Source organism: Tursiops truncatus, chromosome 6 (assembly GCF_011762595.2).
Source record: "Tursiops truncatus isolate mTurTru1 chromosome 6, mTurTru1.mat.Y, whole genome shotgun sequence".
Classification (NCBI taxonomy): domain Eukaryota; kingdom Metazoa; phylum Chordata; class Mammalia; order Artiodactyla; family Delphinidae; genus Tursiops; species Tursiops truncatus.
The window spans coordinates 19,415,125-19,703,482 of NC_047039.1; the positions used below are offsets into that span (position 1 = coordinate 19,415,125).

The 288,358-nt window shown below is 38.3% G+C and overlaps 1 protein-coding gene across 1 annotated transcript; it reads right to left on the reverse strand.

The window, feature by feature from the left end:
• Window positions 1-97,157: 97,157 nt before the first annotated feature.
• On the reverse strand, window positions 97,158-238,624 carry LOC101332834 (contactin-associated protein-like 3). The gene is made up of 22 exons (XM_033859253.1): window positions 238,484-238,624; window positions 196,275-196,422; window positions 183,521-183,724; window positions 182,376-182,551; window positions 181,165-181,308; window positions 177,551-177,812; window positions 171,903-172,049; window positions 161,500-161,671; window positions 154,167-154,273; window positions 150,867-150,986; window positions 139,971-140,168; window positions 136,213-136,369; window positions 130,195-130,322; window positions 122,460-122,630; window positions 121,534-121,752; window positions 118,623-118,862; window positions 117,809-118,036; window positions 116,384-116,517; window positions 115,478-115,565; window positions 101,580-101,801; window positions 101,262-101,333; window positions 97,158-97,351 (listed from the first exon to the last, which is right to left on the reverse strand). Exons 1-22 carry the CDS (start codon window positions 238,607-238,609, stop codon window positions 97,158-97,160), a joined length of 3,657 nt encoding a protein of 1,218 aa, XP_033715144.1. The 5' UTR covers window positions 238,610-238,624.
• Window positions 238,625-288,358: the final 49,734 nt, after the last annotated feature.

Below are 288,358 nucleotides of genomic sequence, written 5' to 3' on the forward strand. Positions count from 1 at the left end.
AGGATATTAGATATGACATACCTGAAAGTGAATATAAATTGCATTCAGCTTTCTGGTGGTATCTGGGAATAAATTTCTGATTTAATTAGATGTATAATCTCTGTTTCAGAATTTATAAGTAGTTAAAATCATGCAATGGGTGCAGATAGTTTTTAGCTAATAGAGTTTTACTCAATTTAGCGTCTAACGTTTTGAAAACAATTTTGAACTAGCCACTCTCAGTCATCTTATTTGAAATTTTTGCAAATAAGTCTCCAAAATATACAATAACTATTTTATTAGAGTTGTAAGTAAAAACATTTCCTTTATATTATAAAGTATAATGCATTTCTCATTAATTTCATATAAATCATATTCACCAATATTTTAGAAATAATTATTTTGGGAAACATTGTCTTATGAAAGTGAAGAATATGAAGTTCAAAAGTTTTTCTGATGCACACACATTCAGATAATGTTGTACTAAAAAGACTAGAATTGCAGTGAAATTTTAGTTTGCCAACCTAAAGGAGCATAAATATGTATATTTCCATTAAAATCAGCTGTGCCTCCTGATCACTGTGCTGGTGCAAACACAGTGTAATGTATACTGGGCAAAGTTTATTTTGGCTCTAAAGGTGAAGCTTGAATTTTTCTTTTTCTTGATAGACTGAATTATATACTAGCCTAAAGAATAAAATGACTTTCACAGAGAATGACAAATGTTATATAACTAAGTGAGATTTTTCAATCATGTAGTGATCCCATCGTCTTGTTTCCTATCCATATTCTAGGCTAAGGAGTTGCCTCAAGTCACTTTTTTTTTTTTTACCTCCTGCCATTCCTTTCCCTTGGTCCTCTACCTTCCGGTTCCTATGGTCACCTGCAATTCACAAGATTTTACGTTGGATGGATGCAACCAACCGCATCTGATGTCTTAATATTTTCTCGGCCTTAGGCAAAAAAGGGGTGCAGGGGGAGGTAAGTATTTAGGTTAGGTGCACTGGTCATCTGGCCTGTCTAGATTTTTTAACAAGCTGGTCATCGGCTAAAACAGTTACAGCAATATCAAGAGAAAGAGATAGTCAATCTTTGGCCTTGATGACATTTTTTTTAATACTAGGAGGAGCCTAAAAATATTTTCTAGGGAAAAGCTATCTATCTGGGTCACTTTAGGAAGGACCCTGGCAGCAAAGTGGCTGATGAAATGAGCTCACTGAAGTTAGTCATCTGCTCAGACCCTGAAATTCAATTTCCAGGAAGGTTTTTCCCTATATTAAGGCTGCGTGTCACCCATGGGAAACGACACCTGCATCTTTGTTAGAGAAGCCAGTTCAGGAAGCAGACATGGCTCCCCAAGCAGGCACACACATCATTTGCTCAGTAATCTTTTGGATAGACCCTTACAGACATTTCCAATGGGCCGGGAATGGTATGGGCATCTGGGTATATGGAGGCCTCATCATGCCTCATCATCTCCACAGGCCCTCCTTCTCCTGAGGAGACAGGCTGACAGGACTCCTTTCAGCCAAAATTAAACACAGAAAACAATGTTAAGTCCTAGATCCTAAGGTCAGTCTAGAAAGGTCAAACCAATTCACTGTAAATATGTGTCAAATGTTCTTAGTCAAGGAGGGAATGGAGGCTGTGTGTGGTATGTGTTTGTGTGTATGCTGTGTATTCTCTGTGTATGCTTGTGTGTGGAGTTTGTGTGTGTGGCGTGTGTAGGGGTAGGGAGGAGAGTGGGACTGAAGATAGAACTAAAGGATGTGCTTAAGTTTGAAAAAGTTAACATTTTTTGAATTTGCATAAAACTAAGCCCAGGTTTTTATTACAAGCTAATTTGTGAACTTTTTGGTAGACTTTATGGAGTAAACATATCATTTCTTCTCTGCCATATTTTCTCAAGTCCAATTATTGCAGCTCCTCTGGAATTACTGCAGGCATTTCTAATTATTCTAAAATTTACTGCCTGCATTCTGCCAGATTCTGGAGACCACGTTAATTAACTCCACCCAGAGAAATCCAACTTAGCCATTTTCAGTGAAAAGTTAAGACAAAGGCCATTGGGCACTTCAGTTACTCCATCAGCATAGTCCCCCACATTGTACAAATCTGACCTAGACCCTGTGTTACCCTTGTAAGCTTGCTTGGTGGTCACACACAGATGGAGGGGATGGTTTGGGTGGTTTTCCCACCAGTGGTCTCAAAGCACCTTCAACTGCGGTAAGGGACCACCCACACCTGAGGGCTGAGGACCCACTGGCACCCCTCCCACGATAGAGATGGACAAACTGCAGATTCCTATTCCTTGAACTCCTTTCTTTTGGTTTCTGTTCTCACCAGTTCCCTCCATTGATACGTTCTGGCTTCAGGGCGCATGAAGACCATTAATTAGACTATGCTTTTTTTTTACAATTTATCAGGATTTAATTTAAAATGTTGTTCTGTATTTTTTCTCTTTCCCTGGGTAATGGGATAGAATTTTGTTTTCTGTTGCTGTGTAGTATCTGAACTGCCCTCCCCTGCTTGTTGACCCTAAAGCTGTGTAAACCCCAGAATTCTAAAGGAAGACCTGAGCTTCTCCTGACCCCTGACCCCTGAGCTCTGTCAGTTGGATACTTTTGAAGCAAGAGGATCACAGACCATTTAGAATTCATGCGGAAGCAGGAGGGATGGGGGTGAAATGTCCAGCAGACAGCAAGGCTGGTGCAGTGCCCCCTGCTGCATCCCCTGTCTAGGTTACTACACAATTAGGTTGTCCATGGAAGGGGTGACCTTGGCTGTCGTCCTGGCAGCACGGCATTCCTGATTCCTGCTTTTTTCCTACACCTAAGCCCTAGCCTTCCCATTGACCTTGTGAGTTGTCTAATATCATTCCAATTAATTTCTTGTGTTGCTCTGGAGACATTTTCTGTTGGTCAAATCAAGAACCCTGATTTTCTTCAAAAACAATTTGTTGTTAAGGTGATTTCATCCATTGGGTCAGCCACAGTTGCTTCCTTAATTTTATATTTCGAGTCCTGGACAGGCATTGTGGCAAATGAATCCTGACTGAGTTGAAAATGTCTTGTTCAATGTCACATCACTAATAAGCAGAACCAAGATTAAGACTTGGGTCTACCAACTTCAAATCTCAAATTTTTCTCTGAATTTGCCAGCACAAAAAATGGTTGTTGTGGGGAAAAATGTATTAATATTTATCCTGTTCTCTTTTTACAGTATAGTTATCAATTTCCCATATTTAAATAAAACTAATACATAGAAGCTCAATTTTCCACATTGTCCTTCAGGCTAAACTACATGTGCTTAACCATCTATAGAAAAGACTAAAAATATAATTTAAGGGTATATGGATTATTTTCTAACTAATGTGAATCTAGAGGTACATAAGACATATAACCAAGTTCCTTTTGGACAAAAACAAAAACACACATAAAACAAAACAAACAGAAAAAACAGACATAAAGGACTTAATATAGCTTTTATCTTATTCTTATTACAACTACTCTAATCAATTTTATTACCCTGAAAATTTGTCTATCTCTAGAAAATTGTTGTCCCTCTTCAAGTTAGTCAGTGACCGTTCTATATAGCCGCATATAACCTAAGATAAATTGAAAAAATTGGATACCCAATATTAAATTCACAATTAAATATAAAGTCAATTGGAAAAATAAATGGGAGTTGTGGCAGGCAGCCTCCAATATGGCCCCTATCATGCCCACTTGTCAGTGCTCACACCCTTGTGGGATGCCCTCCCCTTGAGTGAGGTGGACTGACTCACTTATAAAACATGGGATACAGTAGAAACCAAGAGATGCCACTTCTGATCTTTCCTTATAAGACTGAGGCTTTTATCTTAGGCTTTCTCTCCCTTGGGTTGCCTTGAGGAAGACCAGCTGCCATGTTGTAAGGCAGCGCTGGGAAGGGGCCCATGGGAATGAGCTTGGAAGTGAATCTTCTGAGGCTGTCAAGCCACATGCAGGATGAGTAGACACAGATCCTTCAGCCCTGTGTAGCCTGAGATGACCACAGCAGGGCCAACAGCTTCACTGAAACAATTGAGCCCCTGAGCCTGGGAAATTCAGCTAAGCCATGCCCAGATTCCTGACCCCCAGAACTGTGAGATTATCAATGTTGTTTTAACCCACTAAATTTAGGGGTAATTTATTATGCAGCAATAAAGAACAAATGCAGAAATTAAAACACAATTAGCAGCTCTACCGCAGACTCTCCCTGGACTTGAGAAACATTATGTCACTTCACCATGGTGGAATCTACCTTTTGAGGATAAGAATCTTTACTGAAGATTAAAATTTTATACACAGGCAAGGACAGAAAATTAAAACAAGTGTATGTGCCTCAGAGAAAACTGAATCATGCAGACACAGCTATAAAACAGAAGCCATGGGGAAAATATATAGAGGTTCCAAGTCAAAATATAGCTAGAACATATGTGCCTAAGATACACAGCTGAATTTAGCTGTTATTCTGGAAATTAAATAAATAGAACAAAACAAAACAAAATGAATCCTCTGTTGTTCTCTGAGGTTATAGCCATTAGGAGAAAGGATATAAAATACATCACTTTTGAGGCAGCCAAAGAGGCTGTAGAACTGAAGTGGGCACCAAACACTTTCATTGTAAAGGTACAGCTTCTTTTGTTCATGCACCTGCCAACTCAGAAGCACCTGCAAATTTATTAATAATTTTAAGAACTATTATAGATTTTTATCAATTTAAATATCAACCTGTTCTCTTTATCCACCAGGTTCTTTTTCTCTGTCTCACATGCACGTATTTATTGGCTGTGCAGCCTCTTTTTTTCTCATATAAAGATGCTTCCTGAATCCTGATTTGTCCCTCCCTGCACCCCAGTGGCCATAGAGCAAGTCTGCCTATTTTCCTCCATGTTAGTTTCAGTTGCAGGAAAGGGTCTGCCATTATCACCTCTCATAGGATTGTGAGGACATTTGTGCCCCTCAGGTCACACAAATTCTTAGCATAAATAACTAAGCCCTTTTTTGAAGTTGAAACTGCTTTCCTTTAAATATACTCTTCTCTTGACAACCTGCATACAAGAGTGGTATGGAGTCAAGTCTGCAGGGACCCTTGCAAATTTCTTGGTTGTTCTTAGAGCATGTCTTATGAAAGTCTTATTTTCATATATTTGACAATTTAGGAATAACGTTTCTTAACATTTATTTTTCTCTCTTTAGCTCTGACATATACAGAATTATTTAGTCAATTTCCCAATGCGTATATTTATTTATTTATAGAAATAACAACGAGTTTATTCAAAGTCACACTATGACTTTATCACTGGGAAAAGGCAGCTATTAATACATTAGAAAATACACTAAAGAGACAGATACAATTGATTTGGACAATAATACATATATGGATGTTAATTTCATATTCTCTAGAAATTTATTTGAGCAATGTTTTACACTTATCTATATCACAATTTTAATTTAAATGCATCGCTGAGCATGGTCTAGGCCTGATCATCCAGGCTCCCACATAAGCCCAGACAAGAAGGAGGTGGCAAGGAAACAGGGCTTGTTCTGTTTCTTCTTAAACTTGTTACAATGCAAAACAATGTGCCACAAACAGCACTGTGTTTGTCACAGATGAGGCTGTCAGGAAGCCCATAGGCTTGCGGCAGAGGACAGCTTCTCATTGTTTGGCAACTGCAGGCCTCTGTGGAAATGAAACCCTGTACCAGCATTGGCCATCCCCATGGGAGTGAGCCCAGGGTGTGCACTGGAGAACTAGCCCCTTACCCACAGGCCAGGCTCATCAGGCAGGGTGGGCCTAGCACAAAAGTTGCCCTCCATAGTAACCGCAGTTCTCCTTGATGATTAAGGTGAGACAGCCCAGACAGGCAGAATCCCCAGGAGGCAGGGGAAGGGGTGGACCGCAGGGCCCTCTTCTCATTGTACCTGCTGAGTGGGAGTCACGCCAGGAAGACAAGAATCAGGAGTAGATGATCACAGCCCCTGGTCAAGCCACCTGTTCCTCTGTGGTTCCCGAAGTGCAGACACCTCATGCAAGAGTGGATTTAGCCCACATCTTGTTCTGCTTACAGCTTCTGAGGCTGTGTAAATAACTGCCAAATCCAGTGGGAATGTCTTTGGCATGTTCGGAGTCTTTGGTGCATTTTGATTTTGCTTTTTACCTCAATGGCCCTACAATGGTGAAGCTCCCCGCTCTGAGCAAAGTCAAAGTCAAGTTGTGTTTCTGCAGCACTGCTGTGCCCTCATCCTGAGCACACCTGCTCCCAGTCATGCCTTGTAGCCTCATCAGAACATTTCCAAATACTATGCCATAATTTTTTTTGAATTTTATTTAATTTATTTTTTTATACAACAGATTCTTATTAGTTACCCATTTTATATACATCAGTGTATACATGTCAATCCCAATCTCCCAGTTCATCCCACCACCACCACCACCACCACCGCTTTCCCCCCTTGGTGTCCGTACATTTGTTCTCTATATCTGTGTCTCAATTTCTGCCCTGCAAACTGGTTCATCTGTGCCATTTTTCTAGGTTCCACATATATGCGTTAATATACGATAGTTGTTTTTTGCTTTCTGACTTACTTCACTCTGTATGACAGTCTCTAGATCCATCCACATCTCAACTAATGACCCAATTCCATTCCTTTTTATGGCTGAGTAATATTCCATTGTATATATGTACCACATCTTCTTTATCCATTCATCATAATTTAGAAGAAATCTATATACTTATCACTTTGATTCTACTGTTAACATTTTATTATCTGTGCTTTATCCTATCTATATATTCATTCTTCTATGTATTCATCACCGCATCTTATTTTTGATGCCTTTTAAAGTAAATTGCAAACGTATTTACACTCCCCCCTAAAGACGTCAACATATATATAATCAAGTACATTTCAATATTTGCTTATAATTTGTCTTTTAGTGAAAAATCTACATTTTGCCTTTAATCCCTGCATCTGTGTACATCCTCTGAGAAGAGATGCCACAATGAGATAAAATGTGTGAGAGATTTACTGGGGGAATGTCTGTGAAGGAAAAACAGGAAAAGGTAGGGAGAAACACCAAACCCTGGTGCAGGTCTTACACTGGAAATGGGAAGGGGAAAGGAAGGAGAGTTGGATCGTAGGAGTCTCAAAGTGCAGTGCGGTTCTAGGAAATTTTTGGCCAGGCCAATGGGGAGTCCTGAAGCCAAAGCTGCATTGTAGGGGCTCACGTGGGGCAGGAACGGGCATGCATTGGTGCCTTACTGTTGAGTCATGGGCCATAAGCTGCCTGCAGAAGTGCAGTCTTCGTGCCATCATGGTGGTGGACACATGGTGGTAGCTGAGCTGTCAGTCACTCTGCTCCCCACAGAATATCTGAGCAGTTGCCACATCCCTAAACCCCTTCTCTCTAGAAGCAGCCAGTGTCCTCTTCTTGTCTACCACCACAGATTAGATTTGCTGGTTCTAGGAACTTGAATCATCTAGGATGGACTCCTATGCATCAGGCTCATTTTTCTTTGGATAATATTTTTGAGATTCATCTATGTTGCTGCAGGTACCAGTGGTTCTTTTTTTATTAATAAATGGTTTTTCATTAGGGGGATATACCATAGTTTATTCATTCTCCTATCTAGACTGTTTCCCAGGTTTATGAGGTAAATTGCTATGAATAGTCAAAATCTGGATACCTCTTGCAATGGCAAAGCTTAGTATAAGTGTTTCTCACAAGCACACAATGATATTATGCCCCACCCACAAGAGAATCTAGTTCACTTGGTTTGTGATGTAGCCCGGTGTCAGTACTTTTAAAAAAGCTCCCCCAAGTGGTTTTAACAGGCAGAAAAGGTTAAGAATCACTGCTCTAACTAGCAGAACAAGCCCATCAAATTGAGACCAAAAACCAAGCTAGAAAACAAAAGTACTACTAGGCTGGGAGAGCCTGTCCTTTTGTGACTTGTGAATGTCCTGCAGTGAGTTTCCCCAGGGTCCAGCTCCCCCCAAAAGAGATGTCTTGGCCTAAAAATAATCCCTTCTTTTCTTTTGCTAATAGTTCCCTTACCCCCCCATTTTGCCTATAAAAACTTTCCATTTTGTATAACATCTTACAGGACCCTTCTAGTTGCTAGATGGCCCCGGTCATGAATCAATGAATAAAGCCAATTAGATCTTCAAAAAACAAACAAGCAAACAACAAAAAACAACCCTGTGTGATGAATACTTAGCACAAGTGAAATGGAGCAGGACCTTATGGTCCTTGTCCCCCCCTACCATGTCCTCAGCTTGCCTTTTGTCCATGGAAAAACTTTAACCAAAGAATAAGTTTAATCAGAGAAATGAGAAAATACAGAAACAAAGGGAAACAGTCAAAGGAGAACAAATAATAATAGCTTAGTCATTAAATATAGTCAAGGACCTTTAGTTCCTCCTGAAGGGCTATAGATAATATCCTGAGCCATATCTTGTGAGCTGTCTTATGGATACTGAAACCCCTACCAGGAGGCAAAAGTTAACTATATGATGACCAGGCAGTAGCCATGACATAAGCTGCCACAGTTCTGAGAATTGGCCTCAAAGAAATGGAAACAAACCGACGCTGGAACTGAAGATTAACTGTACCTAAGACAATCAAGATGATCCTGGTTAGACCACGGATGACTAATTTCAAGACGCCTGTCAGAGATGAATGTGCTGTTTCTGCATGTGGCCCCCTCCCTCTGTCTATAAAAGCTCTTGCTCCCTGATTGTCAGGGGGGAGAGTCGGCCTTTGGACAGGCTTCCCCGCCCGCCCCCAACATCCAAAATAAAGCAAACTTTCCTTTCCACCAACCTTGTCTCTTTATTTACTTTTGAGCGGCGAGCAGCCAGACCCCACTTTCGGTTACAAAAGGACTGGTTACAACATATGAACACACAGCTGTCAGCCTCCTGATCTGGGAGGGCAGGTAGATGTGCTCATGATTTCTACTCTGGTCCTTGAGAGCAGAAGATGTTCATCAAATTCAGCTTCCCCTGAACAGTGAAATCTGATCTTAATATTCCCTTCAATACAGGGCATGTCTCTGTTAAACACATGCAATAGAAAGATAAATGATTATAATTAAACAATAAAAAAATTCATTTCTGGAATAAGGCCACCATTGGAAGCAGCTAATAGCAGTTAATACCTTAGAGAAATAGAGGATGAATTTGAGAAACAGTTCTGAAATGCAGAATTTAAATATTAAAGAAAGTGGTTTCTTTAATGCAGGTTTAAAATATTAAAGAGAGCCATTGATTCTCTATTAGAAATTTATTTTATGTATAATAGAATATGTTCATAGCATAATTGTTTTACCAATTGTAAAACACCATTGATGCTCAATAGAGCTATATTTTCATAAAGATATTGAAAATGACCTCAGCAAATTGCTGAATAACGTAATTATTATTCATCTTAAAATGTGTGTGTGTGTGTGCATGTGTGTGTGTGTGTGCACACATGGGCACATGCAAACCATTTTCTAATATTGGGTAAAGAGTTCTGAATATCTGGAAGGAATTATTAATTATGTGAAGAGATGCTGAAATAGACGGTGATTTGACTGTGAAGATGTTATCTTGGCAACAGAGTGACAGAGACATTAAACCTTGGTATCTTTCCAAGTGGACTTAAAAAGATATTATAAAGGTAGAAGCATGGAAGCAGTACTTTAAATGCTACCTAGGGATCTACTTTCCCCAGTGTGCTTTTATGAATTGGAAACTTTTTTTTTAATTCAGTTTATTCTCTCTATAATTTTGCACACATACAAAACCCTTTAATGGAAGTCTTGGTATGAGAAGTTAATTAAATTTCTAATTTGATCAAGTAAGAAATGTGGTGACTAAATGTTATAAATAATTTAAAGTCCATTTTGATAAAATTAATAAGAAAACAGAAATAACAGATGTGACCTAATAAAAACATTACTTGAAAGCTTAGGTATAGAAGTACTGATTGTCATAATATTAACATTTATTAAATCCAAATGATTAACAATGAACTTATTTTTTGAAGTTCAGTCTTGGCTTTCTAATTTAAAATGGTGAACTAAATATGTATGTGGATGTGTTTGTTTGTTTTCTCATTTTCCTCCCAAAGTCCTATTGAAATGACAGCAACAATCGACAGAGGGATAGAGTCTGTAATTCTGCTGACAGCTGAAGTATTGATGATTTCCTGGTACACACTAGAAGTTGTAGCCAGAAAGTGCACAGGACACAGTTGAAGCAGGGGAGGGACCCCAACCCTCACACCCCAACACACACCTCCATGCCTAAGAAGCAGGTGTGGATTGTGCTAACGGGGAAGGGAAGAAACCATGGAGGTATTAAAGGACTGTTTATGAATCTGCTGTGACATCACCACATTCACTTCCTTCAACTTGAAAACAACTGACCAAAGAGGTATTTACAAGAGACTAAAACCAGAAAACAAGCCAATTAGAGTAAGCCCCACAGAAATGAGCCAAGCCCAGGCATCAGCTAATCCCCAGCCTCATAGCTCGGGACATAATAAGGAGCACTGTTTTAAGCCATTGAGCTTTGGGGTTGTTTATTATTTTTAATTTTTTGTGGGGGGGGGGTTGTTTATTGTTGCAGCAATAGCTAATGGACATAAAATTTGTAAATTTATGGAGCCAACTTAATCTTATTGAAGTCAGCGATCCTAGAGGCAGGATAGCCTGATCTCAGGGACATTTGCTACCGTTGATTTTCTAGAAATCTGAGGTGTGTGGGATTGAGCACGCTGTGTTCCATGGTTGGAACAGGCTGGTGCTGGTGTTATTGCATCCGAAGACATACAAGGGAGACACAACTAGTAAACTGAGATGAACAGATTGATATGAAAAATTCAACTCGGTTGCCTGAAAAAAAATGTATTGACGACAGGCCAATATCAGATTGTTAAAAATAGCGTCAATGGTTAATCAATCTCAAATAAATTTATTTTTATTTCTAGCATTTATTTTATGCCAAAATTACAAACTTTACTTGTAAAATTTATGATTCAAGAAGAGAACAAATTAAGCAATTCTTAATTTAAGGATCAAATCTTTCAGTGTGACAACTGCTCTAAGCAAGTATTTTATTTGCATTAAATGGCCAAGAAATGGGACACAAACACATGTTCTAAACTTTCCTTCCTCTAACTCATGTTAATTAAGTTTCAACTGTCTTGACATTTACATCTGGGGACTCATGTTTATGGCTCAAGCTGAGTTTTCATAAATTATAATATATCCCTTGGCCATGCGATTTTTTTAATCTTTCATGACTGACAATTTTACTAATATAAAGTCCAAGTATTTTATAAGGCTTTATTAAGTCAATCCAAATTGCATATACTTATACCTGCATTTTATAGTAAATATCTTATGGGAGAAAAGATAGCTCTGTGCATCTAGCCATGGTAAAATAATTCCATTCATTTGACCTCTATTTCCATGCTGTCAGTTTCAGTAAAGGCAAAATATGGACAATCTTCTTTGACACTAACTAAAGTAAGACTCAAAAATATTTCTACCACATCACTATGGAATATCAATTCACATGTACATTATAAAACTTGAGTAGCTCTTAATTTCCTATGAAAAATACCACAGCTATACTTTCAGGAATTTCCATGTTGGGAGTGTCCAGGCCTGAAAGATGTATAAGTCCAGCTCATGGAACTGGTCATAGTCACAGGGCAGGAGGCATTTTTCAGAGCACTCTTTCCACAAACAATAGTTCTCCATGGTAGTACTTTAAAACAATATGGTTCCAAAGCCCTCGTTTTCCCCGAGTGAATAAATTAGTTCTCAGGAGAGTCCTGTATTCCAGTCAACTGAGAGATATGCGACCTTCCTAATTTCTTTTTCCAATCCAGGAGTCATTTGTTCTGAGGGTCCAGGGAGTTGGAGTCATGCGGTGACTTGCTTCCAGGACACTGGTGCCCCTCAGACTTTGTTGCTTTACAGTCTGTGATTAGGCAGAAGGTCAGGGGGAGGTGTCAGGAGGTTTTTAAAACTCCCTGCCTGAAAAGAAGGGTCCATTAAATACATTTCCAAAAGAAAACCCAATAACATCTTTCAATAATATTTCTGTTCACTAAGTTATAGGAGTAGAAGCAGAAAAGATATTGTAATAAAATTCTTATATTTCCTCTCTCTGATACCACTATGTTTTATAAAAATTTGTCATGTCCTGTACTGAAAATATTTGATTTTTATGTATTCAGTTCCTTAAAAATCTGTCTCTACTTAACTGAGATTCTGTGCCTGCCTCCTTCCTATCTCAGCATTTATATCCGCTGCTCTTTTATATGGCGCTGTATGCCCACGTGGTAGACAGCCATCTTTTAAATGTTTTCTGATGTATACTCTGCCTTATATTTAAACAACTGCGACAGCAAACCCCATTTAAGTGATGAAAATCTGACAAAGGTAAGGCAGATGTATAAACCTGGTCTATGACAGCTGCAGAAGTAGCCAATTAATTTGTCTTTCAGTTTTCTAGGATTCAGTACAGAGGAATGAGTCCCAGCCACAAGGCTGACCTGTAATGTGACCAGATCCCCAGATGTGGTACCAGGCTCTTGGTCTGTTCTCAGATAAGTATACTCCACAAGGACCTCATATAGTAGACCCTGAGTATGACACTAAGCAACATTTTAAACAACATGGTGTATTCATGGGGTTGCTCCTTTAAAAATCCCTCAAAGTTAGATGATAGTAATAATGCAAAAGTGTGTTTCAGAAAAAGCTGGTCTCTGCTGGGGCTAAAGCATGGTTCACACATTATTTATTTCATCCTGATGAAAGTGACATTTAAGCTCACACTTTATCTGGCTTAATAGAAAAATAAATTAGTGGACTGAGGGAAATCAAGGAATTAAAATTCCTATAGACCATCCTTAACAATCATTTTTTCAATCAACTTTAATTTTGTTCAAAAACAACAACAAAAGTGAATTCACAGTCAAGTACCCTGAAATGAACTTGATGTGCTGATGCTCTGTCCTGCAGTGGGTGATAGGACCCATGTGACCCATCAGGTGGCCAAACTCAGGGAAAGACTAGGTGCTCTGAGAACTTGCAGGCAGAGCCAAGATTTTCTGCAAAACAGGAACTGCAGAGCTGCTTCAGAGCAGGATTACATGGGTGACTGAGATAAGCAAGTTATGTGCCATACAGGGTAGTTGCTAGTATCAGTCCGATAAGATGTGTATGAGTGCAAGCAAACAGATGTGCCATTAGATTTGAGAATTTTCCATAAAACTTTATGGAACCAATGAAACTTCCTGGTTTATTCAGAATTAAAAGCATGGAATCACTGCCTACATCAGACTTTATAAATTTCAGAGATCATAAAACACATGCAAACACACAGAGAAATAGAGAGAACACACACACCCTGGAGAAACATAGCATTGCCAAATTTTCTGGCCAAATAAGGCCATAGAAGGCCTTTAAACACAAACATATGCCTCTTTATTTTTTAGATTTAATTTAATTTTTTATTGAAGTATAATTGATGTACAATATTATATTTGTTTCAGTATACAGCATAGTGATTCGATCTTTTTATACATTACCATGTGATCACCACGATAAGCCTAGTTACCAACTGTTATCATAGAAGGTTATTACAATATTATTGACTATATTCCCTATGCTGGACATTACATCTTTGTGACTTATGTATTTTATAAATGAAAGCTTAAAACTCTTAATCCTTTTCACCCATTTTGTCCATCCCCCTCACCTCCATTGTTCTGACAACCACTAGTTTGTTCACTGTATCTATTACTAGTCAGTTTCTACTTTGTTGTGTTTCTTTGTTTTGTTTTTTAGATTCCACATGTAAGTGGGATCATATGGTATTTTTCTTTGACTTATTTCACTTAGCATAGTACCCTCAAGATTCATCCATGTTGACATGGATATATATATATATATATATATGCATATATCTCACATTTTCTTTATCCAGTCATCTACTGATGGACACAGGTTGCTTCCATATCTTGGCTATTGTAAGTAATGCTGCAGTGAACATTGGGAAGCATATATCTTTTTAAAATAGTGTTTTTGTATTCTTCAGATAAATATCCAGAAGTGGAATTGGTGGATCAAATGATAATTCTTTCTAATTTTTTGAGGAACCTCCATATTGTTTTCCATACTGGCCGTACCAATTTATATTCCCACCAACAGTACACAGGGTTTCCTTTTCTCCACATCCATGACAGCACTTGTTATTTCTTGTTTTTTTGATAACAGTCATTCTAACAAGTGTGAAGTCATATTTCATTGTGGTTTTAATTTGCATTTCTCTGATTAGTGATGTTGAGCATCTTTTCCTGGGCTTACTGCCCACCTGTATGTCTTCTTTGGAAAAATGTCTCTTCAGGTTCTCTGCCCATTTTTTAATCTGATTATTAGGTTTTTTTGTTATTTGAGTTGTATGACTTTATTACATATTTTGGATATTAACCTCTTATTGGATATATGATTTGCAAATACCTTCTCCTATTCAGTAGGTTGTCTTTCTGTTTTGTTGATGGTTTTTTTTGCTATGCAAAAGCTTTTTAGTTTGATATAGTCCCCTTTATTTATTTTTGCTTTTGTTGCCCTTATCTGAGGAAATAAATCCAAAAAACTATTGCTAAGACCAATACCATAGAGCATACTGCTTAAGTTTTCTTCTAGGATTTTTACAGTTTCAGGTCTTACATGTAAGTTTTTAATCCTTCTAGAGTTTATTTTTGCATATGGTATAAGAAATGGTCAAGTTTTATTCTTTTGCATGTGGCTGTCCAGTTTTCACTACAGCATTTATTGAAGAGACTGTCTTTTCCTCTTTGCATATTCCTGCCTACTTTTTCATAGATTAATTGACCATGTAAGTGTGGTGTTATTTCTGAGCTCTCTACTCTGTTCCATTGATCTGTGTGCCTGTTTTTGTGTCAGTATGATACTTGTTTGATTACTATAGCTTTGTAGTATAGTTTGAAATCAGAGAGCATGAGGCCTCCTGCTTTGTTCTTCTTTCTCAAGATTGCTTTGCCTATTCAGGGTCTTTTGTGGTTCCATACAAATTTTAGGACAGTTCTATTTCTGTGAAAAATAGCATTGGAATTTTGATTAGCATTGCTTTGACTCAGTATATTGCTTTGGTTGGTATGGACATTTTAATAATATCAATTCTTCCAATCAGTGAGGATGGTATATCTTTCCACTGTCTTCTTACTTCATTTCATCAATGTCATAGTTTTCAGAGTATACATATTTTCACCTCCTTGGTTAAACTTATTTATAGATATTTATTTTTAGTGATGCAATTATATATAATATATATATAATTATATATAATTATATTATAAATGAGATTACTTTCATTTTTCTTTCTGATTGTTATTAGAGTATAGAAATGTAACAGATTTCTATATATTTATTATGTACCTTGCAAATTTACAGAATTCATATATTAGTTCTAATAATTTTTTGGTGAAATCTTTGGGGTTTTCTATATATAGTCCATGTCATCTGCAAATAGTGATAGTTTTACTTCTTCCTTTTCAATTTGAATGTCTTTTATTTCTTTTTCTTGTTTGAGTGCTGTGGCTAGGACTTCCAATACTATGTTGAATAAAAGTGGTGAGAGTGGGCATCCTTGTCTTGTTCCTGATCTTAGAGGAAATATTTTCTGCCTTCCACCATTGAATATGATGGTGACTGTAGACTTGTCATATATGGCCTTTATTATGTTGATATATGTTCCCTCTATATACACTTTATTGAGAGTTTTTTTTTAATCACAAATGGATGTTGACTTTGTTAAATGCTTTGTGTGCATCTATTGAGATGATCGTGTGATTTTTATCCTTTGTTTTGTTAATGTGGTTATCACACTGATTGCTTTATGAATGTTAAACCATCCTTGCATTCCTGAAATATATCCCACTTGAATATGATGTATAATTCTTTTATGTATTGTTGAATTCAGTATACTAATATTTTGTTGAGGATTTTTACATCTTCTGAGACTCCTATAATGAAAATGTTAATACAATTGACTCTGTGCCAGAGGTCCCTTAAACCACCCTCATATTTAAAATTCTTTATTCTTTTTTCTGTTCTGATTGAGTGGTTTCCACTATTCTGTCTTCCAGATCACTTATGTATTCTTCTGTGTCATCTAATCTGTGGTTGCTTCCCTCTAGTGAATTTTTTATTTTTTTGCAGTACTTGGGCCTCTCACTGCTGTGGCCTCTCCTGCTGTGGAGCAGAGGCTCCGGACGCGCAGGCTCAGTGGTCATGGCTCACGGGCCCAGCTGCTCCGCGGCATGTGGGATCCTTCTAGACCAGGGCCCAAACCCATGTCCCCCACATCGGCAGGCAGACTCTCAACCACTGCACCACCAAGGAAGCCCCCTCTAGTGAATTTTTAATTTCAGTTATTCTATTTTTCAGTTCTGGTTGGTTTTCTTATATTTTATAACTCTTTGTTGAAGTTATAAATGTGTTTCTCCATTCTTCTCCCTAGTTCAGTGAGCATCTTTATGACCATTTCTTTGAACACTTTATCAGGTAAATTACTTATCTCCATTTCATTAGTTTTTTTTTTTTCCTAGAGTTTTATCTTGTTCTTTCATTTGTAATATATTCCTCTGTCTCCTCATTTTGTTTGACTTTCTGTGTTTGTTTCTATGAATCAGGCAAAAGTACTACTTCTTGTGCTGAGGGTATGGCATTATGTAGGAGTTTTGTAGCTGTGCAGACTGTGTGTACCAAGTGGCTTTGGTGGACTCACTGGGGCTGAAGTGGGCACAGGCTGGGGGCATGCTGGAGTGAGCTTGACAAGATGGCTAAAGCACCAGGTGCTTTTCAGACTGCTGCCTCTGTGCTGGGACTCAGAGTGAGTGAGTTTGTGCTCAAGATCTTTAAGAGAAAATTCTAGGTGCTTGATAGCCCTCCAGGTCGCCCATATTTAAGCTTTGCTGGTTTTCAAAGCCAGATATTCTGGGGGCTCATATTCCCAGTGCGTGTTCCCAGGGCTGAGGTGCCCAATGTGGGACTCAGATCTCTCACTCCTTAGGGAGGACCCCCACGTTTGTGATATCCCCTCCTGCATGTGGGTTGCTGCACCAGGTTCGTGGGTCCTGATTAGATTGTGTCTCTGCCCTTCCTACCAATCTCAATGTGTTTTGTTTTTCTGTATGTCCTTAGTTGTAGAACAGTCATTCTGCTAGTTCAGGTCATTCTCAAAGAGCGTTGTTCTATATGTAGCTGTAATTTTGGGTGTCCTTTGGATAAGGTTGGGTCAGGAGCTTCCTACTCTGCCATCATGATCCCACCTTCAAGCCTATGCCTTTTGTATCTGTTATTACTACTACTTCAAAATGAAAAATACATCAGTGTATATAAAACAAAAAATAGACCTAATAGTAAAAAAAGGAGTCTTTAAAATTTTTTAAAAATCACTTTATAACACTGTCTTTATTTTTCTCATTTTTCTAAAGATAATTAAAGTTTATCCATATTTTGATCCTCTTTTTGTCACTTTCATCAGGGTGTGATAAGCTCTAGCAAAAGTCAGTTAAATGCCTGTGGTTAACATGCCACTTTATACAAAGATTTCACAAAAACTTATGCTTAATTTAAGACTTCAGATTTATGATTACATAATGATAGTTTAGTGTTTTATTTCAATTAAAACCATTTTGTAGGGGCTTCCCTGGTGGCGCAGTGGTTGAGAGTCTGCCTGCCGATGCAGGGGATGCGGGTTCGTGCCCCGGTCCGGGAGGATCCCACGTGCCGCGGAGCGGCTGGGCCCGTGAGCCATGGCCACTGAGCCTGTGCGTCCGGAGCCTGTACTGCGCAACGGGAGAGGCCACAACAGTGAGAGGCCCGCATACTGCAAAAAAAAAAAAAAAAAAAAAAAACATTTTGTAGGAGGGTAAAATTAACCATTCTTAAAGTCCAGAAGCTCACTGAAATCCAGAGAGTCAATGAATTGTTTTAATTTTCATAGAATCTCAAATTGGAAAGTTGAATTTGGGTGAGAGGTCTACAATTTGAAAAACTTGAAAACAAAATTGGATTTTTTGCTGGTGTTTGGAGGTGAACAACATTAATTTGCTGCTCCTCACAGTTGTAGGAACAACAAGTGCCTGTTTTGTGGGGCTCCCTCCAAGCCACTTTCCCCACTGCCTGCTTTCCCATCCTACTACTTTCCTTTACGTACTTCAACAACAGCCTTTAGGTTCACTTGTGGCTCAAGTAAAATGAGACCTTGAGGTATTTGTGGCTCATATATAAGATCTTGGCTCCCCCAAAATTGCTATTTCACCAATAGATAATCAGCTCCATCAGGAAATGGATTGTGTCATCATTTCATGCCAAGAGCTGAAACAAAGTGGGCAAACTGTTCTTCAAAACTCTACCGAGTGCTCTAATAAAATTTAGCTATTCTGTTATAGACACAAACATAAACTACTAAATATAATTATTTCTCTCAAAAGAATTATGATAACTTGTAAGTTCATACTTGCTAGTCAAGAGAAATTACAGTCTATTCAAAGTTTTGCTGCCATGAAGCCCTCTTGATTTTGAGTGCAAATGACTCTGAGTTTCAGATTCTTTTAAACATGAATTAACTGGCCAAACACAGGAAGAAACAGGCAGTCTGATATAAATAAACCTAGATCATGTATATAAAGGATATCTAATGACTATGACCGCTATTGGTATGATAAGTCTAGCAACATGACAATTAAGCTGACTCTATGGGAGAAAACAGAATCTCCATTGTTTGAAATAATTTTGCAGCTCTGAGGCAAACTGTTTTAATATGTGACCTTCAAAACTCAATTTACATAATTTGCATGATTTTTTAATAAAAATAATTTCCAATAAATGTTAGATTTAAATATTATATTAATTTAGATCAATATTAAATTTAAATTTCCAATAAGTATTAGATCCACATGTACAAAAACAAATGATAGATAAAGAAAATAGAATACATTATTTTGTCCTTCAATCAGCCCAGATCAATGAGCATTCTGACTACCACCTAGGAGACCATGTTACATTCTTAATCACCCCCGTGTGGCTTTTCTCCTAGGGTACCCTGATCCTTCACATAGATAGGCTTGAGCTGTGCACAATGACAACTAGATCATGGCATTAGGGTTTAGTGTTCAGCCCACTGTCTTGTTTGTAGGGTGTTGAAAGACAATGTTGGTTTTACCATCATTGTACTTATAATGACTTTGTTTCCGGACCTAACTCCAGAGATGAAAGGCCTTGGGGGATTGTGGTGGAGGTCAGGCTGGTAGTGCCCACAGCTAAGAACCCATCACTGGTCTCTCATCATCTCTGAGGCCAATATGCTCTTTGGCTTAAAAGATGAAACTCATCATATCAATACTTCTTTTCATAATTTTGCCATCCCAGAAAGTATATCCTCTTCTTTAGCTCTTAATATTATTTTCACTAATCGTGAGTGCTTTCTTACATTAGATGTAAGCATTTATAGAAACAATATTTTCATATACTAGTGGTTCAAATGTACTAAGAGACAATTTTTACATGCCAATACATGATAATTTTAGTTCTTGAATTGAAGAGTATTTTATATTTACCAAGGAAAAATATCTTTCACAATATTAAAGGTGTTCAAGTTAAAAAGCTAGAGGTTTTATAACTCAGAGCCTAAAAGTTTCATCTCCTACCTCAAACTGCCTGAATACAAAACCCGTTTCACTTAAGTGCTTACTAGACAGGTAACATTGGCAAGTCACTTAACCTCTGCCCCTTGGTGATTGTCATAAATACCTGCCTTACAGAGGTGTTGTGAAGATCAAATTAGATGAAGAAATTCACCTCAAGTGCTCAAGACAAAGCTGGGCCCAAAGGATGAGTTAATCAGTACCAGCAGTTTATGATTGTAAATTCGCATGATACCACATAAAACGTCAGCAAAAGTCTGATTATGAAAAGGGGCAAGAGGTTTGGATATTTTAAAGACTCATGAACTCATTCATGCTTTTTTTAAACAATTAATTATTAGATGCCTGCTCTGTACTAAGTATTGCCTTTAGTGTTAGAACCACATAAAAAGATAAAATCTTAAAAGAGAATAACAAAAACACATATTTATGTTAAAGAACAGTTAATATCGCCATGGACAGTGGAAATACCTTCAGAACAATGAATGAAACTACAGCCTGAGTCTCTCTGGACTCCAGTTCTTAAAATGAGTGACAGCAGATGATCGGGAGATGAGTTCCTGAAGGTTACTGGGGAAGAGTGAGCCCCACAGAAGAGGTTTGACGGGAGTCACCTGGGGGCACAGAGCTGTGGGTAAGACCCTTCTGCAGACAAATCCCTGGAGCTGAGTAGAAGCTGATACAGCATCCAGAGGCTGCTCCATGCTGCTATTCCAGGTGACCACCAACCTATCATCTAATAAGCATCCAGGTGTAAGTAACACTCAGAGTGCCCAGGAGACTGCCCACTGCCCCCTCACACATTTACTTACATACAGCCCAGGAAGGAACAGTGATGGTTACCTGTGCCCTTGGAGAGCAGACACTATGTTGGCCCACTTTGTAGGGTGATGGGGCACCAAAGGAAAGCCCCCTGCCTCCTTAAAAGGGAAATTGAGAGAGTTAAGATGGCGGAGGAGTAGGAAGATGTGGAGATCATCTCTCTCCATGGATGCATCAGGAGTACATCTATAGATGCAACAATTCTCACAGAACACTGGCTGAACACCAGCAGAAGAAACTGGACACCAGAAAAGACCATAGATATCCCTGCATAAGTGGGTAAGACAAAAAAAGAAGGGAGAAGGAGGAGGAGAGGCAGCAGGACAGGACCCACAGCCCAGAGCAGGGGAGCTGAAGCAGAGGAGAGATTCCCAAATTTGGGGAAATCCCCTCTCCGACAGGGAAATCGATTGGGACAGAAAGGAAGCAGCCTCAAAAGGCTGTCAAAAGAGGGTGAGGTGGCTGATCTGTGGCAGACGAGATAGAGTGAGAAATACACAGAAGGTCTGTACCACAGCCCTATGTGCCCTGGACTGGGACGTGTGTTCACAGGTGTGCAAGGGGGCTGGGAGCTGAAGCGTGGGGATTGGAGAACAGGCCTGGAGCGAGAACTACTGTTGGCTGTAGGGAGACGGGAAGGAGGAAGTTCACAGCAGGGAATGCCTACAGAGGAAGACCGACTGCCGTGGAAGCAGGGCACTACTGCTGAGTCACACAGAGGGAGAGGAGCCACTATTGTAGCCTCTTTCTCCCCACACACTGGCCCCTGCTGACAAACAATGAAAGAAGACCTCTCAGGGTGAGTCTTCACGTACCTCATGCCAAGAGCCAGAAAAGGCCCTCACGAGGGCCATATTTTTTGCACCTATGGCTGCAGGCTTCCCTGTGCATTTGGCACCCCCAGGGCTCCTGCAACCCAAGCAGTCATACCACCTCTGTGCCCTGGCCTCACTGGGGCAGACCCAAGAACTCCAAGGCAGCCTCAGGACCAGACTCCTGTGGGTGGACCACACGCAGAGGTGGGGATAAAACCAAAGCTGAACCCCAGGGACAGGGCGACTAAGGAAGAGGACTGAAAATCTTTCCATCAGCTCTACAAGCTGCAGATTAACCCCGCAATCAGGTAGGTAGACCCTGCGTCCATGGAATATCTTGAGTAGACAATGAGTGTTCCCACAAATGAAAACAGTCTAGCTCTGGCAGCTGTGGACTTTCGGGGCAGCACATGCAGGAATTGGGCCACATCAGAGTCTGAGTGGTCCCCACAGGGCCCACAGCAGGTCCAGAGACCAGCCTAGAGGCAGAGGAGCGCCTACTGGGGAGGCAGAGGTGGGCTGTGGCTCACAGCATGTTGCAAGGACACTTACAGGGGAAACCCCAGGGAAACATAATTATTACTATTAATTTTATCATGTTTTGATTCATTCTGTTGTTTGTTCTGGCTTTTTTGGAGTTTTTTTTTCGTTTGTTTGATTTTTTGTTTGATTGGTTGGTTGGTTGTTCTTGTTGTTGTTTTCGTATTTTTTTTCTTTTTTATTTAGTCTTTTGGGATCTTCATGTTTTATAACATTTTTAAAATATATTTATATTTTTATTTTGCTTTTCTCTTGTTCTGTCTTTTTTCCCTTTTCCCTTTTTCTTTCTTTTATTTTTTAAATCATTTCTGTTGGTTTGTTTTGTTTCTTTGCTTCATTCTTCAACTGGCACTCTGCTTTGGTTTTGTTTTTGTGTTATTATTAGTCTTCTTTTTTTTTTTTTTTTGCGGTACGCGGGCCTCTCCCTGTTGTGGCCTCCCGCTATTGTGGCCTCTCGCGTTGCGGAGCACAGGCTCAGCGGCCATGGCCCACGGGCCCACGGGCCCAGCCGCTCTGCGGCATGTGGGATCCTCCCAGACCAGGGCACGAACCCGTGTCCCCTGCATCGGCAGGCGGACTCTCAATCACTGCGCCACCAGGGAAGCCCTTATTAGTCTTCTTTTTAATTGTTTGATTTGTTCTTGAGTTCTTTTGTTTGTCTGATTGTTCTCTTCCTTTTTGTTTTATTTGGTTCTGTTTTTGTTTCTTTTGTGTGTGTGCATGTTTCCCTGTTTTTGTTTTTGTTTGTTTGATTTTACTTTTTACAATTTGTCAGGGATTTTGTTAGTCTTCTTTTTTTTTTAATCCTTTTTTTTAAAATCCCCTTTATTGCCGGGATGAGCAACTTTCAGGGTCTGGGTTCCATGACTGGAAGAGAGGCCTGAGGCTCTGGAATGGGAGCACCAAGTCCAGGATGCTGGACCACTAGAGAAGTCCCAGCCCCAGGGAAGATTAATCACTGAGAGCTCTCACAGAGGTCTCTATCAGAATCCAAGACCCAGCTCTACCTAAATGTCTGCAACTCCCAGAGCTGGACACCTCACACCAAAAAATAAACAAGGCAGGAACACAAACCCATCAATCAGCACACAGACTACCTAAAGTCATACTAAGCTCACAGATACACCAAAACACACCACCTGACATGGCCCTCCTCATCAGAGGGAAAAGATTCAGCTCCACCGACCAGAGCACAGGCACCAGTCCTTCCCATCAGGAAGCCTACCCAAACACTAGACCAACGCCACCACCAGGAGCAGAGAACAGAAGCAAAAGGAATGACGACACTACATCCTAGGGAAAGGAGAACACAAATACTGTAAAGATGACAAAATAAGAAGACTGAGAAATATCTTATAGGCAAAGGAGCAAGATAAAAATCCACAACACCAAAAAAATGAAGAGGAAATAGGCAAACTACCTGAAGAAGAATTCAGAGTAATGATAGTAAAGATGATCCAAAATCTCGGAAATAGAATAGAGAAAATACAGGAAACATTTAACAAGGGCCTAGAAGAACTAAAGAGCAAAACAAATATATATAATGAACAAATACATATAATGAACAACACAATAACAGAAATTAAAAATACTCTAGAAGGAATCAATAGCAGAATAACTGAGGTGGAAAAATGGGTAAGTGAGCTGGAAGATAGAATGGTAGAAATAACTGAAACAGAGCAGAATAACGAAAAAAGAATGAAAAGAATGGAGGACAGCCTCAGAGACTTCTGGGACAACATTAAGCACACTGTAGGACAGTCTCAGAGATCTGTGGAAACATTAAGCATACAGTCCTGAATACAGCTAGAGGAAACAAAATCACCTTACCTATAGAGGAACAAAGAAATATATCCAACTTCTCAGAAAACATGCAAAAAGAAGAGAATGGATTGTAAGATTTAAATTATTAAGAGAATAAAACCACCAACCTAGAACTCTTTCTTTAACTTGTGAAATTATCCTTTAAAAGTGAAGGAAATAAAAAGACTTTTTCCAGACAGACAAAAGTTGAGGGAATCTGTTATGAGTAGACCTGCTTTGATAAAAAATTAAAAGTTCTTTAGAAAGAAGGGAAAGGACATGCATCAGAAATATGGATTTATATTAAAAAGGAAGACCATTGAAAAGTGAAGGTAAAAAAAATGTTTTTCTTATTCCTAATTCATCAGATAACAATTATTCAAAATAATAATGTCAACAGTGTATTCAAATATATATGTTTATGGGAATATATTTATATATACACACAGTTGTATAAGTGTAATAAATGAAAGCAAGGATACAAGGGATGGGAGGCAGGAATTAGGATTACTTTGTTGTTATCAGGTACTCACACTATGCATGAAGTAGTATAAGTGTTATATGAAAGTGGATTTGGATTAGCTATAAATGCATATTGTAAATTCCTGTGCATTCACTTAAAAAAGAAAAAAAAGAAGCTGATATGCTAAGAAAGGAGAGAAAATGGAATATAACATGTGCAATTAAAACCTTAAAAGGCAGAATAAGAGTGGAAGACAAAAATAAGAACAAAGAACAAGGGCAACAAATAAAAAAACAGTAATGAATATGGTAAATTACACATCCAACTATGTCAATAATTGCTTTGAATGTCAACAGTCTGCATCTATTAAAAGATAGAAATTGTCAGAGTGGCTCTAAAAGCAGGACCCAACTATATTTTTGCCAATAACAAACTCACTTTAGGTATTCTATATGTAAACTCACTTTATATATACAACAAATGTAAATACATAGAAAAAAATGTACCATGTTACATATTGATAAATGGGTCAATTCTCCAAGAAGACATAACAATCCTTATCTTGTATGTGCTTAAAAACAGAGCATCAAATTATGTGAGGCAAAAACTAATAGAAGTGCAAAGAGATGGATCCACTATCATACTTGGAGACTTCAACCTCTCTTCCTCAGAAATGGACATATCCAGCCACCAAAAAAATCTGACCAATGTCTCTCATAAACATAGATCCTACACACACACACACAAAAAATCCTCCACAAAATATTAGCAAATTAAATTCAACAGTGTATAAAAAGAATGATACAACACAACTAGGTAGGATTTATCTCAGGTATGCAAGGATGGCTCAACATTTGGTAATCAATTAATATAATCCATCACATCAACATGCTAAAAAGAAAAATTACATGATGATATCAGTAGATGCAGAAAAAACATTTGACAAAGTCCAACACTTATAATAAAAACTCTCAGTAAACTAGGAACAGAGATGACCTTCCTCAACTTGCAAAAGTATATCTGCAAAAAACCTCCAGCTAACTTTACACTTAATGATTAAAAACTCAAAGCTTTCTCACTAGGATCAAGTACAGGGCAAGGATTTCCCCTCCACCACTCCTTTTCAACACTGTATGGAAAATTCTGGCTAATGTAAAAGACAAGATAAAAAATATAAAGATTCGGAAGGAAGAAATAAACTCTTTGTTCACAGATGAAAAAATCCAACAAGAATTGGTCAAAAAATCCTGAAACTAAAAAGTGACTACAGCAAGTTTGTAGGATACAGAGTTAATATACAAAAATTAGTTGCTTTCCTATGTACCATTAATGAACAAATGGAATTTGATATTAAAAATACAATGTCAGTATGTTAGCACCCCAAAATATTAAATACTTAGGTATAGATCTAACAAAATATGTATAAGATCTGTATAAGGAGAACTACAAAATTCTAATGAATGACATCAAAGGAGAACCAAATAAATTACAGATATTCTATGTCCATGGATAGGAAAACTCAATATTTTCAAGATTTCAGTTCATCCCAAGTTAATCTATAAATTCAATGCAATTAAAATCTCAGCAACTTATTTCATAGATATCAACAAACTGATTCTAACATTTATATGGAGAGGCAAGATTCAGAATGGACAACACAATATTGAAGAAGAAGGACAAAGTTGGAGGACTAATGCTACCTAACTTCAAGACCTACTATAAAGCTACTGAAATCAAGAGAGTGTCATACTGGCAAAAGAATAGACAAGTGGGTCAGTGGAAAAGAATAGAGAACCTAGAAGCAGACCCTTATACATATAGTCAACTGACCTTCGACAAAGGAGCAAAGGCAATACAATGGAGTGAAGATATTGTCTTCAACAAATGGTGCTGGAAAAACTGGATATCCACTCTAGACACAGACCTCACAAAAATTAACTCAAAATGAATCACAGACATAAATATAAAATGCAAAGCTATAAAAGTCCTACAAGATAACATAGGAGAACATCCAGATGACCTTTGGTATGGTGATGCAATTTTAGACACAACACCAAAGACATGATCCATGGAAGAAATTATTCATAAGCTGGACTCCATTAAAATTAAAAACTTTTGCTCTGCAAAATATGTCAAGAGAATGATAAGACACAAATGGGAGAAAATATTTTCAAAAGACACATTTGATAAAGAAATATCCAAAATATACAAAGAACTCTTAAAACTCAAGAATAAGAAAACAAACAACCCAGTATGAAAACAGGAAAGAGACCTTAAACAGACATCTCATCAAAGAAGATATACAGGTGGCAAATAAGTAAATGAAGAGATGCTCCACATCATATGTCATCAGGGAAATGCAAATTAAAACAACATGAAATATCATTACACACTTATTAGAATGGCTAAAATTTGGAACACTGACGACACCTACTGCTGGAGAGGATGTTATACCAACAGGAACTCTCATTCATGGCTGGTGAGAATGCAGAATGGTGTAGCCACTTTGGAAGGCAGTTCAGTGATTTTTTATAAGACTAAACATATTCTTTCCGCATGATTCAGCAATCATGTTTCTTGCTATTTACCCAAAGGAATTGAAAGCTTATGTGCACACAAAAACCTGCACACAGTTATTTACAGCAGCTTTATTCATAACTTCCCGAGCTGAAAGCAACCAAAATATCTTTCAGTAGGTGGATGGATAAATAAACTGTGGCATTTCCAGACAATGGACTATTACACAGCTCTAAAAAGAAATGAGCTATCAAGCCATGAAATGACATGGAAGACTCTTACATGTATATTACCTAGTGAAAGAAGCCAATCTGCAAAGGTTACGTACTATATGATTCCAACTATATGACATCCTGGAAAAGGCAAAAATATGGAGATAGTAAGACAATCAGTGGTTGACAGGAGTTTTATCTAGATGAATAGGTGGAGCGCAGATGATTTTTAGGGCAGTGAAAGCACTCTGTATGATACCATAGGATGATGTTGTCATTACATATTTGTCCAAACCCGTGGAACATATAACACGGAGTGAGCTGTCATATAAATTATGGACTTTGAGTGATTATGATGTGTCAATGTAGGTTTATTGATTATTGCAAATGTTCCACTCTGGTGGGGGATGTTGATAATGAGGGAGGTTATGCATGTGTGAGGAAGTTGATTTATGGGAAAGCTCTGTACCTTCCCCTCAATTTTGCTGTGAACCTAAAACTGCTTTAAAAAATAAGGTTTTAACTCAAGGAATTTTCTCTGAATGTGGATCAGACTAAATTATCCAAGCAGTCAGAGAAGAGCATGTCTGGAAAAGAAAGCTCACTGGTAAAGGCTTGGCCTAAAGGATCTTGTGGAAATTCAGGAAATAAGAGAACAAATCCTGATTGAGAAGAATGGTTATATTTGCTGAAGCATGATTACTTAGTTGTCTCTGAAATCCTGCCATTTTTTTTCTTCTCAATGTAAGAGGCATGTGCATTTTATAAACAAGTGGTTGTAACTTCATTTGTCCTAAATTACTACCTGTTTGTACTCAATAAAGAGTGAGCTAGTAGGTACTATACAGTCATAATTTCAAGACATGATTTTAATTAATAACTGAAGCTACTAATAATTAATAATAATTGAAGATGACAAAGTGTTTCATAACCAGGTAGTTGAGCTTCTGAGCCTTAGTGAATGAATTTCTAAAAGTGCTCTGTGTAGAATTTTGGAACTACATTGCTCCTTCATAGTAATCTCTAAATAATTTTCTGGCTTATGAACACATTGCCGTTACTTCCTCTTTTTTACAGCTGGCTGGCTGCACACTTCTTTAAAATATCCTTCACTCTCTGATTCTTGAATTACCCTCACATCATTTCTGCAAAGTAGGTGCTGTCTTCTTACTTCTTTCCAAAAAAAAGGAAAAGAAGCTGAACTGATTGGTGATGGATGAAGTGTAAAGGGATCAAAGTATTAGCTGGCTTTAGATTGTTCAGGAAGGACTGATAAGCTTCCTTCAGTCTGAGGGACCAGAAATGTGGGATACTGTCACACATTATAACGACATAGGAAACTCTAACGGGGCCAGTCTCCGGGGAAGAACTTGACTCCATTGCTGTGCACTGGACATGCAGCATTTTCTCTGCCAGCTCAAGCATGAGACAGGACTTGTGTATGAATGTGGACTTGCCTGCACATCTAAACTGCTTTGATAGTTCCGTTTAAAAACTAAGTTGTTTAAAAACTGAATTATTGACTGAATTCAGTCAATAAGGATTGGTCTAGTGACAAGAACCCAGATAATAAACATGAACAATTTTTTTTAAAGATTGCGTGGATTATATTTATATATTTCAAACAATGCCCATTTGATAAAATAGGGAGTAAAGAATATTTGAAAGCTCTTTCATGTTAATGTGAAGCTTTTTTTGACAGTCTGGCTTATCACTTTTTAAATCACAAATGGTTTGGATAGTGTTTAGAAGAAAACATCCTCACTCTTTTTATTTTAGTTACAGTTCTGTTAAAAAAGGCTCAGCTTACCTGGAACCTTTCAAATGGGCTTTGAAGTTGCTTCAAACTAACAGGCACAGAGCACATGGCATGACAGCAGCAGTGAGCAGGTGTGACTGGAGTATCCCATTTTTGGCCTCAGCTGAGCCAAGGCTGACAGTTACTCCATCAAAAACTGCAACATCAGAATGAGAGTTTACAAACTCACCCTTTTCCAAGAGCACAGGCAAAAAACACAAACAGAAAGACCTGACAGAACTAACAGACTTACAGAAAATATATCTATTAGTAATTCATTGTGTGTGTTAACACAAGCCACAGCAATAATCATTACAAGATTTATTACACTGAAGATTTCTTGTCTCCTAAATTCATATATTGCAGGACATTTGTGTTAGTTATCTATTGCTGAGAAACAAATTGCCACAAACTCACAGGCTTTAAAAAACACACCTTTATTATCTCACAGTTTCTATGGGTCAGGAGTCTGAGCACAGCTTCAACTAAGATGCAAGCCTTCAGTTAAGATGTTGGCCAGGGGGCTTCCCTGGTGGCTCAGTGGTTGAGAGTCCGCCTGCCGATGCAGGGGACACGGGTTCGTGTCCCGGTCCAGGAAGATCCCACATGCCGTGGAGCGGCTGGGACCGTGAGCTATGGCCGCTGAGCCTGCGCGTCCGGAGCCTGTGTTCCGGACAGTGAGAGGCCCCACGTACCACCAAAAATGAATTCTGGACTAGGGAAGGGTCTGCTTCCAAGCTCACTCAATTTGTTTGCAGAATCCATTCCTTGTAGTTATAGGAATAAGGGCCCTATTTTCTGGCTGGCTGTCAGGTATAAGCCCTTGCAGGCTGTTGGCTGGAGGTTGCCTCAGTTCCTAGAGGCCACCCCCAGTTCCTTGCCATGTGGGCTCTTCAACAAAGCTTCCTCCTTCATCAGAAACAGCAGGGAAGAGAGTGTGAGTTTATTAGTGAAATGGTTTGCATCTTACACAATGTAATCATATCAGTAATCACAGATACCCATTACCGCTACCATATTCTATCAGAAGCAACTCACAGGTCCCAACCTCACTTAAGTGGGGAGGGGATCACACAATGAAATAAACACCAAGAAGCAGGGATCATAGAAGCCACCTTTAGAGTAGGTCTACCACAACCAAAAATGATTTTTTAAGGGTAAGCATAGTAATTGTTGACACATCAATCATCTAGAGTTGTTCTAATCAGCATCTAGAGCTGTGTTATCCAATATAGTAGCCAATAGCTACATGTTAATATTTACATTTAAATTTAATTTAAAACTCAGTTATCTGATCACACTAGTCACAGTTCAAGAGCTCAATAGCCACATGGGGCTAGTGTTGAACTGTGTTCAACAACACAGATAAAAAACATTTCCATCATTGCAGAAAGTTCTATTGAGAAGCAGTGATCTAGAATGACTTTCAAGCGAGTCACTTTGTTCAAGGCTGTTGATAGATGACATTGGTTTTTACAAATTATAAAAATTATTATTTTATTTTATGGAATATAATACAGTTGTTCCCTGGGATATGATTCAGAATAAAATTTTCTGTCCAATTGCGATATATAATATAATAACGACTAAAATTTAAAAAGTATTTTTGATCAAACCCCCAGCTGTATATTGTTAATGTGTAGGTAAAACAAATGTACATTTCATGCTGTTACAATTCCAAATAGATGAAGTTTAATTCTCTTGATTTTCTATCAATAGTGCAAACATATATAAACATATATTCAAAAATATCCTCTCTCTCTCTCCCTTCCTCCCTTCCTCCTTCCATTTCTTTCTTTCTCTTTGCCTTCCCTCCATGCCTACAAAATATGTATGCAAACCTACCATACACCATGTTCTATTGTAAGTGTTCAGGACATACCAGCACACAATAAGTACACTCTAGTAATAAATAAAATACTCTGTTGAAAATCAACTTTTTTGATACAAGAATATGGTAAGAGTTAACAAAGAATAACAAAATAAAATTCTTTTATGCGGTGGCCTTTTCAGCTCGCCAGACATTCATGTCCAGCCATGGGATGATGTCCTCCAGGGTATTTTTAAAGGGCTGCTCGGCCCTGCCCAAATGAGGCAGTTAAACCTCATTTTCAATGTCAATCTTATTATAAATGAACAGAACCAAGACAAAATGAAAACAAGCCAAGAAATAAACAAAAAAACTTAACAGCTGAAGAGAGTCAAGTTTTTCAAAGCTTGAACATCTAATGAATTCAATGAACGTCAAACTTTACAAGTTTATTCATAATGTCACTAACTTCAAATTCATACTACTCCTGGAAATCTTACAAAGCATATTGGCAGCTTAATTGTATATATTTATATAATTATCAGGACTATTCCAAAGGACATTGTCAGTTTGTTTTTAAATGTTTTTTGACATCTTGAGATATTTTTATTATGAACTAAGATATAATTTTAAGATATGGAGAAAAGTCATTTCAGAATACAGATGCAGGTACATATAATTAATAGATCAGATCAGAAATGCCCTGACCATGAAGAATTTTGTGACTACTTATTGCTTTTATTCATTAACTGATGAGATGATAAGTTAAGTTACTAAAGTCAAAATAATTTTGCTTGTAAAAACACTGACCACGTAAATTATAAGACCAAATAAAAAAAGAGCTAAAAGCTAAATGAAATGTTCATGCTGAGTATAACAAAATAATAAATATGCTAGGGAAGAGTAAATTAATGTATATGAACTCACTGATTTTTATAGCTTTAATTATCACATTATTCTGGGCGAGAAAGCTCCTTGAGGACAATCATTTTATCTGTACCTCCCTTAGCCCACATAATCCTCATTTCCACAGAAACTTCCATACTCAATGCCCAGGTATTATTTTCTTAATCCATTATTTTCCAATTAGAAATGCAGTCTATTGGATATTTATGGCCTCCAATTATATATGTGTACACTCCAATTAGATATCTGTTTCTACCTTTTAAATATACATAGTCTTCCAGCAGACAATCATGCCCTCCAGTTAGAAATGCATTCTTTTCAATTAGCTATATGTGTCCTCTAATTATACATGTTATCACTTCTATTAGGTTTGTGTGTCCTCCAATATGATATATCTACGCTTCAAATAGATGTCTTTCCTCCTATTAGACATGCATTCCTTATGAAGTCAAATTTAAAACAAAAAGAAATAGGGGTGGGGCACATACAGAAGCTTAAACAACCCTAGTAAAGGGCCAAAGATATCAAAAGCCTTAATATTGCTACTTAGGTTTTTTTCTTTAAGCCCTGTCCACTAAGAAGATGAGAGAAAAAATAATGACAGGGCTCAGATTCTTTCAAGGATAAATGATTGTTGGTACTAGAGTTACATGTTATGGAAAAAGCAAATAGTTTGTTGCTGTCTAAACAAACTCAGTGCCGGAAGGCAAAAAATGATGGGAGGAGGGAGAAAAAACAAATAGTATTAAGTAACACTTGTAGTATTTAGTAGAAATGTCTGTACATTTGTGGTTGGTAGACAATTTTTATCCTTATTATCTTCAGGGTCTCATTATGACTTGTATGGGCCCTAGGAACTTTTGCTTTCCTGGGTCCCTTTCTCCACAAAAAAATACAAAAAGTTATATTTTGTGGCTGTGTTGATATAAAGGCTAAAATAATCCAGCCTGTATTATTTTTATTTTTCTTGAATATCTGTTTATTGTCAATTCTCATAAAAGTTATCTATATAAGTTTCCTAGGTCTTCTGCCACAATTTACCACAAAACAGGTGGTTTAAAACAACAGAAATTTATTCTCATATTTTTAGAGACCAGAAGTCCAAAATCAAGGTGCCGGCAAGACCATGCTTTCTCCAAATGCTCTAGGAAAAGATCCATTTTTGCCTCTTCCAGTTTCTGTTATTCTCTGATTTATGGCAGCATACTATAATCTCTGCCTCGATCTTCATGTGGCCTACTTTCTTGTCTCTATGTGCCATTTTTTTGTCTCTTATAAGGACACTCCCACTGGATTTAGATCCCAACTTAACCCAGTATGACCCCATCTTGATCCTTACCTAAATTACATTAGCAAAGACCCTATTTCCAAATAAGGTCACATTCTGAGGTTCTGGGTGAACATCAATAATGGGGAGGCCTTATTCAACTCACTACATTACACAAACATATTTTTACCCTTATGATTTTAAATGGTGGTGTTGTCAACAAATTTTATTTTTTGTGACAGTATGCATGGTTTAAAGTCAAACGGAAGCAAAATTTTACATTTTTAATCATAAAGTAACTTGCATTTTTAATATATTACTTGCATCTAATGTAAATGAATGCAGTTCATCTTCTTCATGGTCACATTTTTATCTTTGTACCTGGTGATCTTTGGCTCCACCCATCTGTCCCTCTTTTCAAACATCTTCATCTGACCCAGTTCTGAGATCCCCTCCATCTTGTTCACTTGTCCCCAATGTTCTAGAGCCTTCACATATGCAGATCCCCAAGTGGGATGAGTTCTGGTGCTGAGTAGACAGGATTCCATCGTCTATATCTGAGCACTCTACTTATGCCACATGCAGGAATAGGAGTAGGATGTGTGTGCATTGTAGAGGTTTAGTCACATCATTGACTCCCATGAGTTTACTGTGGAGGAATTTTTGAGGTCAATTATACATATTCAGATTGTGTCATGTACTTAACACTTGCTGTTTCAGACCCAAGTGTAGAATGAAGATGTGTGTTAACACAGTTCCTACCATCAAGCAGACACTTTCCTAACTGCCCGATGTGAGTGTGATTGTGTATATTTATGTATTAGACACATCAAGGGTCATTCCAAATATAGATGTGAGGATTACTTGGAGCCTCTCTCTCGTACTTTCTTTCACTCTCTCAACTCTTCAGTACACTGGGGTTCAACCCTCTCACACCAATGGCCAGTGACCAATGCCACAGTCCACTGGAGCCTGAGGCCCTACGTGGAGGGCTCCACCTAGATCTGCCTACAGTAACAGGAGCCATTCCTTCGCCTCGTCTCAAAATTTCTGTGTCCCATTTTCTTGGATCATCATAAGTTAATTAACATGCTAATGGCACAAAATAAACTGAATTAATGTCAGTGGGAACTAATAGCTTAAATTTCTACTTCTATCGGAGAGTATCTGCACTATAACAGCTGTCAGTCACTCCACTTCCAAATGTGTTGTGTAGGGATTTTAGGCAGTATTGCAACTCTAGTACATGGAATAATACCAACTGCAAGCATACAGCAGAACCACCACACAGACTCACAAGATAAAAAGGTTATTGCTCAATGAATGCCAATGTAAAGGATCAGAATAATAATGCAGTCTTTTAAAAACCCGCAATGAATACTTATCTCTCAAATATTCACTTGCCTTGACATACCTCATAAATGACTGTAAAGCAACATGTAAGAGGGAAATTGCTTAAAAGATAATTTAAGAAAAAGTATTAGCAAAGAAGCTCTGTTAACCAGGAAAATGCTAATGTGTTATGTCACTTTATTGACAATTGGATTTGAAGAATCAGATATTTTCAATAAGCTTCTTATTCTATCACATATAAAACACCTAGAAAAAATGTATCAGAGAAACCTAACAATTATCCATGATTTGTCTTTTTAGGTTTAAAAGCTATCCTGATACAATGTGTACCTTATGTTTGGCTAAAATCAGAATATATAGGACTATTCACTCCCCAGAATGAACACTCATTGACTTAAATCTGCTGTAAATAATCACTAGAGTTGACTACAGGTTGAATGTTAAGTGATTCAATGGCAACACGTTTGATCTGATTCAAATTAACCATTTAGTTATATGGTGGTAGATCTATTGTTAATAAATACATTCCTGTTGGTGGATACAGCTAGCAAATATAATTCAATTGAGGCATTGTATAGAAATAAAATAATTTACATTGATAAACTTATACTAGAATAATCAAAGTTAAAATGGATGATGGCTTGATTTTACTATATGCTATATAATATATATTTTATACACTATATAATAAATATACAAACAGTATATATGTATACATAGTGTATATATATATATATATATATATATATATATATATGTGTATATATACTGCTAACATCATTTTATTCAAAATGATGGCCCCAAATTTGGGAACACTTAGTGTTCTATAATCATTTGTTCAATATTGAATTTATGAATAAATTTCCATTAGATTTACATGTACCTTTCTCCCTTTATTTAATACCAATACTGGAAAACATGGTACAAAAAAATTAAGACGTTTCCTAGAGACTGTCATACAGAATGAAGTAAGTCAGAAAGAGAAAAACAAATATCTTATATTAACGCATATATGTTGAATCTGAAAAAAAATGGTATAGACAATCTTACTTACAGAGGAGGAATAGAGACAGAGACTTAGAGAACAAACATGGATACCAAGGGGGAAAGAGGGGGATGGGATGAATTGGGAAATTGGGATTGACATACATACACTAGTGATACTATGTATAAAATAGATAACTGGGCTTCCCTGGAGGCGCAGTGGTTGAGAGACCGCCTGCTGATGCAGGGGACACGGGTTTGTGCCCTGGTCCGGGAAGATCCCACATGCTGCAGAGCGGCTAGGCCCGTGAGCCATGACCGCTGAGCCTGTGCATCTGGAGCCTGTGCTCTGCAACGGGAGAGGCCACAACAGTGAGAGGCCCGTGTACCAAAAAAAAAAAAAAAAAAAAAAAAAAAAGATAACTAATGAGAGCCTAATGTATAGCACAGGGAACTCTACTCAGTGCTCTGTGGTGACCTAAATGAGAAGGAAATCTAAAAAAGAGAGGATATATGTATAGCTGATTCACTTTGCTGTACACTACAAACTAACACAATATTGTAAAGCAATTATACTCCAATAAAAGAAAATTAATGACTCCCCCTTGCAAAAGCACCGGAATCACAACTAACCGCTGAACACTCATCTACAGGAAAACACTGGAACTCACCAAAAAAGATACCCCACATCCAAAGACAAAGGAGAAGCCACAATGAGATGGTAAGAGGGGCGCAATCACAATAAAATCAAATCCCATAACTGCTGGGTGAGTGACTCACAAACTGGAGAACACTTATACCACAGAGGTCCACCCACTGGAGTGAAGGTTCTAAGCCCCACATCAGGCTTCCCAACCTGGGGGTCTGGCAACAGGAGGAGGAATTCCTAGAGAATCAGACTTTGAAGGCTAGCAGGATTTCACAGCAAGACTTCAACAGGACTGGGGGAAATTGAGACTCCACTTTTGGAGGGCACACACAAAGTAGTGTGTGCACTAGGACCCAGGGGAAGGAGAAGTGACCCTATAGGAGACTGAACCAGATCTACCTGCTAGTGTTAGATGGTCTCCTGCGGAGACGGGGGTGGCTATGTTTCACCATGATGAAAAGGACACTGGCAACAGAAGTTCTGGGAAGTACTCCTTGGCATGAGCCCTCCCAGAGTCCACACTTAGCCCTACAAAAGAGGCTCCAGTGTTGGGTCACCTCAGGCCAAACAACCAACAGGGAGGGAACTCAGCCCTACCCATCAGCAAACAAGTGGATTAAAGTTTTACTGAGTTCTGCCCACCAGAGCAACACCCAGCTCTACCCACCACTAGTCCCTCCTATCAGGAAACTTGCACAAGCCTCTTAGATAACCTCATCCACCAGAGGGCAGACAGAAGAAGCAAGAAAAACTACAATCCTGCGGCCTATGGAACACAAACCACATTCACAGAAAGATAGACAAGATGAAAAGGCAGAGGGCTATGCACCAGATGAAGGAACAAGATAAAACCCCAGAAAAACAACTAAAAACTTCCAGAAAAAGATTTCAGAATAATGATAGTGAAGATGATCCAGGACTTTGAAAAAAAATGGAGGCAAAGATCTAGGAGATGCAAGAAATGTTCAACAATGATCTAGAAGAATTAAAGAAAAAAGACATAAAAGAATTAAAGAACAGAGATGAACAATACAATAACTGAAATGAAAAATATACTAGAAGGAATCAATAGCAGAATAACTGAGGCAGAAGAACAGATAAGTGACCTGGAAGGCAGAATGGTGGAATTCACTGGCAAGGAACAGAATAAAGAAAAAAGAATGAAAAGAAATGAAGACAGCGTAAGAGACCTCTGGGACAACATTAAACACAACATTCACATTATAGGGGTCTCAGAAGGAGAAGAGAGAGAGAAAGGACCCGAGAAAATAATTGAAGAGATTATAGTTGAAAACTTCCCTAACATGGGAAAGGAAATAGCCACCCAAGTCTAGGAAGCTCAGAGAGTCCCAGGCAGGATAAACCCAAGGAGAAACATGTCAAGACACATAGTTATCAAACTGACAAAAATTAAAGACAAAGAAAAATTATTGAAAGCAACGAGGAAAAATGACATATAACATACAAGGCAACTCCCATAAGGTTAACAGCTGATTTCTCAGCAGAAACTTTACAAGCCAGAAGGGAGTGCATGATATACTTAAAGTGATGAAAGGGAAGAACCTACAATCAAGATTACTCTACCCAGCAAGGATATCATTCAGATTCGATGGAGAAATCAAAAGCATTACAGACAGGCAAAAGCTAAGAGAATTCAGCACCACCAAACCACCTCTACAACAAATGCTAAAGGAACTTCTCTAAGTGGGAAACACAAGAGAAGAAAACGACCTACAAAAACAAACCCAAAACAATTAAGAAAATGGTAATAAGAACATACATATCTATAATTACCTTAAATGTGAATGGAATAAATGCTCCAACCAAAAGACTCAGGCTCACTGAATGGATACAAAAACAAGACCCATATATATGCTGTCTACAAGAGACCCACTTTGGACCTAGAGGCACATACAGCCTGAAAGTGAGGGGATGGAAAAAGATATTCCATGCAAATGGAAATCAAAAGAAAGCTGGAGTAGAAATACTCATATCAGGCAAAATAAACTTTAAAATAAAGAATGTTACAAGAGACAAGGGAGGACACTACATAATGATCAAGGGATTAATCCAAGAAAAAGATATAACAATTATATATATATATGCACACAACATAGGAGCACCTCAATACGTAAGGCAACTGCTAACAGCTATAAAAGAAGAAATCGACAATAACACCATAATAGTGGGGGACTTTAACACCTCACTTATACCAATGGCCAGATTGTCCAAACAGAAAATAAATAAGGAAACACAAGCTTTAAATGACACAATAGGCCAGATAGATTTAATTGATATTTATACGACATTCCATCCAAAAACAGCAGATTACACTTTCTTCTCAAGGGCGTATGGAATATTCTCGAGGATAGATCACATGTTGGGTCACAAATCAAGCCTCAGTAAATTTAAGAAAATTGAAATCAAATCAAGTATCTTTTCTGACCACAATGCTATGAGATTAGAAATCAATTACAGGCAAAAAAACGTAAAAAACACAAACACATGTAGACTAAACAATATGTTACTAAATAACCAAGAGATCACTGAAGAAATCAAAAAGGAAATCAAAATATACCTAGAGACAAATGACAACAACAGCATGATGATCCAAAACCTATGGGATGCAGCAAAAGCAGTTCTAAGAGGGAAGTTTATAGCTATACAAGCCTACCTCAAGAAACAAGAAAAATCTCAAATAAACAATCTAATCTTACACCTAAGGAACTAGTGAAAGAAGAACAAACAAAACCCAAAGTTAGCAGAAGGAAAGAAATCATAAACACCAGAGCAGAAATAAATGAAATAGAAACAAAGAAAGCAAAGATCAATAAAACTAAAAACTTGTTCTTTGAGAAGATAAACAAAATTGATAAACCATTTGCCAGACTCATCAAGAAAAAGAGGGAGAGGACTCAAATCAAAATTAGAAGTGAAAAAGGAGAAGTTATAACAGACACCACAGAAATACAAAGCATACTAAGAGTCTACTACAAGCAACTTTATGCCAATAAAATGGACAACCTGGAAGAAATGGACAAATTTTTAGAAAGGTGTAACCTTCCAAGACTGAACCAAAAAGAAATAGAAAATATAAACAGACCAATCACAAGCAATGAAATTGAAACTGTGATTAAAAATCTTCCAACAAACAGGAGTCCAGAACCAGATGGCTTCACAGGCGAATTCTATCAAACATTTAGAGAAGAGCTAACACCTATCCTTCTCAAACTCTTCCAAAATATAGCAGAGGGAGGAGCACTCGCGAACTCATTCTACGAGGCCACAATCACCTTGATACCAAAACCAGACAAGAATGTCACAAAGAAAGAAAACTACAGACCAATATCACTGATGAACATAGACGCAAAAATCCTCAGCAGAATACTAGCAAACAGAATCCAACAGCACATTAAAAGGATCATACACCATGATCAAGTGGGGTTTACTCCAGGGATGCAAGAATTCTTCAATATATGCAAATCAATCAATGTGATACACCATATTAACAAATTGAAGAAGAAAAAGCATATGATCATCTCAATAGATGCAGAAAAAGCTTTTGACAAAATTCAACACCATTTATGACAAAAGCTCTCCAGAAAGTGGGCATAGAGCGAACCTACCTCAACATAATAAAGGCCATATACAACAAACCCACAGAAAACATGTTTCTCAATGGTGAGAAACTGAAATCGTTCCTATCAGATCAGGAAAAATACAAGGACGTCCACTCTCGCCACTATTATTCAACATAGTTTTGGAATTCCTAGCCACAACAATCAGAGAAGAAAATGAAATAAAAGAAATACAAATTGGAAAAGAAGAAGTAAAACTGTCATTGTTTGCAGATGACATGATACTATACATACAGAATCCTAAAGAGGCCACCGGAAGACTACTAGAACTAATCAATGAATTTGGTAAAGTTGCAGGATACAAAATTAATGCACAGGAATCTCTTGCATTCCTATACACTAATGATGAAAAATCTGAAAGAGAAATTAAGGAAACACTCCCATTTACCATTGCAAGAAAAAGAATAAAATACCTAGGAATAAATCTACCTAGGGAGACAAAAGACCTGTATGCAGAAAACTATAAGACACTGATGAAAGAAATTAAAGATGATATGAACAGATGGAGAGATATACCATGTTCTTGGATTGGAAGGATCAATACTGTGAAAATGACTATAATATACAAAGCAATCTACAGATTCAATGCAATCTCTATCAAATTACCAATGGCGTTTTTTACAGGACTAGAACCAAAAAATCTTAAAATTTGTATGGAGACACAAAAGACCCTGAATAGCCAAAGCAGTCTTTTTTTTTTTTTTTAAATGTATTTATTTATTTATGGCCGTGTTGGTCTTCGTTTCTGTGCAAGGGCTTTCTCTAGTTGTGGCAAGCGGGGGTCACTCTTCATTGTGGTGCGCAGGCCTCTCACTATCGCAGCCTCTGTTGTTGCGGAGCACAGGCTCCAGACGCGCAGGCTCAGTAATTGTGGCTCACGGGCCCACTTGCTCTGCGGCATGTGGGATCTTCCCAGACCAGGGCTCGAACATGTGTCCCCTGCATTGGCAGGCAGATTCTTAACCACTGCGCCATCAGGGAAGCCCACCAAAGCAGTTTTGAGGGAAAAAAATGGAGCTGGAGGAATCGGACTCCCTGACTTCAGACTATACTACAAAGCTACATTAATCAAGGCAATATGGTACTGGCACAAAACAGTAAGATAGATCAATGGAACAGGATAGAAAGCCCAGAGGTAAACCCATGCACCTATGGTCAACTAATCTATGACAGAGGAGGCAAGGATATACAATGGATAAAAGGCTGTCTCTTCAATAAGTGGTGCTGGGAAAACTGGACAGCTATATGTAAAAGAATGAAATTAGAACACTCCCTAACACCATACACAAAAATAAACTCAAAATGGATTAGAGACCTAAATGTAAGACTGGACACTATAAAACTCTTAGAGGAAAACATAAGAAGAACACTCCTTGACATAAATCACAGCAAGATCTTTTTTGATCCACCTCCTAGAGTAATGGAAATAAAAATAAACAAATGGGACTAATGAAACTTAAAAGCTTTTGCACAGCAAAGGAAACCATAAACAAGACCAAAAGACAACCCTCAGAATGGGAGAAAATATTTGCAAATGAAGCAACTGACAAAGGATTAATCTCCAAAATTTATAAGCAGCTCATGCAGCTTAGTAACAAAAAAACAAACAACCCAATCCAAAAATGGGCAGACCTAAATAGACATTTCTCCAAAGAAGACATAGAGATGGCCAAGAAGCACATGAAAAGGTGCTCAACATCATGAATCATTAGAGAAATGTAAATCAAAACTACAATGAGGTATCACCTCACACCAGTTAGAATGGGCATCATCAGAAAATCTACAGACAGGAAATGCTGGAGAGGGTGTGGAGCAAAGGGAACCCTCTTGCACTGTTGGTGGGAATGTAAATTGATACAGCCACTATGAAGAACAGTATGGAGGTTCCTCAAAAAACTGAAAACAGAATTACCATATCACCTAGCAATCTCACTACTGGACATATACCTAGGGAAAACCATAATTCAGAAAGACACATGCACCCCAATGTTCATTGCAGCACTATTTACAATAGCCAGGTCATGGAAGCAACCTAAATGCCCATCAACAGATGAGTGGATAAAGAAGATGTGGTACATATACACAATGGAATATTACTCAGCCATAAAAAGGAACGAAACTGGGTCATTTGTAGAGACATGGATTGATCTAGAGACTATCATACAGAGTGAAGTAAGTCAGAAAGAGAAAAACAAATATCATATATTAACACATATATGTGGAACCTAGAAAAATGGTATAGATGAACCGGTTTGCCGGGCAGAAATTAAGACACAGATGTAGAGAACAAACGTATGGACACCAAGGGGGGAAAGTGGCCGGGGCATGGGGTGGTGGTGTGATGAACTGGGAGATTGGAATTGATATATTTACATTAATATGTATAAAATGGATAATTAATAAGAACCTGCTGTATAAAAAAAATTGAAAAATTCAGAAAAAAAAGAAAATTAGGAACTTTCCATATTTTATAGATACAGATACAAAAATTTTAAATAAAGTATTGACAAATCTGATTCAGGAGTATATTAAAAGAATAATAATTGTCATTAAATAGTTTTTAGCCCAAGAATGTCAGGATTTTTCTAAATTAGAAAACCTAATAATATTAACAGATTAAAGCAAAAAATATGATATATGAAGTTATATAGGAAAAACATTTATATAATTTATATTAATTCCTAATAGAAAACAATGAGCAACAGCAGTAATGACAATGAAACTGCTTAGCAAGTACTAAGTAGAATGTATATTGATAAAAGGTATATGTTATATGGCACTATAAGTCTTAAACTTGGACAGAGATAAAATTTCCCAGGATCATTCTCCCTCAGAACTGTACAAGAATTTATAGCATAGACAAAAAAAATGGAAGATGATAAAAGTTTCAAAAGAAATTGTCAACATTTTTTAACTCCATTATTTGCCTACACATAAAATCCAAAGAATCAAGACATTAGAATATAATAATTCTCCAAGTTTGTTAGTTGTAAGTTCCATGCACAGATATCAATAGTGTTACTGTAACTAGTCATAGCATTTGAAAACTGTAAAAGAATATTTTCAAAACAGTTATCACGTATTTGTGGCCAGGATTTAATATAGAAAAATCATAAAGAAAAAAAAACTGAATAAGCAGAGCGAAATAACATGGTATGCAATGGAAAATTCAAGGTTATAAAGACATAAAAATAACTCCATACTAATTGATAAATCTAATATAATTCCAATCAAAATTTCAAGATAATATTTATTTAACAAGGTTGTTAGCAAAACTCAGAAAATTCTGAGATAGAAGAACAAGAAGTTCATATATACATGTATATACACACACACACACGTCTCACGAACATATTTATTACAATTAAAAAGAATTAAAAGAATTTGATCTTAGCACAGAGAGTAAAAATATATGCCAATGGAACAAACTACAGAGTCCAGAAGCAGCTACATTTCTATATGATAATGAATATATGATACAGGTTGCATAGAAAATCAGAGAAAAAAGATGGATGGACTTTATAGTACATGATGCCTGAGCAGCTGGTTTTCTGGTATCAAAAAAGTAAAATTGTACCTTAACTTCAAACCATCTTATACAATAAATGCCAGGTGGCCAACATAAATGTTAACTACAAATCTTTAAAGTGATAAAAAAAGAGAATACTCTCTTGGCTTTGGGGTAGAAAAAGATTTTTTTTCTTTAAGCAATAAAAATAAAATCACATATCATAAAGGAAAAGAAATTTGACTACATCAACATAAAAACTTCTGTACAACGTAAGAAACAGGGATTAAGATAAAAAATCAATTGGTTATAAAATTACATAGACCTATGTTCACAGATACACCAATGAGTGCAAGTAAAACTGGTGAAATCTAAAGATGCTCTTTGGATTGCAACAATGTCAATTTCCTGGTTGTGGTATTGTACTAGAATTATGAAGATGTCACCATTCGGGGAAGCTGGGTGAAGGGTACACGGTTACCTCCCCTGTCCTTTTGCTTTTCAACACCTGTGACTCTACAATTATTGCAAAATAAATAACATTTTTAAGAATTGATGAAAAATGATATTTGCAGCACAGGTAAAGGAAAAAATATTGACATCCAAAATAAAGACTTCCTAAACTTCAGTGAGGATTTTTTTTCTTTGAAATAAAGAAAGAGAAAGAGAGGGAGAGAGAAGGGACTGAAAGGGGAGAGGCAGAGCATAAAAGGAAGGAAAGGAAAGGAAAAGAAAAGATAAAGGGCAAAAGTATCAGCAGTTTAAGAAATAGAAAACTTAAATTAAAAATATATTTAAAGATTCTTAGACCCATTAGTAATTAGAGAAATGCACGTTATAGCAATAATGAGATTGTAATTTTCGTTATCTGCTCTTGCAAAAACGAAAGAATTGGAGAGAATCAAGCATGGATGAAGTGGAGATAAAGGAGCTCTCCCACGATGTTGGTGAGAGAATAAACGGAAACAGCTACTGTGCAGATGATTTGCCTATGGAGTTTACAGGTGACTATGCCCTGAAATCCTCTGCTCCAGCAACCAGACATCTTCCATGATCCAGGCAAATGGGCAGTGGGGTGTCCTTGGAGGCCACACCACTCATCTTGGTGCCTGTGTGCTCTCAGTCCTCACAAGGTGATGCTATTCTAGGTGTCCTGGTGTGTTCTTGACACTGTACACTGACCCCGTGGCAATCCTACTTCTGACTGGGGCAAAATGATATAATATGTATTTGTTTGAAGACAGTTTGCAAAGAGCAGGAAGAATATAAAAGAAATATATTTGTGCCTGTGTGTAGATACCCTGAAGCCATCACTGGCTTCAGGTTTACAAAGCCTCATTCAGAATTTAGCTAGCGTGTTGTCTTTCCTCCAGACAGTTACCTAGCTGGAACTGAGTGTAAATCATTTTGCTATATTTTCCATGGCACCAACCTAGAAAACAAAATCATGCTCACCCCAACTCTGTTACACTTTTGCCAACACTACCTCCTGTGGAATTTTCAGAACATATTACAAATTAGTAATGAAATAACTTGGCATTTGAATCTATTTGGCCTCAGTTTTGGAGACATCATGGGATTGATAGGCACTGTGGCAAACAGGATGGTCTATTTTCCATACAGAGTGGAACCACTGCTCAGCAGCAGTGCATTGTTTGTCATGAGCAATGTTCATTTATTCTTCAAATAAATATGATGACCATATTTAATAATAAATATAAAATAATAAAAATAAGCCATATTTATTCACCGAATAAATATAGTATTCACTCAGCGAATACCATAAGTCAGTCACTTTCTAGATGTTTGGTAAACACTGATCAAAATAAAACTCTTGCTGCCTTGGAGTGAAAGTTCCACTGAAGGAAGATGGGTGGTGAGCAAACACCCAAAGAAATGTCAGATGTCTAGTGCTATAGGTGCACAGGGGAGGGCCAGGGGGCATGACAGTGGTGGGGTGAGCTTACTGTTGTTTCATAAGACAGTTGGGAAAATCCTTAATAGTAGGATAACCTTTGAGCAAAGAGGTGAACCGAGTGGGAGACACTCTTCTTAGTATTTATAGATCAACACATACTCAGGAAAGGCAGGCAGTCCCAGTTTTTAGGCTAAGTCTGCAAATATTTAATTGGGCAAAAAATTTAAACCTTGTCCCTGATCAGAATTTAGCATTCATACCACCATTTTCTAATCCCCACCATAGTGGAAAAAAAAAAAAAAAACACCCTGGGACCAGAGGCTGTGAGCCCCGTCCATCAACAACTCAGGGCTCTAAGTTTCCAGGGCTCTTTGATTCTGGGTCTTTAACAAAGTCACCACCCCCTCTGGATCCTGGTCTCTTCATCTCACAAATAAGAGGATTAAATCCTACAGGCATACAATGCTATGATTGTATAACTATTAAGTATGATGAAAAAGGAATAGAAAAGATGATTTTAAAAGGCATAACAGAATGGTTAACATCAAATAGACCACAAATAACAAGTGTTGGCGAGGATGTGAAGAAAAAAGAATCTTGTGCACTCTTGGTGGGAATGTAGATTGGTGCAGCCACTATGCAAAATAGTATAGAAGTTCCTCAAAAAATTAAAAATAGAACCACCATATGAGTCAGCAATTTCACTTCTGGCTATTTATCTGATGAAAACAAAAACACTGACTCAAAAAAAAATCTGCATCCCCATGTTAATTGCAGCATTATTCACAATAGGCAAGATATGGAAACAACCTAATTGTCTCTTGATGGATTAATGGATAAAGAAATGTGGTATATATACACAATGAGAAATTATTTGGCCATAAAAAAGAATGAAATCTTGCCATTTGCAACAGCATGGATGGACCTTAAATTACGCTAAGTTAAATAAGTCAGACAGAGAAAGACCATTAATATCAGATAAAATACCGTATTATCTCACTTATATGTGGAATCTAAAAACAAACGAAACAAAACAACAACAACAAAAACTAACTCACAGATATAGACAGATTGGTGGTAGCCAGAAGCAGGGGATGGGGTGGTGAGAAAAATGGGGGTGGGAGGACAAAAGGTACAAATTTCCAGTTATAAAATAAATATGCCATGGGTATTAATGTACAGCATGATAACTATAGTTTAAAATATTGTAAAAAGAAGGCATAATCTTCTTAGCAGAAGTATTTACTTCATAACTGAACAAAAAAGGGATAAATCTCAAAGCAGTGTCCACATTTCTTCTAGCTCATAGCGTGATACACAAACTCCTTCTCCCACCAAGTGCTGTAAACCCTTTAAAGTGAAAAACAAAGAGAGGAGCTGGCATTAAAAGAACAGACCCGTTAGAAAAAGGAAGGTGCAGGTGAGAACAGAAAGACAGAAACATGGAAATTCCCCATGTTCTTATTCTTCTAAAGATCATGGCCAGTTCTCCCCAAAAGCATCTGTCCTTGGTGCTGCCCAACAGGTGAGTCCATCCCAAAGGCCAGTCCTCACCCATCCTGACAGGATTAGACAGAAGAGCAGGAACCAGCCAATTTCCCTGGATGAGCCAATTTTTGACCATTTTACTATCTGCTCCCACAAGTTTATTCTGAGCCAAAAGATCAAAGACAGCAAATAATCATGTTACCAGGCACAATTTTTTATAATAACAAATAAAATACTTCCCCAGTGAAAAGTTTGATCACACCAAGTAAGATTCAGTGCCTATTTAAAATGACTGACCTTGGACTCTGTGTTTAACCTCGCTCTGCCTCAGGGTCCTCATTTATAAAATAGCAAATAATGATAATAATAGCTTACCTCATAGAATTGTTACATGAGGTAAGCAAATTGAAATACCTTATATATTTAGAACAATACCTGGGATATTTTAAGCAACATATCAGGATTCGTTTTTATATTTGCAATTATATCTGCCCCCGAATTAGAAGGCCCTCGTGTTGGCCTTCTCATTTCTCTTACATGCTTACAGAAATCTAGAGAGTCTATTTGTTCATTGATTCATGCATTTGCATTTATACAGGCTGATGTAAGACACAGTTCCAGGGAAGTGAAACCCTCATTCTGATGAAAGAGAAGAAGAACTTATAAGGATGGTTTTATAAAGCACAGGACTGAAGGGTTAGGGAAAGCTGCTCTGAGATTTGACTACTAAGCCCATATCTGAGGGATAAGGAGACTTTAATCAACACAGAGGAGTGGATGGATGGCAATCGGTAGAGAATTTTAAACAGAAAAGTCAGCAGAGCATAGTCCTTGTAGAGGAAGGGGCAGGGAGTGACTGAAGACTGGAAGGCAGCCCATAAGACTGATACCAACTGAGGGATCTGGAGAGGCACAAAATTGGGCCCCACAGCACAATGAAACTGGTGGCCCATTGGCCACAAACAGCTCGTGGAGGTGCCTCTGAGTTAGGGCATGTATACATATTCCTAACAGGTAAGAGTTTAGCTAAGCTGGGTGTTGGCTGTAAGATTTGATGAAAGAGGAAATCTGAGAAAGCAAGGGCTTTGCTAAATAGAAAAAAGAAATTGTGTATCTATTCCAAATCCTGCCCATCAGGCACCAGGCAGCAAGCCAGCATTCTCATATCTGTTTGTACAATGCACATGTTATCATTACACTGGTAAATTAAGTGATATGTTTGCCTTATTTCAAATCACTAAGTTTTATATTAGAGTGATATATTCATACCGCTTTGCTCATCAAACCAGAAAATTCATCACGCAAAGTCCATTTTTTCACAGCACATCTAAATCCTTTTCTCTAGGCAACAAGCCTGGTCCATGTTAATGCAATTCCTTTAGACATCAGTGCCAAGCTAGAAAATCAGAGCATGCCTTCCGGGGACACCGAGCACATGATGGTAGTGGCTTTCTAAGATTACTTGTTTTTCACAAAATTGAAAAACTTGATACAAAACTGTGTGTTATAGGACACTAGAAATCTTTATATAGGGCTTCCCTGGTGGCGCAGTGGTTGAGAGTCGGCCTGCCGATGCAGGGGATACGGGTTCGTGCCCTGGTCTGGGAAGATCCCACATGCCGCGGAGCGGCTGGGCCCGTGAGCCATGGCCGCTGAGCCTGCGCGTCCGGAGCCTGTGCTCTGCAACGGGAGAGGCCACAACAGTGAGAGGCCCGCATACTGCAAAAAAAAAAAAGAAAAAAAAAAAAATCTTTATATAAAATTGAGCACAATAGTAACCTATTTATCCAGTATGAAAGCCCAGGTTCTTTTCTTAAACAACTCTTGAATAAAAAGAAAATGAGGGCTTAAATTTAATATCAGATCCTAATATTAAATGTATTATAAGTGTTGACACAGAGAATTGACTCTATTCTACAACTGTCTCCAGGTACAGGAATATAAATTCAAGGCAATATGCATTGGTAAGTTGGCATTTGGTGTTTCTGAATTTTCCATACTTTCATTTTTCTTGAACTAATTTTCCAATATATCATATTATTCTTTTAATTAAAATATATAACCTAGATTAGAAATAATCGCTTATGAGTTATGATTTTATCTTCAGAATAAGTCAACCCAGAACCCAATAGAAAAAATGCTTTTACCCAAAACAGTTCTCTATTTTTGCTTATTCACTAAAAAAAATTAATTAGGTATTAATTCTCATGGAGCTATCATTAGAGAGTGAGAAACATATCTAAAACATTAGTACAAAAAAAAATCCTAAACATTAGTAAGCAGTCATCTTCCCCAGCATATTTCTTTTGTCAGTGTGAATGAGATAGAGTCCTAGGCAGGAAAGCAAGGAGAATGTTTTGTGTAAATTTAAATGCTGATATATTTTTAAAAGGTACAAATGTCTTCAGAAACACATGAAAAATTGAAGGTCAGGGTGACAAAAGACATGTAAATTTCATTATATGCCTTATATTTATATCAAGGGGTTGATAGAAATATATTTAGAGTTTGGGTTTTTGATGATTTGGATTTTGAGAGATTAGGAAGGATCACAAAGGAATAAAGAAATGTTCTTTTTTTTCTGTGATTCTCATGAAGTTTCTTAATATGGAATCATTGAAATGTCTGTTTCATTAGATAGACAGTTTCTATTAGATAGATAATAGAGAAAGAGAAGGAGAGAGAGAATGATGTTAGATAGGTAGATAAATAGATACATACATACATAGATACATAGACGATGGACACATAGAGATTCCCTTTGGATATACATAGTCATCTCCTTTGGAGGTACAAAAGGAAAATCCCTGGGCCAATGCCACCTTGAACCAAGATCAACATCCTGTTGGCCTTTCTCATTCTCCTACCAATAGAGTGACCAACACAAGGCAATGCAAATGGGGCAAGTGGGTCATCTCTGTGTCCCTGAGAAGCTGTTCACAGCAAAGCCTCTAATTACCATGACTCACAGATGGAAGAACTTACATTGACCCTCCAAGTTTTCTTACTGGTGTGTTGCTATATTTTTGTCTTCTTTCGGGTGACCTAATTCCCCTTTTTCTCAGCCAGTGGTTCCCCGCCCCCACACACTTAAAGAGAATGCAGCAGGGACAGGTGTCCTCCATATCCCTGGATCCTCCCTGGACCCCACAGTCCAGAGGTCCAGTGGGTGGGGAGGTGGCCCCAGTCCTAGTCCACAAGCATCTTCTCCAGTGATGCAGGCAGTCATGGACCACAGCATCGCCTTTCTCCCGGCTCACCATGACCCGGCCTTCAGGAAGCCAGTGTCCCCTTGCAACCAATGCCATCAACTGCTCAGGTCATGACATTGTCGACCTTTCTGGTAGATGAGGCAATCTCCCCCGGGCCTGGGAACCGATCATCTGAGCTTCTGTACTGGTCAGGGGCCAACAGGTGCCTCTGTGCCACCTTAACAAAGCATTTTCTTTCTCCTAACCCATCCCTACTCTTGTGCTTATTTAGATGTGAATTTACTTTTGAAGAGTATATTGTTTTGTGCATGTTTTTGGAAAAGCACTGTGCTATACATAAACCTCATTAAAAAAATATTTTTAGGTTGTGTTTTTGGATTAATTCGCATCTTATTTCGTACTCCTGGTTATTCCTTCAGTGGTGCTCATTGGTGCCAAGCCAGAGTGCGTGGTGCCCACCTGGGCTTCCCTTCTGGCCAGTTCAATGGCTGTGACTATTCACTTAACTTCTCTGTACCTCTTGTGTCTTTCCCTATACGGGAAGATTTGTAATATATTGTCTTCAATGAGCTAATACATATATGAATGTATTATATATATCATAATACATATAGGTATTATAATATTATATATGTGAAGATACACATATATATATACTAATAATATACATATTATAAATACATGTATTAGAACAGTGCCCAGTATATATTAAGCACTGTGTACTTACTAGCTATTATCATTTCTTCTTTATTCTCTACAGACCCTATTTTGCTTATTTATTCTACTATTGCAAAATCCTAAATTGGCCCAAGTCTTCCCTACAAAAGAAAATAGTGTGTTGAAAAACTTTGCCAGGTCTTCTGTGGGCCCTGGGCCATAACAGCTGCACCTCTAGGCTTAGTTGTGAGATTTTTGGGTAGTGGGGTTAATAAATACTCATATATCCTGACCAGGTGTAACAACTTCCTGTCCAGGGAGGCTGGACCAGTTAGCAATTTCACGAGTCATGTGTGACTGTCCTTATTGTCCCACATCCTTACTGATATTTAACATGATTTGACATTACACTTTTATTTCCATTAGGATGGGGATAATTATTTGTAAGTTAGATCATTTTTATATGCTTATTTTTCTCTTGAGTGTCCCCATCTATAATATGCCTATTTGTATATCTTCCTAATTTTTCTATTGGATTTTATGGCTGATTTGTTGGAATTCTTTGTATTAACCACTTACTAGTTTTAGTTATTGACCAAGTCCTCCCGACCTGACACCTTTGAGTTTATCATGCCTTTCACTAAATAGGAGCTACAGTTCTAATATTGTCAAATCTAATTATATTTTTTATTCTGGTTTGTGCTTTGGGGTCTTGATCAGTGAATCTTTCCCCACACAATATCACAAAGTTATTTTACCACATTTTTCTTTACTTTTTGTTCAGTTTTATGTTTACATTAAAGGTTGTAATTAATTTAAAATTTATATTTGTACATGGCTTGAGATTGAAATCTATTAAAAGCTTCTACCAACTAGTAACATTGTTTCTCTCTAAAATATTTTCTTTTAAAATTTTTTCTAGGGAATTCCCTGGCGGTCCAGTGTTTAAGACTCCATGCTCTCACTGCCAAGGGCCTGGGTTCAATCCCTGGTCAGGGAACTAAAATCCCACAAGCTGCACAGTATGGCCAAAAAATAAAGAAAAAAAACTTTTTTCTAAAGAGATAATTTTGCACATATGGAAATTTAATCCTATTATTATTTCTTTACTTTACTAAAAATGAACATGCTTTACTTCCCTGCTGAAAACTCTTCAATTGCTAACAGTATTAGTTATGATAAAATCCATACCACCTACCTTGAACTTCAAGGTCCGCATGATATAACTTGTGAGTCACTCTCTGGTCTTGTCTTCTACCATGTTTCTTATTGACATGATATTCAAGTCTGATATCTGGTAAATATTTAATACACACCTCATTTAAAGATAAATAAAGGTGATGCTAAGCTTTTCCTGCAGATTCAATCATTTTTGATCTCATGGATGTGTCAGTTGAAAATAAAAAGTGTGTCCTGATGTCCATGTACTAGTGTTGGACTTATTTTGGTTTAGCTCAAAATGAACATCTGGTCCGACACTTTAGTCTTGGTGCCTCCAGTGCACAATCATGTTAAGGAACAGAGATCCCAGGAAAGTGTACCTCTTGCATAATAAGGATCGTGATAATCTAGGTCAGACACCATCTCTCCAGGACAGGCATACTTTCACAATTTTAATCTAACCTTGCCCTGTCTGTTCCAAGTGACCTAGTGGCTTAAGCCTTTGTATACACCAACTAACATTGCTTGATGGCATCTGCCTCTGCAATCACCCCACCACCTCTCCTTGCTCCCTTCCCCAAGGTTTTCATGATGATAATGTGACTTTGGGTACCACTGCCTACGCGGAGAGAAAATACTGATAAGAGAATATTAATATACTGTCTACCTGATGGTTTGCTTTTTTGATGTAAATTATGAAATTAGTATTATGGTCGCTACCCTGCTCTCTTTAGTTCCATTCACATTCAACTGTGAAAATTAATAAATTCTGGGTATAATGAAAAAAATAAATGTCTTCACCAATAAACCAGTGTGCCTGGTGAGGAGTGCCCTCCACACCACCCACAGGATCCTTCCTCAAAGAAGCATGTTTCTCTCTCCTTGATATTTCTGCTTTATCTTTTCTCTTGGTCACTTTCTGGAATGATCCTTCCTTGCAGTCCTGATACCCTCCTCTGCCTGAACTTATGTTTCCTGGGCTTAAACCCAATGGTTTTCCTTCAAGATCAGAAACATCTGAATGAACATTCAAAGCACGTATTCTTTTTGTTATAGTTTAAATTTTATGTGATGCATTGTCTTGGTTACTTCAGGATGTAATTGTTTGAGTAGTTCAAAAGGGGTTTCTGTTGGTGACACACATTAACATGTCATAGGAGTGACTAAAATGTCTACATTATGAATAGGAGGAAATTCAAATAGATGAAAATGGATAACATAATGTTTACATCTCAAGAGAAATTTATAGTAAGTATGCATATCAAAAAATGATCTCTTTGAAAATATTCAAGGCTCACCAGATACATAAAACTTTCCAAGTTTTGTAGGTGATAGAGTTGAACATTCCTAGATTTGCAAGTTTAGAAACCAAGGTTTGTGATGTCAATTTTTAACAATTATCATCTTTTCACTGTATGAGTGTGTGAATTTCACCCAAATAAGTCTAGAGTCTCTGTTTTCTTGGGATGGGAAGAACATCAAGAACGTGACAAGAGAAAGAGAAGAGAAACATTGGGAAACATCCAGCTCTTACTCTATGGAACACAGAGGAAGAGTCCAGAGAGAATTCCCTGGTTCCTCCTTCCCAGGCAACAGGAAGCTCAGCTCAGCAATAGTCTTATAGGCCCTTCATCAAATGAGCACTGTCCCAACTTCACTAAGTTCTTTTCACTTTAGCTTTAGTTAGTCAGTTTTCATTTTTCCTTCCTAACAGTATTTTACAGAACACTTGATTTGTCACTGCCTCCTTGATCCTGATTCTGGAGACTTTGAAATAGAAAGAGAGCTAGAGAATGGAAATATATTCATAAGATTACTGAATAAGATGAAAGGTTAAGACTACCTTTTTATTAATATATTCTTATTCATCAGAATGCATTCATATAATATTCTTTCTATTGAAGAACATACTCAAGGATACATATACATATATGTAAAAGAATATGTTCTTTAAGAATATATTCCTAGTGTATACATTATTTGTGATAGACTTATAATAAGCATTCAGCAGTGACAAGAATATATTCATAGGAAAACTCTATTAAGAAGAAATGATCTATTTCACCAGCACATTCATATGGACAGACTTTTCTTATGTCCCACCAGCTTGCCTCTCTCTTTTTTAGCTTCCAGCTACAACCACAGCAAGCTGGTGCCAATAAATTAGACATTCTTTAACATGTTCATATGAAGAAAATATGAAAATGAGTGAAAAGAAACACATTCTGCAAATGAATCATTCAACAGATTGAACATTCAGTGGACTGGCTTTGTCTTTTAGCCCAGGTATGAGCATGTGAGACCTGCTACTGCAGGACCTGCCATGGCAGGGAGAGATAACCCCAGAGCAGAAACTGGGGACAGTTGGCCAGATGGCAAAATGGCAAAGTCTCAGTGGTCTGAACTCAGCAAGAGGGAAAGGCAAGCTAAGTCAGTAGGGAACTATGGTTGGCACCATCCAGACATATTCCCAAACCCAAGAACAAGCAACAAAATATGGTGAAACCCTGGATGCTGGAAGCTACCAGGGCACCCAGTGACTAGGATATGTCCCAGGGGACATCCCAGGACATAGTGACACTGGAGGCCCCTCTTCATGTCCACAACCCCGATAACATATGGAAGATTCATATTCCTGCTTTAAATACACACATGAGTGTGGGGGGAAGGGAAACTGCCTTGAGTCTGAACATTACCTCACTGCCTAGAGCACTTTGTAATCAGAGCAGACCAGAGATGGATTGGATTGGCCATTTAGTTACTAACTTTGATTGGACTGTCCAAAGTTACTAACTTTGGGTTTTCTGCTTACCTAATGCATGGAAGCTAAGATGACAAATCAATATTAGACAAATAAAGCAATATGAGCTCTTTTAGTGACCCCGTTACACAAGCTCATCTGTATAATTTTCTGATGCCACTAAGATGCCACATATTCCTCTAAACATTAGAAAAGATTCTTAGAGTAGAGCCTGAATTACTGTTTTCCATGGAGGATCATTGTTAAACTTTATAATAGCCCTGTTTCCTTCCAAGTCCAGGCTATGAACGTTTAAATCAATTTAAGATGATTTAGTTATATTAAATGGTTTCCATTCATATTATCTGCTGAGCTGGAAGTAAATAAGTCTTTTCTATCCCACAGGTAGTCGTAAAAAAGCAGAAGCATTTTTTAAAAATTATTGACCTTGATTTTTTTGTTTGTTTACTTTGCCAGGATGCTTCCTGGAATTTGAAAAGAAAGTTTTCAAGAAGTGTTATTTATCTTTATGGTAATATAATTAAACTGTGAAGATGTTTTGAAAAAACATATAAAAACATACAAAAATAATTAAGTAGATATCATGTACTCCCATGCTGCACTTTCCTACAACTATCAACATGTCAGCTCTTTGAGGAAATGTGCCCATTATCACGCAATTGTTAAGCAATTTGTGGTTCAACCTAAGATCAATGCTTTATTGAAAAATAAAATTGTACATCAACATTATCATTTTCACTACAAATTGGTTCCATGCTTGTAAAGTATGGTTGATATGACAGCGATAAAAGTGATCAGTAATATATGGTGACAAGACTGATTCTGTGTGTATCTGTCCCTTGTCAAATCAACCAATAGTAACTCTTCACTACTTTTTTGCACCACCTATTCTTTTCTGTTCAAGGGTATAACCAACCACGTCCTACTTAAATCTGAATTCCTAAGTATATTCACTTTAACTTACACTGAGTTAGGTTTGTTTGAAATTTATTCTTATGTATGTTCACGTTCTATAATTGCCGTGTTATTTTTTAAAAATATAAATGATCAGACTTGTTATGCAGCATGAAATAGTCTACATAGAAAAATATCTTAACCCCAGGAATATTTACTTTTACGTCATCCATCGAAATGGTTACTAATAAGTTTCTGATCAAAAATCTAAAACTATCATCTTCCTCATTATTCCATAATTTAGAATATGCACCAATATTTATACTAGCTGCATAAAGCAATGTATAGTCACACGCACTTAACATCTGTTTAAAACAAGTGATTTCAATTGAAAATAAAAATTCATCTAGGTATATGGGTGGCACTAATAAAAGAACAAAATTTATTTTCCTTGCCTTGAATTTCTAAAAAAATATATTAAAAGCTTAAAGCATATCCTGAAGTTTAACTGGAATTTCTTCAGATGAAATGACTGTGCTACAAACAGAAAGTGTATAATGCTGTTCAGATCTCAAAAGACATCTGTGTGTAGATTTTCTCTTGGCCATTTCAGTATTTATACACCACATATGCTGCATTGATGTGAAATGAATGCTCCTTATCTTCTTGCCTGAAACACTTAAACACGTCTGTCGGGTTCTTCACAAGTATATTTTTACTCATTGATTGATGAATATAGCCATTTTCATTTACCTGTAACTGTCAAGACTCACAATCAGTGTTTATATCAAGATAATGCACCAACATAGAAAGTAATTCCATCTAAAAAGAAGAACTTTATCTCTGTATTTATGAAATTCCCTTTGTTACAGGATTATTTTTTTTAAAAGGTAAAATTATTTTTCTCATAGGAATACAAAGTGAACACGTGGTAGAGATTTTATTTAGCTCATTAATTAAAAGGGAGCCAGCAAGATGTAATAAGCAATTTGAAAAAGAATCCAAAGAGCAGACAATGTAAAGAATATTAAGAATGCTAAAAGGAATTTGCTTAATAGATGTAAAACTGGCTGAGGAAAATCAATTGCATTTCCACTGGACAATTCATTCGTGTGTCTATGAACAAGTATCATTTGCATTGCTGTAAGTTATCTACAACCCACAGAATACGCATAATAGCTCAAAAGAATGAAAGAAGGCAGAAACTCCAATGGAGGTGCCGTCAGGGCAGCCAATTCAAAGCCATTTACAATTTTCCTGACACCTTGCTCTTGTAACTATTAATCATCATGTAAGTGTAAATAAATTGCATTGTTTGGCTGCTTAAAGAGGTGATTCAATTCCTAAGAAAAATATCACTCAAATAAATGTGTCTTTTAAACATCCCTGTCAGAAATTCAAATATAAATTTCTTTTAAAGAAATGTACATTCACTCATACAGCTCAATAGCAAAAATTCTCAAACAGTCTTATTAAAATATGGGCAGACGACCTGAATAGAAAATTTTCCAGGGCTTTCCTGGTGGCGCAGTGGTTGAGAGTCCGCCTGCCGCTGCAGGGGACATGGGTTCATGCCCCGATCCGGGAGGGTCCCACATGCCGCGGAGTGGCTGGGCCCGTGAGCCATGGCCGCTGAGCCTGCGCGTCCGGAGCCTGTGCTCCGCGAAGGGAGAGGCCACAGCAGTGAGAGGCCTGCGTACCGCAAATAAAAAAAAAAAGAAAAGAAAATTTTCCAAAGGAGACATATAAGTGGTCAATGGGTTCATGAAAAGAGCTCAACATCATGGGTCATCAGGGAAACGCAAATCAAAACCACAGTGAGATGTAACCTCACACCTGTTAGAATGGCTGTTATCAAAAAGAGGAGATAATAGTATTGGTGAGGATGTGGAGAAAAGAGAACGCTTGTGCACTGTTGGTGGGAATGTCAATAGGTACAAGCAACTATGGAAAATAGTTTGGAGGTTTCTCAAAGATTAAAAATAGAACTACCATTTGATCTAGCAATTCTACTTCTGGGTACTTGTTCAAAAAGAAAAAAAATAAAACACTAACTCAAAAAGATATTGGCACCCCTGTGTTAATTGCAGTTTTATTCACAATAGCCAAGATATGGAAGTAACCTAAGTGTTCATCAATGGATGAATGGACAAAGGAAATACCTTATAAATCTATTAAATGGAACATTATTCAGCCATAAAAAAAATGAAATCTTGCTATGGGTGACAGCATGAATAGACCTTGAATGCATTATGCTAAGTGAAGTAAGCCCGCATTATGCTAAATGAAGTAAGAAAAAGTCAAATACTGTATGCTCTCACTTATATTTGGAATCTAAAAAAAAAAAGAAAGAGAGAGAAAGAGCTCAAAAGTACAGAGGACAGATTGGCAGTTGCCACAGGTTTTCTGATTTCAGCAGCTTTTTGTCCATCAATGCCACAAAAGAACTTTCCTCCGTGTAGCATCGCACAATGGAGGGAAAGTGCACAGGCTGGAAATATATTGGGGTTACATTAGAGTAACAAAGAGGGGTAGAAGAAAAAACTCTCAGGTACTTATTTTCTAAAGTCCGTTTGTTATCAAGATCATAGACATTGGAGATCATCTAAAGCTTCATGTCATCATCAATGATTTGGCAGACTAACTTCAACAGACCTGGTCTGGATATCTTGGGAAATCTGTCTCATCAGATGGCATCTGCTTCAATTCTGAGAAATCTTTACTTTCAGGTCACCAGGTGATGTACAGTCAGAGATTGGTGCTTTCTTTAGTTGTGTCATGTGAATCCAAGAGTCTGTTCCCTGGAGTATGGCAGCAAAAGGGTTGGTTAGCAGTACCTGATAGGGGCCTTTCCAGCAAGAGGTTGAAGAGAGTCCTTCTGGAGGTCTCTTTTTCAATGGACAAAATCACCAGGTACAAGGTATGATGCATAAGTACTTCATCTTCCGAAAGCACACTGTGAAGAGATTATTCTACCAAAGCATAGTTATTTTTAGTAGAAGCAATTAGGCCTTTACAATACTGGAATATCTCTTCTTTTATCAACTATGGGTCAAAAGAAGCAGGAGCCAAGTGCCTCAAGTGCCCTGTGACTATGTCAAAGGGTAAGAGTTTATGAGTTCCAAAATGGGTGGATCAGGTAGATCCGAGATTTAGAAGGTCCAACAGCATTGCTTTTGGCCAAGGTATTTAGAGGGCCTTCACAAATTTTGCCAGTTGAGTCTTAATAATGCCACTAGTGTGTTCAACTAAACCAGAGGATTGAGGATGGTAAGCATGATAAAAGTGGTGTAAAACCAGCCACACAGCACAGACTTGTTGAAGCAACTGGCCAGTGAAATGAGTTCCTTGATTACTATGATGTTTGAGAGGAGTTGCCCAGACAGGGATAATCTTTTCCAAAAGGACTTTGGCCACAGAAGATGCAGTGGCCTGTCTGCAATGGAAGGTTTCAACTTAGTGTGAAAACTTACAGACATGGATACGTATATCCATGAGAGAGAAGAAACTGTATGAAATCCATTTGCCAGATTCCTAGTGGCCTAATGGTCTATTAGGCAGTTTAACGTATCTGGGAGCAGTATGAACAGGTTTCCCTGGGTTGCATTTCAGACCAATGGGACAACTGAGATAGGCACTTGTTAATGTTTCCCCACCAATATTGATTCATGAATGCTATCGTTTTGTCAGTAGACCAATGGTTTAATGTATGTACAGTGGTGAGGAATGGTAATATTAAATTCTCTGGTAGGACTAGCTTGTTATTTGGTCAGAACCAGAGCTTTCTTTTTTTATCAAACAATTGTTGAATTTCCAATATTGCTTTTCCTTTTCTGAGGCCAACTAGGCTTCTATAGCCAGTTTTTTTAAGTTTTCATTTGGGGAAATATCCCTTTGGACCATGACAGAGCTTTGGCTGCTGTCAGTTCCTTTAAGGGCAGAAATCCTTGCAGAAATGTCAGCAAGGTGATTTTCCTTAGCTTCCAGAGAGCCAAGTTTAGAATGCTCCAGAATCTTAATAGTAGCTAAAATGGCAGGTAGAAATATTACATCCAATAATTCCTGAACATAAGGGCCATTTTAAATTTAATTTCCGCTGTAAATAAGGAAGCCACGTTGCTTCCACAACATTCCAAAATCATGAGCTACTCCAAAAGCATATATACCAAACTATCAGTATAAATATTGGCAGTTTTGCCCTTGGCTAAAGTGCAGGCCCATAGAAGTGTATAATTCAGCCTGTTGGACTGAAGGAGTAGCAGGTAAATATGCTGTCTCAACAACCTTAAAAGAAGTTGCAGTAGCATACCCAGCTCATTTGCCATTGTCACATCTTAAATAAGAACCACCAGTGAACTACGAGGAGTCAGCATTACTGAAAAGAATTTACTGCAGATCATGAGTCAGGTGGTGATCCATCAGGATTATGCAGTGGTGCAGGATGGAGGGGAGAAGATTAGTAGTGTTATGGTTATTACAACATAAAAGAGTTAATGAGGAACAGTTAACAAAAGGAAATCATAGGAGGTGAAGTACCTGATGGAGAAATATTGAGTGTGATAAGAATTCAGGAAGGCTTCTGCCTGAGGTACAAACGTGGTTGAAAGGGATCCCACAATGATTTTCTCAGTGGCCTTGACCAAAAGGGCAGTGACAGTAATGACTCTATGGCAAGGGGTATCCCCATGTACAAGTCCAGTTGCTGGCTATAATATCCTAGGGGTTGATGGTGGTCCCCATGTTTTTGGGTGAGTATCCCAAGGACATTTCCTTCTTTTTCATACACGCAAAGGAAAAGGAAATGTGATAATTGGAATGCCCAAGGGCACATGGGTTCATCAAACTCTCCTTTGAGGCCTTAAAGTCAATGTCATCTGATTTTTCCAGATAAAATTGGGCCAGGGTTGTTATTCTTTAGTAAAATATACAGAGATTTGGCCATAAGAGAGAATTTGGAATCCAATTTCAGCAATCATCACCTAGCCTGAGAAAACCGCATGTTTGGGTTTTAGGAAACTTAGGACACAGTGAAGCCTATCTGGATCTAGGTGTAGCCCTCATTCTGATATCAGATGCCCTAAATATCAAAACTGGATTTGGGCAAACTGTAATTTTTCCTTGGTGACCTTATGTCCCTTTAAGGCTAAACATTTTTAGCAAGTGGATACTGTCTTCCTGTGAGGAGACTTGAGAAGGAGAGCAAAGAAGCAGATCATCCTATGTTGCAACGAAGTAGAGTCTCTAGGGAACTTTGTATCATCCAGATCAGCCTTCAGGGCTTGTGATAAATAAGGACTCTCAGTAAAACCCTGAGGCGTAATGTCCAGGTAAATTGTTTTTCTTCCTGAGTGAAGGCCGAAAGCTATTGGCTAGCTTCATCAACTGGAATACTAAAAAATAAAATGCCTAAATCAGTTACTGTAAAGAACTGGCTTCCAAGAGGGAATAGATGTTAGTAGCATATGAAAGTTAGGAGCAGCAGGGTGTCATGGGACAACAATGTTGTTTATTGTTCAGAGGTCCTGGACAAACCTCTACCCTTGGCACTTAGGTTTTCTCACCAGTAAAATGGAAGGGTCACAGGGACTAGTACAAAGTAAAATGGGACCTTAAGCCTTGTAATCTTCTATTATTAGCTTTCTCCCTTGAAGGACTTATTTACTTACAGGGTATTGATTAACTCTAGGAAGAAATTTTTGAGGGGTCTATTTAAATTTGGATGGGAGGTGCACTGTGGATTTTGCCAACCTCAGTTGGAGATTTTCGTTCTAAGGAAAATGGTAGCTGATTCAATAGGGACAAATGATCATTGTTTCCAGAATCAGCTCTAGTACCATCAGAGACAGAAAACATAAAAGATGTCAAAGGGTCATTTAAGTCACCTGGTTGGTTACTTAGATGACTACTATCAATTTCTAGAATTATTTACCCCCTTTGGGAGAAAGAAATTTTGGCATGATACTTCTCTGAGAAGTGTCAGCCTAATATATAAGTACGGGCAGAGGAACAAAGGAGAAAAGGGTGTGTATCTCTCAAAGGGCCTAAACAAAAGGCAATAGGTTCAGAGACAGGAACCTCTTGAGGTTCATTAGAGATCCCCAACATTTGAATTGTTTTAGTACTCTGAGTCAGGGGCTGTTTTATAGTAGTGGGGTTGAGCGCCAAGACTGTGGCTCCAATGTCAATTAGAACTGGAAGAGATTCATCCGAATCTGCAGAAATATTTATCCAAACTGATTAAGAGGAAGGATTGGAAGAGACTCTATAGCTCCTTGGAGCCCCTCCATTGAGAATTGGGAGTACGCTGGAAAGGCTTGTTAGAGGGCCAAAGGCACATAAAGCACTTAAATTTGTGACAATCTCTTTACCAACGTCCTTTGCAACAATAACAGAAACTGGGAGGGTTTTGATCTGTTTAGGAGCCTTCATTTGCTAGAATTGAAGATTAAGAATCTTAGCAGTGTTTTTTGTTGTTGTTTGTTTGTTTTTAGGTGACTCATCTAGACTGTGAGAACTGATTTGCCAGATTAACTAAATCTGGAGTGGATATGGTTCCCCATTCCATCATGGTCCTTTTTACTGGAAGGGGGAGGTCCAAGTTCAGCCCATTAGTAAACATAGAGGTACAAGCTACCTGGCTGGAATCAACGTCTGAAGGAAGACCAGAATTTTCTTTAAAAACAATCTGAAGTCAATTATAATGGTCATGAACAGGTTCATCAGATTTTTGTGTGTGAGCCTGAATTTTGTTCTAGTTATCAGGCTTTGGAAAAACCCTGGGAATTTCCTGATGAAATTGCCTGGCACTGCCCAAGCCTGATCATGTAACCAGGCTGGTCTCCCAATTGTAAATAATTCTAGAGACCTTTCAGAATTTTCCCAGTGATCAGTTTCACTGAATGCTGCGCCTGACCTTCACTGACAAGCATATGAACCAGCTGATATAAGTCAGAGAAACCAGGTTAATAATTGTGAATGACTATATTAAATTCCTCAGCAAGTCTGTGAGGATCTTCGGTTACTTTCGGAAAATCTTTGACTATGGCTCACAGTTCAGCTTTACTCCAGGAAATATAAGAAATGAAGGGTTTAGCCTCTGGGTCCTCAGAAGGCTTTATGTTAAAGGGAGAGGTTCGGGCTTCCCTGGTGGTGCAGTGGTTGAGAGTCCGCCTGCCGAGGCAGGGCACACAGGTTCGTGCCCCGGTCCGGGAAGATCCCACATGCCGCGGAGCGGCTGGGCCTGTGAGCCATGGACGCTAGGCCTGCGCGTCCGGAGCCTGAGCTCCACAACGGGAGAGGCCACAACGATGAGAGGCCCGCGTACCGCAAAAAAAAAAAAAAAAAGGGAGATGTTCTGATAAGTTCAGAGGAAAAGGGAGTGGGGAGAGTTTCAGAGAAAAAGGGAAGTTTGATAAAAGAATTAGTATGAGCAAACTGAGTGTATAGATGAGGTGGCAGCAGCATAGAAGGAAAGGAGGAAGATGGTGCTGGAGGTGAGCCTGAGACAAAGAAACCAAGGAAGGGGAGCTTGACACTTCAGAAGCCATTTTATCTTTCTTTAATTGTTTGTTTGCCTCAGGTAATCTTAAAATCTTATTTTGTAGAGAGGCAATTTTAGGCTCAATAACATTTGGAAACCTTTTTAGAAGGCATTGAAATGGGCATTCCATTCAGTTTTGGAAATTTGAGAGCTATGGTTATTCAATTTACTTATGTTTTTAAAGTAAGTTTAGGGATCTCAAAAGTTTCTCATAATGGCCATTGATATTCTAAATTGCCTTTGGTCAGGTCAATCCATTTAGTAAGAAATGAACATGAAGAAGGACAATGGTTTTCAAACAGAAAAACTTGTTCAGAGGTCTTTCTTTACAGTAAGAGAATAATTTTTAAATAGCCTAAACATCTCAAATAGGCCAAATAGACTTGAGGCCTAAAACCAGTCAGTTTTCAGGGAACAGTCTGATCCCAGAGGAGCCAGGCTGAAACTGCTCAGCACAGTTCTAATAAAACAGCCCCTATTCCAAAGGGAATTTGGCCTAAGGCTGAAAGGGCACAGTTCAGTGAAATAGCCCCTGTTCCCGAAGGAATGGGTTGAAGACAAGCCAGCTCCCAGAGGAACAGCCCCTGTTCCAAAAGGAATGCGCCAAAGGCTAGCAACGTCCAATTGGAACAATCTGATTTCAAAATCAGGTCAAAGTGCCAAATGAGTACTCACATATAGAACCAGGCCTTAACCAGAGAGGAAAAAACCTTAACATACATCCCGAATAAAACCTGAAAAGCTTCAAGATGCAATGAGGGCCAAAGCTTGGATCCGGGAGGAAGATTTACCTCCAAACCCCAGGGTTGGCAAGAAAAGCAGTGACCAACAAAGGGCTGAATGTGGGTACTGCACCTGTTTGCTCACCAGCCTTGGAGCATTTGGGGGTCTCCTCTGGATTCCTGTATGGGCCATGAAAATGTTGACCTATAGATGTCCAGTTATTTTTCCAGAAAAAAATTAGGTTTACTCGGGATCAACAAAGAATTGCAATTTAGGATTAGTAACCATAGCGAGACATGTGAAAGTCCCCCAGCAAAAATGAAGAGGAGAACTCTTTTATAGAGGGGAAAAGGAAGTTGGGAGGGCCATAGTAAACAGAGGGCATTGGAGGAATTGAGAGTTGAAACTACGGTTGCTTTTCATTGGCTGAGTTATGACAGTCTCTCATTGGCTGAGCTCTTGCAGGGCAAAAAGAGGAAGTATTCCTTCTTCCTCTTGGGCTCTGTTATCCTTGTAGGGTGTGAGAGCTCCCCTTTCTCGTCTCCAACTCTATTTTAATTGAGGTTTCTGTTTATTAACTTTTTACAACATTTTACCTGGAAGTTTTGATTTTTCCCACTCTCAGGAGTCTCCATTCTTCTGTCTGACTTTGAGTCTCTGCCAAACACAAGTGTTGGTGGCTGACCTCCTTGCTCTAGCAAGCACTGAATAAATAGCCTTTGGTTGTTCTCATTGGGATGATGAATCTTAGAGGAGTTTAGGACCTGTGTGTGTGTCCGTTTCTCTTTACCAGATGGCTTGCTCCTTTGCTGTCTGGGGACATGTCTAATTTACCTTGGCATTAATGCTCAGCACATGCCAAGGCAGTGATAAATTTTGCTGAGTGATGGAATACACACATGACTAAGAATCCAGAACTTTGCATTCTTAAGTCTTTTGATTCCTAAGAGTAAAGAAACAATTGTCATTGGCCTGTTGTACCTAACTGAGGTAAAGAAGGTAAAAGGAAGAAGGAAGTAGAGAAGTAAAACATTTGTTCTGGGGATGAATATGAAGCCAAATCCAGCCTCTGTACCCCGACACTGAATTAATTCTCGGGGACAGAGTTTTGGGTGAAGTAAAAAAGAATAGCTTTATTGCTTTGCCAGGGAAAGGGGGCTGCAGCAGATTACTGCCCTCAAAACTGTGTGTCCCAACCTGCAGTGGGTAGTGAGGAGTTTTATAGTAATGGCTCAAAGAGGGCGTGATCAGCTTGTGGACATACTTCTGACTGGTTGGTGGGGAGGTAAATGGGAATGAGCATCATCAACCTTCTGGTTCCAACCCGTCTGGGGTCTACACGCTTGTGAGCAGCAAACTGTTAATCTGTCCCACCTGGTGCCGGTTTTCAGTATCTGCAAAACAGCCCAAAGATATTGTTATGTATATCCCTAGGGTGAACCAGGACCCTACCCTAAGGCTGCACTATTGTTTCTCTTGACTGTTCCTCACTGGTCTTCCCCTCCCTTCCCTACTTAGTAATTGTTTGAATCTGCTCCTTGGAACTAAGGGAAGGTCATGGAGGCTGAATGAAGCCTATTTCCTGTAATCAAGAAATGGGGGACATAGAAAGGCTTTTGTGCCCAGGAGCCCTACAGGGTCCTGCTCAGTATCAGAATGGCTAGGAGGGGGCAATTAATGTGACTGTGACTTTTGCTAGTTGGACTATGGATGTAGCAGGTCCAGGTTTTATAAAGCCATTTGGGGTTCTCTGTGAAGCAGGCAATAGAGATTTGTATACACGCCTTGGAACAGGCTGGCACACGTGGGAGCCTCAAGCTTAAGCTTCCTTAGGCTCCAGGTGAATCTGTCTCTGGATCTGTTGATGGCAAAGATGAGTTGTAAAACTGTAGCATGTCCCTCACAGCCAACAGCTTCAGTGTTAGGAACTGTTAACTTTTCACTTGAGTTAAACTTAGTTTTTTTTTTTTTTTTTGCGGTACGCGGGCCTCTCACTGTTGTGGCCTCTCCCGTTGTGGAGCACAGGCTCCGGACGCGCAGGCTCAGTGGCCATGGCTCACGGGCCTAGCCGCTCCGCGGCACGTGGGATCTTCCCGGACCGAGGCACGAACCCGTGTCCCCTACATCGGCAGGCGGACTCTCAACCACTGCGCCACCAGGGAAGCTCTTAAACTTAGTTTAACTCAACTGAGGCATATTAAAAATTTTAAAACTTTATTTCAGCAAAAATCAATTTGAATACAGCAGCATTCGGTCTAGCAGATAGAAAGGAGCTCCTAGGAGCTGTACAAAATGAAAGACTTTTCTAGACGGAAGGAAGTGGAAACAAGGAAGTTATAATAGGCAAAAAAAAAAAAAAAAATCAGGTTTGTTATAGTAAGGTGTAAGGGGATGGCAAAGGGTTATCAGGCAGATTACCCCTAGTGCTGACTAGGCAGTTCCTGACTGACTGGTTTAAGATTCCATTTCTGGGAGAGTTGAAACTGTAATTAAGTCTTGGTTTGGTGAGATGGGGCTTAGCACAAACAACTCCATTTTGAGTCTGTTGTGTTTTTATCAGAACACTGAGCAGCAATCCAGGATCCTGCTTGAAAAAAATCTCTTAGGGGACAAGAGGAGCAGCCATACCATGAGCAGATGGCATTAAACAATTTGTTGAGCTCACTGGACTCCATTTCCAATGCTATATTTAAAGTCCCAGAGCTCTTTTTATTTTTCATTTTTATTTTTTTATAATCTGGACTGCTCATTATACTTTACAAAATGTCTTGCCAGGCAACATTCAAAACTGTCCTTGTGTTATCTCAAATACAGAATATTATCCTGTGGCCTGGAGAGGAATATTAGAATAGAAAAAGGCACTGGGAAATTAAATTAAGCTGCTGTAAATCCCAATTCCTAACTTGTAATTTTTCTAGCCACTCTTTTCATTGCTTCTTCACTGTTTATAATGACAATTCCAGAGCTCAGCTGCAATGTTGTCACTGCTTTGGGAGAGTTTTGATTTTTTTCTTTGCATCAACTGGGTTGTTTAATTACATAAAGCTCACAAACACAATTCTTATGATAAAGACACATGCACATGAAGCAAGGACATACAAGAAAGATTTTTAAATACCTTGTTTTGCTTAGGGTTTTACCTCTATCCATAATTGCTCAAGGAATAGTTATGAAAAATACAGTCTAGGGAGCTTGTAAAATTAAGTTTACCTGTTTCTGCACTAAACTTCTTAGCTGCAAAGTCTGAGATAAGGTTTCCTTTATTTCATATTTTTTGCATTAGGCTTTTCACACGAAATTTTTTCACAATGACATGTAAAAAAATAAATAAATAAATTAGAACTGCTATGCTTATAATGAAGAGAAATTCCCCAAGCTCATAAAGTTCTACTCTCAGTTCTTCTAGCCAGATGTACCCATTATGGTAAAAATGTGTGCTTCATTGGAAAATTAGGTGCTGTTTAGAGCACATTCTTCCAGGTTATGTGACTAATTCTGTGCTTGCTCTGATCCTTTTATAGCCTCTCAACTATTTAACATTTGGGAAAGGTTTTAATAGCAATGTTAAATAATTTTCATCTATAGACATGCAAATAAACTTTTTAAGGTGGCTATTCAATTGACCGACCTGCTGTGGTGAAGGGGAACAAAATATACCACCCAAAACATGCCTCTTTGGCATAAGGTTTATCTTGAACTGATGTGTTTTTTTTAAACAGCAGACACAGGAAAAGCTCTGAAAACTGGTAAAAGTTACGCTTTTGTAAGAATCATTTACATTTACAAGGGAAATCTCCATTTGTAAGGGAAGAGGAGGATAACTAATCTCTAGAAACTCTTATCAGTGGAGAAGTCTAGGACTTAAATCTGCATAACAACCATGCCCTCATTTACTGTGCCTTGCCTGATAACCTCCCAAAACTGGCCTCCCCCGCCCTCCAACGTCTTTCTTTTTTCTTTAGCTGAAGATGGTATTTTAGGAGGTAACTTGGGCCATTTGGGGGACTTACTGTTTTTCTGAGTATGAAAGGAGGTATAGAGGAGGTATACATGTCATTAAACTTCTGTTTGTTTTTCTCCTGTTAATCTGTCTTTTTTTTTTTTTTTTTTTGTCTGTGGGGAGTTTAGTTAAGAACTAGAAGGGTAGAGGGAAAATTATTTTTCTCCCCTAAAGTGGAAAAAGCCAGTTTTGCCTCCAGTAAAAAATTTATTTCAATATTCCTGATGTATGAATATGTCTATTTTAGGATTCCCCTTTGAACCAGTTGTAACATTTTCCTACTTTACTCATTAATACTAAGTTAAATAAAATATTTAACACATATTTATGCTATATCTTCACTAGATATATGATTTTATCTTTTCACCTTGTTTTGAAAATCGTCTTTAAATCCATTTTATAACATATATAGCTTAGGTCTTCTACTGATTACAAATGCAGCTTAAAATAATTTGGTTCTTTTACTATTTCTTAATTTTTTTTTTCTTTAGATAATTTTGAAACTCCTCTCCTAAAATTTGAGACTTATTTTCTCTTTAGTTATTACTCAGAGTTAGCCAAACTCAAGGGTAAGGGCACAATCTTCCCGTCTGCCAAGTCTGTCTGTTGCCCTTCCAGGGCCCAAGAGTGGGCTTGTCTAACACTCGAAAATGAATTGTCTGAGGAGACACACATGCTGACAAAGCAAGAGACTTTATTGGGAAAGGGGACCCGGGTGGAGAGCAGCAGGGTAAGGGAACCCAGGAGAACTGCTCTGCCACATGGCTTGCAGTCTCGGATTTTATGGTAATGGGGTTAGATTCTGGGTTGTCACTGGCCAATTCTGATTCAGGGTCTTTCCTGGTGGTGCATGCATCGCTCAGCCAAGATGGATTCCAGTGAGGAGGATTCTGGCAGGTTGGTAAGACATATGGACTAGAGTCTCTGCTCTCCTTTTGACCTTTCCCGAATTCTTCTGGCTGGTGGTAGCTTGTTAGTTCCACATTCCTTACCAGGACCTCCTGTTGTAAGATAACTCATGCAAGTGGTTACTATCTTGCCTGGCCAGGGTGGGCGGTTTTGGTCAGTGGTTCCCCTAACATATCCAAGGCTTTAGACACCCTCACTTCAGAGCAAGCCCAGGACCACCCTCACTTTGTTACCAAATGCAAGTTCATGCGCCTGATGCACAGTGAGGCCGAACAAATGGAAATGTCAGAGTTTGGAGCAGAGAAAGGTTATTGCAGGACCAAGCAAGGAGAACAGGTGGCTTATGCTCAAAAACACTAAACTCTTCAATGGTTTTCAGGGAGAAATTTTTATAGGTGAAATTTGGGGTGAGAACTGCAAGTCAACTGTGTGACTTTCTTCTGATTGGTTGGTGGTGAGTTAAGAGGCTGGTGCTCTAGGATCTTTTGCTAAGCCTGAAATTGCCATTCTCCACCTGCTCAGTTTCAACTTCAGACCAGTTTGTTACAAATTTTGGGGTCCGCATGATCACCTTCTGGTTTGATAACTCACTAGCACGATTCACAAAACTTAGAAAAACTCTATACTTAAGAATAAAGTTTTAATCGTAGCAAAAAATACAAATTAAAATCAGCCAAGGGAAGAGCTATGCATAAGGCAGCGATCTGAGAGGTGTCCAAATGCAGAGCTTTCCAGAATGCCATGACTCCATGACTCCCATGAAGTCATGGATGACGACACTCCCTCACAGCCACAATGGTGACAATATACACAGACTATCACCAACCAGGGAAGTTCTCCCAATCTTTGAGTCCAGAGTTTCTATTGAGGCTTCATTACTTAGGCATAATTGATTTATTCATTGCCCATCTTGTTGAACTAAATCTTCATCCCCTCTCTCCTCCTTGGAGGTCATGCTTTATCACAGTGCCCAAGGGACCCACCCTAAATCACCTTGTTAGGAAAAATCATCCAGTGTAGCTCCAGGAGGCCACCATGAATAACAAAAATGCTCCCATCACTCAGTGAATCACTCAGAGTAGAAGTTAGTTGGGAACAAAGGCCATACCTCTCTTTAAGAAAAACCATATTCCTTATTACATATTTATACTGTTTATTTTTATAACTTTAAGTAATAAACATATCTGTTTTTCTCATCTCTAGACCTCTGAAATCCCAGAAGGTGAGATGAGAAAGAACACAAGTGCCCTTATAATCCCTTCCTCCTCTTTCGCTCCCCCCCCACATTTCAACTTCTTTCAGCTATATCTTAGACTTTACTTAGTCAAAGTCTTTAAAATCTATTTTATTATATAAGCATTGGGTAATTATTTTTTTCTGATCCAAACCAAGTTATTAGTATTACAACTGCATGTAAACATTCTCTGCTATAGAGCCTCATCAAATACTCCTATGTTAATCTAAGGTCATGACTCCTGGCTACTCAGAGAAAAATGGTTCTAGCACCAAGGTAAATTAGATTTTCTCATTTTCTACTACTTACTCAAAATTACACTTCATTTTAATTTGCATCACATTTGCAACACTATTTTCTTTTTCAGATTTTTTTTCTCTAGAGTTTCTAATTATTATTCTTTTTCTCTTTTTGGCAAAGATTACTATGACTTCAACACATCATCAAAATTATTCTGCCTCTCAATCCCATTTTTTTATTATATATCATCCACTTAATTTTTAAAGATGCTTTTTCCAGGGAGGGCCCATCTAATCTTCACGTATCTTTGTTGTTTTGAAATTTTATGAGGATGTTGAGATTTCAAAACAATAATAAGATGTGGGAATTTTTTCATTCATTCGTCTGAGAGGAGATAGGGAAGGGTAAGGTGTTATTTGTAGTCAGTCATTACTCAGTGTGCAAAAAGAGTGGGAATTCCTCAACTATAACTGGTATCTAGAGTACCAGTCTTAGATAGGTTCAACACTGTCACCTCTGTTGACTGAAATAAAAACACACAACATGAGAGCTGTGAGTTTCAGTTTTACTTGGGAACTTACTAAAGACTACAGCCTGGGGGACAGCCTCTCATATAGCTCTGAGGAACTGCTCCAAACAGGTAGAGGGAGAAATCAGCATATATGTGATTTTGGAGAAGGAATATGTGCAATCAAGCACACATCTCTGTAGAAGGATGCTGCTAGTCACAAGGCACAGGTACCTTAGTTAATGATTTTAGTGTTTTCCTAAGTATGGGAAGGTGCAAGAAATTGGGTTCATAAAATTTTCCCCTGAAAATATCTAACTATCTGAAGACTTGTTCTGCCAGTTTTCCCAGAACAGTGTGCCTCATTCCTGATCTTCACCCTGCACTCCTTTTAGGGTGTGTTGAAGGTCAGCGACTCCAGTAATGACTCAATCTTTGTTGAGCTGGATGGTGAGTATCAATCCTTAGTTGGTACCTCTTAAATCGATATCAAATTTTCCAGATTCGGCCTTTTATTGTTTTTGTTGACAGTGAGAGAACCTGGGCAATTAACTCAACTTTATCCTCCAGCTCAACTAGTAAATTCATGTTTAAAAATATTTTCCAAGTGCAATTTTTTTTTTTTTTTTTTGCAGTACATGGGCCTCTCACTGTTGTGGCCTCTCCTGCTGCAGAGCACAGGCTCCGGACGCACAGGCTCAGCGGCCATGGCTCACAGGCGCAGCCACTCTGCGGCATGTGGGATCCTCCCGGACCGGAGCACGAACCCATGTCCTCTGCATCAGCAGGTGGACTCTCAACCACTGCGCAACCAGGGAAGCCCCTCCAAGTGCAATTTTAATTTCTAACTATTTTCATTTTCTTAATATCTTGTTTGGGAAAGTATTTTATATATGCAATATTTCTTTGAATCGCTTTGAAAATACTAATTCGAATTTTAAATAACACAGTTCTTCCTGTTTCCTGAATTATTGATCTTTCCTTAGGGAATTAGTTTTTTATTTTCCCTACCTTTGTATTTCTCTTTCATCTTTTCTGCATATATCTAGTAATCTCTGGTTGTACAATTATTTATTTATTTATTTATTTTAAAAATATTTTGTTGCAGTGTTTTTCTTTTTTATAAATTTATTTATTTTATTTATTTTATTTTTGGCTGCATTGGGTCTTCATTGCTGCATGCGGGCTCTCTCAAGTTGCGGTAAGTGGGGACTACTCTTCGTTGTGGTGTGCAGGCCATTGCCGCGGTGTGTGGTGTGTGGTGTGCAGGCCATTGCTGTGGCTTCTCTTGTTGCAGAGCACAGGCTCTAGGTGCACAGTCTTCAGTAGTTGTTGCTCTAGAGCTCTCAGGCTCTAGAGCACAGGCTCAGTTGTTGTGGCACACGGGCTTAGTTGCTCTGCGACATGTGGGATTTTCCAAGGCCAGGGCTCAAACCTATGTCCCCTGCATTGGCAGGCGGATTCTTAATCACTGCACCACCAGGGAAGCCCTATTTATTTTTAATCAAGGATTAGAAAGCAAATTGAGAAGAGAAGAATTGAAATTACATTTGCCCAGCACATCATAAGATTGATATGCAGAAGAAGGCTGATGCAGATAATGGGGAGACATGGTCCCCAAGTCCCCCACGAGAGTTGTCACTGAGTAATTATAAGTGGGGTGGCACAGGTTTCCTTTGCTGTGCTGAAGGGAGAATTTCCCCCAAGAATCCTTTCTCTAAGTTATAAGTCTTCCTGGAAACCCTGTTGATAGAGGCTGGACATAGCAATAATTAGGCTTGCCTTAACTTCTCCAACTGAGGTACCAACTCTTTGGAAATACTACACCTGAAAATCAAGACTATTTACCCAGCCCATCTTACTGTCTACATTAATGTGCCTTCACTATTCCACTGTCTTCATCAACGTAGTTCCAAGAAACCCTTGACCAGGATGATAAAAGTTGCAATGAATTTTATGAATTCTAAGAACTTCCTGAATGACTCACTGATCCACTACAGCCATCCTGCAAATTCTGGATGGATATACCCCACTAGGTCACATCCATTACCATGTTGCTCTTTAGGCTGCAGAAACTCAACTGCTGAGCCCCAATTACACAATCACCACTATAAAAGGTAAACTCCTCTTTGAATACATTTTCACAGAAATATGTTCATGGCAGAATGAGAAGACATACATAGGTGTTCATTCTACCATTTTCTACCAGATTATTCAGTGATGGGCCCAGAGTTTGTGAATTTGCCATAAGTTAAATTTTACTTGGATTTTAAAGAGATAAACTTATGTTTAAAGATACCAACTAGTATTTTTCTAAACATAAATTTCCAAGTTTACAATTTCCAAAGCCTAGATATTAAAAAGTAAGCTCACAACTTTTATGCAGTTCCATTTCATTGATTCATCCTGGAGGCTCTTGGACTTATAGGTCCCTTCTCTACTTTTTTGCACCTTGCCCTCTGCTTGAGAATAACCAGTGTGGATGACAGCAATGAGTTTCTGTGCCCTCTGGCCAGTGGGGAGCTCTGTCAGGAGAATAAAGAGAGGAGGAGAGAGGTCTAGGTATCATTTTCCTAGTTCTCTCTCTGTGTTGTTGTCTCAGGCTGTGTCCCAAGATAGGTCACTGTTGTTCTCAGGTCGCCTGTTCTATGCACTCTTCCTCTTTCCAGATTCTGATAATCTCTCCCCATAGGCCTTCTGACTAGGGGTCATGGCAGCTTTAGTGCTTCCAGCCTTGGGTCCCTGTACTGTCCTCTGTGGCTTCCCTGAAGCCTGCCTATACTTTGTAATTAGATTTTTTGTAAATAAACACTCCTTGAAGAATCTTCCCTGGTGTGTGTCATCTGTTTCCTGTTTCCCACCTGACTAATACAGGAGCTTAGTTTGAAATAAAAAATATTGTTTACCTGCACTACAAGAAAGTCATGCCATTGGGACTAGCTGGGTAATGTTTATAATTTATTTATTAAATAATTATGATGTTTTTACTCTACATAGCATTAAATAATATCTATATTTTTATGTTTATTCAACTTTGGTGTATGTATCAATGCTAGACTAATGCACTTATTATTACATGATAAAATGATGATTCTCTAAGTATCTTAATTTTTTCTTTTTTTTTTTTGCGGTACGCGGGCCTCTCACTGCTGTGGCCTCTCCTGTTGCGGAGCATAGGCTTCGGACGCGCAGGCTCAACAGCCATGGCTCATGGGCCCAGCCGCTCCGCGGCACATGGAATCTTCGCGGACCGGGGCTCGAACCCGTATCCCCTGCATTGGCAGGCGGACTCTCAACCATTGCGCCACCAGGGAAGCCCAGTATCTTATTATTGATACAAGGTCTAATCACTTGTACTATGCCTGCTGAATCACAGAATGAATTGTTGTCTTTTTGTGATTTTATTCACCTCACTGTCATAAAATTTCCATATTTAGGATCTGGGATTCTGAACTGCCTAACAAAGTTAAGATCAAAGCTAATTCTTAAGGTGTTCCTTACCATCATATGATGCTCTACAGGGATCAGATCTCTGCTGACCACACCAAATTGAACAACAAACCTCAGTTCACATCCCAGGACACTCTGTCCAGCCCTTACTTTATCCTGCTTAATTTTTCCTCAAAGCATTTATAGCTATCTGACATGTTATACATTTGTTTATTTAAATTTATATTATTCCCCTTACTGCAATATAAGCCTCATAAGATGAGAGGTTTTGTTTTGTTCCTAGCTCTATCCACAATGCTCACTACAGTTCTTATTGGTTACTGCTTCGAAAGTACCTGTTCAATAAATAAATAATCGATGTGGCTTTGGAGCTTAGGAATGAGATCTGGAGAGATACATAGATAAATAGATAGATAGATAGATAGATAGATAGATAGACAGACAGATAGATAATTTTATTGTTATCAGCAAAGAAATGGTGATTGAAAGTTCAGCTATAAATCTGATTCAAAGTATCTGTGAAGGCTGAAGATAGAAAAGTTAGAAAGATAAAAGATAGAAAACAGGGGAGAAAGAAGGCTGTAGGGGTCCTGAAAAAGGGAGACCAGAAAAGAAGAGGAAATCTGGAGAGAGTGCTGTCAAAGAAAATGATGTCATGAAATGAAAATTTTGAGAAGGATGAAATTGACATCTAATTATTAAATGCAGCAGAAACACCACGTAAAGTCAAAGAAACATCCATTGGATGTGGCACTGCCACAGTGAATGTTGACTTAGCACAGTTCCAGGATTCCTATGCACTATCTCAAATTCCCCTCCCTTACCACTGCATAGGGTAAGAGTTGTTGTGTGAATGGGGAAGGGCTGATCTAGATCTACCTCCTGTTCCATGTGTGGGCAAACAAGAAGGTCTTCCAAGTCTGTGCACAGGTGAACAGGCAATAAGCTGGGTCACTCTGAATTCTTCCCATGCCATGGCTGGTGGTTTTGAGTACCAGTGGGGCCTGGAGGCAGGAGAATGAGTGAGTCAGAGGAAAAGCACATGTGAAGAGCAGACCCACAGCCACTGCCAAAGAGATAGCAAGAAATAAATGTTTATTTTTGTAAGCCCTGAGGTTTGTGAGTGGTTTATCGTGACAGCAAAGCTGATTAGTGCACCTTAATATGCCATATTCTCTTACTTTAATAACTATTCAAAAGCAGAAAAGAAAGCACTTAGCCAAGTAAAAGCCAGGTTAATAGGGTTCATTGCTAAGGTCCTAATGATCAGCAGGAACCCTGATATGATCCCTTATCAATTATTATTGAATATTCTATGATCTATATATTATAGTCCATAATAGGATTTATGGAAGATCCAGCACTCTGCAGAGATATGATTTTAAATTATTGAAAATATAGACTTCCACTCAATTACAATAAGACTGAATGGTTAACAGTAAAATCAGCAAAGGGCAGGCTTGCTCTTCACCCCTCATTCTTCCTTCAAACTCACTCTGCAAGTTCCTATCAAAATGAACTTAGCCAACTATCTCATGCCAGCTCCAAGTAGCTGAATTTTACTGGATAAAATTAGAAAAGCTGAGTGACATCACTGTAATTAATTCACAACCATCTTAAATGAGCACTCAGAAGTGCCCAGAAATCCTACTACGTTGCTGTAGTAAGCTCTATCTCCTATTAATACAGAATAAACTTTGATATATTGTCTAATTTTTTTCAACTATCCCAACCTAAAGTCACTTTTACCTACATGAGCTGTCCTTGTTTCACACTTCACTGAGAAAAAACTTTGTCATATTTTCAGTAGCACAATAACACATCTATGTGTGCCCTTACCTTCCTTTCTCTTTTTCCAACTTTTATAAAAAGAAACATTTCATCTCAGATCAAAGGACAGTCCTAACATGTCCCACCTTGGAGTGCAGGACCCTCATCTCTCCTGCCTTTTCAGGGAATATGTCCCATTGAATGCTTCAGTGACAGAGGGGTGAACATCTCCTATGTGCCATGCACATTCTAGGACCACAAAGCAACAGTGAGCCAGACACTTGAGGCCAAAGAAGAATGATGTGAGTCTTGGACTGGAGTAACTCAGTAGATAGCAGTGGTGTTGACTGGTGTAGAAAATATTAAGGACGTCAAGACAGGGGAAAGAGGAAGCCAAGAGTTCCATTTGGATGCTTTTATATTTTAAGTTATCTTTTTGACATACAAATGAACATACTTGTCTGGAGAAGTTCAAACTGAATTTATTGAGAGGCAGTGGAATTACCCACAGAGAGAGTATAGCTACATGAGAAGATTCACAAGTGGCACTGAGGGCTTCTGACACTCAGCAGTTACATGAAGGGGACTCAGCAAAGAAAACTTAGAAGGAGCAGCAAGACTCTAATATGAAAACCAGAATCTGGTGAGCAAGTTATTCTGGACTTGCTGAATCCAGATGATATGAGTATTATCACTTAGAGTTTAGCATCTCTGTCGGCCTAACCCAGATTTCAGATGACTGGTAATAATATTATTCAAGTGTTTCAAGATTTTTCCTAAAATCTCATCAATCCAGATTGCATCCAACAGGCATACTATAAATAATTTATAAGAATTGCTAATATTTGAGAGCTTAGTTAGAAATTACAGTCTTTTGCAACCCATATTCCAGGAGTAGAGAAAGTATTTAAGATGTTGGAATACAAATCATTCATTAAAAAGTAAAGTAAGCCAAACTGTAATTAACACAACCAATTGAATGCATTCCATAACTCATGACACAGTCTAATAGCTAACCAGGGCAGTTATGCTGTTTAGAAATGTATATGTTATATTTACTTCTAAATCTGAGTTTATTGTTTAGATACTGCTTTCCCTGACCCAAATAATGCAAATTTTATAGTGTCCTGTAAGTAGAGAATAGCACTAAATAGACATATAAATAATCTGCTTATTAATTAATAAGTCCCAAAAAATTTTGAAGCCTGACTAATAAGGACGTACTTTAAATTTTATTATATCTACATAGAGAATGAGTATATCAACAATGAAAAATGTATTTTATTTATTGCATCAAAGAAGATATCGCAGAAGGAGAGGAAAGGTCAAAATGACATAGTAGGAAGACTGTGAGCTTATCTCCTCCCATAGACACATCAAAATTACTACTATTTACAGAGAAACTATCAATGAGAACAACCTGAAGACTAGCAGAAAGAAATGATATAAAGAAGAAACTACAATGAAATGGGTAAACACTCAAGCTAAACAGAAAAAAGAATTTTTAAAAACATTATGACAGGCTAAGAGACCTCTGAGACAACACTGAGTATACTAATAGTCACATTATAGGGGTCCCAGAAGGAGAAAAGAGAGAGAAAGGGGCAGAGAATATTTTTGAAGACGTATTAGCTGAAAACATCACTAACTAAATCAACATCTTGGTCCAGTAAGCACAGAGAATCTGAAACATGATCAACCTAAAGAGGACCACACCAAGACACATTTTAATTAAAATGTCAAAAATTAAAGACAAAGAGAGACTATTAAAAGCAGTAATGGAATACAACATTGTAAATCAACTATACTTCAATAAAAATATTTTTAAAATTAAAAAAAAAAAAAGTAGTATGGGAAAAGCACCTAGCTACACACAAGGGAACTCCCATAAGACTATCAGCTGACTTTTTAGCAAAAACTCTGCAGACCAGAGGGGAGCAGCACAATATATTTAAAGTGATGAAAGGAAAAAACCTACAACTAAGAGTACTCTATCTGGCAAGGCTATCATTCAGATTTGAGGGAGAGATCAAGAGTTTTACCAGCAAGCAAAAACTAAAAAGCACCATGAAACCAGGTTTACAAGAAATGTTAAAGGGACTTCTCTAAATGGAAAAGGCCACAACTAGAAATATGAAAGTTACAAAGGAAAAATCTAATTGATAAAGGCAATTATACAGTAAAGGTAGTAGATTAGCCACTTATAAAGCTAAAAAGACAAAAGTAGTAAAATCATCTATATTCACAATAAATATTTCAGGGATGCACAAAACAAAAAGATGCAAAATATGATGTCAAATACATTAAATGTTGGGAGGGAGGGGTAGTAAAAATGCAGGGCTGTTAAAATGAATTCCAACTTAAGAGATCAGTAGCTTAAAATAATCACATGTGTACATATGTAGATTGCTATATATAAACCTCTTGGTAATGACACACTAAAAATCTATAATAGATACATACACAAAAATGAGAAAGGAATCAAACATAATACTAAGGATAGTCATCAAATCACAAGGGAGGAGAGCAAAAGAAGAAGAAAAAACAAAAAAGACTACAAAACAATCCCAAAATAGTTATTAAAATGGCAGAAAGTACATACCTATCAATAATTACTTTAAATGTAGATAGACTACATTCTCCAGTCAAAAGACATTGTGGCTGAATGGCTACAAAAACAAGACCCATATATATGCTGCCTACAAGAGACTAAATTCAGCCCTAAAGACACACACACAGACTGAAAGTGAAAGGATGGAAAAAGGTATTCTACAGAAAAAGAAAAAGAAAGCCAGGGTAGCAATACTTATATCAGACAAAATAGACTTTAAAACAAAGATTATAACAAGACACAAAGAAAGACATTACATAAAGATAAAATGATCAATTTTTATTGGAGTATAATTGCTTTGAAGCAAAAAAGAAGCAACAAAGAAGATACAGCAATTGAAAAAATATATATACCCAACATAAGAGCACCTAAATACATAAAGCAAATAAATAACATACAAAAAGGTAGAAACTGACAGTAACACAATAATAATAAGGACTTTAACACTCCACTTACATCAATGGGTAGATTGGCCAGACAGAAAATCAATAAGGAAGCATTGGCCTCAAATGATGCATTAGACTAAAAGGACTTAATAGATAGAAGTAGACCTTCCACAGAAAAGCAGCAGAATATACACATTCTTTTCAAGTACACATGGAACATTCTCCAGGATAGGTCACATGCTAGGTCACAAAACAAGTCTCAGTAAATTTAAGAAGACTGAAATTGTATCAAACATGTTTTCGGGCCACAATGCTATGAGTCTAGAAATCAATTACGAGAAAAAAAAAAGCTGTTAAAAAAAACACAAACACATGGAGGCTAAACAATATGCTGCTAAACAACCCCTGGGTCACTGAAGAAATAAAAGAAAAAAGCAACAAATACCTGGAGAAAGATGAAAACAAAAACAGGACAATCCACAACCTATGGGACACAACAAAAGGAGTTGTAAGAAGAAAGTTTATAGTGATACCAGCTCACCTCAGGAAATGAGAAAAATCTCAAATAAACAGCCTAACCTTACTCATGAAGGAACTAGAAAGGGAAGAAACAAAACCCAAAATTAGTAGAAGGAAAGAAATAATAAATATCAGAGCATAATACACTAAAAAAATAGAAGATAATGCAACTAAGATCTGAAAAGATAAACAATATTGATAAACCTTTATCCTGACTCATCAAAAAAAAAAAAAAAAAGGATAAACCCTAATAAGTAAAATCAGTGGGAGAAGCAGCTCTAAAGCTGGTAAAGCTTTTTGTTGTCTTATTTCAAGCCAATCCATGCCCCAAGTTCCTTGATGCAACAGGGCCACTGGCTTTGGTCTGCCCATTATCAGCTCTGCCTGCGTGTCTCTGGGTTTGAGTGTTGCTGGCTTACACAGTTTTCAGGTGTTCTCACCTGCCCTTCCGATCAGATGGGTCCAGGAGACACTCTCCACAGCAAGTGGGGCTGTATCTCGGTTCCCTTCCCTGGGCAGGATGGAAAAAGGCTACTCCAGGCCTCTCCCATTTTGGGGAGCCAAGAGCTACCCTCAGCCTTGACTATGAATTAATCTCCCTTCTGGTTATAGCCACGGAACCCTCCATGCCTAGTACTGGCTTTATTCTGGGATTGATCAACACTGCCTACCCACTTCTTGGTTTTTGCATTGCTGGTTACACAGCTTCCAGAGGCTTTCACCAGCCCTCTGGCCAGATGGGGTCAGGAGACACTCTCCCTAGTGGATGGGGCTATGACTCAGCTCCTTGCTGGGTTATGGGCAAACCAGCCTCCAGGGCTGGCAAAATTCTTCCTTTGAGGACCTACCTGAAGCAGGCAGTTCTGCACCCCAATGGGTTCTCTGGTCAGAGTCTGCCACCAAGTTGGCTCTGCAGATTAGCAAAGCCACTTGTTGGGATTATTACTTAGGCACTGCAGGTATGGACTCAGTCTGCCAAGATCCATGTGCTGGTTGTTGTAAGCCCCTACCCCCTTTCTCTGATCATAGTCAGACTCCCAGTGGTTGAGCTCTGCAAATCCCCTACAATCCCCATGGGGGTGAGACCACAGTGGGGACTCCCACAAAGCAACCCACAATGCTGGGTGTGCTGGTTGACGCCCCTGGACTCTTTTCCCACTAGAGGAACAATAGGCTCAGGGTAGACCTCTCTGTGTGATGCTGCCCTGTCCTGTGAGAGGGTCAATGCAGTCAGTGTTCCTCTTAACTTTCTAACACAGTCGGTCTTGGTCTCTGTGGTACAGGGGGTGCTTCAGCCTCATTCCCATGTTCTAGGATCCTCTCAGTCATATCTTGTTCAAGAATAGTTGTTAGTTGCTCTTCTTGCAAGGCGAAGTGAAGTCAGGAACAATCTATATGTCCATCTTGGTGACATCACTCCTGGCAGTTATTAAAGGTAATTTCCAGAAAGGAGAAAATCATGACTCTCATAAACATAAAATAAACATGCATTAAAGATTTTGTTTAAATACCATATGTTAACGTACATATGTGGAATCTAAAAAAACGGTACTGATGGACCTAGTGGCAGGGCAGGAATAAAGATGCAGATATAGAGAATGGATTTGAAGACACAGCAGGGGAAGGGGAAGCTGGAGCGAAGTGAGAGAGTAGCATTGACATATATACACTACCAAATGTAAAATGGATGGCTAGTGGGAAGCTGCTGCATAGCACAGGGAGATCATCTCGGTGCTTTGTGATGACCTAGAGGGATGGGATAGGGAGGATGGGAGGGAGGCTAGAGGGAGGGGATATGGGGATATATGTATACATATTGTTGATTCACTTTGTTGTACAGCAGAAACTAACACAACATTGTAAAGCAATTATACTCCAATAAAAATATTTTTTAAAAAGGTTTTGTTTAACTTATTAATTAAATGAAAGAACCAAGCAGAATGCACAAATGGAGGCAAAACAGTTTTTTCATAAGAGAGCTGTCCCTCCAGACATTTCATTTGCATGTCTATAGGCAAGAATTATTCTGCATTGGTGACAGTCACCTACAGCTTGCAGACTTGTACAATAGCTCCTATAGAGTCAGCATCAGGTTACCCAGAAAGTTGTCCTATGCAGACAATGCACACTTTTCCACCGAGGCACACACTTTCCCACCGAGGCACACACTTTCCCTACACAGCCCACATCTCAGAAATGCTCATGAGTGAACCTAATTAGGATGCCATGTGGGACCTGCTGTCCTCTGTACTGCGTCTCCTCCTGTATCCCTTGGCTGAGGTATCAGCAGGTAGCCAGTGCAGCAGTGAACAGGTGTGATATTGAGTGGGTCTTGTCTGCCTGCCCTCCAGGCTTTAAAGATGACAGGCTGGTGCCTGCAGGGTATGAAGTCTTCCACAGAGACCCTCCAAAATCTGTGAGAAGCTCCTGGGGTCCCTTCAGATGACAGATGTTTGAACACTTCCAGATGACACATCAGAAGTGCTTCTGCTTATAGTTTTGGTCACTGTTATGGAAGGAAATTCTAATTCCTTTAGATATCAGTCTCTCGAAGGAAGGTGCCATGCAGTTTCTCCCAGCATAACATCCTCATGGTAAATAAAGAAAACTACAGATTGGACCTCAGTGTGCAGAGAGTATTAGCAGCAATGTACCAATACGTATGCCTAGCACAGCTATAAAATGCAGATGATGATGTATGAAATATTCACATGCATGCAGACCACATGATGGCCTTACAATGAGTTCTTTCACTCCCCAGGGTTTTATCACAGATGTCTAGGTCATGTGTTCAGAAGACATATTATAGGATTTTTTTAAAAAAATCAGAATAATTAACACATATGTTCTGGGGGTGAAGGGGGGGCACTAGTGTTAAAATTGTGCTTTACTTAGTCTCTTCAGTACTGAGTTGCTAATCATTCTGCATATGTTAAAACCAAGAAGTAGAGGAGATGCATGAGAGCATGCCTTTGTCTGGATACCTACAGTTTTTTTGGAAGAAAATAAAATTATATGTTCGACTGATGACTAGGAAAGTATCAGAAAGCCTTCCAACAGAAAAGTTTTATTCTAAATAAGCAGCGCTTTATGACCAGGAAATTGATCACACAAAACCTATGTTTAAATGATTTTAACCTCATTATGTAAGTAAGCCCAAGTCAATAATAATATTGAGGTCTAGAAATGTAAAGTGACCATTCATTTCTTTTGTGACCATTCAGGGTTACAGCACATGGACACAATTCAGTTTGCAAGAGAAAATGGTTATTATGAACCATATTTTACAGACCACATTTAAAATGTAAATTCCCTACCAGTAATTGTGAGACACTGAGTTGGGGGGAAGGGAGACAAAGCAGCTTTCACCTGTTTATGAGAGAAGAAGAATGAATTGTCAATTTGGAAAACGAAGAGCAGGAAATATTTTTATACTGTGGATGGTCCGCTTTGCATTACCAAGCACCTGCCCTGCTCTGCCTCTCCTTCTCTGGCTTGGACAACCAATTATCTATCAGAAAAGATGCAGGTAAACCTCAGCTCCAGAAGGCGGACCTCTTCCTCTCTTTCACGGGGGCATGAACTTTCGAAATCATCAACAGCATAAAGATTCTGAAGCATCTTTGCAGAACAGATGACAGTAAGAAAAAATGCCAGGTATTTTGAAAAAGTGGATGAACAAAGATGGAAATAATCATTGGAGGGTCTCAGACTTCTTGATCTGCTTTTTGGTTCTCTTCCCGCATTTCTGTCCATACCGCTGTGCTACATTTACCATCATTTCAAGTGGTTTCCATGTCTCTTTAGTGACATTATTGTCACGTGGGTTCTCAGTAGCTTGGTGAGCAAAAGAATCCCTCCAAATCATGCTCTGGAATCCCCACATTGGACACCCCAGGAATCTTCCAACTTCCTGGAATCTTTACAGGCAATGACCTGGACTAATATGTTTATGAATGCACGCAATTATTATTATTTTTTAAAACCATACTTCCTGTGATGCCTTGAATTCAAGCTATGCCTCACTGTATTTTGTCTGCATACTTCTCTCAGCCAGAAAGTGTCGCTTCATTCTACTTCCTACAATGAATTATAATTGCCTCTTTCTGTTTCTATGTATAGTTCTTTACGAATTGAACTTCCACTAAATATAAATTATTAAGATATATGCTCGAGGGTATAAAATAATGAGTTGTATTGCAGGTCCTACTCACCCACCTCTAAAAATATTCTTGAAGAATACATGCATCGTTGATACAGTAAACCAGGAGTAACTCTAATATATAATTTGTGCTAGATCAGATGTCAGCTGATATTAAATAACAGGTGATGTTAAATGCCAAAAGTATAACAAAATTAAACCTAACAGAGGAAATGTATTTTTCCTATGAATTAGGAAAATGTCACTTTTTTCAGTGTTAGTAGCAGAGCACTTTTGTCATGATCACAAACTGTCAGAAACCAGGAGAAACAGAGCAGCTTGTGGGAACACTGCTGGAGGACCACTGACCTAAACCAAGCACAAAACACACTGGAATGTATGTTTCCTAAATGGCAGAGTGAGGACTTTGGCAAACTGCTCTCCCATGAAAAAACAGAAAATGTCAGTGAGACATTTAAATTTAACTATTTTTGAGCTCTGAAAATTAACCAAGCCACAGAACAAACTGAAAACCACCTGTCCAAAAGAAACTACTAAACCTTGGTATGATAATGGTATTTGGAGTGTTTTAATTCCCATCCTCCCCAACCCACCCCCAGCTCAGTGGCATGATAGTCATTGACAGTCTCACAGCCAATGGAGAGGATTGAACTATTTCGGAACTTCATTTAAAACATCCCCAATGGCACAATCAAAATTTTCTCTAAATGTCCAACTTTATGGAAAATCTCTAGCTCCAGGCTTTTGTGACTATTTGATTAAACTCAGAGCTCAGATCAAAAGGGAGAGGGAAGCAAGGAAGGATATGCCCTATCCCCAGTGTATTTCTGAAACCATAACAATCTTTTGGGGACATTGTAGCTGTTTAAGTCTATTATTTCAGTTGAGGCAAACAAGAGCTTAGCCGGCATTTTTAAAGGAATTTCTGGAAAAGAAGATAACAAGAACTGTTAAAATCTTCATATATTCCTGAGTATCTAAAAAGCTGGGTACAGGTGCAATAATTTGTGCATGACCAATAAAGACTTGGGAAAGGAGAAGAAACCAGTCACTCAACCTTGAGGCCCTGCACAAGCAGGAAGTGAAAGCTAAGGCTGCTTTATAAACTGCTTGAAGTTTGAAGGCAAGCCTTCTCACATAGATTCCCTTGTCAAAGAGTGGAAGACATACAAATGAGGAGTTTGAGGAAATCTTGTAGATCTTTGGCTGACCAATAAATTATACTAACCAGCAGTGGCCCCTAGGAATATTGGCCTAAAAATAAAAACAAAAAGTTTAAAAAAAGTGAGAAGGGAACTCAGTGGCCACACACTTCAGGGAATATAGAATCTGTATTAGTCCAGAATAGTACCTAGATAAATAAGCATCAGTGAGAGAAACAACAACAATAAAAACAGAAACCTTGCAATAGTAAGAAATTCAGGGAAGAGTAAAGAATTTGATACCATACTTGTTACAATATAGTATCTGTAAGGTTCAGTTTTCAACAAAAGATTATGAGACATGCAAAGAAACTGGAAAACAATCAACCACAGAAAATCTCCTGATATGACCTAGTTGTTGGAATTAGTAGACAAAAAATTCTATCAGCTATTATAAATACATGCAAAGAATGTAAACCAAGCAAACCACATCTAAAGAATTGAAGGAAAGTATGATAATAGTGTCTCACCAAATTGAGAAATCAATAAGGACATAGAAATTATAAATAAGAACTAATAGAAGTTCTCACTGCAATTAAAAACTCACTAGAAAAATTTAATAATGGATTTGAACTGGAAGAAGAAAGAATAATTAAATTTGAAGATAAGTTAAGTGAGATTATCCAATCTAAGGAGCTGAAAGAAGAAAAAATGAATAAAAATAAACAGAGCCTCAGAGAGATGTGGGGTACTGTTAAGTATACCAACATATGCATAATAAGAATTCCAACAAGAGAAAAGAAAGAAAAAGGTACAGAAAAAAATGTATTGAAGAAATATTGGCTAAAAAGTCATCAAATTTTATTAAAACAATCAAAATCTACACATCCAAGAAGCTTAACAAACTCCAAGTAGAATAACCTCAAAAAGATTTACACATCTACATAGAATAGTCAAATTTATTTGCTCATAATTGCTTATTGAAGCTTTTTTATGATAGCTGACTTAATGTCTTTGTCAGATAATTCTAACATGTCTGCCACCTTGGTCTTGGGATCTATTGATTGTTTTTTCTCATTCTGTTTGGGATCTTCCTTCATTCTTGATATGATGGATGATTTTCTACTGAAACTGAATATTTGGGGTATAAATATAATACCTCATAAATATAGTGAGAATGTGCATCTTCTTTAAACCTCTTATTTTAGCTAGCTTATTTTCACACTGGTCATATAGAGTAAGTGGGGAATACCAGCTTAGTTCTGGCAGGTGGGGTAGAAGTGCTTCCACTCAGCCTCCATTGATTTCCCATGAAGGGTTCTTTTTACTCCTAGGCAGGGGTGGGGTTCTTACTCCACACTAGGGTCTCTATGATACCTCCCTGGCTGAGACAGGTAGAAGTATCTTGTTACTTCTCTCTCTATGGCCTCCAACAGCACTGCTGGGAGTGGGGAGTGGTCTTGTTTCCACAGGCAGGTAGGGAAAGTCCTGACTATCCACCAGACCTCTTTTTCCATCACCCCTGTGGGGGCACCATACTACTACTGGGTAGGGGTGAAAATCCAGCCTCCCATGTGCTTTCCATGATACCAACAGGTGGGGATGAATGCCGGGACTGCTTAATGAACCTTCTCTGACACTGCACTGGTGGGGAGCATGGATTGGGGTAATTCATTATAGCTTTGTGAGGGTAGATGTCTAGGATCCCCATGTGATATTTGGTAGCATGTTTGAGGATGGGACTACAGATTTTTCTGTGATGTTGTCTGGAGTAGAGCAGTTCTTGTCTGAAAGTTTTCTGTCTTGTAGGCTGCCCTTCCTGTGTCCTTTGGCTAGAGGGAGTAGGCTTTCATTAGGATGTGTGTGTTTTAATTGTTGTAAAAAAAAGCACAACATAAAATTTCCTATCATAACCATTTTTAAGTGTAGCATTCAAATTGAGTAGTATTAAGTATACTCACCTTGCTGTGAAACGGATCTCCAGAACTTTTATATCTTATAAAACTGAAACTCTATACCCATCAAAAAACTCCCTTTTTCCCCCTTTCCCCAGCCCATGGTAATCACCATCATAATTTGTTTCTATGAATTTAAAAAATTTTGATACTTCATATACACAGAAGCATAGAGCAGTCATCTTTTTGTGATTGGTTTATATCACTTAGCATAATGTCTTCAAGATTCATCCATGTTGTAACACATGACAAAATTTTTCAATGATACTGAGTTTTTGAAAAGATCAACAAGGTTTTTGTTTGTTTGTTTGTTTGTTTTTGCGGTACGCGGGCCTCTCACTGTTGTGGCCTCTCCCGTTGCGGAGCACAGGCTCCGGACGCGCAGGCTCAGCTGCCATGGCTCACAGGCTTAGCCGCTCCATGGCATGTGGGATCTTCCCGGACTGGGGCACGAACCCGTGTCCCCTGCATCGGCAGGCAGACTCTCAACCACTGTGCCACCAGGGAAGCCCGAAAAGATCAACACGTTTTTAGCTACATTATGTAAGAAAAAAATAGAGAAGACTCAAATAAATACAATCAGAAGTGAAAAAGGGAACATTACACAAATGCCACAGAAATAAAAAGAAATGTAAGAGAATACTATGAAAAGTTGTATGCTAACAAATTGGATAACCAAGAAGAAATGGAAAAATTCCTAGAAACTCACAATTTATCAAGACTGAATCATGAAGAACTAGAAATTCTACACCGATCAATAACTAGTAAGGAGATTAAATCAGTAATCAAAGACCTCTTAACAAAGAAAAGCTAAGGACCAGATGGCTTCACTGGAGAATTCCACCAAACAATTAAAGAATTACCACTAATCCTCTTGGAACTCTTTCAAAAAAATTGAACAGGAGGAACACTTCCAAGCTCAATCCATGAGGCCAGTATTACCATGATATCAAGGCCAGATAAAGAAACTACAAGAAAAGAACATTAGAGACAAATAGCCCTGATGAATTTTGATGCAAAAACCCTCAACAAAATACTAGCAACCTGAATTCAACAGTATGTTCAAAGGATATACACCTTGACCAAGGAAGGTTTATTCCTGTAATACGAGGATGATTCAACATATGAAAATCAATCAGTATAATATACCACATTGTCAGAATGAAGGACCAAAACCATATGATCATCTCAGTTGTTGCAGAAAAAGCACTGACAAGATTCAACATTCCTTCCTTGGGTATAGCCTTCAACAAGCCATCATCTAAACCTGTCTTTTATATTATCTTTGTCTGGTTTTGCTATCACAAATGTGCTTTTTTATCCTGAAATATTTTGTGTTACGTTGGAGGAATTGTTCCTTGAATAAGTGAAGAACTTGAGTCCACCAGTACTCAGACTTTTTGTGAAAAGATTTTTGACTGCTGATGTCTAGGATCCTCTTCCTGCCTGGGACACTTTATCTAAGAGGAAAGGGCCATACAGCTCCAAACACTCTGTAACACCCCACTGCTCAGGTGGGAAGGAAGAATCAGATACAAAGGATAGCTTTTGTATAAATGCCTCATGTGACTCTGCTCCCTGAACCCTTTAATCCCTTTAAAAAAGGGCTGCTGGATAGTTGGAGCTGCCAGTGGCCAGCTGTCTGCCCCTAAATACAAAGGGCTCAATCCAGAATACTAGGGTAATTTCCTCCCAGCCATGCTCCTTTGGCTCTTTACTAGTCTTCTAAAGCAGAGTCTCTCTTTTTTAACCGTGCCCTTACCATCTTCTCTAACAATGTAAGAACCTAGAACAAATTAAGTTGAACGGTATGTAATTACCATGTTATTAAGTTTATCTGAATATTAATAGATTCACCATCTTATTGACGTATTCATTCTTTTTAAAAGTTCTACAAGAACATTATTATTATTGTTATTATTATTTTGTATATTCAGTTCTTATTCTGATTTATTCACATATTTAACTCTGTGCACCTCATTTCTTCTTTCATCTCAGACCCTATAGTTCCTAGGAATGCTTTCTTTGTGCTTGTTTTACATCTTTTGGTGACATCCAGTATGGTAACCATTAGCTTCATGTGGTTAGTTAAATTTAAAGTAATTAACATTAAACAAAATTAAAATTTAGTTCCTAAGTCAGAGTGTTATCGAATGAATCGGGTCCTGCTGCTCACCGCTTACAAAAACTCATAAACAGTAGAAAGGAAAGTTGTCTTTAATCAGAATGCCGGCAATCTGGGGAGATGGTGGACTCTGTCTCCAAAAAACCACCTCTGGGGTCTTCCCTGGTGGCGCAGTGGTTGAGAGTCCACCTGCCGATGCAGGGGACACGGGTTTGTGCCCCGGTCCGGAAAGATCCCACATGCCGCGGAGCGGCTGGGCCCGTGAGCCATGGCCGCTGAGCCTGCGTGTCCGGAGCCTGTGTTCCACAACGGGAGAGGCCACAACAGTGAGAGGCCCACGTACCGAAAAAAAAACAAACAAACAAACAAAAAAAAAACCTCCGAAGAGTCTGCTCAGCCATGAAAGTTTTAAAGGAGAGAAGTGAAGTAATCTCAGTTAATTACTTAGATAGAGGGTCAGAGCCCTCACCATCCCCCACTGCATGCAGGCTCGTGGACTTCTTGTTATCTTCCTCTAGATGTTACCTTGTTCACACAGTTTGGTCACACAGTTTGTTTCTGAGATTACCGAAGGGGAAGCTAGGGAAGAGATGTGGTCATCCGTTAATTACTTATTCTTCATTCCTACTTCTTTTGATCTACAGAAAGAATCAACAAGATAGGCAAGGTATTGTGTGATTAAAAGGTTTGAAAGGAGTGCTCCTGCGGGAGAAAAGTAGAGCATGGGGGTGACTGGTTAAAAGTTAGTTACAATATAGTTTTGCTAAAGTGGCAAGGAAAGGGGCTTCCTGCAGAGGGCGGTTTCCTGTGAAGAGCTGCTTACAAGAGCAGCCGTATTTCACATGCTCAGTGTGGCTGGTAACTACTTTTCTATCCTCATAGAAATTTCTACTGAGCAGCACAATTAATTAAAATTTCATTCATGAGGCTCTTAATGGGACAGACTTGCTCATTTTTGTTTATCCAAAATATCTTGACTTTGCCCTCCTTTTTCAAAATCTTCTGAATATACAGTTCTAGGTTGAATGCCTGCATTTGCATACAAGAGAAAGGTTGGTACTTTAGTAATCATGCAGCTTAAAAATCTGATCCTGGTGTGCAGGCCCCAAATGTGGGGGGCAAACAGGGCCTCAGATGTCCTTGCTCCTGTAACTGTGAGTTTCTCCTGATGTGGAGGACCACATTACTCTCTCTCTCTTTTTTTTTTTTATTGGGGTAGAGTTGCGTTACAATGTTGTGTTAGTTTCTGTTGTACAATGAAGTGAATCAGCTGTATGTATACACATATCCCCTCCCTCTTGGACCTCCCTCCCACCCTCCCCCCTACCTCATCCATCTAGGTCACCAGAGAGCGCTGAGCTGAGCTCCCTGTTCTATATACCAGGTTCCCACTAGCTATCCGTTTTATACATGGCAGCGCACATACGCCGATCCCAATCTCCCAATTCATCCCACCCCCCTCACCGTGTCCACAGGTTCATTCCCTACATCTGTGTCTTTATTCCTGTCCTGCAAATAGGTTCATCTGTACCATTTTTCTAGATTCCACATACATGCATTAATATATATTTATTTTTCTCTTTCTGACTTACTTTACTCTGTATTACAGACTCTAGGACCATCCACGTCTCTACAAATGACCCAATTTTGTTCCTTTTTATTGTTGAGTAATAGTCCATTGTATTACTTCTATTACTTCTCTATGCTCATAGGTATAATGGTCCAAATGTTTCCAGCATGGAGTTAAAATTGCAATTAACTTGCTTCTTTCTTTTTTTAATGAATGTGTATTTTTTAAAATTAATTAATTAATTTTTGGCTGCATTGGGTCTTAATTGTTGTGTGTGGGCTTTCTCTAGTTTCGGCGAGCAGGGGCTACTCTTTGTTGCAGTGCATGGGCTTCTCATTGTGGTGGCTTCCCTTTGTTGCAGAGCATGGGCTCTAGGTGCACGGGCTTTAGTAGCTGTGGCATGCGGGCTCAGTTGTTGTGGCTCGTGGGCTCTAGAGCGCAGTCTCAGTAGTTGTGCCGCACAGGCTTAGTGGCTCCATGGCATGTGGGATCTTCCCGGACCAGGGATTGAAGCCATGTTCCCTGCACTGGTGGATTCTTAACCACTGCGCCACCAGGGAAGTCCCACTAGTTACTTTCAGTGGATGCAGTTTCCCCATGGGGCTTAAAATATTTGAATCCACAGCTCATATTGAAAAAATAGCCAAATAATCATTTTAAATTCCATTTCAGCTTACTTGATATATATGACATCTCCAAAGTATCAACTGACTCAACCAAAGCAGTAAATTATAATAGCATACACTATGGGCGAGGGGCTGTGCTAAGCCCTTCATATGGGTTGGTTAATTTAACTTTTTGTTAGAAAAATCTATGTGCATCATTAACCTTAAACTGGGAATATCACTTTGAATTGATTACCTTAAAATATTATTTCCACCCTTGTCTCTAAAGTGGCTTAGCAATCCTACCTTTCAGCAGTATGCATGAGAAACATTCTTGTATTGTTTTTATTTCAGTTTCTAATACTTTACTAAATGAAAAGATAACTCCTTGAGGGTAGTTAATTTCATGTCTTAGGACAGAGTAAAGCAAGATGTTATGTATCATCATGTTGTGAACAGAAAGCAAGGATCCTTTAAAAAAAAAAAAGAGTCCGGAAGAATTCTGGAAGAATGATGGAGTCAGGTGACTCCATTTGACTCAATTTGATGAGACAAGAGAGAATACCAATTATCATACTAATTATAGATCTTCGAACAAGTTGAGACTGTAAAGATCCATTTAATGAAAGCTTGATATGATGGAGATAAAATATAGTTATTAAAAATTATTGTAGAAATAATTCTAATTAGATTACCAATCAGTGAATTTTCTGCTTAATTTAGTTTATTTCTGTATTTAAGGAATTGTTATAGGCTTATGTATAGAAGTAGGAGAGGCTGAATAAATGAAATTATGATGAGTTTTTTTACAAAAGTAATTTATTACCCCCAAACAGAGGTTCTGAAAATCACATAAAATAACCAAATAGCTATCAGGTCAAACAGCATGGCAAAATAATGAATTCACAGTCTATTCATAAGACACTGGAAGACACAGCCAGTACATGTCCTGGCCGAAAATCCTTGGCTGGCAGCTGAAACCTTGCACCCTGGCTGGTCTGAGAGATGTATTTTTATTCTAGGTGAAGCAAATTGGTAAATCTCCTAGAAGGTATGAGCATAAGTATTGCTATAACCTCAGCAAAGTAGAAACATTGAAAACAACACAAATGAATATAAACCACATTGTCAATGGCTTTGTAATAGGTTGGGCATAAGTGTTACAAAAATTTTTGTCATCACATTCATAATTTGAGTGTTCTTTTTTCTGATTTTAAAGTTAATTTAAAAATTTAGGAGAAACTGACATATTAAACATTCTAAGTAATAAAATGTTTAAGGTAATTTGATGATGGTTTTAGTCAGCCTGATTTTATTTATACAGCTAATTTTTTAAAGTAATTTTATTTATAAATTAAAGTAATTTTATTTATAAAGCTAATATTTATAAGCTAATTTGTATATTGTGGAAGTATATAAAATGTTCAGAAAAATTCTATTTGATAGATTCATATGTGCTTAAAATTTTGAGCAGTAAAGAAAACGGGTATTTCCCTATACACATTAAACATTCTAGGAAACATTCAAAGAATAAATCTGGCACCAGTAGGTAGAAAGTCTTGCGTGTGTGTGTGTGTGTGTGTGTGTGTGTGTGTGTGTGCGCGTCAGTGTGAAGAAACTGGGAGCAAGTCAACTGTTAGAAGTGTCAGGACCTGCATTGCACTGTGTCTATCAGGAATTAATTATCTGTGTGACACTCAGCTAAGCAATGAAAGCCCTTGTGCTGCAGGTGTCTGATCTGTAAAGAGGGGATAATTATAAACATTTTACCTCATTGGTTGCTTTTAAGAATTAAAGTCAAAGATTAGTTATGCAAAGTGCTACATTCAGTTATAGATGTTCTATGTTAAGAAATTTCTTAAATGTTAGGTAGTTTATAAAATTTCATTTTTCAAATCTAAAGGGCAAGTTTAGACCTGAGAGCATTTGTAGTTACAGAGTCAGTGATAAACTCTGAATCCAGCATCTCATCCTTTTGTAATAGAGAAGAACAAGTCAGACTCCATATTATATGTTCCTTTTACTTTAACCTATGTGCTCTGTTGCCTGTGCTTGGTCATGTTGGCTCTGCACATTTTGTAAAAGAATGTTGCCTATAGCCTGAAATATACAGGATAGCCTGTATTCTCAAGGCTTTGACCTTTAAAAGTATAACACTTCTCCATTTATATAGAGATAAAAAGTTGCAGAAGAGAGGATAACATTTGTCTTGTTAGCTGTTTATAGGAACATCATGACCAGACCCGCATGGACAGCGGCAGGAACAAAGGATTCCAAAACCAAGAAGTTTGCAACAACTAACCATGCCCCTCCCTCACCTTGTCTTCAGAAATGCTTTGCTGAAACCCTTCAGGGAGTTGTGGGTTTTTGGGCACCAGCCACCCATCTCCTTGCATGACCCTGCAATAAACAGTTATCTACTCCAAAACTTCAGTTTGTTTGGCGTCACTGTGCATCGGGCACACAAACTTGCATTTGGTAACACTTTTAACACAAACAATAATACAGTAAAGTGAATATACGTCATTTTTCAGTCATAATCAAAGGATGGCAAATGTACTGCATTACTAGTAATTCTGAAACAGAGGTTTCATAGGAAGTAGCAGCTTATTTTCCCAGCAATGTGATCTACGTATGATAAATTCAGTCACACATCTTAGGCACACACACCTATCTTCCTAAAACACCACCCATACTTGTACTAAACTTACAGCACATATTAGTGGCTGATGTTCTGATGAAACTTTCAGCAGTAGCTAGCAGGAGCTGCACCTGTGAGAACTTGTACAGCAAAACGCGGCTCAGGGAACCGAACTTAACTACTAATAAATGGTTGTTACCCTGGACGAAGCAACTTAGACTTGCTTAGAAGGTCTGTGAAGGGAGAGGAAAGGATTGGATGGCAGGATATTTAATGCTCCTGCCAATAGACAATATGGTTCTGAGAATATGAATTGTTTTTTGTTTTAGGTAAAAATATGATTTTTTTTCTGAACTTAAATTTGCTAAACCATTGTTTATGAATACTTTCATCCTTTCAAAAAGTGATAATAGTCATATGTAGGTTTAGGTAGTCCATAGATCAATCATTAAAAATATTTTTATTCAGGTGAAGTAGTAAGTTATTTTCAATGTGCACAAAATCTATTAATATCCCCCAACCTATAAATGTGCCCATGGGCACCTGTGAGGCTGTGGGTATACATAAACACCAAATCCATTTCCTCCACCACTTTGTGTGCAGACCATTTTATGTCTATCACTTTCTTTTTCATTCTTTCTTCCATGTTGCCACTCACCATAGACACACTTTAAAAGGGAAAGTGACAGCCGGGATCTATTGAAGGTACGGAGGGACTCAAATATTTTTGTACATGGATTGCAAAACAGTAGATTAAGTAACCCAATACACATGCTTTTATTTAACATATGTCCATTTCATCTCCTTTGTTTAAAGAATGGCTTGATAATCCAACTGCATAGTCAGACTTAATACTAGATGGAAAGTGCTTCAATCATATTTGTCTTCTTTTGAGGCAAGGACCATGAGAATCATATTTTATTTTTAAAAATCCATTGAAAGCTATTATCTATCAAATGTTCTACATGAAAGAAATTGAAAAAAATTCCAGAAGTAGTGTTTATTTAGACAAACAGAATATAAATTCCCCAATATGTTTTTCTACATTACTAAATAATACTGGGAAGGTAGTGGGGGGAAGGGTTCACTTCATAAGGAAGTAAACAGAAATTTCTAAATTCTAGTCCCAATAATGAGTGTTAATTATATGCTATTTTCCTTTTTTTATTTGAAAATAAAACTTGAGGAATTATTATGTTTGAACTTTTATTTTATAGAAGGATGCTGTTTGCAACTGGAATCTGTACATATATATAATTAGTGCTCTAGAAACCCAACTGTCTGGGGAAAATCATGTTTAACTAGTTATGAGTATTAGTAAACATTCAACAAATAACTTAGTGATTGTTAAATTATTGTTCTATGGCAAAGGTTTAAATATCTATATTGATAGGTATTTTAACTTGTAGTAGTAGTCGGTAAATATCCATTACTTTGTGTTTCACTTTTTGTATGATAATTTAAATACCACCATAAATAATATCAACAGATCACGGCATTCCCTATATATACAGTAGAGATAAAGTAATATACACACCATTACAGAATGTATACATTTGCACATTTTTTAATATTTTAAGGGAGAAACAATATAATTTCATAGTTCAAATTTCATTCAATTTTTCTTAAAATATTTTCCTAATTTAATTCAAAAATGTTATTTTATTAACAAATAAGCAGGAAAAATTTACAAATCAGTCAGGGACAGTGGATGATGCATCACTGAAGTTTGGTAAAAATATTTTAAAGTTTTCCCTTTAGAAAAGAGAGCATGGTGCAGTGGATTTCACTATCTATAAATCTGTAAAATTTCAGGTACCAAAGTGATGCATTCTTTTGGAACATAAGGTGATCACTTGTTAAAGTTGCAGTGATTTAATGATGTTTACACTCAGCTATGCATTTAATGGAGCCTGTAATTTTTGTGTTGAATCCTTCCCCAAACTGCACATTCCTTTGGGAAAACAACTACATATATGTAGTTTTTCATTTACCAAGGTACGTCCTTTACATATTGCTATAGTGACATCCTAAACTTTTTTCATCCTTTATTTAAAGAAACTTGAATATAGATACGATATTATGGTAGATGGACTTTAAAGGGGTCCCCATGATCTCAGCCTGCTGGTTCAGGTCCTTATATAATCCCTCCCCTTGAGTATGGGTGAGACCTGTGACTTGCTTTTAACCAACAGAATATGGCACATGGTATGTGATGTCATTCCCATGATCACATTACATTATACAAGACTTCCTCTTGCTAGCAGACTTGCTCTAGAGTCCCTCTCTCTCCTCTGCTAGCTTTGAAGAAGGAAGCTTCCATCAATCCTCCAGCAGTAAGGAATGGAATGCTATCAGTAATCATGGGAGCGAGGAGGCAAATCCCTCCGTAGCTGAGTTTCCAAGTGAAAACACAGCCCTGGCAGACACTAGATTGCAGCCTTGCAGAAGTCTCAGTGAACCCATGCCCAGATCCTGACCCACAGAAACTGTGAGATAATAAATGTGTGTAGTGTTATGTCAGTAAATTTGTGGTAGTTTGTTACACTGTGTAGAAAATTAATACAAAACCATAAGAAAAATTTTTTGAGAAAAGACAATATAAAGGATCTCTTTTCCCATTCTTTAAAAAGAACACAGAAAAGTAGGCATACACTCAAATGTAATAGCAAGGCAAAATGCATATAAATCCAGATAGTCTTATTGTGGTCAGAGTAAGTACCTGGCAGGCACATGGCAGGTGGGATATAGAGAAGGCAGTGCATTTTTATTATAACTGGCTTTTCAGCACAAATGGTGACTCCATGCAATTATCTAATGACCACTGCCACAAAAGTAGTTATTGGATCAATCCCCAGAGTTAATATGAATTTTTTGCTCTCGTAGTATTCAAATATACCCTACTTAAAATGAACTAGTTGATTTTGGGTGCTCTATTGGAAATGTATCTCAAGATTCTAGAATCTTGACTAGAATGACAAATTTAGTTCAAATCATATAACCTGTATCTTCCGTTAACATAAGCATCCTTCCTCTGATATTCCAAGTAGTAACAAGGTGAGAGGATAACTCAGGGAATGTTTTGCCTAGATCGGCTCAAAATTTAGAAAGGAAAATGAAAATATTTGGTTCAAATATGACTTCTTCCCTAATAAATGACCAGACCATCACAGGAAATCAAAGGGTTGCTGACATAACCTTCAGAAACAAAAATCACAGGACTACAAAGAAAAGCGAAGCGACTTAATCACCTCATATATAAAGGAAATAAATTTAGGATTATATTTCATTCAGATGTGGATGGAGGATACATTTCCAATGTTAAACATGGAGTTTATATATGGGCACAAGTTTAGTTAGAAAATATACATTTTTTTGTGAGCTCATTAGGTGATCGTTATTACAATTTACAAAGAGTATAATGACAAATTACAAAGAAAGATAAGCAAATTATCACAGATTGAAATCCTTTACACATTTTTCTACCTATGAATTCTCTGTTCTGTATCTGAACTTACTAGCAGAATTTCATAGCTGACATTCAACACTCATTTCGTCACTAAAATGTATCAAAACTGATTTAAAAGAGACAAATAGTAAAAACAATCAGCCAAAAAAATGTTTTTCAGGTTTCTAATGCAGTTTTGGCCACTGGGATCTGGTTCACAGGAATATGGGAATGCAGCTGAAGGCCATCCGAGAAGCACTTCCCGGTTTATAAATGTCAGCAGGTGATTGATAAAGGAAGCATAATGGAGGTTTCCACGAGACACAAAACATTAGAGTCCAACTTTGACTTTCATAAACTTCCGTGTTGAATTTTTAAGAGTAGGGCCACAGCTCAAATTCTTATTCTCACTTAAAACCCAAAATAATTATGCAAAATACATTTCAATTTTAGAGATCAAGTCAGAACAGTCAGAAACTGCCGGACAGTAATTAATGAGCACACCTAAGTCACTGTTACATAAGTAGATCAAGAAGTAGCACTGAGCAGAGCCTCCAGGGACCATGCGTGAGCAAGTTGATGGCGCTGCACACCCACCGTCTGTCCCAGGAGGCCAAGAGGGGGGGCTTCATCCACTGTGAGCCTCTGGCTTAGCAAGACAGTCACATCATCATAGTAATAAGTAAACGACCACTGCTGATCAGAAGAAATACTCTTTCTGGCTTTCACTGACTGTACTTTGCATGTTGAGCTCACTTTTCAGAGCAGTCTCAGCATTGTCTCCAGTTTTTGGAATATTCGACTCATTTTTTTCATATAGCCATCTCTGTTGATAAATGCGTACAGCAATGGCAGTGATGCAGAGCAAGATAAATATCACAACTGCTATCACACCTACAGAGAAAGGAAAACACAAAGTCAAAGTATAAACTGTAAATGTCAGCCTAACTAGAATCTACCCTAGCATCATTTATCATCAGAAAATTTGAAACCAAGTGGTGTTATAACATTAAGTGTACTTCTAAGTCCATGCAAACTTTAGACACAGAGGTTTTATGCCTTAATTTCCTAAAGACATATCATGATTGGATTTCAGTGAATGTTTTCACTCTAAATGCAGAAACACAACGAGGTCTCTTAGGTTATGCCTACACTTCATGCTAATTGAGCAAGCAGGTTTTTATTATTTTAAAAGTGTAGAGTGTGTAGCCCCACCACAGAGTGATTAAATGCTTATGTGTATTTTAATGAAAATTCAATTAAATTTTAATACTGATATACTGTTGAACTACAGTAATGTGGTGTGTATCCCATCTATCTCTATGAGACCAACAGAGTCTTAAGTGATTGCTGCCTCTGGGGGGTCCACACCCTTGTGTGATTCCCCCGTGACCTGCTTCTAACCGAAACAATATGACAAAGGTGATGGGCTGTACCTGATTATTTGTAAATGATTACATGATTATGTTATATAAGCTTGTAGCATCTGTCTTGCTAGAGTCTCTTTCTTCCTGCTGGCTATGAGGTGGCAAGAGCCATGCTGGGAAACCCCACATGACAAGGAACTGCAGATGGCTTCCAAGTGCTAAGGAAAGATTCTGTCCAGGAGCCAGCAAAAATTCAGAAGCTCTCAGTCTTACCTCTGCAAGACACTGAATGTAGCCAACAACCATGCAACTGAGGAAGTGGTTCCTTCCCCAGTGGAACCTTCAGATGAGACCCCAGCCCAAGACCCCAGATGAGGCACCTTGATTTCAGCATTGTGAGACCCTAAGCAGAGGACTTAGCTGAGATGTGCCCAAACTCCTGACTCACAGAAACTGAAGGATAATACATGTGGATTGTGTTAAGCTGCTATACAGGTGGTAATTTGTCATGCAGCAACAGATAACTAATATACCATTTTATAAAAAATTGTAGACATATTAATAACATTCAATTATCTGGAAAGTAAAAGGAAAACATTTCTCTTGTTGGAAATGTATTGAAGACATTAGGTTTGCCAGCAGTTCTCAACCTTGGCTGCATAGCAGACAATAACTCAGAATCTTTTGGTGGGAGGCCTAGGTATCAGCATTATTTTAAAAGCTCTTCAGATTATTTTAATGCACCATCAGGGTTGAGACTGTCAAGCTAAGCCATAGGAATGTTTACTCAAGCTATATCACATTAGTGAAGAAGGAATCCATTCTGAAACAAATAGATAAAAAGAAGCATTCACTAGTTAATATAGTTTTAAGATGACTGACACAGGCATTAAGCATGAATTAATATCTCCATTTAACAAATGTAAGCAAACATATGTTACTGCTTAGTTGTATAAATCAAAATTTGTATTGCAAAATGAGGGTTCTTCATTATACTCTGGGACAGACATAAGCAAGTGTAATGGAGCCCAACAAACTCAAAGCTTGGTTGGGTATAACTGGTCACAGAGATTCCTGGGCACATGCTATCAGGAACCCAGACCCCTTCTTACCTGAGACGAGGTAGCATATTTATTATTTTGTGAATATTCTTAAGTATTCATAAGTAGAATATTCATTACTTTCAATATATTTTGCATCTCACTTGGGAACAAACAACACAGTTACTTTAGTTATTTTTATGTCTAGCTACAGGACCTTGCTTTAAGAGCTATATCATATCCAATTTTAGTGTCAGGGACCAGTAACTCTCAATAACATTGATCAAGCCACTTGATTATATGATGACTCTCACCATTACACTGACCCACCTACACATCCAGGGTTTTCTGTATGTGATTGATCACGTCTAACTCTAGCTTGTTTTTGTTTCATGAGGTTTGGTGGGATCCTAGAAAAACTTCTATCTCTACCCCCTATCTGATGAGATTGAGATAATTTGAATAATGCATCTGATGCCTTCCATAATCTTCCTATCAGCAACTCCAGTGTAAGGGTGTTTTTGACAAACACTCATGTCTGCCTGTGTCTCTGTCTATCTACACATCTGTCTCTTTCTCTGTGCATCCACCTGCCCATCTACAATATGGATCCCTTGGCAAGAAACCCTCTGTGATCTCTGGCTTACCAAGTCTGAATATTGCTTAGGTTGATTCTCCTCTCCTATAACACTCCCTTTGTTTACAAGAGGAGAAAATAATGATGCAAAATGCAGAACATGGAGAAACCCACCTATTGGGATAATCCTTTAAACAGATCAAATATTTCACATGTGGGTGCAGTCTGTGATCAATTAGAAAAAAGTCTGATAATTCTTTTTGGAACAATACACTGGAAATCTGTATACTCAGTGACTGACAAACCACCCAGCAACCGGCCACCACACAGATGGAAGGCAGGTTCAAGTGAATTGTAGGGCCTAGTAAACTGAACCATTCTGTCCCTACGACCTTCTGTGCTCTCATTCTCCATCCCATGTATCAGGAACCAAGTAGGATTTCTCAGGGGAATGATATTCAGCAAGAGCAATAAAACTCTAAGGACCACATATTTGTTCTATCATCAATTTGACTATTATCTCTGGTCTTGCTAATAAAAGGGAACAAACTATGATAATTTGTGAAATTTTGAACTTGGATTCCTACTTTGTAAATGTTAATCACATTTAAGTTGATTTATTTTCACTTAGCTTTGGCATTATAGTGAAGTCTTCTCATTAAAAATAAATTAGAATGATTTAGGATTAAGGTTTAATTTAAATTTTAAAACAAAAGTTATTCCTTTTAGATATGCATTCTAAATAACATTTATGGTTTTTATTTGTTCTTGGAGTCATAAAATGGAGGTCATATTCCTCACTCATTACAAAAATAAAAGGAGTTGAGACAGAAATGGAAATGTTAAAATTCTTACATAGATAGGGTCAGCACTTTAAAATGTCTGAATACTTTCCTAATCGTCTGGAGAAAACTGGTGTCTGGATGGATACAGACGAAATGAACAGATCCAATCTGAGCAGGTGTGTAGCCGGCCTGAACAGTGGGCGCCCAGTCCTATCACCCAGCTCTAGCAGTAATTACCTCACTTTGAGGTAGCAAGGAATGGAGAGCAGTTTACTTCTACTCACCAAGCAGAGTTTGCAAATTACTCACATTCCAATAATCTAATTAAACAAATTAAAACGTTCCTTGAATGATAAGGAGGGAGAATTGAATATTAATTTTTTGAATCAGACCTGGATAAATTTTGCTTCAAAGGATATATTAGAAGATATTTAAGATGCCATTACTTTTACTTCTTCAAATATATATATATGCATATAGATGAATGGATTTATTTGATGGATATCAATTTCTATCTATCTATCTATCTATCTATCTATCTATCTATTTCTCCATCCTAAGATAAGCTTGATGTCAGACACAGTTTTATATCTTTATGTTCAGGAAAATGACAATTTGCATAGTTTAGGTGCTTCTCCCAGTATGTTTTATTTTTAATCTTATTTTTAAATGTTTTGTGCTAAGGGACTGAGAGGTCCATGGCTATTTTAAATCAAAGAAGTAAAAGTAAATGCATCTTAAATATGTATATATCCTGAGAGATACTAATGGCTATATTCAAATGAAAATCCTCTTATTATTCTGTAGTTTGGCAACCATCCTTTAAAAAAGTGTTTCAGTGGAGCCATCGATTCCTTCTCCTAAGTATCTCCAAAGGGGCTGAATTCGGTACAATCACGTCAAGAACATGAGCAATTGTATGTGGCCTGCCACTGCCAGTGATCTCACAATCAGCACGGATTCTCACGGATATGTTTTGGACTTTGCTAACAGTGACAACAACGCCAAGGACGAGGTCATTCGCGGCCTCGTTACCTCCGATGACCGCGGAGTCACTTCTGTTCGCATTAACTAAGGGCTCTCCCTCATCTGTTGATCCAGAACGACCTACAGTAGAAAAAGAATGACAGAGGAGAGTGGAAAGGAGAACTTTTGAGAAATCCACAACATTTGAAAGAAGAGCAGACAACGCAGAGACAGAAATGAACTTGAAACGAAGAACCGAGAATGGAAAGACCAGGGAATGGGGAAGGTGTACGAAAAGAGGACTTTTGGAAACCTCTGGGATGAAGACTGGGTGGAAGACCGCGGGCGCAGAGTGACCGCGGTCAAAGGGCCACGCACCTGCGCCGCCTGAGAGCGGTCGGGTCGCCTCCGGCGCTGGAGCTCCGGGCCCCGCCCCCTCCGCGCAGCGGGACGCGGCGGCCACGTGTCCGCGGACAGTGACCCGGGCGGGCCCGCCCGGGCGCAGCGCCGCCTTCAGCGGGGCGGCGGGACCGAAGCGCACTGCCGAGAGGCAGCCGGTGAAGCCTAGCGCGCCAGCCCGCTGCGTGTCGCGGTCCGCGCCGGGAGGTCCTGCGGGCAAAGAAGTGGGACACACCGTTAGGGCTCAGGAGCGACTGGCGGGGACGCAGGAATAGCCTGAGTCTGCGCAGCAGTGATGAACTGAACTTCCCTCCGAGCCCTTCGTGTTTAGGAAAGAGCCAGAGTCGGTACCTGCCGCCTTGGTTGATGCCCTGCGGGTGCTCACTCCCCGTGTGAGTCAAGCGAAGCTTCTTTGGATGCAGTCACGGGGCACTGACGAATGAAATCCTCCGCCAATGCATTTTTCAAAATATTTTTAACAGCATTTGTGGCCAGTAATTTAGGTCTCCTGGGTTGGGGGACAGCAGCGTTCTGGGAATCCCTTCTTGCAGTTTCCTCACAATTAACACTTTATTCTGGCTGACTGTTCCGAGCCCCACAGAGAGGGCCTCTCCGTAACTGCAAGTGCTGCCCTGGGAACTCCGCACCACACTTCCCTTCCCCCTCTTCACAAAGGTGGTCTCTGTCCCGGGTCCATAAATCAAGGCTTTTGCCCCCCATCAACCCCCTTCTGATCCCCGCCCTCATCCCCAACTGACAGAAGTTGGTTATTAAGACCGAAGAAGAGCAGCGACGGACACAGGAGAGAACATCAATTCGTTCACTTCAGTTATGATTACATCCCGCAGTGCGCTTGCTCAGTGGGCACGAAATCTGACCAAAGGCCCTTAGCTGTAGACTTCAAGTTTAAATGTATCAGTCTGGGAAGCGTCCATGTCCCCCACAGAGGAAACCACATAAGTATGAGGCAACTTTGGCATCTGCTGTCAAACTCCCTCTCACTTCACCTTGTGTAGAAAGGCGCGTTGCCTCCTCTTTTTCAAACAATCATCAACAGCTACCAAGAATTTACCAAATGATTCCCATAGGCTGGGCATTGTGCTAAGTGATTTATAGACTCGTGAATAGTGACATTTGAACTCTGAAGCCAGGGGTGTGTAACCACACTTCCAGCTAGCCTCGCCTGGTGCATCAGTTACAGAAGGTCACTCTCCTTGGATCATCCCTCTCTCATGCAACATGTGGAAAGCCCGTGGTGGGCAGTGTGTTTTATTCTTGCCTCCCCCTGCACTTAGCTTAATGTCTGTTACATAGGATGCATGCAATATATATTTTATAATCGAAGAATAAATTTAGTCCCATTACCACGCTTCTGTGGACAGTTTGGGTATTGAAATTTTTAAAAATGTGTCCCTCTCAAGGTGTGACCTGAGAAATTCAGAGGACTGACCTTGTGATAAAAGATTACTTGCATTGGCTCCGGATAAAAATGTACGTCCATAGTTGGCTGCCATCTTATGCCACTGAGTTTTACTGAATGTCGTGGTAACTAAACACATCCTCATTGTCGCTAAAGTTAAACAACATACCCTGAAGCTTCTATTTGAAGGATAGCAGAATATGCCACCCCCAAATATGCCATTTTGGCATAAGGATTATTTTCTTGAAAAACAGCAGGTACAAGGACACTGACATCCGCTTTCTGTTCCTGAAAGCAGGAGATAAAACTCTTATGGGAAAGCTGCCCTTTTTGTACCAGGAGGAAAAATACATTTTTATGACCAGAGATGAGGAGACCAGCCCAGAGAAATCTGTACATACAAACCTTGTTAAAATAACCCCTATCTTCCTTTCATCTCCTCGTACATTTTAGTTGCTTTTTCACAATCACCACTCTGTTCAACCTCATATGTAAACACTTGGACCTATCTGCTTTTTGGGTCTTCATTTTCCTGTAGGGACTCCCATGTACATTTAAAAATCTGTATGCTTTTCCCCTGTTAATCTGTCTTATGTCAATTTAATTCTCAGGTCCAGCCATAGACCCTAAGAGAGGAGAGGTCAAGTGTTGCCTCCCATACAAACTCATGGGGTGGATTTCCTGAATCTTATTACAGGTTTCACCGTTTTTCCTATTAAACTTCATCTCACTATTTCAGTCTATAATTCCTGGAAACCAAATATTCTGTATCCTTATTTCTTCTGGCTTGGAAAAGAGCTGTACCTTCAAGAAAAATGGCCTAACTTTGAGATTTTCAGCAAATGTATTGGGAGTTACTTGGGCTTACAAAGTTCTGTTCATGATTTTAAAGCTGCAAAAGTAAATGTTTGCTATGGAAAAGATCTCTAAAAACAACTAAAATTGGGGGCATGCATTTGCATTGTTATAATCATAATAGACATCTGTCTGACACATATAGCTACCTTGGCCAAGTTGATTATACGAGACATCAAAGATCTTTATGCATGTGGAATTTCAGGTAGCTCCTTAAGTACACTGAAGTAAAATGAGCTAGGCACAACCCAACTAAAGGATTATCAATTAAAAGGGTAGTTTAAAGATGACTTTACTTTTTAAATTTTGCATTCAGATATTATCTATTTCTTAAAGAAAGGCACCCTTGCTTATGTATACTTGAGAGAATGTCAAGAAGAAATAAAATGGGAGACACTGCAATAGTAACACAGGACTTTTGCAAGGCTAACATCTGAAAAAAAAAATTATAGGTAAAATAAAAGTTTTAGTTGTTGGACAAATACTAGCTTTCCTGTTCCTGGTCAAAGTCTGACCTGAGCACTACTAGGCAAGGGTAACAGAAGGAATCTCAGGCAGACACTTATCATAATGAATTAGGCCAATTTTGTGGAATTTATTTTTTAAAGATAACCTAACTTCATGTCTTTAGATAGTGTTGTTACTAAGGAAAGAAACATCAGTAGCATATCATATTGCATTATATTTTCCTGTATTTCAAGACTGTACTTAATATTTATACATATATGTGGATTTGTGAGTGTGAATGGGTGGATTTATATGTACCTGGAGAGCCTATCATTAATCATGTAGCTGTAACTGTGTTATGCATGTACATGTGGGTATAAATATACATTGAAAGGTTTGGTGCTCAGTTTCCTGTCAATTTTCCATCCTGAGGTCATGGTTTTGATTCATTTTTTGATTGGAGTAATTCTCTAGTATTTTCTTAAGATGGGAAACTTGATTAGTATTTAATCTCAATCTTTCCTTGTCATCCAAAATATCTTTTTTTAACCTGGTCAGATAAATTATATATTAGACGTATGAGTTGCAACCATTCTTCTTAGCAGTATATCATTCTCTCATTTTTATTCTATTGCTGCAAATGAGAAGTTGGATGCTGATGTCAATATCATTATTTTCCATTGTAGTAACTTCTGTCTAGAAAGTCTGGAAGATTTTTCTCTATGGTTTTGTAATTCACGGATTTTCCCAGAATTTCCCCAGATGTGTGTCTTTTCTCATCAGAATCAGTGAGTCCTTTCAATCTGCAACTCAGGTTTTCCTTTAGCTCAGAGAAATTTTTTTAATACATAAGTATTATCTTTGCTTCTAATTCTCTTTCTGGATCTCTATTTATTCATATTAGGTTTTCTAGATCTAACTTCCAAATGTTTTATTTTTCCCTCCTAATTTCTACATCTTAATCTTTTTGCTCTGTGGCTTGAGACATTTCATCTACATGATACTCCATGCCACTATTTAAGGATAACCAGTGATGATTCTCTCCTTTAGATCACCCAGTGAAATTTTGAAAAATCATATTTATTTTAATTACTAGAGTTGGTGCTTGTGTCTGTGACTTTATTAAAATCTCTTTGAGTGCCAAGTTTCATCCTAGTTGTCTTCCATCTTCTTCAATAGCTCTATTTGTTTTTTTTTTTTTTTTTTTTTTTTGCGGTACGCGGGCCTCTCACTGTTGTGGCCTCTCCCATTGCGGAGCACAGGCTCCAGACGCGCGGGCTCAGCGGCCATGGCTCACGGGCCCAGCCGCTCCGCGGCATGTGGGATCTTCCCAGACCAGGGCACGAACCCATGTCGCCTGCATCGGCAGGCGGACTCTCAACCACTGCGCCACCAGGGAAGCCCCAATAGCTCTATTTTGATGCAGGAAATTTTATTTGTTGTTTTTTCTTCTTTCTCTACCCCTACTCTTGCTTTTAGATTCCCTTAGTGGTGGCATCATTATTTACTTATTTATTTATTGGGACTGCTTATTGGGACTCCATGGTTAAGGATGTTATACGATACACAGGTCCTGACACTGTGGACAGTGCAGCTTCTCTGCCCTATAGTCAGCAGCAGACCTGCATTCAGACTATCTGACTTCTTATAAAGCATAGGAAGAGGTCTCTCACCCTCACCCTCACCACGGTAGGAAGGATGTGGCCCGATAATCCATCCCTTTCTCAGCTCCAGGAGGAGCAGAGAGGATGGGGACCGTAATGTGGAGCAATGTTGACCTTCCCTTTGGAAGTCTTGAGTTCCCTGCAAGACAAACTTTCCCCAGGATCCACAGTCTTCACATACCACCCTAAGACTCTGCTGTGTACTCCTCCTCCAGTCCAGAGGGCAAACTCCTACCCCAGCTCTCTCATTCACACTTTCCTGCCTCCTCTTGCCTGCTGGGCTGGCCCTATAGTTCCTAGGTTCAGGGGCACAAGCAAGTTGAACCGGGAGTAGAGGCAAGTCTTATGGTCCAAGTGGCGTTTCCCAGAAACAGGTCCACACAAAGTCAGCATCCGAATTAAAACAACTGTACTTTTTTGTTATTGAGCTGCATGAGCTGCTTGTAAATTTTGGAAACTAATCCTTTGTCAGTTGCTTCATTTGCAAATATTTTCTCCCATTCTGAGGGTTGTCTCTTGGTCTTGTTTATGGTTTCCTTTGCTGTGCAAAAGCTTTGAAGTTTCATTAGGTCCCATTTGTTTATTTTTGTTTTTATTTCCATATCTCGAGGAGGTGGGTCAAAAAGGATCTTGCTGTGATTTATGTCATAGAGTGTTCTGCCTATGTTTTCCTCTAAGAGTTTGATAGTTTCTGGCCTTACATTTAGGTCTTTAATCCATTTTGAGCTTATTTTTGTGTATGGTGTTAGGGAGTGATCTAATCTCATACTTTTACATGTACCTGTCCAGGTTTCCCAGCACCACTTATTAAAGAGGCTGTCCTTTCTCCACTGTACATTCCTGCATCCATTATCAAAGATAAGGTGACCATATGTGCATAAAGACACAGACCTACTGGAGAACAGACTTGAGGATATGGGGAGGGGGAAGGGTGAGCTGTGACAAAGCGAGAGAGAGGCATGGACATATATACACTACCAAACGTAAGGTAGATAGCTAGTGGGAAGCAGCCGCATAGCACAGGGATGTCAGCTCGGTGCTGAGGGGTGGGATAGGGAGGGTGGGAGGGAGGGAGACGCAAGAGGGGAGAGATATGGGAACATATGTATATGTATAACTGATTCGCTTTGTTATAAAGCAGAAACTAACACACCACTATAAAGCAATTATACCCCAATAAAGATGTTAAAAAAAATAGAACTGTGCTTAGAAAGACAATGAGTGCAAATCTATCTTCCCTGTTAGCTGACTCCTGAAATTCCATCATTAAGTTCCTTCCTTTTGGCTCAAAAATTTTCTTCCCTTTAAAGTGTAAAGAGAAAAAAAAAGATGGGGGAACCTTAGGAGAATACTTAGTGCATTATTAGAAATTTACACATCAGGATGAAAATGTCTGATAAACCTCTAGTTTGAGAACAAGGCATCAACAGAAAGTAAGGGGAAATCAGGTGCAGTTTCATGCTAGGAAAGAAGGGGAGGGGAAAGTGGTTTGAGCGTGGATGTGAAGAAAAGTCATGTTTAGGAAAAAATGAGCTTAGGGCTGAGGATAAAGTTCACTTCTACTGTAATTTTGAGTAGAACCCCTTAAATCACTTTGGATAAAAACAGATTTAATACATTTTTTCTCTTAAAAAATGTCTATGGTACGAAATCTTGAGAGCACGATCACATTTCCAACAATCTAGGACATAAATATTCTCAACTGTCTCAGGTATTGGGTAGTGTTGCCTTTAAAATATATTGCCAAGGCCATGCATTCCAACACACGAGATGATTTCTTGTTTTGTGAGGAACAAGCATGTTAACAAAAGGTTCACAAGGAAAAGGAAGGAACAAAGAATTAAAATGTGTGTGGAGAGCTTTCTGCTACCCACAATGAGCAGTGTTTCTGAAAGGCACTGGCAGTAAACAGTGGAATAGCGAAAGGAGTATTTCCAAGATTCCCTGAGGCTCTCATCTACAAACAAGAATCAGGAAACAGAGTGAATTGTCCATGGAATTGCAGGAAGCAATGAAGAGCATCAGAAAGGGTAAATATGTAGATAATTGAAGTGAATATCGACTGTTTAAAACAACAGCAATAATAATGTCTTGTGGAAAAAAATAATGCGTAAAAGTAAAATACATGACAACAATGGCAAAAGGGGTGGAAGAGGAAGTAAAATGGAAAACAAATAAGGTTTTTACGTAGTTTGGGAAGTGTACAAAGTAGTATATAATAAATCAAGGATGAATAATTAATCTTAAGAGTAACATAAAAAAATACAAAGAGGTACAACTATAAAGCTAATACAGGAGATTAACAGTCCCAAACTGGAAGCAATCCAGCTGCCCATCAACATAAGAATAAACAAACTGTGGTATAGCCATGCAATAAAAGACTACCCAGCAAAGAGAGCAAGTGAACTACTATCACATGCAACAACATGGATGAATGTTAAAAACATTTTAGTGAATGAAATTGGCTAGACTGAATATAAGTATCAACCTGCTATTTATTTTGGAGTTGATGAAACCAGAGTGAACTTCCTTTATGCTACCTAAATAAATGACATAATTAGAAAATCATGCTAGACAGACTTTTTCAGTCTTGTCTTTCGAACAGCTCAGGGTTGGAGGGACCTGATTTTCAGAGTCAGAAAGAAGTGAATTATTCCCTCTCCCCGGCACCCCACCTCACCACACCAAACTATCCCTGGCACTTGCAACCAATACCTGGGAAGAAATCAGGGGTGATTTGGGACCCTAAGCACTTTAACAAGCACTCCTAGCAGGTATTTACTGGAAGAATATTCTTTAGTAAATTATATCAACTCTTCCTATAATGACATTTCAATAGTCTCTGCCACCCTTTCACATGACAAGGAAATAATGTCAGAATCTACATGTGTGCTGCTTTTAGCTCATCAGCTCTTTTTAAAATTGTGACTAGGCTTGTCCAGCCTTCTCTTGATGTGCCCTCACTCCATCTCAGAGGTCCTTAATCCTGGGCCTTTCCAGTTCTCCCCCTCTATTTCCCATCAAACCCTGTTCTTGAATAAACTCATTCACACAAGAGAATAAATGTCCAATTATGACTCAGTGTTCTAACTCTCCCAGGTACATGTGCAGAAAAGGCATTAGCAAAAGAAATAAATCTCTAATGGATTTTCTTCCTTATTTTTGAGATTCATTTCAGATGCCATAAAATTCACCCTTTTAAAGTGTACAATTCAGTGGGATTTTTACAGGGTTGTAATACCTTTCCCAGTAATTGCAGGATCTATCACCCCAAAAGAAACCCTGTACACATTAGTGGTCACTTCCCACTCTAACCTCCCTCCCAGCCCCTGGAAAACCGAAACTACTTTCTGTTTCTATGAATTTGCCTATTCTGGACATTTCATATAAAAGAAATCATACATTGTGTGGTCTTTTGTGTTTATCTTCTTTCATTTAGCATAATGTTTTCAAGGTTCATCCACGTGGTCCCGTGTATGAGTACTTCATTACTTTTTATGGCTAATATTCCATTGTACATCACTTTTGTTTACCTAATCCTTAGTTGATAGACACTGGGGTTGTACCCAATTTTTGGTTATTATTAATAATACTGCTCTGAAAATTTGTGTACACCTTTTGTGTATGGATATATATTTTCAATTCTGTTGGGTATATACCTAGGAGTGGAATTTCTGGGTCACCCGGTAACTATGTTTAACATTTTAAGGAACTGCCAAACTGTTTTTCCACAGCAGCTGCACAATTTTACATTCTCACCAGCAATGGACAAGAGTTCCAGTTTCTCCATGTCCTCTATGACACTTGTTACTGTCTGTCTTTTTGATCATAGCCATCCTATTGGTTGTGATATGGTATCTTGTGTTTTGATTTGCATATCCCTGGTGACAAATGATTGTGAACATCTTTTCATGTTCGTATTTGTATATCTTCTTTGAAGAAATGTCTAGTCAGATCCTTTGGCCATTTTTAAATTGGGTTATATCTTTTTACTGTTTAGTTATAAGAATTCTTTATGTATTCTGTTTAACAGATACAGGACTGGCAAATATTTTTTCTCAATTTTGTGGGTTGTCTTTTCACTTTCTTGAGAGTGTCCTTTGAATTACAAAAGTTTTTAATTTTGATGAGATCCAATTTATTTTTCTTTGCTGCTTGTGCTTTTGAGAATCCATGATCTAACCCAAGGCTTTTAAGAAAACTTCTCTAAAAAAACCGTTGCCTAATCCAAGGTATATGGTGTTAGGCAGGGATCCAACCTGATTTTTTAAACTTGTGGATATCCAATTGGGCCAGCACCATTTGTTGAAGAGATTATGTTTTCTCCATTGAATGGTCCTGGCGCCAATGTTAAAAGTCAACTGACCATGAATATATAGTTTTACTTCTTGACTCTCAATCTAGCCCACTGACCAATATGTCTATCTTTTGCCAATACCACACAGTCTTTACTACTGTAACTTTGTACTAATTTTTGAAATCATGAAGGGTGAGACCTCAAACTTTATTCTTCTTTTCAAGATTGTCTTGCATTTCCATATGAATTTTGGGTTCAACTTGTCAATTTTTGCAAAAAAAAAGGCCATTTGGATGTTGATAGAAATTGTGTTGAATCTGTAGACAAACTTGGGGATCACTGCCATCTTAGCAATGTTGAGTCTTTCAATCCATGAACACAGATACCTTTCCATTTATGTAAGTCTTACATAATTCCTTCCAACAATGTTTTGTTGTTTTCGGTGTACATGTCTTGCACTTCTTTTGTTACAGTTATTCCAAAACATTTGATTATTTTTGATACTATTGTAAATAGAATATTTATTCTATTATTTCATTCTTCATTTTATTCTTGTATTGTTCATTGCTAGTATATAGAAATATAGTAAATTTTTGTGTTGGTCTTGTATCTTTTCCAAAACTGTTTATTAACTCTAATAGCTTTTTTCATGGATTCCCTACTAGATCATGTCCTTGACCAACAGAGATAATTGTACTTCTTCCTGTTTTATCTGGATACTTTTTACTCTTTTCCTTGCCTAACAGCCCTCCTTCAAATCTTCACTACAGTCTTGAACAATAGTGGTAAGAGTGGACATCCTCATCTCATTACTGATCTTAGGGGAAGACTTCCATTATTTCACCATTAAGTGTGATAATAGCTGTAGGGTTTTTGCAGATGCCCTTTCCATGTGAGGAAGTTCCTTTCATTCCTAGTTTGTTCAGTGTTTTCATTATGAAAGCATGCTGAATTTTTTCAAATGTTTTTTCTGTGTCTATTGAGGTGATCATGTGTTTTTTGTCCTTTAGTCTATTAATATGGTACATTACATTGATTTTTATCTGTTGAGCCAACCTTAAATTCTTGGGATAAATCTTACTTGGTCACGGCATATAATAATTTTTATATGTTACTGCATTAGATTTGCTAATATTTTGTTGAGGATTTTTTCATTTACATTCATATTCCTGAAATTTTATAAACTCTTTGTGTCTTTCTATGTGAATTTCTTCTAAATGAGATAAACTCTTAAGCAGAGCATAGGAAAGACTAATATATGTCATATAAGTCAATGGAGTTTTTAATATCTAAACTCTAGTCTCTCTATTCAAATCTCAGTAGGTAATTTCCATGAATGATTTATGGAGCTCCTTTTCAACATACAATTCTTCAGTGGATTTTCTTTACCCCACAGATAACTGGCCTACTAAGGTTTACTCACATGACTATATTGATGTGAATTGTACTCTCCCCCAGGAAGAGATAGGAAGACATATCTTTAGTCTGCACACTTCAAAAGCAGATTTTTGTTTTGCTTTGATATTTTGGGTTTGTTATTTTTGTTGTTTTTTTTTAAATGCACAAAAAATGAAATGAATAGAATACCAAATATACAAAAGTCTTTAGAGAAACAAAATTTAGCAAAAATGCTAGGGCCCCTTACTTGGTATTTTAAAGCTCTCATACTTTGGGAGTATAAATCCTATCAGAGTTAAAACTACACAGAACACTAGAAATCTAAAGATTTACATTAAAGTAGGATTATACTAAAACTATTTTATAGTAATTGGGAAAACTTAACCTGATTGGTCATCACTAATAAGATCATTGAAGAATGGAAAGAACAAGAGCATGTTAATTAGAAGATGATGTGGAACCATTCTTCCATAGCACACTAAGGTAAATAATAATAATGACTAGTTATAATAATGACTAAATAATAATATAATAATGACTAAATAATAATATAATAATGACTAAATAATGACTAAATAATAATAATGACTAATGATTAGTTAATCATTAGAACACTGTTTTATTGTTTGTATCTCGTATTATACCACAAGTGCTTTGAGGGCAGGTACGGTAGTATATTTTGCTATGAGGCATTCGAAATGTCCAATGAAATATAAGTGCATATTAGGGACCACCAAACATTTCTGAATGAATGGATAAGTCAGTGAGTCAAAATAGCTAACAAGAAATAAGTACTGGATAACTTGTCATAGTTTGGGACTATTTTATTTGGGAAATTAGTAGCTCCTTATTAGCCAATCTGTTGGTCTACTTTACTGTAAGTTAGTGAAAGGCAGTTCTGCTTATACTCGCCAAATCTGAACACAAAACTGTAGTCCTCTTGTACTCAGTAACTGATTTGAGAGTGGCAGCAGAACAGAAGCCATCCTAAAATAAAGTTATCTAAAACATGAAACATTTAATTAGCCTTTGATCAAGATATATACCTCTAGGTACAGATGAAATGGATATTTACAATTTTATTAGATTCAATTGCTTCAGGCTATAAACTTCATTGCTGAGTTTCAACTTTAATTTCTGTGGCCTGAGAGAGATGTTTTTGAATATATCACCCTTGAATAAAAACATTAACACCTTCAGTTCCATGCTACTGTCCTCTATATATTAACTTATAGGAAAATAAAAATTTATATAACAAAATTTATTATTCTACTTTTTTATTAAAACAATCCCCTCATATAATGCAGTTCAATGATTAAGCCGATTTTTGTAATCTATTGCCTATATCTTTATAGATCATACATTTGAAGCCGCATTGTCCTTAAAAATATTCCTCTGTCAATTTCACACTTACTGATAGCAACTTTCTATTCATACTTTGGGTCACAGACATTTCTGAATATGCCTCATCTCTCCTATCAGATGCTGGAGTCACTGAGGGCATGAAGTTGTGTGTGGTCTGTGTTTGTTTTGTTTATTGACCATATCTGTCCTCCAGGCTGGGAAAGAGTAAGCACGGACTTCTATCTGGTAGTGGAGGAGGGATCAGATCTGGGGGCAGACAGAACCATCATTCTACACACAGCTTGCACCCACTCGACAAAAATTCAGCTCTGTGGCTTGCACACCCCTTGGGTGATCAATTACTCACTGCTCAGACCAAGGATCCGTCGGGCCAGAGAGTAGAGCTCAATATCAGATAAAAAAGGGAGCAAATTCTTCTCCATTTGGATATTAAAAACAATTATAACTGTTGGGCTGACAGCCAAAGATAGGGTTCTATCTCACTGTTCTCTAAAGCTCAACGTGGTCTTTGAACTTTTAGGAATTTCATAATCTCTATTTAAACATATACTGTTATTCTCATGGACAAAAGTTGAAGGAGCAGTATTCCTTTGAATTGTTTTTTCAATTTGTTTTTGTTTTTTGGGGGTTTGCTTGTTTTTCCAATTCTTTTAAAATTATGCCACTATTTTAAATAGAATAAAAAAATCTACTAATATCATGAAAACAGGGATGTCAGAAATGCCTGAGAAACATCAAAACCACACATTGGAGACTGGAATACTCACCTCTACAATGGGTTGTGATAGGTATAAACATCTCCCAGCACTCAGTGGGAAACAAATGTTCTCATTTTTATTTCTGTGGTAACTGCACCATTACTATCTCACATGTGGGGAGTGCGACTAGAACAATGAACCACAGGAAAGGACCTTCAGCACAAGCTACCACTCTGTCAATATATCATCAAGGCCAGATTCTTCATCTACCTTTAAGGCATGATTACAATGCAGGACCACCACCGCTTCAGCCTGAAGTTGTTATTCACTATACCATGCTAAAACTATATTCTTACCAGTGAAGGAGCACTGGATTAATCTGCCTTTTTAACAGTTGGGCTGTTTTAACAGTTAGGCTGCAGCGTCTAAATGTTACACTTTTTGCTGTACGCGGGTCTCCCACTGTTGTGGCCTCTCCCATTGCGGAGCACAGGCTCCAGACGCGCGGGCTCAGCGGCCATGGCTCACGGGCCCAGCCGCTCCGCGGCATGTGGGATCTTCCCGGACAGGGGCACAAACCCGTGTCCCCTGCATCGGCAGGCGGACTCTCAACTACTGTGCCACCAGGGAAACCCTACACTTTTGTTATTACCATTTACAAGAGCACCCTTGGAGAGCACTAGCATTCATAACATTTCCTCTGTCTGAAAAATAAGAAGTCATCATTTCATTGCCTATCATCTGTTTGAAAGACGTGATCGCTTTAATAGTTACTATGATTCTCGACATATTTTGAACATCCATTCATGTGCCTTTTCTAACATTCTCAAGTTGGTGATGTAACATATATCTGTGGGGTAGAAGAAATGACCAAAAGAATCAATGTATAAATGGCTGAACACCTAATAAGTTTCCATCGATTACTTAGGACGAAATATAGCCATATGAGTATCAAGTACCAGAGGAGGAATAATAAACATGCCACAAGAGGATTTCCCCTAGATATCATTTAAATAGCAATAAAACATACAGTTTATATATAATCAAAAATAAAAGAAATAACTTTCAATATCTGTTTTTATTGCAATGTAATTCTTGGTGACAAGGGGAGAAAAAAGGCATCAAGAGTTTGATGTCTAAAGAGTAAAGTATGCTTTTACTTCGGCATTTTTATGGAGCATAACTGGCAGCCATAAAGGATGTCTGTAGGATATTTAGGCTGTGATTTTCCAAGAGTAGCTGGGAGCAATGAACACATTTCACCTCAGCTCCCAGGCAAGGCAGGGCCCAGACCACAGCCCAAAGCTTGTTTGCTAAGAGAAAATAAGCAGCCTTTTCTCTTCCTTCTTAAACATAAATCTAGATTTATCATTAAAATGATTTCTGCATTTGACCCCTGATTACTACAGAATTTGTGAACTTATATCTGCTTTGATTTTGTCTTTCCTGAATCGTTAGAAAAATGCAAAGTTTCATTATGCTTGATTGCCAAGTGAGAGGGTAAGTGTGGAGGCATTTTTCAAGGAATGCCCTTGTTCAACTCGCAAGCAGCACTTACTTGTGATTATATGCACACTCAGACAAGAGTACAAGCTTCTACCTTGACTGCCACTCACTGGGAAATCATGCATATATCAAGGAGCTTCTTTCAGCATGATGAATGCTTCCCGTGTTTGCAAACTAACACTTCCAATCCCAGTCACTGGGCGGTGGGGGGAGGGGGCTCTCTTTCTTCCACTTACCTAAAATTGTCCCCAACGTGAGGGATTTGACAGCATTGAATTCTGTCCCTGAAGACAGGATGACTTGTCTCCTTGCATTCTGGTTAACCTATTAAATGTTCCACATGATATAAACATCAAAATGTCAAGCAATTTTGATGATAAGAGGATGGGAATCAAAGGAAGACCAAGAAAAATGATAAAAAAAAATAAGTCATATGTTCCTGCTATCACAAAGGTTAAAGGAGAAAAGTTTATTATAAACAATTCTTGTAACACCTCAAATTCAACTCCACCTCATTGCCTATCCCGTTCCCCTACATTTGTCTTTATGATTTAAGTATCTATAATTGGTACAATCCACAAAGAAATGCAAGAGCTACTTTGAACCTCAAAGTTTTTACTTATTTAGAGGAAATTTGTAACATGAGCAGAAAAATGTATTATTCATACAGATTCAATATAAAAGATTATTCTTCAAAATCCAGTGACAATGTGTGACTTAAAGACTCCAATGTTTTTCAAAATGTATTCCCACTTTAAGCAAGATCTTGCTTTTTCCCTTGTGTTTAAATTTCTGTAGTATTTGTTCTTTTGTAACCCAGTGGGAATAGGTTCCCACTGAAATATCTCCATAGTCACTATGATAAACTATGCAATATTTCCCAACCAAATAAAGTAAAACCAATGAGGACAGCTTTGTATTTTAAGTGGTCAAATATTAATAATAATTTTGACAGTCTCTTGCTAAACAAACAGACATTGCAAAACAAAACAAAACACATTGACCTAGCAAGACTTATGGAAGAAGAGTGTCAGATGTGCATTTCTTTTACTAGGATTTATTATCAAATTTTTGCTTTAGGTCATATATTCTGAGCATCACAATTTTGATTACTGTTGCTGTTGTTGAATTTACAACCTTACCTCGACAAAGACCACTGCTGCTTCTCTGTTAATCTTCACCTGGTGAAGCTGTCCATCAGCCAGGTTTTTAAAACCAAAGTTAAAAACATCAGGTTCTCGGTGTCTGTTTAGCTTATACCTGATTTGCAAACTTCCTAAAGAAGAGAAAAATGACATTTTTAACTGAAATATAATTTTATAAAAACCGCCAATGCAGGTTCTAAGGCACATTTAAAAAATATATATAACTTGAATCTATGGAGCATTTACTTGAGTGCACAATAGTCACCTTTCCTGGACTAGTAATCATTTATGTGATGTTCTGGGGCCAAATTCAGAATTCAATTACACAGTCTTAGAAGTCAAGACAAATGGTCTTTTTCCAAGTTCTTCCATTTTCCTTAACCAGAGGAAAAAGTCTAAGTTAAGCATATGAAAATGCCAAGCTAGGCTTGAAGTTAATTATTCATGTGGTGTTCATATTATCAAATGGTAAAACCTAAGCAACGTTATATTAACATTCAGTTTCTATAAGCATAACTTCTTTTAATGTGACTTATGTTAATGCATTTTAATGTATCACCGACATTCACACACACACACACACACACATATATATTTTTTTTTCTTTTTTTTTTTTGCACAACCAGAAATGTTTTCTAAGGTTTCTGCCATAATCAAGAAGCAGCAAAAAGAGAGAAGTGAGTGATTTGCTACAATATCCAAATCTTCCAATCCACACACTGCTCTCCTTCATAGATGCCCCCTCTACCTGGTAACTCTATTACCACCTGTAATATATCTTATCAGTCAGTGATCATAGAAATCTTTTCCAGAAGTTAAGTTTCTCCCCTTTATTCTCCATGAGAAAAGGTTAAAGCTTGATTTTGCTCTCTAACTTGGAACGTCTTGGTTCTGTTCTCTTACTGGTGACCATGGGTTAGGTAACTGTCTTCCCACTTTTCTTTGTATGCAGATAGGGCATAACTGACTTCCCAAACACTGATGGGTAAAGAGCAATCATATTTATCTGATGCTCATGGAAATTGGCTTTCTATATGGTTTAATGCACTTTACTTCCCTTCCAAGAAGGAGGAAATATTTTCCATGCATAAAATATCTTCTTTCAAAATGAACTGTGACACTAATTTATTCACATGCAGAAGGAAAGACTCCCTACCAATAACAAGAAGCACAGTTGAACATCAGATACATGAAATGATCAGATATTTATAGAAGAAAGCCATCTTAATTTAATCACTGAAATGGTAAGGCTAGTGAGAAACATTTGGGGTTATAATGAAAACAAACCAACCCTAATAACATGGGTGTCACAGGGATGCACTTGTGTTTTCTTGTTTGTAGTTTAGCATTGAAAGGGCCCCCTCCTTATGGTCCTGATTTCTCCTAAGTCAGTCTTCTTGTTCGTATGGTGAAGATACTCACCATTCGGGGCGAGGATAACTGAAAGGTATTCCTCATAGAAGGAGCTCACATAGAGTAGTAAGCTGGGCATCCCTGTGGTCCGGAAGCTCAGTGTGGCCATTTCTCCTGTCAATGTCAGATCCTCATGAAATAAAGCCACAAAGGAGCTGGAGTTCTTACTGAAGGTGTCATTGTAATGTTGAAAGTCGTAAATCACTGAGGAGCCAGCTCCAAAATAGGCAGAAATTTCTGGAATGACATGCCTTTTTGGTTATATTAGCAATATGTAAGTGCACGTGTCTTGTTTTATGGATATTTCTGTATATTTAAAGAATATCTCTAATCCTTAAATATCTCAAAAGAGAAAATAATGATGGTATGCTTTGCTGCTTTTTAATTTAAAAATTTAAGATGAAAAACAATAAAGTATAAATAAAAAGATAATCTCTCCATATTCCCATAACCCAAAACTGAGTAACAATATTTTATTATTACCTCCAAAAGGCTTCATCTTAGGATTACAGAAAATTAAATGTCCAGTGTAAACATACAGTTAAAAGGTTATTGCTCTCCTCAAAGTGTTGCACTGATGACCCTCTGAGAAATCCAGAGCGGGTGACATCAGATCTAAGAGAAGCAGTCAACGGCCTTCAAAAGAATAGAATCATACCTCCTGCCAAGTGAAATGGAGGCATTTGGGACAGAAACAATTCTACTTCAGCTAATTACAGAGAACTGCCTGATCTTTTCTTTACAGTGTCAAATGCCAGAAACGTCTTCATAGAGTTCAAATGTTCCATCCTTTCCCTGTAAGATGCTCCTCGGTCACACTCACCATTCTCGCAGAATGGCCCATCATACGCAGAGAAGGTGCAGTCACATTCGATCCCTCTGCGTTTTTCTCTACACCTCCCTCCATTGCGACACAGGTGTCCATAGCTGCTACAGTGTCCTGGACACCCTGGCTCCACTCCTGGCGTCATTGTGGCTCTTTCTTCCAGATCCAGGGCCAGCCCATTCAACCTTAGAGACCGAATGCATCCCAGGAAGCCTCTCTGTCTGCTTGCTGTTCCACCTACAAGGGAAACACTGCAAATGCAAACACGTTCCTGGGTGTCTTCTTCAGGATTTCATCTTCACTTTGAACTGAGGCCAAGGTTTTATGAACAAATATAATTCTGAAAACGTAGGCTGTGGTCAAAAGTTAAGAATCATCAAATGGCACTGAACAGACCATTAATGAAAATATTTTTTAAGTTGAACTTGGTAAATATTTGTTCTAAAAATACTTCTTCAAGTTATATTTAGAAAGACATTTTTTTACATCATTCCTTTCTTTCTTTTTTTTTTGCGGTACGCAGGCCTCTCACTGTTGTGGCCTCTCCCATTGCGGAGCACAGACTCCGGATGCGCAGGCTCCGGACGCGCAGGCTCAGCGGCCGCTCCGCGGCATGTGGGATCTTCCCGGACCGGGGCACGAACCCATGTTCCCTGCATCGGCAGGCGGACTCTCAACCACTGTGCCACCAGGGAAGCCCCTACATTGTTCCTTTCTTAAAGAACAAAATAAACACCATCGATCCTTTTTAAAGTTTAAATTTACAAACAATGACATGCATAATAAAGGTTACATAGTTGAAAAATCTTTGCGATGTAATATATATTATAAATTTGTAATATATAAATTTGTGTATGTATTTAATATAATATATATTACAAATTTGTATATATATTTATATAGCATATCTATTACACATATATAAAATACTAATTCTTACTTAGAAGAGCTCTCACTAATAAAGCTGTGAAAAGGAACTGAGGCAAGAACAAAGAAAAAGAAGGCAGAAGGGGTAAAACCAAAATTTAGCACCTCAGACCTTTCATACTCCATCCTGGCGGCTCTGAGGTCAGGTGGTATAACATTAACCAAATAATATATATCCCCCTATATTTCTATCATTTCTCATGTGAGCATAATAAATATGGGAGCACAGGAGTCACTTGGAGTGTTTGCTAAAAACAGATTTTGGATTTATTCCAAAAGATTCTGATTCAGTGGGCCTGGGGAAGGTACCCCAAATCTGAATTTTCAACTAACTCCTCAGGCTTTAGAAACATTACCATAGTGGAAACACTAGTTCTAGGTAGATTTCCATCCAAACTTTGTTCCTAGAAATTCCGCTAATTAATCCTCAGGACTATAAATCAGAAAATAGAATTATTTAACTTGATTTGCAGTTTGATAATTTAAAATGAAGCCTCAACTCAGTAAGAACTAACTGTGCTTGAAGCTGTTTTATGGTGCCATGGGCTGTATACATACACACACATACACACACACTTAAATTCACTGAATAGCATTAGTTCCTGGACACAGCAGTAGGTAACACCTGGCAAAGCAGACTGTGTGCTAATTTGTGATTTATATCAATTTTTCTTTGGACTGTGTCCTTATTTACTTTAAAATATGTGAGAAAAGACCAAGTGAGAGCTATTTCGTTAATCTGCTTAGTTTCCAAATTAGAATAGAGTTATCTAAAAAGCAATGTAGCAAAAGTTGTTTCTCCCTTTGGGAAAAACAAACAATAATAAAGAATAAGCATGTAAGTTAGAGGGAAGACTCCCACTACCCAGAGCTTTAATCTTTAAAGAATGGACAGCAGAATAATGAGCCAGCTCTGGGTCTAAACAAGGCATTTGCAACAAGAGAGCAGCAGAGGGGGTGCAGGACCGAGAGGAACCAGGTGCTGGGCTGGGGAAAGTCCTGCTGTGCCCAGTCACACGAGGCTGCCTCAGCCTCCCTGGGCTCCTATGGCCTGTTTTTGAGGGGACTGGAGGATTTTGTCCCAATTACGGGGCTAGTTTTCTAACTATACTGAGAAGTGAAGTGAGAGAAATGGATAAAAATTGCTATTTGTTTTATAAATAGTATGGATAAGAAGTAATTGAAACAGACATAAATCGTCTATGATATTGCGTGCAAGCTTGGGAATCAGTCCAACACGAGTTTGGATTTTCCTTCCAGTTGGGTTTCTATGGTTAAGTCCCTTGATGTCTCTGAGCCTCCATGATCTCATCTGCAAATTGGGTACAATAATCTATAGCAGAGATATTTATATTAAATGAGCTCTTGGTACATAGTGTCTGTGTGGCTGAACCACACTGACTCCCTTTTCTCAGCTCCATCTTAAGCCCGCAGTCCCACCCCCTCCTCTTTCTGGGGGACTGAGCTTTAGCTTACTCACACGGAATGCATCCCAGCCAGATAAGTTCCTTATCAACCTTTACCCTTGCCTTCATCTAATATGAAAACTGGAAGAGTGCCTTTTGCTGATGCAGATGGTCATGAGACCCCCTTGGGGAGGAAAAAATCCCGATTCCTGACCATGGGTGCTTCTCACTTGGTAGTCAGATTCTATTTTTAGTTTTGGCTCCTTTAAATCCCCCAGGAGCATTTTCCGTGGCACGAAGTGCAGCTGTGAACGTCTCTGGCTCATCGTCCCCTGGATGTAAGTTACCCACAATAAACTTCATAATTGCACTTTATGGAGTTGCCTGCTTCGATTTTCAGTCCCAAAGTTCCTTCTCAGTTCAGAGGATTCTATTCAATATCTCTGCCTCCCACCAGGGCCGATAGTAGTCACTGTGGCAATTACTATTATCACTACTGCTGTAGCTGTGATTTTCTCTCCGTCCACCTCTGCATTCACAGCACAGCTCAGTTACAAGCCGCTAGCAGCACTCACCCACGAAGAGCTGGCTGTTGAGCTGCAAGCGGGCGTGCCCATCAGCCGGGGCAGTTTGGGTCTCCCTAGGGAGCTGATCCACTTGAAGGGATGCTTCTTTAACGTTCCGTTCTGCCCTCACATGGTGCCACCTATTGTCGTTAAAGGGAGTGGGGGACTGCACCGTGACCTCACAAGGCCCATTCCCCACATCAAAGGAAAAGGTCACTTCTGCAGGGGCTGGAAATAAAGATAGGAGAGCTGGTCAAGTTCATTCACAGGGGAGAAAATTTGGTCTTGAGTAGACATGAAAAAAGCACCATAACATGCTCCTTATGAAAGAAGACCATGATATTGATGCAGACAAATGTCAGTCTGAGCTGGTAAAAAAAAAAAAAAAAGCAAAAGCAAAAGCAAAAAGCAAAGCTGACTTTAACATACTTCTTCTTAGAGTTTACTATTCATCTTGCTAAGCCCTAAGCAATAGAGATATTTACCTATAAAAACACAACTAACATTTTATCTGACTTCATAGGTATAAGTGAGTTTATTTAAAGGTGGTTTAAATCTTAATATAGTTTTAAAAGCACTATGTGAAATTCACAAAGTAAGAAATTAAGCTTTGTCTACATACATAAACAGTATGGCTAGTCAATTAAATCACATAATTTTGTGATTTAGTCAGCAGTTATTTGACCAGTTTGGTTTAATATCCTGATTGCACATAGAATTAAGACAACAAGGAATTGTATAGACTGTTGTATGTTTCGTGAATCACTGTTTTACTTTCTATTAAAAATAATTATTTAAAATCATAGAATTTTAGCATTTAATCAAGAAATACAACCGACAAAGGAAGCATGGCAATACATCAGAAATTACGTTACTAACGAGGTTATTGTTAATAACTGAGTACCCCATGGCTTTGCCCAGGGTGGGCAACTCACCTCGCAGCTCTAGCCTGATGAAGTCTGTGATTCCCAGGTTCTCTACAAACACCCCCGAAAAAGCTGTGGTCTTAAAAAAGAAAGACACATCAGCGCTAAGCTCTCCTCGCAATGTAGGGAAATGAAGGTATGAAGTCTCAGTATTGAAGGAAGCTGAATTCCAAAATGAATCTGTTTACAAGAAGAAAAAAAAAGACAGTGAAAATAACAATGAAACAAAACAAACAACAATTACTTTTTATATTTCTAGGATTTTTACCATTCATTGCATTATTTATCTTTAAAAGCCTTCATTCTGTGGTTCTTCTGAACATGTAGCCATGACATGAATGTCCAAACAGTGATTCTTTTGAGGATTAAGAACCTGGACATGGTTGCAACTGAGTGGAGGGACAATCACTTTGGAAATGACCCATGTTTTTTTAAAAACAATATTATTTTTTGAATTATCATCAAGTAAAATTGACTTTTTAGGGACATACAGTTATATAACTTTTAATACATTTGTGGATTTGCATAGCCATCATTAAAATCAGAATAAAAGACAGTTCCATCACCCCAAAAACCTCCCTCTTGCTATTTCCTTATAGTCACAACCTCCAACCACCCTTAAGCCCTGGCAATCATGAACTAGTCTCTGTCCCTATAGTTTTGCCTTTTCCAAATAGCATATAAATAAAGTCATGCAGCATGCAACCCTTTGAGATCGGCTTCTTTCACTCAACATAAAGCCTTTGAGATTCATTCGAGCTGTTGCATGTCAATATCTATCCCTTTCTACTGCTCTGTAATATTCCATCATATGGATCTGCCACAGTTTATTTGTCCACATTCAAGAACACTAGGGGTCTTTCCAGATTTGGTCAATTACACATAGAACTGCTATAAACATTCGTGTAAAGGTTTTTGTGTGGACATATGTTTTCATTTTTGTAGGGTAAATTCCCAGGGGTATAATCCCTGGGTCATATGGTAAGTATGTTTAACTTTATAAGATACTGCTAAACAGTTTTCCAGAGTGGCTGTACCATTTTTGATTCCCATTAACAATGTATAAGAGACACAGTTGTTTCATATCTTCACCAGCATTTAATATTGTGAGTATATATTTCTTTTATTTTAGCAATGCAAATTGGTGTGTAGTAGTATCTCGTTGTGGTTTTAATTTGCCTTCCCTAATAGGTAATGATGTTGAACATCTTTTCATGTGCTTATTTGCCATTCTTATATCCTCTTTGGTGAAGTGTGTTTTTAACTTGGGGAGAACTGACATCTTTCCTATATTGAGTCTTCCAATCCATGAACACAGTACATCTCTCCCTTTAGTTAGATTCTTTGATTCCTTTCTTCAGTGTTTAGTCACTTTTTGATGAGTTACAGATCTTATACATGTTTTTGTTAAATGTATACCTAAGTATTATATTCTTTCTAGCTATTGAAAATGACTTTGTCTTGTAAATTTCGGTTTCCATTTATACATTGCTAGCATATATGACTGATTTGTCTCCTGTTGACCTTGTATCCTGTGATCTTGTTGAGCTCACTTACTAAGACCTAGTAGGGTTTTTGTTTTTGTTTTTGCCGGGGTGGGGGGACATTCCTTGAGATTTTCTACGTAGGCAATCGTATGTATATACGTGTGAATAGAGTTTTCTTTTTTGCTTTCCAGCCTGTATGCACTTATTTTCTTTCTTACATTATTGCCGTGGCTAGGACTTCCCATATATCAAAGTTGTTGAATAGATGTGGTGAGATTGGATATCCTTATCTTGTTCCCATCCTTAGGGGGAAAGCATTCAGTTTTTCACCAATTATTATGATGCTAGCTGTTTTGTACAGATACTGTCCTATTAAGTTTAAGAATTTTCCTTTTATACCTAGTTTGCTAAGAATTTTATTATAAATGCTATTGTGATGTAAATTATCATGTTGAATTTGTTACCATAATAATTCAATTATATATAATGTTATATTATATTGTTCATATTATTATGTTCATATTAATTATTATGTTCATATTAATTATAATGTTCATATTAATTGATATAGAAAAAGCACCTGGAGTGATTTTTCTTCCTTAGACTGTTAACGTGGTAGATCAAACTGATCATCTTCCAAATACTGAATCAGTCTTGCATCATGGGATAAACTGCAGTTGGTGGTGGTGCATTTTTAAAAATATTCCTGGATTATTTGTTAATGTTTTGTTGAGGATTTTCGCATCTGTGTTGGTAATAACATTATCAGTAGTTATCATTTTTTTGCACTTCTTCGTCTAGTTTGGATATCAAAGCAATGCTCTCCTTAAAATGTTGGAAAGAATTTCCTCTTTTATTTTCTGAAAGAGGTTGTGTAGATATGGTATTATTTCTTTGGTAGAATCATCAGTGAAACAATCTTGGTCTGGATTTCTTTTTCAGAAGGTTTTTAACTACAAATTCAATTCCATTAATACTATTAGGTCTATCCCAGTTGTCTGGTTTATCTTAAGAAAGTTTTGGCTGTTAGCGGTTTTTAAGGAATTGGTCCACTTCATCTATGTTGTAGAATTAATACGTGTAGAGTTGTTTGTAGTATAGTTTTATTATACTGTTGATGTCTGTGGGGTCTGTAGTATTATCCCAACTCTCATTTCTCATATTGATAATTTTTATCTTCTCTTTTCTTTGGATAGTTTTCTTAGAGTTTTACCAATTTTATTAATATTTTAAAAGAATCTTTTTTTTTGTTTTTATATACTCTGATTTTAATTTAATTGATTTCTATTCTTTATTATTTCCTTCTTTCTGCTTGCTTTAGGTTTATTTTTCTCTTCTATTTCTAGTTTGGTTTTTTTTTGGTGAAGTCTTACATTATTGAATTGAGATCTTTTTTCTTTCATAATATAAGCATTTATTGCTCTCAATATCCCTCTAAGCACTGCTATAACTGCATACTACCAATTTTGATACATTGTACTTTAATTTTCATTCAGTTCAATACATTTTATCGTATCTATTGAGACCTTTCCTTGACTCAGGTATTATTTGACAGTTTGGTGTTTAATTTCTAAGTGTTTTGAGACTTTCTCACCATCTTTTTTATTTATTTCTAATTTAATTCAATTATGTCAAATCTTGCATTTTGTAAGATTTAAATTGTTTAATATTGGTTAAAGTTTGTTTTATGACACTAAATATGCTGTATCTGGGTTAAAGATTCGTGTGCATTTGCAAAGAATGTGTATTCTACTGTTGGTAGAGTATTCTATAAATGTCAATTAGATTCATTTGTTTTCTGATGACATTCAGGTCTTCTATATCCTTGCTGATTTTCCCTCTATTAGTTCCATAAGCTAATGAGAGAGCAGTATTGGACTTTTTAATGATAATTATGAATTTCTCTATTTTGCCTTTCCACCCTGTCAGTTTTTGCTTTATGTATTTTGAAGCTCAGTTATTAGCATACACATTTAAGATTCTTCAGTCTTCTTGGTCCTTTTTTATATGTATTAATTTTCTTTGCTTGCAAGCAAAAATTTTAGTAAAAACTCCAGATTTCTTTAAATTCATGTTTGTGTAGTATATCTTTCTCCATCATATTCTTTTATTATGTCATTATATTTGAATTGAATTTCTTATAGACAGCCTATAGTTGAGTCACAACGATTTGTCTTTTAATTGGTTTACTTAGACCACTTACATTAAATACAAATGTTGATATGTTAGTTCTATCATTTTATTATTTTTTCCTATTTGTTCTATTTTTTTTATTCTTCTGTTTTCCTTTTTCTGTCTCCTTTTGGGTTATTTAAACATTTTTCAGTATTCTATTTGTATAGCAGTTTCTTAATTGGTTCCTTTAAGGATTACAATATATATACTTACCTTTCTTAGTATGCTTAGAATCTATGTTTTAACCACTTCAAGTGATTTGTAAAAACTTTGACAACAATTTTGTCCTGTTACCTACTCGTGTTTATGTTGTTGTTGCCATGTGTATTATATCCACACAAAATTAATACCCTGTGACCCTGTGAAATAATGTATTTTTTGCTTTCAACCCTCAGATATATTTAAAATAACTCAATAGGAGAATAATCTATAAATTTACCCAGTTATTTACCATTTCTAATGTTGATTTTTTTAATTCCCAAAGTTCAAAATTTCCTTCTGATATCATTTCCTTTCTGTCTAAAAAAACTTCCTTTAGAAATTCTTTTAAAGGATGGCTTCAGGTGATGAACGCTTTCAGCTTTCTTTCATTTGAAATTTTAAAAAATTTTACCTTCATTCCTGAAGTATATTTTTGCTTAACATAGAATTCTGGACTGACAATTCTTTACTTTCGGCACTTGAGAAATGTTTTGCCACTTCCTTCTGACCTCTATATTTCTGATGAGAAACTTACTGTCATTTGAATTGGTGTTTCACTATAGGCAATGCATCATTATTCTCTCTAGCTGATTTCAAAAAGTTTCTCATTGTCTTTAGTTTTCACATCAGTTTGTTTATGATATGTCTAGATGTGAATTTCTTTGAGTTTATACTGTTTCAGGTTCATTCAACTTCTCAAGTCTCTCTTTTGCCAAACTTAAAGTTTTCAGCCATTAGTTTTTCAAATATTTTTCAGCACCAGCACTCTTTCCTCTCTTCTTCTGGAAATTCAATTACATGAATGTTATATCTTTTATTATTAATCCACAGGTCCCTGAGGCCCTGTTCATTTTTTTTTTCAACCTTTTTTCTTTCTCTTGTTCAGATTGAATACTTTCTATTTATCTATCCTCAGTGTCATTGACTGTTTCATCTCAAATCTGCTATTTAACCCATCCAGTGCATCTTTCATTTCCATTACCGTACTTCTTATTTCTAAAGTTTCCATTTAGCTCTCCTCTATATATCCTATTTCTTTGCTGAAACTTTTTCTTTTTCTATTTGTTTCAAAAGCATTGTTAGAGTTGTTAGAGTTTTTGTGTAATAGCTGTTTTAGTGTCTTTATCAGATAATTCTAACCTCTGTGTCATTGGTATCTGTTGATTACCTTTGCTTATGCAAACGTGGATTTTTCTGGTTCTTTGTATGCGAAGTAATTTTGGACTATTCCTAGATCTTTAAAATATTATGTTAACAAACTCTGGGCTTTGCTTAAATTCAAAGTGCATGTTGATATTTTTCTTATTTTGCAGGCAGCTGTCCTGGTTAGGATCTGGCCACACATTCCAACCTGTCCTCTGTGCATGGTCCATGGTTCCTATGGCTGTCCAGTTTTCAAAGCTTTTGCAGTACTATTCAACTCTGCCTCACTTCTGTACCACTCAGTGGCCAGTCTGAGTCCTGGATGGTAGCCTCTTCAGTTCTCAACTTTGGTCTATAATTAGGAGCAGATCCAGGCATGTGTAGCTCTGAGGTGAACCCAGGACTTCATAGACAACTTGTGGCATCACTCTCTTGAACTCTTCCCTCTCTGTGCTCTTCCAGATACTTTCCAATTCCCTGCAGCTCCCTTTTCAATCATACAACCAGAAAACTAGGGCTCTATTCAGCCTGATTTATTGTGCTTTCCTATTCACTCCTGCACCTGTACATATGTCCATTGCCTAGTGATAGGTGAACAGAGAAAGAAAACAAAAGTAACATGAGTCTGCCACTGTCATAGAGTCAGGGCTCCCCTGTCCAGAGCAGAAGATGCCTTTCCTTGGAGTTCTGGCTCTTGTGTGTTTCTGAGGCAGCTTCTACCACTATTGCCATGGGGCTGCCTGGGAACTGGAACCTCAGAAAACAGAGAGAAGGGGAGAAATGAGACTACTGTGCTCTCTCACAGTTAGGAGCTCCCTGTCCCCTCCTCCAACCAGGACTAGAGGACTTCTTCTGGGACTCTCTCCATCTGGGACCCAGCGGCTGAGAGATACTGGAGGAAAAAATAAATGGTGAATTTTGCTTTCTCTTCCCTGCTGCTATTTGCTTTCCAGAGTCCTGAGATAACTGCTTCATGCATTCTGTCCAGGTTTTATGGGTGAGTTCAGTGAGAGAGATGGGGTGGGTTGTATTTGCTTCACCTTATCCAGAAAGAGAACTGTGGTTTGCATATTTATGTTATGAGTGAGAAAAATAACTATACTATCATCGAGTCAAGGCACGTTCATAGGCTTTCTACATTTTGACTATCTGCATCTCAGTATTTTTATTATCTGAAATAGGACGCTCTTTTTTTTCCAATAGCAAGGTTCAGAAATGCCAGGGTTCCCTCACATGGCAACACCTCCTATGGGGCCCCAGGGAGGGTTGTGGTTCCACAGGCCCCACTGTGGTACTGCCTGGCTCAGAGGGCAACATGGCTACTGTGGCCTTGGTGGACATTGTACTTTGGCCTCTCCTCTGAGATGAGTGCCAGAAGAGAGTTTGGGGCAGAGGACTGATGTGACCTGATTTTATTCCCTCTGGCTCTTGTGTGGAGTATCAGCTAAGTGGGCAGAGACAGTAGCAGGTAGGCCAGTTATGGGGCCACAGCAACAATCCAGGTACAGGTGGTAATGGAGATAAATTCTGGATCCATTTTTGCAGTTAGAACCAATAAGATTTGCTGATGAATTAGATGTGGGTTATGATAGAAAAGAGAAGTTATGAGTGACTGTAATGTTTTCAGTCTAAGAAGCAACAGGAAGAATGGAGTTGCTATGCATTGATTTGAGGAAGGTTGGTGTGGAAATGCTTTCTTTTTCTTTTCTCATTTTTTTGACAAGTTGGGTTTGAAATGCCAATTGGAATGAAGAAGTACGGAATAGCCAGCTGGATGCAGGAGCTGGGAGCTCAGGAAGACTAGGTATAGGTATAGGCGTGGAGGTCACTGATGCCCATGCCGTATTTAAAGCCATGAGATGATGGGAGAAGATCACTAATTGAGAGCAGAGAGGAGAGAGGGCGGAGCATAGAGCCCTGGGGAACCCCAACGTTATCCTGCTGGCGAGGTAAAGGAAGGTTGGGGAGAGGAGGGTAGGAAAATTTTGTGGTATGCTGGCCACCACGTAAAGAAAGTGAATTAAAGAAGTTTGAATCATGGGAGGAATCCAAAGTTGCTGACAGGTCAACTCAGATGATATCAGGGAATAAGAATTGGATTTAGAAATGTTGAGTTCTCATTGGTGACAGGAAAAAGCAGTTTCTGGGGAGCAATGGACGAGATGGAGGAGAAGGACTGATATTCAAGAGAGAGTAGAAGTTTGAAAATTAAAGATAGAACTCATATATTTTATTTCAGTTATTTTGGGGGCATGAAGGATACACAAGATGCAGTTGGAGGGGTAAGTGGAGTTAGGAGCATCGAGACTTCCTGTGTAAAAATTCAGAATTGTCAGAAGGCATTAATGACTAGATACACTTGATGGGTTCTGTCCTCTCATTTTCTCCTTATCTTACCAATTTCAGGCATGTCAGCATTCAGCAAAGTGCCTTATACTTAGTAGGTACATATTAGATGTTTGCTGAACAAGTGATATATTTCAGATGATTCCATGAATCTTTGCAGCACAGTCTCATGTAAATGTCATATAAAAGATACCTCTACATAATCCAGAGGTAATATGTTTTTTCTCAATTACATTAACAATATACACTTATTTTATAAAGTTAATACATTCCTAATGAAGTACAGATTATCAGTACAGACAGTGTTTTTATGAACCCAGGCAGTTCGATTTCTCTTAAAAGATTGAAATGTATTAGCAGGGATGAAGACAGTTCCTCTTGCCACTACTTACTGTCCCCCGAGCAGAGAAGAGGCCCCAGTGTATAAGCCACTTCAGAATGTGGTCGCCCTGTGTCTCTCATCACAACCTGAGTGACCGGCAAGTGCTTCTTATGGGAAAGGACTACTGTGTTGCTGGTCCTAGAAAACAAATACAACCACCTTAACATTATTCTGAATAATGTACAGAAGAGTAATAGTCTTTGATTGCAGTTCAAGGGGTATTAAGCTAAATTTGTAAGTACATAACAGTAGGGAAATCAAACATCTCATCTGAACACTTACAAACATACTAATATATTGAATGAGGTCTTCTGAGGACCAGAGACCTTTGTTCATCTACGTGACCATAGAGAAGAAAGCAGGCAGGTCCAAAATTGTGGTCATGGATACAGGCATGAGATTACATTTCAGTGCAATTAGCAGCTCATTGTTCTTTCCAATTCAGCCACTGTGTAATACTTAAACGCAGAATTTACAGAAGCAACAGCAATCTTCCTTCATTAAAAAAAAAAAAAAAAAAAGACAAAAAACAAAACCACCTGACTGACAAGACTTAGGTTTTCAATACTTGGACTTTTTTTTTTTTTACTAAAGTTTCAGAAATTCCTACTGTGGTTATGAGGCATTTCCTTATTTGTTGAAGTCATAAATTTAAAAACAAAATCAAAACAAAATACTGATTCAAAACCATGATGAAGATATGATACAATATATTCTTAAAATTAATAAATGGGCTAATGCATGGGAAAGTGCTTTGCCAAAGATTGTCACCATCCATTCATTCGACAAACACTTATTATGCTTCTATTTGCCAGGCCCTGTGTGTTGGGGATGTAAACATAAAACCCACCATCAATGCCCCCCAGTGGATGTTATAAATAATAACAATACCAATAATATCATCATATAAGTGACTATTTGGGGACATATTAATATCTATGGTTTAATGCAATAGGATTGGAACAGGAGCCAGAGGACCTGGCTGGTAAGTTGGTTGTACAACCACCGTCCTCTCTGGACAAAGTAGGAAGGTTTTCCTATACCTTGTAAGCTGTTCATATTTTTCATTGTATACTTCAATTACATACGTACCTCTGATTTATGAACAAATACTAGTTTGTCTAATTTATTGTTCTGTGTAGAACCTAGTAAGTTTTAATTCCAAATAATTACAAAGCCACCACTCACTCTTGTATATACAAGTTGAAACATTTGAAACTGCCACTTTTGCAGGTCAGAAAATCAGCTGTTTCACATGGTTCAACCTGACAGCTTTCCTGCAAAAAAAGTCTTCCTAACTTAATCATTCCAATTCTGCTAGACATCGAAATATTCTTTTAAGTTAGAAAATGTAAAATTATTAAGATTTTTATTTTGTTTAAAAATTTGAACAAAGTGACTGGCAGTGCATATGGTAAGATATGAAAAATACGAAATAAAACCCTAAAATTTAAGAAACAATTTTTAAAAATCAGATTGCGTCAAAAAATCAGACTGAATTAAACAACATGGCTTTATCTGGTGAAGCCCCTGCAACTCCTGCTGTTAGAAGTACACAGGCTTCATCCCAAGCACATAACACCTGACTTTGTTGGGAATGGTATTCACAAGCTAGAAGATGTCACTGGATTATGCGGGAGCGGGTCAGTCTGGAAACTTATTTTATTATAAACACAGGGAGAGCACACCAAATCAATTCCTGGTATTTAATATCAGTAAACATTACAAATAGTATTTTAATTCCCGTGATTGCTATTTTGGTAGAACATCTTAGAGGAAAAATGTAAGTGCATAAGTTCTTCATTGAGGATCTTTGAATTTTAAGGAACATTTTTTTTTTTTTTTTTTTTTTTGTGGTACGCGGGCCTCTCACTGTTGTGGCTTCTCCCGTTGCGGAGCACAGGCTCCGGACGCGCAGACTCAGCGGCCATGGCTCACAGGTCCAGCCGCTCCGCTGCATATGGGATCTTCCCGAACCGGGGCACGAACCCACATCCCCTGCATCGGCAGGCGGACTCTCAACCACTGCGCCACCAGGGAATCCCTTAAGGAACCCTTTAAAAGCTACACTTTCTATATAGCAAAAAGCTACATTTTAATTCTGTTTTTAACATTGACAATGCATTCACAGCCCTGAAAAAAACTTTAAAAAAATCATAATGCATGTAGTGTGCATTAAGGCAGATAGCATCATAAAGTCTTTTTGTCCTTTTGTTGTTTGCAAAGTACCTTCCTGAATCTGAGAAAAGTTTAAACTCTTCTTATTTAAAAATTCTTTATTTGTACAGGTCATTCCCACTGTCCATGCTTTATGTAAGATATTATATGCCATGTTCACCAGACTCATTCAAAACTGCCTAATTTTTAGTTACATCTGTTTTCTTCTTGCTTCTCAATTGTTTCCAAAATCTGTAAAGATTGCATGAATATCTAGGTATGAAAATTTCTCACAGTTTTAAACATTCAGTAAGAGAACTTCCAAATCCACCTTTTTTTGGTTTTAGTTTCTAATGCTCTAGAAATTCTTCTGAGTTTTTTTGTTTGTTTGTTTGTTTTTCAGTAGACTTTTTTTTGAGGTATAATGGAGTTTTGACTACTTTGAGTTGTTGGGAAAGCTGCAGGGGAGAAATACTAGGTCAACTTTAAGTTTTATAATTGCTGGGGAGAAAGAGAGACTGGCGACAACATAATTTTCATCACCCAGAATTACACATTTTGAAAGCTCCCAGGCTCTTTTTTGGGGTTAGCTGTTCTACTGGCTCATCCCTTCGGCAAACTCACACTGTATTAATTACTGCGGCATCATAAGACTTATTCATGTCTGGTAGGGCTGGTCTCCCCACATTGTTTCCATTTTCAGAATTGTCTTAGCTATTCATGTACCATTCTTTTCCAAATAAATTTTAGAACCTGTTTGTCACTACCCCCCAAAATAAACAAATGTTTAGCATTTGTTTGGAATTAAATGGAATCAAGAAAATTATTTGGAGGAGAGATGCTTAGTTTTCCTATTCATGGCAGTGGTGTGATGTCTCCATTTATTTAGGTCTTCTTGTATTTTCATAATAAAGTTTTATGATGTCTTTTTTACAAAAGTCTTGCATATTTTTGTTATCTTTATTCCAAGGTACTATACCCTTTTGTTCCTTCTGCTAGTAGTTTTTATATTTTCTTATAGTAACACATTTTTGATAAGAATCCAGTTATTCTAAGGTTCAGTCAGTAGCCTTACCAAACTCTCATTAATTTCAATAATATTTCTGTATATTCTCTTAGGTTTTCTTTGTTGAAAACGATATTTTCTATGAGTAATGTATCTTTATTTCCTTGTTTCCAGTCTTTCCAATTGTGGTTTTGAATTGCCTCATGTATATTTTTTAATCTTTCTATTATTCATTTCTCACCTAATTGCATTGTAATCAGAGAAACTGTTCATAGGATAACAACTACTGTAAAATTTTTTGAGTTTTGCTTTATGGAATATTGAGAAAATCAGTTTGCAAAAATGCACTACATGTGCTTGAGAAAATTATGTATTCTACAATTTTATGTTCCCAACAAATCAAGTTGTTAATTTCATTTGAAAATATTCTATCTTACTAATTTTTGTTCATTTGATTACCAATTACAAACAGATGTACATTTAAACCTCTTCTTACCATGGTTGATTTGTAAATTTCTTCTTTCAGTTTCGTCAATTTTTTTCTGTATACATTCTGAGTCATTTTTATTAGAAACATACAAGTTTATTAGCATTGTTGTTTTTTATAGTGAAATTAAGCAATATCTTATAGTAATAGTGATCTTTGTCCACATTAAACCTTAAAATTTTACTTACTTTTTCGTATATTTGCCTGGTAATTTTTTTTTGGCATTTTGTTTTCAATATGCCCAGGTTTACAAAGAAGACATATTTGTTTTTAATTCAATATGACATCTGGATTTAAATGGTTATTTTTGTCATATTTATTGTGCATGATTACTCACACAGTTTTTATCTTGTACTTATTGCTTTCTCTTTTTTTAAATTCTCATTTTCTATCTTCTTTTGTATTAACTAAGTTTTTAAAATCCCATTTTTTCTTTCTTCCCTCTACTGATTTGAATATTACATGCTTTGTTTCTATTATTTAAAGGTTACACAAATTTTAAGACATAAACTTTAAGCAATTTAATTCTAATAAATATTTACAAAACAAGTTTTAAATTTCAATAATATTTTTATTTCTAAACATTCTTTTAGTTCTTTTGTAAACCACAATCATCTCTGTTAATAGGATCTGACTGTTTTCTCGTGTTTCAAATTCATACATACAGTTACATGTTATCAGTGTCTAGTATTTTCTTTTAGTTTTTAACCTCTGAGTTTACAATTTTTTTTCCTCAATATTTCCTCCTGCCTCTGAGACCTTCCTTATAAGATCACTTTCTTTCATTCTGAAAACCATTCTTTAAAATTCCGCTTGTGGAGTCTGCTAGTGGTAAATTTCTTCAGTGTCTGTTTGTCTGGATTTTAATTTTATTCCACTTTTTAAAATATCAGCTGGGTAAACACTGGGAGTTTGACAGTTATTTCACTTCCACCCTGTGAGGGGTGTGTCCCGCCCTCTGTGGGCTGGGTCCTGGGCTGTTCAGGGGTGTCTGCTGGCTGGCTGTCTTTCCTTTAAGAGTCTTGCTTTCATCTCTGCTCCTTTTAACATTCTCTTTGGTGTTTTTGATTTCACCATGGTGTGTCTAGATATGGATCTACTTTTATTTATCCTGCTTGGTATTCTAATGTTTTCTCAAATCTGGACATTTTTCTGCTATTTGAATATTTCCTCTTCTTCATTATCTCAAATCTTCTCTTCTGAAACTTTAATCAGACACATTTTCAATCTTCTCCACATGACTCCTCCATGTCACCGCTTTTCTCGATCCCATTTTGCTTCTCTCTGTTCTGTGTCATTTATTTACACATATTTTCCATTTCACCAATTTTCTGATCACTTGTGTCTAATATCTGATCCAACAAATCTTAAATTGGGTAAATATTATCATTGGCTAATATTCTTTTGCAAATCACAATCATCTTTGTTAATAGCATCTGATCACTTTCTCATGTTTCAATTCCAGTTTTGATTTTTCAAGCAGCTCACATATTTATTTTATCTATGTTTTGAATGTATCCATGATCTGAGACTTTTAGGCATCTCATCTACACTTTGTGGTTTCTTCTGCCTCCCACATCTGTCCTCTGGTGTTGTATAACCCTGGATTGTGAGCTTATTTTTGGTGGCATTTTATCTGTGGGAATCCTGTGAGGTCTGTGTGAAGGGGGAGGGCAGGCCTCCAGTGAGAATCTCATGTAATCCTATGATGAGCCAGTGGTGCTGCCAACCTGTGGCTATGTTAACTTAATTTGAGGACCATCCAAGTCATATAAATTTGGGCTCCAAATCTGTGTGAGGGCAAGTCTGTAGACATGAGTTTTCAGGGAGCTATTTTTTTCTACCCAGAGTGCCTACTGGATGATTTGTCCTTGTCTACCTTTTCTTTGGGTATGCAGCCTTCTGAGACCTCCAGTTGCATGGAGAGCTTTGTATTCTGTATATCCTCTTTCATGGACTCAATGCCTTGTCTGGTTTCCCCTGTGTGGCCATTTAAGAAAACGAAACTGGCAATTAGGAAGGTCAGCAAACAGCCCTGGGTCAGCCAAGGGGTGGTCATCTTATTAACTGGATTAACTTAACTTTAAGAAGTCAGATATTTCACTTTCAGTGAATGGGAAACATTAATTCCTATTTTGTCTTACTAGAAAAAGAAAATGGACATGATTAGTTACTCACAAGTAAACAAAAATAGCTACCTAGTATTTTAGGCTTCAGATTAATGATATCATACACATCAAAGCTTATACTTTTAACTTGCTAGGGAATACTTTAATTTTTTCTCTTTATTATACTGTGGTGTCCAATGTCTGCCTAAGGTACATCATTTAAGCAATAAAAAAATTACAGTTTGCACAGGGAAATTATATGGAAATCACCATTCATTCCGGTCAGCATCACAGTTGCAGTAATATTGAGAATCAATGCAGTTCCCCTCTAATCCACAAGTACATTTTTGAGCATCAGGCAGAGAACCTCCCCAGTAAGTGTGTGTTTCATTGGTTCTTCCAACCCACCAGCTCACTGGGGTTCCATCTGAAAGACAAGTATGAGAAAGGTGACACCTACTTTGCCCCCCACTACCTGCCTCCCCAATATAGTTCCTTTACTTCCCTCTATTTAAAACATAGAGAGACTACTTTAGAAGTGAGCATATTTTAACTGTGCAATAGGATCATTTTTAAGAGGACTTCCAACTGTTTAAAAATATATATTTTAATGTCAAAACTTACGTTGTCACCAAATTTTTTTCTTTTAACAGAAAATGAGCATGTAGTCCCTAACTCATTCAGGCACGATATTTACAAACTTTTCTTGAGGACTCCACTTACATAATTTCTTTGGAAATAACTTTCAAGAAAGAATTGTCATCAAAATAAAAACCACAGTAATTTACACACTGAATCTAAAATCTGTTTCAGATCCTAAAATGCCATTAAAATGTTTAATGTTATTATAAGAAATACGGATTTCTTTCACTTTATTTATTAGCTAAAAACACTGGCATGTGTTTAAGACATGTACTTCCTAGCATGTCCTAAAAGTTTCTTGGAGACGTGCTTCTTCTTATACTGAATGGGTTGCTCTGTATTTGGAAACTAAAGAAATGGCACTGATAAGCCTTCTTCATGCCTGAGGTGTCTTCGGCTTGAGCAAGTCCGAGACAACTACACCAAGTTCTTCAGCTCATTCCCCTCCTCAGTGCAACGTATAATTAAGTGACAGGGCCAGAGGCTGCCTCAGCTCTGTAGGACTGCTCATTTACACTAAAGATGCTGCTGAGGCCCCAGTGTGGGATTACAGTACACCTGGGGGAGGATGATCAGAAAAGATGGCGCACACGGGAGGGTGGAGGGGAAACAGTCCCTAGTAAACAGAGAATCAGGGCAGGAGAGGAAACGGAAGTGACATCAGTTCTGCAAAGATGCCTGTCCATTTTCATGTGCTCTTTCAAACTCTTAAATTGTCCCCATCAGGCCCCCACTAAGAATCTGAAATAACTTTCTCCCTAACTTACAATTGCCACTGCTCATTATGGCTCCCTGTTCAATGAGACTTCTGCTTCTGCTGACAGCCTCTCAGCTGGTAAACACATGGACTGCATTCATTACCACGCACTGCAGGCCCAGTGGGTGACACGTGTGCCAAGAAATCAATATCAACCATCTTTTTTTTTAATGTGTTGAAAACATCTTTAGGGGGTGGAAGATCTTTTTGGTGTATTATTTAACAGGTACTTAATAGACATTTTTCAAAATTCCATCTTAAAAATGTAATTATTCAACATCCTCTTTCATCGACTTGAAGAGCAAAGAAATCATTATATGCCAATGTGTTACTGTGTGTTTACATTTTTCTCTCTAAAGTGAAAATCATTAAGTGTTTTCTAAAGGTACAAAATGCATGTGGCTCCATTCAAGATTCCTTTGAGTAACTTAGAGAATTTGCATAAGAAATAATTAGGAATAATATGAAAAAGAATTAGAGGCTGAAATGAAAAGGAATAGGAGAGATATCAATGACCAGGGTGCATGGCTCTACTTCCTCAATTATTTTAGCCCATAGTTCACTGTCCTTCACTCCAGCCACAGCTACAATCCTCAATGACCTTAAGCATTCATAGTATGGTAACCAAATGGTTTCCTAGAGTCAACACTTACTGTCATACAACTTCCTCTTTAGCCACCTGTAATCATATCCCCTGAAACTATATGTAACACAGAGACCTTAAAGATGCTGAAGGAAAAATGTTTCAGAACACTAGCAAGATCCTAGGCCCTCTGCTCCTCCCTGGCCCTCTTGGAAAACAAAACTTACACAAGAGCTGCTGCACTGAGGCCCCAGACTTGCTATATCTCCTCTCAAGATTACCACCTCCTCAGTCTCCTGATAACTTCTGAGAATTTGAACAGTGGAAAATTCTTGAGAGAGAACTGAATTTTGACTGACATTCCCCAATCTACCCTATAAAATTCCTAAGCTACTTGTTCCCCACATTGCAGTCCCCTTGTACTGTTTTCACATTGCAACCTTCTAATGAGGGACCCAGGCTTTGTTGTGTTCACTCCTTCCACACAAGAGTAGCATCAAAGCTCTGCACACCCATTTGTGTCTATTGATAATACCGAGCAAATTAGTGCAACAATTTTAAGGTGTATTGGGCTACACTATTTGCCTGCCTCAACTCAACCTTAATTAAACACTTCTGGAAATATATAGGTCTGTAGTGAATTTGTTTAAATTAAGTTTGTACTAACAATCCTCCAGTAGCAGCATATAAGAAATGCAAATAACTTGGCATGTATGGTTAATGAAGGCCCTTATTTTGTTTTTTTAGCAGGTGTTTATTAAGTTTATAAGTCTTCCCATCTTTCCCCCCAGCCCCAATTAAATACTTGTTTAAATATTTGTTTTTGTTGCTGCTGTTGCTGTTTTATATATTTATTAACATATCGAAGGGCTAACAATTGAGCAACCACATGCAAATCAATAGGCAGACACTGGCCCTCCAGGCAGGAATTCTTTGCTGATCTGGGTCGTGTCCAGGTTCTGGAATAGACCATCTGCTAGTTTGTATGCGTTTGCTCCATGACTCACTGGGTGGTTTTGTTTTATGACTTTGTTAGTGGTTGGTTCCAACACTACTCTGTCTTTGCCTCGTTTTCCCTGGTTAGACAACCCATAACAATAATTTACTCTCCTGGAGGCAGCTTTCTCATTCTTCTGGGAACATACAATTTTAGCTCAGTGATCTATTTGGCATCAATCAACTAACAGTAAGTACTAACTAGCACTAACTGTAAATTCAATAAACTGGAGAGATGCAAATAAGTAGCCTTTACTTCATGCCATTTATAGATGTGGTGCAATTAAGTTCTGGCAAGGTTAGTGTCTTAGCTCTGAAGACTCAAAAAAGATAAAATGATTTCCTGAGTCCCATAGCTGCTGAGTGACAGGGACTTGTCTAAGTCCTAAGAGCTTGAACTCAGAGAACCTGCCTACTGCCCTCTGCTCATTCCACTCCCCAGATGCCTAATCAGAGAAGGGGCAGGCCAGCCTCCAGAAAGCCAAGCAGTTTCACGAAGGCAGTGAGGTTGCACATTCCAACAGAATGGGATTTTTCAAAGGAAAAAAATATAAAATTAAACATAAGAATTTTCAAAAGAAGAAAAGATATGAGAAATAAACTAGTAGCACTTACGTTGTGTGAAAGAGACGGGGATACCAACATTGTTCCCCAATTAACAATTAGCCAAGACACTAATTGCATTGTCTATGAAAAACAATCTCATGGAATAATCACCTCCAGATCACTAAGCCATGTTGTTGTTAGCAATCCTTCCCAAGATAAGACAGAATTAAGATGTCCCTGCCCTTCATGGCAGACGAGCACTGAGCATTCCAGGGGCCTCCTTAGGAGGCTTTTACTGCTCAGTTGCCCAGTTGAGTCTAGGGAGAAACTTCAGATCATTCCTGGCTTTGAGCAAAGACCTTGGTCTTCGCTCCAAAGAAGAGTATCCCTGTCACTTCAGATGTGATCCGGGCACTATGGGCACAGATTCTCATGCATCTCTGGCAGGCCATTGTGACCTGTGGGGACTACAGCCCACAATGTCTGATTACTCTGATTACTCACCATGGGGAGTTGAAAGCCTTGACTTCTTGCAGTGGAAAGTCAGCTTCTGTTGGCAGTGGTCCACATAGTCAATTATGGCCTGGAGCTGGTCCATGCTGGCTGTGTACTTGAAAAACACAGGATGGGGGCTTTCTCCATTTGAGCTTTTGACACTAACCAAGTGGGAGCCATTGTGCTGCACTGAGGTCCATGCAGTGTCTGGCGGGCAGAAGAGGGGTTGGGAGGGAGAAAGGAGACCGTGATGAGAATGGAATAATTAAACATAAATATGGAAATCAGAAGCATCTTTTATCTGAATTAAGGTTTTTATTTTTGTAGCAATCAGAGCTCTTTGACATTGGAATCAGAGAGTGGAATTCTTAAAATGTTGACAGTAGGGATTCTCTTTATTGAAATTTGCATTACCATTACTATAGTCAACATTGTCAGGGGGTCAATTTTTTTAATTCTGTATTATAATACTCAAAGTTATAAACAGAACTTTTTGGCTTTTATTTTTTTCTTTCCATTACTATAAGAGGAAAGCTAAAGATTATCGTGTATATACTTATGTTTGTAACAAGCATATTCCTCATCTCACTGAGCATCTTTTCCTCTGATAATCAAAGAAATGTATACAAGACACATTTGAGGAACAAGCAGCCCCCAAAACCATTATTTTGATCATGCAAAATAATGGAAAATAAGTATTTTTGACAAAAATTGACAAATAATGTGTCAGCAACTCGTTCAATGGCCAGCAATAAAAAACACAGAGCCTTGGGGTATCTAATATAACAATTCCTAGCAGTAACCATTGCTACATGAATGTCTGCTGGAAAATTCTGGCATATTTCTGTTACATGGATTACCTATATTTTTCCAAGAGATTTAAAAAACAATGCACACTTCACAATATTTATAACAGAAGAAAAACACCTTGACTTCTTTTATCTTCCCCAAAATAACCTCCCACCATGAATGTATAGAAGCTCCCACAGTATAAAAGGCCCATGGCTCAGTGGCTAAAAGGCTGAGTTCAAGCTGCCTTAATTCAGCTATATTTATAATGTCATGTCATATAACTTCCTCTGTAATATGTATTTGATAAAATGATCAGTATCCACACAAACTGGCCATATTACAGGGGCAGGAAACAGCCTTGTGTTTATTTTTTATTATTTTTTAATAGCTAATACATGAGCAAGGTTCAAAAATCAAAACAATGCTGCATGGAACTCAGTGAGGGGTCCCCTGCTCCCTTTCTGCCCTGAGAGTTTGGGTCTGGGAAAAACCTACAGCCATGCTGGTGTTTGCAAACCCTTAACACATCAAATACATCCAGAGATCCAGGGAAAAGAACCCTAAGGGCCATGGAAAAACCTCCGATTCAAAGCCTATGGAAAAGAACATCACAAAATATGCAAAAACTAGCCAGGACAGGAACAAACTGTGAGTCAGCATGACTAATGCAGTTTTATATTCAATTAGGAGAAAAGACTTAACGGATCACCTGTCTCTCTGCTCACTAAAGGGGGCTGTGAGTGTTCCTATGGCAACTTGAAATCCATAGATTGTGTTTCCCCCTTAATCATGTTTTCACTAGACATTTTATATTTCAACATTTTCCTGGAAAATTACTTAAATGCGTCTGGCATTATTTTTGGTAATTACCTACTCCCATTCATCCTCAGGGTTTCTTCCATCAAATGAAATGAGGGTACAGGGAGGCATGCAGAAGGCTGTGTTAGGCTTAGGAGTTCATCAGTTCCCATGCCACTGTGTCATTTATTTTCATGGCTTAGAGCACAAAGAAAAATGATGTGCCTGAATAGTTCATACAGGCTAGTGGTCAGTATGATAAATTTATGGTCTTGCATGGTTAAGGTGTAATAATAGAAATCTTTTGAAGTGGAGAGAAGGGAAAGGTTGAAAAGAACCTCAAAACTGCCCTTCTGAAAAAATACTTTAAGTGGTTGCCCTTTCTAGAAATATTATTTAAAAGACCCCAACAAAGACACATTATGTTTCCCTAATATTCCACAACATATTATTTCAAAACTATGAGTAGAAAGGAACCTTTGACATGACACATAATCTTAGCCTTCAAGCACGAGGAGACAGACTAAGGAATTTAAGTGACCAGCATGATGGAAAAATACTTAGCTGTTACTCACGGTAGTCTGAAGCATAATTTTGGATCTGAGGTAATTAATTTTAATAGTGGTCAAATTTAAACAGGAATTTTGAACTATCGTTGAATTAGACCCTATCAGAACATGTTCATCCAACTCACTGGAGCCTCTCCTCTGCACAGGAGCAGGGTGGCCATTGGTGGCACCTGGTTGACCGTTTGCTCGGACAAATGAACCTGCATCCAAGTTAACTTGCTGGTTTGGTTTGGTAAGCAGGATATAAATAATGACATTGACTTACCATATCATATGACATCCTCCTCCTTCTGTTTGTTTTGCCAACTTAGATCCACTTTGCAATTGGCAACACTTCCTACACTTTGTAATAGACCTCTGAACTATACAAGGAGTCTTTCACAGCAAAACAAGTGGTTGGATGGAAAAAGAACCAGATCTTTATTCTACAGATTCAGGTAAACACACATTGAAAGCATATCTGCTATGCTTATTTCAATCTCCCTGAGAAAAAAAGACTTCACGAAAAATAAGATGCCTTTATATTTTGTGGGACCATCGCTCATGATCTGGAAATTGACCTCGAGGAAAGTAAAGGCAAAATCCCTTCTCCCACAGATGCCTGAAATGAAGTCCAATTTGTGTCCAAACACCACCTCTTTGGAAATGAAGCCAGCTGCCTCTGTTTCTTCTGATGGGAAGAGGGTACACATTCTGAGAAGACTGGGAAGGCAATATGCCAAATGATTTAACTTGTCACATCTATCTCCACGTAAAGCTGGTCAAGAAGATGCACTCAGGATGATAAATAAGGACAGACTGATGTAAACACTAGCAGCCATTCCTGGATCCACAAAAATAATCTGAATTCTATAATAGAGACCCACAACAGCCTTCTCAGAAGTTCTCCCCCTGTGTTACTATCCAGAGAGAAACACTGTTATAACCTTTTATCCAGCCCAACCCTCTGGCCACACAGATAAGAGAAATGGAAGTCTAGAAAAACTCACTTGCCCAACTTCACAAAACTATGTAACTTTGCCACACATTTCTAAGCAACCCAGCGTGAGTCGCTGAGCTTTCTGAGTAGGTAAAGCTCTCAAAGAGTGCTGAGGTCTGTAACCTTCCCAGAGTGCCTTACCCATCTGAGCCCTCTACTATATTTCCAATGAAAAACCTCCAGAAGAAAACAGAACTAGATCCTGGGCATTTATGTGCCCATAGTGCTGGTAATGACCAACTGCGTTGCTCTGAATGTCCAGTGGGTGCCCTGAGGAAGGCAACGGTCAGCTCTCACCTGGCCCTGCCCTAGATCTCAGAGGCCCTGGGCCCTGCCATGTCATCTGTTTGTCAAAGCCAAGGATGACTGGTGTGTGTGTTTTATTGAAGGGGAGAGATGACAGCTCTAAGCAGACAGTCTCCAGGCCCTGGGAGGGCCCAGAGGTGGCACTCAGGCCATCCCCACACCTGTGGGTCCCTCTTGATCAATATTTGTATGAAGACCCTCATAAGGGCTGCCACAGATCTGGGGCCTTGAGGCTTTTCATGATTTCTTTTAATATTCTGAACACAAGAAAATGCTATAAGATACAACTGGATATCCTCAAGGGAATGCAGCTACTTCACAGCCTTCTTCCCTAGGATTTCAGAGGGTGATATTTTCACTTACTAGGTCACACTGAATACAATTTTGTGTGTCTGCTCATTCATAAGGGTAGACATCTGCTATTTAACATGAACTGACACTTACTCAACACGACATACATTGTCTTGAGGCAACATGTACGTGTGCTTGGCCCTGTGCCTAAAACCTCCCAAGAGCTCAGTTACTGGGAGATATTATTAGTGCTTTCCCTTGTTTATCAGCCTACCACACAGCACAAGCGCAAAGTAATTTCCTCAGAGAGTACATTATATATGCAATTATAAAATTAGATATGGACAGAATACAGGGTCATGGTCAATGAGAGATATGGGTTACAATCTATGGTCTTGGAAAAGTCAAAAAAATCCTCTGAGCCTCCAATTCCATATATGGTAAATGGGGAAAGTGGACCAGGCAGCATCTAAAGACTGAATGCTATTGTCTAGCCACCTTTGAATGCTAAGGCAATGAACCAAGCATGCTGCTGGCCTAACTGCTCTCTGAACATCTATGTTTATTGTTCATCAAGACCATTCACTTTGTCCACACATAAGGCCAGGGCAGACTGTGTGGCTGACAGAAAAGCAGGAAAATAAACTTTCCTGAAGCTTTTGTCTTTTTTCCCTTTGGGCACAGTGACAGAACCTGCTCTAGAAATTCTGCATTGCCAACCACACTAGGCTGCCTGCTTTAGGAACTACCTTTACAAGCTGCAGGAGGCCAGCCAGAAAATGTACCCCCAGTGGGGGCAGGAAGGGTTCTTTCTAGGCATAAGCCAGGATAAAAGAGATGCAGGTTCATGGTGTATGAATCAATACCCATTCTACAGAGGGCTTTTAAAAAAATGACATGAGTTATGTGTAAAGCAGTTGGGCTAACTGCCCTTTGCTAAACCACAGTGCTGGAGGCCTGACACAATTTTTTTATTTTTTTTTTATTTTATTTTTTTGCAGTACACGGGCCTCTCACTGTTGTGGCCTCTCCCATTGCGGAGCACAGGCTCCGGACGCGCAGGCTCAGCGGCCATGGCTCATGGGCCCAGCCGCTCCGCGGCATGTGGGATCTTCCCGGACTGGGGCAAGAACCCATGTCCCCTGCATCGGCAGGCGGACTCTCAACCACTGCGCCACCAGGGAAGCCCCTGACACAATTTTTGACACAGGGAAAAGGATGTTTAAGAAACACAATTGTGTATATTTTAACCCCAAACTCCTGATTTATCTCCCCGCTTCCCCTTTGGTAACCATAAGTTTGTTTCCTATGTTTGTGGGTCTATTTCTGTTTTGTACATAAGTTCATTTGTATCATTTTTTTTAGATTCAACATTTACGCTCTACTATATATAAAATAGATAACCAACAAGGACCTACTATATAGCACAGGGAACTATACTCACTATTTTGTAATAACCTATAAGGGAAAAAAATCTGAAAAAATAGATATATATGTATGTATTACTAAATCACTTTGCTGTACATCTGAAACTAACACAACATTGTAAATCAACTATGCCTCAATAAAAACAAGAAAAGAAACACAATTGCTTGGTTTGCATAAAGGCAAGTGACTCAGCAATAATAATGAGTAAAAAGTTCTGGATTATTAACTTGTTGAGTCAATAAATCAAGATCTGAAGGTGCAATGGGCAGGGATGCCATAGACCCAGTCCTCAGCTTGTTCATCAAGCCTCCAGGTGATTTTTATGGACTGGAAGTTGAATCACTGCTCTGCCTGCAACCTATCTTCTTTCTGTGACAATCATTCTCACAATGCAAGGTCTGAGAAGCAGTTTCTGAACCTCACAACTATGAAAATAGCTAACAACTACCCTGGGTTTAGGGTGGGCACAAACAGTTCTATCTCTCAGTGAGTAGAGCCATTGGCCTTCCTCATCTTGTCATCAAAGAAGTTATGTTTTGTTTCTTCTGTTTAGAAAGGGAATAGGTCTGTCAACAAATTGCACAGGCAGTCCATTCAAAATAGCTTACTATTTTGTCTTGTTTTGGTTGTCTCTGTACTAAAGGTACTAAAAAATACATGCAGAGTGTGTCCTAGTACTACATTTTTAAAGGCTATTACCAAGGATATAATTTTTTTTTCATTCTGAAATCTGATTTTTTTTTTTTAGGCAAGTTTAAGTTTATTTATTTATTTATTTATTTATTTATTTATTTAACGTCTTTATTGGAGTATAATTGTTTTACAATGGTGTGTTAGTTTCTGCTTTATAACAAAGTGAATCAGGAATACATATACATATATCTCCATATCTCTTCCCTCTTGCGTCTCCCTCCCACCCTCCCTATCCCACCCCTCTAGGTGGACACAAGGCACCGAGCTGATCTCCCTGTGCTATGCAGCTGCTTCCCACTAGCTATACATTTGGTAGTGTATATATGTCCATGCCACTTTCTCACTTCGTCCCAGCTTCCCCTTCCCCCTCCCTGTGTCCTCAAGTCCATGCTCTACATCTGTGTCTTTATTCCAAGGATATAATTTTAACCATTGGTTTAGAATTCTGTTTTTTGTATCTTTTTCCAAGTGTTAGTAATTGTTTTTTAATAATTAGAGAGTGTTTAATTGTCCACAGGCATTGCAGCATCGTGGAGAAGGCAAATTTTTCATAGTGGACATATTTCCAGGTTGGAAGAACAGAATCAGGACCCTAAGATCTTCCTCTATCAATAAGCAGGTTTGTCAGGGGGCACCTCATATGACCCTTGGGCAGTAAGGACCATTTAGCTGTAACTTTGGTTCATTCCTTATATTTTCCCCAGGAAAAATCTGGATTTAAAAAAATTTTCATTAAATATTTTGTTGTGTAGCTGCTGGAGGTAGTCACTGGTCTTTGGACTGGCCTGTGTGTTTCTCTGTCTTCAGCACATTGCTTTCCTTACGGTGTTGAGTTTAATAAAAATCCTTGGTATTTAATAGTATTTGGAAATCTTCACTGAAGCAGTTAACTCCTGCTCTCCATCTTGGGTATGTATGTGTGTCTCATGATCCATTTGATGTTCCGTCTCAGTCATAATTATGGAACCCTTACGGCATTGATCTTTTCACATAGAACAAGAATATACTAATCTCAGGAGTTTTACATGAGAGCTAGGCAACTATAAACTTCTCTAAAAACCTTTAATTACCCAAAAGGCATTGTGATACAATAATCTCTATGTAATGTTTGTTCATTTGCAATGTAATGTGAAGATATATAGTTATGAAGTATGCTTTAATAATAGACATTTACACATCAATATAAATCATTAAATTATTAGCAATAATTTTCATGAATCCCTACACAAACACATACACACACATACACACCTTACAGCTCTTAAAACTTTCCAAGATTACGTTAGAGAGTTTAGAAGATAATTTAGAGCATTAGTGTCTCATACTTTATCTTAATACATGTGAACCATTCCTGTTGCATTTGTGGATGCATCAGAGCCACAGGGATTCAGTGATGGATCATTAAACCTCACCCACAGCAACCTATATAAATAGGAACAACAGGATAATTGCTTGGACCGTGAAATGAGTAGTGGCACCAAAATTTTACATCTGCATTGGTTTTATTTCTCCATTCTGTGATGCCCTTTGTTCCCTTTCCATTTTAATTTTTTGGACGATAGAGTAGCCTGTGCCTGCTAAAACCAAAGACCCTCAGCTAAACGACAGTGCTTTCTAAACCCATGTGCACATAAGCATCTCTACAGAAGCTTAATAATAATACAGCCTCTCCTGGGATGCTACCCTGCAGAATCTGGCTGTGGAAAGCAGAGCTTCTCCTTGGGGAACAAACACGTAGGGACCTAGAGAAGCTCTATCCTGCTGCTGGATCGTGTCCACTAGTGACAGTAAAGCAAACAGGAGTCCTCTGGTCAGGTTAAATGAATTTGTAAAGTCACACTCCGAATTCTATTTTTAAAAGGTTGTATTGCCAAGGATGTTATAACCACCCAGTAGGCTTTAAGAAGATACATTACACTTGTTTTATAACCAACAGATCTCCACTATCTAACTAAATGACCAATGGGCAACCCAAACTTCACATATTCACAACTGGAATCCTGGTCTTCCCTTACAAACATGGTCCTTCCCAAGAATTCTCCGTCTCTGTGAGTAATACCTGCACCTTCTTTCCAGGGCTTGGATCCAAATACAGGAGCCCTGCTTGATGCCTCTCTCTCTCTCCATCGGTTAGTCCACCGGTTCTAACTCAACATTTCTCTCCTCCTATTCCTCTGCTCCCAGCCTGCTACCCACCATCACCATCTTGGCTCGATTACTACAGCAACATCCTAACTAGTCTCCTTGCTTCCTCTTGGTGCCCCACGATGGTTAAAGGCCCAAACTGCACAGCTGGTGTGGATCCTGGACCAGCCCCTTTCCAGCTACGTGACTTGAGGAAAGGCCACCTTCTCGTCCTTCCACCTGAGTCTGTCCAACATGCCAGCTCCCCATGGCTGCAGGCCTTTGGCACTTCCCTCCTCCCTCCCCTTGAAGGCTCCACCTCAGGTTTTCTCAGCGTTGCTTCTTTGATGTGGTTGGCACAGATGTCACTTTCCAACTGCGTCCTTTCTTGATCCCTCTATTGAAAACTGTAACCCATCCTTCTACAGTCTGTGACCCTGTTCCCTGCTTTGTGCTTCTTCACAACACCTGCTACCTTGCAACATGCCAAGTATTTGATTCGCTTCTGTTAATGATCTGGCTCCCCACCCCAGAAAGCACCCCCCACCAGGGGAGGGAGGTGTTCAGATTCACTCCCTGATGTGGTCACAGCCGTGCCTGGCTCAGGGCAGGCACTGAGTACACATGTGTTCAATGTTGTCAGAAGTTTTTTTGCAACTCTTCAGTTTTGTGCCTTTACTTGGACGTTTCTTCAGGTCACCCGGGGAAGGATATGATTCACATCCTCAGCAGACAGTTTTCAAGGCCATCGTGTGTGTAAACTGACCAGGAGGGTTAATCAGCAGATTTCACCTTTTCCCTCCCTTATTTAGAGGTTCTTTCTCATCTCTAATGTAAGAAAAACCTGCTTGTATATCATCAGGTATTATTCTAAGTTACCTGAAATCAAAAGCTGGGCATCTGTTTTTACTGCCTCTTTGCATTTTGATGATAACTACTCTTCTCTCTGGTGGTAGGGGCCAAGGTTCACTCTGAAAAGGTAACAGCAATTGCAGGGAATCAAAATACATCAGCTATGGTATCAAATTAGCATTAAAACAAAACACCTTTGAGATAGTTACACATTCCAAAGGGGCTTTATAAATATGCACAACTAAAGCTTCATGGGGAAGCCTAGACCGCGTTCACTAACATGACTAAAATACTTTTCTTTTATTACAAGCATAAACTGCAGAAGATCGGGCCCTCAGCTCTCAGTTATTCCTCTTCTCAGCAAATACCTTTCCTTATAAACGTGACCTCAGCTTGCCAATAGTTAACTATTAAAAAAATAGCTTCAGTCATTGAAATGTCACTCATTTTGGAATGTGCCAGTTGGGATTATTTCTACCTTTCTAGAATCTTGGCATTTTTCAGTGTGTATGGAACTCTGCTCATAGAATTAACCCAAGACAATATGTATGAAAATCTTTAACATGCCCTAGACTTCTGTGATAATTAAGAACTTAATTGATAAAGGGGAATGTTTTATTGGGATGCTAGCAACTTTATTTAGCTTTCTTTGTCCTCGGCATTTGCTTGAGCCATGGTAATGAAAGAAAATCAAAGCAGGAATTGAAATCACTTGAAGGCCTGTTATAAACCACTGGAGTGCAGTATATCTAGAATGATCCCCTGGGCTGTTTCCTCACATATTTCACTGATCACACATTTTTCAGTAAAGGTAAACCAATGTATTTAACTCTGTCATCACACTTCAACATTTTGGTCAGTATTTATGACAAAATGTTTACCCCAAAGCCCAAAAGAGCCATACTCACACCCAGTGCAATGCTCTGCAAGTTCTTGCATTTTCTGTACCAACTTTGGGGGTAGTTTTGGGGCTGGAAGATATATTTGACTGAATTCAGATCTAATCATACGATTAACCACTGCCAAAATGCTCAGATTTCGTTTCATGTATGAAATGGTAGTAGGTAAAAAACCACACCAGGATTGTAAGCTACTCAGAAAGCATCATCATAAATTTATCCACAAATAATTCCCTCCTCGTGAGAATTGCAACCCTGTCAGGGTGACATGTAGCCATAATAACAGAAGAACAAAATTATAACTAAGTTATAGTTGCCTTAGAACCATTTATAGTTGATTTTTTTTCTGATCATTAGCTCAGAATTTGCAGAGTCAAATTCTGTGGTTGTTGAAGTACACGTTAGGTCTACACTGCTAGAGTAACAGAAAGTTTTCTTGGAGGTTTGTCCTCTTTTTATTGGTAAAATGTTATGCGAGCATGGAGGAAAAGTTATGGGTACAGACACACATAGATACAGGTACAGAAGACGTATAAAGAATTTGTATCAACTCCATCAGGGCAGTTGTCATTCATTAAAGTGGATGCTTTTGTCCTTTGTGGTCCTATACTGTAGGCGGAGATGTTAAATTAAAACGTTTCAAAGAATTAAAGGCATCATAAACAATAAGCCGTAAACAAGTCCTTTAACATATAATTAGGTTTCTAAGGAAAATAAAATATTATTTATACAGTTGCACAAGAATAATATTATTACTTGAAGTATATACACTTTAGAAACATTTATTATCTCCTAGATAAACTCATGAAATTACAGATTCAAAAGAATACAAATGGATGTTTTCATAAATTTGAAAAGTGAATATTCTCCTAAGTCTTTGGCATTTATTGACATGGACTAAGAAATAAAGTTTATCCCTTTTTGTTTCAGATTAATAAGCAAAGATTTATTGTTAATTTTGCACAAAGAAAGAACACAACGTTTAATTACCACCTCTTAACTATTTTAGAACATTATGTTTAATACGTCTGAGCAATCATATTACAATTACAATCAAAATGCATATCTACATAACGCTGCCACTAGGTAAACTCTACTTTCCTCATTTGGGTTTTTCATGCACAGCAAGTATTTACATGAGTTTAACTGTCATAAAAAAGGCTTATTAGCATACCTGTCATGTTGCAATATACAAGGGATGGTCCCAGTGGGCCACTTCCATCTGAGTCGATATAGTAGAGCCCTGAAGAGTTTCCTCTGTGCCTGTGGGCTTCACATGACTGCTCGTAGACAGCTGCAAAGAACACGGGTCTCAGACAGGAGCTACAGTGGGATGGATCCCTCCATGTTGTGAATTAAGTGATACTTTCCCCAGTGACACTCATTCTGCATTGCTCTCAGGGACATTTTCTTTAGAGGAGTGTTTCCCTGTTTCAATCAGATAGAGTGAAGATTCTGAAGCACAGGGTGAAAGATTTTAGGAGGGATCACTGTGGGACATGTGGATCTGAATCCTGTATGTTCTAGAAACATAGGATTCTTTTCAAAATTGTGATAACTGGATTTACTCTTGTCTAATTCTTTTTTATTTCATAATATCTAAGCACCTGAAGTGCATTGGCTTAATCTCCCTAAATCATCTGCTTTTATCTAAATAATCATGTTATTTTATAAATTACTCTAATTATACTCTTTGTTTACTTAAAACAATTTACATGTGAAATGCATTTTTTTCAATGAGATGAATTTCACAAATCAGCAACTCTTCTTCATTCAGTTTTTAAAGTTTGCTTTAAAAAGAAACATCCTTAAATGCTTTGCAAATGATAATTCAAGAAAATCAAAGAAATATATATAATATATATGAAATATCTCTTTATAGTTTCAATTTATCTTAATTCATAATTGAATTTTCTACATGTACAATAAATGTTTCTCTGTGTACAAGGCAAGTGATTAACATCTGCAGATGATGGACTCAATATTCAGAAGACATTTAAATGAGTGATCAACCAAGTAACATCTCCGGTGTGCATCACTCGCTGCCTTGACAGGAAAAACCCTCTGAAAACCTGAAAAGCCGCTAATGGCTGCTGGGACAGAAGTGCAGCACTGATTCTGGCAGAGTGCTGGACTGGATCTTTAAGCCAGCTCTAACGATCAGATTTGGCAACCACACAGACAGACTCAGGTGGTGGTTAGGCAAGATCCACAGAATGGAGTGATCCGAAGAGGCTATGGCTTTATGCCATGCTACAATGACTGGATTATCTACACTTCTAACTTTGCCTATTTCAAATAATCAACAAAAACCCAGGGAGAGATCGAGGGGTTGTTTTTCTCTCATCTCAAAGAAAAAGAACAGGAAGGAAATGCTTTTTGTCCAGAGATTTTACAAAGGTAAACATCCTTTTGTTAAACATGGTCAAGTGTCAAATGTACCAGATTGTCCCAAATCAATGGCACGGCTACTACCATCTACACTGTTGGACACAGAGACAACATGGACTGCTTTTCCACCATGCGTGCATTTTGGCTGCTCATGTTTACACTCCTATAAATACATACATGTGCTCATGACCACCTAGAAAAGTGTCCAGAGGGATACACGAAAATTGATAGCAGTGTTTGTGTTTGGGTTGGGGCTGGAATTGCCTAGGAAAGAAAAGTAGAGGAGGAATGACTAGGAGAAAGCTTGCTTTAAACACGAATGCACACGTGTATTAATCGTGCACTTAGACCCAAAAATAATGGTCTCATGATCATTTATTTTGATTTGGCAATATCTCATCTTCATGTAGCTTACCAGTTAGATGATCCCAATGAAGTCAATTCAGTTATTAGACCAAATCATGGGGCACAAATGAAACACCCTACATATATATATATATATCTGTTAGTTTTAAAATCAGAGTTGTTTAGAATGATGTTTAGATCACAGTTATTGATAGCATTTTAGCCATATTTCTTACTCATTAATATTCAGTAGATATCTGCTTCATGTAAGACACCTTGCTAAGTATGATGGAGGACACTCTAAGGAAGAGATCACCCCATTCCTAACTGTGACTTGGCCGTCACTTAGCCTCAAGTTTCCCAGATGTCCAGCTCTTTTCAAATGAAGAGTTACTCCGGGAAGTTCTCACCTGGCACTAGTACAGTAAATAGAGTTGCAGGTGGAATTGCTCTGGTTGAACTTATGGGATGTTTAGGGCATAAGTCACCTCCCTTTGTCTTCCAAGATGCTTTGAGCTCCTCTGTGGAACCTTCAGGGCTGAGGACACAGGGCTCTCATCCCAACACTGATGCCTGCCTCACTGGGATTCACTTCCCATAAAGACAAATTTATGCCAGTCCAAACTCTGCTTTTCTCCCATATGTGGAAATAAAATTAAATAATTCACAGGGAAGAGTTCTTAAAAGTGCAATATATTCTCCCAGTAGGAGGGACTGAACATGGTGATATCTGTGAATTTTCATATCATGCTGTCTCTCTCTAAAGACCCAGAGAGAGGGGTGCTACCAGAGAAGGGATTCAGAAACATCAGCAGTGACACACAAATAGGGAAAAACGAAAAGAAAAACATATACAAAAGCCAATAATTAGAAGACCAAGGGCATTTCAGAGGCTCTGTCATAAGCTAATGGATTAACGGTCAATAAAGTTTTGTTAGTTTTAAAGTTAAAAGAATAATTCTTCAGAAAAGAGACTGGTGTTCTAGACAGAAGAAACACCACTAAGAGGAGATGGAGAGTGTGACCCTGGGTAAACAACCTAGCCTCTCTCGCTCCTCAGGTGTAAAATGTAGATAAAAATACATTTACCTCCTAGAGTTGTTTTGAGGATTAAAGGAGTTGAAACATGCAGAGAACTAGAATCGTGCAGGTACATGGTAAGTTCCAGTAAGTTCCATCATCATCATCATCATGATCACCACCACCATCATCATCAGAGAACATCAAGAATGCACGGAACCTAAGCATTTGCCTGGCTTGTCACTGATGTCTAGAAGCCCTACCGTGTTAGCTCCCATCCTGTACTTCTTCTGAGACTTTTCTTGTTTAATTTTATAAATATTGAGAATCTAGTAACTCATGTTTTTTACTTAGGCAGACAGGACTTGAGAACTAAAATTGGATTCTGCTCGAGGAAGAGAACAAGATATAATATCATGAGTTCTAGATTTAATTTATACTTTGACTATATTTTATTTTCCTATACTTATTTTCCTTTGCCTACTATTTTTTTCTATCCTATGATATATGTATTTCTGTTAGCTGCCTTATCATCAATAGGAAATAAATTTGATTAAAAATAAACCAGACAAAAATTAATGTCTAAAATAATTATTTTTTGTTGTTGCTTTCTAGCACGTGGTTGCACACACACACATATACACAAAATAATGGAAAGAAAAATAGAACTACATGGAAATCAGAACAGAAAGGAGAGTGAATGAAGTGTGAGGCTTACAGGAATGGCAGGTTGCACCGGTGTAACCAGTGTGTGCACAGTTGCAGGAGAAGGTGTCCCAGGACTGGGAACATTCACCCCCATGTTCACAATAGCTGGGCAAACACCTAGAAGAAGACAGACACAGCACTATTTCCCACACTTGGTCATGATAAATGTGTATCTTAATATTCATATGTTGTAATGAAAACAGTGACTTGATCAGAAAAATTTCACCATGAACAAAAATTGTTGGGTCTGTCATCAAGGTTTCCAAATGTAATATCAATCATAGACTAAAAACTCCATTAGATGCTACCAGCTGTCATGTATTTGGGACAGACAAATTTTCTACACATCTCATTACATCAGAAAATGTGTTTTCTTTTTCACAAATAAGGCAAGATTAATTTCATACATGACAGGGATATAAATTGCTTGCAATGGCCATAGACAGCACATTTCCCATCCCTGCTTCCATGTCCTTGCAGTGTGAACTATAGATACTTCCATCAAAAAGTATAGCTTACTTCACCTTGAATCTGGGTTGGGCATATGACCTGCTTGGATCAATGAGGCATTAGCAAACTAACACAGCAGAGGCTAGAAAAGTGCTTGGGCAGTGGGCTTGCTCTCTTGCTGAGTTTTGAACCCTGAAAGCACAACCACATGAAGAAACCTGGGCTTGTTCAGGTTGTCTAGTCACCCCTGTAGGTTCAAACCACAGGACAAGTGAGTGAGGGGATTATAAGTCAACCAGCTGCCAGCTGATCCCCCAGGCAACCACAGATGCATGAGAGAGCCCAGCAGCAAATACAGAACTGTGAGATAAACAAATTTGTTGTTTTCAGCTAGTAAGTTTTAAAGATAATTTATTGTGCAGCCAAAGCTAACTGATATATGTATACCACATTGTAATATGTTACCATGTTGACTTAGTACATAAGGAAACATTTTAAAGAGAAGGAAGGAAGTCAGGAAAAAGGAGAAACTCTTTATCCATATAGCATCACAGTGCCAGGGGTTCTGAATGTCATCTACTTTAGATCAGACTGATGATACCTCTAGGAATTAGATTTAGAGATCACTTAAGACTAAGGGATTTATTGTTATTTTTTCCCCCACATAATTGAATAAACCACAAAATCACTCAGGTAAACCAAATAACCACTTATATCTCATGGACATTGTTACATCTCACTTTTTGAAATTGAAAGTTTAATATTTGTTTATAAGATTAAAATTTTTAATTGCAAGAATGTTACTCAATTTTTTTATTATCAAAAAGAAGTGCTATTCTCAACAAAATAATAGAAAATTGAATCCAAAAATGTATAAAAAATATATAAAACATAATTGAGTAGAATTTATTCCAGGTATGCAAGGCTGCTCCAAAATTTGAAATAAATAATTTGAAAATTAATATAATCTATCACATAAACAGGCTAAAGAAGAAAAACCATTTGGTCACATAAATAGATGCAGAAGTATTGGACAAAATCTAACACTGATTCACAATAAAACAAAAATAAAACCAACCAAACTAAAAACCTTGGCAAACTAGTAATAGAGAGGAACTTCCTCAACTTGATTAAACAAACAAACAAACAAAATCTCCAAAACCCTACAACAACATTATATTTAATAGTGAGAAACTAGATGCTTTCCTCTAAGTATGGGAACAAAGCAAAGATTTGCTCTCACCACTCTTATTCAAACATCATACTGGAAGTCTTAGCTAATGCAATAAGACAAGAAAAGGAATAAAAAGGACAAAGATTGGGAAAGAAGAAATAAAACCATCTTTGTTCACAGATGACATGACTGACTATGTGGAAAATCTCAAATAATCAACAAAAAACTTCTTAAACTAATAAGTGATGATAGCAAAGCTGCAGGATTCTTTCTTATAAATGAACAATGAACAATTGAAATTTAAAATGAAAACCACAACACTTACATTAGCATTATCCAAAAAATAGAATACTTAGACAAATCTAACAAAACATATACAAGATCTATATGAGAAAAATTACAAAACTCTGATGAAGGATAAAAAAGAAAATCTAAATAAGTGGAGATATTCCATGTTCATGGATAGTAAGACTCAAAATTGGCAAGATTTCAGTTATTCCCAATTTGATCTATAGATTCAAGGGAATCTCAGTCAAAATCCCTGCAGGTAATTTTGTGGACATCAACAAACTGATCCTAAAGTTTATATGGAAAGGCAAAAGACCCAACAAAATATTGAAGAAGAAAAAAGTCAAAGAACTAATAACACTACTCAACTTCAAGACTTACAAAGCTACAGAAATCAAGACAGTGTGGCACTGGCAAAAGAGCAAATAGATTAATGGCACAGACTAGAAAGCCCAGAAACAGACTCACACAAAATTAATCAACTCATCTTTAACAAAGAAGCAAAGGCAACTCCCTGGAGAAAGGACAGTCTTTTCAACAAATAACTGCTGAAACAACTGGGTCTCCACATGCACAAAAAATAATAATATAAACACAGACTTTACATCTTTCTCAAAAATGAACTCAAACTAGATCTTAGAATTTTAAAATGTAAAATGCAAAACAGTTAAACTCTCAGAATATAACATAGGAGAAGATCTAGGTGACCTTGGTTTGGCAATGACTTTTCAGATACAGTCCACAAAAGAAAAAAATGATAATTTTGACTTCAGTAAAATTAAAAACTTCTTTTCTATGAATGACATTAAGAGCATGAAAAGATTAGCTATAGACGAATGGGTAACTTGCAAAACACGTATCTAACAAAGGATTCGTATCTAAAATATAGGAAGAGCTCTTAAATTCAACAATAAGGACATAACCAATTAAAACCCAGGGCAAAAGATCTGAACAGACACCTGGCCAAAGAAGGTATCAAGACTGCAAATAAAAATATAAAAAGCTTCCCAGCATCACATGTCAGTAGAGAAATGCAAATTAAAGCAATGAGATAACACTACAGACCTATTAGGATAGCAAACATCCAAAACACTGACAACACCAAATACTGGCAGGGATGAGGAACAACAGGAACTCTCATTGACTGTTGGTGGGAATGCAAAATGGAAGACAGTTTGGCAGTATCTCACAAAACTAAACATCTTACTAAATGATCCAGCAATTGTACTCCTTGGTATTTACTCCGATGAGTTGAAAACTTACTTCCACACCAAAATCTGCACGTAAATGTTTACAGCAGCTTTGTTAATTGCCAAAACCTGGAAGTAACCAAGATGTCCTTCAGTAGGTGAATGGACAAAGTAGTGGTACAGAATATTATTTAGCACTAAAAACAAATGAGCTGTCCAGCCACAAAGGACATGGAAGAATCTTAAATGCGTATTACAAAGTGAAAGGCTACGTAGAGCATGATTCCAACTATATGACATCCAAAACTATGAAGAGAGTAAAACTATGAAGAGAGTAAAAAGATCAGTGATTTCCAGGCCAGGGGTTGGGGGAAGGGAGGGGAATTGAGTAGGTGAAGCATGGGAGATTTTTAGGGCTGTGAAACTATTCTGTACGATACTGTAATGGTGAAGACATAACATTATGCATTTGTAAAACCCCATAGAACTGTTTAACACAAAGAGTGAACTTGTAAACTATGGACTTTGGTTAATAAGAATGTATCAATATTGGTTCATCAATCGTAATAAATGTACAACACTGATGCAAGATGTTAATAATACAGAAACTGTGTGAGAGGAGACTGGGAAGAGAGGAGATAAAGGGGAGCTCTCTATACTTTCTGCAAACCTAAAACTGCTCTAAAAAATAAAGGATATTAATTAAAAATGTTCATTGTGAGGGACTTATCACAGGCAAGTATATAAAACTAAAATGTATTGAAATTCTCACCTTAGAGAAGGAAAATATGTGTGTGTATAGATTTATAAATTTATACATAATTTTATATAAATGTTATATTATTTTTCTATTACTGCCATAACAAACTACCACAAAGTGTATTAAGAAAAAGAGAGATTCACACCAATGATAGGATCTCTGCTTAGAAGACAGGACAGTATAAACATGTAGAAATACCCAGAGCGCAACATACAACCCTGTTTCATCCCAGTCGGCTCCCCAACAGCCACTTATCTGCAAATCAGAAAAGGTAAAACAAACATCGTTAAAAGGAAAGTAGGAAAAACAAAAGATGAAACGGAGCATCTGGCTATTTTATGATATTTTTTTGTCCTCTAATACTGCACAAATTACACTCCCAGACACTGAAATTCCAGTAGATCTAACCAAAGAACTATTTTGGTTTTCTTTGGAAAAATATGGGAAAATTTCAACTGTCAGTAAGAACTGGAAATAGGCAAACTCACTTTTACTTTAAAAAGAAATAAAATGATATAGTAGAGTTTTTGAAATTTTTCCTGGATATGCTTATTTTTAATTTCTGACAAATTTCAGAACAGTTTGTCAACCTTAAGATTGTGAATTTCAAAATCAGTTTGGGCCAGTTGGGATTCACATGTGGAATAAATGGTGCCCGACTTATTTATCTTTCTGGAGAGGTTTACTAGGTGAATGCATAGGATGGGGCATCCATACCTTGACAGTCAGCAAATTGCTATAACAGTCGAAGAACAGGACAGTCTATAGCAAAGTCAGAGAGTATTAGGAGTGGTGGTATTTCAGATCATGTTACCTAAGCATCCCATTGGACCGAAAGGGTGGCTTGATCCGAGTAGGGCCCATCCCCTTTACCCCTCGCTTGAACAAAGTAACTTCTTGCCCTTCTTTTCGACACGTTGGAACTCTCTAAAATCATACTAGAATAGATTCCATACTTTTTAACGCAGTGAAAATGACTGCTTTATGATAAAGAATATCATAGTTTACCTAGAAATGTTTTGGGATAAGATTTTTTTTCATAAATAAGAACTTAAAGTTTGTGGTAATTAATTTTCTTCTAAATGTGTTATTTTCTATTAAAAAGAACCCCAAGATGTATGATGCACAATGTCACATTTAGCATCTAGAAGATTAATGTTGGGTCAAAGGCAGTGGAAGTGAGGAAAGTGACCCCATCAGCACCATCCATGGCTGGGGGTGCTCTAGACAGCAAACACCTGAGCCTAAAAGGAACCTGAAAAGAGCTATGTAGCCTGAGTTACATGACATGAAATCCTAATGTCCAAACCCCAAGGGTGTAAGACACGATCCCTCCTCACTGCTATCCCCTCCCCACAGCCTTGTCCCAAAGGACTGCACTGCCTTCCCTATAAAGTGTCATCCGAGCCTCAGGAAGACAGAGCGTGATGCACAAGTCCTTATATGGCTCAGGAAAGTTTCCTAAGTACCCCTAAGATTTCAAACATCTTTTCAGCATTTGCAGTGTGAGGAATGCTGCTATGTATGATGAATTATTCATTCCTGGGCCCAATGGATAGAAGTTATAAAGCTAGCTGCATTTTAATAATAAATCTCAGATTCACTTGAGCACATTAGGACTTGCTCTGGGCAGGCAGAGTGGTGGGCTGGGTGGATGGCTGTGTACAGTGCACAGTGCCCGAAGACAGCCCAGGTGTGAGTGTCTGCTTTGCTGCACTTTTAAGTGAATCTATTTCATGGTGCATTGGACATGCAGTTAGTAGGTATGGACTAAAGGGTTGAGAAAAAATGAATATTTTTAGTTTTAAGAAGAATGGAGAGTAAGGACATGTCTTTAGATGTTGAACCATAAAAAATTACAAGTAGTGACTATATAGGCCATCCAAAGTGCCAATAGCTATTTTTATAACCACTTACAAAGTTGCCATGAGCCTCAATTTTATGGAAGATAACTTAATACCACAGATGTCTCCATAGACTAGTACAGATATCTGAAAATCTTTTAAAAATGTGATGTGGAAATTTTTCTCTTTTGGTCACACACACACACACACACACGTTGGTTTTTTGTTTTAGTTTTGAAATAAAGACCTTTATGCACAAAGGGGCAACCTTTATGTGAGATAAATATTGTGATTATACACGTGCTGTGATGGAGTTCTCCAAGCACTAAAATAACTTTCTGTGAGCTTCCCGACTGAAGTGACAACCAGGCTACTGACAGTGAGCTGTGAATTCCCACCCTCCTGACCCACTAAAAGCCATTCCCATGGGTGAGAGGATGTACTCTACCTCCAAAAGAGCATCTCTAACCCTCTCCCAATACCAAGATTCAGGATGCCAGAGCTGGCTGCAATTATAACTTGCAGATGATGTTACACTTTCTATGCCAAAAAAATTTTTATAATCTGAAAATTAGGGTTGAGAGTTTTGTCTAAATTCTTTAAATCATTTTTTTTCCTCTACAAATGAATAGAATGTGAACATATGGCCATGGACATTTGCATTAAAGAACTCAAGTTCTTGTGAGTCAATATTTTACATACTGGGAATTTATGATCTTCTCATACACTGCTAAATTGCACTGTAACTTGTAGTTAATTGGACATGACAGGGAATTTCAATTAGTATTAAATTTGGATTAGATTTACTCCACAAAGGACTCTGTGCAGTGTGAACTTTGGAAAGGTGCCCATGTATGGATGTGTGAGGATGTCTGGAGTGTGTATATTTACTCAACACGAACTTAATGCACTCCTACTGCAGAGAAGTCAGACATACCAGTCACAGAAAAAAACTTGAATGTGTGATGGTTAAGCCATCACTTTTAGCCAAAATTACTTAAAAGGCAGACATGACTAACAAGTAACTTCAGTAAAGTTGCAATTCTTAGCAATTTTAATATGCTATTGCTTTAAAGTTTTGCCTTTCTTGTCTTCTTCAGTGAAGTGGTACCATGTTCAGTATGTGGTAACTGAATTCTCTCTATTCTTTACTGTGTTTCAAACATCACTAGAAATCCCCAAAGCTTCCACCTTTCTCAAAGGAAGAGTTACTTTTCATTTTTCCTGTAGAATAGGGAGTATAAGGTGAATGCAGCTGACCACATAGAATTTTGATTTCCGGGTCCTCAATGATCTCTTTAGAATATTCTAATCTGTTTTGTGCAATGTTCGAATTTTTTAAAGTATATACTAATCAATAATTATAATAGCATCAGTAGTATTCTGTGTGAATTAAGTAGCTTGGAGGCATACACAAGGAAAATTCATGAGAGTGTGTCTTCTAAGAAAATATCATTGGAAAGAAGCAATTATTTAAAGTTTGTCATTTTTGTTTTCAATGTAAAAATAATTTTTCCCTATGGAATGGATATCAGTAATGGAGAAGGGGCAAGAATATGCTCTTTTCCAGCGGTTCATTTGTTTTTAATCTACTATCAAAAAGTTGAAAACATGCATGCTGACATGAGATTGCCTACCTGTCTGTGAGGCCACAGGTGTCTATCTGGAGGTCACGGTAACTCCCCAGCGCCCCCTGCTGTATGGAGATGGGATCCACCGCTTTGTCACCAATGGAGATGAGCCTCAGGCAGCCCTGAAATCCATTCAGGGGACTTGCACATCCAGGGTCAGAGCTGTTGTCAGGACAGCCTGAATGAACATGGAGACACACACAGGAGAAAATAAACAGTTATGAAAAAATATCGTATGGTATTTCTCATATGCAAAAATTGCTACCTCCCCCTGTTTGCAGACACCTGAAGATTAGACTTCCTACACCATTTGGGAAGGTCACATTACCCATGGATAGGGTGGTGGAGAGCTGACAAGAACAAAATTTGTTGGTATTGGTAACGTGTAAAAATAATAACTAAAGCCAGGCTTATGGAGAGATGAGAGGAAGGGAAGATGTGAAATCTGACAAATAGAATTACTGTACATTTAATTTAAGCAGTTTGATTTCTTTTTTGAAAGCATACTCAAGAAATCACTCCTTTTAGCATGATGTTAAACTAGATGAACTAAGGGCATGTGATAGTAGAATGAGAAAAAAAGTTACAGGCATAATAGGACTTGCTAAATTTAAAATGCCTGAAAAATAATTTTAAATTGAGAATTGACCTGGACACCCTCCATTCATCTAAAAACTTAAATATCATCTGTATGTGCATGTGTGTGCAGGCACAGGCAATATTTTAAAACACTTTTGATAATAACTGGTCTAAGAAATCTAACAGCAATTTATATTTACTTTTCTTTTTTTAATTAGGCACTTTAGTCAAATATCTTTCAACATTAACACATAGACAAATTAACAATATCTCATAATGATATGGCATTGCAAATAATGGAGAAAAATAAGCAACACAGAATATTCTATAAAAAAAAGAAATGAGTTTTGATCAATTTCAAAATTAAGAGTTAAATTTTACAAGTTCTGCTACAGCCATTAATTGGTTTGCTGTAACTCACCAACCACAATTCTTATAGAGTGGTTTTGTTTTATCCTCCTAGGTTTCCCAAGAGACAATGCTCTTATGATTATGAGCAAGCACATGGCTTTGAAATCAAAATCAAAGCAAGATGGGGTCCAGAACCACCTTCTCCACATGGGGGGCCAGCAGGGTTTTGAGTGCCCTCCTACCCTCCACTTAGTTGTCCCCTAAAGGAATCACAGGTTCTTAAATTTGCCTACGGCAAGATTGGCAATGTAGGAGAGGAAGGGGAAAGTTAGGGAAAGAGCATAATATGGGACACTTTACAACACACCTGGCTCAGGCTTTTCAAAGTCAGTATCAGAGGGAAGAGGTGGAATGGGAGACTTTTCTAGATTAAAATAAACTAAAAAGACATAACTGTTTGCATTGCATGAAGCTTGATTGGATCTTGATTCAAATGTTTAAAACAACCATAAAAACATCTTGGGGACAATTGTGATGATTATAGATTTGGTATTAGATTATTTTAGGAAACTATTGTCAAGTTTGTTAAGAGCAAAAATGATACTATGTAGGAGAATAGCCATATTTCAGGAGATGTATGTTGAAATATCTCAAAGTGTAGTGTCATGATGTATGTAGCTTATATTCAATGGTTCAGGGGAAAATGCAAATATAGAAAAATGTTAATTATTGAACCTTAGTGGTATGCGTATGGGTGTTCATTGTACTTTGCTTTCCACTCTTCTGTGTGCTTGAAACTTTTCATAATAAAAAGTGGTGGAGGGAGTTAGGTGATCCTCAAAAAAATAAATAATTAAATGACTCCCCCACCACCACCATTTCCCACTCCTTTTTGGATTAAAGAAAACAACTTATAAAGAAAAAAAAAAAAGAAAGTTAGGGTAGGAGGATGCTGTCATTGTGAAACATTTCTGTAAAAGGCAACAATTTAGGGAAATTGGCTGTACAGAGCCCAGACTCCCTTATTCCCCCCTATTCAAGACTGAGGTTCTCCCCAGGATCTGCCAGGCTGAAGGGAGCTGACTCTCATAAGGCTGTGCCCCTCCGCAGGGACAACAGTGCCCAAGAATACAATGGAATGATGCAGTGCAGTGGCAGAGACCCATTTTCTCAACTGGGACCTCCCTGAAGGGCATCCCTGCTTCAGACTCCCCCTTGGCGTATTCAGAGACTTCTGTTGCAACTGCACTGCAGTTCAACTTGTCCCTCTGCCCATCCCAGCTGCTCTTTCAAACTTCCAGGTGTTGTTCCCAAGAATTACCCCCACTCAACCACCCACATGCAAATCTCCCATGCAGAGGCAGCTTCCTAGGGAACACAACCAACAGCCCTACATAGGACAAAAGGTAAAAGCATTTACTGAACTGAGTACTTCATTTTCATGTGCAAATATGAAAGAAGCACAACATTTTTAATAATTAACATTGTTTTAATTCCCAAAAATTGTCAAGTAAATTTTGTTTCACATGAAATTTACCTATTTTATTTATGCTTTGCTTTATAAAATTGTGTTTCATTTACATCATTTCCACAACTGTTTTAACTTTTAGATACAATGTTATAATTATTCATCTTTTTGCTTTGTATTTTCCAATAATTTAAATAGTCAGGAATACTTATGTTAATATTTACAGCCTGGGGTTTGAGGTTATTTTATCAGATTCTTATTTTTAAAATCGAATGGAATAAGTAATTTTATAAAGTAAAGATTTTGCTCATTGTACTTATGTGTTTTTCATTCATCTCTCTTTGTACTTCTATCTTGAAATCACTGGTGTACTTTCAAAGAGCAAAAACTGAAGATAGAGCCTCTTCTTGTTCCTCCATAATAGATGCTAGTGTACTACCTAAGAATTTTCATAAAATACACACAGCTTACCTTTACTTTTCTTTCAGTGACTGAGGCTTTAATGTTTTGTATTTCTGACAAATAGAATTCAAAATAAGCCAAGGCCTGCATCAGGTTGAAACCATTAAAGGCACAATGAAACCTCATAAATTAACCTCAATGGGATTTTGACATTTCAAATTTAATGTTATGTCATAAAGAACTGTTTAACTCTACAGCCTTCCTTTACCATTTTCTTGTCTTATGTGAAAATACACACATTTACTTTGTAAGAAAATTACTGAAGTGTTGGATGTATCTGGAAAAACTTGATATATCTTTTTTTTAACATTTTTATTGGAGTATGATTGCTTTACAATGGTGTGTTAGTTTCTGCTGTGTAACAGTGAATCAGCTATACATTTACATATATCCCCATATCTCTTCCCTCTTGCGTCTCCCTCCCACCCTCCCTATCACACCCCTCTAGGTGGTCACAAGCACTGAGCTGATCTCCCTGTGCTATGGGGCTGCTTCCCACTAGCTATCTGTTTTACATTTGGTAGTGTATATATGTTCATGCCACTCTCTCACTTCGTCCCAGCTTCCCTTTCCCACTCCCTGTGTCCTCAAGTCCATTCTCTATGTCTGTGTCTTTATTCCGGTACAGCCCCTAGGTTCATCAGAACCATTTTTTTTTTTTTTTTAGATTCCATAAGTACGTGTTAGCATATGGCGTTTGTTTTTCTCTTTCTGACTTACTTCACTCTGTATGACAGACTCTAGGTCCATCCACCTCACTACAAATAACTCAATTTTGTTTCTTTTTATGGCTGAGTAATATTCCATTGTATATATGTGCCACATCTTCTTTATCCATTCATCCGATGATGGACACTTAGGTTGCTTCCATGTCCTGGCTATTGTAAATAGAGCTGCAATGAACATTGTGGTACATGACTCTTTTTGAATTATGGTTTTCTCAGGGTATATGCCCAGTAGTGGGATTGCTGGGTCATATGGTAGCTCTATTTTTAGTTTTTTAAGAAACCTCCGTACTGTTCTCCACAGTGGCTGTATCAATTTACATTTCCACCAACAGTGCAAGACGGTTCCCTTTTCTCCACACCCTCTCTAGCATTTATCGTTTCTAGATTTTTTGATGATGGCCATTCTGACTGGTGTGAGGCGATACCTCATTGTAGTTTTTTTTTGTGTGTGTGTGACACGCGGGCCTCTCACTGTTGTGGCCTCTCCCATTGTGGAGCACAGGCTCTGGACACACAGGCTCAGTGGACATGGCTCACGGGCCCAGCCGCTCCGCAGCATGTGGGATCTTCCCAGACCAGGGCACAAACCCGTGTCCCTTGCATCGGCAAGCGGACTCTCAACCACTGCGCCACCAGGGAAGCCCCTCATTGTAGTTTTGACTTGCATTTCTCTAACGATTAGTGATGTTGAGCATCCTTTCATGTGCTTCGTGGCCATCTGTATGTCTTCTTTGGAGAAATGTCTATTTAGGTTTTCTGCTCATTTTTGGATTGGGTTGTTTGTTTTTTTCCTATTGAGCTGCATGAGCTGTTTATATATTTTGGAGATTAATCCTTTGTCCGTTGATTCACTTGCAAGTATTCTCTCCCATTCTGAGGGTTGTGTTTTTGTCTTGTTTATGTTTTCCTTTGCTGTGCAAAAGCTGTTAAGTTTCATTAGGTTCCATTTGTTTATTTTTGTTTTTATTTCCATTTCTCTAGGAGGTGGGTCAAAAAAGATCTTGCTGTGATTTATGTCATAGAGTCTTCTGCCTATGTTTTCCTCTAAGAGTTTGATAGTGTCTGGCCTTACATTTAGGTCTTTAATCCATTTTGAGTTTATCTTTGTGTATGGTGTTAGGGAGTGTTCCAATTTCATTCTTTTACATGTAGCTGTCCAGTTTTCCTAGCACCACTTATTGAAGGGGCTGTCTTTTCTTTTTTTTTTTTTTGCAGTATGCGGGCCTCTCACTGTTGTGGCCTCTCCCGCTGCAGAGCACAGGCTCCAAACGCGCAGGCTCAGCGGCCATGGCTCACGGGCCCAGCCGCTCTGCAGCATGTGGGATCCTCCCGGACCGGGGCACGAACCCGTGCCCCCTGCATCGGCAGGCGGACTCTCACCCACTGCGCCACCAGGGAAGCCCTGTCTTTTCTTAATTAAGAAAATTCTTGCCTCTTTTATCAAAGATAAGGTGATCATATGTGCATGGGTTTATCTCTGGGCTTTCTATCCTGTTCCATTGATCTATATTTCTGTTTCTGTGTCAGTACCATACTCTCTTGATTACTGTAGCTTTGTAGTATAGTCCGAAGTCAAGGAGCCTGATTCCTTCTGCTCCATTTTTCGTTCTCAAGATTGCTTAGGCTATTCGGGGTCTTTTGTGTTTCCATACAAATTGTGAAATTTTTGTTCTAGTTCTGTGAAAAATGCCATTGGTAGTTTGATATGGATTGCACTGAATCTGTAGATTGCTTTGGGTAGTATAGTCATTTTCACAATATTGATATTTCCAATCCAAGAACATGATATATCGCTCCCTCTGTTTGTATCACCTTTAATTTCTTTCACCAGTGTTTTACAGTTTTCTGCATACAGGTCTTTCACCTCCTTAGGTAGGTTTATTCCTAGTTATTTTATTCTTTCTGTTGCAATGGTAAATGGGCGTGTTTCCTTAATTTCTCTTTCAGATTTTTCATCATTAGTGTGTAGGAATGCAAGAGATTTCTGCACCTTAATTTTGTATCCTGCTATTTTACCAAATTCATTGATTAGCTCTGGTTGTTTTCTGGTAGCATCTTTAGGATTCTCTATGTATAGTATCATGTCATCTGCAAACTGTGACAGATTTATTTCTTCTTTTCCAATTTGGATTCCTTTTATTGCTTTTTCTTCTCTGATTGCTGTGGCTAAAACTTCCAAAACTATGTTGAATAATAGTGGTGACAGTGGGCAACCTTGTCTTGTTCCTGATCTTAGTGGAAATGGAGAAACTTGGTATATCTTTATATCTTATAGGTGACCTCTACTTACCGCACTTAGTCACTAAGAATGTTAGGATAAAACATAGGAAACATTAAGTCAATACATAGTTTTGTGGAAGCACTGTTATTCCTTTTCTGTTTTCTTCCTTTTCTCCATATCACCAGCCTCAGACTCATCCAAAATACAATGTAGTATCTAAGTACATCTGTTAGAAGAAAACAAAACCATATCCAGTTGTCACGGGGAAAGCTTTCTGAAAGCAAAACTTTAAAGAAGGAAAGTTTGAGCGCTGAGTGCTCAATTCTCAGTTATGACATAAAGGTCAGGAAGTAGGGTATCACAGCCCAAGAGAAGCTCAGGGCAGGAGACACTCATTTGTCCATACAGATGCTGCCCTGAAGCCCTGGTGGTAAAATGGCAGAGGGCCATTCATCAATGACCTGATTTGGGATGGAGAGTGAAATGGACATTGAATAGTTATTGCTAAATTAATGAAAGATATCCATCATGACTGAGGGACTCAGAACTTTAAGTACCTCTGAGGATGACAGATAAATTGTCACTATGTCACTGCACCAGAATGGGTCCTCAGATGAGACTTCATTACACTTGTCACAGGATTGTTGGCCTGCTGATGTTTCACAGAAGGACACTCGGGGGATTTTGAACATAGCTTAATAGTCCCTGACTCTGCAGTTCAAGTATGCTATTGAGTAGTACAAAGATTCCATAAAAGGGAATTTATTAAGAGCTTAACTTTCCACCACCCTTAATAGAAGGCACCAAAAATCTGTGTACAGTATACTATAGTGAATCTGCTGTTGAAAGACAAATTACCAAAAAAAGCACGGACTAAGAAAAGGCAGAAAAGGAAAATGAGATATCTAGATCACAGATCTCTCATGGGACATTTAAGAAATGCTGCTATTAGTATACAGATGACCCTTCTCACAGTAAGAAAGCTGTGCTCTGAGAGTGGCAGGCCAAAATAGAGACTTCCAGGTAGCCACAGAGCCCTGGTTTATGCTTCTGTCCTGAAATAATCACTGAGATCATCTCCTCCATTTGCTAAAGTGTCCTGAAATTATACGGTCACCCTAACTAATAGCAAGCTGTACTAGTCTGCTTTTACAGTGAAGCATTGCAACGAAATCTGACTGATCATATAATGATAATTGGAAACTTGCAGTTGACTATCCATTAGGAAAACCAGTAATGGGAAGGAAACCTGGTCAAGGACTATTTCAGAACACGGGGTATTGTTTTCTGTGAAAAATCAGATATCATTAACTGGCTTTCACCTAGTTGACCTAGGAACACTGGCTTTATTAGTCCAAATATTGCTAGAAAGCATGGATTGGATGAAGTTCACTTCCTTGTCAACATCACACATATTCTGGTACTGTCAGACACTAATCAAAAAGATAAGTAAACAGATACTGACATAAGCTACTCTTTGGATTAAATAATTACCCAGACTTTGGAGTTTTCAGGGTAGAGCTTCCACTCAGGCTGTAGCTGACCTGTCCTACTTTACCCAGAACAGGACTGGAACGTCCAATGAATTATGGAGACAAAGGGGCCCTGAGCAAGGGTTCTACATGTGCATAAAACTTGTGACTATAATAAATCTATTGAGAATCAGAACTCCATGCCTGTTGGTCCTAGACCTGCCTCTTCTGGTTTTCCTTGAGTAAATATAGTATCCACCTTTTTATTTAACATTAGTAAATTAGTGTGTTTTGGTTTTGTTTGTTTGTTTTAGTTTGGCAAAGGCATTACTTGAATTTTTAAAATAGTATATGTTCTTTCTCTAGGAAAAAAAGATGCTGCTGTGTCGATATAAAACGTACAGTTGACTAAGTTCGTTTGACTCAGTGGCTGAAACTGTTCTGCAGGAATCAACTGGATATTTATAGCCATGCGTATAGAGGTCACTCTAAATTTATACATTGGTTAGGAAGAAAGTGCTGTGACTGCAAGTTCTGTTTTTGCCACTCAGTGCCAACACAGAATTACATCAGAAAAATAGGAAAGTTGTAATGAAGAAAAGTCATTATACTGTCTCATGGAATGTTTAAACTTTGTAATTCCACTCATCTTAGGGACACTTTCTTCTTGGAAACTATATTAACAAGACAGCCTGCACATCAGCACAATTTTATGAAAATACACAAGAAAGGCTCCTTATACATTTTTCAACACATTTCCTCTAGAGCTCTAGGGTCCTTTCATAGATATTAGTGGAGCCAACGGCTGGGTCTATGTGCACAACCAGTGTGACAACTGGGTTCTCGAGCATTCATTCATCTTAACCATTGGAGCGTGCCACTAAGACCATGGTACTGACTGTTGTCTCACTAAATTGACTGTACTTGTTAGGAATGTCAGATAGTTTGTGCATAAGGAAAATTTAAAAATCACTGGCAAGATGGTTCTTAGCAGCTGTACCAATATTTATAGCATTTTTATAATAAAAAAATGGGCACAATCAAAATGTCTATTAACATAAAATGGTGAAATAGGTGTGTAAAACATGGTATAATATGCATCAAAAAGCATACAGCCATGAAAATTGATTAGCTATTCATATCTACAAGGCTGGACCTCAAAAACTAATGTAGAACAAAAAAAATGCAAGTCACACAAGAATGTATGCAGGAATATCCTATTTATAAAGTTAAAAGCAAGGCAACACAAGACAATTTATTGTTTAAAGTTACCTACATACATGATAGATTACAAAGAAAAACAATACAAAGATTGGTTTAATAAAAGCAGGGTAATACTTAACTAGGGGAATGAAAGTCTGGAGGAGCAAGGGAAGATTCAAATGTGTTGTAGTGGTTAATTTTGTAGATGAGGGGATGCACCTACATATACTCTTTTAGGAAACAATAGTAGTCTTCTTAAAATGTGTGCATATGATTTATTTCATAGTAATGACTGACTCATGTCACATCAGTATGTAAATATTTATGGAACGTACCTACTCTCACGTAGCTGTACATTCCACATTCTGAGTATGTAGAATGTTCAACGTGAAAGATGATTCGAAAAGTACTCTTTTTTTACTTTTTAATACAAAATGTTAAAGGTATTTCATTTAGTGTCATTAAACACTAGAGCACAGATTGTTCTTTCTGTATCTTTTAGTGCTTCAAAATCTTTTAACTTTTAAATTAGAGCTCTTGGATAAATTCTTTATTTAGTTTTGAAGGAATCTGTTTCTCTCCAGAGCTATAAAATCCATCAGAAGTGTAAAGTTTGAAAAGAGTATCTGGGTCAGAAATGCGTCACATTTAACAAGCAAGGAAAGAAAGCATTTCTGATCTTTTAAAGCTGCTGGCATGTTTCCACCTTTCACAGGAAAGGTTGCTTTAGGGGACTTGAAAGATTAACCAACCTGATCCATGGTTGATGTGCTTGTTGTCAGTTCTCAAGGGAGAATTTTAGACTCTCTTGTGGGGCTATCAAGCTATCTCCACCATGATTCCAAACTTATTTTAGAAAAAAACACGTATAAAGTGCAAAACAGCAATAACGTCAGAGAGGACTTCAAGCCAAGATTAAAAAATAAATCTTACAGGTGACAGTTCTAAGCTTCCAGCGGCTCAGGAGTTTTCACTCGAATGCCCCAGGGTTGGAGATTTATTACCTTCAGAAGTTCCCCCTCCCTGATGGAAAAGATCCTGGATGGACTCAGGCAAAATCCACTAAGCAAGCAAACACCCATACACTACAGTCCCGGGGAGACAGCCTGGTGCTGTCTTGGTAAAATCCATCACTAAGCCATGAGTGACATATTAATAGCCATTAAATTAATTCCTTCCTCTGTTGTATATAATGATGCCCTTTGTACAGGCAGTGGGAACAGAATGTTTCTTAAATTTAAAGTGCAACCACCTGGGGATCTTGGTGAAATGCAGATTCTGGTCAGGAAGTCAGGGACAGTGCATCTGCATTTCTAAGAGGCTTCCAGGTCATACAGATGCTGCTGGTTCATGGACCACACATTTAGTAGCCAGGCTCCAGGCAGAAGAGAAGCCAACAGACAGAAGAAGAACACCCACATGAAGCAATAAACTTGACACATAAAATCTGAAGGAAAGGTTACAAGGGTCACTTGGCATTAAGAAAATTCCCTATGGCAAGGTATTAAGGGTGAGAGAGAGAGCAATGACCTGCGATATTGTCTGCACACAGAATCACCCAGAGAGCATCAAGAAACCTGTTGTCCAGGTCTCGGGACCAATTCAATCAGGATTTCTGGGGATGCAGCAAAGCATCAGAATTCTGAAGCTTTCTGGGTGATTGCAATGTGCAGCCATAGTTGAAAACAGGTGCTGAATTTAAAACCAATCTTATTATGTGCACTTGTAAACAAAGCCAACTAGTAGACTGGCATTTGAGACCATCATTTATCATCTTTGTCCACTCAGCATTCCCAATGACTACAACTGAAAGAGAAAAATCATTCTTTGGTAATAATTTTCATTTAACAACATGGGTTAGAAGGCAGGAGCTAGAAAGATAATGATGGTTTGATTGCCAGTGTAGCTCAGTTCCTTTCACTTACCCCCCAAATAATAGGTGTCGCCTGAATCAATCTGCCCACGCAGGGAATGAGCCATGGAGGCTGCCTCACCGTCCACCATCACACTCAGGTGATTCCCTTTTGCAGATAAGGACACAGAATGCCACTGCCCATCATTCAATCCAGCACCTGGAAGTAAACAAAATGGGTTAAAAGAGATTCCTATAAACCCTACAGATGCCTCTAAACAGAGCAAGTACTTGAAAACAATATACCTACCTTGGACCACCTGCCACAGACCACCAAGAACTCACCTGAACCTCACCCAGGTCATTTAGCTGGCTGGGCAATGGAGAACACCACGGAAGACACAAAGAGACAGAGAGAGGTGTAGGGTAGATGTGGGCTTGGCTAGGGGGCTCTAAGTAGGCAATTAAGTGATGTGGTATGCTGGTCACTCTAATCTAGAGGAAAGTGCTACCCATGTCAATAGGAAGAGGGGGTTGTTGAATAAATTTTGTAATTGCAGAGGGTCCTTGCATCTTATCCACCACAGTCATGGACTGGCCTGTCTGGTACTTGTTTACGTAGTAACAAAAATTATTATGTTCAGTTAGGAATATTACAGCCTATATGCACACTGCCAGGGGTGTTTTTCACTTTCTCATCACTCAATTTAGTCAGAAATGTGCAAATAGAAAAGAAAAGAAAGAAATCAGAAGGAAAGGGGTAAAGAGGAAACAAGAGTGGATCGCCCAAACATTCTGCCTTGGAAAGTGCAGCATTGGTTTCTTCAAGTCTTAGGGCCTCAATTGAATAAAATTTCCATGAGTGACCCTGAACAATCATGAAATGATAAAATATTTCCAATTACATGGCATCGGACGTATTTCAGTCTCATCTAGTCCATCTAGTTTGAGATGTTGAGAAGTACAGGTATTTTCCAAAAATATGTTATAAAAATAAAAACTTTTTCTTACTTTCGTATATTGTCATTATCTATAATAATCTGGGTAGACTATTTAGAAAAAAATATACTGGCAGTCTTTAAAAATAATAATTTAAGGGCTTCCCTGGTGGCGCAGTGGTTGAGAGTCCGCCTGCTGATGCAGGGGACACGGGTTCGTACCCCGGTCCGGGAAGATCCCACATGCCGCGGCGCGGCTGGGCCCGTGAGCCATGGCCGCTGAGCCTGCGCGTCCGGAGCCTGTGCTCCGCAACGGCAGAGGCCACAACGGTGAGAGGCCTGCGTACAGCAAAAAAAAAAAAAAATAATAATAATAATAATAATAATTTAAGTATTAATAAAACATGAAAATTCAGAGAATATAAAGTTATAAAAGCATTACATTAAAGTATGTGTGTGTGGGTACATATTCAAGCATTATATAAACATGGAAAAGAGTGGCAAGAAATATTCTTAAATATTAACCTTCATTTTTGGATGAGGGAATTGTGTTTTTCATTTTATGTCATTTTTACATTTTCTATTCTTTTTCCAAATTTGATACAGTATATCAAGCTATTATTACATTATTATTTAAAAAAAAAAGATTATCAGTCCTTTAAAAGCAGCACTGTCTCTTGAATCCGTGAGAAGAAATATCTATATTTTCTTCAAGTGGTGGAGTTGAGAATGGCCAATTAGTTGAATTGTTGACGAGCTACCAACTGTGCATGACTCTCCTACAGACTTACCTGCTGCGTCTTCTATTGAATGAAAAACCTATGCTGTGTCATGCAGATAAATCCATAAGCAGTACTTGTCCCAGTACACTCACCCAGACAATTTGTGTTAGTTTCTACTTGGTTATTTTGTGGACACAAACAACCACCAAGTTTCAATGAGTAACAATTAGGGTTTGTTTCTTGCTCTGGCCCTAGGCCAGCTGGGTCTCTGGCCTCTGTGTTCCAGGCGTTTATTCATGCAGGACCAAGGCTAATGCACAGCCCCCATCCCTGTCTCACGACTTAGAGAAAACGGCACTTGGGAGAATCTTGCTATGGCGTTGGCAGCTTCTACTCAGATGTGGCCCAGGCCCCCTCTGCTCACATGTCATTGGCCAAAATAAGTCACTTGCCCAAGGGCAAGGGATTCTTCCCCTTCACAGGAAGTCACTGCAACTCCCACAGCAGTCCCAAGAGATGCATGTTTCAATTAAGGGGGTAGGGGGGAGGGGAATAATTGGAATCTTTAGAAGTTATGTTGGTCAACAGGGAAGGGGGTCATAAAGAAATACTTTCACTCACTGAAAAACAACAGTGGGATGACTGCTTGATTTTTTGATGCCATGTGTGAGCATGCTAGTCAGCTGGCATGACTCTAATCTGAGCATCTTCGGGAATGTCCCAATATATTTAACTAATATATTTTATGAATGATAAAGGTACAGACTGTTTACAGCTCTGTAAGTTTAGAAGTCAACCTGTGAGAATTAGAAGTTATGTTAGAGTTCAATGGAGATGTTAGCCACCCCCCACCCTGCCAAATATGGTGGTATTCCTGGGAGAAAGTTAACCAGTCCTATCTAATTTAATATAATATTTTGGTATGTATAGCCCAATTGACCATGTGAATCCATGTCTCTCAAATGCTTTTCAAACCAGCTTTTTTTTTCCTGCTTGATCTCTCACTAATGACTTTGACACGGACTCAAGATCCACCTGAATGGGAAATGTTTCTAACATGACACAGAAGGTCAAAGATCCTGTTGCGAAAACAGCTATAACTTTGTTTTTCTCAGAAACATTAGTTATGATACTTCCCAACACTTTCTCACTTTCAGGGAGGGGACAGTTTTAAAGTCACTAGTTACTTCTACCACATGCACATGTACACACAATAAAAACGTTAGATTCTTGCTTTTTGTTTTACATTTGTGAAGCCAGAAACATTTTCAAAAACTCAACATTGGTTCATGAAAGATCATGAGAAAAGCCGAGAACTAGAATATGGAGGATTTAGGTTAGACACTTAAAACATATATTATGAAATTGAAATATAAAGTTTTGAAAGAAGTTCTGTAATCCTAGAGCTAAAGAGAATGAACAACAACAACAACAAAAATCTCTAAATGTTCCTTCCAGTCTTATCGTTTGGTGTTTCTCTTAAAGGTTACATAGTATACCTGTCAGTATGACAACTATGTCCACTTAAAATCTGTCATTAAAACCCAGTATTTAGTTTGATATTGCGAACTATTTCTTCTCTCTCTTTCTCTCTCTCCCCCTCTCTCACCTTTTCGCCCCTCCTTTGTCTCCCTCTCTCCCTCTCTACCTATCTAGCATATAGAGTTATTTCTTGGGAGAACTTGCAGAAAGCCCTCAGAATATCTCCTTCAATTTGTAATAGATGCCATTCGCCTATATAATACAAGACTGTTCTTAGAAAAAGTGGTCATTCTAATTTAAAAATAAATGCAGGCATTTATATTCATTTTCTCCATCTATCCATTATAATTCTCATCCTTTGTTTTTCTTTAGTGTGGTTTCAACTCGGCTCACTTCCGATGAAAGGACAGCCTGTTTCCCAGGCAACACTATTGTCAAAGGTTGAATGGAGACCAGAGAGTAGATTTTGTATTTTTGATTTGTGCTACTATGAAGATGATGCTAGCTCTATTACACTCCTCCAGCCCCTCGAAAGGCTTCAATCTGGGGGGATGCCATGGTTGTGGGACTAGTGTTGAAATATTAATAACCAGAAGTTGTTAATAAACAGTGCTGTGCTAAGAGTTTATATATGTTATATCCCTGGATTCTCACCATAACTCATATTAGTGTCATTTTAAAGATGAGGACACTGAGGCTTCAGGAGAAGAAGTGGGCTATATATCAAAGGGGCAGAGGCAGACTTAGAAACATGCATGGAATGGGAATCCTCTGATACACCCCGCTCACTTGCTTAAGCCACGTAATTTATTCTAATAATAGGAGATAATGACCACGGCAGTAGAGACAATTTGGCAAAGGGTGGAATTGTGTCTTTTCTTACATAAAGGGAACTCCATCGGTGAACACGCACGCTCATTTTCTCCCTCTTCCTCTGTTGCTCCCACATTTCCTCTATTTCCACGACCCTTCCCCACCTGGGCTCAGCCATATGAACACGCATGCACCAGATTATCCACTCTTGGTACATTTCTCAATCTCTTCAGAACTATCTTGAGGTAACTATTGGGAAAAATTATCTAAAACCTGGAAATACGTTAAAAGATGTCTTTTCAATGTCATTTAATGAAATTTAAGTTTCAATCTGACACATGGGTTGGGTACTTGATACAAGATTTAAAGTGGAAAAAAACTGCAGCCTGTTTTATTTTTCAACTATTTCAAATGTATAAAAGATTCCCCTTTATGTGCTACTTAAGCAAGCAGCAAGCATCATGAGAAATTTCTCTTTGGTTTTGCTTCTGAAGAATAGCACATTACACTGTAAAACCTTAAAAAGTGGTGCAATAAAATATTTATGTAATGTGTCAGTGCCAGCTTACCAAAAATTCAATAACTAATATATATGTGTGTTGGGAGAAAGGGTGGTGTGTACCCATGTGAAACAACACTAAAAAGCTATCTCTTTTAGCTCATATTACATGTAAATTATAAATCTACACAAACCAAGATTTAGGCAATTTACTGAATCTGAGTTGACACTATCAACTCAGTTCATTTGCATGCTGGCCATCACATATTTTTTATTTATAAAAAGAAGGGAAAATTTAATTTTCATTCCCAGCTTTTCAGTCCAAATCTGATTATCATAGGTCAGGCAAGATATTCCTTTCACATTCAACATTCAGGGAATGACATGTCATGGTCCTGCTTGGGTTTAAATTTTATCACTTTTAAATGCAAAGCAGTCCCTAAAGTTCAAAAGTAACATGACTTAGAAGTGAGTCTAGAAATAAACAGGTTCTTCTCAGAAAACTACAGAACATTCACCCAGTTAGAAGAAGCCTTATCAAAAACAAGTAGGTACAAAGGAAGCAGCGGCTCTGATGTAAGAGGGAAAAATAACTTACATTATTTTGAAAATCAATGTGTATATAGGTTTAAAAGGCAGTTCAAAGAAATCTATTTTCTCAAGACTACTTGGGATTAGGCTAATGTCTTCTAGTACTTCAAGTTTACTGCTAGTTACTGACTACAAACTTATAATCTTTTTTCTTTTTTTAATTTTATTTTTTTATTGAAGTATAGTTGATTTACAATGTTGTGTTAGTTTCAGGTGTAAAGTGAGTCAGCCATATATAAATACATATATTCATTTTCAGTTTCTTTTCCCTTACAGGTTATCACAAAATATTGAGTATAGTTCCCTGCGCTATACTGTAGGTCCTTGTTGGTTATCCATTTTATATATAGCAGTGCATATCTGTTAATCCCAAACTCCTAATTTATCCCTCCCTCTCCTCCCCCTTTGGTAACCACAAGTTGATAATCATTTAGTTTTAAACTTTTTGATAATTATGCTTTGATGTAGGTAAACTTCTGTCACATTGACTGACACCAACAGCCTGGAGTTACCTATTTCAAAGGAAAAAAGAATCTAGTTCCCTCTAGTGGGATTATGAATATCTCATGGATTCAGTCATTCATTTACTTTAGAGATCACCAATCTTAGGTTTACATGTAAGAAGGTACAGTCATGTCAAATACCTATACATCATCACAGAGAAGATGTTTATTACCTGCTGTGACGTCCCTTACTGGATGTCCAGGCTGGGAGAGACTCAACTTGAGTTTTCCATCATTAAGAACAAGGATGAAAGCTTCTGACCTGTGTTGAAACTGACTGGTCAGCAACAGCCCTGCTCTGTTCCACGTTCGAAATTGGAAGATGGCAGACACTCTGTCCTCTCCGGAGGTGCCTGGCAAAGCCAAGTAACTCCTGGAGCTCAGGAAAGTCATGGGGACAGTTTGCGGGTGTGAGCAGGAGAAGGACACATTTCCCTGTGAATACAGTGAAAGAGGCTTTAGGAAGACACAGGACGGATGTTTCCATTTCATTGACAACAGATTTTCCAAAATTTACAGAATTTCTTATCAATGATCCAGCAATCTAGGCCTTTAAAAATTAGGCTTCCCCATGAAACTTAAATCCAGATTTACCTTATAGGTCCCTCTAAGCACTGTTCAGCTGGGCAAACCTATTTCTGAGTCTCTTAGAAATTGTCCATCTTCTCCATTTCTCAGCATTTGCAAAGGAATCCCAAGCCACATCTCTCCCAGGCCTAATGCTGGGTGTGGGATACAAGAGTAGAAGAGACAGTTTTCTTCCCTTGAGGTACTAGATGTTTTTATCCAATGTGAAGGCTAGCACCAAGAATAACTTACACCAAGAACTTTCTTGTACTTGCCTTGGTTATGTAAATGAGATTATAAGTGTGTCACCCAGGTAACAGGTACATCTTACTCTAGGTAGGAGATGCGCTTTTGTGCGTCTGAAGAAAAGGATATGGCCAGGCTGGTCCTGCCATAGGCAGGCTGGTTTTGTCTCCAAAGCTCTCACAAACCAAGTCACCGAGGGTGATCAGTCAGCCTAAGATCTGACCTGCCTAGCACGTTGTTTTTATTTTTTATATAATTCTGTTTTTAAAGACGCTTTTAATCCCTAGGATACTTCTATTGCTCCAGGAACAAACTTTTTTTTTTTTTTTTTTTTGCGGTACTTGGGCCTCTCACTGTTGTGGCCTCTCCTGTTGCGGAGCACAGTTTCCGGACGCTCAGGCTCAGCGGCCGTGGCTCACAGGCCTAGCCTCTCCGCGGCATGTGGAATCTTCCCGGACCAGGGCTGAAACCCGTGTCCCCTGCACTGGCAGGTGGATTCTTAACCACTGTGCCACAAGGGAAGCCCTCCAAACTATTTTTAATGATAGTGTCTGGATGGGAAGGACTTAATGTAACTCCAACTAAGATCTCTACAAAAATTTTCCCTGGGATTAAAAACATTTTCATAAATTTCAGATAGAAGAATAAATGCCTAAACATTGTCCTTTCTCTCCAAAAAATACAATGCAAAGAAAAACAGTGAAGCAGAACTTAACTTACCAGATAGCAAAGCATACTATGAAGTCACTGTAATCAAGTCACTGTGTTATTACTATAGGAATAGACATAGCAGTGGGACAGAATAAGGGACCCACAAAAAGATCTGAGAATATATGTAAAGTTAGTATGTAATGAAATTCAACTATGTGGGATAAAGTTTGGGTTAGTTACTAAATAGTGTAGGAACAAATGGATATCAATAAGGCAGCATATAAAAATTAAACTTTATCATATATCACATAAAGAATAAATTTCAGACAATCAGACTTAATTTTTAAAAAATTAAAAATAAATAGACAAATAAAACCAATTAAAAATTCTTACAAGAAAATCCATGAGACCATGTATAGGTTATAGAATTTTAGAGACATTCCAAATCTATAAAGAAATACACAGACCTACTGACCACATACAAATAAAAATATTTATATACTTAACATATATAATATTTTATATAAAATTGATAAATCTGGAAAAAATATATGGACTATGAATGACAAAGGATTATCTATCAAATATAAAACTCTCTTGCAAATTAACAAAAAGTTAAAAAATAAAATAAAAAATAGGGAAAACAGTAAGACTGAACAATGATCAGAAAAGCAAATCCAAATGGACAAGAAACAGGTGAAAAGATTATTTAATTCACCAGTAGTCACATAAACATGAAGTAACAATGAGGTATTAGTTCATGTTCCTTGAGCTGGCAAGAGTCTAACAGATGTGGAACATGTGGCTGCCTGAGATGTAATGGAAGGGCTCTATCATACTTTGCTGGTGGGAAGTGTCATGTTATAGCTTTTTGAAAGGCAATCCAACAACATTTACTAAAATTTAAAACTGTTTCAAACTTTCAACCAAGAAATTCTACTTTCCGAACTTTGTCCCATCAAAATGAAAGCCCCCAGTATCTGAAAACACATGTGTAATTGTGAGCTTATAGTTGTAAAAAAGTAGAGATAAAGCAGATGCCTTGGGTAGGAAATGACTAAATAAATAATGGTACACTTTCATAATGGAAAGTGACGTAGAAATTCTAACGTGGAACTATTCCTGATAATTGAAAAGAATTCTTACAAGGTATAGTTGAATTAGAAAATCAAGATGGAGAAAAGCTTATTTAAAATGATTTTTTTTAAACAATGCCAAATGTGGAGGCATATAAATTCATAAATACATGTGTGAGTATGAGTGTACTTATCTATACAGGATTCCTTTATAGATCAGTATAATATTACGGACCAAAGAAGGAAGGACAAATGCTAGCTTAGTAACGTCTCAGCTTGATGGAGGGACTAGCCATGTGGAAAGAAGGGAGAAAGAAGGAAGAGGAAACCAATCAAAGAGAAAGACATGGACTTCCCTGGTGGTGCAGTGGTTAAGAATCCGCTTGCCAATGCAGCGGACATGGGTTTGATCCCTGGTCCGGTAAGATCCCACATGCTGTGGAGCAACTAAGCTCGTGTGCCACAACTACTAAGCCTGCACTCTAGAGCCCGAAAGTCATGACTGCTGAGCTCACGTGCCACAACTACTAAAGCCCACATGCTCCGCAACAAGAGAAGCCACTGCAATGAGAAGCCCGTGCACCGCAACGAAGAGTAGCCCCCACTCTCGGCAACTAGAGAAAATCTGCATGTCAGGAAGAAAGACCCAATGCAGCCAAAAGTAAATGCATAAATTAATTAACTAAAAAAAAAAAAGACTCTGCATTAAAAAGCTTTATATGATTGTACTTTAACATCTTTGTGAAAGTATTCATCTGTTTCCATACCTATATAAAAATTAAACCAAACATGAACGAAAAAGTACAGTAGGCTCTCTTTATGCCAGGATCTGCATCCTCGTATTCAACCAACCAGGAAAATATTTAGAAAAAATATTCCAGAAAGGTCCAAAAAGCAAAACTTGAGTTTGCCCTGCACCAGCAACTATTCACATATCATTTGCATTGTATTTACAACTATTTATATGCCATTTACATTGTATTAGGTACTATAAGTAATCTAGAGTCAATTTAAAGTATATGGGAGGATGTGCCTAGGTTATATGCAAATGCTGTGCTATTTTATACAAGGGACTTGAGCATTCTTGGATTACTCCAATCGGGGGGTCCTGGAACCAATCCCCCAAGGATACCTGTACATATGATTTGTACCTTCCCTGCCTTCAGAAGAGGTATATTTCAAAGCTGAATCAATCCAAAAAAATTACAGCTCCCTTTTCTCTTGAACTTGCATATAGACTTTCTTACCATGATGAGGACCTGTGGTTTGTGTTTCTTGGACAAATCAATGATATCCACCCCATTATAACAGAGATTTTCAAAGCAGCCATGAAAGTTTTTATGTGGGAAAGCCACTGATTTTCTATGTCGAGGAATCCCTCCGAAGCTGATCTTAGAAAGAAAAAAATGACATAAATAATATTGTTTAATGATTTTCTGAGTATCTGCCTAAACATGTATGATTAGCAGGTACAGTGACAATTGTCTCAAATCTATTTGGCATTATTTTACCTTATCATGTTAATTTCAAATGAAGCTTCATATGCAGATATACCAATGTTTTATTTATTACATTTAGATAAATAAGTTAAATATCCTTCTTACAATTTGCTGCTCATATGGCTCTGTGTCATTTTTGTTGATGAAGAATGCTGCATCTTTATGTCCATGGTAAATCTTGATTTGTGTGACAATGCAGCCTACTGTGATGATATTCTACTTTATAAACCAGCCTGTAGGATCCTGGTCTTTGCCATGACTCTGATAGGTTAGAATAATAAAGCCATTGATAACATCTTTCAAAACCAGAATCTCCAGCTGGTCTTTGCTGCTGAGGACACTCATACCAAATGAATGATGAAATCTGGCTTGCTGAGAGATGCACTGAGCAGAACTGGCAGAACAAATGCTGCATTTCAGTGTAGGTTAGACACCCATAGGCAACATGCTGCAAATATTGTTAGGCCTTTAAAAATCCCAAGAAACAGTATTCTGAGTTGTGTGCATTTGGCTTTCTGGTCACTTAAAAAATCAGGTTGGAATAGACGGTGATTACTTCTCCAAGTTATCCTAGGTAGCTATTCCTGTTTAGGATTGCCCTAAAACACAGAAATCTCCAAGGTAATATTCCCAGCCAAACACCAGATGGAATACAGAAGAACAGTGCAAACAACTGCATTTAAAAATGTTCCTTGTTTTATTGGTAGCTCTTCAGGTATAGATTTCCTAAACTTAATGACTATTTACTCTCATGTGAAGACTAACATCTGTAAGGGATAAAATGTCTCAATAGCTCAAGCATGCGTCTCCCACTGTGCAATTATCACCCATAGGGAATATTTTACCAGAATTCTGAATTACCAGGAAAGGGAATTTCTCTATGTAGTAGTATTTTCTCTAGAAGTTTACTTTGCATTTAAGTGATAAAATCTGTAATACTTAAAAAGTCATTTTCACACCTTATAATCAAGATCCACATAGCTGGACTCTCCCTTTGCCCGAAAATGATGAGTGTGCGTGTCCACGGTGAAGTTGACATCTGTATCGAGGAGCTCAATGAGGACAGAATGCCAGTGCTGGTCATCCAGCAGGCTGCCCAGCATAAGGGCATCAGGGGAGGGCAGGTTAGCATCTCCTGAAAAGAGAGGAAGGGTAAAGGCACTGTTCCATCCAGTTCAATACCAAGATTTCTACAATATTTTGAAGTTCAGCACTTCTCACAACAGTTACACTTTCCTGACATCATTTTATCCCATGAACTGGTCAGCTGCTTTTATCTTAGTCCTAAATACAATCTTCTTTTGATCTTGAGTAACATATTCTATCTTACTTGTTTTATTATTATTATGCACTGAATTTTCATTTTTCTTGAAAATATTTTCTTCCTAGGACCTCATTCATAAGACTACTTCAAAAATTTATGATAAGCCACTCTTGTCTTTATCATATTATCAGGTTATTTACTGAGCATCTGCTACTGATCTTATACAATTATCAAGCTATAAAACTTTTTACATAAAGGCGTACTCAAGATACACACATGTTGTTCTTAGTATAACTCAGTTGTAGGTGACCGTGTTTCCATTTGCCTGGACAGTTCTGGTCTTCAGAGTAATTATTTATAGGGTCTGCTTTCTTTCTTAAAAGATTTTTTTTTTTTAATTTAAAGAAAAGCAGACTGCCACATGCAGTGGCTCATTTGGTTGTGACTGGAGTCTTGGAAGCTTGACTACCCTATGTTCTCTTACAAATGGATCTTGAGAGCTTGTTTGGAGGTTCTAGCAGGGGAGCACAGCTACTCGTATAGCCTTGACTGAAGAACGGTCCTTCTCTATCGGGGAAGGTCGTCCTCTTCGACCGAGCCCACAACTTTGGGAGGGATGCACATGGAGCAGTGAGGGTGGAAGGGAACACCTGCCTAGACAGCCAGATCAGCCAAATCAACCCTGGCAATCAATGGGGTGACAGGTGTCACAGCCAGATCGCCCTCACATCCAAAAGGATTCTGGTTTTAAATTAACTACTTAACTGTGAAAAAATTCATTATAAAAAGATACTTTTGTCTAAATAGTATTTCCAAAAACACCACCTTGTAGTTTTTTACCTGAATTAAGGAATAAGATGAGTTTTCCTTTAACTAACTCCAGGGTGATATGTTTACCATTTGGTCCTTCTCTGTGGAGTAGAATCCCATTGTTCTCTCTGGTTTTAAATTTCAAAGAAATAACTTCTTTTGTTGGATTCATGGATTTCTGATTAAATGTGTACAGCAAGGAACTTTTCCCATCAAAATGAACCATCTCAGATCCTACAGTGGAAGACATTAAAAACCGGTCTAAGTATAATGTGGTCTCATTAGTGCATTGAAATGTGTAAGTCAACATACACATACACATACATAGCATATCTCTGGTTTGTTTAATGCAGGGGAAAAAATCTCTACTGCTAATTTTCTCTTGATACTGGTAGTTGATATATCTAAACTCCACTCTTAACCTTTTCTGACATTGTCCCCAAAATGTATCATCTAGAAATACTCTCATTGAATAATTCTAATTGCTCCTGTCTTTTATTGGCCTATTTTCATCCTGTAAATAATAAAGATCAGGAAAAAAGCTGAAGTCCATCTCCCTTGAATAAAGTCTCCTTGCATGTTTAACAATCATTCAACATTTCTGTTTTTCTGAAAAGTTATAATAGTTCTCACACACTGGTAAGAGGTAAAATACCAGTGTCACTCAATGTAAATGGCTTAATTGTTTCTGAACAAGCAGCATTGACTTTTAACAATTTCCACATAAGCAGTCACTTTGATATACTTTTGTCTGTCCATAAAAGACACACATAAAGACACCAGACATACTAAATACTACCCTAAACTCATATTAAAATGTCTTCAGTTAACAGGATGTATTTTTCTCCCAACATTTCGGCCCAGTGACAGCACAAAAGGGCACACCTATTTTGTGTTGTACCCTAAGCATACTATGAAAATTGTTCTGCTGCAGCAGGCCATTGCTACACTGCTGCCATGTTCTTTCGACTTTCTGACAGTGTCCTATCTTTCCAACTATCAAGGTCACTTGCACTCAGTTTATATTAAGTAGTTATATTTTATCATTAGTATAAAAAAGACAGTGAAACCAACTGAAGACAGAACAAGATACACACAAAGTCATTTCTATTACCCAGAAAAATGTCATATTTTTCCTATTTCACAAGTAAAAAGAAAAGACATAATTGTTCTTTAATTAATAATACATTTGTGTCATAAATAAAGGTCTAAGAGAAAGCCAATAACATATGAAGCTGACGTCTTTCAAGCCAATGATAGGATGTTGTTTATTTAATTTCACAAAAAGTTGTGACTAATGTATACTTGGACCTGCATTTTATTGAGATTAACTAAAATATTTCCAGAAAACACTTTATGTTCACAACTTAGAAGAATCATCCATTTTATGCAGCTACCTTTTGAAAATTCAGAAGTTTGATTCACATACATAGTGTAAAATATATAAACACTGCACTCTGTCTATAAGTTGTGTAAGCAAATAATTATTCTTCATTGCATAATTAAATAAACATGCCTGATAAAAACATAACTCTGTCAAATTCAAATGATGTCCCTTAGAGTATTAGATGACAAACTAATGAAAACTTGATAATAAAGAATTTAAATGCTTTCACATTTTTGCAGTACAGTTTATGTGCCACTGAAAGGCAATGATAATAATTAAGGCTTATTATTGCAGCTAGCTAATACATTTTTTTCCATAAATGATTTTGCCAGGGTTATTTTGATCGAATAATTTTTGTCCTCATCTTCCCTGTTGCTGTTTTGCTTTGTAATAGTAATATTGATCTTCTTGGGATCAGAATCTCCTGGAGTGTTTGTTAAACACAGATTGCTGGGCACCATCTCAGAGTCTCTGTCTAACCAGGATTGGGGTGGGACCTGAGAATTTGCATTTCTAACAAGTCCCCTAGTGATGTTGATACTGCCTGTCTGTGACTATATTTTGAGAACCACTGCTCTAAGGCACCTAAATTATATTTCCTGGAATATTCCCCTCAAGCAAAATGGAGTAGTGAAAAATTTATTAGGTGATAGAAACGCAAAAGAATGGCCTTAAAAAAACTCTTTTGTCCTAATGTTTTGATTTTCCTTCTAATGTGATCACTAACACTTGTACCTAGAACAATTAACCACATGTGAGTCATCCAATTATATCTTATGAGGCAGATTCAACATGTATTTTGACAGATTTTTTTATAAGCCTCAAGTGACTAAATTATAATATAGATAGGTAGCCAACTGAGTAAAGCAAAACCACTTAAAAATAATGTACTTTGTAACAGTTCTGAGATTTTAACTAAAATCTTAAATGATAATAAACTTAAGCTCAATTCAAGACGTTTAATAGAGATAGATAAAATTCAGGAATTGCTTTTGGAAGTCCGGAATGTTAAGCTTCCCATATCCCTCTGCAGCCTGTTATTGTACAGTCCCAGGAGCTAATTTTTAAAGATTTGTTGAAAAACGAGCTTAAAAACCAAGAGTAGGTGGCAGAGAGCACATGTGCCTGCAAAGCCTAAAGTATTTGCTGGCCAGTCCTTTACAGAAGAAGTTTGCCATCCCCCAATCTGCAGAACCATCCAGTGATGGTTGCTGTGCTTGGTTTCTGATTGTTAAGCAGTAAGAATGAGCTCACAACCAGACATTCTGCAATCTTTCTATGATTGAAAAATCGAAAACCCTATTTTATATAGGAAATCACAAATTTCATTTTTTTTTTGACTTTTGTGTTGCATAATACATTACACTTTGTGGCTATTCTGGAATATATATTTTATAAGGTAAAGAATAGGTCAATACTTCAGATCCTGGTTATATATTTTTTGTATAATATTAAAGATTGGTTTCTATATAGACAGTCTTCCATAGCTTCAAATTCTACTTTGGCAAGCATTTTGCTTTGGCGTAATATCGTTTTGTTATTAAAAGACCATTTTCTTTCCATCCTCCCTCTCCCCCAACCCCAACCCAATTTGCATCCATTCCACAAGTACAGTTTTATTTTCAGTTGATATTGATGTAGCACCTTCTATGTATCACAAACTCTGCTGGATGCTGGGATAAAACATGGCCAGACATGGCCCAGCCTTCCTGGAGCTGATGGTTCTTCCCTCACTTTCTCACTTCTACTGTCGTGAAAAAACACATTGCACCTGTGATATCCTAGTGTCTTATTGTGGGTTGCTAGGAAACTACAGTGACAAGGAAATAGCTTACAGCCTAGGATGGAAGTAGGAGAAAGAAAGGCTCTTCTCTAGTGAAAATGTTTGAAAAGAATGCAAAATATCAAGGTAATCTAGGTATCGTATCATCATACAATACCCTTCACGTAAAATTTACACAGAGTCATCGGGAAGTAGCCAACAATGCTTCAAAAAATGGGCTACACTGTTAATCAAGAAGCCCTCCAGTTAAGCCCACACAATAAATAAGAATATGCATTATCACAAGATGATTTCTAACAGGAATGTTTAGATTGGAAAGTCAATTATAGGCCTCATCATAGAGAATCCATTTTATAAAATGTCATTTACTAACAAATGTTCATAAAGTAACCCGAATATCTGAAAACAAATTGGCAAGTCAGTAAATACAATTTTTAAAAAATTAGCACTATTTTACTCAAACATGATTTGTAAAAGCAATAGATTAAAAAGTGTAAATTAAAAAAATATACTCATATTTTGCGATAGAGAGTATTTTGCTCAGTAGGTCATCAGCAGTGAGCTCTCCAAGTGTGGATGAGGGAGAGCCCCAGGTGGCCCCCCTTGAGTTTTTAATCTCCACTGAGTAGAGGCTTCCTTGACCCTCATATCATTGACCACAGAGTGACCTAGAGAAGCCAACTTTCAAATCTCAGAGGTCACTGGTAATGAATGCTAAGGTGACCTTGTTTCTAATGGTCCACTAGCATGAGATTTTTGCTATTGGACTGTTGTAAGAACAAATAAAATTGTATATGTCCATAAATAATCCACCATACTTATTTGAATGAAACCACCAAAATAATGCATTAAACTACCACTTAGCATCATACTTAACTTTTATAAGAAGCCCTCATGAAAAATGTTTTTGTATGTAATTCAACTATTTAAATAATTGGGGTATTTGACACAGAAGCCACTTATTATGCACTGAAATAGGAAGTGATAGTTTCCCCTATTGTAAGTGTACAGAACCTACATTCTAAAAAAGAGTAGGAGGAAATGTGATACTTAGCTGAAAGTAGAAAATGTTTTTCCAGTTTTACATGATTTTAATTTATAATCATTAGTTTTATTAACTGAGGCTATATTTTGATAACCACATCACTAACAATATTATTAAAGTAAACCCCACATATACTTGCCAGTTAGGGAAGGAAATCTATTTTACCAGTAGTGAGACTAAATTTGTGCTGATATATTTACAGCCTCTGGATCTGTTCCCACAAAGAGCCCTTCATAACACAGAGTAGTAGCTCAGAGAAAGGACTGTGGAATTGTCCTATAAGGTTTTGAATACTGGTTCTATAGTGGAAAACTTACTTAACCTCTCTGTGCCTCAGTTTCCTCAACTGTAAAAGGATAAAGAAGTCTCTCCCACACAGCACTAATATGATTACTAAACAACTTAATATCTATACAGTGTGTAGAGCAGTGCCTGAAACATGGCAAGTCCACAATGGGCATTAGCTACATGATTATTGTTAGAGCAGTGGGCAAAGAAAAGGAGGTGCAACAACAGTTAAAACTGCATTGATGACTTCTGCTTCTGACCAAGATGGAGTAACAGGGGCCAGATTTACTCTCTCACTTGAAGCAACCCAAAAAAAAGAAAAGAAGAAAAGAAGGAAATAACATAAACAATAGTTTTCAAGATATTTGACTTCAAGCAATAAAGGAGAGTGATGTTGCAGAGAAGAGAGACAGACAAGATAAGCCCTACAACTCCTTGGGGCACTGCATTAGAGAGTTTCCATCTCACAGAGCAGGAAGGAGAAACTGGGGCAAAGCCCAGTAGATTCCCTGAGTAGAGGAGACAGAGTCAAGAGGCTGGTAAGAACAAAGCACCTGAAGTCCATAGGCAGAGGTTGGAGAGGAAAGAGATGAACAGAGAGAACACTGGTGATCTGCAACACACCCCTCTTGAGCTTTCAGCAAAGCACTGATCAGTGCATGCAAGCAAGTAAGGAAACTCATCAATGCTGGGAAAAGAACCATCTGAAAGGATTAATTGGGAAATAGTGCTAACATGCACATGGGGTTGGGAATAGTGCCCATTCATATCATCCAGACTGGAAACCTCATAGTTCACTGTCCTTGGTTAGAGTACTCAGAAGGTTCTTACCTCAGTAGTGAGCCCTAGACTAAACACTGCTCTGGTGTGAGCGAACAAATTTTAAAAGCAAGAACTAAAAGGATCAAATCCCCTTCAATTCAATGTTTCCTGAACAAAGTTCAAGCATATAAGAATACAAAAATATCCAATACACTAAAATTCCAAATGTCTGGCATTTAATCGAAAATTTCCAGGCATACAAAAAAGTTGGAAAGTATGACTCATGTTGAGGAAAAAAAATCAATTGAAACTTATACAGAATTGACACAGATTATTATTAGCAAAGAAAGACAATAAGGTAGTTATTATAACAGCCATCCATATGTTCAAAAAGTCAAATAGATACACAAAAGATACTAAAATTTGAAAATTTCAATGTCTGAGATGAAAAAATACACTGTATGGGATTACTGGCAGGTTAAACACTGCAGAAGAAGAAATCAGTGAACTTGAAGACAGCAATAGAAATATTCTAAGGAATTAAAAGGGAAAAATAATAATTTAAGAAAATAAATAAAACATCAGTGAGGTGTGTGACAAAACAAAATCAAGTAACCTAATATGTGCTTTAACTCATATATGTGGTAATCGAGTCCTTTAAGAAGAAGAGACGGGGGAGGTTAGAGAAAATATTTTAAGAAACAATGACTGAAACTTTCCAAATCTGATGAAAACTATACAACCACCGATCCAAATAGCCTAAGGAACTCCAAACACAAGAAACAGAATAAAACAAAACCAAAGAACACCAGAAACAAATTGCTCAAAACCTTAAAAGCAGCTAGAGAAAAACAGATATGTCACACTCATAGAAACATAGACACAGATGGCTGTAAATTTCTCACCAGAAGAAAAGCAAGTGAAAAAACAGCAGAGCAGTATTTTGAAAGTACTAAATGGAAAAATGTCACCCTAGAATTCTATATTGAGTGAAAATAATTTACAAAAATGAAGGTGAAATAACAACTTTTTTCAGACATACAAAATTTGAATGAATTTCTCACCAGCAGATCCACACTACAAGCAATATTAAAGGAAGTCTTTGAGGCAGAAGGAAAAGGATACTGGAAATATGGATTAATACAAAGGAATGAAGAATACCAGATTTACAAGGAAGTTATCATGTAGATTTTAAATGTCTTTTAAAAATAATTGAAAGGGTGAGACTTCTAAATGGCTGAGTGAGAAGCCTGGCAAATCCTACCTCTCAAAAGCAATGATAAAACTTGAAAAAAAATGTTAAGGATAACAACTAAAGGACACTGGAAACTGACCACAGACATATAACAGATCTAGAAGCATATATTCAAGAAAATCTACTGAACCTCAATAAGGACAGTGGGAATCTGTGTTCTTTCAGCTAGAGGCTGCTCCACCTCCAGCCCCTCGGCACTGAACTTCTACTGTGCTTCTAGGGCTGCGGAGCCAAGCACATGGAAAATTCCTTCACAAGGGACACTGTCAACAACAGCTATCTCCGTGACAAGCAATAAGGGAAGGCCAACATTGCAGCCAGCCTGAGAGTTCAATGCTGTTGGTGGTAAAGCACTGATAGGCTGACCAGCCAGACACTTAACAAATTTAGAGGAATTTGGAGGAATCAAATTTGTACCAGCGGTCAGGGAACACATCCCTGAGGAAGAGATATTTAAGTGGAGACCTGAATGATGGGATGTGGACAGACAGGTGAAAAACTTGGGAAGAAGTATTTCAAGCCAAGTAAACCACTTACGCAAAGAAAAGAGTTTGTTGGGGAGTCTTGAGTTGCATTATGTGGGTGAGTTGAGTTGGAGAGATTTGAAACGACTTAGGGTATAATTTGGAGATAGCATATTCAGAATTTGATATTCTTTAGATGTGTAGGGACACATGTGTCAAAGGTGACTCCCATGTGTCTAGTGTAAGTTCCTGTGAATGATGGAATCATTAGCCAAGACAAGGAAAACTAGAAGAAGAATAGGTTAAGGGGTGGGGTGAGTCAGGTCAAGAAAGAAATTTGAAACTCATTAAGTTTTATGTACTTGTGAAAGAACAATGTTCCTGATAAGAGATTGATTCCGTTTTCTTAATAATTGGTCCTATTGTCCAACTCTGAGGTTTTTCAAACATCACAGGTCATTTCAGGATTAAAATTCTGGTAGCAAATTATAACATTTTAAGTGCCTAGAAGTTATTCCTTTAGACTAATTTAGTTACTATAACCCACTTTGTTTTGCTGCACTTTATTAGATGTGTATTGGTATGTCTTTCAATATTTACTTTCAGCAAAAGCCTTAGATGTATTCCTTTAGATGCAATAATTTGGGAGGTGATTAAAAATAAATCAGTGAGTAATTGTGTAATAACTTTAATTGAAATTAAATAAATTAACATAGCACTAAACAAATGTCTAGTATGTAACAAATTACATACAAAAATATGAGAGGCTGTTCTGTTTCATATGATTTTAGGGTTAATATTATTTTAACTTTAATATTTTTCTATTTAATATCAGATAAAACCATAAGGCTATATTATCAAAGTTTAGCAAAATTTATCGTGTTTACCCTTAGATAAAAATCTATCTTCTATTTATACTTGAACATAAATTGAGAATGAGAAACCTATGCCCAAGTTTGGCTGGTCTACAAAACATAGACATTTCCCCTCACCTGCACTGGCTCCCTAGCACCTGGAGGACAGAAATTGTGCCTTACTCATTTTATTCAGCTGGGGGCCTTGAATGGGGTAAAAGCTCTGTAAACATGTATTGAATTGACTGACACTTTTTCTAATTGAGTTTGAGTATTTTCTACTGTTGCCATAATTGGAATGGATGATACAGATCAGTGTTCTCTCATATGACTAAAGACCATTATTAACTTCCCGAGTTTTTCTTTGTCATGGTGACTATTTCTCCTTTCATCCTATGTTCTTCTGTTCCTATTAATGCATTTTCTAAACTGAAATCTACTTAGAGCAGAACCAGTACTGAACAGAAGGAAGTTCCATATGCAGACTTTTCTCTTGATATTCTCCCTAAATATTTCAAAATACACATTATTTTTATAGAATGTTAACAACAGGTTTATAAATATTGACACATGTTGATGTTGTTATATAAAACCTACATGTTTTTCACTGCAACAGTCTATGTATTCTTTTTTTTTTATTGGAGTATAATTGCTTTACAAAGTTGTATTAGTTTCTGCTGTACAATGAAGGGAATCAGCTATATGTATACATATATCCTCTCCCTCTTGGACCTCCCTCCCCACCCCCATCCCATCCATCTAGGTCATTACAGAGCACCGAGCTGAGCTCCCTGTGCTATACAGCAGGTTTCCACTATCTATCTGTTTTACACATGGTAGTGTATTTATGTCAAACCTAATCTCCCAGTTCATCCCACCCTCACTTTCCCTCCCTGTGTCCACACATCTGTTCTCTACGTCTGTGTGTCTATTCTTGCTCTTCAAAGAGGTTCATCTGTACCACTTTTCTAGATTCCACATATATGCATTAATATGCGATATTTGTTTTTCTCTTTCTTACTTACTTCACTCTGTATGACAGACTCTAGGTCCATCCACATCTCTACAAATGACCCAATTCCATTCCTTTTTATGACTGAGTAATATTCCATTGTATATATGTACCACATCTTCTTTATCCATTCATCTGTCAGTGGACATTTAGGTTGTTTCCATGTCCTGGCTATTGTAAATAGTGCTGCAATGAACACTGGGGTACATGTGACTTTTTGAATTATGGTTTTCTCAGGGTATATGCCCAGTAGTGGGATTGCTGGATCATATGGCAGTTCTATTTTTAGTTTTTTAAGGAACCTCCATACTGTTCTCCACAGTGGCTGTATCAATTTACATTCCCACCAACAGTACAAGAGGGTTCCCTTCTCTCCACACTGTCTCCAGCATTCATTGTTTGTAGATTTTTTGATGATGGCCATTCTGACCAGTGTGAAGTGATACCTTATTGTAGTTTTGATTTGCATTTCTCTAATTATTAGTGATGTTGAACATCTTTCCATGTGCCTCTTGGCCATCTGTAAGACTTCCTTGGAGAAATGTTGAGTTCTTACGCCCATTTTTGGATTAGGTTGTTTGTTTTTTTGATATTGAGCTGCCTGGGCTGTTTGTATATTTTGGAGATTAATCCTTTGTCTGTTACTTAGTTTGCAAATATCTTCTCCCATTCTGAGGGTTGTCTTTTGGTCTTGTTTATGGTTTCCTTTGCTGTGCAAAAGCTTTTAAGTTTAATTAGGCCCCATTTGCTCATTTTTGTTTTTATTTTCATTACTCTAGGATGTGGGTCAAAAAAGATCTTGCTGTGATTTATGTATTCTTTTAAATAAACACAAGATTTTAAAACAGGCAATTATATGTTCTATTCCCTTCTTCTATTCCCTCTTAACCAATTTGATTTTCAATGCCTGATTTGACACAGGACTACAGTGCCACATGGATGACTTGTAGATCCCCATGGGGCTTACCATTCTGTACCTATCTAGTCCAGGTTTCTAATAATTTATGCACTCTTTCTCTCCTTTCTTCCCTATTCCTTTCCTGTCTTCCTTCCTTCCCTCTCGTATTCAAACAATAAACACAATGATAAACATAAAATTACATTACAGTAGTGGGGCTAATACAACACAATATGACAAGGAACACTTGAGAATGACACAGAGCATGAACATGGGGAGACAAATTAGATGGCAGAAAAGAAGGGACAGAAGAGACCCAAAAGATGACTAACAACCTCGTTAAAGAAATGAGGGTAGAACTGGGGATGATTATCCAGATGTGTGGGGCTTCAGATACCTGTGTCAAGGATGTCAACTTGGAATTGGTCAGACAGTATGTAAATGTTGTTGAAAACTTAAGAAAGTGGATGAAAACTCAAAAAGAAACCCTTTTAGAGTGGAATACGAAGGCTAGAATAAGTACATAGGGAATGCTGACATTGGATGGAGGGGACTGCTAGAGAGGGGCAGGGCAATGGAAAGGGAGGAACCCCATGCCAGACACTAGCCTTGGTATGCAGGTCAGCAGGGACTCTAAGAAGACCCCATGCACTCCATTTCTACTCTAGAAATGGGGGAAGGGCTTTTCAGTTAGTGAAAATATATATGCCAAGCCAAGAAGCCATGAAAATCTGCAATTTTTACAGGAATAGTAAATATCATTGTAAATGGAATGTAAAAAGATGAAACTGAAAAGAGAAGTTGCATATAAGAGACATTAAATGCCAAGATAAGCAATTTGGACATTCTCTCACTATCAACAGAGCAGTGGAAATACACATCAAAAAAGATAATAATTATCACTTTGAGCTGTAAACCATATCACACTAAATTACTGCGAAAAATAAAAATGCAAAGTGCTACACTTGAGTAATTATTAATAATAAGAATGAAGACAAAACAGAGCCACTACTATTGAGGAATGTATTTTGTGTTGTTTTACAAATAGTGGTGATTATTTTCTGTTTGCATTTTTATGCTAGGAGTCCCTTATGCCCAACAGCTCGTGTTTGTTGAATTTAGGATGCATGCAGGTTCCATGACAGCTGCACAGCCAACTGACCCTTCAGGGGACCAGATCTTCCTGGTACCGACCTCTAACCCAAGAAAGTAGAGTAATATCTCCTCACGAAGAACGTCAAGTTAACGGCAAATCCCCATCGAAGAGCATGTTCTGCTTTGAAGTCAGTAAACCTCAAGTTGTTTCCAGAGTAATGGGAGAAGGAGATGTTAATTTCATGGGATCAAAGAGAAACTCTAAATATCAGGTGTCCTAGCCATTGCAGCAGTGAGCACACCAACAGATCCCAGAAACAAAAGGATGAAGGTTAATGATCAATGGAAAGAGGGAAAATAGATTCACAGCAATGCAACACCATCTATGCTAAATGTTCCATGGACTCATAAATACTAGAGAGCAGAGGTGGGGTTAGGAAGCAGAGCCAAAGTGGAACAGGTCATTAGGAAGGGGTATGAAACAGAGGCTGAAGGTGACCCTTGAGTATGGGATGGGTGGCTTGGTGAGACTCACCTCCAGAACCACCCATTGTCTGTTGGGTTACCAAAGTGGAAATGATATCACTGCTATTCAACAACTCATGTCCACCCCCATCCCTGTACCATGAGAACACTAAATTCCTGCTCCCACAATTTATATATGCTGTTTCTTCCTACAAGCACCATCTCTGCCTCCTGTCTCACTGCCCATGCCCTCTGCTTTGAAAATCGACTGCTGGAAATGTTCCTTTTCCCACCCAACTGACTGAATGCTCTATTCACCATGCCCCATGTTCATGTTACAATATTTTATATTTGTTTTGTACAATTTTATGACTTCTCATAAAATCCTGACAAAGAAATAAATAATTTTAGAAGCGTCCCCCACATCCAATACAGTTCTCTGCAAATAAATAAATTCATATATGACAAGTGAGGGAATAAAGAAATCAATGTCTGAATAGTATGGTAGTTATGAAAACAAAATTAGGAAAAAAGACAGTTTTAAATCTTAGATTCAATACGTAATAGCTCCAGCGAACTTCTTAATTTCTTCAAGGTTCAGTTTCTTCTTTCTCTGAAGCAGTGAGATTACTACTATACTGAATTCATTTGGTTGGTGTGGGAGATGAATGAGAAAATGTCTGTAGGAGGTAGGATCTGACACATTAAATATCCTGTATACGGTAGATCTTATGGTTACACTTTTCTGCAAAGTTAATGCTCTGATCAGGTACAGAATGAGGTGTGACCAAAACCCCAAGATGTTCCCATCCAATGTATTCTTTGGGTTATTCTCCAGTTTTCTAGAATATTGTTTTTTAAATTAATTTTTTCATTTTGTGTTAATTTAAGAAATACCAATATATTCTGGACCTTCAAAATGGCAGCTGTAGAGTTGATCCCCTATATATTTCACTGAATGCTTTTATGCCCATGTTTATGCTCACATTGGCTGCCAGTTCTTTTATTTTTATCATCAGTGGGGAAGAGGGAAGACATAATACATAAATGATGTTCAAAAGAAGGTTCCACAGTGATGCAAGTAGAGGGAAAAGTGAGTCATCATGGGGAACAAGGAACACGAGGACACCTGCACTCACCTGAATTCCCACAGGAGGATCATCCCAGTGTCAGAAGACAGCACCATCACTCACAATAAGTAACTGCTCTTGATTTGAACTTTGTTCATTTTATGAACTGCCTGCTATGAAACAGATATTCTGCTAAGCTCTGCGAAGCTAAGATTCTAAGGCTCATTTCAGGTCCTCCTCTGAATTCAACCTTAAAATAACTATAATATTATCAAGACTTTCCATAAACCCAGTTCTACACGCACAGGTATTTAAAAGGTTGAAGAAGTCAAGTTCAGTTTTCCATTTGGTGTTTAGAACACATCACTCTGTCATCGATTTCCATCAGGGAATAAACACCACTTACTGTATGCACATCCGTACACTTCAATCCTCATCCCAATCCTGCCCTTGGGATTCCAGGTTAAGGGGAGGAAGCGCAGGAATCTGGCTTCGAAGGGAGGCTGGAGTCTGTAGTGCACCACGCTGTCTGCATTTGTGTTTCCTGGAAAACCCTGGGAGAAAATGGAGAAAGGCGTCAATGTGTCTGCAGAATATCGTCTTCCTGTTGTCACTGCACATGCTAATGAGCAATCAATGGTTCATTTTGTTAATATGCAAATGATGCTTGCTTTTGAGAAACTCTGCTAACATTTAAGAGGGATGTGACAACCTCTCTTCAATGCCTGGATTAGTGACCATCATCTAAATTTTCCTTATTTGCAGGGTAGTTTAAGTTTCAATGGCAAAATTAAAGCAGCTGTAAACCTGCTACTTTTGAAGGCTTGCTTTTAGAAAGTTACTCATCCCCTAAATCATTTCCTAGCCTCCAAGCAGTCAAGACACTCACAAGCAACCTCACATCCAGGACAATCAAGCACGCTGGGAACCTGCAGGTTTTGCGATAAGAATCCTAGATCCAAAAATTTGAGTGCTGGGAGGGAAACTGATCAGTGTTCTAGTTCAAAACCCGTAAGTTATAAATACAAAACTCAAGCCTGAGAAAATGAAAAGATTCTGTGGAGGCAGGACAGCTATTATCCAGCATGGCCAGGACAAGATCCTGGGGCTTCGGATTTCAATCCCTGTGTTCATTGTGTGTTGTCAGGCTGCCCCAAGTCATCAGCATTTAGGGGGTGCTTGGGAGAAACACATCAATGCCACCTGCTACAAGACAGAGGTGTGCTTTCTTAGCCACAGTCATCTGGCTTCATGCTAGAAGGGGTCAGCATGAGAGCAAAGGAACTTGTTATAAGGAGTGTGACTTCTTTTTCATGGTGTTCTTTTTAATGTAAGTATCAGCAAGAAGGGAAAACAAAGAATGCATGATGTTGTTGTACATATAGCATCTTAACAGAAAACGTTGTCCCATCTAAGACCTGACCAGTTTAAGCTCTGAAAACAGAGTAAGGGCTCTCAGGTATGGGTCTCTTCTGAAATCTACTGTCAAATGTAAAAACTATCTAAATTTCACCAATTTTTTGGAACCCACAGTGAAAACATAAAATGTATATTTTGGGATGGGTCACCTTCAAGTTCTGCACTCTTTGATTTCACAAATTTTTATTATCCAGAAGTCAAAGGTGTTCACATAATAGTTCTCCATTATAAATAAATGGAGAAATATAAATAGTTCTCCGTAATAAAATGAGGGAACAAAAGGGGTCGATGCTTTCTCATGCTCACTTGCACTAGAGGTACAAACCCACCTACCTGCCATGCAGTTAATACAAACAGCCAGATATAATTATGCAGCCCAGGAGCAAGACTCTTTAGTTCTACCAAAAATGATGCTTGCCTAGTTATTTAGCTTTGTGAAATGCTGAGCCAGGTTTAACAACCAGACCAAACAAAGCCAGTAATCAAGTTTGTGAATCATGACCACCCGGGAGATTTCCTTGGTATAAATAGATGGAACTAAAAAAACCCAGAAAACTCAAATGTAATGAGAGTGCATGTCCCAGACATTATAAAGAAAGTCGTTAGATTATAAGCCTATAAAATTCCTTACACTAACTCATCAAAATTCCAGGATAGAGTCTTGTTCCTACTTTACACATGAAAATGCTGACTTCCCCAAGGTCACAGAGGTAACAAGATGGAGAAGGATTTTGTGGAAGCTGGTTGCCACAGGTTAACTCTGCATAGGACTGCCTAGGCCACTGTTGAAACTCTGAACCTAGAGTAGAGCTTCTGAGGAAGCACTGGTGGCTCTTCGCTTCCATGGAGGACTTTTCTTCCTATTCCTATGAGCTTCATGTTTTCACTTGTTAGAACAAAGCAAGAGTGGGCCTTTGTTCCCAACATTCTATGCTCAGCCTGCACATTTATGTCTGTTCTAGAAACACCAAAGCAAAATTATATAATCCAAATAATAGATTATGCCACATTTTTAAAAGATAAACATTAGCTTAGTAAAAACTATGAGATTATTTCAGCAATAAGCCCCAAATGTCTGAGTGGCATGCTAGTAGAGATCCCTTCTACTCCAAACTCATTTCATTTAAATTTCTGTATCTTTAAAGAAATGTATCATTTATTTATATTCAAAGGAACTATATAGGACAAAAATAATGTAATTTCTTGAAATTAGAATTAATTAAGATAATCACATAGGTATACATGTATGTATACATAGGTACATACATTTCAAATATTTGATTGTGATTAAAATCACATATAATGAATGTTTTGTGTGCAGATCTCAGAAGTTGTAAAGAGTGTGTTCTTAATCTCCTCTATTCGTATACTATTAACATCGATTATTCTCACCTGAAATATTTCTTGACGCGTACTCTGTCTCAGAAAACAAAGAGTATTCTGTATTAAATTTCATTAAAACAACAAGAGAAATTCCTTTTGCTGTAGGGCATTGTCATCACACCAAGCTGAAGTACAGTTTTCAGAGTTTGTATTCAATAAACAAAATACTTCAGAAAGAAGTAATAATATACAAGGAAAATAAAACAATTTAAGTAGCACTCCTAGGAAATAATTTCATTATGTAGTTTATCCTGAGGTTTACAAGTTTTGTCAGCTACTAAAATAAATATCAATTTTACTTCTTACCTTGAATTACAACCTTAGAATTGCAGCAAATGTAGGAGGCAATGTTCCTCTCCTGACTGTTTATCTGGATGTCTTGGACATTGAACCTTGGATTCAAGACGGGATGCAGAGTCTGACAGATGAGCTCTCTCTACCAAATGCACCAGTAATAACCAAAACACCAGCCACAGCCACAATCACAGCACCCACCACTCCTGGAGCATTTACCTCCAGGTGCGCAGTGCGTGGGTTACATTTCAGACATTATCTCACTTAATTAGTACTCATCTTTAAAGTAGGTTTTACCAAACTGGTTTTGTACACAAGGGAACTGTGACTTGCAGCAGATATTACCAGCTTAAGGCCACGCCCTAGGCAGTGGTGGAGATGGGAAAATGCTGCTTATACCCACATCACCCTGGGGTCCAGTGTAAAGACAGGGAGTGGACATTCTTGAATTCTTCTTTGGAGCACAGAGGCAGTGAAAAGAGCTTACCTGATATTGGCACAACGATTGTGAACACTTGAAAGAAAAGATGATGTAGGTCAACGATTTCACTTTCATTGAACAAGAGAAATGAGTGAGTGCCTCCATGGTGGTGTTTCATTCATTAACCAAGAAGTTTGTTTTAACGCGTGAAAAAATGAAGCTCGTAGGAACAGGAAGAAAAGTCCTCCATGGAAGCGAAGAGCCACCAGCGCTTCCTCAGCAGCCCTACTCTAGGTTCAGAGTTTCAACAGTGGCCTAGGCAGTCCTATGCAGAGTTAACCTGTGGCAAACAGCTTCCACAAAATCCTTCTCCATCTTGTTACCTCTGTGACCTTGGGTAAGTCAGCATTTTCATGTGTAAAGTAGGAACAAGACTCTCTATCCTGGAATTTTGATGAGTTAGTGTAAGGAATTTTATAGGCTTATAATCTAACCATTTCCTTTATAGCATTCCTCTGTTAGCTATTACAGAATTAAAAAAGCAAACCAACAAAACTCTTTCCACTATTGATCACCAGAACCACTTTAGCTTGATGTAGACTCAATAGTCAATAGCTTAAGGACATCCCAACTGAACGTTTTATCCACTATTAAGAACAAACATTGTTTGATAAAGTTTTCAGTTTCTACAAGCATGTTTTTTTTTTTGCGGTACACGGGCCTCTCACTGCTGTGGCCGCTCCCATTGTGGAGCACAGGCTCCGGACACGCAGGCTCAGCGGCCATGGCTCACGGGCCCAGCCGCTCCACGGCATGTGGGATCCTTCCGGACCGGGGCACGAACCCATGTCCCCCACATCGGCAGGTGGACTCCCAACCACTGCGCCACCAGGGAAGCCCTACAAGCATGTTTTTTAGCTACGTGCGAAAGTGACTAGAGTCTGTGGCTTGTGGTCCACTCACATGCTATAAACGTATTTCCAAAATAATTTATTTAGAAATTGATGATGCTGGGCTTCCCTGGTGGCGCAGTGGTTAAGAATCAGCCTGTCAATGCAGGAGACACGGGTTCGAGCCCTGGTCTGGGGAGATCCCACATGCCGCGGAGCAACGAAGTCCGTGAGCCACAACTGCTGAGCCTGCGCGTCTGGAGCCTGTGCTCCACAGCAAGAGAGGCCGCGATAGTCAGAGGCCCGCGCGCCACGATGAAGAGCGGCCCCCACTTGCCGCAACTAGAGAAAGCCCTCGCACAGAAACGAAGACCCAACACAGCCACAAATAAATAAATAAATAGCAAATTAGCATCATACTTAATTCTGAATATTAAAAAAAAAAAGAAATTGAGGATGCTTCTGAAAAGCTGCCAAGTCCTCATTTAGCTTGTTTAGCCATCACATCAGTGGCATCTAAACAATCATGAGAAAGGATCGGTACGAGGCTCGTGTAGGGCCATGGTTTCTGGTGTAATGTTGAGTCATCACAATGCTGTACTGAACGACCTTCAGGATGCCTATAATGCATTTATCAGTTTAAGGTTGAAGTATTTGTGACTTAAGAAAGACTTTCACATCAATTCTTTACTTCAGTATGTGAGAGGCACTGCTTATAGCAATAGGTCTCAATGCATTAAAAATAAATGAGGATTGTCTCTACTCTCTGTCACCAGGAAATCAGGGATTCATAATTCAAGCACACTGTTAAGAGTATTTTACCACCTCTGAGGTAAGGGGTAGGATGTTGTTGGGATTCAAAAGGCACACAGAAATCCCCAAGTTCTAATTCTGGCCTTTTTAATTGCTGGACCGTGAAGATCTTAGACAAAACATTTTACCTTCCCAACTCTCAGCTTCTTCATGAGTAATGTGGGAACAGTAATAAGTATTATTGTTAAAAATAGTAATACTCTGTTCCTGTTATTTCCAGAGGTTCACAGACCATGAAAAAGTATACTAAAATTACTTCCTATAATCAGACAATGAAAAAGTTGTACTAAATTGCTTTAAAGCAAATGGTCTTGTTAATTATTTTTAATATTTTCTTGAACTGCAAAATACTACAACATTTATACATGAATAAAATTGAGGAAAGTATCCTTTCACTTTAGTTTTATCGAGTGAACTAAAAATTCAGTAACACGGTTTGTGATGCCAAATATGTGACCTTGTTACAGGGAAGAATCAAATCTGACTACATGTTGAATCTGCTTCTTTTACTTTAACCTTTGCTTCCTGTTGCTTTTGTTCACTAAAAGGATATTGTCTATACATAATGGCCTGCCTCGGGGAACCCTGCCCCTCTGCCTGAATGTTAAACCAAAGTGCCTTTGTTCAGGGAAACATCTGGACTCTGTCCACCTGTGGATGGCTGCAAGAAAGAAGAAATTAACACATCCCCTCCCCGAGGCCGGCCATTCCAGGGGATATTTGCAGAACTTATGGCCTTTTTACTTTACTTCCTCATCTCCTCCCCCTCTCTGTGCTATATAAGAAACTGGCATCCAAACCCCGGTAAGATGGTTATTTTGAGACTTTAGTCTGCCATCTTCTCTGTCTGCTGGCTTTCCGAATAAAGTCGTATTCTTTCCCTCAATACGTCATCTCTGATTTATTGGCCTGGTGTGCAGTGAGCAGAATGAACTTGGACTCGGTAACAACCTCAGTTTATCCAGATGCGGGTGCTTTGTACCAGGTGAACACTAAAGTTTTCCCTTGTGTAGATAAGTTTACCTCAACACGTTCCAGAAGGTAAAAGAATAATCTCTCCTTCGGCTTGATTAATGTAAGCAAACATCTACCTAAAGTGCACTTAAAATATTTGCTTTCCAGACATTTATGTAATATATTCTGCCATGAAAATCTCAAGTTGTGGTCAATGTGTTGGAAAAAGTATGCACTTAACCAGTATTGCCAGTTTTGGTTTATGGCCTCTTGGTGGAAGCAAATCATGAGAGTCAAAAGCAGAGACAACCATCTCTGTGTGTCCCACCACCTTCTCCTACAGCAAGAGGGAACCCACCTGCCCCATGGCTGAGCACAACTACACCACACAGGAACTCATAGCGCCTGGCCCTGAAATAATCCAAAACCCAGGGCCAATGCAGATATGTGAAACTGGGTCCTAAATGCTGCTTTTAATTGACATGCTTTTGTTATCTGTATTGTTTAGACAGCTGCAACGTAAGAAATATTATTAAAATCAAGTATTTTTCAAACACGTTGCTAAAGTTATAGGCTTTTACTTTTTTTTTTTTCCCCTCCTGCTTGAAATATTATTAATCTAGGATGGAAGACAGCTCACCCTTCCTATGCAGCAAAAGTACAGCTCAAGTTTCTCAATACTCTTTCCTTCCCAATCTTTCTAAATGATCAGGAAGAAAACATTTTAGAAGACATATGGGAACATATCTTTTGCTGGCAAAGATGTTGAAAACAGAGAAAAAGTCAGAAAAAAGTTACGTCCGATGACATCAAGACCATATTTTGAAATTGTTACCGACCAGGGTTCTTGGCGTCCTTAAACTATAAAAATTGATCAAAGGCCAGACAAGAAATTCAGGCAAGGCTTTATTGGGGCCCCTGCTGCAGCAGGGCAGAGCGCGAACAAATAACAGGTTCCTTTGTTTGCTTGCTCCCTAAGGGGGGGCGAGCTTGTTCCTTATATGGCAGTGGTCCCCAAACCTTTTTGGCACCAGGGACCAGTTTCATGGAAGACCATTTTTCCATGGGTCGGCAGGGGGTGGGGTGGGGGGATGTTTCAGGTGGTAATGTGAGCGATGGGGGGCAGCAGATGAAGCTTTACTTGCTCCTCTGCCACTCACCTCCTGCTGTGCAGCCTGATTCCTAACAGGCTGAGGCCTTGGGGGTGGGGACCCCTGTTATATGGCATGAGGGTAGGGGTGTGTCCAGGGGTCGGGCCAGAAGGGTGGCTTAGGTGGTTTGCCCACCCCTTAGGTGGTGTTGTGTGCAGGGGGCACATGCAGTACCCTGCTTTTGCTCTGGGCTCTTCAAAAGTGGCAGTTGGGTTTTTTGGTCTCTTTGTATCTTTTGTCCAGAATTTGCCCCCAATGAGATGCACATAGTTACTTTTAGTTCTATATAGTTTCTTTGTATTTTGTTGCTCGAGGAGAGGTGTGTCGAGGTGCAAGCACTGCAGCACTGCAGCAAAGGGCTCCAGGTCCCAGCAAAGGGTCCCAGGTCCCAGCCTGTCTCAAAATCAATATATGGCTGTTGAAAACAATACTAGAACACTGCAAATAAAAGTATGTTATTTGATACATGGCACAAATTGAGTTCTGACAAATGAATTGGCTTCTAAACTTCAAGCGTAACACAAAAGAAGAAAATGAAGTATGGTTAGTGTTATAAGGAGTGCCTCAAATGAGTGTTGGGTAGTGGGCATATTCTATTAGCAGCTTCAAGGAATTAAATAAATTAATGAAATTAAAGGAATTAAAGTATTTAACTGTGAGTCTAGACTGTTTTAGGAATACTGGGAGAATAGCACTAACCCAGTGGCCTCCTGTATATGTTGAAAATAGTAATATGCAAATTGGGTGATTTGTACAAAATTTAGGAAGATTTCTCATTAAGAAGTTCCATTGACTTAAGGTGATACCAATATGTGTTTAGTTCAACATTAAACTACTTCAAATGGTAGGGAATTCCTTTAACCTACAGTTATGTTGAAGCCCTAACCCCAATTACCTCAGAATGTGACTGTATTTGAAGACAGGGTCTTTAAAGAGGTGATTAAGGTAAAAGGAGGCCATTAGGGTGGGTCCTAATCCAATCTGACTGGTGTTCTTATTAGAAGAGGAAATCTGGACACAGAGAGGCACCAGGGAAGTGTGCACACAGAGGAAAGACCATGTGAGGACACAGCAAGAAGACAGTCATTTGTCAGCCAGGGAGAGAGGCCTCAGAAGAATCTAACCCTGCCAACACCTCGATCTGGGACTTCTAGCCACCAGAACTGTGAGAAAATACATTTCTGTTGTTTAACCATCTGAATGTGGCATTTTGTTACTGCAGCTCGAGGAAAATAATACTCTTAGCTTCTGGATTGGCCTGTGGTGGCCTTGCTGAGTGACTTGGATCAGTGAGTCCCTTATGGCTCTAAAGAGCCACAATCCATTATACTCATGACCCTCAGGGTCTCACAAGGTTTGTATGCTAGGTGGGTGCCACGTTTGCTACCGCTCTCTAAGTCTGCCTTATTTCCAAAGTAGTTTAAATTTCTCCTCAGACCATCACTGACCAGTCTAGTTCTGGCAAGCAGAAGGCACTCTCAGTGGCATTGTTGAAATTCAGGAGTTTTTCAAGTTTAATTGTGTCTGCCAGTTGAATTCCCGGAAGAGTATGTGGCTGAGAAGGACAATGATGGTGACTCCTAGCTAACTCAGACCATCCTTAACCACATTCCACACTGTCCGTGCCTAACAGACACTTGTTAATTGACTCAATTTTCAGGGCCAGTTGGTCATTTCTAGGCCTTTCCATTCTTTCTAGTGCTGGCTCCTTGTTTTTTCCTATAGAGAGGGCCAGTTCAGAGGTGTCTTCTATGAGTCATCACTCTTAAGGACTCAGGGAAATTACACTGAGTTCTTATTTTTGAAATGTGGCATCACTTATTTCTGAAATATGACAGATTAAGTGCTTTACAAGGGAATGACCATTTCTTAATGAATGAAGGGCCTTGGTCGTGCCCTCCTCAGGAGCAGAGCGTCCAGAGCTTCAGAAGGACTTGGTGTGTTCTGTCCACCTTAGCACAGGACCATGCTGGTATTTTCATGTAAGAAACTAAGGGTGTTAAACCAGATCATCTTATTAAAATAATAGAATATAAGATTGAAGGAAAGCTCCGAGGTAAGAAAGACTGAAGGAAAGGAAGAAAAGAAATCAGAACCAAAAGAGATAACAGTGATAACATCGCAGGCCTGAGTCACCATCCTGAGAAAGGCTTGCTGGTGTCTAGGAACCTGGATTTGGGGAGGGCTTTCACCACTCCCAGAATTGATAAGAGTGGCTCACTGCTGCTTAAGATGTTTATGCAAACAATGTGGTTGATGCTGAACACTTGCATTCCTTCTGGAATCTGGGATTTTGATATGTGCCAGGGAGAGGGTGCCTACATGATCATCCCCCATAAAAGCCTGGATTCCTAGGCTGAGGCTAAGCTTCCCTGGTTGGCAACATTTCACACATGTCCTCATGGCTGGAGGACTTAAGTGTGTCCTATGTGGTTCCATCGGCAGAGGACTCGAGGGAGCTTGCCTCTGGTTTCCTCCAGACTTTGGCCCACTTGCCTTTTCCTTTGTTGACTGTACTTTGTGTCCTTCTGCTGTAATAAATCACAGCTGTGAATATAACCCTATGCTGATCCCTATGAGTCCTTCCAGTGAATCATGGAGCCTGGGAGTGGCGTGGGGGACCCCAATACAGGAGTGATCACGGAGAACTGCCAGAGGCAAAGAACCCAGAGCGGAATGCAGCCTGGAGACATTCCCTATAGGACACGAGTCACCTCCATGAGAACTGCACAGAACAAGCTCTTAACATAGCATCCTCGTTTCCACCTGTCACAGATGGGCCTTACATACTAACAGGAGATCTGTTCTGCATTTCCACACTTTCAAGTAACAATCACAGGTCACAGGAAGACGCATGACACAACATACTTATATATTCCAAGCACTTTATCTAGTAACAGGACAACTCTACGAGGCTTTCTCAAGACTTGGCTTTTTTGGTGATTCCACTGCTTCTGAGAATGAGATTATTATCTTGCGCTCAATAAAACATACAAATAAATAAATGTGTTAATGTCTTTACTAACTGTTAGATTTTGGTAGACTAGTATAGGCTATGTGTGGTAGGATTAATTCTTAGATTTGTCAAAGTCCAAAAGAAGAGAACCAGGGAAGCATCAAACTTCACACTTCTCATCACAAGAAAAAGAATGTGCAATAATGTGAAGTGATGCTTGTTAACTTAACTTACTGTGGTAATCATTTCACAATATATACATATATCAGATCATTATGTTGTACACTTTAAACTTACACAATATCATGTGTCAATTACATCTCAATAAAACTGGAAACTAAATTTCACGCTAATGGTAGACATCTTGAACAAAAATTCCATTTTTAAATCATTTGTGAAGGAGAGTGAAAGCCACTGAACAACTTAACCCTTCTGAGACATTCCATATGGATTTTTAACCTCTTTCAAGAAGCTAACTGTCCATTTTAACATTAGGGAGAAGTAGACAATCCTGCAACAGTGGAATGAAAAATTCCTCCATTAAAAATTTTCTTCTCACATCAGAATATTTAGATTTATTCTACACTGCGTTTATAAGGGAAACATACTACCACAAGATTTTGCTCTCATTTATGCAAAAAATAGTAGCTCTCTTGAAGTGTTTGTCACAATTCTGATTTCAGAGGAAGTGTTAACTTAAATAGGATTTAGCCAAATTCGTTTAAAAATATGTCAAGATCGGGACTTCCCTGTTGGTCCAGTGATTAAGACTTTGCCTTCCAATGAAGGGGGTGCAGGTTCGATCCCTGGTTAGGGAGCTAAGATCCCACATGCCTCAGGGCCAGAAAAGCAAAACACAAAATAGAAGCAATATTGTAACAAGTTCAATAAAGACTTTAAAAATGGTCATACATATTTTTAATCTGTGCAAACACTCATGAGTTGTCTTCATGCATTTTAACAGAAATGGAATCATATTTTGCAAATTATTCTCCAACCTCCTGTTCCCATTTAAATCACTCACGCCCTACAGATCTTTCCATGTCAGAACATCTCAGTGTTGCTCATTCTTTTTTAACAGCTGCATGCTGTTATACTGAATGGACTTAAAATGATGTACCTTTCTGATATTGATAAGCTTCTAGGCAGTTGTGGGGCTTTTGGTTTTGTTTTTTTTCATGTAGCTAGACAAGCCCCTAGTGATTAGACACGTGGAAAAGCTAAAGAGAGCATGTTGTTCCAGAGAAGTTCACATTAATATACAGCAGAGACTCTTCTCTCATGATTGGCTTCATGTCTCTCCAGCTCTGATAGATAATATCATCTAAACAAATATTTTTGGGGGGGTTTACCCATTTCTAGTGGGGCTGCACTTCTGGTTCCCTAACAACTTGCAGCTTCTGATCTGGGCAGAGTGAAGAACAAAACTAAAGGTGATGGTGGAGCTTGTGCCTAGGATGACACCCACGGGACTGAGAGAATGAAACAGCCACTGAATGATGCACGTTTGACCCTGGGGATGTCAGAGGTTTCTAAGGGAGCTTTTAATGGGCTAGTATTACAGGGTCACTTTTTAAAAACAGGTTCTACTTAAGTTGGACTGCATCCTTCTGCATATTTCTTTCTACCATCCTAGTTTCCTTCCAAACCAACGGGATGACAAACCATGCTACAATAACATGAACACGTCGGTTTATATGAGGGAGTAGGGAGTTTACCCTTATCTGGGGAATTCTGAAATAGAGATTCCTGAAGGCACTATTTCTACCTGAATGTTTTGCACACTGCTAACTAGTCACTTCTCAACTGTATGAGAGAGGAGTTTTTCTATGTACCATTTCAAATCAGAATCCAGTGGTATTTTACCATTAGGCAACAAAAGATCATCAGTTTCCAAAATTTAGTGAAATTTACAATAATTGAAAAAAAATTTTGTGCTAGCAAAAGTATCCAAGAGAGAAGAATCCAAGACAGGAGCAAATATATTATCAAATTATTCATGAAATGATAATGATGTTGTGTGTTTGTGGAGTGCTTCCCATAAATGATGCCCTGAGCCAAGCACTTGGCTCAGATCACCTCACTTAATTGTCTCGACAGTGTAATCACTCTCACCTAAATATGAATCCAATCAGTCTGACTGGTTGAAATGCAAGGAAGAGTTCACTGATGTTCCCTGGTTTATAAAGAAAATTGCTTGTTATTACTTCTGTTCTGGATTATTTCACAGACATTAGACCGAAGTTTTAGAAGAAAATTCCCCATTTTAGTTTAGCAGATCTTCCCGTTTTTATCATGTCTTAGTTATAAAAATTTCAGAAATGCAAATATATAATGTAATATAATATACTCTTTACAAAAAAATAAAAGCAAAGATTTATCTCATTCACGAAAATGCTAAAAAAGCAAGCTAGCAGAATTAATGCTTTAAACGTAACACCTGACTACTACAGGCTAGTGCAGATGAATAAACGTCTATAGAAGACGAACTATAGGGACTTCTCTGGTGGTGCAGTAGTTAAGAGTCCACCTACCAATGTAGGGGACACGGGTTTGAGCCCTGGTCCGCGAAGATCCCACGTGCTGCGGAGCAACTAAGCCCGTGCGCCACAACTACTGAGCCTGTGCTCTAGAGCCCACGAGCTCTGCAACATGAGAAGCCACCGCAATGAGAAGTCCGCGCACCACAATGAAGAGTAGCCCCCGTTCGCCACACTATACAGAAGGACTATATGATGAACAGCATCAAATTTATAATCATTGGGCAAACTACGAGGTACGATTTGAAATATACTAGAAATGGTCAGTGTCTTTCAAAATATCCCTTCTAGTCTTCCCCACAGTGTCTAAGGGGCCACCATGGCATTGAAATATTGATATACTGTGAATCTCAAAGACTTTTCAATCTTAAGAAGTGTCTTTCTGAAATGGAACTACCCTTTGTGGCATTCTTTTATTTTTTTAATTAATTAATTAATTAATTTTAAAAATAGATCTTTATTGGAGTATAATTGCTTCACAATACCGTGTTAGTTTCTGTTGTACAACAAAGTGAATCTTTTAAGTCAGGGTCTCTCATCCATTTATTCATCCAACAATATTACTTGAACCACAATTGTCAGCAGGCACCGTGTAAGGCTCTGAAGAGGACAGGGGACAGAGGCAGAGCTTTCCTAGAAAAGCTCACATTTTCACCTCCTTTATTCTCACCTGAGAGCAGCTGACACAGAAAGAGCAGGAGAAAATGTTGATGTCTGAGTAGGTAAGAGGGAAAGGACAGAACACTTTCTTTGACCACCTTACTATGAGCTGCTGTGGGCTGGCTCTGCGGACAGAACATAAAACATGTGGAAAGACCGTGCCTGGGTAAGTGGTTTCTACATGGACTATTTCTAAGACAGTGTTATGCTCTTACAATTTCTCACTTTCATTTGTATAACTGTCTCTGCTCTGAGTACATTTCAGAGAAAAATCTTAAGTGAGCATTCAAGTAAAGCAATGAAAATGTACTGCCGTGTGATCAAGCGGGTATTTTAGCGATTTATAATTATGCCTCTAGCATATAAAATGCTCCACACTTCACAAGTTGGGCTTGTTAGGAGGCAGATAAATTCATGAATATGTGCAGTCTCTATTATAGCTCTATCCTGGACTATTTTTCTTAAAGATTTTTATAGCTGCATATGAGGTGATTTTAAGAAAAATACTTTGACTACATTTTTCATTTTAAATACTCACTACAAATTGTGTAGGAATATTCAAAGATAGAATTCTCCTGTTCACCTCCTGTCTTGAAGAAGCTTTTACTTTGTGTTTTTGAGTGACATAAAGTCACTTTGACTTTGTGTTTGAAAGTGACATAAGTGTGGTAGGTGTCCTGATACAAGGATGGCATTTTCGGTTCCATGCCTGTTTCTCAAAGGTTCAATTAAGCACAGAGGACCGGGTGACTTCCTTACTGTTTCTGTGTGGGCTCCGCCTGTCCCATCACTGAGTCTGCCTGTCATCCTCGTGCAAACTGTTACAGGCCCCATGGGGTCTGTGTCCTGGCTTCCATGTTGGACCCATTAGGAGAGCCCTGGGGGACCATATGAGTTGCCCACAGGGTCCTACCTGAGCTCAGGGGAGTAAAGGGGGAGATTGAGGGCAGTGAGAACTCTCAGCACTGCTGCCCCTGGGCTCCCTCCCTGGAGGTAGTGATGAATGCCCAGACCTAAGAGCCTTCTGCCCATGTTTGCTGCACATATAAACTTAGTGAGGCAGTGATGAATTTGTGGAGAAAACAATATTTTTTTAAGTCAGAAGAACTAAATTAGAGTTCCTGACCTGTTGTGATTCCAACTTTGTATACATCTCTTAATCTCCATGAACCTCCATTTTTCTGTGCAAAAGAGAGGTAACAGTGATTGCCCTGACTACCTCCACGCTGGAAGATGTATTGGTGTTTTATGTACAATGAAAAACTATACAGGAGTTCCATGGCCAATGGTTTGTAGAATGAGGCAAGGTAGAATAAAAAGTGACAGAAGAAACAAGAACAGAAAGACGAGGTGTTCTTTTCTTTTAAACAATAACGAATTCACTGAGGAGTCTGAAAAGTGCCAGGAGCTGGGTGCTGCAGAGGCCAGCGGACACCATGGAAACCTCAGCGGGATGACCAGTGTTTCAATGTTACATCACCATTAACTAATAGGAAGCCAGTTTCCTCTCCCTGACTTTCAGAGAACTAAGGATTGTATATTTTGGAAAATAAGGTTGAAAATGAGAATAAAGGGTGAAGATGATTGGACTGCAAATTTTTTTAAAAATTTCCTATTTTCCTGCTGCCTCAACACCCAGGGGACCAGGTGTGTGGGTGTGCCCAGACTGGTTCCTGCCCCAAGATTCCCTTTTTTGCCCTCCCCGACTGTGACCTAGACATTCCAAGAAACAATGAAATCTCCTCAAGTCTTGTTTCTGCTCCACCCAGACCTGCCCAAGGTCCTCACTCTCTCTCGACTCCCCACCTGCTAGGTGGCTGCTGCATGGTGAGGTGCGCCCTGTCTTCTCCTCTAGGACCTGTGAGTATAATAAACCCTTTCATTTCTTTTGCAGAAATATTGCAGTGGCCCTTAAAGACCCTACAAGGGGGACTTACTACCCCATTTACAATGATACTGGCAGCAAATGGAATTTTAATTCCAAATATATGCAGTTTGGGAAAGCTAGATGATTTCCTATACAGACTATCTAGAAGGTTCTGTTGGCTCCTAGGCACCCAATAAGCTATTAGAGAGTCTGTTTCCTGGACGTTGGCTCACAATAGCTCAATTTCTCAGGCCCCATCTTTATTTTCATTCTCCCCATTTACACTGGGTGCTTATGACTATCAGCCATGGTTTATGACTAATAAAACCCTGTTGTGTAAAGTGCACTAGAGTGAGGACCTTGCACAACAGGTGATTTAGGCATAAGAAGCTATCCTTCTGCTGTATTCTTTTAAAATACTGAATAATTTTTTAAAACATGAATTACAAGTTGTCAAGGATGTCAGTCATGTACACGCGGATATGCAACTAAAACTGTGCAGGTGTATCCCTCAGATTGTTTAGTGCTTCAATTCATTTTTGAAAGACATTTTGTGCTAAGTGAATGTAATCTAACATATAATTTTGGTATGTTTTACGAAAGGGACAATCATACTTCCCACTATTATCATTTAATTAATATGAAAAGAGTTAGTTTGGCTTTTGCTCAATTTTGAATGTGATTTTTAAACCTCATTTTATTAATTTAGATGAACTATAGAACTATGGTATACCATAGTATCAGCAATTCAGAAATCCTCAATGCAGTTTAACTTTCAACCTGTTCCAAGAGGATTTAAGGGCATCGTAATGTCCCAGGGCTGTAAAAATTTGCTTGTGGATGCATTAAGCATATGCTTATCTCACATACAACTTTTCAGTCTTAGAATGAATGGTTTTTGTGAATTAAAAATTATTCTGCAAAAATTAGCATAGCTGTCCTTGCCTTTAAACATCACTCTGGTGAGCTGGTATTAGTAATAATGAGAAGAAACTTGTATCGACCCTGCCCCCCACCACTGATTAAACTACAATATGCTCTATACGCCATGAATCACTTCTTTTAAGAAAGCTATCTTATCGGATGGCAGCCGCTTATACCTGGAAATGTAGAAAATACTTCACTCACACCATTTACGGAGACTAACTGATGAGGAAACACCCAAGGCAGAGACAAATGAGACGGAGCTGTGCACTCAGGGATGTACAGGCTGGGATGCAGGAAGCAAAACTAGCACCAAGTGGCCCCTGACCTGACGTGATTCTGCAGGGAATTGCAGCAGATACGTTGGCTGGGAAATCAGGCAACGCTCCAGGAGGAGGAGGCTGCAGATTTGTAATTTAATAACGAGGAATTTAAACTGTTGCCACGAAAGGAGGGGCATTTCTAGTAGAGCAAACCTCCATGCAAAGGCCCGGACTTGGAAGAAGGAGGCGCGCTCTCCGGACAAGCGGGATGCTGGGTGGAACTTGGCTGAAGTTTAGGAAACAGGATGGTGAGAAGAGTCTGGGGAGTCAGGTCAGGGCCACTCTGTGAGGGGCCCTGAGTGTGAGAGTAAGGAAGTGAGACCACAGTCTCCAGGCAAGGGGGTGCTCAGGGAGGCACAGGGGAGAGGGAGGAATATGCCCACCTTCTCTGGGGGAAGATGCCTCCCCCCTCCCCCGGCCCCACAGGGGTGGGAGGTGAGGCTGGGGGATTTGCTTCAGAACACAGACAGGAATCTACTGTTATAGACTGCATCTGAAATGAAGAAAATTAGTAATCAGTAATGAGTTAAAATAGAGATCATTTCATTTGGAATTAGACAAATCCTTAAAAGGTGCTACATACACATGGAAGTTCATTTATCTTCTGGTGCAGAGTCAGGTTTTGGTTTTAGTTTTGTTTGTTTTCCCTTTTTTCTAACCAGCCACAATGAAATCAGGGTTGGGGTAGAGTTCTCAGTAGCAGTGACTCCATTCTGGAGGGAGAGGCAGTGAGCAGGGTCTCACCTCCTTGCCTGGATGCAGCTCACCAAGCTCTCAGGCAGGAGGGCGAGCACCCTGCCGTCTTCCGCGGTCCCGAGCCCTCATCCTTCTCCAGCCCGAGGTCTGAGAGGTGAGCGGTTCCTCCTTCCTCAAGGGCACAGCCCTGCCTTCCCCTCCTCAGGAGTCTCTCCTGGGATGAGCCCTGGGTGTGGGGCCCGGAGAGGCTGCCCCCGGCAGCTCCCTGTAGTACTGAGGGCTCCTCCCAGCGTTTGCCAGCAGCTTCCATGCTGGTGCTTGTTAGGGCCGCTGGGCTGGGAGGACGGGACCCACAGAAATGTGTCATTTAGTGAATCCACAAAGTGGCATCACTCAGCCTGGGTTGTTAGGATCACACCCAGATGGCCCTCAGGAAACATCCAATAGAAATTGGTAAGTGTCGGTCACCTGAAATGTACCTAGAGAGAGGAGATTCTGGGGCCACTTGGAAGGGAAGGGTTTAGGGGACTGGCAGAGCCAATGACAGCCAGACACAGGATAAGATAAGGCCTGGGTGGGTCAATAGGGAGACATTAGATGAAGTCATTAAAGGAGCTCAGGGTCAGGGTCTAACTGCAATACTAATTTTTTTATCAAATCAAATCCTGGCCACGTACTTCCTTGTGTGGAGTGAAGGCTGCCTTAGAAACTGGCATGTTTTTATATCTACAGTACTTCTCTCACTTCCTGAACAAGTATTGGCCTGGGAGCATTGTCAGTGCCCTTGAATTTTTGTGGGGTGTCCAGGCATGCAGTGTTCCATTTCCAGCAGCATCTGGAGAGATGGACACCACCCTCAGCAGAGGGAGCAGAGCTGTGTTTGAGAGGAAGCATCTCCAGTTATACAAGGTCAATTGGTTCTCTGTAAAAAGTGATACTATCCACATGCAGTTTAAAAGGCCCTTGTAGACATCACACATAACAGGTTGGCAGAGTAAAGACTCTTCTTCCAGCAGTGACGAGAATATGTTCCTGTTTTGATTTAAGTACATAACCAGAAACAGACTAAAAAGGCATTATAGAAACTATAGAAATGAGTCAAAGATCTACAACAAACAAGCGAACGCACAATCAAAAAGAGTCACATTTAAAAGGGTAGGAAACCTGCGGCATTTTTTAGTCATTTTTTAGTGCAGCTTGAGGAAAGTGGCAGCCAGATCCCCAGTCCCCTTTTGCAAACCTGAGAGAGATCAGACTGATCTGCAGTGTTCTAACCTGTCTGTGGGCTGCCTAAGGATTGGCCTTTTGACACCTAACTCAGAGTTCAGACAAACAAAAATGGCTCAGATCTCAGAATAAGGGAGCCATGGGAAGCAGCGGGTATGATTTGTAAAAACAGTTGCAAAGGTAACTATAGACCCACAGACACCAAGGGCAAGAGATTACTGATTGAGGAGTACAATAGAACAGCTAAGGCCCCAAGAGTAAGCAAGAGTGAGACTCTTAGAAAAGTAAGACATTTAAAAGCAGATGTATAAATAGAAGAACTGGGGGAAAAAAAAACACACGCACTGGTCCAGAGACAACACAGGCCTGAAAAGACCCTAAGACATCACATTAGGCTGATTACAAAGGTCTTCCCCTGTGCAGAGCAAGTATAAGAAGACTGGGAGAGGTGGCTGTTTTTTAAAATGCCCAGTTTTCAACAAAAGATCACCAGGCATACAAAGAAACAGTAAAACTAGGCTCATTCAAAGGAACAAAATAAATATCCAGAAACCATACCTCAAGAAACAGGTTTGGACTTACTGGAAAAAGATTTTAGAACAACTATCTTACATATGCTCAAAACGTTAAAGGAATACACCAACAAACAACTAAAGGAAATCAAGAAAACAATGAAATGAAAATGAAAGCACAACTTACCAAAACTCATGGGATGCAGGGAAAGCAGTACTTAGAGGAAAGTATAATATAAAAGCTTACACTGAAAAAGAAGAAACATATCACAATCAGCCACCTAACCTTACACCTTAAAGGACTAGAAAAAGAAGAACAAATTAAATTGAAAGCTCAAAGAAGGAAGGAAATAATAAAGATTAAGACTAGAAAAACAGAAAAAATCCGTGAAACCAAGAGTCGGTTCTCTGAAAATCAACAAAATGGACAAATCTTTAGCTAGATTGACTAAGGAAAAGAAAAAAAAGAAGACTCAAATAATTGAAATCAGAAATAAAGACAAAGACATTGCTACATATTTAACAGAAATAAAAGGAGTATAAGAGATTACTATGAACAACTGTACACTAAAAAACTGGATAATCCAGGTGAAATGGATGAATTCCTAGAAACACATAACTTACCAAAACTAAACCAAAAAGAAACAGAAAATTTGAATAGACCTAGTAAGGAGATTTAGTTGGTAACCAAAAGTTTCCTGGCAAAGAAAAGCCTTGGACCGGATGACTTCATGGATGAATTCTACCAAATATTTAGAAGAGCTAAGAAGAACCAACACCAATCCTCTCAAACTCCTACAAAACTTAAAGGAGAAGGAACACTCTCTAATTCATTCTGAGGCCAGCATTTCTCTGATACCAAAGCCACATAGACATTACAAGAAAAGACAACTGTAGACCAACATCCCTTATAAACAATGATGCAAAAATCCTCAACAAAATACTGGTAAATCAAATTTAGCAGCATATTAAAAGGATTATACACCATGACCAAGTGGGATTTATTTCTGGAATGCAAGGGTGGTTCAATATACAGAAAACAAGCAATGTCATATACTGCATTAATGAAATGAAGGGGAAAAGCACAGGACCATCTCAATTGATATAGAAAGAGCACTTGACAAAAGTCAGCACACTTACATGATCAAAGCACTTAAGAGACTAAGAATAGAAGAAACTACCTCCACATAATAAAAAGCCATATATGAAAAACCCACGCTGAACATGATAGTTTTTGGTGGAAGGTTGAAAGCTTTTCCTCTAAGATCAGGAACAAGACAAGGATGTTAGATTTTGTCACTTCTGTTCAACATAATACTGGAAGTCTTACACAGAGAAATTAGGCATGAAAGACATCCAAATTGTTAAGTAAGAAGTAAAATAATCTCTGCAGACAACATGATTTTATATGTAGAAAACCCTAAAGATCCCCACCCCCGCAAAATTGTTAGAACTAATCAGGGAACAATGTTTCGGGATACAAAATCAATACACAAAAATCAGTTGCAATTCAATACACTAGTAAGGAACAATCCAAAAATAAAATTAAGAAAGCAATTCCATTTACAACATTATCAAAAAGAATAAAATACTTTGGAAAAAGCTTAGTCAAGGAGGCAAAAAACTTGTACTCTGAAAACTACAAAACATTGCTAAAAGAAATTAAAGACAAAAATAAATGGAAAACCATTCTGTGCTCATGGATTAGAAAACTTAATATTTTTAAGATGTCAATGTTTCACAAAGTGATCTACAAATCATTTTCAACAAGGGTACCATGTGTTCAGAAAGGACAGTCTTTTCAACGATTGGTGCTGGGAAAATTGGATATTCACATGTAAAGGAATAAATTGGACCCTTACCTTATACCATCTACAAAAATTAACTCAAAATGGATCAAAGTCCTACACATAAGACCTAAAACTATAAAACACTTAGAAGAAAACATAGTATAAAAATTTCATCACATTGGATTTGGCAATGATTTCTTGGATATGAAACCAAAAGTACAGACAACATAAGCCAAAATAGACAACAATATAACATATAGCTATAAATGCTTACATTGAAAAAGAAGAAATATCAAAACATAACAGAATTTAAAACTTGGATACATCAAAGAACATTATCAACAGAGTGAAAAAGGCAACCAATGGAACAACAGAAAATATTTGCAAATCATATATATGATAAGGGGTTCATATCCAGAATATATAAAGAACTTTGTACATCTCAACAACAAAAAAATCAATCTGATTTTAAAATGTACAAAGTACTGCAATAAACATTTATCTAAAGAAGATACACAAATGCCCAATAAGCACAGAAAAAGATGTTTGTTAGGGAAATACAAATCAAAACCAGACTAAGATATTACTTCACTCGCTTTAGGTTGGCTATTTTTTTTTTTTAATGGAAAATTAGATGTGCCGGCAAGGATATATAGGAAACTTCGTGCACTGCTGGTAGGAATGTAAAACAGTGCAGCCACTTGCATGACCGTTATGGCAGTTCTTCAAAAAATTAAAACTAGAATTACCATATGATCCAGCAATTTCACTTCTGGGTGTATATCCAAAAAAGTTGAAAGAAGGGTCTCAAGGAGATATCTGTACACTCATGTTCACCACAACATTATCCACCATAGCCAAAAGGTGGAAACAATCCAAATATCTACTAACAGATGAATGGATTAAAAAAATCTGGGATATACATACAGTGGAATATTATTCAGCCTTAAAATGAAGGAAATTCTGACACATGCCACAACATGGATGACCCTTGAAAACATTACATTAAGTGAAAGAAGCTAGTTACAAAAGAACAAAAATTATATGATTCCACTTATATGAGGTATCTATTCAAATTTATAAAGCCAGTAAAATGGTGATTGCCAGAGCCTGCAGAAAGAAAGGAAATGGGAAGTTAGTTTTTAATGGGTAGCAAGTCTCAGTTTGGGACGATGAAAGAAGTTCTGATGGATGGACTTGGAGGGCATTGTGCCGAATGAAAGAAGTCAGATAGAGAAAGACAAACACTGTATGATATTACTTACACGTGGAATCTAAAACCTATAACAAACTAGTGAATATAACAAAAAAGAAGCAGACTCACAGATATAGAGAACAAACTAGTGGTTACCGGGGGTAGGGGGGCAAAAAAAGGGTGGGGAGTGGGAGGTACAAGCTATTGGGTGTAAGAGAGGCTACAAGGATGTGTTGTACGACACGAAGAATATAGCCAATATTTTGTAATAACCGTAAATGGAGTGTAACCTTTAAAAATTGTATAAAAAATATACACATTCAATAAATATTAGTTGTTTTACCTCTCAAAAAAATTCTGAAGATGAATAGTGGGGTGATAGTGACACAACAATGTGAATGTACTTAATGCCACTTAAAATACTTAAAAGGATAAATTATATGTTATATATATTTTACCACAATAAAAATTTAAACAAAGTAAAAGTGCATTTTCATTTAGGTGAATGTTAGCAATGAGACCCAGACTGATACAATGAGAAACAGAAAGTTTCCTGCCTATGAACTCCCTGTGGTAAAGGGAAACTCTACTCATCCCAGCCACGGCTGCAGATTTCCTGGACACTCTGGGTGGCTGCCACCAGGCCCATCCTCAATTTCATGTCAGTGACACAAAGCCCATTGCGACTGTACCCTGTTTGGTGTCACGCAGTGGCAGGACACGACAGAATTTCTCAGTTCCTACCAAGGGAATATAGTTATCATCAACTTCACACAGTGAGAGTCTCAAATTGCCCACAATCTTATCTAGCTCTTGCCAGCAGGAACACTTTTTTATCTTAAGGTAATGAACGCTGAATCATTAATACAAATCAAGAGCTGGACGACGGAAAGTTACACACCCATGATTCAATCAAGATAAACGCCGAGAGTCCACATCCTCCCAACCCCTGTGATGTGGATGCTTATATTACCCAGCTATGATGAGCCAGTTCTGACTGAAACTGCTTCCCACTGAAAATGGGGAGCAGAAAGTCTCCCAGGAGATTGCCTGTTAGGCAGCCTCCCCACTGTTTCTTGGGGAACACAGTGCAGTAAACAGATCATCTCAGGGGGCTGTCAAATAGACAAAACAGGAGTGAAGGTAACAAAATCAGCCCTTAGCAAACAACGTAAACTGGCATTAATAAGAAGAAAATGGTGATTGAAAGAAAAGTATTACTTGAAAGTAATAAAGCCAAAATCAGGCGAAAAAAGCAGAAAGCAAAACCAAAGTAAGTGTAAATGAGAAAATAAATTAAAATGAAATTTGAAAATGACCTAACAACTTCTTAATAGAGAGAACTGAATCCACTCAAGCTCTTCAGGCTCCAACCTGGAGGCAGGTAAAGTGAGGTGTGAACAATCAAGGCCACTTGCTTCTGTTCTGCAGGTGACAGCTGAGCTAGGACCCTTACCTGTGCACCTCTCCCCTGCATCCTCCTTTCACCCTTCCTCCCCTTCCCTGGTTGATTCTTGGCCTAAGGTAGTTCTTGAGGACCAGGCATTGGGTTCAGATTGATTTAGGGAATAATACACATCTTGATGCATCTTGAGGGCTTCCTATGACTGAGGAAAGGACCAGTAAAGGACAAAGACTCAGGAAAAACTCATGTTCAGAGAGGTTGTGTCCAGATAGGAGTTCAGAAAAGCAAAGCCTGGCCTAGAACTGCTCTGTCTCATTTCCCTGAACCAAGATGCCCCAGGTCCTGAGCTGAGCAAGTCCACACCCCTTTGTGAAGCAGGGGATGTGTTTTGTCCAACACTGAACTCCTCATCGCTGGCTTCCAAACCTGGCAGGAATATCTGTGTCTATTCTACATCTCACTCCTAGTAGGGAGACAGAATTCACAGAGGCACCAAACAATCCAGCATCTTTGTTTCTATGTGGAACCTTGAGCAAAGACAGCAGACCCCTAAGAACAGAGCCACAGCCTGGGCTGGGACAACAGCAAAACCACATCACATAGATGTCCATTCAGGATCCTGAGGTCAGCAGTTCTCCAGGTCTTTTCTGACCACTGCCTTTGGGCACACCCTCACCTCCTAAACCCAGCCCGAAGGTGACCCAGACTTGCCTCTGCCCCACCAAGAACACGATTGCATTGTAAAGTCTTCCTCCCTCTCATCCTCTCTTTCTTCTGTGTGCTCTGGGAATCTATCTCACTGCAGGTAATTAATAATATAATAATAATAAACAGGAAAATGAAGGGCTACTTTAATTATACGTTAGAATATTCCAGAGTAACACAGAAATTGACCATTGTGTAACTCTGAGTCTCAGTTTCTTCGTCTGTAAAACGAAGATACTCATGGAGAAAGATTAAATGATATGACGCACCTGAAATGCTTATGACCATGCCTGGCTCACAATAAACACTCAGTAAATGTTAGACACCAACCACGGTTCTTCACCTTGACACAAACTCCAGTCTCCCTTTCTAGATGCCACTCCGTGTGGTACTCAGGAGTGCTGTTTGCTCATTTTCTCACATTCCATTTGCCATGGAGTCCAGAAGCATTTCTTATCCATTTCTGGTCAATTCCAGATTAATCTTCTTCTTCCCTTACAAAAAGTGGGCACAACAAACAAAATGAGAAAGTGCCTCTTTTCCTTTACGATAAGCATCGTTTGCCTATAGCCACCTCTGTCCTTCCAGGCCACTGTCATGTTCACGTTGAGATATATTGGAGTTCTTACTCTGGAACCTGTGAATGTGAACTTATTTGGAAATCTGGTCTTTGCAGAAGTCACCAAGTTAAGATGAGGTCATGACAGTGGACCCTAATCCAATATGACCTGGGTCCTTATAAGAAGAGAAGAGACATGCACAGAGGGAAGATGAAATAAAGACACAGAGGAGAACACCCCATGACAGTGGAGGCAGAGATTGGAAGGATGATCTACAAACCAAAGAACTCCAAGAATTACTGACAACATCAAAACTAAGAGAACGACCTGGAAGAGATTCTCCCGGGACCCTTGCCCTGCCCGTGCCCTGCCAAGACATTGATTTTGGACTTCCAGCCTCCAGAATTATGAGAGAATAAACTTCTGTTGTTTTAAGCCCCTCATTTTCCAGTACTTTGTTACAGCAGTCCTAGGAAACTAATACAGGGATAGATTTAACTCCTTTCAATTTAAAGGTGCCCTGTACTGTTTGACAGGGGAGGGTTTTCAAAAGACCCTAGATATCACAGTCAGGCTCCTTTAATAAGTGATTCATGTATTTATTATTTATTTAATCTAAGGATAGAAAACCTATTGGTGGTATAATTCACTGACCATTTCACTTATTATTACTTGGGGATATATGGATGAAAAAAGTGTTGCCACATTAATTTTGCATTCCATTCTGACGACATTTTTTGGTAACTCTCAAATTTTCTTCCAATATGTAGGAGCTTTTCCTATGTCTGAATTTTCCATCAGTGGGAACTTTAGCTAATAAAGCGTTTGCTGCAGCATACACAAGAGCTCCCCAGGGATCTCTTTCCACCGCTCAAGTAATTTTTCTCTTCTCTCTCTTCTAAAAAAGAAGGATATTGAATCATTAAAATGTTCAAAGCTCTGAGAGGAAGATAAGCCATTCAGGTTGAATGATTAAGAACATTAAAAAACACAGAAGAGAAGACAGGAGTTCAAATCCAAATAAACTTCATTTGTCTAATGCACATCGAACATCATGTATTTTGAACTTCTCTCCCTTGGCCATAGGTGTAGTGTGAGGCTAAGTTCTGGTATTTCCACCGCCTGCCCTTCTTCATTCTTACTCACAGCTCCTTCTAGAAAAATGCCCTGACCTTTGACTCTTCTTCAAAACTGCTCTTCCTTATCTCTTAACTGATCCCTCCTCAAGGACAAAGTGAAAGGTGGATTATGCCAATAAAATAAGCAGAGGGTTTCAAGCATACCACAGGGTAATTGGGAAAACGACTGGAAGATGAGTCATGTGCTTCAGGTCTGGAGCTCACCCTATAGGTATTTAGGGTGCATGGCAGACAGATGCACTCCTGTCCATGCATCCAAACCTCTGTAATATAATCTCAGAGACAGCTTATCCTTTTATATGCCAGAAGAAAGTCACCTCACCATAAAACTCTGAGAAGAGAACATAGGCAAAACATTCTCTGACGTAAATAGTACCAGTGTTTTCTTAGGTCAGTGTCCCGAGGCAATAGAAATAAAAGCAAAAATAAACAAATGGGACCTAATCAAACGTACAAGCTTTCATACAATAAAGGAAACTATAAACAAAATGAAAAGACAACATACGGACTGGGAGAAAATATTTGCAAATGACGCAACCAACAAAGGCTTGATTTCTAAAATATACAAACAGCTCATACAACTCAACAACAACAACAACAAAACCCAACTGAAAAATGGACAGAAAACCTAAATAGGTATTTCTCCAAAGAAAACCAAAAAATGGCCAACATGCACATGAAAAGATGTTCAGCACTGCTAACTGTTAGAGAAATGCAAATCAAAAGCACAATGAGGTACCACCTCACACCAGTCAGAATGGCCAGCATTAAAAAGTCTACAAATAACAAATTCTGGAGAGGGTATAGAGAAAAGGGAATCCTCCTACACTGTTGGTGGGAATGTAAACTGGTGCAGCCACTATGGAAAACAGTATGCAGGTTCCTCAAAAAACTAAAAATAGAGTTGCCATATGATCCTGAAACCCCCCTCCTGGGCATATATCCAGAGAAAACTATTATTAGAAAAGATACATGCACCCCAATGCTCATTACAGCACTATTTACAATAGTCAAGACATGGAAACAACCTAAATGTCTATCGACAGATGAATGGATAAAGAAGATGTGGGGCTTCCCTGGTGGCGCAGTGGTTGAGAGTCCGCCTGCCGATGCAGGGGATGTGGGTTTGTGCCCCTTTCCAGGAATATCCCATATGACACGTGGGTCATGGCTGCTAAGCCTGCGCGTCCGGGGCCTGTGCTCTGCAACGGGAGAGGCCACAAGAGTGACAGGCCCATGTACCACAAAAAAAAAAAAAAAAAAAAAAGATGTGGTACTCATATGCAATGGAATACTACTCAGCCATAAAAAAGCATGAAATAATGCCATTTGCAGCAACACAGATGGACCTAGAGATTTTTTCACATCTTTATTGGCGTATAATTGCTTTACAATGGTGTGTTAGTTTCTGCTTCATAACAAAGTGAATCAGTTATACATATACATATGGTCCCATATCTCTTCCCTCTTGCGTCTCCCTCCCTCCCACCCTCCCTATCCCACCCCTCCAGGCGGTCACAAAGCACCGAGCTGATCTCCCTGTGCTATGCGGCTGCTTCCCACTAGCTATCTATTTTACGTTTGGTTGTGTATATATGTCCATGCCTCTCTCTCGCTTTGTCACAACTTACCCTTCCCACTCCCCATATCCTCAAGTCCATTCTCTAGTAGGTCTGTGTCTTTATTCCTCTCTTACCCCTAGGTTCTTCATGACATTTTTTTTCTTAAATTCCATATATATGTGTGAGCATACGGTATTTGTCTTTCTCTTTCTGACATACTTCACTTTGTATGACAGACTCTAGGTCTATCCACCTCATTACAAATAGCTCAATTTCGTTTCTTTTTATGGCTGAGTAATATTCCATTGTATATATGTGCCACATCTTCTTTATCCATTCATCCGACAATGGACACTTAGGTTGTTTCCATCTCCGGGCTATTGTAAATAGAGCTGCAATGAACATTTTGGTACATGACTCTTTTTGAATTATGGTTTTTTCAGGGTATATGCCCAGTAGTGGGATTGCTGGGTCATATGGTAGTTCTATTTGTAGTTTTTGAAGGAACCTCCATACTGTTCTCCATAGTGGCTGTATACATTCCCACCAGCAGTGCAGTGCAAGAGTGTTCCCTTTTCTCCACACCCTCTCCAGCATTTATTGTTTCTAGATGTTTTGATGATGGCCATTCTGACTGGTGTGAGATGATATCTCATTGTAGTTCTGATTTGCATTTCTCTAGTGATTAATGATGTTGAGCATTCTTTCATGTGTTTGTTGGCAGTCTGTATATCTTCTTTGGAGAAATGTCTGTTTAGGGCTTCTGCCCATTTTTGGATTGGGTTGTTTGTTTTTTGGTTATTGAGCTGCATGAGCTGCTTATAAATTTTGGAGATTAATCCTTTGTCAGTTGCTTCATTTGCAAATATTTTCTCCCATTCTGAGGGTTGTCTTTTGGTCTTGTTTATGGTTTCCTTTGCTGTGCAAAAGCTTTGAAGTTTCATTAGGTCCCATTTGTTTACTTTTGTTTTTATTTCCATTTCTCTAGGAGGTGGGTCAAAAAGGACCTTGCTGTGATTTATGTCATAGAGTGTCCTGCCTATGTTTTCCTCTAAGAGTTTGATAGTTTCTGGCCTTACATTTAGGTCTTTAATCCATTTTGAGCTTATTTTTGTGTATGGTGTTAGGGAGTGATCTAATCTCATACTTTTACATGTACCTGTCCAGGTTTCCCAGCAGCACTTATTGAAGAGGCTGTCCTTTCTCCACTGTACATTCCTGCCTCCTTTATCAAAGATAAGGTGACCATATGTGCATGGGTTTATCTCTGGGCTTTCTATCGTGTTCCATTGAGATTATCATATTAAGTGAAGTAAGTCAGACAGAGAAAAAGAAATATCAGATGCTATCACTTATATGTGGAATCTAAAATACAACACAAATGAATTTATCTAGGAAACAGAAACAGACTCACAGACATAGAGAACAGACTTGCAGTTGCCAAGAGTGAGGAGGGGTGGGGGAGAGATGGATTGGGAGTTTGGGAATAGCAGATGCAAACTGTTATATATAGAATGGATAGACAACAAGGTCCTACTGTATAGCACAGGGAACTGTATTCAATACCCTGTGATAAAACATAATGGAAAAGAATATGAAAAAGAATGTGTATATATACATAACTGAATCACTTTGCTGCATGGCAGAAATTAACACAACATTGTAAATCAACTATATTTCAATAAAATTAATTTTTAAAAAAGAAGAAAGTCACCCAAAAAGGTTTTCCTTAAGTTGAAATAGTACTTATTCTTATCTATATCATCTAGAAGCTGTATTAGGAATATATTCACTGTGGAAATGACTTAGAATTTACTTACATGAAGGAAACTCAAGTCTAAATCCCAATTTGAGCTGAAAATCTCAAGTAAGTAATGAGCATATTTTTATATTTTTTGTGTTTAATAAAAAGGCCATATAAATGGTTTGACTTCTAACAGTTACTACACAGATCTTATATTTGACATAATTTATGTCGAGTGTATAATTTGGGAAACAAAATCAGCACAAAAGCACCATGAAAGAGAAAAGACGATAACTGAAAGCATTCCAAACACCAGCACAGAGAGACTGGGCATCGTATAGTTCATGGTCATCCAGAAAGACATCTGGGAAATGGCACCATTTTAGAAGCTGTTCATGTGGCAGAGACATGGCTTAGTGAATACCACCTCAGTTTCCCATGAACCTCCCTATGTGCTACAGGTAATGCAAAGGGTCCAGGATGGATGATGCTGCAGGCAGTGGGCTGCTTTAGAGGATCAAGCACCACGCTCGGGAGATTCACTGCTCTTATAATGAGAAGATGCAGACCTGCTCCTTGTCTGGGGGAGGTTGGCCTCTCATCTCTCAGGACTGCTGTTTCTCTAGCACACCCTGAGAATGGCCTGGATAAAATGCAGCTAGAGCCTTCACTCTTAGCCTATCCAGAAAGAGCACACAGGCACTCAAGGTCCATGTGGATTGCAACTCCCCACATATCTTGAGGGTATTTCAGTGGGTAAGGGAACCAAATAAAAACACTATTTAGGGGAGGATGCAGAGAAATTGGAACCCTTGTGGAAATGCAAAATGGTGCGGCCACTATAAAAAACAATATGAAGTTTCCTCAAAAGAAAGTAAAAATAGAATTAGCATAAGCTCCAGCAATTCCTCTGCCAGGTATATGTTCAAAACAACTGAAATCTGGATCTTGAAGGGATATTTGTATACCCGTGTTTATCACAGTATTATTCACAATAGTCAACAGGTACAAACAACCCAACTGTCCATAGATGGACGAATAGATCTCTTAGTCCATTCAAGTTGATATAACAAAATACCACACACTGGGTGGTTTATAAACACTAGAAATTTATTGCTCACAGTTCTAGAGGCTGACAGTCTGAGATCAGGGTGCCAGCAAGTTTGGGTGAGGGCCCTCTTCTGGGTCTCAGACCTCTGTTGCATTCTCTCATGTTGGAATCAGGTAGGGATCTCTCTGGAGCCTCTTTATGAGTCACTAAGCCCTTTCTTAGTGGAAGACTTAGTCACTTCCCAAAACCCCCTACCTACTAATACTATCCCTTAAGGGGTTAGGATTGCAACGTATGAATTCTGGTGGGAAACAAACATTCAGACCATAGCAACTGATAAACAAAATCTGGTATATACATACAATAGAGTATTATGCAGCCCTAAAAATAAGGAAATTCTGTCATGTGCTATAATATGGATACTCAAGGACATTATGCTACTTGAAATAAACCATCACAAAAGGACAAATACTGTATGATTCCACTAATATGAAGTATATAAGGTAGTCAAAATCATTGAAACAGATAGTAGAGAGATGGTTGCCAAGGGTTGAGGGGATGGGGAGGGAAATTTGTGTTTACTGGGTTTAAGTTTGTTTTACAAGATGAGAAAGATTTAGAGATCTATTCCACAACAATGTGAATATACTTAACACCACTGAACCGTACACTTAAAAATGGTAAGGATGGTAAATTTAATGTTATTTTTTTACCACAATTAAAAAACTATTTTGTATTTCCTTTGTTTTTTTCCCTCTAATCCTTTCAAAACCTGGTATTGAATTGAACAGCAATATATGCATGTAGTTTAAAATACCATTCATCGCGTACTCATGGCATATCTTTACCCAGAATGAGAAATGCTATTAATAATTTATCTTGTATACTTCCAGAAATAGTCTATATATATGTACATGCACATATACGTATATGTTCATCTTGGAAATTTCTAATGGAAGCACAATAAATACATCCCTTTTTCTAGCTGTAAAAAAAAATGTTTCTTATATCTCTTATAATGAATAAATGTATTTGATAATCTTATACACACGAAACTTAAATAATGTTTTAAACCAATGTTACCTCAAATAAATAAATAGATCAATTAAATAACCTCATTGTTTTCAAAGGAATGAATTCCATATAATATTATATTATTCCATAAAATGGAGTATCATAATTTATTTGTGTTCACCTATTGACAGAAAACTGGATCTTGACTGTAAAGAATGCACTTAGTTTTCTCACAGGCACTTTCTGTGCACCTCTGAGTGTTCCTGTAGGACTAACTCCTAGAAGTGGAATTGTTACTTGGTGTAGACGATATACTGACAGGACTTAGAAGCATTGTTCCTTTTGCACTGTCATCTTCAGCGCTCTAAATAGTGGGTGCTTTTGAACACTTAAGTTTATAGAAATTGTCCTCCAAGGACGTGCATAATGCTGTGATAAACATGGGTGTACAAACATCTCTTCAAGATCCCGCTTTGGGTATATACTTTGGGCATATACCCATCTAATGCCATTTTATGCTCCTACCAGCACTGTCTGAGAAGTGCCTGCTTCCCATGCCCTAAGGAAGAGGATACCCATCCTGTGTCATCACTTTATTCATCTCTAACATGAATCCTCTGTACTGTGGTAAGGTGGTTTGAGTGTGGGCCCTGCAGCCAGACAGCTGGGGTTCAAATCCTTGTTACATCACTAATTAGTTCTGTGATTTGAGGATAGTGAACTTGAACTTTTCATGCCTCAGTGTCCTTTCCTGTAAACTGGGCATAAGAGGGCTGTTGTGAGGATGTGTTTAATAAATATGTCTAAAGCACATGAAGCAGTGTCAGGCACTCACTAAGTACTCAGTATAACACTTCTTATTGGTTTAATATTTTTCTTTAAATTGATTCTCTTTTTAACCTTAGTTTTATGCTAAATGCTATGTAATAATATCATAGATCAGATGTGTACTATTTATATCTTATTCTGAAAGACATCAAATTACGTGCATAAATTTTAAATGAAAAGAAAGTTTTTCTAGGACACAATTTGAAAAGGACTGTCCTAAGCAAGAGTATTAGCAAAGGTTTTGTGCAGTTCAAGTGTGAGAGGTTACATTGTGTCACAATGATGTTGTAATTTTTATTTCTTCATACTGGATCCATACATCATACCTTAAATAGATACAAAGTAGACTAGACCAGGGGTAAGCAATCTAAACCCAGAACCAGCTGGCTGTGTGGCTTTTTAAATAAAGTTTTATTGGAACACTGCCACACTCGTTCATTTACATATTGCTTCTGGCTACTTTCACACAACAGCAGAGTTGAACAGTCACAACAGAGACTGCATGGCCTACAAAACCCAAAATATTTATTATCTGTCCCTTTATAGAGAAAGTTGGCTGGCCCCTGGTCTAAACCAATATTTCTCTCTGTCTGAGACCCTTAAACATGCTTGAACAGCACCCAGCTTCTCAACTGCTGCCCTTATCTTAACTACTCTGAAAAAGTTTGAGGTTTGCTGATCAGAAATTCTCAACATCTCAGAGTTTTGAGACTGTGATATTAATATTAAAAAAAGTACTCAAAGCCTGTTTTCCTCTTTTGTAAAATTTTAAAATTTCATCATTGCTTTTGTCTATACAAATTTATAAAATGTGGTCTGCATCAAAGGCAGAAAATTGCTCTAACTGTTAAGTGGCATAGGACTGCAGAGTGCAGAAACCATAGGAGTTATCAAGGGCTGTGAACACAGCAGTGCTCTAAACACTCCACCTCTGCTGTGGGCCATTTTCTCAAGATCCCAATTAGTTTGGTACCAAACCACTTGAGTCTTTTATGTCAGGAAATCACCCATGAACAGCCTGAAGGACACACCATATCTGTACATTTACATTTTGTGTGCAAATTGTAGACTTTGTAGACTTTGACTGTCGTTCCCTATGAGACCCACTATTAGTACAACATCCTATGAAGCTAAGCTGCCAGAACTGCAGTCATGAGGAAGAATTTCCATGAAATCCTGGTGAGATGCTCCCTGAGCTGTCCTGCCTTTCACCTTCCTAAAACGTGGCTCAGCAACACTTCTTTTCAATGAGTCCGCTGCCGGAGCACCTTTTTTTGTAAAAATTCACTTTTTCCATCATTTACTTTTCTTGATTAAAGACAATATATTTGCCATCTCCCAAATGAATAAAAAATTCTACTTGTAAAGCTATTTCCCCCACAACTCTGCCATACTCTGTTCATATTACTGTTTAAGATTTACCTTTTTCATAAAATATATCCTAATTTCCATATATCTCTAATAACACCACTTCTGCAACTACTTCATTCCATGAAAAGTAAAACTGTAATTTGTAAGATGTCTCAAGAGTTGCTATTTATTCTGCTACATATTTAAAATTCTACTCACCACCACATCCCTCCCTCCCAACCTGATAACACGTGGCAATTCAAATGAGCAAAATCGTTACTTTTGCAAAGCAGTAAAGTAGGTACAAAGGATATTGGGATAAACAAGCTGTAGTCCCTGATGCCAGAACTGATGTGAAATAAGCACGAGGTGAATAAATATGGCAAGAGAAAAGTAACACTTGAGAAATAAAAATGAAAAATCCTAGGAGTAGAAAAAGAAGGGAGTGTCTACACAATGTTAGTACAGCGTAAAGGGGATATGAGTGAAGGTTTTCAGGTTGGGAAGGACTGTAATCAACAAATGGAAGGAAGGATGCTCCACAGCCACTGAATGCAGCTGGCCCTGGAAAGAGGCAGTTGTTACTGCATCCTAGATTTCCAGGGACCCATCGGTTACTTTGTGGTAGCAGCTCAGATGTCTCATTCACTTCTCTACCTCAACCTTTTCAGCTGCTCTGAGAGTTTTCGACAGACCAAATCCAGCTTTTATCTCTATTGTCACTGAGACCTGCAATGAAGGGCAAATGGAACCACCTCTCTCTTGGGTTCAGTAGGGCATCATCTTTGTACAACTTTGTGGGGAAAAAGTGTTACGCCTCTTGTTACACTTAGGCTTGGCACCGAAAGCCTCCCATCACACAAGCAGCATCTCACAGTGGGCTAAGTTTTAACTTAACTAACCATCTGGGTTGAGGTCTGTTAGAGAGTAGCAACTTTTCCTTAGCTCAGTCTAACAACTCCTTATTGAGAATCTGTAATAGGCCTGGCCCTCTGAGGAGATTAATCCCTAACCTAATGGCTCTCAGAGCCCAGGAGGGGGAGACATGTACAGAAAATTCAACTGTGGTCCACAGTGGTAAGTGCAATCAACAAGACTGTCCATGGTACAAAGTCACTGCCTCGGGGAACAATGTGCTTGACGTAATGAGGTGAATGGTTAGGAAGGAGAGGGCCGTGTCCCTGACAAGGCCAAGTACATGGAAGAGATCGATACAGAATCATTGAAATGCTGCTCCTATTCTGACCAAAACCGCCCAGTCTCAGAGCCAAACTTGAAATCAGCAAGCCTGGAGCTGGCACAAGCCCCAGACAGCCAAGGCACACTCTGCAGACCCTTCTTTGCAACCTCCTACCTGACGTGGGGCTTGGCTCTGTTGAGTCATCAACTCATTAGCAATAAATGTATTAACCTAGACCTGAAATAAACCAACATATATTTAAATGACTGAATTAGCAGGAATCTCTGTCAAGAGAATTTCCGCTCCTTCTACCAATAGAGCTTCACACTTAGCAGAGTGTCTGCTTCCCTACATACAAACCCTCCTTATCTCTGAGTCCAGTTTTTCTTATTATGATTTGACACTGTTCTTATCCCTCTTTATTTTGAAACTACACAGTCATATGATCTTTCTATTTATACCAAGTAAACGTAATTCTTTTAAACCTGAATCCAATATTCTTTATTAATTTGATTATGCAATATTTCAAACATCCCCCCCAAAACAGATATACATGTACTGATAATCTAGATTTATTTTAACAAGGTAAATATTTTGCCATATGTGCATCAGCTCTTTCTCTTAAATAAATGAAGTGGTGCAGGTATAACAAACGGTCCCCATCCCAATGGCCATGCTTCCAGTATTTCCCTGTCTTTTTTCTGCCCTGCAAATTTGGGGTCACCTTTGTTGCTCTCTTAGAGCACTGTGAGATTGTTGTGAATCTTTCAAAACAATATTAATTAGCCTCATTAATTAGTCTACTTGGTGTTCTAGGTTGGAAATGATCTAAAGAAGAACAAAGTTTCAAACGATTTGCTATGTCTACCTTATATTCATTTAAGGACATACTGCTACCTATTTTTTCAAGGTGAAAGAAATCTATTAAATAGAATTATTTATACTAGAACTTATGTTTATTTCAAGTAATTTCTTTTCTTATTTTTCTGAAATATATTTTGCCAGTCCTTTCTTAGAAGAATGCCTTTTTCACACAAAGGGCCTGCATAGGAAGAAAAATCCACTTAAATTCAAAATGCATTTTGAATAACAATTTCCATCTTCAATTCATAAAGGATATAATGAATTAGAGTTCTGAATTAGAGTTCTGATGAGTTTTTAATATGAAGAATAAATTCCTATTGAATGCAGAGTATAGAGATTCAGGAAATATTATAGTTCTCAAAGATAGGACTAACTTTAACCACTTGATTGTTATTCACTGATAACAATGAGAAAATATCTGGGCTCCACCCCCCTAGGTTGGTGACTATCAGGGAAAAAGAGGGTGTCTTGCAGTCAAAGGGCACTGGAGCAAGGTTCCTGAGGTCCTGTTAACAGAGAGCATCACCTGTTCAGGCTAACACGTGTGTGGGATAAGCTGCATCCTGGAGCAGGGGGCACAGTCCCCTCTGATCCAGGCAGCTAGAGGATAGTTAAGGGGCAAAACAATTTCCCCCAAAGATGGGACTTGGTTCATCCCAGTCAGTGCTTCTCACAATCTAGCTTGTACTGGAATCACCTGCTCATCTTGTTAAAATGCAGATTCTATTCAATAGGTTGGGGTGGGGGCTGAGATTCCATATTTGTATCAAGATCCCAGGTGATGCTGCTGGTCCGTAGGTTACATGTTGAGTAGCAGGACTCATAGCAATCTAGGTCCTTTAATTCATAGAGAAAAAGGGAAGGCGAGGAGTAGAAAGGTAAGATGTATAAGAAGAGGAAAGCAGAGAAATAGAAAAGAAAGCAACAGGTCATGGAGAGAGAGTGAAAGAGAGAGATAGAGAGACAAGGAACAGGAAATCTGATAATATGGCCCTCCCAGCATCCCTCCCTTCTAAGTGCCCCCATTAGGGTGGACATAAAGTCTTTACATGGCCCCACCCACCAATCCAGGGGCTTCGGTGCTAAGTGTAGGGTGGGCTGGGAGCCGTCCTGATCAGATTAGCTCTTCACAGGTGGTGAGATCTGAGACTCCCCTCAGCCAGAGCCAAGTAAGTCTGAGCCTTTCCTCAGATTTTTGAACCAATATAGGAAAATGAATGCCAGAAGCTAATCCACAGAAGACACAGGGCAGGGCTGCCTCTTAGTTACACACGTGCCAGAGACCCAGCTAAATCCTCCCTTCTCCGTGTGGTCGGATTCCCAAATTACCTAGACTGATTCAAGTTGATTTTCTAGAATTTGTAACAATACAGATAGAAGAGGGATATAGGGAAAAATGGAGAGAGGAGAGAGAAATAAGGAGAAAAATATTTAATGATAGGTGAAAAAAATAGATAAGGAAAGAATAGAAGGATAGAGGAGAAGAGGGAGGAATAGTAAGATGAGAATGAAGACAAGGTATTGATAAAATAGAAGAAAAAACACCCAGGAATTGCAGGAGGAAAGGTCCCCATGGCCAACAGGGACCCAGTGGTCCCTGGGCCAGAGGAGCCTCAACAGAGGACACCGCTGCAGTGGACACCGTTAGTCACCGTCTCCCGAGAGGAGAGGGCTCTCATAGCATCAGCCCATTGTTCCCAAACAACTGGAATGGGGAGGGAGAAGAGACAGAGTCAGGGCAGGCAGGTGGCCTGGGAAGGACAAGGCTTGCTATAGGGTCCGAAGAAGACCAAATAGGTGTCCAGGAGGGTAGTGATGGAGCTGCCCCCAACACCCCTCTAGAATACTGCCAGCACTGTAGACTGCCCACTCACGGACCTCTCCTGCCCACCAGGGAGGCTCACAGAGCCAGACTCAGAGCAGGACAGTGGTTGGAGCCCACACCTCTCCCCAGCCCGGTCCAGAGGCCCCCAGGGAGCTCAGAGCTCACATTAGCTTGCAGGTAAGAATCCTGGTTCGCAAGCGCTGCCCCACAAAATTCTTGTAATGAATCTAAGAGTCACAGTAGATTGATGTGTTTGCTGACATGTTCTCAGGGAAACAGTAGAAAATAAACATCAGTGAACTTTGTCAGGGATCACTGATCTGTTGCATTGCTCACTTCAATGCTGTTCTATGATCCTCAGTGTCCTAAGACTCTGGCTATTTTCTGATTTAGTCGGGCTGAAGTTGCAAACTCATCTTCTAAGTCCTATAGATGTTTAGCATCAAGCTTGGTCAAGCCACCTGGTTTACTAAATGACCGATATAAACCATGATTGTTCACATCATGTAGGAAACGTACCCCTTCTAAACTTGTTCAAACAGTGATACTTCTTCCACTACATTTCAAGTGAGGACATTTACTCTGCACATCAAAAGAGTCTGTATGTCCTGAGATGTAGTGCATCCCTTGGTGAGAGATGGTGATGCCTTTTCTGTCATGTAAGACACATTCCTATATTTCCATTTAAATAAAACCCTTTTGGAATGTATTTCACAGATCTGAGTATTTAATTTATTTGGTTATTTTCACATAGAAATACAGTTCAGCCATGGAAGCAGTAACTCATTAAGAAAAAATATTAAAGTGGAACACATCACCAGTGAAGAACATAATTTCTTTTTTATAAGAAAATTAATTTGGATAACTAACCTTCAGTAACTGGACCTGCAGTCCTCAAATCCTTTAATCAAAGACTTTGTGGCTAGCCATGTCTCAATTTTATAATTTTGAGAATTTAGAGAGGTATACATTGCACTTCACATATTAATTAATATTCCATGGCAAACATGTGGCAAACATATGGACAACTTGCCCAAAGTAACATAAGTAAAGACCTTTTGTCTTATTATCATCTCATGTCCATTTTCAGTAAGGAGTTAGGATAGCCCTTTCTCAGTTTTCGGAATTTGGAAAGAGTTAACATGTATTAGTGGACAAAGTTAGCACAGACAGCAGATAGACCCAGAAGAACAAGAAAAGTCATTAAAAAAAATTACGACAGGGAGAATATCCACAAAACTTTTAAGGCCAGAGAAGGAGTGCTTGATTTGGACTTTCTTTCTTTTTTTTTTTTTTTTTTTTGCGGTACGCGGGCCTCTCACTGTTGTGGCCTCTCCCATTGCGGAGCACAGGCTCCGGACGCGCAGGCTCAGCGGCCGTGGCTCACGGGCCCAGCTGCTCCGCGGCGTGTGAGATCCTCCTGGACCAGGGCACGAACCCGTGTCCCCTGCATCGGCAGGCGGACTCTCAACCACTGCGCCACCAGGGAAGCCCTGGACTTTCTTATAAAAGTAGGAGGCTTTCTGAGAAGAAAGCCAATACACAGTCTTCCTTGATGGGGGTCAAGGTTACACCAGCGAGGCCACAAGCTGGGGACACTGCTGTGGGTGAGAGCTACACTAGTGATGGCGGGGCAGCAGCCTCTCAGGGGAGACACCTGTGACACACCAACTGCGAGCAGGTGCTCAGATACCCCTGCCACATGACTTCATATGACTCTGGAAAACATCTTCAGATCCAATGAGAAATGTGTTTGCTGGGAAAGGATACCAAATGCAGAAAGAAAAAAAAAATCAGAGGTGTATAAATACAGTGGGGTGGGCAGAAAGGCCTCAAAGATGTCCAGGCCCTAAAGAAAGGAACTGTGAATATGTTACTTTGCATGGCAAAAGGGATTCTGCAGATGGGATTATGGTTAGGAAGACTGTCCTGGATTATCCAAGTTGATCCAGTCTAACCACATGAGCCCCCTTAAAGTAGAGGACTTTCTCCAGCTAGAAGAAGAGGAAGTCAGAGAGATGAAGCAGAAGGAGAACAAGAACAAAGAGCGATTTAAAGATGAAAGGGACTTGACCCGCTGCTGCAAGAACAGGCCACACAGAAAGCATAAGGGATGTGGGAAACCTCTAGGAGCAAAGACCAGCCCCCAGCTGACAGCCTACAGGAGATCAGTGTCTCAGTCCTACACCCACAAGGAACTGAGTGAGTGTGTATGCAGGAGCATCAGGAGGGCAGTCCTGACTGCTGCCCTCTGAAAGGCCTGCTTGTAAGGCTGGCCCATTCCCAAGACTCTAATGATAAAGGTGGCTTACTGTGCCTAATGTTTGTTCAAACAGTGTGGTTCATACTCAATACCTGCCTTCCTTCTGGAAGTCTGGAATTTTGTTACATGCAAGGCAGAGGGTGCCTACATGAGCAGCCCGCAGTACATGAGATCCCCTGGTTGGTAATATTCCATGTGGGTTGCTATAACTCACTGCTGGGGGATTAAGCTAGTCCCGTATGACTTCCCTGGGAGAGGACTGTAGAAACTTGGGCCTGATTTGCTATGGACTTTACCCCATGCACCCTCTTCCTTTGCTCCTTTTGCTCTGTGTCCTTTCACTGTGCTAAATCATAGCTGTATGACTACACACTGGTCCTGTGAATCCTCCCAGCAAATCATGGAACCTGGGGAAGGTTCTGGGAATCTCCAGACACCTTGAAGGACAAGTCTTCCCCAGAGCCTCCAGGAAAAATGCCCTAAGCAGAGAACCCAGCCAGGTCTACTGTATTTTAGACCTACAGAACTATGACATAATAACTCTGTCTTGTATTAGGTCACTAAATCCATGAAAATTTGTGGAAGCAGTGATAGGAAATTAAGTAAATGGCATCATGAATAAACATACTACTTTCACTAATGAAGAGTATCATATCTCAAGGAAATTTTTTAAAATCTTAAATTCATTCTCAAGTTAACATCAGCAATTCATATCTAAAACAACCACCTGAAGAAGGGGTAGAACCTCTGGTAAGGTGTATGGTTGACTTTTAAGAGCAGCTGACATTTTGTGAGAGGTCTGGAAAGCAGCCAAACCAGCCCAATCTTTTTAAAGAAACTGTGAGTATAATGTCAGAATCATCAACTAGTGTGATTTACTGCTGTCAATGCCAGTTTGTATAGTCGGGCCCAGATTAGGAGATGAATTCACTTAACCCAGGGTGGTGCACGCGGAAGACGTGAGGATGAGCCCTTTTCCTAAAGGAGCTCAAAATGTGAGAGGAGAAACACCTGCACTGGCGCTTCAAGGATCACTAAGCTGAGACCAAGGGCTACAGAGAAGCACAGAGCAGGGAGCTAAGGAAGGCATCCTACCAGAACGTAGATTCCACTCATTCGTTTTAATTCAGCGAACATTTACCAACGTGCTTGCCCCAGGCACAATGAAGTGCTGGGGACACAGGGAGGGATGCAAACTCAGCAGGAGTGTAAGGCAGGCCACTCTACCCATGTTTACTGTGTGATAGGATGGATAGGATTGAGGGGTCCACTTCTGTCCTCACCTGCATGATCTAGGATTAATAATGCCACTGTATTCTTGACCCTACTTCCCTAAGGGTGCCTGACCTTTAAAGAAATCAGCAGATGGTGATGCTTACATATGATTCCTCTCCAACCTGATTAACTAAAAACAAGAATTTTTAGAGTTGCTCAATCAGATGGGATTGGAGCAGGGCGAAAATATGAACCTTAATTAATACAATGAAGAATAAGTAGGCATTAACTATTAGTTAACTAATTTTGAAAAATAATATTTAATTTTGAACAAAAGTTCCCTATGTAAGTAGATGTTTCACTAAGCTTTAACTTACTTAAGCAATATTGACCTTAACCCTGCTTTGGACTTGGTGTTCTTAGAATGAGCACAGCACTAATATCTGCTTCTGATCATACACATGGCAACTACTTGTTTGGAAACCCTAGGTCAGCCAGCCCTAAAAGCACTCACATATCCCCTCCTACTTTGTTCTTTTATCTAGTATTAGACAATTCAATTTGCATCAACATTTATTGATTAACTAATAAAAGCTCCAGGGATAAGAAATTAAGTAGAACACAATCTATTAAGTTATAATAAGTTACAGAGTTCTGAGGAAATTCAAATGTGGGCAGTTACCCAACGAATATTATCATTTTGCTGCCTATTAGTTTTATAGATAAGCTATGTGCTAAGACATAACAGCTTTTTAGCTGACAATTTTCTTCTTACCCTGAATTAAGAAAAAAAATTTTTTAAGTTATACAACATTCTTAGCCTAAATTAAATGGAAGATACACTGTGTATTTTTTATTGTGGTAAGATATACATAACAAAAAGTTTAGCATTTTAGCCACTTTTAAGTGTACAGTTCTGGACATTAACATTCACATTGTTGTGCAAACATCACCACCCTCCATCTCAAAACTTTTTCATCTTCTCAAACTGAAACTTTGTCTCCATTAAAGCACTTACAGGCCATTCCTCCCTTCCCCCGGCTCTTGGCAACCCTCTAAATTATATTTTTAATAAGAAGAAAAAAGTAATCTCTTCTCCACCTGATGAATCTTCTTCAGGCCACACCCCATCAGCCAATTGCAAACCTGCTGCAGACCTTTACAACACTCCACTTTTAGAGCTTCTCATTCAGAGCAGACTGTGATTTAAAGGTATGAAATGCTAAATATATAATAAATTACATATATTTTAATATTCAAAAAGTTAAGCAAACAAAATTTAATTCTTCTAAAAGGAGCATGGATATGTAATCAGAAGTAGAAACTATGTCCCTGATGTAAAATAGTTATGATTCCAAAGAATCCTAGGGATCTATTGTCCATAAATTACAAGGGGCCACATGGTGCCCAAGTTCCTGTTGGAGAAGGAACTCAACACATCCCTCAACAAGTCCTCCACAGAGAGACTCTCCATTACATTTTTTTTTTTAACATGTTCAGGGTCTTTCAGAAATTTCATTTTATCAGAGGGCATAGAAAAAATGAACTTGCTTTATTTAAAAATGCTGAGGCAATATAAACTATTGTGTTTGTTATAAAACAAAAATAAAATCAGTTGTATGTGACTTATTTATTCCTTAGACTTCACACTATTTAAAGGAATAATGGGAAGACATTTTCAATATTTCGCTACATGATAAAATTGTTTTACTTATTTCATGAATTAGCCATGGACGGTGTATTCTGGAATGTCACATGTGGCTTACATTCAGTGGAAACATTTTCAGGTAACTGAGGAGGCTCTGTTTCTATACTTGATCTGACAGATGGGCAGCAACATGCAGTAACTGGCATAATTCATACTCCGACAGACTGCTTTTCAATAAAGCACATACCCAGATGCTCTCCTCTCGTCGATATTGCTTCCAGTTCCTCCCGCCATCGCTGAACATCAGGAGGTAGCTGGTCACCCAGTCGGAGCTCCCGTATCCTCCCTGGGTGGCCACAGCTGTGACCTCCATTCTTTCTCCAAGGTCAATCTGCAGCCACTGGTATTTATTTGACACAAGGGGAGACCAGCCACCAGCCCCTTTTTGTGGGAATAAAAATAAGAAAACCGGTAAGGACAGAGAAATCTTTGAAATCTATATTAACCTGTAAGAATGGGATCATAAATAAAATTTATGAAAATCATAGTTTCAAATTCTGCATTATATAATGCTTCATAATTATACAGACACACTCTCTCACACATACACACAAACACACAAAAAAACACGGGTTAAATGTAAATGGATGAAGCCTATATTAATTGTTTTGTTTCTTAGTTCATAACCCCTGACTCTCTGGTATTGGGGTGTCCGGCTAAGTGAAATTGCTTAATGGAATAGGTGGACAACTAAACACCGTGCCATTACATCAGTGCTTGGAACTAGGGTCTTTATTGGCTTCAATGCATGACTTGCCCTTTGTTGGACATAAAGGAAAATCAAGCTAGAATAACTTAATTCTGGATTCCCAGCATGAGGAGGTACAATGTTGAATGTTGGGAAAACAGAGATGGCTATGTCATAGCCCTACACTCAAGGTGCTGACAGACTCATAGGAGAAGCAGACATTTCACAGAACGATTTGAAATGTAATATGGGAGGGGTGGAGGTGAAAGTGCTTTCTGTGTAGGGAGGGAGAGTTCTAAAAAGGCAGCAAGGAGGGTGAAAGAGAACCCAGAGGAAGTGAATAAGGAGGAGTTTCTCAGGTATTCAAGACAATAGGTGCAGAGTGGAAATTACTGTGCTTTGTTTTCTCCAGTGCCTGTGAGAAACCGAAGAATTAGGGATACCTGTGAATGTATTATTGATATATTTTGTTCTTCTAGTTTAACAGAAACATGGGTTTTGAATTTGGATTTAGATGTCATATTAAATTTTCTGAATTTAAATTATTATGCAATATAAAAATTGGGAACTAGGTTTGAAATGCATTCTGGAACTGATATTTTGCTAATTATCCGTGTCTAGAAAACACAGTGTCATGTAAACAGTCCCTAACACAAAAAAGCTAGCTTTAAAAAAATTATTCCCCAGGCTTCCCTGGTGGCACAGTGGTTGAGAGTCCGCCTGCCGATGCAGGGGACGCGGGTTCGTGCCCCGGTCCGGGAAGATCCCACATGCTGCGGAGCGGCTGGGCCCGTGAGCCATGGCCGCTGAGCCTGCGCGTCCGGAGCCTCTGCTCCGCAGTGGGAGAGGCCACGACAGTGAGAGGCCCGCGTACCACAAAAAAAAAAAAAAAAAAAAAAAAAAAAATTATTCCCCATTGTCCTGACATCTATTTTGAGGCTCTCATAATAAGGTCTGACACTTTAGACAACATTTATTATCTTTTTATTCGGGGCTATTATTAACATCCATGTCCTGATAACAAAAGCTGTTATGACCAAGTACGTGTCAGGCGGCGTGTGACATGGCTACAAGACAGCTCAAAGGAAAATGGAAGTGGAGCACTTACATCAGGGTGTGGAGGTGAAACTCGCAAGTGGGCACATCTGTTGCTTCACTATGTCCTCCACTAACTGCACTACATGTATAATCCTTAGCAAAATTTAAAGCGTACAAATTCTTTAAAACTCAAATTCTTTCTAAGATTTCCTCATTTGCTGCAATCTTTATTCCAAAATTTCCTCTCAACCACAAGCACAATGTCTTTTCCTTTGATCCACATCTTAAATACGCCACAACTCTGGTGGTTCTGTACTGTATTTTTAAACTTTTTATTTTGAAATAATTTCAGATTTACAAACGAGTTGCAAAGATGGGATAGGGAATTCCTGTCTAATTTTTACTCAGTGTGTCCTAATGTTAATATCTTACATCACCATGGTATTTTTTATCAAAACTAAGCTATTAACACTGGTACAATGGTAACAAAACGACAAACTATTTTGATGTCTCCAGTTTTTCCCCTAACTCCCTTTTTCTGTTCCAGGATCCCACATTGCATTTAGTCACCTTGTCTCCTTAGTGTCTTCCAACCTGTGATAATTTTCAGTCTTTCTTTGTCTTTAATAACAAGATTGATCACCACCCAACACCTCCCTGCTACTTCTACTGATTTGTGCAAAGGTCCCATCTAATGTTTGATGAATGATAAGTCCTTCTGGGTTCTAGCTGAGGGTTAACTAATAGTCCCAAGTAACATTACTCTGCAACTGCCTGTAATTTTATAATAATTGCCAAAAGAAGTCAGAAATAATAGGTGTTGGCATTTAGCTGATCATTTTAACTTAAAGGTTCTACATTTGAAGTTTTATATGAATCAGTTTCAATCTCTGAGAAACTGCTAAATGTCCTGTATTCTCAGTATCAAAGTTGTAAAGAATGTACTGAAGATACTTTTTCTTTTTGCATTTCACAATCTTTCTCTGTCACCTTTAATTTCTCTTGAAGCAGGAAGTAGCATTAACACGGGTACCACATGTACAGAAATGCAAGAGTGAAAAGCATCAGCATGCTTCCAGCATGTTGCCCTGGGACCAGCCTCTTCCACAGATGCGGCCACATCTCTGTCAACCACTCTTCAACATCTGCAGGTAATCAACCTTGAACATTTCATATTCCTTACCGGTGGTGAGAAGGTGCTACCGGTATGCAAATTAAGCTATCTGATTAAGTAGGTACCCTGATAAAGCAATGAAACTGCAGAATTCCCTGTGCTGCAAAGCAATTCATTTCAGCTGGATAACACAGCCATGGCGTAATCCCCAGACCCCTGTAGGGTGATGATGTGAGTTACTGTGCATTCGCCCATGCACACAGTCCACTGGGGTAGACGCCCTTTTTTCTAATGACTGGAAAAAGTGGGAAATGCACAAATATAACCTGAGGACTGTTAGGGAGCACCAAACAATTTTACTGAGGGGTAAGGGAGATCACTGTTCTGTAATGGACAACAAAACAAAATACACTGAAACAACATTAAAGTGGGTAAGCTTGAGCACAGCCACCCCACCAGCTGGCAGCTGCAGAGCAGTGGTTCTGAAACTGATCAGCCTGCATTATTAAATGTTGCAAATCTTCAGTAAACTCCCCCTGGGAACCAATACCCCCTGAAACAGAGCCCAGGAATTTGCAATTACTGTTTTGGAGTCACCAGTGCTGAACCCACAAGAAAAGCACTTACCCTCCCACCCAGCTCTTCCCCTGACCGCATCACAGACTGTCTTTTTCCATTGTCACCCTCCTGTCTCCTGCCTCAGCCCCTTAGTTGAATAAAGTGTCACAATTTATACAAAGGAGAACATGTCCAGAGGGTCTGACTTGCACAGAACAAGGTTCCACAGCTTGGGACACTGAACACAAAACATCCCTCCCAGCAAAGTGTGATAGGTATGCTTTAGGGCTGCAATGAGAATTCAAGAAGCTGTGTTAGAGCATCTGGCACAATACTTTCTCTCCCAAACACGATCACAAGACGGGAGACAGTCATGGTGAAAGAGGGATGACATCCAGAGCGTGGGGCATTGCAGTCTTTTCATTACTGAATGGCCCGTTACCTGCCACTTTATACTAGATAAAGGAGAGAAAATGAGGAAAGCCAAAACTTGTCACAAGCATGTGATGTGTTCAGGACCCTCCCAGATGCTCTAAGTGCTACTTCACAACTCCTCCATGCACCAGGCAAGTGGGACAGGTGTTACAATCTCTGCTTTGCAGACAAGCAAAAAACAATCATTTTAGGTTCGTGTGAGGGTATTTTATTAAAGCTTAGCTCCCTTTTCATTCTCTACCCCTTCTAAGAACATATCCCTGTGATTTGTCAGTTATTCAGTATTGTTTGCTTATCAATAGCCAGACTGTCTTTTATACTGATATACTGGCAGATATCTTGGAAGGTTTCTGTCTCTAGTTATCCCTGTGTGATTGTTTCCCCCACCTTTGGTTGGCTCAGACACAGGCAGTGACTTGTGTCTCTGGGGAGAGGAAAGGCTGAACAGGAAACTCTCAGCTAGGGCCCTAATTATTCTGGTCACTGATCAAGATGAAAATGACCCCTACTCCTGGTGGCCACGGGGCATGCACTGTCATAATGAGTATCAGCTTTGTGCAGAGGGGGAAATTACCCAGAGGTGGAAATTACCCAGAGGTGAAAAGGAGAATAGCTCATGCCTTCTTCAAGTTGGAACAAGGTCCAGGGCAGAAAGATACCTAAGGGAGCAGAGTCAAGTGGGATAATTTGACGTGAACAGATTCACCTATCTCCAGGGCATCTAAATGTCAAACAAGTAAATGGCTAAATTGAAATGGTAACCAAGGGAAGTTTCCCTCCAAGATCTTCATTACATTGTCTCAAATGGGAGCTCATCAAGCTCTGTGTATTTCTTTCTTCACTTAAATGCATCTTAATTCACAGAAAACTCATTCCAGATTCCAGGCAGGGCTGGGTGAGTGGGGACAGGGTGAGATTAGCAGGAGTGACAGATGTTCCCAGGAAAAAGGGGCCATAGGGCGGCAGGGCCTGGGGATGCTCCCTGACCATCCCACTCAGAGATCTCTGGGATGTATATATTGATGTTTTTGTCACAACCCTGCCTACATTGCTGAGGGAAATTTAAGCATTTGCTCCAGCTCTGATTTCTTAAGGAGAAATTCCAACTATCTACATATACCATTTCTGGCTATCAGGATGTAAAAAATGCAGAAATCCTCCCTCTGGACCTGTCTAGGTAACCTCTGATTCCCTTTCTGCTGTGCAGTCTGCTAGCAGCCTGAGCAGGACAGAACAGGTAGTTTTCCAAAAACTGCATCCATAATGAAAAAATCACACACAGCTGCCTAATTGTAAAACAGATTCCTGTACTAAATGCAGACATACCCTATAGTGGTTTTGTAAACAGACAATTAAAAATTAAATAAAAAATAAGTGTATACTTGTTAATTTGTGATTCAAATTAAATGCCAGTAATATTAAAGGAAAAAAACACCGTGTGACTGTTCACATGTGACTCCCTTAAGTTCTATGTGCAGTGTCCCCAGTGACCACTTTCAATGCCCTTGGCATTTAACATTCATGGCTGCAGCTCTTTCTGCATAAAATAAACAAAAATCCATTGCTACTGTGTGTTTTGTTTTGCTTCTCTCATAGACACTCCTGACCAAGTTTTAAAGAAACACACAGTAGAGAGGCATTCGGATCTGAGTTGATCTCAGGCTTTGCAGTTCTTATTTGTTTGAAGTTCTGTATTGACAAGACTATAAGATGATTTTGCTAATTTCTCACCTTAGAAATAAAATAAGAATTGCCCGGCAAGCCTATAAATCATCCAGACATGTACTAAATACCTCATTCATGACTGAATAAAATGTATGACCAAGTTTATTTGTGCATCTCCCATGAAATCTTCATGTTTATGAGAGATGCGGCTCTGAGATCTTGTCTAATTCTATAAAAGCATCATTGTGCATCTTTCAGAGGCCCCCTGAGTTACTCAGAACAGATATGATTCCAGATCATCCTTGAGGCCACTCAGAATAGCTGCATCTCCCTCTGATATGTAGAGAACAGTGAGGAATCCAGGATGCCCAGAAGGGCAGGAGGCCAGGCACTCTGTTCCAAAGCCCCCACCACTTCCCAGGGACACACCGTTACTCTTCTTAAAGCAACGGCTCCTTTTTCTTTTTAATTAAATTCAGTGTAGGATCATGTCAGGAAATGCAAGGGTGAGATGCTCAAATAAAACCATGAGTACTAAATTATCTATCCATATTTGACTGCTCACTTAGCCAGAAGCCTTTGGAAGAAAAGTCCATTGATCGTAAAACTTACATTTTCTTTAGGGATGTTATGTAGCTGAATTCATTACAATTTGTAAGCACACTGTGAAAGCCTTGGATAAAAAGAGATAGGTACAGACGAGCTGCTATACAAAATAGAGTAGTAAAATGAGAATGCAAAAAGGATGAGGTCTAAGCATCACAAAATATAAATACTACTGACAAAGGTACATTTTTTGGGGGGGTAGGCATTCATCCCCAGCAAAGTATGGCATTATTTTGTGTCGGAGAAAAGCCTGCTCCACTGGATTTCCTTGGAGGATAACCCTGGAAATAATCTAGACTCCGACAATTCCCTTCTCATAAATCTTATTGATGACCATTTGCTGGCAATCAATAGGGAAGGAAGATATCAAAACAAACCAAAAAATGGATGATAAGCAAGAAGAAAGGTAGCAGATGAATACTAGCTGATACGATGAACCTGCTGCTTTCTTCAATTTCATTAAACTCAGTATAATTAACTTTTGAGCTATAAGAAGGAATATGAACTAAAAATGAAAATAATTCTGTCTGTGAAAGAATCAGGGTAGATTGACAAGAAGACAGTTGCAGACTCACCGTCTCTGCGATTAAGACTCGCAAAGCCAGGGCCGTGGCTGCTGGACAGCTCTGAGGAGCTGCTGAAGGAAGCCCGGGGCAAGGCAGACGCCAGAGGAGCATCACAGCTATCTGGGGGGAAACACCACGTTTGGGTTAATACACTGATTAAAGTTTTCCTGTCTTCTCTTCCTCTCTTCTTCCTTCCCTTTCACTTTCCTTTCCTTCCTATTTCCCTGCCACCCTCCCTTCTTTTCTTCCTTAATTTCCTTTCTTTTTAGTTAACAGGCTAGGAAAATGCTAGAGCCTGTGGCAAACATCAGTCTTGATCAGAGGTATGTTAGTAAATGTTTAACAACAGGCTCTTAAGGAAAATTAAAAACCCGGATTGGTAGCATTTGCCACTTTCTATGGTGTAAATACTCGTACCATGGCCAATTCAAAGCTATCAACGTGATGTCACTGACCATGAAGTCGGAAAAAGAATGCACACATCACATCATTATATAGTATTTTCACCACGCAGACACAAGGTATGTAAATAACCTCAAGAGCTCTGATAACAGCAAGATGACATAAAATAAAGTAGGAAGTGGTGAGTTTTCAGAATGTATTACTTTTGTTTTAATATGATTTAATTAATTACGTTTATATAGTTTAATTTTTAATAATGATTGTATTTTCCTGCAAAATTCATGAGAAGTTAATGATTGGCTCTTGCTAGCTGCTAAAAATTGGTTCCAGCACATCACTCCTAAATGGGAAAATATTAAAAGTATTTCCTTGAAACTCAGAAAGAACACTTTCACAGGCACCACTGTTTCTATTGAACATTGCACTGAAAGTCCTATCAGTATGTAAGAGAAAATTTAAAAATTAAAAGCACAAAATAGGGGGAAAAAAACCCAACTGTTATCGTTTCCAGATGATATGATTATGGAGGTAAGTCACTGGCTAGCTTAACAATTCATTATACAAAAGCTGATAGTATTTCTAAACTTATCCATAGTTAGAAATTAAATTAAATAGAATAGCAAATACTAACAAAACATATAAAGTATCTAAGAATGAATCTTACAGAATTTGCAGGACATTTATGGAGATTATTATAAAAATTGTATTGAAAGACATTAAAGAAAAACTACATAAATTCAGACTACAATGACTGCAAATAGGAAGACTACTTTTAAGGTACTGGTTTTCCCTAGCTTGATCTAAAGATTCATTAGAAGTTCAATCAAAGCTCAGGAGGGTTTTTCACAGATCTTGAAGCAGTGAACCACAGAGCTCAGGGGTTCTTAACATGTGGTACAAATATGATATAGGGGGTCCGTTGAGATGAATAGAACAAATTACATCTTTATTTTCACTAACCTCTAGCTAAAATTTAGCATATTCTTCAGTCAAAAATGTAGACAAACCAGACTATATTCACCAGTGCCCCTGCATTTGTTACCAACATAAGTTACAGATATTTTAATAGCAATCGTTTTAATTTTAATAGCAATAGCACAGATATCTAGAAATATTGTTTATGGTCCCCTTTACTTCAAAATAACAGTATTTATTAAAGTCACCACTAGATCTTGTTTTTTAATGTGCTAATAACTAAGAAGACATTATGTTACAATTTCTAGTACATGGATATCAGCATTTCAATATAACTATTTACTTTGTAACCCTATGTATACATTTTATGCATTTACAAGCATTGCTGTGAGAAGGGGTCAGGTTTCAGCAAAGCGCCCGAAGGGTCCGTGGCACAAAGAAAAGCAAACAAGCACCCGTGGTGTGTGCACTGCTAGTACAAAGCTGTTGAGACATTCCTGGGGCATTATTAGCCATTCAGAAAATTCCAGAAGATTGGGATCATCCACAATCCACAGTCAGCTGTGCTAACTCGAATGTTAACGTGACAATTTCTCAGGGGTGACAGCCTGTTGAGCAGACCAGGCCTGCATCATTCCCTCTTTAGGTAAAGGGGTCCCAGGGATCTAACTAACCTGCTCAAAGTCACAGAGCTGGTTGAGGGTAAGTGAAGATTATCTCCATCAACTGTTTAGCTTGGGAAGCCTGTTCCTTTCCCAGCCTCCCCCACCCCCCCAGCACAGCTTCCTTTCTGAGTCTCCCCAGACGCTCCCCACTCAGTCCCCTCTGCTCACATCTTTCTCATCTCACCATAGTGGGGTCTCTCCTTTCTGGGTTGGAAACAGTGAGGACCAAGTGTAGATCCTGGAGGCAGACAGGGTGTGGGCATGGCATTTACCAAGCTGCCTACTCTTGGGAAGTCACTGGCCCTCCCTAAGCCTCAGTTACCTCATCTGTACAATGAGGATGTCACACAACTGAATCACACAACTGGACAAAGGGGAATCACACAATTCATAGGGTTTCTATGAGGATTTAAAGTGTTTGCTTTTATTATTTTCAGTATGGTAAGACAAGTCATCACATAAGCTTCTTCAAAATATTCTATAAGGACGTTTTCCCTATAGAGAGATATAGAAGGCAGCATTCAACGTTCCAAGCCATGTTCTCATTTTTTATTCTTTCCTCAAAAGAAGGCATATGAATCTTAGTCTTGAAAAAAAGAAAGAGTAAGATGTACTTGCTCTTATGAAGTCATCTTTGCCTTTGAGAAACAATTTTAAAAGTGATCATTTTCTTTACAACCCTAATTGGTTGTTCCAACTCACTTCCACACAGTCAAATTTGAGAATGCACGTGATCAAAAAATGTGACCATGTCCAATAAGGTACTTGGAAAAGAGCGGCTCTGTGTTTGGACAGTGTTTTCTGTACATTCACTGTGTTTTTAACTAAATTACATTCAAGTAAGGTGAAGTCTCAGATGCCCCCCCAAAATCTCCTTAACCGTTGTTTTCAATCTGAAATGTCTATATTTTATACTACGATTTCTGGAGCCAAAATTGTTAAGACACAATTTAATTTTCTTTTTCTGGAATCATTAAAAAATATTTGATTTCCACTGAATATTATTCTTATCAAAAGTCTGATAGACACTATTTCTATCCAAAAAAGAAAGACGAATCCTGAAATGCTTCAAAGCTACAACAATTATTCATAAATAATTGTTTTTAACAAACGAGATGGCAAAACAACTGAAAAGTACAGCTATTTACCACTTGGGGGAAAATGAGGTGAGTACAAGTAATAACCTTATAAGAATTAACAAATGAAAATAGACAGATAATATTACAGTTAAATAGGCTAAAGCAAGTTTATTTCTCTTCATAATAACACTCACATTAATAAGAAATTATTCTATGAAATAATCTCAGTTTTGAAATGCGCTCATTCCTTCAAAAGTTCAAATGTACTCAGAAGCTCAAATGTACTCAGAAGCTCAGAAAAGCTTAGGAACTCTAAAGGGAAACTGATGATCCATTGTAATGTGTCTTATAGAAAATACAAACACACCATAATGATTTTTTTTTAACATCTTTATTGGGGTATAATTGCTTTACAATGGTGTGTTAGTTTCTGCTTTATAACAAAGTGAATCAGTTATACATATACATATGTTCCCATATGTCTTCCCTCTTGCTTCTCCCTCCCTCCCACCCTCCCTATCCCACCCCTCCAGGCTGTCACAAAGCACCGAGCCAATATCCCTGTGCCATGCGGCTGCTTCCCACTAGCTATCTACCTTACTACGTTTGTTAGTGTGTATATGTCCATGACTCTCTCTCGCCCTGTCACAGCTCACCCTTTCCCCTCCCCATAACCTCAAGTCCGTTCTCTAGTAGGTCTGCGTCTTTATTCCTGCCTTACCCCTAGGCTCTTCATGACATTTTTTTTTTCTTAAATTCCATATATATGTGTTAGCATACAGTATTTGTCTTTTTCTTTCTGACCACCATAATGATTTATGTATGATTCAGATCAGAGTGCTCAGAACATCCTTGTGTGCATGCTTCTATAATAAATTCTTATGTATTAAATAATCAAACATTGTCTCAGCAGCTGTACCTATTGTAACATCATTTTAATCAATAGCCTATTGTTTGTCCTGCCAACAGAACAGCTTTATACTGAAATTATTAAACAATATTTCAGCTTCTGTTTTTAAAAATTATATATTTTTTTTCTCCAGGTAAAATCTTAGAAATTTGGAACTTCCCATAGCTGGGGAAAACATAGTTGCCTTAATCCTCTCAATCTAAATGACACTATCTGAGTGTTTTCCAAACCCTTGACCTCCTCCTAAAACTACTTAAATCTGCCCCCTCCATAAATAAAAAACAGTCCCAGACAAACCTCTTTGGATTACTACAGCTCATGGGTGATGCATGCTCTTAGTTTCTTCAGAACGTTCAAATCCAGTTTATACACAACTGTATATAAATGGCATCTTTCCAATATGCATTATGGTCTAAACTAGGCTAAAAATTCCTCAGCAAAGGAAATGCCACTTAACTGAATTCATTGATGAGCTCTAGTAGTTTTCTGGTAGCATCTTTAGAATTTTCTATGTCTAATATCATATCATCTGCAAACAGTGACAGTTTTACTTCTTTCTTTTCCAATTTAGATTCCTTTTCTTTTTCTTCTCTGTTTGCCATAGCTAGGACTTCCAAAACTATGTTGAATAAAAGTGGTGAGAGTGGACATCCTTGTCTTGCTCCTGATCTTAGAGGACATGCTTTTAGATGTTCACTGTTGAGTATGATGTTAGCTGTAGGTTAGTTGTATATGGCCTATATTATTTTGAAATATGTTCCCTCTATGCCCCTTTCTGAAGAGTCTTTAATCATAAATAGGTGTTGAATTTTGTCAAAAGCTTTTTCTGCATCTATTGAGATGATCATATGGTTTTTATTCTTTAACTTGTTGATGTGGTGAACCACAGCCATTGATTTGCAGATACTGAAAAACTCTTGCATCCCTAGGATAAATCCCACTTGATCATAGTGTATGATCCTTTTAATGTATTGTTGGATTTGGATTGCTAGTATTTTGTTGAGGACAGATGAATGGATAAAGAAGATGTGGTATATATATACAATGGGATATTACTCAGCCATTAAAAAGAATGAAATAATGCCATTTGCAGCAACATGGATGGACCTGGAGATTATCATACTAAGTGAAATAAGTCAGACAGAGAAAGACAAATATCTATTAAAAAAATTGAAACAATAATTCAAATAATTCTTTTAATAATATAATAATAACCTTCCAAAACAGAAAGCACAAAGTCCAGAGGGCTTCCCTGGTGAATTCTGCCAAACATTTAAGGAAGAAATCATGCCATGTCTCCATAATCCCTTTTAGAAGATAGAAGCAGAGGAATACTTTTTAACTTATTCTATGAGGCTAATATTAGCATAATACCAAAACCAATCACAGATATTACAAGAAAAGAAACCTACAGACCAATATTTCTCATGAACACAGATGCAAAATCCTCAACAAAATATTAGCAATCAAATCCAACAATGTATAAGAATTATAGGGAAATCCCTGGCAGTCCAGTGGTTAGGACTCCATGCTTCCACTGCAGGGGGCCCGGATTCAATCCCTGGTGAGGGAACTAGTATCCCACAAGCCACACGGTGTGGCCAAAAAAAAATAAAGTAAAATAAAATAAAATTTTTCACAAATAGATTTGAAATAAATAGAAGAAGAATTACATACTGAAACAAGTGGAATTTGTTCCAGGTATTCAGGGCTGGTTCAACATTCAAAAATCAGTTTATGTAATCCATCACATCCACAAGTTAACAAAGAAAAATCACATGGTACTATCAATAGATGAAGAAAAGCATCTGACAAAATCCAACACCCATCCATGGTAAAAACTCTTGGTAAACTAGGAATAGAGTTGAACTTTCTCAAATTGATAAAGAATATCTACCAAAAACTTACAGCTAACACCACACTTAATGGTGAGAAACTTGAAACTTTCCCCACTAAGGTCAAGACTAGGCAAAGATTTTCCCTCTCACCACTCCTTTTCCACATCCTACTAGAAGTCTTAGTTAATGCAATTAGACAAGAAAAGGAAATAGAAGGGATACAGATTAGGAAAGAAATGTCTTTGTTATGGATGACAAGATCATCTATGCAAAAACTCCTGGAACTAATAAGTGGTTACAGCAAGGTCACAGGATACAAGGTTAAAATACAAAAGTCAATTGTTTTTTTATATACCAGCAATGATCAAGTGGAATTAGGACTCTGAAACACTATGCTATTTACATTAGCACCTAAAAAAATATAAAATACTTAGGTATAAATCTAACAAAATATGCATGAGATCTATATGAGGAAAACTACAAAACTCTGAGGAATTAATCGAGGAAGAACTAAATAAATGGAGAGATACTCCGTGTTCATGGACAATACTCAATATTGTCAAGATTTCAGTTTTTCCCAATTTGATCTATAGATTCAAGGCAATCTCAATCAAAATTCAGGCAAGTTATTTTGTGGATATCAACAAACTGATTCTAAAGTTTATGTGGTGAAGCAAAAGACCCAGAATAACCAAAACAATATTGAAGAAGAACAGAGTGGTAGGAATGATACTACCTGATTTCAAGACTTACCATAAAGGTACAGTAATTAAGACAGTGTATTGGCAAAAGAACTGACAAATAGATCAGTGAAACAGAACAGAGAGCCCTGAAGTAGACCTACACAAATATAATCAATTGACCTTTGACAAAGTAGTGAAGGCAATACAATAGAGCAAAGATAGTCTTTTCAATAAATGGTAATGGAACAAATGGACTTCCATAAGCAAAAACATGAATCTAGACACAGACTTTTCACCCTTCACAAAAATTAATTCAAAATGGTTCACAGATCTAACTGTAAAGCACAAAACTATAAAACTCCTTGAAGATAACATAGGAGAAAATCTAGATGAACTTGTGTTCTGCAAAGACTTTGTAGATACAAAGCCACGATCCATGAAGAAAAGAATTGATAAGATGGACTTTATTAAAATTAAAAATGTCTGCCCTGCAAAAGGCAGTCAAGAGAATGAAAACACAAGCCATAGGATGGGAGAAAATATTTGTAAAATACTCATCGGACAAATGACTTTTATCCAAAATATGCAAAGAACTCAAACTTACCAATAAGAAAACAAACAACTCCAATTAAAATATGGTCCAAAGCTGACTTTAACAGACAATTCACCAAAGAAGATATACACATGAGAAAGAAGTATATGAAAAGATGCTCCACATCATATGTCTTCAGAGAAATGCACATTAAAACAACAATGAGATACCACTACACTCCTATGAAAATGGTCAAAATCTGGAACACTAATGACACCAAATGCTGGCGAGGGTGGAGAGCAACAGGAACTCTCATTGCTGGTGGGAATGCAAAATGGTGCAGCCTTTTTGGAAGACTGGCCGGTTCTTACAAAACTAAACATATTCCTACATGCAATCCAAAATCTGTGCCTTGGTATTTACCCAAAGAGATTGAAAACTTATGTCTACACAAAAACATGCACAAAAATGTTTATAGCAGCTTTAGTCATTAAACTCCAACGCTTGGAAGCAACCAAGACATCCTTTAGTAGGGAATGGATAAACAAACTGTGGTACATCCATATAGTGGAACATTAGTAATAAAAAGAAATGATCCATCAAGCCACGAAAAGACACAGAAGAAACTTAAATGCATATTACTAAGTGAAAGAAGCCAGTCTTAAAAGGCTACATACCATATGATTCTAGCTATATGATATTCTAGATAAAATTGTGAAGCCAGTAAAATGATCAGTGGTTGCCAGTGTTTAGATGGGAGAGAGGCATGAATAAGAGGAACACAAGGGATTTTAAGAGCAGTGAAACTATTCTGTATAATAATATAATGCTGGATACATGTCATTATACATTTGTCCAAACCCACAGAATGTACAACACCAAGAGTGAACCATAAACTATGGACTTGGGGTGACTATCATGTGTCAGCGCAGGTTCATCAATTGTAAAATAAAAAAAGTTATAAACACCACTCTGGAGAAGGATGCTGGTAATGGAGGAGGCTAAGCATGTGTGAGGGAAGGGGGTATATGGGAAATCTCTGTACTTTCTGCTCAATTTTACATAAACCTAAAACTGCTCAAAAAATAAAGCTTATTTTTTAAAAAGGGCAGGGGGGCTTTCTCTTTATCAACTACCCTGAGTATTCACTTAAAAATAAATGCTATGATTTAAATAACTTACTGAGAAAGAAGAGAAACTTTCAGGTTTCTTCTCCCCCAGTTATACATCCAGGAGCCCATTTATAAAACTTAGTTCTATCCCTTCATGGTTTTAAAATTGTGCAAGGATGTGGGACTCTACCAGCCTTCAGAGGAATCAGATATCTGGAGGGAGAATGGTTGTAGTTTTTCATGGATTGTCCTCCTTCAGCACCCTAAGCAGACAAGGATTTAGACCTGTTTTAAAGGTCAATTTTAATTAGCCCAATTATTATTCCCTCATGACTGCTGAAAAATTATATTCAGCAAAAGGAACAGATTCCCAGTGATGGGAGTGTTTCTAAAATTATAACTTGTACCAGTTTAATGAATCATACTGCTTCTCATATAGGAACAGCACTGTTTTTTTTTTTAAAGAACCACTATTTATCTTTATTTCTTCAGCTTCTATCACAGTGCCTGGCACATGGTAAGCATTTGATAAATGTTTCCTGAATTAAATTGATCACAAGTCCAAGAGCAACTTTCTTAAATCTCCATATCTAAGTTATATTTCAACCCTGAAATATATTGAGCTTAAAACATTGAAACAGCCAAGTTTCATCCTAACAGAAAAATCATGCGGTCTAATTTCCAGGCTGGGTGTGGGGTAGGTATGTGATAGTGGGACCCAGGAAAATATAGATAGAGAAGAGGGGTTCTCACTAATAGGAAGGGACTGCCAATGAAGTATTCATTTCAGAAGGCATTCTCATTCCTGCTTAAACAGGGCATGTCAGTAAAATTCAGCAATCCAACACACTCAGATATTTTTCAAAAATAATTCACAAATGGAAAGATTAGAACATGTCTGTGTTAGAAGTAACATCTCTAGATTTATCAAGATTGTATAATTTTGTGCAATGAAATTCAGGGGAGAAATAGACACAGCAATTTTTCAGACACTGATACCCAAGGGGCAATTCCCCATCCCTGCCCCTGAAATTCTGATTTAGTGAGAGGATTTATTTGTGTACTTAAGGAAGACACATTCTGTTCTTCAGAGAAGGAAATGTACAACACTCGGGACAGGAGCTGAGAGATCTCTGCAGTGGATGAAAATCTCAAGTGTGCCAAGAGAGACCCTCAACGTGGCCACCAGGAGTATGCACTAAATTGCAGCCCTGGTATCTGTATTATGTTCTGTGGTTATTAAACCAGAATTGGAGAGTTGGGCAGTGTAAAAGACATACTTTCAAACATCTGAAGCCCTACCACGCTAGTGCCCAGAAAGATGCACTTGGGAAACTCAGCTGTTGACTCATATTAGTATTGATATTACTTTAAATATTTAGTTCAAAAAGATTTTCACTATCCATAGCTCATTAACTGGAAAACTTCCTTGCTTGTATATAAATCTGAAATATCCATCTAAGGGGCAAAATCTAATATTCCACACAACTTACTCAAATTGTTGAAACAGTCACAGAGCAATGAAATATGCAGTTTTGGGGTGATGTCAGTATCATGATAGTGTGAATCCTTCCTTTTTTTCTCTCTCTCCTTTGATTTACAACTATTAGGACATCCATAACCAGAAAAAAAAAAAAAAAAGCATCTATCCACAGCATACACCGACATCCAAGAGATCCATCCACCTGTGCATCCAAAGTGGGTGGACTGGACCATGGAGTAGGTAGCAGAGATTGAGGGAAGTGGCTGCAGAGCTGGTGGCAGGAGGCTGTGACAGCATAGAAGGCGGCTGCTGTTCTGGCAGCAAGCCAGCACAACCTTTCTGGCAGAGGAGGTGGAGGATGAAGGCAGTGACTGGAAGTCTGTCCAGCCACATGTGTTACAGCTGGTGGGACCAGTTTCTCTCTCTGAGGAGATACTGCAGTGAATGGGCAGAGGGAAAGGAAAGGTAAGTAGATAGACAAAGAGAACTGAAGTAAAATGTCTCCTGCTGTCTGCCCTTGGAGGCAAGGGGACCAACCACCCAAAGACCCCTGGGACTCCGCCCCCATCCCAACTTGAGGATACCTCTACCAGGCCATGGACACCCACAAAGCCCCAAGTGCTAAGTACATGCACCTCCCCCCCCCGTGCCCACATTCTGCCACCACGCGTTGTTTCTTTGTTGTTGTTTTTGTTTTGTTTTGTCTTAACTGTGTGGGTTCCCAATCTTAGAAGCCGCTAGTTAACGCTGGTAAGAGAAACCAAAAACTTGTGCCATAGCGCCACCTTCTGTAAAGGAAGGCTCCTAACTACCAACCTGTTGCATTCTTAGGATCAAAGTAAACAAAGTCTTACCTAAATAAAAATGGTGTTCCATTTTTTATTTAGGGAATCATGGTAATACGGTATGGCAAAAAAAAAAAAAAAAAAAAAACACAGACAATTTTCCAGCAACTAAACCCAAAGGTATGGAATATTGTGATCTAACTGATAAAGAGTTTTAAATAGCTGTTATGAAGAAATTCAATAGAAAACTCATAAAGACAATGCAATGATATTAGGAATGAAAATAACAAGCAGAAGGAATACTTTATCAAAGAGATTAAAATTCTAAAAAAGAATCAGAGATTTCTGGAGCTGAAGAACTCAATAAATGAGATAAAGAATGCATTACAGATGCACTTGAAATAGAGCAGATCAGGTAGAAGAGAGAATTAGCAAGCTCAAGGACAGAAATATAGAAATAATTCAGGTGGAAGAAGAGAGTGAACTAAGATTTTTAGAAAGTGAAGCCTATGAGAAATATCTGATTCTATTGGAAAGGTAAACGTAAGAATAATGGGCATCCCAGAAGGAGAAGAGAGTGGGAAGGGGACAGAGTTTATTTAAAGAAATAATAGCTGAGAAATTCCCAAACCTGGGGATGGGATGAATATACAGATCCACGAAGCTAACAGAATATCTTGTTATCTCATCACAAAAAGAGCTCTAAAACACATTTTAATGAAGCTGTCAAAATTCAATTATAAAGAAGCAATTTTAAAGGCAGCCGGGGGTTGGGGGGAAAGACAGCAACCTACAAAGGTACCCCCATTAGGCTACAGTAGATTTCTCGCAGAAAATTTTCAGGTCAGGAGACAGATAGTGGAATAACATATTCAAAATATTGAAAGATAAAAATTTCCATCTAAGAATACTCTATGTGGCAGTTATCCTTCAGATATAAAGGAGAATTAAAACGTTTCCCAGACAAACTAAAGCTGAGGGAGTTTACCACCACTAGACTTGCCTTATGAGAAATGTTTAAAGGAGCTCTTCAAGCTGAAACAAAAAGACAAAAGTACACAAAACTCTGATTAAGATGATAAATACTCATAATTAGAATACTGTAAATCTTTTTTAGAACAGTATATTAAATTCTTAACTATAATATAATGGTTAAAGGAAAAGAGCGTTAAAAATAGCTATAGATACTACAACTTGGTACTGAAATCACAGCATAGAGATAATTTCTAACATTAAAAATATGAAAGGGGAAGAGTAAGTAAGCAGATGAAACCTTTATAGGTGAATGAAGATAACCTGGCAACAGCAGGAAAGGGGCTATTTTACCTGTAAGATGTTTTATGTAAACTTCATGGTAACAACAAGCAAAAATCTAGAGCAGAAACATAAACATAAAAAAGGGGAGAGTGAGCAAATCACCATGGAAAACCACCAACTTATAAAGGCAAACAGAAAGAGAAGAAAAAAGGAACAACAGAGAGACAAAATAAGCAGAAGGCAAAAGATAAAATGGCACTAGTAAATTCTTACATATCAATAATCACCCCTAAATGTAAACAGATTGAACTCACCGATCAAAAGGCACATAGTGGGTGGATGGCTGAAAAAAAGGTCCAGCTCTATGCTCTCTACAGAAGACTCATTTCAGCTCTACAGGCACATAGGCTCAAAGTGAAAGGATGGAAGATGATATTCCAAGCAAATAGAAATGAAAAGAAGGTGGATATAGCCATCCTTGTATCAGACAAAACACACTTCAAGCCAAAAAAGGTAAGAAGAGACAAAGAAGGTCAGTAAAGGGGTCACTACATGAAGAAGATATAACAATAATAAATACGTACGTTCCCAAAACCTGATCACTGAAATATATAAGTATGTAATAATAGATATTAAGGAACAAATAGACAACAATGCAGTAATTGTAGGAACTTCAACACCCCACTATCAGCAATGGATAGATTGTCTTGACAGAAAATCAACAAAGAAACGTTGGACTTGAACCACACCTTAGAACAAATAGATTTAATAGACACGTATAGAATATTCCATCCAACAGTAGCAGAACACACATTCTTCTCAAGTGCACATAGAACATTCAGGCTGGATCATATGATAGGTCACAAAACAAATCTTAGCAAACTTAAGAAGACTGAAATCATATCAGCTATCTTCTGTGACCACAATTGGCATGAAACTAGAAGTCCACAACAAGAGGGAGATGAGAAGATCTACAAACATGTGGAAAGTAAACACACGCCTAAACAACGGTTGTGTCAAAGAAAAAATCAAAAAGGAAATAAAAAATATCTCAAAACAAATGAAAATGAAAACACAACATATCAAATATCATGGCATGCAGCAAAAGCAGATCTGAGTGGAAAGTTTATAGTAATAAACACATTAAGATGTTAGAAAAATCTCAAGTAAACAACCTAACTTTATACCTCAAGGAACTAGAAAAAGAAGAAAAAATTAAGCCCAAAGTTAGCAGAACTAAGGAAACAGTAAGTATCAGAATGCAAATAAATGAAATAGAAACCAGAAAAACAATAGAAAGGATCAAGGAAACTACAAAATGTTTCTTCAAAAAGATAAACAACATTGACAAACCTTTAGTTAGACTAAGGAAAAAAAAGAAGAGTCAAATAAATAAAATTAGAAATGAAAAGAGAAGACATTACAACTGATACTACAGAAATACATAGAATCATAAGACACTACTATGAACAATTACATACCAATACAACCTAAATTAAATGGATACATTTCTAGAAACACAAAACTACCATGACTGAATCAGGAAGAAATAGAAAGTAGGAACGGACCAATAATGAGTAAAGACACTGTATCAGTAATTTAAAAATTCCCAACACAGAAAACTCCAGGACCAGATAACTCCCCTGCATAATTCTGTCAAACATTTAAAGAAGTAATATCAATCCTCCTCAAACTCTTCCAAAATATTGAGGGGGAGAAAACACTTCCAAACTTGTTCTATGAGGCTAGCATTACCTTGATAGCAAAGCCAGATAAGCATACCACAAGAAAAGAAAACTATAGACCAATATCCCTGATGAACATAGGTGCAAAAATTCTCAACAAAATATTAGCAAACCAAATTCAAGAACACATTAATAGAAATATATACGATGACCAAGCGGAATTTATTCCTAGGATGAAAGGATGGGTCAACATATGCAAATCAATAAATCCAACACATCACATCAATAAAATAAAAAATAAAAACCAAATGATTTTTTCAATAGAGAAAGAAAAAGCATTTGACATAAAACAACATCCTTTCATAATGAAAACCCTTAACAGACTGGGTATAGAAGGAACATACTTCAACATAAAGGCCATGTATAACAAACACAAGGGTAACATTATACCTGATGGAGAGAAATGGAAAGTGTTTCTTCTGAGACCAGGAACAAGGCAAGGGTGCCCAGTCTCACTACTCTTATTCAATATAGTACTGGAAGTCCTAGCTAGAGCAATTATGCAAGACAAAGAAATAAAATATATCCAAATCAGAAATGAAGAAGTAAAACTGTCATTATTCGCTGACGATATGATTGAACATATAGGAAATCCCAAAGAATCAGCCAAAAAACTATTGAAATTAACCAACGATTTCAGTAAATTGGCAGGATACAAAGTCAACATACAGAACTCAATTTGATTCCTCTACACTAATAATAAAGCATCTGAGAAAGAAATAAAGAAAACCATCCCTTTCACAATAGCATCAAAAACAATAAAATACTTAGGAATAAATTTAACCAAGGAAGTGAAAGATCTGTACAATTAGAGCTGCAAAACTGCTGAAAGAAATCAAGGACACAAACAAATGGAAAGACACAAACAAAATCAAAGAAATTGAAGACACAAACCAATGTTCAAGCATCCAAAGAGTTAATATTGTTAAAATATCAATAGTTCTAAAGCCATCAACAAATTGAACATAGTCCTCACCAAAATACCAAAGGCATTCTTCACAGAAATAGAAGAAACAATCCTAAAATGTGTGTGGAACCACAAAAGACCTCAAACAGCCAAAGCAATCTTGAGAGAAAAGAGCAAAGCCAGAGATACCATACTTCTGGATTTCAAGCTATACCACAAAGCCATAGTAGAAAAACAGTATTGTACTTGGGGGAAAAAAAGACATATTGACTAACGGAACAGAATAGAGTGCCCAGAATTAAACCCTGGCATATACGGTCAACTAGTATTCAACAAGGAAGCCAAGAATACCCGGTGGAGAAAGGACAGCCTCTTCAATAAATGGTGCTGGAAAAATTGGAGAAACATGCAGAACAATGAAAGTAGATCCCTATCTCACACCACTCACAATAATTAACTCAAAATGGGTCAAAGACTTAAACATAAGACCTGATGCCATAAAAATCCTAAAAGAAAATGTTAGGGAGAAGTTTATTGATATTGGTCTTAGCAATAATTTGGTGGGCATGATGCCAAAATAGCAAACAATAAAGGAAAATAATCAAAACATGGGACTACATCAAACTCAAGAGCTTCTGCACATCAAAAGAATAAATTAATTAACAAAATGAAAAGACACCGTACAGAATGGGAGAAAATTTTTGCAAACCATTTATCAAATAAGTGATTAATATCCAAAATATATAAGGAACTCAGTCAACTCAATAACAAAAAACAAACAATCTGGTTAAAAGATGGGAAGAAGGAGTAAATAGTCATTTCTCAGAAAAGGACATCGAAATGGCCAAGAGACACATGAAAAGATGCTCAACATCACTAATCATTAGGGGACTGCAAATCAAAATCACAGTGAAACATTACCTCACACCTGTTAGAATGGCTATCATCAAGAAGACAAGGACCAACAGATGCTGGTGAGGATGTGGTGAAAAAGGAACCCTTACACACTATTGGTGGGAATGTAAACTAGTCTAACAACTATAGAAAGCAAGATGGAAGTTCCTCAAAAAATTAAAAGCAGATCTATCATATACTCCAGGAATTCCACTTCTGTGTATACATCCAAAGAAAATGAAAATAGGATTTTGACAAGATATATGCACTCCCATGTTTATCACGGCATTACTCACAATAGCCAAGATATGGAAACAACCTAAAAGACCATCAGTGGACCAATGGGTAAAAAAATATGTGGTATACATACACCGTGGAATGTTATTCAGCCATGAGAAAGGAAGAGATCCTCCCATTTGCTACAACATTATGCTAAGAGAATAAGTCAGATAGAGAAAGACAAGTACTGTATGATGTCACTTACATGTGAAAACTAAAAGTTAAACCTGTGAAAAACAGAATAAAATGGTGGTTACTAGGGGATGGGGACAGGGACAAGAGGGATGGTCTTTAAGGGTACAAACTTGTAAGAATTGGTAAATAAGCCATGAAGATCTAACGAACAGTATAATAAATAGACAGTAATACTGTACTATAATTATATAACGTGATCATGTGTATTATAATTATATAATGTGATATTACTTCAGCAATCACATTAACAATATATAAATGTATCAAAGTAACAATATTGTATACCTTAAATATATGCAATGTTACAAGTCAAATTTATTCAATAAAAAAGTGTGCAATTTTATATTTTTCTGTTCATACATTGTTCACATGAATTACCAAAATACTGTAATTGCCAAGTCACATAATTTCCTTCTACAAATGTTGCTTCTATATAAGTTGCTTCATGGGGCAAGGACCTAATAAATATTTTTTGAGTGAATAATTTATTTTGAAACTTTAGAGATATTTTTTATCCTTCAATTTTCTCCACTGAAAATTGGAGACAAAATTATGTATTTCTCTCTGTATTATATGATTGTAGAAGAGTTAAAAACTGCTGCACAAATTTTTTAAAAACCTGTGGTGAACATGAAGGGGTTAGACGTTCCTTTACATTTACAGGAATGCTTCTTCTAAAAGTCCATGTGACTTTAAAAACTTACAAAATTTAACAAAAATATAACACCTATACTATAATAATTGATCCATAAATACTATAACAATTGTTGAAATTTTAGGACAAGATTTAAGTTACACAAGAATTTTTTACACTATGTTTGGTAATTTGGGCATTTTCATTGGAAAAAATTTAAAATAAAATAACTAACATAATCCAAAGCTAAAGATTCATTGCATTGTAGTAGAATGAGAAAACAAAATACACATCATTGCAAAGAAATATGTATTTGGTGCTTTAAATAATCAACTGGGAGTTTCAAAAAGCTTGTCTGACTATGGATAAAACTCCATTCATACGCTGTCTTGCAACTTGGAAATACTTTCATTTTGTCCATCCATCTCTCCCCCTCTCCCCCTCTCCCCCTCTCCTTCTTCCTTGTCTTCCTACTTTCCTCTCTTCCTTCTTTTTTCCAAGAGATTCAACAGGGAACAGTTGTCAAAAATATGTTCATAGCTGAAGGCAGCAAGTACAATCGATCCATTCAAAGCACAAGTACCTGTTAATGATCCCTCCATAAAATACTGCTTTTCTCATTTTCCCAGAGGGGAAAAAAAACAAGACAGTAATTTCTTTGCAGAATTCCAAGAATATACACAAAATATATAGGGGAAAAAAGAAAATTTTATATTTTGGAATTTGGATGCAAATGATACCTAAAGTCTTAATACAATTAATTCCTGGTAAATATTTTCAGGTTTAATCCACTGAGGTACACAATTATAATATAGCATTGCTGTTTAATGTAATGTTTACCTAAAAATTATTTAATTATTAATAGCAACAGCTCACTGAAAACTTGGGTCTCTGCCCAAAAAGTTTCCATAAAACAATCATTATGTTTAATTGTTCATGTTTATCCAAAATACAGGCCACTGCCGTTACAAGAGTAGAAAACCCAATCATTTTAGGAAGTGTGTGTGTGTGCGTGTATGCACATGCATGCGCATGCACACACATTTAACAAGTAAATACAAAATTAGATTACTGTTGAATAAAGCAGTGCATTCTCAGGTATCTCATTAGATACATATATAAAGATAAAATAACTATTTGGACTTGAAAACAAAGACTATTACAAGAGACAAAGAAGGAAACTACATAATGATCAAAGGATATAAAGAAGAAGATATAAAAATTGTAAATATTTATGCACGCAACATAGGAGCACCTCAATACATAAGGCAAATACTAACAGCCATAAAAGAGGTAATCAACAGTAACACAGTCATAGTATGGGACTTTAACACCTCACTTTCAGCAATGGACAGATCATGCAAAATGAAAATAAATAAGGAAACACAAGCTTTAAGTGATACACTAAACAAGATGGACTTAATTGACAGTTATAGGACATTCCATCCAAAAACAACACAATACACTTTCTTCTCAAGTGCTCATGGAACATTCTCCAGGATAGATCATATCTTGGGTCACAAATCAAGCCTTGGTAAATTTAGAGAAAATTGAAATCATATCAAGTATCTTTTCCGACCACAACACTATGAGACTAGATATTAATTACAGGAAAAAAATCTGTAAAAAATACAAACACATGGAGGCTAAACAATACACTACTTAATAACCAAGAGATCACTAAAGAAAGCAAAGAGGAAATCAAATAATACCTAGAAACAAATGACAATGAAAACACAATCACCCAAAACCTATGGGATGCAGCAAAAGCAGTCCTAGAGGGAAGTTTATAGCAATACAATGTTACCTCAAGAAACAAGAAACACCTCAAATAAAAAACCTAACCTTACACCTAAAGCAACTATAGAAAGAAGAACAAAAAAAACCCCAAAGTTAGCAGAAGGAAAGAAATCATAAAGATCAGATCAGAAATAAATGAAAAAGAAATGAATGAAACAATAGCAAAGATCAATAAAACTAAAAGCTGGTTCTTTGAGAAGATAAGCAAAATTGATAAACCATTAGCCAGACTCAACAAAAAAAAAAGGGAGATGACTCAAATCAATAGAATTAGAAATGAAAAAGGAGAAGTAACAACTGACACTGCAGAAATACAAAGGATCATGAGAGATTACTGCAAGCAACTCTATGCCAATAAAATGGACAACCTGGAAGAAATGGACAAATTCTTAGAAAAGCACCACCTTCTAAGACTGAACCAAGAAGAAATAGAAAATATAAACAAACAAAACACAAGCAGGGAAATTGAAACTGTGATTAAAAATCTTCCAACATAGGGCTTCCCTGGTGGCACAGTGGTTGAGAGTCCACCTGCCGATGCAGGGGACACGGGTTCATTCCCCGGTCTGGGAAGATCCTACATGCCGCGGAGCGGCTGGGCCCGAGAGCCATGGCCACTGAGCCTGCGCATCCGGAGCCTGTGCTCTGCAACGGGAGAGGCCACAACAGTGAGACGCCCGCGTACCTTAAAAAAAAAATCTTCCAACAAACAAAAGCCCAGGACCAGATAGTGTCACAGGCGAATTCTATCAAACATTTAGAGAAGAGCTAACACCTATCCTTCTCAAACTCTTCCAAAATATAGCAGAGGGAGGAACATTCCCAAACTCATTCTACGAGGCCACCATCATCCTGACGCCAAAACCAGACAAAGATGTCACAAAGAAAGAAAACTACAGGCCAATATCACTGATGAACATAGATGAAAAAATCCTCAATAAAATACTAGCAAACAGAATCCAACAGCACATTAAAAGGATCATAAATCACGATCAAGTGGGGTTTATCCCAGGAATGAAAGGATTCTTCAATATGCGCAAATCAAACAATTGATACACCATATTAACAAACTGAAGGATAAAAACAATATGATCATCTCAATAGATGCAGAAAAAGCTTTCAACAAAATTTAACACCCATTTATGATAAAAAACCCTCCAGAAGGAGGCATAGAGGGAACCTACCTCAACATAATAAAGGCCATATATGACAAGCCCACAGCCAACATCTCCCTCAATGATGAAAAACTGAAACTATTCCCTCTTAGATCAGGAACAAGACAAGGGTGCCCACTCTCACCACTATTATTCAACATAGATTTGGAAGTTATAGCCACAGCAATCAGAGAAGAAAAAGAAATAAAAGGAATCCAAATCGGAAAAGAAGAAGTAAAGCTGTCACTGTTTGCAGGTAACATGATACTACACATAGAGAATCCTAAAGATGCTACCAGAAAACTACTAGAGCTAATCAATGAATTTGGTAAAGTAGCACGATACAAAATTAATGCACAGAAATCTCTTGCATTTCTATACACTAATGATGAAAAATCTGAAAGGGAAATTAAGGAAACACTCCCATTTACCATTGCAACAAAAAGAATAAAATACCTAGCAATAAACCTACCTAAGGAGACAAAAGACCTGTATGCAGAAAACTATAAGACACTGATGAAAGAAATTAAAGATGATACAAATAGATGGAGAGATATACAATGTTCTTGGATTGGAAGAATCAACATTGTGAAAATGACTATACTACCCAAAGCAGTCTACAGATTCAATGCAATCCCTATCAAACTACCACTGGAATTTTTCACAGACGTAGAACAAAAAATTTCATAATTTGCATGGAAACACAAAAGACCCCGAATAGCCAGAGCAATCTTGAGAAAGAAAAACGGAGGTGGGGGAATCAGGCTCCCTGACTTCAGACTATACTACAAAGCTACAGTAATCAAGACAGTATGGTACAGGCACAAAAACAGAAATATAGATCAATGGAACAGGATAGAAAGCCTAGAGATAAATCCACACATATACAGTCACCTTATTTTTGATAAAGGTGGCAAGAATATACAATGAAGAAGAGACAGCCTCTTCAATAAGTGGTACTGGGAAAACTGGACAGCTACATGGAAAAGAATGAAATTAGAATACTCCCTAACACCATACACAAAAATAAATTCAAAATGGATTAAAGACCTAAAGGTAAGGCCAGACACTATCAAACTCTTAGAGGAAAACATAGGCAGAACATTCTATGACATAAATCACAGCAAGATGCTTTCTGACCCACCTCCTAGAGAAATGGAAATAAAAGCAAAAATAAACAAGTGGGACCTAATGAAACTTAAAATCTTTTGCACAGCAAAGGAAAGCATAAGCAAGACAAAAAGACAACCTTCAGAATGGGAGAAAGTATTTGCAAATGAAGCAACTGAGAAAGGATTAATGTCCAAAATTTACAAGCAGCTCATGCAGCTCAATATCATAAAAACAAACCACCCAATCCAAAAATGGCCAGAAGACCTAAACAGACATTTCTTCAAAGAAGATATACAGATGGCCAACAAACACATGAAAGAATGCTCAACATCATTGATCATTAGAGAAATGCAAATCAAAACTACAATGAGATATCATCTCACACCAGTCAGAATAGCCATCATCAAAAAATCTACAAACAATAAATGCTGGAGAGGGTGTGGAGAAAAGGGAACTCTCTTGCACTGTTGGTGGGAATGTAAACTGATACAGCCACTATGGAGAACAATATGGAGGTTCCTTAAAAAACTACAAACAGTTCTACCATGTGACCCAGCAATCCCACTACTGGGCATATACCCTGAGAAAACCATAATTCAAAAAGAGTCATGTACCACAATGTTCATTGCAGCTCTATTTACAATAGCCAGGACATGGAAGCAAGCTAAGTGTCCATCATCGGATGAATGGATAAAGAAGATGTGGCACATATACACAATGGAATATTACTCAGCCATAAAAAGAAATGAAATTGAGTTATTTGTAGTGAGGTGGATGGACCTAGAGTCTTTCATACAGAGTGAAGTAAGTCAGAAAAAGAAAAACAAATACTGTATCCTAACACATTTATATGGAATCTAAGGGGAAAACAAAGAATGGTCATGAAGAACCTAGGGGCAATACGGGAATAAAGATGCAGACCTACTAGAGAATGGACTTGACGATATGGGGAGGGGGAAGGGTAAGCTGGGACAATGTGAGAGAGTGGCATGAACATATATACACTACCACATGTAAAATAGATAGCTAGTGGGAAGCAGCCCTATAGCACAGGGTGCTCAGCTCAGTGCTTTGTGATCACCTAGTGGAGTAGGATAGGGAGGGTGGGAGGAAGGGAGACGCAAGAGGGAAGAGATATGGGGGATATGGGGATATATGTATACATACAGCTGATTCACTTTGTTATGATGCAGAAGCTAATACACCAGTGTAAAGCAATTATACTCCAATAAAGATGTTTAAAAAAATGTCCATATTTGCAAAAAAAAAAAGATAAAATAACTATTTGGTATTATTTTCACAAGGTACAGCGAAACATTTCTTTAAAAATTTAACTGAAGAGGGTGTTTTTTTCTCTTTCTGTATGAAACTTCCAAACTGTGCTGGTGTACAGCACTCATGTCAAATAGAAGGTGAAACATTTTAATTCTGCAGCAAGTAGAAATTAAAAATTCACAGGATTTGTTGAATTATACCAGGTATGGAAATGGCCTTTTCTTTCGTATACCTGACTACATGTATATTATACATAAGACTAAATATAAGCATTATGTAAAATTATAGAACTTAAAATTAGTTTATAAAAGATCCAAATCTGCTAACCTACAGGGAACTCCAGATTTTTATAGAAAATGCATGATAAGATCCAATTTCATTCTATTTAAAAATCTGAGAAATAGACAAATATTTTAATCACTTACAGGAAAATGTTTGAGTTATTTATCAGCAACAATAATTGGTGAAAATTTCTACATATAATAGTAAGATGTTAAGGGCATGAATCACATTGTGTCACCCAAATTCACCCAGTGGTGCTACTCATCATCCTTAACAGTTTTCACAGGCCTGCTTCCGCAAGACAACAGTAGTCTATAAAAAAATATATTGGGTAAAAAAAAATCTACATGCTTAAAAAGCCTCATACACCTATTCTAAAGTACAAACTTTCTTTGTTTAACCAAGAATATTCTCACCATCAGATGAAAGAACAATGAATGAAAAAACATGCAATCATAATAAAACATTAAACAGAAAATAGGACTTTTTCTGAGGAGGAAAATCAGTTTCATGATTTTCAAAAGTACACAAAATATCACATTTAATTTATTTATTTAATTTATTTTCTACTGATCATCCTTCTATTTATAATGCAATACTTTATCTCAATTTTTAAACAATGTCTATGGTTAAATTTTACCTATTTCTCAAAGAATATTAGCAAGATTTTAGTCCCCCTCTTCATCCTCTCCAGTCATGTTTTACGATGGTTTAAATAATAGTTTCTAGTAAAAAAGTCATTTTCCTTCAGAACTTATATTTATTTTTATATTTCTTTTTGCTTCTGGTATTACAGCTCTGCTGAAGTCAAACTAGCTCTCATTCCATTATAGCAAATCAGTTTATATCATTATTTTTGGTGGTCTAAAATGTGACCATGTTTCTAGGTATTTTTTTTTAATTATTGTTTTCCATTCATCTAACTCAGCACAATATGAGCTTTTATAATTGAGATACATTATTGCTTTTCAGTTTTAAGAAATTTTATTTTTATGTTACTAATTCTTTTAAATTTATTGAAACTGGTTTTATGGTTAAGTAAAAATGTAAATATTCCACATGTAATTGAAAAGCCTGAATAATATTTTCTAACTGTTTTATATATATACCCTTAAAATCAAAGTTGGAAATAATTTATTCAAACTTCTATATCTTTATCACTTCATTTTATTCTATTTTATGCTTATTTGTCTATTTTTCTCAGTTATTTTCTCCTCTCCTCTCTTCTTGCTTTCTGTTGAACAGACTGAAATCTACCCCCATCCCATTCCATTTTTCCTACTGGTTTGAAATGTATATGTCCTATTCCTCTTCTTTTAGTGGCCATCCTTAAAATTTTACACTACATTCTGCTTAACAATTTAACAAAGCCTAAAATTAAACAAAATAATGCAGGGACCTTAGAATGATTTAAGTCTGGTAAGCCTTCTCCAACTATATTTTCAATTGATCACTTAGATTTATCTTGTCTTCTTCCTTTTAATTCCATCAACTTCATAAAGATGTTGCTGTACAAACAGCTTTATTACTGTTCAAATATGTGATTATATCTGAGGACCTGCCATTTGTTTCTAGCTACTAGATTATAAGTACTCATAACTGCCCTCTGTAATAATTTTCTTTCTTGCTAAGTATATCCATTAACACTTCTTTAGTGAAGGTTAATTCATCTTAAATGCTCTTTGATTTTATATTTCTGTAAATGGCTTTATCTTACCTTCATTCTTGAAAGAGAAAGAAAGAGAAAGTCAGAGTCTACAATCCTTGGTTGGTAATTATTCCCTCTCAGAACTTTAACAGTTCTTGTCTCTGATTTTGTTTGTTTATTTGTTATACTTATCTTTTATCTGCTTTTAACATCTCTTGATTCTGGTGTTCTACAGTTCCAATATAAAGTGTTGTTTTGGGTGGGAATTTATTTTCCTTTGTATTACTAGGGATTTGAGAGGTTTCCTGAATCTAAACATTGGTGAGTCTCTTCAATTCTGGGCAATTCCCATAGATTATCTCTTAAGTATTTCTTTTTCCCACATGTTCTTCCTTCTAGAACTCAGATCAGATACAAAAATCAATCACTGTACCCTGTCCCCTAACCTGGCTTTCATATTTTCCATCTCTTCATCTCTCTGTGGTGCATGCTGGTTATTTATTTCAAATGTGTCTTCTAATTTGTTGAGTCTCTCTTCACCTGTGTCTAATCTGCTGTTTCAGCATTCACTAAATTCTTTATTTCAGTGATTACATTTTTCATTTCTCAATATTACTCTTTTTCAACTCTACTTGATTATTTTGATAGTCTCTTATTCTTTCATTCTTCTAATCTTTTATTTCTTTATACATATAAAACAAATTTTATATCCTAAATCTATTTCAATATATACATTTATTTTGGTCTAATTCTGTAGTTTATTATTTCTGAGGATTCTTCCTCTTGCATTTTATGTTTTTATTTTTATTGTGAGCATATGTTTCCTGGAAATGGATCTGTAAGAGCCTAGATGACTGTATTCAACAGGAAGACAAGACATGGAGAGAAAGTGCCAGAAGTAGAGGGAGGGGTAAGTGAAAGTCCTGATGGAAGAATTCCAGTGTAGCTAGGTGGTGGTTGTAGTTTAGGGTCAGTTAAAGGAGGGACTAGGAACAGTAAGTGAAGGGAAGGGACCTTTCAAGGAATAAGTGTGTGTGTGTGTGTGATGTGAGGGAAGATTCGAAAATCTTTACCCAGAAAAGCAAGATCATCAGCTAAGTGGTCTTTAGAAAGATTTTTCTGGCAGCAGGATAGCAGCAAATGGATCAGAAGGAGGTGAGGTAGAGACAGGAAAATCATGACGACAACAATAGTAAATGCCAGGGCTTTCCTGGTGGCGCAGTGGTTGAGAATCTGCCGGCCAATGCAGGGGACACGGGTTCGAGCCCTGGTCTGGGAAGATCCCACATGCCGTGGAGCAACTAGGCCCGTGAGCCACAACTACTGAGCCTGCATGTCTGGAGCCTGTGCTCCCCAACAAGAAGGCCGCGATAGTGAGAGGCCCGTGCACCAGGATGAAGAGTGGCCCCCGCTCGCCGCAACTAGAGAAAGCCCTCGCACAGAAACGAAGACCCAACACAGCCAAAAATAAATAAATAAATAAAATTTTTAAAAAAATAGTAAATGCCAGAGATTTAGAGGGTTTGAATAAGTCAGTAATGGGATAACTGCAGAAAAGGGGACATGAGAAAATTTTAAGAGATGGGGCTAAACCTAACCTTTCAGAATCAAACAGTAATGCTCTCTTTCCAAGGATCCACACCAAAGTTTTCATACTCATTCTAAGTGAGATGACATTCCAAAACATACAAAATATGTTTGACTTGGACACTAACACTCATTTCACTATCATAAATGTCAAACAATCCATATTGATGGTCAGATACTATATGTCTTAGAAGACTTCATGAAAAATAGCCGGATAACAAGCAGTATATGTTTCAGAGGCATATTGTCTTGATCTGGGGAGTCCTTTTCAGCTAATGGAAAAATATATGTCTGGCTAATGGTTTATCAAGTTTGTTTATCTTCTCAAAGAACCAGCTTTTAGTTTTATTGATCTTTGCTATCGTTTCCTTCATATGGTCACCTTATCTTTGATAAAGGAGGCAAGAATATACAGTGGAGAAAAGACAGCCTCTTCAATAAGTGGTGCTGGGAAAACTGGACAGCTACATGGAAAAGTATGAAATTAGAACACTCCCTAACACCATACACAAAAATAAACTCAAAATGGATTAAAGACCGAAATTTAAGGCAGACACTATCAAACTCTTAGAGGAAAACATAGGCAGAACACTCTATGACATAAATCACAGCAAGATCCTTTTTGACCCACCTCCTAGAGAAATAAAAACAAAAATAAAATAAACAAATGGGACCTAATGAAACTTCAAACCTTTTGCACAGCAAAGGAAACCATAAACAAGACCAAAAGACAACCCTCAGAATGGGAGAAAATATTTGCAAATGAAGCAACTGACAAAGGATTAATCTCCAAAATTTATAAGCAGCTCATGCAGCTCAGTAACCAAAAAACAAACAACCCAATCCAAAAATGGGCAGAAGATCTAAATAGACATTTCTCCAAAGAAGATATACAGATTGCCAACAAACACATAAAATTGCTCAACATCATTAATCATTAGAGAAATGCAAATCAAAACTACAATGAGATATCACCTCACACCGGTCAGAATGGCCATCATCAAAAAATCTAGAAACAATGAATGCTGGAGAGGGTGTGGAGAAAAGGGAACACTCTTGCACTGTTGGTGGGAATGTAAATTGATACAGCCACTATGGAGAACAATATGGAGGTTCCTTAAAAAACTACAAATAGAACTACCATAGGACCCAGAAATCCTACTACTGGGCATATACCCTGAGAAAACCATAATTCAAAGAGTCATGTACCACAATGTTCATTGCAGCTCTATTTACAATAGCCAGGACATGGAAGCAAGCTAAGTGTCCATCATCGGATGAATGGATAAAGAAGATGTGGCACATATATACAATGGAATATTACTCCGGCATAAAAAGAAATGAAATTGAGTTATTTGTAGTGAGGTGGATGGACCTAGAATCTGTCATACAGAGTGAAGTAAGTCAGAAAGAGAAAAACAAATACCGTATGCTAACACATATATATGGAATCTAAGAAAAAAAAAAAAAAGGTCATGAAGTACCTAGCGGTAAGATGGGAATAAAGACACAGACCTACTAGAGAATGGACTTGAGGATATGGGGAGGGGGAAGGGTAAGCTGTGACAAAGTGAGAGAGTGGCATGGACATATATACACTACCAAACGTAAAATAGATAGCTAGTGGGAAGCAGCCGCATAGCACAGGGAGATCAGCTAGGTGGTTTGTGACCACCTATAGGAGTGGGATAGGGAGGGTGGGAGGGAGGGTGACACAAGAGGGAAGAGATATGGGGACATATGCATATGTATAACTGATTCACTTTGTTATAAAGCAGAAGCTAACACACCATTGTTAAGCAATTATACTCCAATAAAGATGTTTATATATATATATATATATATATATATATGAAACTGAAAGAAGTTAAAGTTGCTAGTGACAATTTAATCCAAATAGCTTAATCTGAAAAGCTTTATTGTTTAGAGAGATATAATATTACAGAAAGCTGAAACATATCAATGTACTGTTAGAGTTTCTAATTCTATGACATAAACTTATCTTTAAATATTCTTCTTTTGTAATATTGTCTTAATCTTGCAGTATTAGTGATAATACTTTGAATAATGGAAATACCCAGTATAAATATCTTTCCCTAAAATTGCTTATCTGATTATTCTACCCAAAGTCATGGACCAAAGTTACATCTCTGATTTTACACTTGAGATTAACAGGAGCAATAGTAATGGCTAAAATTCATTGAGGACTTGCTATGTTCCAGGCATTATTTATATATATTAATTAATTTAATCTTCATAACAGGTCTATGAGATGGGGTATAATTATTACTTATATTTTTGGAGACAAGGAAACTGAGACACAGAAAGGATAAGCAAATTACCCAGGGTCACACAGCTGGCATTAATCAGTGGAAGCAGAAACCTAATCCAAACATTCCTTTCATAACCACTCCACTCCACTGCCTATCTGAAAGTGTGACTCATTATGTTAGTACATCTTGTTGAATTTTATAGTTTTATGCTGTTTGAAGGAGTGCTGCTGCAATCATCTTCATTTATATACCTCCACTGTGCCCTTCTATGTAATTCTGAAAATACAATCTTTGTTTGAAAATAGAGATAGTCTTAAAGTGATAGCATGTGCATTTTGTCATGCCTTTGAGCTAGCTAGTCATAAAACTTCTCAAAGATAATAACAGGTTTTGTTGACAATAATGGCCAGCCATAAACAGACTCAGAAATCCCTCACCCTAGACCAGGGGGTCAAGTCTGCAAGCACAATGGGAGCTTCCACTTGATGTTGCAGGTTACTGGACACAGAGTCCATGGTTCTCACTCCCAGAGGCAGCTGTGACCCAAATGAATTTAGCCTCATGGGTGTCAAGGAGACAACTGGACACCTACACTGAAGTGCAATGGCCACCTGTGCACCTGCAAGCCCTCTGCCCTGATGTGCAGTGAGCCTTTCCCACCTGGATTAGATGCTGCTTCAAGTATCAGGTAGACACTATGAACCAGGCTTGGGGAGAATGCCAATTACACACTGCCCCCAGGCACCTCTGTTTCAGGCTCCTCCTGAATATGGAGCCTTGCTGAGATCAGACTTGATCAAGATCTCCCTAGATACAGTCATCTTGCCTAATAATACCTGCCAGAAGGCCTCCACTTTGCTGCTTGTTGGTCTTTGGTAGTTCCCCTGACACCTGGCCTTTTCAAGCTCTCCCTCAGGGCTTCCCAGCAACTCTTAGAACAGGCACCATGCTTTTTATCAAAGCCTTGGGTCAGAAATTATGTCAGGCATTTTCCTACTGGAAGAAAACAAAACACTCAAAATCAGCCAATGGATCGTTCCATGAACAAATCAGTTGGCTAGTAGAGAGCTCAGGGATAGTCACATAAAAATTCATTTCTATTAGGCCACCTAAAAAATGATTATAAAATACACAGGGGGATTCTGCAGATATTTTATATACTTTCAAGGTAGCATATTTAAAATATATTAATTTCTCCATTTATTTGGTACTTACTGAGTACCATCAGCAAAGCACTGTAGGAACAAAGAAGCGTGATTCTGTTTTCAGGAAGTTTAAAATCCGATCAAGGAGGGAGATATGTAACCAAGCATCTGTTCTATGAAGCCAATAGGAGCCTGAAAGCTAGTGCTTTTCATAATAGATGTTAAACTAATTACCTAAATGGATTGTGCATTTTGCTTTCTTGTCAAAGTGATGCGGTCAAAGCATCTGGTCAAGGAACAAGTTGCCATCACTTCCTGCCTCCACCACTGATCATGAGGGCCACCCTTTCCTGTCACAGTAGCTGGGTAAGAGCAGTCACAACACAGACAAAACAGTGAGAGTCAGATCTGGGGATCTTGCTGGATGTTTTGGGAAAGAGAATCATTCACCTTTTTACTTATCCAACAAATATGTATTGAGAACCCACTGTCTTCCAGGACCATCCCTGTGCTCTGGGGATTAGGAAGTAGGAATAACAACAGAAAAGAAAGAGGAAGTCTCTGCTTTCTTGGAGCTCAAGTTGAGGGAATAAACAAATAAATACACGCTTAGTGCTTCAGGGTAATAAGGACCAAAGTCCAAATAGAGGAAAGCATTCTCTCTATCACTGCGACTAGGAAGGTTGACCTTGGACATGGAGCTACCAAGCAGATTCCTGCCTGAGCATCAAGCTGACGCTTCGAAGACAGAGCTGAACGATGAAGAGAGGCTGATCCTGATGGCACAGGCTCATCTGGATCTAACCTTGCCTGAAATGAAATGATGTGAACCAACAATTCCCAGTTTTGTTTAAGTCACTTGCCAATACCCCAGTCCTTCACACTCCCATTTCTTACTACTCCACATATAATCAAACAACCATTAAGTCCTGAAAGTGTCCTTTGTGTGCAGTGTCACTTTTTCATTCTCACTGCCATCCTCCCACTTCAGTCCCTCTTACACCTGGGAAATGGAATAACAGTGGAAGACCTCAGGGGGATGGATCCCACAGGAAGTAGTGAAGGAGGAAGAACACCTCTTTGGCTGGCCAAATCCACGTTAAGTCAACCCAGAAAGTCATTCGGCATCACCTCCATCTAAGAAAACGGAGGAAGATGCTCATGGCGGCTCTCGGAATGTTGATGCTGGGGGTTGGGAGGGAGGCCTTGGGAGGGTGGGTAACCCAGTCTCATCCTTAGGGAACTGGGATCGTGATTAAGATACAACATATGGGGTTTCCCTGGTGGCGCAGTGGTTGAGAGTCCGCCTGCCGATGCAGGGCACGCGGGTTCGTGCCCCAGTCCGGGAAGATCCCACATGCCGCGGGGCGGCTGGGCCCGTGAGCCATGGACGCTGAGCCTGCGCGTCCGGAGCCTGTGCTCCACAATGAGAGAGGCCACAGCAGTGAGAGGCCCACGTACCCCCCCCCCAAAAAAAGATACAACATATGTCCTTTTCATGCTCAAATGCGCAATAGCCTGAAGGATGTATCTTCCCACTCCTGTTTCACCTTGCAGCAATATTCATGAGGAAAAGGAACTTTTCCTAGGCAAATATGCAGCCTATCTTCCAACAAATGAATCCTATCACTTAGAAGAACAAGTGAAATCAGCGATGCAAATCTCCCAAAGATCGGGTTTTCAGGTTTCTTAAAATAGATCAGTAGTTCATCATGACAAAAGAATAGTAAATAATTATGATCCAAAATTTATTCTCATAATCTGGAAAATCAATATTATGTTTGTTAACCTTGTACCATAGCTCAAAATAGATCATTTGACTTACCTCTAATAGGTAGTTGACTCTGAGATCTGTCAATTCTACTGTGTTCTATGCCAGGAAAAGTATTTTTCAGAAATGTTCCTTGTCACTTTAAGAAAGCAGAGTAATTTGGCGTTTGCTCCCTTAAACTCTCTTATACATACCTTAACTAAACTCTATTCAACATATCCTCTTTCAGTCTCTCAATTTTTTTAACCCCTCGAAATGAGGGCATGGTTCACACCATAGAAAAGGATGTGCTCTGAAATGTCAAGGCTCACAGGTTTTCTTATCAGAACTTCCATGAATCGGGACTTCCCTAGTGGAGTAGTGGTTAAGAGTCTGCCTGCCAATGCAGGGAACACGGGTTCGATCCCTGGTCCCGGAAAATCCCACATGCTGCGGAGCAACTAAGCCCACGCACCACAACTACTGAAGCCCTTGTGCCTAGAGCCCGTGCGCCGAAACAAGAGAAGGCACCTCAGTGAGAAGCCCGCACACCACAACAAAGAGTAACCCCCGCTGGCCACAACTAGAGAAAGCCCGTAGCCTCAGTGCCGCAATGAAGACCAAAAATAAATTAATTAATTAATAAATTAAAAAAAGAAAACTTCCATGAATTAACACAACGTTGCAGAGAAGCCTAAGAATCACAGACACACAGCAGCTAGCCAGCTTGATGACATTACACAGCTATTTTTTTCTTTTTATGTTGTATTATTATACTTTTAGTGTATAGCAATGTCCTTATTCTCAAGTTCCTAATCATCAAAGACACAGCAAACATAAAACTATATGACAAATCCTTAATTTTGATAATCTCCAAATATTTGAACAGATGTCTATAGAAACATATTGTTTTTCTTACATCAGCCAAATCTGAGACATTAAAATAGTTAATAGTTCTTAAAATATTTTCTTCCATAATAGTTTATATTAAAATTACTTTCCTTGAACTGAATCAAATTACTGAATTATTTGCTAATGCTAATCAGATTCCCTTTATTATATCTACTCACCTTTAAATCAAAATCCTACCAGCCATTCCTTAGAACTATATTAACAGGAACCAGGACCTGGGAAGGCCTCAGAGGCAGGTTAAGTGCTGCTGGTTCTAAAGGTGGCTACATACCAATAGCCTAGAACCTCCGACACGTGAAGGTAATAGCTTCAACTGGATCAGGGCAGATGTCTTTGTATTTCCTGATTGCTCACATGCTCAGAAATCCAAAGTGGAGAATATCCGTTCTGCATGGTAACAAGTAAGAAATAGCTCAATCCCACATAACTGGATTGTCACCTAATCCAATCTGTGCCTCTCTTACAACTATTGACTGTGGTTTTTAATTCCTTCAGCAGGTCTCTCTACCCAACCAGCCTCCCTTAAGACACACAAACATACGTACACACACAGGGTTCATTCTGCCACTTCTCCCACCAATTCACCACTCTGAGAAAGAGTATATTTAGCTTAAGGTTATCAAGCTCTTTGGTTGCCTGAGGATTTATAAACGTTAAAATAAAAACTAATTACAACCTTGAGAACTGCAGGTGGCACCCGGTCTTATGTCTCAAGGCGGCAGGTCACTCCTGCATTCATCCAAGCAGCGATGTCACTGCTTGCTTCTAAGCTCCAGAGAAACCCTCTGTTGGGTCTTGAACACCCCAAGTAATGAGATGCTACTGAAAGGAGCATGTGGGGACCCTAGGTCTACGCCACAGCGTTAAGTGGCTTCTGACGTTATCGAAACTGTCACTGATTCCAAACAAGGTTCACCAGCCCCTTCCTCCCACAGTGGTCCAGTGAACACGTGGCATAAAAATTCCTTCTCCGCAGGTGACAGCCACTAAGACCGGAGATGGAACCCCAGGTGATACAACTTAGGAACACATAAATTTAAATATCTGATACACCATTTACCACACCCCTAAAATGACACATCCAAAAGTATCACATTTGCCAGTTTAAAAACCAAACACTTTTTAAGTTTCTCTCCGTGAGTTAGCTATAACTAGCACATCCTCCATGAGTATCTTTTCCTGACGTACTACCGAGTAAAAACTTAATAAAAGCCATAGCCTAGATAAAATATATCATTTTTTCATTTGTGATTAACAGCCTTGGAGGGAGGTTTTTTTTTAAACTGGTCCACTAAATGGGCATATATTTTTAAAAAATTATATAGTTTCTAACTTTAAACGACTCAAAATTTCAAGTACTTTATGTTTCAATACTATTTCAAATCAGCACATTGAAAATATCCACTACCAGGAAACTAAGGAGAATATTTTTATTTTTTATTGCTAGCCAGACTCCCTATATTATTATTGGAAAGTAAAGTTTCTAATGAACCAGAAAGGAAATTTATTGTAAAGCAACACTCAAACTAAGCACCTGTATTATCACACAAGGTTATGTATACACCTACCAGACATGTGCAATCTCTATGTCAGAGCATTATTTTCAGAAAGTTAAAAATACAACACGTACAAATATAGGACAAATGCATGTCAGAGAATCATAAACTCATTAATGACTAATCCAGTAAAAGCGCATTTTGAGAAACTAGGAATTTACAGGCATTTATGGAGGAACGTTAGAATGAGATTTGCTAGGTTACATAAAAACTGATCAATGTCCTACAGGGCAATAAAACCTTTGTAGTTACCATATGTTCCTGAAAAAACAAAAAAAGAAATCATCAATTTCAGCGTCTAAACTCCAATCAAATAGTAAATGACCAAATCAGACATGGGTGCATTCTTCTAGGTAATTAAACAATCGTGGGCCTATTAAACAATGTTCCTGCATAATGTCAAAAGGTCACTCTATCATACCCTCTCTTTTTTTAACTTTTTATTTTACATTGGAGTATAGTTGATTTACAAGCTTGTGTTAGTTTTTACAGTATTTACAAGTTGTGTATAACTTTAACTAGCACAAAGATTTTAACCTTATGCCATAGAGCTCAAACTGGAAAAAACAAGTATGATATTTTGAAGGAACATATTACATATGGTTTACTGCCTCTCAGAAGTAGGTAGGCATAAATAATTCAGTTTTTAAAAGTTAATCAATACGATACAACAGAGCCTATAGCAATCAGCACTGCAGCGGGCCCCAGGTAGGCAGATGGAGTGGGAACACTTTAGAAGTTGCTCTGAAGAACTTTGTATGTTGAAGCCAAGCCTTTAAAGGCTCTGAAAAGTAAGTGGGGAGAAGATCCAGAGGTTGATTTCATATTTGTTTTTCAGGATTAGAATTAGAATTGCAGGTAAACCCTGGATCTATTCATTCCAAATTGTTTGAACTCTTTTATACTTTTATAAGTATACTTGTATATTCAAATTCTGATTTTGATTTAAAGGGAAAAATTCAAATTTCCTCAGTTAATTGAGATTTTTGTTAGTGAATATGTCCTTTATTTAGTACTTTTGAATGATCTGGGGTTTTTTTTCCAAATCAACTCAAAGGAGCAGACATTCTTGAGCTCCAGTCTTCTCCCCAGAACAGGCATTCAGGTGTGGGAGGGTCACTGATAATGTGTCTTTAGGGTCATTTTGTTTGTTTGTTTGTTTGCTTAAAGAGTCTCCCCCAGTTGCATAAGCTTCAGGATCCTCACAGCTCTAGCCTTGCCTGTCACTCTGTGTTGATAGTCACATGGACTTTGTAAGTTTTTTTGGAGAAAAAAATGTTGTTTTCCCTAAGTTTTCAAAAATATTCTGACCTCAGTGTTTCTGGGAAGTTTATTCAAATATGATTTTTTAAAAAACACGGTCCGTTTACCAGTTTGTTGAAGACTCTTCCCAAAAAGTCCAAGCTCCAGTGCTTACTAAATACTTCTCTCTATATTCTATGCTCATTTTCCCCAACATGTTTCACTGAATCACGAATGGATTCCCCATTCACCTGCTCCAGGGGCACATCCTCTGATAGGCTCCCTCCCTAAACCAAGGAACATATTACATATGGTCTAATGCCTTTCAGAAATAGGCAGACATAAGTAATTCAATCTAAATATCAACCAAAATACTGACATTTTCTTATTCAGATTATATCTCTTCTTCCTCCCCAAAGATCTGAAAATTCATAAAGAAACAGTAGATTCACAGGGATAATCCTGATTAGCTTGGAGGATTCGACTCACTCTAGATAACCACTAAGCACACTATTGAGGCAAAAAGAAGCCTGCACCAATTAAAGCAGTAGTAGGATTTTAGTCCATATTACCCAATGTGAAAACTTCTTTATGGACTGTATTGTCTTAGCACACGTGGCATTACTTGAGATTGACGGTGCTCACAAAGCAATAGAATATGTTGATGACACTTAGCAAATAATTACAAAGAATCTCTGCCCATTGAAATGACAGGAGTTCTGACAAACAATATCCTTGAGAAGAGACATGTGATAAACACACTATTCGACATTCACTTAAATCAATTCTCACGATTTTATACTTCTTAGCAGCTGTAGCATTATGTTCAGTTCCTCCATTCTGCAATGCATATATTTTTATACCAAATTCTTAAGGTTCATCATGTTATTGGGTTAGGATAATTTATACAACAAGTGTCTCACTATTATACTATATATGTTATTTTTATTTTAAAAGAATAATATTGTGGATAATATCTATTAGAGGATCATATTAATAAACTTTCATTAAAGATGATACAGTAACACTTTAGCACATAAGGAGCCATTGCTCCAGTGAAGAAAGGATTCAAATCTGATACAAATCTTCAAATTGAGGTGCTAATATATTTGCCTAGATCAAGCACTAGGTATTACATGAAGATCACATGTTTGTCTCTCATGTTGGCCAACAAAACAGGCTTGATCTGCTCCCCCAACCAAGGGCAGAGACCTCTCATATATATGCAGGACGTAACAGGGAAGAGACCTTGTTGGATAAAAACAAATCCTGATTACCACTCCTAGAACAGTGATTCAAGTTGTGTGCCCCACCTGTAGTGGGCCAGAAATACATCTTTTATTCTCACAACAAGAAGGGCACTTTTGACAGGGGAAGGAAACAAAAGGAGACTTCTAGAGAAAATTACAAGTACTGAGATTTAACAAGGTGCGGATGAGTGTGTAACACTCACTAAATTGAACCCCTGGGTCTATAAATGTCATCATTTACATCAAATAATCACCATCAACAGCGGCTGAAATGTCTAACACTGGCTTCAGTCCTTTTCAGAGACTTCAGTCCTTTTTCTATTCACTGGGGAGTAGAGTTAGGGAGGACAGCAGCTACTAGCTATAGCTTGTACTTTACTTATATGGGGAAAATAATTCAGCTGTAAATTCCAATTGTATTGTTCCTTAATCAGGAAACAGTGAACATTACTCCTCAAAGTGACATGCGATCCAGGAGACAGATTTGCAACACTAAATATGCAATCAAAATATTGACATTTTCTTATTCAGATTATATCTCTTCTTCCTCCCCCCAAAAAGATCTGAAAGTTCATAAACAAATAGTAGATTCACAGGGATAATCCTAAAACAGAGAGCTATTGCCCTCTTCCACTTGTGGCTCATGGTAGGAAGTGAGCAAACCAACCATTGTCTGCACAACAACTTCTGGAAAACAGGACTCTAACTTGGAATCTGTATTCTAACTTTCCTCTTGCGTTCCATTTAAGAGGATAACTCCATTAGAATAACACTTTCATCTTGACTAAATACAAAGAGTTCTAGAAGGCAGACCAAGTAGAGGTGCACAATTTTTAAATGTCAGGTCCTAGGCCATATTTTAGAGGATGCTATCCATTCAACTTGTTTTATCTTCAAAGAGACAGAGAATAAGAGAAAAAAAAAAGCCCATGTTTTTGGCTATTTAGAAACATTACCCTCGCCCTGTGTAGACTCCTCCTGACTTAAAATTTCCCATTAATTATAAAGATTCATGTCAAAATATGGATAATTTCTGAGATGTCAAATGTTTCAACCAAGTTCTGTATGAGAGTATGTCTTATGCCAGAACCTCACCCAGGTTGACCCCCCGTCTGACTAATTTACTACTGAGAACCAGTTGTAAATAGAGGAAAAATGTCACTGTATCCTTTTGGGGAGAAGATCTTTACCTTTTTAAAAATTTACATACAGTTCTCATTATTTTATCAGGGCTTAAGAATATTTCATTTTTGTTAGTTTTAAAGTCTTGTCTGACAAGATTACTTGAGTTCTTAAAACACTTCTTAGGAATAAAAGGTTAGCAATCAAAAGACTTGAGCAAATGCTGATGTTCGTGATTTCTTGTTGGTAGCCTAAATCCCATCCTGCTGGCAAACTCCTCTTTAGAATTTCTCAAATGATGGGACAGGACTAAAAGAACCCTCTACCTTGATTTATGTAGTAACAAATTTCAAATACCTTGCTTGTATATACATCTACACATACAAACAAACACCTCCCAAATATTCGAGAGTTAAGGAAAAACCCAATTGGTCAAATTAGCTAATCTAGACTATAATAAGATTCATTCACCATTACTTCTACTGCTACAAAGGATACTGTCAAATGATATTAGCCATCAATTATCAAACACAGCTTGTGTAGCCTCTACGAAGCTTTAAGTCTGCAAAGACATTTAAATATATACTTGACACCTGAACAACTATAATAGCCATCTTTGTGGGGATCAAGGACTCTAACTGTAGTATCTAAAATGTTCTTAGCCATGCAAATTTACATAGGTACTTTTAACTTACTGAACTTTTAATGAGTACTAAACACATCTAAATAAAACAGAGGCTGAAACGTGAAAACTAGCATTGACATTTGAAGAGTCAGCCAGAGACCCAGACAAACTGAGCTTAGAGATATATCCAATTCAGAAAAGGATATCTGCTTGGATATTCAGACACCGAGCACCTCAGAGCATGTGACTCTTAAAAAAGATGCTCAGTATGAAGAACATGATACCTCTGTGGATTTCAGGGAATAAAATACAAACAGAAAATAAAGAAATATCAAAATAACTGACCTTGCAATATCCTGTAATCACAACTAAGGAGACAAGAAAGGCAGCACAGCGCTCTTCTTCTAAGGGAAGGATTTTTGAAGCCATGTTTCCTTTAAGTAAGAGTGACCTCTGGTGACTTTTTAATGGCACCTCAGTGTACTGTTAAATTATTCTACAATTCTTTTATACTAGCAAATCATTTAGTACTAGTCATTTTTAATTTCTTAGCAAAGTGATAAATGCTTTACTGCAGGACCTAAGGATTTCATGTAAATGCCCCTATTTTAATTAATTCATGGAAATTGTGCCCAAAGCTGAATTAAAATTCTGAAACACAGGGCAGTATTTTCTTAAAGGAGACTAAGGCTCATTTTCGGGAGTGACTCATATAATATGGCATTAAATGAGCTGATACTACATGATGACAACACAAACTTATCACAGCCTCGGGGCATATATGGATGAATGCTGGAAAGGTAACTATTTGTACAAAATGCTTTTCACTTTAGCACAAACTTCCCGGTAAGGGCAGAGTTCCCCAGCCCACCCCACCCCCGGATAAAACTGGATACCCAGCAACAAGTTCGGTTTCTAACATGCCTACTAGCACTTTCTTGAAATGCATAATAGCTTGCCTTACTCCCTACAACCTGATTTTTAAAAAATTCTTGAGGGGGATGGGATGTGGATGTAGGACTAAGGGGACTTTCTTAAAATCCCTCAAGGAAAGAAAAGCCCTATGATGGAGATTTCAATCTGAATAACACTTCGAAAACTTTTTCTGATTTCCAGATTAAAATGCCTTGAGGTCCGCTGAATCAATCCGGCTAGCATCTTTAGATCAGACTCACATTGCCAGTCCAGAACTGAGAGGTTAATACATCTTCACTGAACCAACAAAATCAGAAACACAGCACATCACAGTATACAAGCATGTGCACTTGCAAATGAACCTGAATGGCAGGTTATGTTTTTCCTTTAAGCAAAAGCCTTCTACTTCTGAGGGGTCTATCCTTCTCGTAATTCTGGGGACTGTCCAGGTTTGCCGCCTGGGCTCTGCTGCGGAGCCTGCCCGCCGCTGCAGCGCCCGAGTTCTTGGTACCCGATTCCGCAGGGCGCCAACTGCAAACATCTACGCTAACGCAGGACACGGCCAGGTCGGCCAGCGATTTCTTTTCTGACATAAATCCTGCAAAATGAATTCATAGTCAAAAGAAATAAATGACATATTGGCATGCTCTTCTCTCCTCATCTCCTGCAATTCTCGCTCTGGTCTCTCTCTGCCTCAATATTCTCATGTTAATTTTAGGTTTTACTAGAACTTGAGCTTTCTCAATGAATATTCAAAACAACAGCACACAGACGAAATTCAGCTCCAGACAAGTTAAAACAGGCTTTGTGTATTACAGACTTGACAAGTGGAAAAACCATTGTAAACCATCCTATCCAAGCGTTGGGACTTTGCGATGTTTTTTAAATGCCTCATTTTCAGAAACAGGCCAGTGATTCCATTTGTAAAATTCAATTATTTTTTTAAAAACACGAATTCTAAGTTGTCAGTATAAGTTTTAAAAGATTTGCTGTACTCACAAGTATTCCCTGCTGCTAATGTACTCCAGGGCTGGGCAGACAAAAGAAAGAGCATCCTGAGACAGGCTCCCGCGGCGGGGTCCATGTTCACAGTCGCCGGGGCTCCCCACCCCAAAACCCACGGCGTCCAGACAGCTGCTCTGAGCCGGGGTCTGCAAGCTCCCTTCTGCTCAGGGTTGCCAGCGCTCCCCCTTTCCGGCTCGGCGAACCCGCGCAGCCGGCGGGGCGGGAGCCCCAGCCTGCAGCCACACCCCCACCCCCACCCCCACCCGCTCCCGCCGCGCTGCGAGCTCCACGCGTCCCGGGCGCTCCTGGCGGTGGCGGGAGGAAGTGCGAGTCAAGTCGGTGAAGGTCTTCAACCTGCGCTTGCTCCGAATCCGAATCCGCGGTCCTAGCTCCTTCACCTGCAGGTTTCCCACTCTGAACAGCTGAGCAGTTCAGTGGACTTCAGTCTGAGACCGAGCTTCACCACGCTGATGATGCTTGAACATTAACACTGATGCTAGGAAAAATGTGAGGTTTTTTTTTTTTTTTTTGGTTGAAAAGAAGTTAGGACAAGTAACTAATCCGGTTTGAGGAAAATATTTACATGTACTGAGAACTGTTGTAAAAAAGACTGTTTTTGTTTTCTCAACTCATTTAATGATTCATATTTAAAAATAAAAACCTAAAGAACCTTATTATGGTAATCATTTAGAAATATATACGGTTATATATACAGTGTTATGTGTCAAAATACATCTCAATAAAGCTGGAAAAAATAAAATTAAAAAATAATTAATTAAAACACCGACCCGACTTCTACTATAATGTCAGCATTTTATTATGTATATTCCTACTTGGAGATTTGAGAATTGTGGTCAGCAGATATATAAAACTAAAAACTGGCATACTGGGAGAAGGAATCTTACTCCAAATATCATCACGGAAGTGACCTTATGTTAAGTAGGTAAATTGAATACATTTAATTGAAGAATGAAGAGTTTTGAATCAACTTCTATATACTGTATGTGTATTCCTTTCCATTCAAATTCTTTAATACAATTACCCAAAAGTTCATATTGAAAAATGATGGAATATAAAAGTCATCTTAAATAAATAGATAAATGGATAGATAGATAAATTGTTTCAGAGTATACAGATAGAGGCCTGATGGCCCATGGAGGAAGAAGGATTTCAAGATCCATGACCTTGAGGTAAGTCACGTGACCTCCTCTACTTCCTAAAGAGGCTGCCAGCAGATGTAAATGAAGGAGGTATGAGCATGGCATCACTAGGATTAATACTCTCCTAAAACTGTGACCAGACTCATGACAAATGTGCTGAGACTTAGGAACAGGGTCCAGGCATTCTTGCACCATCCAAAGTGATCAGAATATGAAAGTAACTTTAACCTTGAGCAGGGCATTATATGCCTGAGAACAAAGCAGAAAAGGTGTTTTTATTATTTCTATACTGCAATCTGGGTAAAAAACAAAAACAGGAATAGAAAACGTAAATAGCTTGGCAAGGCCACAGAATTTACAAGTAGAATTTGACCCAAATATATAGATTCTGATCCCAACGTTCCAGCTTTCTCCACTCCTACTCAGGGCCCCTGGGAATCAGGAACTCTTCCCACCCACCCCATCAATCAGCAGTCCTGGGAAACACTGAGCAAAGCTTGCTCGGAGGGTGCATTTAGAACCTTGAAAAAAGCCACAAGTGGTAGAGTGACCTTCATTTATTAGTCAGACATTTTCCCAGTGCCTAATACATGTCCCAGAACCTGAATATTTTATTTCTAATTTTTAAAGCAAAAATAAATTAATGATTTACATTAAGTGTCTAATATTTTTTAAAGCCTATACAACAGTCTGTGTGTGTGTGTGTGTGTGTGTGTGTGTGTGTGTGTGTATAAACTAAATAAATGGTCACAGCATTCCTTTGATGTTACTATGCCCATTTAATGGATAGATAGACTAACCTCAGAGAGTTTAATGGATGTGTCACAAAGCAAGCCAGACTTGGAAGCCAGGTCACCTGAGCTCTGAAACCCCTTCTCACCGGCCCTCAGGTCTCTGAAACAGAAAAGTTGTCACCTGTGAAAACTCTATTCATTTGTTCATGGGAAATCCATTTAAAATGGGTTAGAAGACGCCTCAATAATTGATGTCAATTAAAACCAAAAAGGACAATGCTGGTAAATTACTTGAGCAGACATTCAGGATGGATTTTCACAAGTCAGAGATGAAACAGCACACGAGGAATTGAGATTTGCAGGCAGATGTCCTTGTGCAGTGCACAGCATTGACCAGTGGACAGCACTGGGGCTATTACATGATCTTCCAAGACAAGGGCAGCCCCAGGTGAGGAGGCTTGAAGAAACCATGCAAAGCAGGGCCCAAAGCAGGGACTTGCTAGCAGACAGCTGATGCGACTCCTGGTTTTACCCCCTTCCAGCTGCCTTCTTTCGCTGGAGACTTCGTGGCTTTGTGCTTCACTTTTCTTGTTTGTAGAATGGTGATGATAGCCGATCATAGAGCCATTATGAAATTACAGGTCTGAAACCCCCACAGAGGGCTGGAAACTACTGAGCATTCCATGTACCAGCCCCAGAGCTGCCCTGGGTGTTGGTACCCACCTGTGAGACCCCTGGCCGCTGCTCAGCATCTGTGATCCTCAGCTTCGTTGTCTGTTTCATAAGATAATAGAAGTCTTACCAGCAGAGAACTGATCCAAGGGTTACAGGAGAAAATGAATGTCAGGTACTTAACACCATGCTCATCCACAGGGCACCGGATCAGGTAGGCTGATGCTAGAGCTCCGGGCTCAGGGGAGAAAGGATGCCTAACGGGACCACCAAGGCCTCCAAGCCAAATCCCTGCAGGTCAGGGGCAGTCCGCTGCATTCTGTGACCTGTTTCCACAGCCCTCTGCTCTTTTATATAAGAAAGATAATAGGTAACCAACAAGGACCTACTGACATTCTGTCATAATCTATATGGGAAAAGAATCTGTAAAAGAATGGATATATGTATATGTATAACTGAATCACTTTGCTGTACAACTGAAACTAACACAATATTGTAAATCAGCTATACTCCAATATAAAATTAAATTAAATCTTAAAAAATCAAAAAAAAGGAAAGATGAAGAAAATGTGTAGATATAATCTTGCACATTTCTATAAGTGATGATTCAAACCCCACAAATCACGCACATGCATGTATGTATGTGTCTGCAGAGTTCACACCAAACACAAAAAAGAACTTGAAATCAGCACGAGTCACAAATAAAAGACAAGAAATCAAGTTCCGATGTTCAGAAGTGTGTGGACCCTCATATGTGTAAGTGCAGACAGGCTGCCTAGGAAAGTATATTCTAAGTGAAACTACACCCTTGGCATTTCCTGACCAAAGTCTTCTGTTTTCCTGCTCACCTGGGAGCAGTCCCTGCACTCAGTATTCCCTACCCTGAGAAGAGGAAAGATCAACTCACCCCACCCGAATGAAGTCCTTTCTCAATGCTCTCCATAGATCAAAACATGACTCCATTCATTTTTCTTCTTTATTCAGCAGTTTTCTCCCTGTAAATTATTTCTGCATGTTTTATCTAAATCTGAGAATGCATTTAACGTTACTCTTGTAATGGGAACAGATTTATCATTAAATCCTCTGAAAGAATACTGTGAATAAAATATAATAGTATTTCTATTAGGAGCCATTTTTCCCATAAGCCCCCAGGCAACAAATCCTGAAGAACAGTTATGGAGAGACAGACTGCAGCAAGAAGAAATGTCACATGTGTGATATAAAACACACACTGCACAGCATCTTTGCTGGTTATCGCTGATGAGCTGTGTTCCCTATAACTAGCCCTTGGAAGCCCTGGTTTTAACAACCAAAGGATTATGCATCTAATTACAAAAATCTCAGTTAGAGACTAGTCAGCCTCATATTGTTACCCGAAAAACTAGGTTCACCTCTTGGTGGGTGTCGAGCCAAAAGACACAACCAAGACAAAGAGTGAGAGAAGGAAGGATTTGTTACTTGCAGCAAGTAAGTGGAACACCAGGGATCTTTCCCAAAGCAGTGTCTCCCCAAAGAGCAAAACTGGGGAAGTTTTAAGCTAAGGGTACATGTATATTCATGAGAGGGCTTGGGAGGTAGGCAGAGGCCAGGCTTTAGTTGATTGAAATCCGGAGGAGCAGAAAAGGTCAACGCCATCATCCCTTAGGTTCCATTTGACCTGGTGGTTGAGTCCTTCAGGCTAATCTTTACCACGGAAACAGAACTGGAAGTCTTTACAACCGATACATTATTACTATTACTACTTCTCTTGCCTGATAACAGTCAGCATTCTTGTTTTCCCTTAAGATCCTTAATTACTGAGACCTGTTCAAGGGCAAGCACTCCGGCCAGGCTTAGATCACAAAATGGCTTGGACTA

Coding starts and splice junctions, on each gene's coding strand:
- LOC101332834 (XM_033859253.1), bottom strand. CDS start 238,609: ATGGAGGTCACAGCTGTGGCCACCCAGGGAGGATACGGGAGCTCCGAC. Junction 183,725..196,274: donor AGTGTACGGATGTGCATACA/GTAAGTGGTGTT, acceptor CTTCCACTGTAG/GATCTGAGATGGTTCATTTT. Junction 172,050..177,550: donor AGTAAGGGACGTCACAGCAG/GTAATAAACATC, acceptor GTTTACTTCCAG/GTGCTGGATTGAATGATGGG.